This window comes from Jaculus jaculus, chromosome 8 (assembly GCF_020740685.1).
Source record: "Jaculus jaculus isolate mJacJac1 chromosome 8, mJacJac1.mat.Y.cur, whole genome shotgun sequence".
NCBI lineage: Eukaryota > Metazoa > Chordata > Mammalia > Rodentia > Dipodidae > Jaculus > Jaculus jaculus.
Window position 1 is genome coordinate 126,813,110 of NC_059109.1, and position 273,867 is coordinate 127,086,976.

The 273,867-nt window shown below is 49.3% G+C and overlaps 2 protein-coding genes and 1 non-coding gene across 20 annotated transcripts in view; 1 reads left to right on the forward strand and 2 right to left on the reverse strand.

The window, feature by feature from the left end:
• Positions 1-35,384: 35,384 nt before the first annotated feature.
• Positions 35,385-243,243, forward strand: Eya2 (EYA transcriptional coactivator and phosphatase 2). 2 transcript variants are annotated; one of them, XM_045157600.1, is made up of 16 exons: positions 35,385-35,438; positions 109,845-109,963; positions 123,662-123,707; positions 126,929-127,071; positions 132,142-132,258; positions 163,047-163,114; positions 165,033-165,210; positions 172,221-172,363; positions 180,188-180,271; positions 218,480-218,569; positions 230,536-230,594; positions 232,318-232,478; positions 236,398-236,512; positions 237,037-237,158; positions 239,837-239,937; positions 242,552-243,243. In XM_045157600.1, exons 2-16 carry the CDS (start codon positions 109,855-109,857, stop codon positions 242,630-242,632), a joined length of 1,617 nt encoding a protein of 538 aa, XP_045013535.1. In that variant the 5' UTR covers positions 35,385-35,438; positions 109,845-109,854; the 3' UTR covers positions 242,633-243,243. The 2 variants fall into 2 exon arrangements, with proteins under 2 accessions (XP_045013535.1, XP_045013534.1); XM_045157599.1 differs by lacking the exon at positions 35,385-35,438 and adding an exon at positions 36,822-36,889.
• Positions 105,730-105,791, reverse strand: LOC123463187. Its single transcript, XR_006638783.1, has one exon. It is a non-coding gene; the product is annotated as a U7 small nuclear RNA (small nuclear RNA).
• Positions 243,244-249,583: 6,340 nt separating the features above from the next.
• Zmynd8 (zinc finger MYND-type containing 8) overlaps positions 249,584-273,867 on the reverse strand; it is a 138,397-nt gene continuing 114,113 nt past the window's right edge. For 11 of the 17 annotated variants that reach the window (XM_045155865.1, XM_045155868.1, XM_045155873.1 and 8 more), the window contains 8 exons: positions 273,006-273,196; positions 265,771-265,851; positions 263,380-263,458; positions 261,212-261,451; positions 256,747-256,910; positions 255,132-255,198; positions 252,699-252,782; positions 249,584-251,095 (listed from right to left, as the gene is read on the reverse strand). In XM_045155865.1, coding sequence (XP_045011800.1) covers positions 250,956-251,095; positions 252,699-252,782; positions 255,132-255,198; positions 256,747-256,910; positions 261,212-261,451; positions 263,380-263,458; positions 265,771-265,851; positions 273,006-273,196 — 1,046 coding nt within the window. In that variant the 3' untranslated portion in view covers positions 249,584-250,955. The remainder of the gene's footprint in view (positions 251,096-252,698; positions 252,783-255,131; positions 255,199-256,746; positions 256,911-261,211; positions 261,452-263,379; positions 263,459-265,770; positions 265,852-273,005; positions 273,197-273,867) is intronic. The other 6 variants (XM_045155871.1, XM_045155870.1, XM_045155877.1 and 3 more) reach the window with 1 other exon arrangement.

Genomic DNA, 273,867 nt, shown 5'->3' on the forward strand with positions numbered 1-273,867 from the left:
GAGCTGCGGCCCCCAGAGGCCGGGAAGTGGGTGGGGAGCCAGAGGCCGGATGGGAGTTCAGAAGTTCACGTAGTTAAAAAGCATAGTTCTGGTGTTCTGAGCACAGTAGCCTGCGCTCAGAACCATCTCCTACACAGTTCACACTGGTTCCATGCACAAAGAAATGACCGGCGGTTGAGGTGGCGGAAGTGCCCGTTTCTTTGATCACTGCACGTTGTGTGTGTGCTGAAATCCCACGCTGAACCCCAAACACGACCGATGACTGGGCATGAGTGAAAATTTTAAAATTCAAGTCGAAGGCCTAAACACAAATGAAATGGCTTCTTTGAAGTCTTGAAAGGAAAACGAGAGGAAGAACCAAGTGAGGAACACGTGTGTGTGTGTGTGTGTGTGTGTGTGTGTGTGTGTGTGAGAGAGAGAGAGAGAGAGAGAGAGAGAGAGAGAGAGAGAGAGCGCCCTATAAAATTTCATATGCCCATTAGACATGCAATAGGAGATGTGGAGTGAACAGTGGGGGATCAAATCTAGAATGTAGGGCAAAGTTTGGGCTGAAGGCAGACGTCGAGAGCTGTCTCAAAAAAGAAAAGAAAATCATATCCAAAGCTCACACAGTGTTTGCTCAATGGCTAAAGAGTTCTGGGAAAGACCAGCGTTTTGCTGGAAAGGAAATAGAAGCTCAAAAGTTTTGAGTTTCTCAAGAAAGAAAAGAAGCGTTTCAGCCCCGGCAAAGAAGAAATAGAAATCCGGGGCTGTCATCCCACTGGATCCCGGCCTGAGAGGCCAAAGACGCTGCCAGGTGTGGTCACCACGTGACTCTGGACGTGGCTTCCAGCACAGCGACTGGACAAAGCCACGTCCGGTTCTTCAAGCACTTCCAGCTTGCCTCCTTCTGGCTTACATCTTTGCTGTCTTCTTTTGAGTGTGTGTGTGTATATGTGTGTGATGTATACCTGTGTGTGCATGTTCATATATGTGTGGACACGTGTGTGGGTGTGCGTGCATGTGTGGATGGAGGCCAGAGGTCAACACTGGGCATCCTTCTCCATCACTCGCCACCTTATTTTTCCAGAAAGGGACTCTCATTGGTCTAGAGCTCCCTGGCTTGGTCGGAGTAGCTATCCATCAAACTTGGGATCCTCCTCTGTCATTTCCCCCAGTGCTGGGATTATAGATGCACACCATCGCGCCCAGTTTTTAACACACATTTTGGGGATCCAAACTCAGGTTCTCACACTCGTGTGGCAAACACTTTATGACTGAGTCATCTCGCCAACCGTTTCTCCATCTTTATCATTTTCTTGATGGGGACCTAGGTCCACAGAGCTCAGGCTTTGCAGGTGGCTTCTTTGCCACCTCTCAGGGCCAGGAGCCAGCCACAAAGTCTGAGCACACTCAGGTGCTGAGCTTTCAGCACGCAATCTCCGCGTGTGTGCACGTGCACGCACACTCCTTCCAAGGGATGTAGTGAGAAGGAGGTGTGTCCCATTGGCCTTTGAAACTGCTTGGTTGCACCCCTCCTGCGGGCTACCCAGCTCTCGCATAGTACTTGGAGCCCAACTGCAAGGGAAAAACAGTGTCAGAATCTCCTTGTAGGCCAAGGGACTTAAAGCTGCTTCCCTCAGTCTACAATGATTTGCCTTAAGACACCCTGACTTCTGACCCATATCACTCATACCAAGTAGAGATATCCCAATGCTTGCTACAGTTTAGAAAAAAAAATACTCAACTAGCTTCTTTTTTTAAAAAGAAAGAAAGAAAGAAAGAAAGGTAAGTAGAAAGAAAGAAAGGTGCCATTCATTTTAAAAAGATTTTAATATAGGTAACATACTCACCATCCCCAGCACCCACATGAAAGCCGGGTACGGCAGTGTGTGCTGGAACCCCTGTAGTGGGGAGGTGAGTTCAGAAGAGAACACCTGGGGTTTTCCCACCTACTAGTCTCTCTGAATTGGTGAGCTCCAGGTTCAATGAGAGATCCTTCTCAAAAAAAATAAATAACTAAAATAAATAAAAAACAAGGTCTGGGCTGGAGGGATGGCTTAGCAGTTAAGACGATTGCCTACAAAGCCAAAGGACCCAGGTTCGATTTCCCAGGACCCACATTAGCCAGATGCACAAGGGGACGAAGGCATCTGGAGTTCGTTTGCAGTGGCTGGAGGCCCTGGCGTGCCCATTCTCTCTCTCTCCCTCTCTCTCTCTCTCCCTCTCCTTCTGTCTCTGTCAAATAGATAAATAAATAAAAATAAACAAGGTAGAGGGCTGGAGAAATGGCTTAGTGGTTAAGGCGTTTGCCTGTGAAGCCTAAGGACCCAGGTTCAATTCCCCAATACCCATGTAAGCCAGATGCACAAGGTGGCACACGTGTTTGGAGTTTGTTTCCAGTGGCTGGAGGCCCTGGTGTGCCCATTCTGTCTCTCTCTTTCTCAAGTTAATTAAATAATTAATTAACTAAAATTATAAACAAGGTGGAGAATGATTAAGAAGACACTTAACATTGACCTCTGACCTGCACATGCATGTATATACATGCACACATATGTGCACATGCACCCACACACATAAACAGGAATACACACAGGTACCCTACACACCAAAAAAAGAAACAGGTATATTTTGGTTTTGTTTTGTTTTTCGAGGTAGGGTCTCACTCTAGCCCTGGCTGACCTGGAATTCACTATATAGTCTATGGCTGCCCTCAAACTTACAGCCATCCTCCTACCTCTGCCTCCCGAGTGCTGGGATAAAAGGCGTGCGCCACCACGCCTGGCTAGAGTCAGTTTTATAAACACATGATGAGTTGATTCAACTGGCTTCCATTTAAGCTTTCATTTATTACTAAAATACTTCCTACCCAATAAATAAGCCATCTCCAATGTGTTTCTTAAACAGATGTGTTTCCTTCTGTCCTGTCTCGCTGACTCTCATCCATGCATCTCAAGTGGGGATGAAGCTTTGGGGCTTGTGGTTTTTCACATCAGTGACACGGTCTCTGTCTCTGTAAAGGGACCAAACAGGAGCAGTACCTCAGGTCTTTGCAGGCTATGGAGTCCTGTCACACTTCTGAGGGGGACCCTTGGACACAAAAGTTGCCAGAGACAGATGTGAATGAGTGGGTTGACTGTGTGCCATTGTACAAAAGCTGGTAGCCTTACAGGGATGACTTCTTCCATATATATACATATACATATACATATACATATACATATATATATATATATATATATATTTTTTTTTTTTTTTTTTTTTTTTTGAGGCAGAGTCTCGTGTAGCCCAGACTGGCCTGAATGATCTTAAACTCCTGATCCTCTTGCCTCCACCTCCCAAGTGCTGGGATCACAGGCATGGACCACTGCCACTGCACCTCGCTTCCCTTACTCTTTTAAGTGTGTGACGCAGCTATATGGTCAGGGGCCCTGGCTTCTGGGACTGGGAACCTGCATTTGAGTTCAGGCTGGTTCAGTACCTGTAGTAGACAGATCCACAGTGCTGGGATGATCATCCAACCAGACAGTGTTTATGGGAGGAAGGGATTTATCTCAAGCTTACAGCTCCAGGCGCAGTTCCATCAATGGTGGAAGAAGCTGGTTCCCTTTTATAAATCCAAGGAGAGAGAGAGAGAGACCCCCAGTAGCCAGCAAACACCAAAAAGCAGCAAGCAGGACCCTCCCCAGAGCTCAGTCTGCTCTCTTGCACCTTTGGGCTGAAATTCAAATCTGCCCCCAGTGACACCTTAGGGCTGGGATCCAGGATCCCCCCTCCCCCCCCCCCCCCCAGTGACACCTCCTTCAGCCAGGCGGCTGGAGATCCATGTTAACACCTGAGTCAATGGGGTGCATACAGCCAAACTACCCCAGTACCCACCCTGAGGTCTACATGCTACACCATCTCCCCCCACCCCCCCAGCTTCCAGAATGACGAGACGATGCTGCTGGGAGCAAGTGAGCCGGGTGCTGTGCACAGGGCCTCAGATTCCCCAGCTGCTGGCCTGCTTGCTGCCAAAAACAGCTTCTTGATCTCTGTGCTGATCCTCCGAGTAAACACCTTAATCGGCTTCCAGACTGTCCACTTTGCAAATCATTCAACAGCCTTGAAAAAAAACAGAGGATGAAGCCAGAGGTTGGCTTTTCATTTTTTGGACTGTGTGTCTGAGTTAGTGTGTGTTTGGGGACGGCTGTGTGTTTGAAGACGTAATCAACTGTGAAACATTTGCTCGGGAGGATGTCTTTCTTTTCTTTTTTCCCCCCTACTCTCTGCCAATCATGGAACCTTCTGGTGTCCAATGTGAGTGCATTGCACAATTATTTGGGCAGCTGGAACAGGGTGGGGCATGGGTGAAGGAAGTCCTACGTTGAAAGTAAAAGAAACTTAAATACAATGGTAAGGGCGGCTGGGCACGGAGTGTGAGCATGCCTGAGACCCTGGGTTCGATACCCAACAACATAAACAACTATGTCCCTCTGAATAAAGCTAAGGGTCTTTTGTGGATTCCAAACCCCCAAAGGGCAGCCAGATCCCAGCAAGTCCAGGACAATGAATGAAAAGTGATTGGAATCAGCAGGACAATGCCACCTGTCATTCCGGGTCGGCACAGCCTCCCCTCTCTTCAGATCACTGGGGAAATTGGTGTCTTTTTTATCATTATTTTTGCTTGCGTGTGCGTGTGGGGGGTGTTATATGCATGGGTATGGGGCCCTGTGGTTCCCCAGACACTTGCCTGCAGCAGGGGCCGCGTGCCGGTGGAGGCTGTGGAATATCAGGTGCCCCGCTCTATCTCTCTTCCACCTGGTCTTGTTTTGAGCCAGAGTCTCCTTTGACTAATTGCAGAGCTTGCGGGGCTCTTTAGGGCCTGTTCCACATGAAGCATCTTTCCTCAGCTTCAGGCCTTGAGCTTTTTTTATCACATACCTTAGCTAGTTCACTAGAAAGTGAAGAGAACTTGGGCTGGATCTGTAAAGTGCAGGGAGACCTGGGAGTTGGATCACCAGAACCCAAGTGAAAGCCATGTGAGAGGCTGGAAGATGGCTCAGCATTTAAGCGCACTTGCCACATGAGCATGGGGACTGGGGGGCTGTCTGGCCAGAGATGGCCAAGCTAGACTCCCCAGAACCCACATAGAAAAGCTGGACGTGGGCTGGAGAGGTGGCTTAGCGGTTAAGCACTTGCCTGTGAAGCCTAAGGACCCCGGTTCGAGGCTCGATTCCCCAGGACCCTCGTTAGCCAGATGCACAAGGGGGCGCACGCGTCTGGAGTTCGTTTGCAGTGGCTGGAGGCCCTGGCACGCCCATTCTCTCTTTCTGCCTCTTTCTTTCTCTATCTGTCACTTTCAAATTAAAAAAAAAAAAAAAAAGCTGGACATGGGTTGGAGAGGTGGCTTAGCATTTAAGGCACCTATCTGCAAAACCTAAGGACCCAGGTTCGATTTCCCAGTACTCACATAAACCACACGCACATGGTGGCACATGCTTCTAAAAGTTTGTTTGCAGTGGCTAGAGGCCTTGGCGTACCCATTCTCTATCTGCCTTTCTCCCTCTCAAATAAATAAATAAATACAGATAAAATAATAATAAAAAAACTGGACATGGCCACATGCATCTATAACCCCAGCCCACAATGGACAGAGCCTAGAAAATTATTAGGCTACCTATGGGTAGCAGCTCTGAGTTTAGGAAAAACCCCATCTCCAGGAAGAATGTGGACGAGTGATAAGGGAGCACTCTTGTGTATGGGGCGTGTGCACCTGCATTACACACTGTATCACACACACACACATGCTGGGTGTGATGATGAATGACTTTAATCACAGGGCTGGGGAAGCAAAGACAAAAGGACCCCTGGTGCTTGTTGGCCAGTCAACCCAGCCTACTCAGTGAACTCCCGGTCAATGAAAGACCCTGTTTCAAAAAGAGGTGAAAGGTAATTCTAACTCATAGCACCCAAGGTTGTCTGGAGCTACAGGCACACATGTGCACAAAAACATGCACACACACACACTTGCATGAACCTACACATGCACACACACACACACACACACACACACACACACACACACAGATATTTTTAAAAAAAGACAACTTCTGGGCTGGAGAGATGGCTTAGCGGTTAAGACACTTGCCTATGAAGCCTAAGGACACATGATTGACTCTCCAGGTTCCACATAAGCCAGATGCACAAGGTGATGCAAGTACTCAAGGTCACACACGCCCACAAGGTGGCGTCAGCATAGTCTAGAGTTCGATTTCAGTGGCTGAGGGCCCTGGTGTGCCAATTCTCTCTCTCTCTCATAAAAAATTACAATAAAATAAATAAATAAAAGGCAATTTCCTTTCTCTCACATTGATGATCACCACCCCCGGGTTTCTGATTTTAATGAACTTATTATTTATTTGATCAATAAAAATAAGTAATGGTTGACTATGTCCCTGGCCCAGAGCTGGGGACAACAGAGAACAGCGCAGGAAGATGCCTATGGCTCGGAGAGGAAGGGGGCCGTCAAAGACGCAAGTGGGAAATGACAGCGCTGGACCTCAGCGCTGCTAGGTGGAAAATCCAGGAACCAGTGGATGGGTGAGCAGACGAGAACTCAACCCAGAGTGAAGAATCTGGAGGCCTTCAAGCTGGTGTCTGAAGGATGGGCAGTAGTTAGCCATTAAAGTGAAGGCGTATCCTTCAAGGAATTTTTAGTTGGAATCGACAAGAACAAAGTTTCTTATGTGCACAGAGAAATAGGCAAGTTCGTGTAATGGAAACACTCAGCTTCATGTAGATGGAGAGTTCCCGAGTTGTGGGCTACAGACATAGCCGGACCTAGGTGCTCAGAGGATTTCATTAAGGACCTGTCTCTTCCTCTCGGATCTGGACAGCCTGTTGTGGTTCCATAGATGTCCCTGGGCAGCTTCCTGGCTGGCGATTCTGTCCACTCAAATCTCCAGTAGGAAGCTATTGGCCATGGGACCAGCACAAGTGCTGGGTGTGATCCTGTTCTATGACTCTGGTTGGGTCACACCCATCCACGCTGCATGGATGGAATAAACCCCTTTTGCCCTAGGAGAGGAGGCAGTCTATCTTGTGAGGAGGGGGTTACATTGCCAGCAAACACAAACAAACAAACAACATCTGACCTTTGCTTTGGAGAAGGAAGAAAAAAGGGGTCCTGGGCTAAGACCCCATAGGACCTTCCAGGGAAGCTCAGGGTGGGAAAGTTGCTTGGGAGACTAACAGAAGGCTGGTCTCCAGGCCCCTTTACCACCTCAGGGATTGCCTTTGTCCCCAGGGACCTGCCTTCACATAGGATGAGCTCATAGCTTGGTGAGGAGAGACAAAGGAAGTTCTGCCCTTCAAACTCATCTGTGTGTGTTTATGTGTTGACAGGGTCCCTGCAGGTAGCCAAGCCTGGTCTCGAACTCATGACCCTCTTGTCTGAGCCTCCTGAAAGCTGGGGTGGCAGGCACACGCCGCCGTGCCTGGCTTCAAGATCACATCTTGAAAGCATCCTTTACTGCAGCAAACTGCAGTCTTGTCACTGTGCTCCCTACTGACTCCCGTTCTCACAGCTGAAGGGACTGGGACTCTGCAGGTACAGTACAGTCCCGGGACAGCGTGCCCTCTGGGCCTCTCCTCCCTTGCTACAAATCACCCTAGGGTGCTGGTGGTTCCTTAGTGGGAAGAAGAGGTTGCCATGCCCAGGGCCCCCTACACAACACACTCTGCAATTATTTTACTTCTATTTATTAGAGGAAAGAGAGAGAGAGAGAGAATGGGCTCACAAGGGCCTCCTGATACTGCAAATAAACTCCAGACTCAATTTGCCACTTTGTGCATTTGGCTTTACGTGGATACTGGGGACTTAACCCAGACCACAGCTTTTACAAACTCTAACCTCCAAGCCATCTCTCCAGCCCCCCGAAATTTTAAAAACAGACTTCTCGCCAGTTTCAAGCTTGGTGCTCCTAGAAAAAGGAAAAGAAAAAAGAAAAAGATCACTGCCACAGCCTCTCTTCCGAGGGAGCGCTAACCAGTCCAGAGAGACCCAGAAGAGGCGCTCTGGGTTCTTTCCATAAATCAATGTTTGCGGGTCTGCTTTCTGTGTCTGGTTGAGTTACAGGGAAAGCACCAGTGGCCCGTCCTCAGCTTTGCCACTGGGGCACTATAAAGTGGAGGCAAAAGCTAATGGAGTTCACTGTGTCCAGTTGGGGACCTGGAGCTGTGGCAAGCAGATCACAGGCCCTGTGTTCTACGAGTGATGTTTGCATGAGCTCGCAGGGGGGGGGTGGCATGTGGGGGGGAGAGGAGGGGCGTTTCCTTTCGCCAGCAGCGCCACCATCACAAATGGGGCTTTGGGCTCCAGAAGGGCTCTCGCCCACATGACGGGACAAAGGCAGCAGCATTTGGCTTGAGGGGACTTCACGTCGCGGTGTATGCGGTGATGGGTAAGAAGAAAAGAATGACCCATGTCTTTCTGCAGCAATTGAGGCAAGAAGCCTGGCAGCAGAACGCCTACACAGTAAGGAGGTTGGAAAACAAGGCAAGGAGGAGCCTCAGCTCTCAGCCCTTGGTGTTGCTGTTGAGGTCCTAGACCAACCTGGAAGCCATGAACCTTCAGATACCTTGTCATTTTTCACATCTATACGGGCAGTTTGTGCATGAGCGTGGGTACGCGGATGCCACAACGGGCCTGTGGAAGGTCCCAGGACAAGTTCTGGGTGTCAGTCCTCACCTTCCACCTCGTTTGAGGCAGGGTCTGCCGTTGATCATCTCTGCTCAGCAGGCTAGCCCAGGCTAGCTGAGCCGCAAGCTTCTGAGAAAGTCTCCTACTCCACACAGGTGTGCTAGGACTACAGAAGCCCACCACAGCCCCAAGTTCCTACATGGGACCTGGGGATCCAAACGCAGGTCCTCAGAGGAGCTTGCATTGCAGACACTATCCACTGAACCACCATCTCAGCTCTCCCATTTCTTAAAAATAAGCAAAAAAAAAATAGGGCTGGAGTGATGGCTTTGCCATTAAAGTGCTTGCCTGTGAAGCCTAACAGCTCATGTTCAAATCTCCAGGTCCCATGCAGCCAGATGCACAATGATGCAAGCACACATGTGCGCAAGGAGGCGCATGCATCTGAAGTTCACTTGTAGCAGGCTGAATGTCCTGGTGTGCCCATTCTCTCTCTCTCTCTTTTTGCCTCTCTCTCTCTCAAAAAAAAAAAAAGAAAAGAAAAGAAAAACAAATAAACAAAATATGTCCTCATGGTTTAAAGCACCAGTGATCTTACTTTCCATTAGTTGCTGTCAAAAGCATTCCAAAAACCGGGCATGGTGGCGAACGCCTTTAATCCCAGCACTCAGGAGGCAGAGGTAGGAGGATCACCGTGAGTTCGAGGCCATCCTGAGACGACAGAGTGAATTCCAGGTCAGCCTGGGCCAGAGTGAGACCCTATTGTGAAAAACAAAAACCAAAAAAACCAAAAGCATTCCAAATCCAGGGTATGGTAGAGTTCTTGAACATTCCAGTGTGTCTTACAAAAAATGGACAAGACCCCCAAATTCTGCAACCTAGAGTTGATCACCATTAATATTTTGGTGCACTTCTTTCCAACCACAGAGAGAGATCTTCATCTCTAATTTACTGTCTTGCTTCTTGGCTTACCACTGAATGAAGAGCATTTTTCCATGTCGTTAAACAGCCCTTGAGAAGCTCACTCCTAAATCCATGGCTTGGATGGGTCGCCGTTCTGACGCATTTGGCTTGATTTCTATTGTGAAAAGAAAACCAAGGGCTTTAGCTTGAGTCTGCTTTTCCCTCTTTTTTTTTTTTTTCTACTTCCTCTATTTCCAGCTTTTGCTTATGCAGACTGTCTGTTATGCTTGAAAAGAAAGTCCTCTGCTCTGGTGTTGTGGAGGTGAGTTCCCTGTGCACAGGTCCCTGCGGTTGAGATCGATGGCTTGCTGTTTGCTCCTTGCCTCGGTCCTTTGGAGAATCTCACGTTGCAAGTCCTGAGGTTCCACCCTCACTGGCTTCCTCTAGCATCAGATGAGTGATGTGCACATGCTACTGGCTTTGGGGGACTCTCTGTGGAAGTTCTTCCTCCAAATTAGGTGTTTCCTAGGCCGTCTGCTGGGGGCCACATCTCGCTGCTTTGCAATCTCTGCTGGGGTGTAGAAAGGATGTAAGAAGCAAACCCCAAATCCTTCCAGGGAAGACCTTTCTCTCTCTTTCTCTCTTTGGCTTGTATATGTGTTCATGTGAATATGTTTGTATGGTGTGTGGGCATGTGTGTATGTGAGTGTATGCATGTGCCTGTGCATGAGTTTGCATATGGAGGCCAGAAGTCACCATGTGGGGTCCTCCTCACTTATTGTCCCCCTTATCTTTATAAGACACTGAACCCCAGAGCTCACCAAGACAGCTAGACTAGCTAGCCAGCAAGTGCCAGGGTATCATGCCTCTGCCTCCCCAGTGCTGGGAGGACAGGGGTGGAGCTGCCATGCCTGGCTTTTGCATGGCTGCTGGGCATCCAAGCCCGGGTCCACATTCTTGCACAGCAAAGACTTTACCCACTGAGCCATCTCCCCAGCACCACCACCCTCACAGGGTGATTTTCTTAGCAGCGCTTGAGGGAGGGAGGAAAGCTCATGTTCGAGTGCTGGGCTGAGGCGTCTGGAAGCAGATGTGTGTGAGGTTTTACTCGTTTATTTCTGGACAATTCTCCCCCCAGAAGCCCAGGAGTCAGATGCAAAAGGTGAAGATGCAGCAGATGGCAGGCAGTCTGCGGTCTCTGCTCAGGGGGTGTCTAGGTGCTCCTGGCTCGGATTGGGGACCAGCTGGTTTGAGACTTCACAGGTGTCAGTAGACTGCTAGAAAGTGTTTCTTTTCTCTGATTTCTTCTGCTGGTTAATGTGTTCTTTGCCCTTGTTACAAATAATTGAGATGAAGCTTGCTAGAGTAAAAGCCATCAAAATATAGAGTCTAGGGGCTAGAGAGATGGATTAGTAGTTAAGACACTTGCTTGTAAAGCCAAAGGACCCAGGTTCAATTCCCCAAGACCCACATAAGTCAGAAGCACAAGGTGGCACATGCATCTGGAGTTCGTTTGCAGTGGCTGGAGGCCCTGGTACACCTATTCTTTCTCTCTGTCTCCCTTGCTGTCTCTCAAATAATAAAATATAGTTTTTGAAATATAGAGTCTGGGGCTGGAGGGATGGCTTAGTGGTTAAGGCGTTTGCCTGCAAAGCCAAAGGACTCAGGTTTAATTCCCCAGGATCCATGTTAGCCAGATGCACAAGTGGGCATACACGTCTGGAGTTTGTTTGCAGTGGCTGGAGGCCCTGGCACACCCATTCTCTCCCTCTCTCTCTCTCTCTCTCTCTCTCTCTCTCTCTCTCTCTCTCCATATATATATGACTGGGCTAGAGTGAGATCTTACCTTGAAAAACAAAACAAAACCAAAAGATGTTCTTTCTGTCCATTGTACTGTCTTGGCGACTTGATCAGACATCAATTGACCATGAAAGTATGAATCTATTTCTGGGTTTTCTTTTGTGTCCCACTGAGAGATTTGACCATCTTCTGCCAACACTATATTGTCTTGATTTCTGTAGCTTCCTTTAGGAAGAATGTGGAAGTCTGTGTGTAGTCTTATTTATTTTTATTTTTATTTTTATTTATTATTTTTGGGGTTTTTTTGAGACAGGGTCTCACTCTAGCCCAAGCTGACCTGGAATTCACTCTGTAGTCTCAGGCTGGCCTCGAACTCACAGCAATCCTCCTACCTCTCCTCCCAAGTGCTGGGGTTAAAGGTGTGCACCGCCACACCTGGCTAATTTTTATATTTTACTTTAGAGAAAGGGTGAGAGAATTGGTGTGCCAGGGCCTCAGGCACTGTATTCAAACTCCAGATGCTTGCACCACCTAGTGGGCATGTGTGACCTTGCACTTACCTCACCTTTGTGCGTATGGCTTATGTGGGATCTGGAGAATTGAACATAGGTCCTTAGGCTTTGCAGGCAAGCTCTTTAACTGCTAAGCCATCTCTCCAGTCCCTGGGTGGTCCTGGCTGGTCTAGATCTTTGTGGCTTTCATGGTCTTGGCTCTGTTCAGCCTTCAGCTAAGCACAGCTGGTCAGACACTCCTTTGTGGTAATGGTGTATTTTGTTTATGCATTTGTGTGTGCAGTGTGCCCAGGTATATGTATATTTGTAATGTGTGTGAACACACAGTGTGTGTGGATGCTGAGATTACAGGTGTGCCCCACCATGCTTAGCATACAAAAGTACTTAAATTTTTTTTTTCATTTTTTGAGACAGAAAGAGGCAGATATATTTACTTATTTGAGAGAGAGAGAGAATGGGCTTGCCAAGGCCTCCAGGCACTGTAAACAAAGTGTGCCGCCTTATGCATCTGGCTAACGTGGATACTGGGGGATTGAACCTAGGTCCTCAGGCTTTGCCGGCAAGTGCCTTAACTGCTAAGCCATCTCTCCAGCCCTAAAAGGCACATTTAACCAGCCCTTACCTCATCAGTATTAAAGTTGTGGTGGTTGGCTTGGTTGTAGTTCAGTGCCAAATTCATTTCTGCTTACTTAAATACAACTGAATGGCTTAAACAAAGGATCCCCAAAACATGGAGGTTGTCAGTGGTGGTCCCAGCTGAGTCCCTTGGCTCTGACACATGAGTCCTTTCTCCCTCTAGCTTAGCTGCTTTCCTGTGGGTGGCCCGAGCTTCCCCTGCAGTCATCAGCTCTGAGCTGCCACAGTGCTCACTCTGTGTTCCCAAAGCCAACACAGCAACCTTTCCTGGCAGCTCCACTCACCGCCCCCGCCCCCCCCCCCCCAAAGGCTCATATTGGCTTGGATTTCGTCATACGTCTATTCTTGAATGCATCACAGTAGCCAGAGAGACGGTTTGTTCTGATCAACTCTCTGGAGTCACATGGTCAGGAGAAGCAGGACCGAGACATTGATACTGAGCGCTGCTGGAGCTGCCGTCACAGATTCTTACCACATCCCTTAGAGGGTTATGATGTCTGCTCACTGAGCTTTTCAACAGAGAAACTTTAGGTTTGCATTTGTGAAATGGGTGGCCACTTTCTTCAGAGACGTTGGAGCAAATTCCAAACAGAGCTGAAAATCAAAATCCTGGACCTAAAGAGGCGAGATTCTGGTGGGTGGGATTGGGGGGGGTCTGACAAGTCTAAGATGCACCCAGGCAACCTGTTTCCCCTTTCCTTGAGTCTCCTCCTAGTACTGAGAGTGAGTTGATAGCTCAGGCTTGGGAATGTGGTCCATCCCTCCGTCTACAATTGGTTCAGGACCACTGAGTCAGTGAGTCCTGGTCCCAGAATTCATGGGATATCATGGGAAAAGAAAGCTCTTTTTATTTTTAAATATTTTTATTATTTACTTATGATAGAGAGAGAGGGAGATAACAGACACCAGGGCCTCTAGCCACTGTCGAGGAACTTCAGACGCATGTACCACCATGTGCATATTGCTTACATGGGTTCTGGGGAATCAAACCTGGGTCCTTAGGCTTCACAGGCAAGTGCCTTAACCTAAGCAATCTCTCCAGCCCAAAAGAAGCTCTCTTAATGCAGGAAGCCTAGCTGGAGGGGTGATACCAGCCTGCAGGATTTGGGGCACCACAGAGGAAAGGCTTTAGCAGGTAAAGCAGGTCTCAAGAGGTTATTCTAGAGAGTCTCCAGGCAACAGCTCAAGGGTGATTCCACAAGCAGAAGATCCAGAGAGCCAAGAGGGCCACAGGGAAATGAGGGGCGCATTCTAAAAACACCCTCCTGGTGCCACCCCTAAGGCCTGCCCAACATCTGGACTTGCAATGAAGAGACCCTGACTCCTTGAGGGAGAAGTCAGCCAGAGTTGTGGCTTTTTGTTATTTCACACAAGGAGGAATCTTCCTGAGTCTTCCATTCATGCTCCAACGTTGATTCACTAACTGCTAAGTGGATTCCCGCTATGTGCACAGCCGTGTCACAGACCCCAGGGACAAGGAATTAGCAAGCCCACAGCCTCAGTGCTTCCGTGGAGACTGCAGCCAGGAGCGTTATGAACGGTGCTCTCAGCCGCTTCACCAGCAGACATCAGTGTGTTCAAGTAACAGGTCAGGTAGAACGAACCAGAAAGGAGGGGAGGCTGTGGATGATAAAAAATGACCAAAAGAAAACCTCATTGGTTTATGTGATAGTTTGATTCAAGTTTCTCCCATAAATTTAGGTAGTCTGAATGCTAGGTTCCCAGCTGATGGAGATCTGAGAATTAACACCTCCAGGAGGAAGTATATTGTTGGGAGTGGGCTTAGGGGTGTTATAGCCAGTTTCCCCTTGCCAGTGGTAGGCACACTCTCCTGTTGCTATTGCCACATGAGTTTCGATGAGAGATGACTGGAAAGGCTCAAGCGAGCCTTCTGCCCAAACAGATGCCAGGCCATCTAGACTTTTTCTTCAAGATGAGTGAAGTCCAGGCTTTGAGATGGCTTAGGTAGTAAAGTACTTGACACACAAATGAGAGGTCCTGAGTTTGGATCTCCAACATCTGTGTAAGAGACCGGTGCAGTGGCCCGAGCCCGCAGTCCAGCGTCAGGGAGGTGGAAACAGGAGGATTCCCGGAGCTCACTGGCCGGCTTGACTTGTTAAGTCCGTGAACCAGGCAGGTTCAGTGAGAGAGTCTGTTTTTAAAAAAATAACGGGAAGCATGATTGAAGGAGATACCTGGTGCAGACCTCTGGCCTCCACACCTGTGCACCTACTTGTGCATGCATGTACACACACACACACACACACACACACACACACACACAGCCCAAATAAAGGAAGAAGAAACCCAGTAGTACATCTTAGTCAGAGTTGGGAAGAAATGTAGATGCTCTCAGCTTCTAGTGATGGTGTGGAGAACTGAAGGCAGCTTCCCAGCAAAGAGTGACCTCATGGAAGTCAGGAGACTAAGATTTCACTTCACTACAGTCTCTGCGTGCCCCCCTCCCGCTGTGATTGCCTCGGTTTCTCCCTTTGTGAAATCAGGGAGTTTAGACTCAATGCTCTCCACATTTAAAAACTATGCATTGTAGCGGGCGTGGTGGCACATGCCTTTAATCCCAGCACTCAGGAGGCAGAGGTAGGAGGATCGCCATGAGTTCGAGGCCACCCTGAGACTCCATAGTGAATTCCAGGTCAGCCTGGACCATAGTGAAACCCTACCTCGAAAAAACCTAAAAAACAAAACAACAACAACAACAACAAAAAAAAAAAAACACAACTATGCATTGAACTGAAACGCCTGCAGAGGCCAGGGTGTGGAGGGGACCGATGAAGGCTCACGCGCCAGAGAGAGTTGCAGAGACTTGGGTGAACTGGAGATAAACCAGTTCAAGTCTGGCCAACAGGCGCCATTTCAACAAGAAGGGTAAGTGGGGCTGTGTTTGCTGAGAGGGCTGAGAATAGTCACATTTTCCCTCACAAACATTTCTTTGGGCCAGGCTATAGAAGCTTTGGCAAATTTATGGTTCTCTCTCTATTATTATATATTTTTTTTTATGTGATAGAGCGAGAGAGAAGGAAAAAGAGAGAGGGAATTGGCATGCCAGGGCTTCAGGCACTGAAATCGAGCTGTAGATGTGCACGCCACTTTGGGTGCATGCATCATGACCTTGCACTTGCATTGCCTTGGTGTGTGTGGAACCTGGAGAGTTGAACGTGGGTCCTTAGGCTTCACAGGCAAGTGCCTTAACCACTAAGCCATCTCTCCGGCGCTATGTTTCTCAGGGTAAGGGGGCCACTGCTGCCTTGGGACGGGATGATGCCCACCTGTGCTGATGGGAACTGCTGGGGGACCCCGATCGTGGCTCAGCCCAAGCGGCACTCACCAGCCATCGGCCATCACTGATCATCATGGTGCCTGCTCAGCTCCGTCCCAACCTGCAGCTTCAAGATCAATCTTTCCTTCTGCTCCTTGTTACCCGGCCTGCTTCTTACTTGATATCGACATATTTAGGAGAAAGTATCAGGTTAATTCCTATTCTCTTTGCTTTACTTGACTTCATGCAAATGATCACTGCCTAAATGTGCATTGCAAAGGGGACCTTTTTTTTTTTATCCTTAATTGGCTCCCTTCAATCTTTGCCCTCCAAGCACACCAGAGCCTCAATTTTTAATTTAATCTAATTGTACACAGATTATGGAGAAAATGGAATCTTAACAATGAACTTGATTTAAAAAAAAATAACCTGGTAGGAATTAATTTTTCAAAATAATTGTCTAGAGGTGACTCAGTTTCACACACTGTTTAAATATGTATTTTTCTGGTGCAGCGTGGCTTAAAGGGATGGTTTAAAATTAGTGTATGGAGTAGGCTCTGAATAAATCTGAAAATAAAATCTCTGGTTCATTGTTTGTTGTGTCTTTTCTGTGAAATACCGCTTGGAAAAGGAAATTCTAATGTATTAGGGTTTTTTTTTTAATTGCTGTGATGAAATACCTGACCAAAAGCAACTTATGGAAGAGTTTATTTTAAAAATTTTATTTATTTTTATGAGAGAAAAAAGATACAGAGAGAGAGAGAGAGAGAATAGACATGCCAAGGCCTCAGGCCATTGCAGATGAACTCCAGATGCAAATGCCATCATGTGCATCTGGCTTTATGTGGGTAGTAGGGAATTGAACCTGGGTCCTTGGGCTTTGCAGGCAAGATTTTTAAGTGCTGAGCCATCTCTCCTGCCCCGGAAGAGTTTCTTTTGACTCTGAGTTTGAGGACACAGTCCCTCAAGCAGGAGCAGGAGGCAGCTGGTCACACTATGTCCACAGTGATGCATGGGGATGACCTACTCACTTTCTCCCTTTGACCCAGTCTAGGATCCATGCCCACGTGATAATGATGCTATGTTCAGGTGGGGTCTTCCCATCTCAGCTAAAGCTTCTGGGGAAAAAAAAAAATCTTCAAAGATTTCACTCAGATGTGTGTTCCCATGGTGACTCTAAATACCATCAAATAAATAATCAAAGTTAAGGGGCTGGAGAGATGGCTTAGCAGTTAAAGTGTTTGCCTGCAAAGCCAAAGGATCCTGGTTCGATTCTTCAGGACCCATGAAAGCCAGATGCACCAGGAGGCACATGCCTCTGGAGTTCGTTTGCAGTGGCTGGAGGCCCTGGCGTGCCCATTCTCTCTCTCTCTCTATCTCTCTTTCTCTCTCTCTTTCTCTCTGCTTCTTTCTGTCTTTCAAATAAATAAATAAAAATTTAAAAAATAATCAAAGTTAACTATCACACCAACCTTCTTGGTTTTGTTGTTGCTGTTCTTGTTTTCTGAGGTAGGGTCTCGCTCTAGCCCAGGCTGACCTGAATTCACTATGGAGTCTCAGGGTGGCCTCGAACTCATGGCAATCCTCCTACCTCCAAGTACTGGGATTAAAGGCCTGAGCCACCACGCCCGGTTCCAATGCTGTGTTTTTAATTATTGCAATTGAGACATGTGGTAGCAGACAGAGTTTGAGGAGGTGCCCGTGATGCCCAGTGTTTGTACCAATGTTCTGGGTGGATCCTTCTCCTGGAGGAGGTGGCACTGGTGACTTGCATCTGGCAGTAGAGTTTGGCAATGACAACTGACTAGGCTACATTATGGCTCAGTGCCACTCACGTGACATACACAGAGTGAGTAACCCTGACTGAAATGCCTGGGACCAGACATGATTCCTCAGATCTCTGATTGTGGCGTGTTGGCACCTAGATGTGAGGTATCTTGGGGATGGGACCCAAGCTTAGATATGGAATTAGTATATATCCCATTTCCATCTTGTACATATGGGTTGAAGGTCATGGTGAACAATGCTTTAAATTAGTTCGTGTGAGAAATAAAGTTTCCTGGTGTAGAATTTTCCACTGTGCCATCGTGCTGGCTCAATCAGTATCACTTTGGATTTTCTGATTAAGGGTGCTCCACCTGTACTTTGACAAGGACCCTTCTATATGTTTCCATGTGTTTCTATGGGACTATGTTTCTTAATTAAGTAAATAAAAATTCAATATCTGGGCTGAAGGGTTTACACACTTCATATAGATACATACTTAAAACAGTAAACAATGCTAAAATTAAACATAATAAGGGAGATATGTTCATACCTTTCTGCTATTGAGCATTCTTCTAGAAAGGCAAACCAGCAGCCATCTTTCCCCACTACTTCATGAGCAGCTTCATGTCCTCACAGGTCAGATAAGCAGGTACCATGGTCATTAACGGCAGGTCCAGGGGAACACATTCGTGTTTTCTGGTGGCTGGTCCTGAATTTGGTAAGAAGGGACATCTTTGTATGCTGGTCATTTCTTTGTCATAGTTTATATTCTCTTTTCTTGCGTGTGTGTGTGTGTGTGTGTGTGTGTGTGTGTGTGTAGTGATAAGCCCACAGTGTCAGGAAAGAACAGGTATCCTGAGCCATGGAGTGGGGCCCTGGCCACCTCTGAGGCTCTGCACCACCCCATGAGTTTCCCCTGCATGACCTGAAATAGCAGGTGAGGAGCTCATGACAAGCGCTGGGGAGAGGCTCCGAGGCCGGGGAAGCATATGTTCCTTAGCTCCAGTGACACTCTCCACTCGGCCTTCGCCCCAGGAACACCACGCGTCCATCTCGCACTGACCCTTCAAACCATGCGGGCACCCCCGGAAGAGATGCATGGTTCTCAGTTGCAGGTAGACTGAGGGATGGATGGATTCATTGATGGGTGTATAAATATGATGGATAGGTCGACAGATGATGTTTGTGCCTGTGTGCACACATGTCTGTATGTCCATGCATACGTGGGTCTGTATGTCCATGCATACGTGGGTCTGTGTGTCCATGCATACGTGGGTCTGCCCACCCAGGGGGCTAGGCAGCAGTGACACCAGAGCAGTCAGCGACTCACTCAGCACCCAGATCTTGTCTTCTGAAGATTAGTTTCCACTCAAAGACCCGAGAATTTGGGAGGAATGTCTAATTCCAGGACCAGAGCAGGTAGATGAGGCAGAAAGTCTGGTTCGGTTAGAAGAGAAGTAAGTGCTAAGAGAATGGTGAGCCCATGTCAAGGGGACACAGAAGCCAGCAGAAAGAGGCTCACTGGCCACCTCTAGAACAACTTGGATATTAAAAATAAAGAAGTGAGAGATTATAACCACTGACTAAAAGTACCAATGAGGGGGCTAGAGAGATTGCTTAGTGGTTAGAGCATTTACCTGTGAAGTCTAGGGACCCAGGTTCAATTCTCCATTACCCACATAAGTCAAATGCATAACGTGGTACATGTATCTGGAGTTTGTTTGCAGTGGCTAGAGGCCCCAGTGCAACCATTCTCTCTCTCTCTCTCTCTAATAAATAAATAAATAAATAAATAAATAAATAAATTTTAAAATGTGCTAATGAAATCATTATTGGAGCCAGTTGGGAAGCAGGAGACCCAGCTAGTCTGAAAGCATCACCACAAAAGACTTATTAAGGGGCTGGAGAGATGGCTTAGCGGCTAAGGCCCTTGCCTGCAGAGACAGAGGATCTCGGTTCGATTCCCCAAGACCCACATAAGCCAGCTGCACAAGGTGGCACACGCATCTGGAGTTCATTTGCAGTGGCTGGAAGCCCTGGCATATCCATTCTCTCTCTCACTTTGCCTCTTTCCCTCTCTCAAATAAATAAATAAAAATAAAGATTTATTAACTACCAAGGAAAGATGTAACTCGGTCATAGAGAAGCCTGGCACGCATCACCGTCAGTAAGGATCAGAGTCAAGGCCACCATAAAAGAGACAAATGGAAAACATGTGCCAGGAAGGACACACCACCACCTCTATCAATTCTCACCAAAGACTTGGATCTATTCTATTCTTTTTTTAAGATATTTTATTTATTTACTTACTTATTTACTTATTTATAAGAGTGTGAGAGAGAAAGAAGCAGATATACAGAGAGAGGGAAAATGGGTGTACCAGGGCCTCCAGCCACTGCAAATGAACTTCAAATGCTTGTGCCACCTTGTGCATCTGGCTTTATGTGGGTCCTGGGGAATCAAACCCTGGTCCTTGGACTTTGCAGGCAAATGCCTTAACCACTGAGCAATCTCTCCAGACCTTGCATTTATTATTAAGAAAATCTAGCCAAGTGTGGTGGCACACGCCTTTAATCCCAGCACTTGGGAGGCAGAGGTAGGAGGATTGCCATGAGTTTGAGGCCACCCTGAGACTACATAGTTAATTCCAGGTCAGCCTGGGCCAGAGTGAGACCCTACTTTGAAACAAAAAGAAAGAAAGAAAGAAAATCTCAGGTGAGGCCTGGAGAGATGGCTCAACAGACAAAGCACTTGCCTCAGGACCTAAGTTTGATTCCCAGTACCCATATAAAGCCAGATGCACAAAGTGGCACATGCATCTGGAGTTTGTTTGCAGTGACTGGAGGACCTGGAGTGCCCATTCTCTCTTCTTTCTTTCTCTCTCTCTACCTCTTCCTCTCTCTCTCAAATTAATAAAACATTTAAATATTAAAAAAATAAAATGTCAGATGAATCTGACCTTTTGCCAGTTAAGGGTATTTCTACAGCAGAATATCAATGATAACACGTTGGACATTGTGGTATTATGTATTATACATACAGATAGCCTTTCATTTTGAAACACATATTTTATAAATATGTGGGTTTTGTTGTTTTTGTTTTTTTTTTTTGCCAGATGTGGTGGTGTTCTTCTGTAATCACAGCACTCTGGAAGCTGAGGCAGGGGAGTTGCCACAAGTTTGAGGCCATCCTGGGCTACAGAGTGAATTCCTGGCCAGAATGGGCGATAGAGTGAGACTTGGTCTCAGAAAACTACATTGACAATTATCTCTTATAAAATATAAGCCTGTTCAGAACTTTCAACATATAAATTCTTCCAGGCATTTTTCTGAATATTTACTCATTTGTGTATACACACATGCGCTTAAAATACCTAAAGGTGGGGCTGGAGAGATGGCTTAGCAGTTAAGCGCTTGCTTGTGAAGCCTAAGGACCCCAGTTCGAGGCTCAATTCCCCAGGTCCCACGTAAGCCAGATGTATAAGGGGGTGCACACATCTGGAGTTCATTTTTAGTGGCTGGAGCCCCTGGCACGCCCATTTTCTGTATATCTGCCTCTTTCTCTCTCTCTCTCTCTGTCACTCTCAAATAAATAAATAAAAATAAACAAAACAAATCCAAAAAGGTGTAGGATTATAGCTCAGTTGTAAAGGGCTTGTCTAACATTCAGTTCCCAGCACCACATAAGCTGGGCGTGGTGGCACACACAAGAAATCCCAGCACTCAGGAGTGGGTGTCTGTATCTCTATGTGCCTCTGTCTATGCATCCATGGGTCTGTGTTTCTGTGTGTACATGCATCTGTACGTCTATGCATAGATAAGGTTATGTGCACATGACTCTTGTATAAGTCAGGGTTCTCTAGAGAAAGAGAATCAATGTATTATAAAGGGGATTTACTAGATTCGTTTACGAGATACAAGCTGGGCAATCCAGCAATAGCTGTCTGCAGGCTGGAGAGGCTGAGGCTCTGGCCGCTGCTCAGCCCATGTGACTGGATACCTCAGCAGTCCCTATCCAGACTGAAGACCTGGAGGATCCCTGGAGGGCAGCTCACCCTCAGTCCACACTGCAGGCTGACGTAGCCGGGTTCCGATATCCACAGGGGACGGTAGCAACAGGTTAGATGCGCTACCAGCAAGTAGCAGGGGCTGCCGGCCCAAAGGCCCGTGTTCTCCTGGAGCGTTTTTATATATAGTCCACCATGGGAGGGTCATCTCCCCCCCCCCATCAGGCCTTCCGAGAAGGGCCCTCCCAGACATGCCCAAGGGAGGTGTCCCTCACTAGATTGCTGATCGATCTGATCAAACTGATGGTAGAACTGAACCATCACAGGTCTGTATGTCTGAGGAGGCAGGAAGATCATTCAGAAACCCAAGGTCATTCTTGGGTACATGGTGAGGTCAAGGCCAGCCTGGGCTAGAGATTCTGCCAATAAAAATAAAGCATAAACAAAATTTGCCATTCATGCTCTCTGCAGATTACACACCCAGTCCATGTAGGTTCTCCTTGAACATTTAAAACATAGACACAGCAGGTCATCAAGACACATCCCTGGATTGACACTGACTTTGCTTCTGCCGTTTTGTTATCATATTTATTTTATTTTATTAATAATACCATTTTATTTATGTATTTGAGAGAGCGGGAGAGAATGGGCACACCAAGGCCTCCAGCCACTGTCAACAAACTCCAGATGTGCATCTTGTGACTTATGTGGCACCTGGAGAATCAAACCTCGAGCCTTAGGCTTTGCAGACAAGCACCTTAACCCCTAAGCCATCTCTCCAGCCTATTATATTTATTACAACACTGCAATAGACAACTTCTTGCACATGCTTCCTGGAGAGCCTTGAGGAGACTCCCTGGAAACTGGAAAATAGAATCATTGGATTGCGCTTGACTTGTTTCGCTTTGTTTTGCTTGTGGTGCTGGGGATAGAACCCAGGACCTCGTGCTTACCGGGTAAGTGCTCTACCACTGAGCCACGGCTCCACCCGCACTTCACCTTTGCATAAGGCATTTTCAAATTCCTTTAAGTGACCACATCAAATTGGAACTTGCAAGGAAATATTCTGTGAGCAAATTCACAATGGACGCAAACTCTCACTACGCTGCTGAGCCCCGTCTCTGTTCTCCAGGTCCACCATAGTCAGAGGATGCTTAGCTTGATACTAAGTGCCTGGATAAAGTCAGCCTTTCCTGAAGTCACATGCAGCAAGGCATGGCCGGTTCGTTAAGTCCTGGTCCGTTGGATACGAATGGAAGTGATGAGCTCAACTTCACAGTTTCCTTAGAAACAAGGTGTGTCCACAGCTCCTGTCCTGTTTTCTTCCATCTCGAATGCAGGAGTTAAGGCAGCCATTTTTGGACTACAAAATAGAAACTCGTGTTGACAATGGCTGAGCTGCAAAACGGAAGGGCCCAATGACACAGAGGCCTGTGAGGCCACCACAGCAGCTATCAGCTGCCCATCCAGTCTCTTTCATGAAAAAAATAATCACAGGAAAGACACTCTTATTTATTTGAGAGAGAGTGGGAGACAGAGACAGAGAGAGAGAGAGAGAGGGAGAGAATGGGCACACCGGGCCTCCAGCCACTGCAAACAAACTCCAGATACATGCACTACTTTGTGCATCTGGCTTTATGTGGGTACTGGGGAATTAAACTCCAGCCTTTAAAAAAAAAAAAAACAAAACAGTATTTTTGGGCTGGACAGATTGCTTAGTGGTTAAGCACTTGCCTGTGAAGCCTAAGGACCCTGGTATGAGGCTCGATTCCCCAGGACCCACGTAAGCCAGATGCACAAGGGGACGCACACGTCTGGAGTTAGTTTCCAGTGGCTGGAGGCCCTGGTGCACCCATTTTCTCTCTCTCCCTCTCTCTCTGCGTCCTTCTCTCTCTCTCTCTCTCTCTGTCACTCTCAAATAAATAAATAAAAATAAACAAAAAAATTTTAAGTATTTTTAAGCTGGGGTTGGTGGCACATGCCTTTAATCCCAGCACTTGGGGGGAAGAGGTAGGAGGATCGCCATGAGTACGAGGCCACCCTGAGACTTCATAGTGAATTCCAGGTCAGCCTGGACTAGAGTGAGACCCTACCTCAAAAAACCAAAAATATATATATATATATATATTTTTTAAATGTATTTCTTTTTATGACAGAGAGATAGTGGGAGAAAGTGAGAGAGAGAGAGAGAATTGGCACACCAGGGCTTCAGTCACTATAATCAAACTTCATATGCATGCATCACCTTGTGTGCATGTGTGACCTTACATACTTGGGTCACTTTGTGTGCCTAGCTTACGTGGGACCTGGAGAGTAGAACATGGGTCCTTGGTCTTTGCAGGCAAGCACCTTAACTGCCGAGCCTTCTCTCCAGCCCAAAAGACACTGTCAGGCTGTCTTACTGTCTCAGCATCCAAGCTGATATCCTTTGTAATATGATCCCAGGGGCTGGGAAGGTAGCTGTGCTGGTGGAGTGCTTACCTAGCAAGTATAGCTCTGGGTTCGATCCCCAATGCTGCATAAATCAGACGTGGTGGAGCACACCTGTAATCCACCATTCAGAATCTGATCAGAAGTTTAAGGTCCCTCAGGACCACATAGTGAGTGCAAGGCCGGCCTAGGATATACGAGACCCTGTATCCCAAAATCCTTCTCTCCCTTCATTTCTCCCATCCTTCCATCACTGAACCCTGAGAGAGAATGCTAAGGGGAGGAAGCAGTTCTTCCCACTGGAAAGATGACCAACGGACCGTTCTTGCACTTTTGGGCATCCTATGAGGAGGAGTGCATGAATGTTGGAACTGAGCCGTGGCTCATCTCCCCATCTCGTCCATCTGTCCATCTCGTCCATCTGTCCACCTCGTCCAACTCCCATTGGGCCCTTTCTCCTCCTAGGGGTTTTCTCCACTGCTGAAGACAGAGCTGGGGATTCAGTCTTGCTGGAGGAGACAGGGAGAGAGTGCTTTCCAAACCAACTGGGGGCTTTGCCAAGCACTGCTCATTTCACTAGCTGAGCATTTGTTTAGATTTCTCTGTTTTGAAAAATTAAGTGGCTCAGTGTTCTAAATTTGTTCCTAAGCCCAGTGTTGTGAATGACCTTTTTCTTCCTTGGGTCATGAAAAGAATCTTCTTGTGTTTGTGGCTAATTCCTCTGTGGCAGAGGCCCGGCAGGGGCCAGAGGGATGGAGGCCCAGGCAGCTTAGGTCGAAAACAAACAGAGCAGAGCGGGTTCCTGGGTTTACCGTGGCTCCTTCCCATTTGGGCAGCCATGCTGTTCTTAGGTGAGTGGCACACGCATTCTAGGAAACACGTTTGAATTACCTAGGTTGCGCTTTACCAAACCTGGTTTTTCCATTCAGTTCTAAAGTTTCCTTTTGAAATCTGCCATTATATTTATAGGAATAGATAATAGATATCAGTCAATGCCTTTTTTAAAGTTTTGTTTTGAAGTGCCTGTATGGTGTGTGTGTGCTCACATGGGAAGGTCAGGGCAGAGGAGATACTTGGATGACCAGCATTGCCTTTCACTATTTTCTCCACTCTCCTCACAGGGCTAGCTGCCCCACATGCTTCTGGGAGATTCTCCTGTCTCCATTTCTCATCTCAATGTCAGAGTGCTGGGATTACAAAACACCCACTATGGGGTTCAGCTTGAAGATCCAAACTCGGGTACTCACTCTTACACATGGAGTGCTTTATCCAGTGAGCCATCTCCCCAGCCCTCAGCCAGTATCTTTGAGAAAAACATTGACTAATACCTGGTATAAAAGTCCCGGGTATAAAAGTAGTTTTCCAACCATTCACAATTAAATGCCCTTCAAACAAACATTGTTAATGCATTTCTGAGTTAAAGATTCTGGATGTTTCTTGCCAATTTCTTTAACTGCCTAACAGTTCCACTTAATTAAATACTTGTAAGTCTAACCATCACACTGGGTGACACATCTGAAATTCTCTTAAATGTTTCAGGAGTTACATATCAATTTAGTAAACCTTCTATTTAAAGTTAGGCATTTAGCCCAGGCCTGGTGATACAGGCCTGTAAGCCCCATTCCCTAGGATGCTGGGTCAGGAGAGTTGAAGGTTCAAGGTCAGCCTGGGCAATTTAGCAAGACCCTGTATCAAAATAAAAAGTAAAGAAAGGCTGGAAACGTGACTTAGTGACAGAGATCCTGCCTAACGTGTGAAGCCCTGGGTTCAATCTCCAGTGACAACAGCAAATCCTTCCTTCCATGCATACGTACACACTTGCGCGTGCGTGCACATGCACACGCACACACACCCATATCCAAACTGCATTTCCCACACGATGAACGATGCTCAAACCTTACTTCATGTGCCTTTTGTTCATTTGCGTATCTTTGTCTTTGAAGGATTGGTTTAAAGATTTTGCCATCTGTTCAACTGAGCATTGTCCTCTCTCTGTGAAGTCGGAAACAGTCCTTCATACATTTGTATATGGTCCTTGTGGCTTTTTAAAAATATTTTATTTTGGGGGTGGAGAAATGGCTTAGCAGTTAAGTGCTTGCCTATGAAGCCTAAGGACCCTGGTTTGAGGCTCGATTCCCCAGGACCCACATTAGCCAGATGCAAAAGGGGGCGCATGCATCTGGAGTTCGTTTGCAGTGGCTAGAGGCCATGGCGTGCCCATTCTTTCTCTCTATCTGCCTCTTTCTCTCTCTGCTTGTTGCTCTCAAAATAAATAAATAACAATAAATGAAAAAATTTTTTAAATATATTTTATTTTATTTATTTTTTGTTGTTTGTTTTTCGAGGTAGGGTTTCACTGTAGCTCAGGCTGACCTGGAAGTCACTATGTAGTCTCAGGGTGACCTCAAACTCATAGCGATCCTTCTACCTCTGCCTCCCAAGTGCTGGGGTTAAAGGCGTGTGCCACCATGCCCGGCCCCAAATATTTTATTTTTATTTACATATTTGAGTCAGAGAAAACAGTGGATAAGGAGAGAGAGAGTGGGGATACAGGGCCTCTAGCCACTGCAAGCACACTCCAGACATATGTGCCCCCTTGTGCAGCTGGCTTACATGGGTCCTGGGGGAATTGAACCTGGGTCCTTTGGCTTTGCAGGCAAGTACCTTGACTGCTTAGCCATCTCTCCAGCCCTGGTCCTTGTCTTTATACCTATCTGTTCTATGTAGCTTCCTACCTTTCTGGCCCTTGCCTTCTAAGAAACCTTCCTTTAGGCAAGGTGACCATCATTGTTTCCTGTCTTCTTCCAGGGGTTTTCTGACAGACGTGTACATCTGTTATCCATGGGGAGCTACTGTTCCTGCCTGGCATGAAGTAAGAGTGCATGTTTACTTCTCTCATCAGAGTCCAGTTTCCCTCACTGCACCTTTGTGGATTTAGACCCATCATTCTGTGGAGACATTTGCAGACATCAGTCTGCCACAGAGGCTAAAGACACCTCTCAGAGGTTCAAACATCAGGGACTGGGGACACCTGGATGCCTGGGGAGGTGTCCTCAGGAGCCACATAGGCATTCCTTCTATCATCTCACACAGTCCAGAGGCTCCTTTCTCAGTGGGATGGAGATTACGTCACAGCCAGAGGCCAGGGACAGAGCATGCTGGAGCCTGAGCATGAAGATGTGATAAACCGGATGTGCTGGGCCAAGAAGCAGTGTCTAACTCCAGGAGGGGTGATGCACAGCCTGGGGTGTGCTCACGGAGGTTACAACTATCTGGTTTGATACCTCACTAAACATCATGTGTGTGAGGCGCTGTGGACAGATCTAAATAGTCTGCTTAAGTGTGAAGGACACCTGTCACAGCTGGCTAGATATAGCCCTGCTTTATCTACCTTGTGCTTCTTTAAACTCAAACGAGCCTCATCTTCACCAGGTCTCTGGCTCTCTGACCTTGAGGGACTCCTGCAATCTCATCAGGTACCGGCAATGTCTCCAGAACCCCAGGGTCATTTAGCATGCAGGAAGACACAGGGTTGGATCCTGGGCAAGTCATTCCCCAGTCACATCCCATGGCTACCAGCAATGTGGATGATATAGGTAGCTAAAGACAAGGAGAAAAGACAAGTCAAATGATTAAGCCAGAAACCCTATCATTTTATTACCACTTTTGTCCAGTGGGGGCGGGTGGGGGGAGGAGAAGAAGTTAAGAAGTGACACATCTTTGAAGGAAGTGAAAAGAAGGAGGTGAGGAGTGGAAATTCTTGGAGGTTAATGTTAATGCTAGCAAGCCAGCCTCTCCCCAGCCAGGCAGAGAGTGGGCTGGAGAGCGTAGTGGTTAACTGGGCACTGGTATAACAAAATATCTACTGTTTTGATAGAAATTCTAAAGCAGGTTTTAGGGATACATGTATCAATTTTTATTTATAAATATTGATGAAATTATTTTAAGAAGCAGGCTATCTGTGAAATTTGGGTGTCAAAACCAAAATTCTTTTAAAATATTTTTATTTATTTATTTGAGCATGTGAGAGAGAGAGAGAGAGAGAGAGAGGGAGAGAATGGGTGCCCCATGGCCTCCAGCCACTGTAAACGAAGTCCAGACGCATGCACCTTTTGCATCTGGTTTACGTGGGTCCTGGGGAGTCGAACTTGGGTCCTTTGGCTTTAATGGCTAGGCAATATCTCTAGCCCAAAAGCAAAATTCTAATGGGAAATTATTTAGAGAGATGTTTGAAGTCTTCCTGTATTTGTCTTCTCAGGTAGGGAAGATGGGAGTCTACCTATCTATCTGCCTGTCTATCTCTTTCTCTGGAGTATTCTGGTATCTCAAATATTTATTAAGAGCCGGGTGTCATGGTGCACGCCTTTAATCCCAGCACTCAGGAGGCAGAGGTAGGAGGATTGCTGTGAGTTCGAGGCCACCCTGACAATACAGTGAATTCCAGGTCAGCCTGGGCTAGAGTGAGACCCTACCTCGAAAAACAAAACAAAACATTATAAAGAGGTTCTGTTCCCCTGCCACGTACCGTGCCACATGTTGCCACTTTTGAGAGGATCTGTAGGAAGTCATTTCCCCTCTATCAACACCAGCAAGGGTCTGTCTTGCCAAGCGTCTTGGTTTCTCTCTGTCTTCGAAGCATTGAGTCACAAACACTGTGAAGCTCTTTGAAACGCTTGGTTTTCAGTTTTGACTCTGCAGAGTTTGGGGGTGTCTTAATACCCTTTGCAAGTTCTCAAGAAGGAACGACGTGAAGCACGAGGCAGAGCAGAGATTCCACACCTCCACGTTTCCCTGCTAAGCTTTTATGGCACCTGCTATTGACAACCAGAAGCAGGAGGTGGGAGGAAAGGACTTATTTCTGCTTACAGTCTCGAGGGGGTTTCATCATGGAGGAGGAGGCAGGGAAGAGCAGAGGCTGGGCATCGCATCTTGCCAGAACAGCTGGGAAGTAGCAGCAAGAGGGGAGCTAGCCAACACTGGAAAATAACACCCCTCTGCCCACTTCCAGCAACACACCTCCTCCTGCAAGGCTTGACCTCCCAAACTGCCACCAGCTGGGAACCTAGTATTCAACAGACATGAGGCTATGAAGAACATCGCCTTCAAACCACCATACTCACCATCTCAATCTACCACTGACAAGAGTCCAAGGCCTCCTAGTCTGTATTTTGTGCACAAACCTCACCACTGACTTCTTTTCCCCTTCTCTTTCTGTCCCTGTCACCTTGTTCCCTTTGTTCTGATGTCATTATGTGTTTTGACGTGCTGCCTCAAATCTAGTTTGAAAAGAGCCATGGTTTATGACTACATTATTTATTTATTTATCTATTTATTAGTTTTTCGAGGTAGGGTCTTGCTGTAGCCCAGGCTGACCTGGAATTCACTCTGTAGTCTCAGGGTGGCCTTGAACTTACAGCGATCCTCCTACCTCTGCCTTCCAAATGCTGGAATTAAAGGCATGCACCACCATGCGTGATGACTGCATTAAAAAATGGAGGACGCTGGGCTAGGGAAATGTCTCAGTGGTTAAAAGTACTCTCTTGCAAAGCCTGCCAGCGGGGGTTCAATATTCCAGTATCCACATAAAGCCAGATGCACAAAGTGGTGCCTGTGTCTGGATTTTGTATGTGTGGCAGGAGGTCCTGGTGTACTCATTCACATTTCCTCTCTCTCTCTTTTATAATGGAGGGCTTTTTCTATAGAGGATATTTTTGCAGGTGGAAAGGAGTGCATATAGAAATAAGATACAAGTTTGCACGCAGAATACACATATGTGTTTGTAGGATATTATATATTTATGGTCTACAGTGTGAACTTCACAGTTTCAAGGACAATGTGAACTCTTGAGTCCATTCACTAGGAAGATCTGGGGACATGGGTTTGCTCCAGAATAGATGTGTCCATGGCTGACATCCTAAAGAACCTGGTTTGTGACTTAGGGCTTTCACGTTAGGTTTGGGACATTTTAGTATTCAGTAAGAAAAAGAAGAAGTATAAAAAAAAAAAAAAAAAAAAAAAAAAACAAGAATTTAACAAGGAGAAATTTAACCAGGAGCAGAAAGGGGGCATGCCTCAGGAGAATGCCAGCTGAATCTTCTGGGATCCCAAGTAAAAACCAAGCCTTTGCATCCTGCCTTAGCTTCCACTTGCCTGCTATGACTTCCTCCCCAAAGGTGGGCAACTCCCTCTCTGCTGATCACTGAAGTCCCCTGGGCGGAGAGGCCAGGCGGTGGGGGGTGGGGGGCACGGGTTGGAAAATGGTAATATACACTCCCACCCCAGAGAGCCCAGGTTAATTGGTGTGGGCTGGGATCTCAGCAGGGGGACTTTTAAGGGCTCCCCTGGAGATGCTAAGGGACAGCAGGGCTGAGAAGCGTGGCCCTGGGAGAAGGAGAAACACAATGACTAGGCCTCCGGCCTCCTGCTCATCTCTGGGGCATGGGGGAAGAGGGGGCGGTACTGAGGGGAACAGGCCAGATTGGGTGATGGAGGAGAAAGATCTGAAGGGAACACATTAACTGTTTCCATTCCATTGCTATTCAATGTTCCCCACATAACCCACAGGAAGAACCACATTTGATATCCTGGCCCACTATGTGTGCTCAGGCAGAAACCCACAGCACATGCAGCCCACTCGTCCCAGAACTCACAATGCTCAAGGCACACACTCAAAATGCCATGATATTCGCACATCCTCTCCTGTACATTAAGTCGTCTCTGGATTATTTATAGCATCCGATGCAATGTCAGTACCAAACACATAATTGTAATCTCATATTTCTTAGGGGATCATGGCAAGGAAAAAGTCTGTACACAAGGCCTGGGGATATAGCTCAGTGGTTGAACCCTTGCCTGTCCTGCGTGAGGCCCTGAGTTCAATCCCAAGTACCACAAAAAGAAAAGAAAAAACAAGAAATGTGTTTGCAGGGCTCACTGAGTAAACAGGCACACATCGCAAGCATGAGGGTGAGCGTTCAATTCTCAGTATGCATGTAAAATGCCTGGCATGGTAACCCCAGCTCTGATGGAGGGAGAGGGAGAGAGAGACAGGAGGATTCCTGGAACTTCCTGGCTGGCTAGTCTAGTCTAATCGGTGAGTTTACAGGCTAGAAGGACAGCTGTCTCAAAGGAGGTGGGTGGCATTGCTAAGGATGACCTAAAGCCACAGATGTGTGTGCACGTACACACACACACACACAACACACACAAAAAAAATAATAAATAATAATAAATTAAATCATTATTTTTTAAAAGTGTTCATGTTCAATACAGATATAATTCTTCTTTTTCTTCAAATATTTTCAGTCTGAGTTTGGTTGATTTTTCTGCACACAACAGAGCCAGCTCGCCTGGCCTTTCCTATTTGAGTTTATTCCCTGCTATTCCTTTGGAAACAAATAGTGAAGTTCAGGAGCCAAGACAGACCCTCAGAAGGACATCAAGACACCAAGTGAGAAGAGCCTGGCACTCTCTGAGCATCGCTGAGGAACGTGGGCGAGGCTTCTAGAAAGCAGTGCCACCATGCCCATGTCTCAAGCTGCTGGCCTGATCGATCCCTCCTTGCTGTGGGAGGGTGGCCATGTTCCCTGGGTGGATTTGCTCAGCTCTGAAGTGTGAGGAGTGAAAGGGAAGAAAACCAGCACTAGAAATGGATCCAGGAAGGCTGGGGTTGAGATAAGCACAATAAGAAGCCCCTACTTAGCGGGGCATGGTGGCGCATGCCTTTAGTCCCAGCACTCGGGAGGCAGAGGTAGGAGGATCGCCATGGGTTCAAGGCCACCCTGAGACTTGATAGTGAATTCCACAGTCTAGAGCATTCCCTACCTCGGAAATAAAAAAGCCCCTACTTAAGAAAAAAGACCCTCCAAGGCTAGGGAATATTGTGAAAGAAGTGGTGAAAAAAATATATAAGAATGAGAGATGGGAAGGAGTGCTTTGGAATACTCTTCTGGACACCAACTAGCCATAGCATCATCTGACCTCACAGAGGCTGTCTTACTCCACAAGACCTGCACAGTCCTGAGCATATCACATTTCCACATGAATGATGGAACTTGATGGTTCAAAAAATAAAGTCATCAAAATAGAAGAGGGTCGGGCAGGAGAGCCGGCTCAGTAGTTAAAAACTCTTAAATGGGCTGGAGAGATGGCTTAGCGGTTAAGCGCTTGCCTGTGAAGCCTAAGGACCCCGGTTCGAGGCTCGGTTCCCCAGGTCCCATGTTAGCCAGATGCACAAGGGGGCGCACGCGTCTGGAGTTCGTTTGCAGAGGCTGGAAGCCCTGGCACGCCCATTCTCTCTCTCTCCCTCTATCTGTCTTTCTCTCTGTGTCTGTCACTCTCAAATAAATAAATAAAATTTAAAAAAAACCTCTTAAATGCAAAGTCTGACAGCCTAGGTTCAATTCCCCGGTACCCACATAGAGCCAGCTGTACAAAGTGGCTCGAGCATCTGGAGTTCATTTGTGGTGGCAGGAGGCTCTGGCATGCCTCTCCCCTCTTCTCTGCTTGCAAATAAATAAATACATAAATACATAATTTAAAAACAGAAGAAGGTCAAGTTGTAAGGAAAAGTTCAGTGGGAGGGCGAGAGGAAGGAAGACAAAAGACAGTATTAGGGAGGGAATTGTGGTCAAATTCCATTATGTTCAAGTACGAAAACTGTCGCCTTTAATCCCAGCACTTGGGAGGCAGAGGTAGGAGGATCACCGTGAGTTCGAGGCCACCCTGAGGCTCCATAGTGAATTCCAGTTCAGCCTGGGCCAGAGTGAGACCCTACCTTGAAAAACCAAAAAAAAGAAGAAGAAGAAGAAGAGAAGAAGAAGAAAAAGAAAAGAGTACAAAATTACCACAAGTCCAATAGTAGGTGTAACAATGAATATTTTTCAATTTTTTAAGAGAGAACAAGTGTGAGAGAGAAAATGGATGTGTCAGGGCCTCAGCCACTGAAATCAAACTCCAGGCTACCTGTTGGGCATGTGCGACCTTGCACTTTCTGGCTCACCTGGGCTCTGGAGAGTCGAACATGGGTCCTTAGGCTTCACAGGGAAGCCCCTTAACCGCTAAGCCATCTCTCCAGCCCACAGTGAATATTTTTTTAATGATAAAAAGAATTCAAAACAAAATCAGATGTTTAAAAAACTGGAAACTTTCAACATCACGGAATCCCAAACTCAATTCTTCTTGGGTTGGAGTGTTAAAGTTCCAGGGGCCACCCCACACCACCCTTCTCTGGGGCAGGTGGAAGGCAAGCCACAAAGACTGAATGGTCTTCACTGATTGTAGCTAGATGTCAGCAGCCCTGATGTTTGGAAATTTATCATGGACAACTGACTCTTGACTACAAGAGCCTAGTTCCCCATCAAGGCCTTAGAAAGGTCCCAGGCCTGGTTTGGTGGCATTGTCTGCAGTTCTAGCTGTGGGTAGGCAGCAGCGAAAGGATGATGAGTCTGAGGCCAGCCCCAGTTCCATACAGACCTTGTCTCAAAAGACAAGGTGCTGTGGGCTGGAGAAACAGCTTAGTGGTTAAAGCGCTCGCCTATGAAGCCTAAGGACCTAGGTTTGATTCCCCAGTATCCACGTAAAGCCAGGTGCATAAGGTGGTGTATGCATCTGGAGTTTGTTTGTAGTGGCTAGAGGCCCTGGCATGCCCCATATTCATTCTCTCTCTGATAAATACATAAAATAAAATAAAATAAAAACAAGTTGCCGGGTAGCTTCAGGGGAGTGCTCTTGCATGTGTGAGGTCCTGAGTTCAAATCTCGGAACCACAGGGAGAGTGGCATGTGCCAGAGAAACCCATAAAGTTCTTTTGCATGAACATATGTGTTGTATGCACGTGTGTGTGTGTGGATCCAGGAGCCTCGTGTACGTGTGTAGAAGCTAAAAGAGAATGAGATCAGTGCTCTGTACATGCATCCGCATAGTTCCTTGAGACAGAGTCTTTCTGAACCGGACTTTGCAGGCCACTGGGGTCACTGGCGTGAGTGGCCATGCCAGCGGTTCACCTGGGTGCTGGGGGAACGAACTCAGGGTGAGCCAGGCCCTTTCCGGCCCTCATGCTTGAGAAGCGAGCACTCTCACCAGACGAGCCATCTCCCTGGCCCCCAAGATCAAGTACTTCGTGGTGGTCTTTCCAGGAACCTTGCAAGTGGCAATGGACCATCTCAAGGGCATGGGGTTTGCTGCCAGCCACCACTGAACTCACTGCTGGCACAGCCACTTCCTGCCTTCGCTGACCCTTGAACTTACTCTTCAGGTACAGTGGCTGCCTGTGAGGTGGCCAGTTTTTACAAATAAAAATGTTAAGACACCAGTTGTAAACTGGCATCTTAGCGGCACAGTGATAATTTTAAGCATATGCATATACAGCCGACTCCACGCTGCGATTTTCCCTGTCGCTCTAAAACTCAGGTTTGTGCCAGAGCTCGGCCGTCAGTGAGTTCAACAAAGACCAATGGTTGACGCTGTTTCTGGAGTGTCCGCAATGGAAGACACCAACACTGAAGCAAGGAGGGGACGGAAACCCCATGGTGACCCCATGCAGGACAGTGTATTATAGAGACTGAAGAATGCGGGCAAGGCAAGTGCGATGTCCTCATCTCGGTCTCTGCGTGGAGGGAGTTCTAGAACTTTCCCTAAGCCAAAGACACTCTGGGGCCTCAATTTTCTTATCTGTAAAATGGGTGACACCCCTGAGTCCTCCGCTAGATAGCCTTTACTCCAAGGGTAATTCAGGTGACACCTCCTCAGAGAGGGCTCCCTAACGGCACTGGTCCCCCAAGCCCCAGCAGCCCCTCACTTTTCTCCTTCCCTGGTCATTGCAAACTTTCTCTAAAGTCCTTTTCCCCTGGTTTGTTTGTTGATGGTCTGCCTCTGTCTCTCTCTCTCTCTTTCTCTGCGTGAACCGTAGTTCCGGGAGGGCAGAAAACTAGTCCGTCTTGTTCTGGCTGACCCTGGCAGGACACAGGCGGAGGGCTCGGCGGAATGAATGAATGAATGGGTGGGTGGGAGAATGAATGAATGAATGAATGAATGCGAGCTTCCTTCCAATCAGCCCTCGCCGTGTCCGGGCGGCGCCCCCCGCGGCCCGGAAGGCGTGCTAACCCGGGAGCCGGGAGGCGTGGGCGTCGCTGGGTGGGAACGAGGCCGGCCGTGCTGTCGCCTCCTCCCCGGGGGACCCGCGCGGCACGCAGCGCGCCCCGGAGAGCGGCGCGGCCACAGCGCAGGGCCCGGGAGTCCCGCGCTCCGCCTCGGCGGCCCCACGCGCCCGCCCACGCAGCGGCGCGGGCCCAGGCGGGGGCGCAGCAGGGCCCCGCGGCGAGCAGAGCCGCCGAGCCAGCCGAGGAGCCCGTCCTCCGACCCTCCACGCAGCCCGCCCGCCCCGGCTCGGGCGGAGGCAGCGCCGCGTCCGACCCGCGCCCCGCGGCCTCTCCACTGCGCGCGGTGAGTACCCCGGGTCCGCCGCCCGCGCGCCCCGCGCCCCCTTCCCCGACTGTCTCCGCGCCCCCTCCCCGGGCTGTCTCCGCGCCCCCTCTCCAGGCTGTACCCGCGCCCCCTCTCCAGGGTGTCCCCGCGCCCCCTCCCCGGCCTGTCCCTGCGCGCCCCCTCTCCAGTCTGCCCCTGCGCCCTCTCCCCAGGCTGTCCCTGCACCCCTTCCCCAGTTTGTCCTTGCGCTCAGGGGCGCGCAGGGGGTCAGAGCCAGGACTCCCCGGGGGACCCACAGAGCATCAGGTTCCCCCCCCTCGGAAAAGTCCCTCCTGGATTCCGGGCCTCAGTTTCCCCTGCGCGTTCGGAATGGTCTGGGGGGCGCGCAGCGACTCAGAAGTCCTCACTTCCGCGCGCGGGACAAGTGCAGGGCGCCGGGCCGTGGGGACGCGGCGGGTCCCCGGGCATCGGCTCCGTTCCGTCCCTGGCCTCCGAGCTTCTTGGTGAGCCTCACGCTCCTGCCGGGTATCCGAGAGGCGCAGGGGGACTAAGTCACGCCTCGGGGGTTCGAGGAGGATGGAGTGGCGGAGGACCGCAGTGGGGGCCCCGGGCGGCGACAGATCCTACTGGTCACAGTTCTTTAGGAAAGGATCCCCTCGTCTGTCCGGCTCAGGAGCTTGTGCGGCGGGGCCCACCGTCCTGGAGTCCCATGAAAGTTGGACTTGGAGCTTAGAAAACTTTCCGTGACCAGGACGCTTAGAGGGAAGCGAGAGCTTCGTTGGAAGGGGAGATTGCAGGGAGTGGGTTTTTTTTTTTTTTTTGGTTATTTTTTAAGCCATGCAAAATAGCTTATAAACTCAAGAAATAGTAGAGACATGTGACTGCAGGAAATATCTTTTCTCAAAACCTTGAAAGCGCTGTGCTCAACTTCTGAACTGCAAGCGCTTTTCTGCTTGCGAGGTTCCTGGTGCCCCGGAGCCAGGCTCGGACAGCGCGCGCCCTGCTGGGTCCAGAATTCTTTTTTTGTTGTTTTTGTTTTTGTTTTTTCAAGGTAGGGTCTCACTCTAGCTCAGGCTGACCTGGAACTCACTATGTAGTCTCAAGGTGGCCTCGAACTCATGGTGATCCTCCTACCTCTGCCTCCCGAGTGCTGGGATTAAAGGCGTGCGTCACCACGCCCCGGGTCTGTGTCCAGAATTCTTGATGGAAAGTGGGGCTTGATGCTTGGGGATACCATTATCCTGTGTCCCCTCTTTCCCCGAAATACTACGTAATCTTTAATGACTTTAAATATGTGTGTGTGTGTGTGTGTGTGTGTGTGTGTGTGTGTGTGTTTGTAGAACGTGAAGGTGTATAAATCATTCCTGGTGGAGGTGCTTTTTAATGACGAGGAGCAGGGACACGAGTGAACATCGGGTCCTGTTGGCAAGAGCAGGGAGTAGAGTGATTTACAAACATCGTGGAAGAATGTGAGTGCTGAATTATGTTTGAGTTAGGGAGTACCTTTCCCACAGGAAATTATAACCTGCGGACCATTGCTGTATTTCAAACTGATTCTATTAATTCTGTGAGCCCTTGCTTGTTTGGGTGAAATTTCTATTACCAGAGGATGGGTAGTAGAAATGGATGGGCGGTGAAACCATTTGTTAGCCCCCAACATACTCATATGTCTGTGGAAAAGGGGGCCCCCCCTTTCTGAGAGAATCTTTGGGGTGATTTTACTTCAGGATAGTGCCTTCTCTCTCCCCTTCCCCCCACTCATTTTAAGCCCCTCCACCCTAATCTGCCGCTGCACTTAGATATCCGCAGGCTGGAGGAAGTTAATGGGTTGTTCATATAACAAATGAAAGTGGTTGGAATCTTGGTTTTTACTGAGCTTAAAATTGTGTTCTTATTCAAACTCTCCTTGCCTTTGGACTGAATTCAATTTTGTAACTGTGTGTGTGGGGGGGGAGGCTGATGTGGCTAGATAAGAAAAAAAATCTGTTTTTTTTTAAAGCAGTTTGTCCTTTCTTGGTCTCTTTATGTTCACAATACTGTGATTTTATTTAAAATGTTACTTTATCTTAAAGAATTAGCTCTTTCTTCCTCTGTTTTACAACATTTGCCTAGTGTCGTGCCTGTGTGCATAAGAATATCCTATGAGCACATCATTACTTTCCTAGCATCGGATAACTGAAGGATGTGAAATAAAATGTAACGATGTGTGCCCTAATACTTTGAGATTTGAAAAAAAAAAAAGCAGCAGCTATTTTAATCACTTAAGTTCTAGAATCTTCTCTTAGGTCTTTTGTGTTGGGTTAAACACATCATAAAGAGATATGATTTGTTGACTCATTAGAGGATTACTGTTTGGAAAAACACCCAAGACACACTGGTTCGAAAGTGTCGGCAGTACTCCTGTTTCAAATTGCATGGGAGAGAGATTTCGACTCTTGTTCCAGACGGATAAATTGATAAAAATGCTGCTGTGGAGGGAACGGAAAAGCCCTGAGCAGATAGGCTGTGTGGTGTAACTGAAGACAGTCTGAATTCGCAAGCCATGGAGGCTCCAGCAGTTTGCAAAAAATGTATATAAAATCTAAGCACGTCCACTCCAAGACAGTTTTGGTTCCTCCATCATAAGATGACTCCCTTCCCCACAAAGAAGAAACTGTTTCCTTATTTTTTTCAGCTACTTTTTCAAAGATAACACGTGTGTGTCCAGGCGCAGGAGACCAGAGTTGAGCAGATAGCCAACCATCACCAGCTTCCTTCTTCCTCCCACCAGATGTGTTTGGGGTGTCCTCAGCTGTGAAGCCCAGTTTGAAACTCATTAGGCCAGCAGTAAACCCCTTATATAATAAAAGTCAGGCTGTCGTGCAGAGTAAGTGGGATTCTGAGCTATCGGCTCATACAGATGCCTTTCCGGGCTGAGAAAGTATGCAGGAGTTAGCGTCAGGATTTGAAAAGGGAAGGAAGGGAAGGGAGAGAGAGAGGTCTTGCTCAGACCCAGGCCAGCCACTGCGGACCCAGCACCATGCTGTTTCTGAGTAAATGCATTTGGGGCAGGGGCTGGTCTTTACTGGGCAGGCCGTGTCCACAGATTAGAGGTGTAAGTGGTGTCTATGTGCCAACGTGGGGAAGACGGCAAAGGAGAAACTGAAGGTTTCTCACCTGGGCATAAGATTCAAGGCATGGCTGTCTGGCCTGACATCAACTCCTTGGGGGCAAGGAGAACTCCCTCCCCAAAGACTTCTGATACAGGGAGAACTGCTTAGTTTTGTAGTCCTCTTGATTTTAGGGGGGGAGGTCGCTGAGCTTTCTGTCTGTGGTCAATACTGGCTTCTGTTGGGGAGTGGGAACTCTTTTCTAGCTAGTTGTTTGGTAAAAGGAGTTAAGGGAGCCTGCTCAGGAAGAATCTTTATGGAGACTTAACCCCAGAGTTTTGAGAAAAACGTAGTTTATTGACAGAAAACACACTCTCTCTCTTTCTTTCTCTCTCTCTCAGCATTCCTAGCTCACCCCTAGCCCTCTTCCTGATTTCTATCCTGCAGAATCCCAGCAACTTCCTGAATACTTCACTTTCCTCCCTCTCATCTGTGGCCATTCAAGTGGTCCCAAGCACACACACCAAACAAAAAGAGGCTTCTGGAAGGAAAACAATTAGCGGAGAAGTCTCTGGAGACAATTCTTCATTCTCGCTCTTTGAAGGTCTTAACTGGCCTAATGGTGTTTGACTATCACCTTTTTTTTTTTTTCTTTTCCTAATCCGGGGAGGATAAAGACCCTCCCTCAGATGGCAAATACTTAAAGTGACAATTGGTATTGGTGACTGAGGCCGCCACTGAGACCTGAGAGGGGCCCTGGGCTTCCAGGTAGGAAAGGACTGGCCAGGCATATGGAGGGGGAAGGGGGTGAAGGAAGCCACAGGCTGCTGCATGGACATTCACTGTCTCTGATTATTTTCATCATATGGAGTCGGTGCTATTTCTCTCACTTATAAAATTACCCCTTTTGTTGTTGTTTTAAACAATGGTGGAAATAGCTTCCATCCACAGAGGGCTTGAAGTCCGCTCATCTCCAGGATTCTTGGGATAGATTTTCTCCACGGGCCTATCATTTGTCATTATCATTGTTAAGAAGGAGTCCCAGGTCAAATGACTCATGCCGCCCGCAGATTGAATGCAGATAAAACCTTGGCTTCTTTTTGGGGGTGCCTCACCTTGCTAGCCCTTTCGGTCTTTTCTTCCCCTGGAAGGGGTTGCTGAATTTAGATAGTCTTAAAAATCATTATTTTCTGTTTGGTCTTTTTTTTTTTTTAATTTTTGCTGTTATCTTAAATGGAAGAGAAATCATATTGAGTATTTAGAAAACATGAAGAGGAGCCTTTGCAGGTCAAATAGAGCATTATGGGCATGAGTCTGCAAAGGAAAACATCTGTTTATTTATGGGGACTAATTTGATTTATTCGTTTTATACGAACATTGAGTGTTTCAGTTCCTAAAATGAGTCAATAAATTTACCAATAGTGGAAAAGCTCTAAAACCTTACGGCAGGCATAGCTGAACTCAGGTTTACCGGAAGGTGCTGCATTGTTACCCATAGGTGTTGATCTTGGGTTTGACTATCAACATTCAGAGAACAGAGAGTAATTGGAACAGGTTGTCCTAAGAGGTAGGTAATGGATACAAGCTGGTCTTTGCCACTTTGAACGTCCAGGGTGTCATTGGCGGTGTAAATGTGGCACAGGTGGACTTGGAGTCCATGGGGACCTGACAAGGGGCCTCTTTGGGAGGTGGAAAGAGGGTCTTGGGCATAGTCCCACCCCCACAGAAAGCAGGGCCGTGGCTTCTGCTATATCATCGCCTTTTCACAACAGCAGTTCAGGCCCAGATGTGTCAGCTCGTGGTGTTTTGAAAAGTCTGCCCCTGCTTTCAGATCTACGCAGAAATTTAAAACAGGAACTCAGATGTGAGATATGCCAGTTTCAGCCTCGCTTAAAGCGCGCAGCATTGCACGGAGCTTGGAGACGGTTTCATCACGTCCCGTCCGCGGTGTCGTGTCCGTGATATGAAATGTGTGCCGTGTCACCGGCTTTGACTGACCTTCTGTGAAAGTTACATTTTTAAAGTCTGTGTATTCTCAGATGTAACCCATGTGACCATATCTGCTTACATTCATCCAGAGGAGACTTATCAGCTCTCTAGAAATGTAACTGAAGGGGACAAATGAAAAGACACACTTTCTCCAAAAAACACTGAGCGATGGGAAGACCCAATGGCTATAGGAACGCAGTGGCTTCCTTCGCCTCTCGCCTCCTCCTCCTGCTCTATTCATCTCCTAAGAACCGTCTTTCGGGTCTAAAACACACCGTGTATTGGCCAAAAGACATTTTAATTTTGTAAAGAAAAAAAAAAAAGTCATGCCAAAGACAGCGGGTCTGTTTCTGCCATTATTATTGCTGCAGCGTGCATACTTTGGGTTTCATGGTAAGATGTGGGTTTGCCAAGAAAGAAAATTACAGCAAGAAACTATGCAAAAACATATACACTTCTGTTTAAGAAATGAGAAAAACACGGAGACATTCTTCATGGTGATTGCCTTAACGTGGTTTTAAATGTCATTGTTTGACTTATGTCAAAAAGTCCCTCTTAGCTAATTCTCACACAGGCTGTGACTAAATCTCACACCTTAAAAGTGGCCAAGTTGGGGCTTAACTCTGATCATCTTTGAGGCTTTAAGAGATAGCCTTCACCTTGGTGGAAACACTCTACTGTTTTAGGTTGTACAGGCCTTTTTTTTAAAAAAAAAAAGAAAGAAAGAAAATAAGGGTTACTTAAATATCGATTTTATTTTCTTGACCCAAAATGAGAAAACACAGGGAATTCTCAATAGCTTTTTACAGGCTGCTATTATGAGGAGAGAAGCCAGACCGAAATGTATTAGGTCATAAGCTTGAAGTGCATAAATAAACCCTATGAAGGTCACCAAAACAGGCCGAAACCACTCGCACTTGCTACACTGGCCAAGTCCAAATTCCTGCCTGTTAGATGTGTTTGGTTGAAATGGATGCAGAGGTGGGAGGGGGTGGGTTCTGGTCTCAGCTTGATTTCGGTTCTAGCAGAGACATCTCATGGAAAAGGGAGATGGGGCGGGGAGCTGGCATGGCAGGTGTCCTCCGGACCTTCCCCTTTTGTGGTTCTGAGGCCATCTGCCACCCCAGAGCTCCCCTCTTGAGGTTTGGATCTGTGGAAGCCTGAGGTCAAAATGTCCTGCGGTCCACTGGTCTGTCTTTTCCCGTTCCTTTCTTCCTTATAGTCACTTTGTGGTTAAGATATTCATAGTTTTCAAGTCATCCTTTTTTTGTTGTTTTTTTTTGTTGTTGTTGTTCTTTCTGTGATTTTTAAAATGTGGGTGCATGGTATAAGGACAAGGCCTTAGCTCATCCGTGATTGTCAACTCCCCATAACAGACACAGATAATGGTGTCTGTGAGTTTGGTACCAACCCAGGCTCTGGTGGGAATTCCACACAGGGATTAAATCTCTTCTGAGAGACAGAAAAGGTGTCTGGGCAAACAGGTTGTTTTCTTTTATGGGTGTGTTTTATTTGCGTGCACCAAGACTTTTGTTTCAGAATGTTCTAGAACCACTCAGTCCTCCAGCAAAGTGCAGAGCGCCCTGCTCGGTTGGAAAGGGGCGTGGCTGGGAGGCTTGAATGCTTCTGGCCTTTTGCACCACTGGTACAGAGGGAAGTGCGGGATCGCTCAGTGCTCTGCTGGGATGGACGGTGTCGTGTGGCATCACAAGCTGTGACTTGTGCCCGTGTTGTCAACGGAGTTTGGCCCCATCCAGCCGTGACAAAGATTGGAGCCTAGGAGATTACTCACCTCCGGTCTGGAGGAGTCTGAGCTCCTCGGTGCTAAACAGACCGCAGTCCCTGGAGAAGCTAGTGGCTAGGGCGTGGAGGGGAGGGGAGGAGGGGCAGGAATGTCTTAATCTCAGCAAATGTCTGCTACGCTCGGAATGTCTCCGTGTTGCTCAGACACCCACAAGAAAGACAAAGGGATACAAGGATGTGGGTGCAGACTTTGTGGGGTGGGGGTGAGGAACACAGAGAGAGATGGTGGAACCACCCGTGGTTTGCTCCAGAGTGGGAGAGTTTTCTGACCCCTGGGGAGTCCAAGAGTAAGTCCCAGAATTTGATTTTGGGAATTTTGTCTTTTTTTTAAATGCTTATTTTCAATGAATTAACTCAAGGTTTTTTTGTTTGTTTGTTTTGCTTAAAAAAAAAAAAACAGTATTAAGACAGACAAGTTGTCCTCTTTGTTGAATAGTACCTAAGCTGGAGAGATTGCTCAGTGGTTAAGGCACTTGCCTGCAAAGCCTAACAACCAGAGTTTGTTTCCCAATACCCACGTGAAGTCAGATACACAAAGTGGCACATGCATCTGAAGTTCGTTTGCAGTGGCTAGAGGCCCTGGCATGCCCATTCTCTTTCTGTGTCTGCCTCTCTGTCCTCTCTGCTTGCAAAATAAATAATTGCTTTTTTATGAGAGAGAGAAGCAGAATGGGCATGTCAGGGCCTCCATCCACTGCAATCAAACTGCAGACACGTGTGCCACCTTGTGCGCATGTGTGACATTGTGCATCTGGCTTAAGTGGCACCTGGAGAATTGAGCATGTGTCCTGTGGCTTCGCAGGCAAGTGCCGTAACCAGTAAACCATCTCTCCAGGCCAATTTTATTTTTCCAATTTTTTTTTTTAAAGGCACTTGTCTGAACAGTATCTGTGGGCCAGGCACTGTGCTAAACAAATACTTGATGTGCTTTTGTCTATGAATATCCCTGGATGGAATGCACTACTGTCTTCATTCCCACATTACAGATGTGAATGCTGAGTCTCAGAAATGTAAGGTAACATTGTCAAGGTCACATGATCTGTGCCAGAGCCAGGAATTAGGTCCAAGTCTGATCTCTAGCGCTACGACAGCCAGCCTGGCCCCTGGCACATGAAGAAGTTGGCTCAGGAGAGCTCAACTTTAAAGTCAGTGCCCACTCATGTTGCCTTGGATATTCATGGGTAGTGAGGACAAAAGTCTGACTCTGAAGCAAGAGGCAAGGGATGATTCTCAAAGAATCCTGAACTTGCCTTTGTGGAAACTAGGAACATTGGAAACTAGAGGCTGTTGTAAGGGTGCCTGCACCCCCAAAGCCAGCTCAAAGTGGAGGGTAGTTACTACAGGAGTCCCGTGGCCCCTTTACAAAAAGATTTAAAAAAAAGTGTTGACCCCAGAGCTACTGCAATATGACCAATAAACACTGGCAACCGGAAGGAGCATGTGCAAAGGACATTTTGTGATGTATCAAGGGCCTCCAAGATGCTTTCATGCTCATCCCTTTCCTCAGACCGTTGCTTCCTTATCTGTGCCCGGGGCCTCCTAGAGCCCATCCTGTGGAGCCTTTGTTCCTGTGACCCCAGAGGAGACTGAGGGTGGTGATGCCCACACTTCTCTCCCACCCCCCCACACCAGCAGGGTGGCGGGGGGGAGGTGGAGCAACCCCAGCTCTGTGGACACTCACTCATCCAGAGCTGCCCCGTTCAGCAAGTGCAGTGATCTGCCTTCTGTGGCCCCAACCGCACTGGGCATTAGGGGCCATGCTGGTATCCCAGATATCCTGCCAGCTGACTCTGCTTTCCCACGGGATGGTGAGGAGTGGGCGGAATTAGCTCTCCCTGAATGGGAGCCTCACCCAGCCTCCCAGCGTGAGACGTAAGAGCAGGGCTCAGGCTGTCAGGATTGAAGTCCTGGCACAGGGTTCACCAGCCATCTAATTGTGGAATTTTGGACCCACATTTGTGTCTCGGTTATACCATCTGCACTATCGGGTAGATGATAATGCATCTTTCTGAGAGATTTATTGTGGAGATTGAGTTATTAGGATGAAGCATTTGTGAGGGAGAGAATGGCTCTGTAGGCAAAGTGCTTCATGCCCAAGCATGAAAACCTGAGCTCGGATCCCCAGCACCCTCATAAAAGCTTGGCATGGAGTCATCTGGTGTAGGCGAGGCACAGACAGACAGGGGAATCCCTGGGTTCACTGGCTGGCTTAGTCTAGCCTAATTGCTGTGTTCCATAGTCAGTGTGAGCACCTGTCTCCAAAGGATTACGTGGAACATGACTGAGAAAGACACCTGACATTGACCTTGGGCCTTTGCACACACATGCATTTATGTAGGCTCACACACACATGTGCATACATACATACATGCACTCCACGTACATAGACACAGACAGAGAAAGAGGGAGAAGAGAGAACATGGAGATGATAATGGTGATTGTTTCCTGGGCCACTTTAAGAAGATAAAGCAGGGCTGGAGAGATTGCTTAGTGGTTAAGGCACTTGCCTGCAAAGCCAGAGGACCCAGGTTTGATTCCCCAGACCCCATGCAAGCTAGGTGCACAAGATGTATCTGGAGGCTTCTATCTTCCTCTTCCCCTCTCTTTCTCTCACAAATAAATAAAAATTACAAAACAACAAACATATCTTTTAAAAATTTTTATTTATTTATTTAAGAGTGCCAGACAGAGAGCAAGAGGGAAGAAGGGAGGGAGGGAGGTAGAGAGAGAGAGGGAGAGGGAGGGAGGGAAGGGGTGTACCAGGGCCTCCAGCCACTGCAAACAAACTCCAGTTGCATGCGCCACCTTGTGCATCTGGCTTATGTGGGTCCTGGGGAATTGAGCCTTGAACTGGGGCCCTTAGGCTTCATAGGCAAGCGCTTAACCACTAAGCCATCTCTCCAGCCCCCCAAAATATTTTTTTTTAATGTAAAGTGGATGTTACCTGTAAGAATTTTAGTTTTGCTATCTGGCTGGTCTGCATGGGATACGTTGGCCATGGGGATGGTAGAGAATTCCAGGGGGCGGTGAGGTTCCCAGACAGCATTGGCCCATATAGACTGTAGGGCCGTGATTGAAAGCACAGGCCTTCAACCTGGACCAGACAGAGCTGGTCTGACCCTTGTTCACTCGTTTCTGTCCAGCTCTGCCACCTTGAGTGTGACCTGCTCAGTTTTCCAGACAGCAGCTCAGTACGTGCTGCCCCTGGGAAGGCTGTGCCGGTTAAACGAGGTGGCACACATAAAACAGGGTGTTCGGCACATAGTAAGCACTCAATAAATGGTAGCTTGTATTATTATCACCCCCATTCCATGCTGCCCCCCCCCCTCGCACTGCCAAGAAATCACTGAGCGGGAGGAAAGCTAAATTTGAAAATAAAAGAACACATTTTAAAATTGCCAAATAGATTTAAAATAATATTCATTAAACAAAATTAAAATATTCTATTAAAGCCAGACTTTGGGCTCAGACCAGATTTTTATAACCCATGCTTAAAGGCCAGGGAGTCCCCAGCCACAATGGGGACACTGTGATTGAACTTGAGACTTCAATGCTGCTATTGAGCCGTCTTTGAAATGCATGTTTCCCTGTTAAAATGAAAGGGAAGTCACAGGAAGAAAAAAAAAAAAAAGAGGTTCTTGCTCCCCTCAACAAACTTTAGTAAGTTGAAAAAGAAAAACAAAAGATTTCTCCTTTTTTTTTTCCTTTTTCTCTTACTGCCAAACATTCACGGTCACCTCCTAACCTCAGCACACAACGCTGTACAAGCCAGTTCTGATGGCCTGTCAGAGTTAACCTAATCCAAAACTGATCCCAACCACATTTTACAGTTGGTGGAGTGCGTCGCTGAGAGCTCTGCTTCCTGGCTTCAAAGCCTAGCTCTGCCTCAGTTTCCCCATTCACAAGACCAGGAGAATCTGCCTGTTCAGGGTGGGGGCGGGTTGTGGAGGGAGTATGTCCGAGTTAGCTGTCACTGTGAAGGATGTGATTTGTTTGCTTTTACCTAGCAAATGAAATGTCCCCAGCCTTTGAGATATTAGAAACTACGTGGGTATGTACGCCTGTGAGCGTTAGAAATCAAGCTACCTCAGTATTCAGGAAGGGAAACTGAGGAAGGAAGAAACACGTTTGAAATTCTTACGAGCGGTTTATATGAGCTACACACATTCACAAGGGACAGTCAGTCTTCTCAACAACAAAAGTTTTGTTTTTGTTTTTTTTTTAAATTTTTTCGAGGTAGGGTTTCACTCTAGCTCAGGCTGACCTGGGATTCACTATGTAGTCTCAGGGTGGCCTCGAACTCACGGCGATCCTCCTACCTCTGCCTCCTGAGTGCTGGGAAACGTCTTTTTTTAAAGAAACAAACAAACAAAAAAAGATAGAAAAGAAAAGAGAAAGTAGCCATGTTACATAGGTGCGTCTGTTCAACAAACGGGGAAACTGAAACTTGCACAGGTCACATCATTTACCAATGACATTCCATCCCAGGTCGGTCTGACCAGCCAGCTACTCATGATTGTAGCAATAAGCCTGGTACCAGTGCACATGCCTAGCATGCACGGGCCCTGCATTCCACACCCAGTGTGCGTGCGTGCGCGCGCACACACACATATACGAAGAAAAAAAGCATCCTTTCTCCTCAGTGAGCCAGAGTTTCGGTGATTTTAACTCTTCTTTCACTGAGAACAAGTACATTTTCTTTCCTGACTTAAATAGTTTTTTTTTTTTTAATATTTTTTGTTCATTTTTTACTTATTTATTTGAGAGCGACAGACACAGAGAGAAAGACAGATAGAGGGAGAGAGAGAGAATGGGCGCGCCAGGGCTTCCAGCCTCTGCAAACGAACTCCAGACACGTGCGCCCCCTTGTGCATCTGGCTAACGTGGGACCTGGGGAACCGAGCCTCGAACCGGGGTCCTTAGGCTTCACAGGCAAGCGCTTAACCGCTAAGCCATCTCTCCAGCCCTTAAATAGTTTTTTTATTTACCTATTTATTTATTTGAGAGAGAGAGAGAGAGAAAGATGCAGAGAGAGAGAGAGAGAGAGAGAGAGAGAGAGAGAGCGGGTGCACCAGGACCTCTAGCCACTGCAAACGTACTTGAGATGCGTGCATCACCATGTGCTTCTGGCTTACGTGGGTCCTGGGGAGTCAAACCTGGGTCCTTCATCTTTGCAGGCAAGTGCCTTACCTGCTAAGCCATCTCTCCAGCCCTCTTTCTGACTTCTAAACTGTGGCTTGAAGTGTTTATCCTTGCCCAAGTACACAATAAAGACATTAACTCTCAAGAAGGAAAGATGCCCATTCATGTTTGAAGCAAATGTGGGGTGAGCAGAACCAGTGCGAAGAGAACCCAAAGTGGGCTGTGAGGGCTCCAGGCTGGACCCTGAGAACCTCTACTCTCTCGGAGGCACTTACTTCCTGCTCTAGTACAGGCAGAGCAGGCACTCTGGCTGTGACATGGGGTTACCAGGCAGACTGTGAGAGGTGGGACCCCATCGACCACTGTGACTTTGGGCAGCTCCTGGAGTCCTCTGAACCTGACTGCTTCGTGGGACAAACGACTTCTTTATCAGAATTGTTATAAAACTTGATCGAAATCGTGGCTCGCAACTTAAAGTTAGGTAATAGAACTGGACATGCTCCCAGAAAGACTCAGAAAAGGGTGAAAGTGAAAGTGACTTGCTATGGGCATATTATAGCCGTTCTTCAGGTGGCTACAGTCCATAGCTTGCAGACATTCTGGAAGAATCTATCAGCCCCCTTCTTAATGTGGTGTGTACTCTTCCCATAATAGCTCCAAAGATATCTGAACGTGGTTTTTTATTTTTCCTCTACGGAGTCACCTTTTTATTATGTGTTTGAGAAAGATAAAACAAACACTTCAAACAAATGGCTTTGTATGTTTTTACTGCTTATAACAAAAATAGTTTAAAAGTCAAGTCTATGAAGTAATTAATAGCAAAAACTGGTGTGCATATATGGCTGGAGTCAGGAGTAAAGTTTGAGGAACCTGAATTAGATGGTGTCAAGTTTCCCCCACGATCTATTTATTTAAAAAGAAATATTTTAACCTGGGTGTGTTGGCTCATGCCTATAACCCTAGCACTTGGGTGGCTGAGGCAGGAGGATTGTAATGAGTTTGACGCCAGCCTGGGCTAAAACAAAAATCAAAAATAAATAACAAAAAACAAACAAATAACAAGAAGAAGAGAAAGAAAGGAAGGAAGGAAGGAAAGAAATGCTTTAAGCTGGGCTTGATAGAGCAGGTTTGGAATCCTAGAACTTGGGAAGCAAAGGCAGGATGCAGCGGGGCTGTCCATCTTTTCAACGCTGCAACGTGACATTATCATTTACATATATGTTGAGCTGTATGTTCATAGCTATCCTGGGACACATGCAACTAACATGTTGGACATGTCTGACAGTTTGAGGCCAGCCTGGGCTATGTAATAAGACCCTGTCTCAAAAACCCAAAATAAACCAACCCTTGAGAAGCTGAGGTAGGAGAATTGTCTGAGTTTGAGAATTCAAGACCAACCTGGAGCTACAGAGTGAGTTCCAGGTTAGCCTGTGCTAGAGTGAGACCCTACCTCGGGAAATAAAAAAAAAAAAAAAGAAAAGAAATAATTTCACTCCTAAAACCCATCCCTGTGAACTACTTATAGAAGGTCTCCCCAGACAGCCAGGCTGGGGCAGTAATGGGAGGTGCGGTTCTGCACTGGGTTTTCAGGGGGGTGCCGTGGAAAGCAAAACAAAGGGGGTGTCTCGGGCGTCTGGGTGTATGCTCGCATCTGGGCTCCTGCAACCCCCGTCTGGTGTTTGAACAAGTAGCCAGGCTCTGGGGGAGGGAATACAGAGCGGATGATGATATAGCTGGAGCACTGCCTCCATGCGGGATCTGCCGGGAAAAGTGTGCACAGGGACTCAGCTGTTCCGTAGCCCGTAGCCCAGCAAGGTGAGGGACCGTCGCTGTGTGCACGCGGTCCATCTCGCACACAAGCGTCCTTGCACGGTGTGTGACCCACTGACTTTCTCCCAGCTTCAGGTTCCTCCTTTATAAAGCAGTGAGGACCGAGTCTGCTTGTGGGACTTGACAGATGTGACCTGTGTCATGGGTCACCTAACCCCTCCATGGGGCACCTGATCCCCCCCCACACACACAGTGGTTGTTAAAAGCTATTTATTACCTGCTGAGGAAAAACAAATCAGCCATTGGAGTCTTATGCTCTTGGGGACAGCTTTTGGTGGCAGAGAAGAGAAAGGGCCCCGGACACGTGGTGGGAGCTGAGAAAGAGTCAGGTTTTTTGTTTTTTTTTTTTTTTATATTAGAGAGAGAAAGAGAGAGGGAATGGATGCACCAGGGCCTCCAGCCACTGCCAGCGAATGAACTCCAGACGCATGTGCCACCATGTGCATCTGGCTTACGTGGGAACTGGAGAATCGAACCGAGGTCCTCAGGCTTTGCAGGCATGTGCCTTAACCGCTCAGCCATCTCTCCAGCCCCAAGAGTCAGGTTTTTTTTGAACAGGCTGAAAACTGAACCAAGGACCCAGGCTTCCAGCTTTCCTCTGCTCCACCTGAGAAGTGACCAGGGGTCCTTGGGAAGCCTAGAACGCAGCGCCACCGTGGGTCTGAATCTGAAGGACACAGAAACTGAGGCCTGAGAGGGCCTCAGTGTTTTTGGCCCTTGGTCATGCAGACAGCTGGGGGTGGGAACTCAGTCCTGTCTCTAGGGACCCACCCTGAGCTCAGAACTGCAGGGGACACGTGAAGAGAAGAGAGATGAGGACTGGGGATAAGGTCAATGCCCAAGGGCCTTGCTCACAAGCCACCTACCTGCCCACTTAGCCGCTGGTGCTTATTTTTGGATTTTCATTTTATTTCTTGCTCTTACTTCTGTGACAGAAAACATGTTTTTCTCCAGAAGTGTCTTCATTGTTTGCAGTGAGCTTTTGCCTTCCTTACCTTCCTCCCTTATCCACCCCCCGCCCTCCACACCTAGCCTACTTCCCCTTGACTATGGAAATGTTACTCACTCAGGCATTCAAAAACAAAACATGCAAGGAGCCGGGCATGGTGGCGCACGCCTTTAATCCCAACACTTGGGAGGCAGAGGTAAGAGGATCACCTTCAGAAGGAAGCCACCCTGAGACTACATAATGAATTTCAGGTCAGCCTGCGCTAGAGTGAGACCCTACCTCGAAAAATAAAAGCAAAAAAAAAAACAAAAAACAAAACAAAACAAAAAAATGCATGGAGCATCTGCCGTGTGCCAGGCCTGCTCCTTAGGAGAATAAAGTCAAGAGCGGGACCTGAATCAACTCTCATGGAATTATAATCAAATGAGAGAAAGTACACCAGATGTCACCTGATGACAAGTCTGTGGGGTGGTTACAGAGCGCTTAGCAGAGGGATAACTTGTGAGCATGGTGCTGAATGAGAGAGAACATTCTGGAGAGAAGAGGCAAGTGGCAAGTCCCAGAGGCCAGCGATGGAAGAGGACTGGGGGGAAGGGGAATGAATGAGGTCATGGCAGAGGGGTCTTATTCTGAATCCAGCCACATGGGTCTGTCTCACCTAACCATGTCTGAAATCTAAATTACTATATCTGAAAATGATTTTTAAAAGTACACATAGTCTCACTCTGACACCAGCTACCCAGAGCAGCCAGACAGGGAATGGTTAGTGAAGTGGGTATGGGAATTAACCCAGCGGATCTGTTCCATGCTGCCAGGTGTTTTGGTTTCCCAAAAAAGACATCTCAACCTGTTTTTATTATTATTATTATTATTTATTTATGAGAAAGGTCCTGATTTTTCAGTGACCATGAGGAACCCCTGTCGGCTCAGTCTGGAACCCCCTTGCAAACCCTGGACATCTGATTTCAGTGGGCAGGCCCAAAACCTCCCTTTCCTCACTTGCTTTCTCCCTCTCTCTCTCTCTCTCTCTTTTTTTTTTTTTACTAATTCCCGACCAGAAGGGATGCCAAGAGATGCTAAAAATCGTTTCCAGGAAAAAGTAGGACTTGAGTCTCTCGGGGGGCCGGGCTGAGACGTCTTCCAAGGAGCAATCAGCTCGCCCCACTTTATGTCTTTCTCAGGACTTTTCCTGATCATCGCTCATCACGGGGAACGGCAGGATGGTCCAAGTCTGTTCTCCTCTGGGTTTTCATTAGATCCGAGATGATGATGATGATGTCGTCTGGGGCTGATTTAAGAGTGGTGAAATGTTTGCAGCTTTCCTAACTGGTTGTCAGCCACTGTGTAGGATGCAAGAACTTCTCGTGTTGTTCCTATCGCGGGGACATAGATTACAACAGCTACAGGAAAAGGAGAAGGGGCCCCCGGGGGAACTTCACACGCGGAAATAGGCAAGCTGAGTTAGGTAGGGTTGGGATGTCTTTAGAAGCATGGAATGCCCGGGCTGAAAATACTGAAGCCATTATCTGTCTTGAAGATAGCATTTAGCAAAAAGCCCAGCCAAGAGGATGTCACAATCCCACAGATGTTGGGATTGTTCTGGACATAAATGACAGCCGGATTTCTGGATTGGTCCAAGAGAAAAGGAAATTTATTGACCCGGAAAATGAAAATTTCTCGGGAATCAGGTTTTATGCTGGTTCGAGAGCTCTGCTGTCGGCCCATCTCAGTTCACCCGGCAGGATTCTGCGTGGCGCCACCTCTGGAGCTAGGGGTGGAGTGGAAGAAGGATGTAGTCCCAAACTGAGACCAGAAGCATTCACTAGAAAAAGGGGAGGACACTGGATCCTCTCTGCCCCCCCCCCAAAAAACACCGATTCATGAGGTACTTGCAGACATGCCTCCTCCCCCCTTCTCCTGACAGTCATACTGCTCATGAAACGCTGGCTGCGTCTGCGCAGCGTGTGAGAGCCTCCGTGTTTCCTCCTCCACTCTTCACGTGCTCCGTTATATGGATCATCCTAAGACATGCTGTGTCCTTTTCACCTAGGCCTGAAGGAGTATCTTTCCTTCTAAGGAAGGATATTCAGGGCTGAGGTAGTTTTCATGGTGTCTTGTATACATTTGGGCCTCAGTGGGGCTGAGGAAATAGTTGAGTGCGGAAAGTGCTTGCCACAGAAGCCTGGAGAACTTCGTTCAGATCCTCGGCGCCCACTTAAAAGGCCAGGCATGATGGTGCCTGTCTGTAATCTCAGCACTGGTGAGGAAGAGACAGGAGATCCCTGGGGCTTGCCTGTTAACCTGTCCAGCCAAATCAGTGAGGTCTAGTTTCAGTGAGAGAACCTCCCCCCCCACACACACACAAAACCACTGGATAGGGCTGGAGAGATGGCTTAGCGGTTAAGGGGCTTGCCTGCAAAGCCTAAGGTCCCATGTTCAATTCCCGAGCTCCCACTTAAGCCAGGCACACAAAGGCGAGGCAGGCACAAGGTCACACATGCCCACTAGGTGGTACAAGTGTCTGCAGTTCGATATCAGTGGCTGAGGCCCTGGCACGTCAATTCTCTCTCTACTCTTGCTGTCTCTCTCTAAAATAAAAAATAAAATAAATCACTGGATAGCAATCGAGGTTGACCTCTGGTCTGTACACACTCACACTCCAGAAATGTGCATGTACTCATGCAGAAAATTTGGACTCACTCTTTAGGACATTCTCGGAAGTGTGGGGGATACGCTGGTGTTCCGAAGGAAAGCGGGAAGTGACTCAGTATACCAGAAGTAGATGGGGACCTTGGCTTGCCTTTCATTCCCTGGGCTGTGGTGTTCAGCCTTCCTTCCCACTTTGCTCATGCCCCCCCCACACACACACACAAGCTGGAATTTTCCAGGGTCTATCTAGGTGTATTGCAGTACTATCTGATGCAGCATTGTTTGCAGAAAGGCAGCCAGCATGTGTTTTGTTTGGTCTGCAGAGCATTCAAAAAGGAAGATAGATGAAACCAACATTGGAAAAATCTGGGTATTTCACACAAAACTGCAGATTTCTGGCTTCAATTAAAAATGATCACAAGTTCTGTCAACGCTGAGTCCACATTTCCATATGACTGAGGCTGGAAAATGGCTGTCTCTTTTAAGTGGCTGTATCAGCTTGCCAGTCCCCACCATTCCCTGTTGTCTCCCCAGTGCTGAAGCTCAGATGGCCATGCACCCTTGGGATATGGTAGTGGCTCATCCATGATAGGTTCAAGAGAGGAAGAGGGTCTATATCCTATATCTAAGTCTCCATCCAAAACCTGAGTGGAAACCAAGTTGCTCATTAGTATTAAAAAAAAATGAGAGAAAGGGGCATGGAGAGATGGCTTAGCGGTTAAGGCGCTTGCCTGTGAAGCCTAAGGACCCAGTTTGATTCCTCAGTACCACACAAGCCAGGAGCACATGGTGGCACATGCATATGGAGTTTGTTCGCAGTGGCTAGAGGCCCTGGCATGCCCATTTTCTCTCTCTCTCCTTCCCTCCCTTCCTCCCTCCCTCCCTCCCTCTATCTCTCTCCCTCTCTCTCTCACTCAAATAAATAAATAAATATTTAAAAAATGAGAGAAAGGGACTGTAAAGATGGCTTAGCAGTTAAGGTGCTTGCCAGCAAAGCCAAAGGACCCAGGTTCAATTCCTCAGTTCCTGCATAAAGCTAGATGCACAGTGTGGGTGTGGCAGGAGACCCTGGCATGCCCATTCTCTCTATCTCTGCCTCTTTCTGTCTCAAATAAATAAATACAGTAAAAAAAAAAAAAAAAAAAAAAAACGAGAGAGAAGCTGGGCATGGTGGCACACGCCTTTAATCCCAGCACTCAAGAGGCAGAGGTAGGAGGATTGCCATGAATTCGAGGCCACCCTGAGACTCCATAGAGAATTTCAGGTCATCTTGGGCTAGAGTGAGACCTACAGAGAGAGAGAGAGAAGAAGGAGAAGGGGGTGAGGAAGGGGGAAGGGAGGGAAAGTAAGTGTGTTGGGGTGAGCCAAGGTCACTCAGCGTTATCCCTGCTGACGCTTGAGGTTGGGAAAGTCTTTGCCATAGAGTCTGGCCCGTGTGTTATAAGATGGTCCTTCACATATCCTCACAGGGACCCTCACGCTTCCAGAAGCATGGTCCTCTGTCGCTGGTGCCCACTGCAGGTTGGTACTGACTCAGCTCCTGCTCAGCATGGCTCCCGGTGGTCTTGGTGTTGGCAGTGGAGGTTGCGAGTTGGCTGAGTGATTTAATCACAGGTGTAGTTGCCAGCCATTGAGGCTCTTTATGACTGCCCGCCTGGGATGTGGTAGAAGGAATTGGGCATGGAGGAGAGAGGTTTGACCTTTTTAAAGAATCCTTGGAGAATTTCTGAACGTCCAGCTCCGAGATGCCATGGCGGGTGCCCCTTTTAGAATTGACGCCACACTACCAGGCTCTAAGGTAGATAGATCCCTGGCAGTGATGGGGGCTTGGTGGAGAGTGAAGGGACCCCCATGACCTCTGATTGTCTCTGGACATCTCAGACTCTGCCTTTGACAGCAGCAGCTCAGAGTGAGTGTCCCCCAAAGACTGGTTCAAAGTACTGCCTCCCCAACTTGGAACCAGGTCCACTATGGAAGTTCAGTGGCTGCTAACTGTCAGAAGAGAGCTTTCTAAATGTCAACTATTTTAAGACAGGGCGGCCATCGCCTGGCGTGCTGGGAAATCTGCTGTCTAGAAATAAATGACATTGGTGGTCTAGAGCCTTGGCTGCTGACCCTGGTGTGAGTCTTCCTACCCTGACCAATGTGGAGCTGCTGAGTTATAGGTACCAGACACTCACAGAACCTACTCCACTAATACAGCTTGCTTTGTGGGCAAGCCAGGCCATCTCCAGGTCAGCACTGGCATGGAATGTCTCCCCTGGGTGCTCTGACGGAGGACACACGGGAGGTCAGGGTGGTGTGTGCTCTAAAACAGCTGGGAGCTCATTATAGCTAGAGCTACGGGAGTGGGGGAAGCAGCAGATGTCCGAGAAGCAGCCAGAGACATTGAAGGTCCTGTCTGGTTCCTGGCTTGTGCTCTGAGCAAGGTGGGCGTCACCACAGGGCCCTGAGCAGAGCGGGGGGTGGAGCAGACCACTGTGGCTGCCCTGAGAACAGAGTGCCAAGGGCGGGGCTGGGTACCCGCTGGGGGCTGGGCAGAGAAGGACCCAGCAGAGGGAGGAGCAGTGAGACTGGAAGGTAAGGATTCCGCCCTGAGCTGGCTGTTGGGATGCACAGCCTTCTCCCCTCTATCATCGTAGGCATTTCAGAGAGGGTGTGACAGAAATCCAAGAGGTTCAATAGCTTGGCCAAGATGGTCCCGTGACACTTACCTGGATGGTACCGTGACTGCGTTGCCACTTCATCATACTGTGTATTGTCCTGGGCTCTCCCAGGCCCATTCCTTCTCTGTAGTTTTTTTTAAATTCATTTTTACTGATTTATTTGAGAGCGACAGATAGAGAGAAGGAGGCAGAGAGAGAGAGAGAGAATGGGCACACCAGGGCCTCCAGCCACTGCAAACGAACTCCAGATGCATGCGCCACCTTGTGCATCTGGCTAACGTGGGTCCTGGGGAATCGAGCTTCGAACCGGGGTCCTTAGGCTTCACAGGCAAGCGCTTCACCACTAAGCCATCTCTCCAGCCCCCTCCTCTGTTCTGAGGAGATGAAAACAGACTCTACAAAGGACCCTGCTTTGTCCCCAAGGTCCCCCCCTTCATTGTCATAGAGACCTGCTCAGACACATGCTGATGCTGTTGGACAGGCCATCACTGGCCTCACTCCACGTCGAAGGTGCTGCGTGAGTCTTGTGGAGATCGTATATGCTGCAGGAGAACTCGCACGGTGACAGGTTGAGCAAGGGGATCATGTGGGAGGCTTCGGTTTTCCTCAAGCGGCAGTGGGAATTGAGATGTCACCACTGAATAGTCCGAGCCTCGATTTTCCCATCTGTGCAGTGTGTGTGTGGGGGGGGTTGGGGACAGGAGATCCTCAGTCTAAACGCAGTCACAAACCCTCAGGACTTAGCACTGTGCTAGACACATCACCCACACTGTGCCCTTGGAGGCTGGCGTGAGCCCTGTGCTCCAGGGTATGAGGCTGGAGTTGTAGCCAAAGGCTGACTGACCTTCATAGAAAGGGCGGGGACAGGAGCATGGGGCATCTCATGCCTGAGAGTTGGACCTGGACTTTCTAGTTCTCTTTGGCTTCTGCTGGAAGTGAGGGGCCTTCTCTGGGTGTGGGACACTCCCCAAGGGGCCTACCTGGACCCATTTTGCACCCCAGGTCCCAGAAGAGCCGGCAGCAGCCTGGCCGTGGCTCCTGCCTCCCACCATCCTTTGGGGAAAGTAGAACGGCATGTACTCAACAGCAAGCAGATCCCCAGATGTGGCCCGTTCCGGCTGCCACGTTTTTCCTGATGAAATTCCTGACTTGGTGTGTTGTGTTTTTCTAAAAAACACACCCACTGCCTCCAAAAAACCTCAGCCGGGGAAGAGAAACATTTCTGGTTGAATTACCGGTTTTTTGAAACGGTGTCAAATTCTACCCCCCTTTTGTGGCCTGGATACACCATTCTTCCCACTAACTGCCTTTCCGAGGGGCCAGGATGGTAGAGCATGCTTATTGTCTAGGCCAGCGCTTGTAAAATACAGATCTGGAAACTGAGGATCGGAAAGACCAAGGAGTCACCCTTGCCTGGTCAGGTGCCTCGGAGCCTCCACCACAGCCAGCTCGCTGGGTTCCAGGCCTGTCTTCCTCCTGCTTCATCCCGGGTCACACATGGGCAGGCTGTGGCCACCTCTGCCCCTGCAGATGTACTTTCTTTGGCCCGAGGGTGTTGTGATTTGAGGAGGTTGCCAGCAATTCAAAATCAAGAGATTCCATATAAAAACCCCAGTTTCTGGCTTCTCCTGGACCCTTGGGAGATCTGCCAAATGAAGCCTGCATTCCTACGTGGTGACAACGGAGGGGGGGGACCTCAAACACTACCAGAGTGTGTCCGCTTCATCTAGCCACAGTCGCCGTCCACCCGTGTGGACATCCCCAGACCTGGGGTTCCAGGTTGGTTGCCATCCCAGAATGTCCCCTCCTGGCTCTCTCAGGCTCAGTGAAGAGAGAGCCAGATTTTTTTTTCCCTATACTGGGGATTGAACCCAGGACCTCACACATGCTGGGCAAGTCCCCTACCACTGAGCTATGATGACCCTAGTCTTTTTTTGCTTGTTTGTTTGCATGTTTATGTGTAGGACTTGTTCACGTGCTTTGGCATATGTGTGCACAGGCGGGTGGGGGCCTGAGGTTGATGTCAGGAATCTTCCTTGATCACTGTTCCCCTTATTTCCTGAGGTGGAGTCTGTCACTTGAACCCAGAGCTCCTTAATTCAGTGAGTCTCACTAGCCAACTTGCCCAAGGGGTTCCTTGTCTCTGCCGCCTGAGTGGAGTTTACAGGTGGGGTGCCATGTTAACCTGGAATTTTACATGGGTGCCAGAGATCTGAATGCCAGTCCTTATACTTGCGTGGCAAGCTCTTTATCCACTGAGCCATCTTCCCATCAAACCCCTCCAGCGTGGTTTTTTTTTCAGTTTTTATTTTATTTTATTTTATTTTTTTTTTTGAGATTGGAATTTTGGTATGTCATCTCATGCTGGCCTTGAATTCACAGCAATCCTCCTACCTATGCCTCCCAAGTGCTGGGATTAAAGGAATGTACCACTACACCTACTTTTTTTTGTAGTTTTTGTTTTGAACACAGTCTCACTGAGTTGCCCAGGCTGGCCGTGAACTCCCTCCATTTCTTGACCGGCCTCCAATTTAGCATCCTCCTGCTTCAGTCCCCCGCATGGCTGAGATGAGAGACCTGTACCATCAGGCCTGGCTCAGGTAGTTCTTGAAATTATGTGTCTATAAAACTGAAGGAATAGGGGCTGGAGAGATGGCTCAGCACTTAAGATGCGTGCCGAAGGTTCGATTCCCCAGGACCCACACAAAACCAGAATCACAAGGTGGCACATGTGTCTGGAGTTCATTTGCAGTGGTAGAAGGAGTTCCTTTCTCTCTGGATGCCTCTTTTTCTCAAATAAATAATTAATAAATTAATTAAAATCTTTTTAAATGAAGGAACAGCAGACCAACTGAAATGACCGCTTGCCTTGAGAACATACGTTCTTCGTGGCGGGTCAGATCCCACGTAATCGATGAATTTAAGTCCACAAGCAGAATGTGCCATTGTGGGAGCAGCTGCCCCTGGCTCTCTGAGCTGCTGTCCCTTCTGAGCCAGCAGGATGGCATGGTGCTTGCCAGTATGCACGCCAGGGCTGCAGTTCCCACTTATTTTTTTAAGGCAGAATTAAACTTATTTGACCTAAATCTGCCCCGCTTCTCTGAAATTTGAAATGCTATTAAACCAAATTAAGAAACCTGAAAAAAGTTCAAATAATCTTTGATTGCTCAGAAAAGAACATGTGTGATTGATGGGGGGGGGGGAGTGGTGCTTAAGTGTGTGTGAGCGTGAAGGAGAATGTCGTCCGGCATGTGTGAGTGAGAGAGTGTGTGGGTATGTATGAGCAAGTGTGCTGCAAGTGAGTGGACAGATAAGGAGATCGTGTGTGCGTGTGTGTGTGTGTGTGTGTGTTTAATGCAGTTATTTTTATGGTACTGGGATGGAACTTAGGGCCTTATACATGCTAGACAAGTGTTCTATAGCTAAGCCATACTTCCAGCTCTCTTTTTACGTTTTATTTTTAAAAATATTTTATTTGTATTTATTTGTTTATGTGTGTGTGTGAGAGAGAGAGAGGGGGAGAGGGAGAGAAGAGAGGGGGGGAATGGGGGTGCCAGGGCCTCCAGCCACTGCAAACACACTCCTGACGCATGTGCCACTTTGTGCATCTGGCTTATGTGGGTTCTGGGGAATTGAACCTGGGTCCTTAGGCATCACAGGCAGGCTCCTTAACTGCTAAGCCAGCGCTCCAGCCCTCCTTTTTATTTATGTATTTATTTATTTGTTTTTCTTATTATTTTTTGTTACCTGGTGGGCACGTACGACCTTGCACTTGCCTCACCTTTGTGTGTTTGGCTTACGTGGGATCTGGAGAGTCAAACATGGGTCCTTAGGCATTGCAGGCAAGCGCCTTAACCATTGAGCTAGCCCTCCCTACTTTTTATTTTGAGACAAGGTCTCATTAAGTAGCCCAGGCTGGTTTTGAATTCACTCTGTGGCCTGGGCTAACCTTGAACTCAAGATCCTCCTGCCTCAGCCTCCCGAGTAGCTAAGATGACAGGCCTGAGTCACCAGTGTAGAACAGAGCTATGCGATGTGTTTTTGGCTCTGAGATGGGTACTGCTGAGTTTTGAGGGCAGAGCCGAGGGCAGAGCCAACCACTGGGCTGGAGAAGACCGGCTTTGCTTCCCCTGGGCATGGCAGAGGGCTTGGGGGAGAAGAGGTGAGGAGACCATGGCTTAGCCCCGAGATTCCCTGTCTTCTCAGCAGAGTGGAGCTGAGCCAAGTGGAGCCTGGCTGGTGGTAGGGGAGACCGACACAGATCTCAGAGGCTGGTTCAGCGAGAATCCTCGGGGCTTCTTAAATCTAGGGTGGAAGATGCTGACTGCCTAGGAGTACGATTTTCCTTTTCAGGAAAGAAATACTAGCCATGGGGCTGAGGAGATGGCTCAGAGGGGAAGTGTACTTGCATAGGCAAGAGGGCCAGAGGCCTCACTCCCCAGCAAAGCAAGCGCGGCCTCGCATCGCTGTAACTCCGGTCTTGAGGGGGCAGGGACAGGAGAATCACGGGGCTCACTGGTCAGCCGGCGTGACCAAATAAGATGGCAGCTCTGGGTTCAGAGAGAGAGACTTTATCTCAAGGAAACACCATGGGAAAACCTGTAAGAGAACAGTTGATGTTCTCCCCTGACCTCTGCATGTGTGAGCAATGCACATCTGCATGCACACGTATACAGGCTTTACATGCACATACCTCACACAAACCACGCACATACCCACATGCATGCACACGCGTGTGCACGCACACACACAAGATAACAATTGTGCAGTACAGAAGTTGGACAATCTGGTACCTGTGTGATCTGCAACAACCTCTTCAGTGAGGGTGGTAGATAGGTTTTCCCGAGGAGGATGTCATTGCCTGAGAGGTGTTCTGGGGAAAGGCATAGTCCAGATCTAACCATGAGAGAAGAGGGGACATAGTGGAATGAGGATCTTGTTCCTTGATACAAGCTCTAGGGCTAATCCCCAGCAAGAAAAAGAGGGAGCGCTAAAAATGCATGTGATGAGCCTGGAGAGATAGCTCAGTGGTTGAAGGTGTTTGCTTATAAAGCCTGCCAGCCCAGGTGCAATTCCCCATTACCCATGTAAAGCCAGAGCCCCCAAGTGACATATGCTATGTCTGGACACTGTCCCAGGCTGTCCACTCATCCACTCTCCCCTTACAGGGGACATAACACTCATAGGCAGTTTTGCCAATGTTGAGGTGTTCGCTCATGAAGCCTGTCCCCCAAGCCTCTATCCCCTTCTTCATCTGCGGGTCACCAATACTGGCAGCTTCCAGGGGCTGATCTGTGGAGAGTTCTAGAAGGTTGTGTGTCCCGAAAGCAGTGCATGCTGATGTCCACACTGCTTGCTACCCCTGAATGACACACCAGTTCTCCCCTTCCCCCAGAGCACATTGTGTCCCAGTGTGTCTGCTCTCCTGCCCAGGCCACTTATTTTAGCCAAGAGCATCTTTAAGCAGGCACAGACTAGCAAGGGGAAAGAAACTTGTGAGAAAATAGCAAAATGGAGGTATTGTTCCCAAGGACTTGGAACAAGCCCCCAGCTGCGGGGTGAAGCCTGGAGCAATGCTTCGCCACCACAAATAAGCGGTGTGAAAACAAAGTCACTGCAGGCTTTGCCTCAGTGCTTAGCAGAGGAGAGGGCGGAACAAACTCTGAGCCCCATGGGAACCCCTTGGAAGGAGCTGGGAATGCTTCGAGAGGGACAGTCGCATCTCAGAACTGGAAGGAGCTCAGTGAAGCTGGATGGATGATCTTTTATGCCCTTGAAGGAGATGGGTGGGAGCAGAAGCCAGAAAAAATGGCTCTTGGTGAAAAAAGCCCAGAGATGGGAGTGGAGAGGTGACTTAGAAGTTAATGTATTTGCCAGCAAGGCCAAAGGACCCAGGTTCGATTCCCCAGTTCTCATGTAAAGCCAGATGCACATGGGGGCTCAAGTGTCTGGAGTTTTGTTTGCAGGGGCCAAAGGCTTCCTCGCGGAGCCAGCTGGGAAGCCACAGGGCTTTCTCCAGCTGCCCAGTGTACCTGGCTAGAATTTCAGGGGTGCAGGGTGAGTGTGTGAGAAATTAGGCAGTGGTGTGGTGCGGTGGCTTAATGTAAATGTAATAGCCTGAGGTTTTTTTTTTTTTTAATTAAGATTAAGCTTCGGGGAGTGGTGGTGGTGGCATATGACTTTGATCCTAGAACTTGAGAGGCAGAGGTAGGAGGTTCACCATGAGTTCGAGGCCACCCTGAGACTACCAACGAATTCAAGGTCAGCCTGGGCTAGAGTAAGACCCTACCTCAGAAACCAAAATTAAAAATTAAGAAATAGATTAAGTTTCCTACTTAAGTCTCTGGAAGGCAGAGCCCTGCTGGAAGAGGTGTGCCACTGGGGGGCGAATCTTAAATCCAGCCCTGCTAAGTGTGTTGAGAGTTAGCTTGAGCTCTGGCTGCTCACGCTTGTTGGTGCTGGCTGCTGTCTCTCTGCTGTGGATATGGGATGAAGCAAGCCAGCCTCTTCTGCGACCATGAAGCTTCCCCTGGATTCTGTAAGCCTGAAATAAACCCCTTCCTCCCATAAGCAGCTTCTGACTGGATGTTTGTCCTGGCAACAGAAAGGTAACTAACTGTAACAGGTGGGGATTTTCTTTGTTTATTTGAAGCAGGGTCTCTCACTCTTGCTCATGCTGACTCAGAACTCACTCTATAGGCCAGGCTGGCTTCTAACTCACAGGAAACCTCCTGCCTCAGCCTTTCCAGTGTTGGCATTAAAGGTGTACACCACTGTGCCCATCTTAAGTGGAGTTTTTTTTTTAAATCCCACACCCCACTTCCAGCCTCTCCCCCTCCATGAACCTCCTTTTCAGCTTCCCAAACCACTGCAAATAGAATGGCTCTCCAGTGCCCATGTGTCCACCTTAAACCAAGATCCCACTATTTACTCCTCCTGGCGGATCCCCATTATGTCCCCACAGTCACCTTCCAGTGTCCAGAGGACCACCACCATTCTTCAAGCCTGATGCCACCCCTCCACAGCCCTTCGCGGGGAGTCAGTACTATCTGTATGAATGACAGCATGTTTGTGGCCATTAACAGAAATCTCAAAGTAGCTGGAACCAAAAAATAAGGATTCAGTTAACTCAGAACAGAATGGGTCTGCCTTTCAGGTACCCCGAAGTGTCCAAATGGCCTCTCTCCCACCTTGTCCCCAGCCTCCCCCCAGCCCTTGGTTCTGTTTCCCTGGGAGATAGGCTTTCTCTTTTAGCTCATGGTGGTCCCACTGCCATAGGAGTCCACCAGCGGGAGGGAGGCAAGCCTCCTTAGCAGAAAGGGGGGGTCTCTTCACCCTGACAGCATTTGCAGAAGTCACAGGATGTGCTCAGACTAGCCTCAACCAGCCACAATGACCAGAGACTTCAGAACAAGTGCTGTGGATGCCTGACCCGACCTCCACAAGACCATCATAATCGGAGGAAAAGATGACGGCATCAAAATAAAAGAGATTGAGAGGGGGAGGGGATATGATGGAGAATGGAGTTTCAAAGGGGAAAGTGGGGGGATGGAGGGAACTACCATGGGTTATTGTCTACAATTATGCAAGTTGTCAATAAAAAAAAAAAAATTAAAGTAAAAAAAAAAAGCAACTTAAAAAACGAGAGAGCACTGTGGACGCAGGCGGTCATCTCTACTTGGAGAGTGGAGCAAGAGTGTCCTCCAAGGGACAGTGGAGACAGGATGTCCACTATGCATAGACCCACGAAGAAGGCAGCTGACTCACGGAACCTTGGGGGAACCGGAGGAGCTCACGCAGGGGCCCAGAGGCAGAAGATAAGCTGAAGGGGGCGGAGCACAGGGTGCGAGAGGGAACACGGGCAGGCGGGTAAGGCTGGAGACCTGGGCAGAGGCCGGGTGCCCACAGTCCTGGAAGACACGTGGTTCACAAGAGAGAGGGATTCAGTGAAACGCGCCATGGATGAGCACACAGTGCTGTCACGGGGACAAGAGAGGTGCCGCGGAGTGACGCGATGTCGCCGGGTTCTTGGCAGTCAGGGAGGCCTGGGAGGTCTGGGATCCTGTGCAGGCAGCAGAGGACCGGTCTTAGCTGGAGTGGGAGCAAGTGCCCCTCACTTGGATCTACTCAGAGGATCTACTCAAAGACATTCCTTCCTGGGGCACTCCTCAGACAGTCTTTGGCAAAAGTTTTGTCCCTGTTTCTTACAGAGACCCACAGACTAGCTCAGCCTCAATTTGAATTTTTGCTGCCCCACCAGCCAGCTGTGTGACCTGCTGCACTCCAGGGCCCCAGTGTCCCCTGTTAAATAGTGGTGTGGGAGCACCTGTGGGGTGTCATGAGGATCAAGGGACAGTGCTTGAGAAGCGGCCGGCATCTAAAAAGTGCTCCAGCAATGGCAGTGTGAGCGACTGCATTAATACTGTCCTGATGACGACCACCTTTGAGGTGTCTCGCCTCTCTTGGGAACTGGAACCACCACGCCACAAGCTCCATGGGAGCCTTGGGGTGGTTTTGGGGCCTTGGAAAAATGGCCTCACCCGTCAGCACCTGTGATTCCTTGTCAGCAACAGCTTCCAGTACCGCCGTGGGGACGAGCAGCTCCTCTCAAGCGCTTGGAAGAGCTTCAGGCACTCAGAGCTCTTAGATTGTCAGTTCTCACGTCGTGTCAGATAAGTCGCGATCATCTGTCGCAGTGTGGTCTGACGTGTGGTTATATTACTTAACATGATGTGACATAATGATGTAGCTTGCTTTGTGAATAGTTCTTAGACGAGACATGACTGGTGAGTGGGAGAGAGAGAGAGAGTGATCAATGATCAATGAGTCATACATAGGGCTTGGCGACGGTGGCTGTTGTCACTACCACAAGCGTTATTATCGCATTAGATGCTTTGAAGGAGACATGATGGCACTTGGGACAAAAAGAGACACTGTTTCCTGCCATAAAAGAGGGTGCCTTTCTGCGGGGAGGTGTGGGTGTTGCATGCTGCCTAGTGAGTGCGCAGTTGACCCCAGTTCCACACAGGGCGGGAGACAGGGGCTGTGGTCTTCCACCCCACTACCCCCCGACAGCTCTGAGGTCCCCAGAATGTGGATTCCAGCCTGCGGTTCAGCTTTGTGCTGACATGTGTAGCTCTGCTTGACGAGCAAAGCTCTTAGGTAGACCCGTGCTCGGGGCCTGGTCCAGAAGCCGGGGTGCCTGGAGAGAGGTTGGACAGTTGAGGGCAAAGTGCTCTCTGGGGGTTTTAAGTGGCTCCACTAGAATGGAATCCCTTTCAGTTTATCTCAGTTCTGCCTGTGAAGAAAGGAGAACAGAGCTCAGGAGCAGTGTGATGGCCACGTGGACGATCTTTTGTGTGCTTGTAAAAAGCAAGGTGGATCTAACTCATGTGTCAAAGGTCGAAAATGTCTGCTGGGGGGGGACACTGGTGTGGGACTCATGTTCCTGCCTCTAGGAGAGAGACTTCAAGGAGAATAAGAATTCAGACCCATCATAACCATTTCTTTCCTTTCTTCCTCCCTCCCTCCCTTCCTTTTTAGCCCAGGTTTGCCTCTGACTTACTGCATCCCTCCAACCTCAGCCTGTCCATCGCTGAGATTAAACATGCCCTTTACACATGCGCTCATGTGTGTGTGTGTGTGTGTGTGTGTGTGTGTGTGTGTAGGTGTTCATGTGTGCCCGTGTATGTGGAAGCCAGAGGACAACCTTGTGTGCCATCCTCAGAAACACTACCTACCTCTTTGGAGACAGGGTCTCAGTGGCGCAGAGCTCACCAATTAGGTTAGACTGGGTGTCCAGTGAGTCCCGGGACCCTCCTGTCTCCATCTCCCTGGGGTTGAGGTTACAGGCATATGCCGCTATTCCAGGCATCTGCGGACACAGGGGTTGAACTCAGGTCCTCGTGCTTGCGAGGCAAGCATTTTACTGACAGAGCTATATTTCCTCAGTCTCTTTTTGTTTTTTGAAGCAAGGTTTTCCTAGATAGCTCAATCTGGACTCGGATTGGTGATCCTCATGCCTCGGCCTTCTGATTGCTGGAATTACCGATGCTTTGCCCTGCCCAAATTCATGTTTTTTTTTTTCAAGGGTTTGATAAAAAAAATCCCAGGCGGGCTGGAGAGATGGCTTAGCCTTTAAGCACTTGCCTGAGAAGCCTAAGGACCCCGGTTCGAGGCTTGAGTCCCCAGGACCCACGTTAGCCAGATGCACAAGGGTTCGCACGTGTCTGGAGTTCGTTAGCAGTGGCTGGAGGCCCCGGCGCGCCCATTCTCTCTCTCTCTCTCTATCTTCCTCTTTCTCTCTGTGTCTGTTGCTCTCAAATAAACAAAAATAAATTAAAAAAAAAAAGAGATCCTAGGGCTGGAGAGATGGCTTAGGGGTTAAGGCACTTGCCTGCAAAGCGTTAAGAACCCAGGTTCAATTCCCCAGTACTCACATAAGTCAGATGCACAAGGTGGCACATGCATCTGGAGTTCTTTTGCAGTAGCTGGAAGCCCTGGCATGCCATTCTCTGTCTCTTATCTGCCTCTCTCCCTCTCTCTCTCATAAATAATTTTTTTTTTTTTTTAATTTGGAGCGAAAATAAAACCTGCCTCAGTCACCGCTTCCTAAGCTGTGTGATCTTGTTCGGTCACTTCCCTTCTCTGCACTCTCTGTACTAACACATGCAGGTGGCATTACTCAATGCAGGACAGCATGCCTAGGTCCTGGGAAGTGCCTCGCTGGGACTCTGGCTGTGCAAGGGCCTGGGGCTGAATGTGCCTGAGGGTCTTGCTACACTACCTCACATGCCAGAAGGCAGGCTAGAGAGGCTGTTCACAGCTACACCTTCTCTAGGTTTTCTGGCCCAAGAGGCCAAGTCCAATGCATCATGCCTTGATTTTCAAGTTTTCATTTTTTTATATTCTAATCCATAAACATGCTTCCATAGAGGCAACTTGGAATTTTGGAATGAGAGATTTTTCTGGCCATATGTACTATCAAGGGAGCCTCTGAAAACTGGCCCATCCATCCATCCATCCATCCATCCATGCATGCAGCAAACATTTCATATGGCTATCTGCTGGGTCTTTGTGGCAGGTTACTGGACTGAGTGGCCAGTGCAGATCCATCCACTCTATTAAATAAAAGCCCCTTGACTGACCTTTAGGGTGCATTTGGATCCCATTCTCCACCCCCTACCACCACTTAGGATCATATGACTCAGATTAAGCTAATAAACACATAGCATCTCCCTGATGATGGTGATTGGTTCAGGGTTGGGCACATGACTCAAGCCCAGCCAATCAGAAGAGTTTCTAGATTTTAGCTGGTTTGTGAAAGAAAAGCCTGTGCCTTCCCACTGGAGGAAGGAGGTGAGGTTGAAGGCTCTAGGAGACATGTTTGCCAATACCTTGTGGAAGAGACAGTCAGGTAAATCCAGTCAGGCATGATGGCACACACCTTTAATTCTAGCACTTGGGAGGCAGTAGGAGGAGGATTGTTGTGAGTTCAAGGCCAGCTTGAGACCACATAGTGAATGGTAGGTCAGCCTGGCTGAGAGTGAGACTCTACCTTGAAAAAAGAGAAAAGAAAAAGAAATAATTTCAGAGTGGAGGAAATCAGAAGGGGTAGCAGACAAGAGAGAGGGAAATAGTATGAGTTTATTGTTTTAAAAAAAACCCTTGAAGCCCGGCATGGTGGTGCACACCTTTAATCCCAGCACTCAGGAGGCAGAGGTAGGAGGATCGCTGTGAGTTCGAGGCCACCCTGAGACTACATAGTGAATTCCAGGTCAGCCTGGACTATAATGAAACCCTACCTCAAACCATCCCACCCCCGGCAAAAAAAAAAATAAAAAAAAAAATGCGCCCCTTTGCCATGCTGTGTCTGAAGCCAACTTTCTCAGACTTTCAGCTCCGTGAGTCAGTCAGTCCCCCTTTTAATTTGATCCAGTTCAGCTCCCCGTCCTGTCATTTGCATGGCAAAGGCTCCTGACTCATCTGTGCATCTTCCAGGCGGGGAGGAAGCTTTACTGGAACCCTTACCACAGACATGAGTTTGTTTGCTGCAGCAGCGTGCTATGAGAAGCCAGAGTCATATTCTTAGACATGACAGTCGTTTTCTGGTCTCCCTGAGAATCTCAGGATGGTGCCGGAAAAGCTCCAGCCCTCTTCCCTTCCTGCGCGTTCGCTCCTGCCCAGGACCATCTCCTAGGTGTTCCACTCATGGCTGCTGTGACCTTGGATAAGTCACAGGACCTCTCCAAGCCTCAGTTCCCTCATTAAGGATGGGTCTATTATTAGGGCGTAAAGTTCAGGGGAGAGTTTGTAAGATAGTGTGTGTTAAGCAAAGGGAAAACGCAAGGAAGGCAGAGAGAATTCATTAAAACAGCTATTCATTGCTATTATTGGACAAAGGACCTACTGTGTGTCCAATATTGTGTAAGGATCTTTTAGAGGCATACAGGAAGTCAGCCTGTTGTGCCAAGACCCCTGACCAGGAGCCAAGTCCCCCGGTCACCCAGAAGTCACTCAGAGAACCGCCACAGAAGCCAAGACACTCGAATGTAAAAGCAACAGGTTTCTTTATTGCAAGCCTAGGCCTGGGCTCTGTCCCCACAGTCCGGCACAGCGGCAGTGAGGGAGACGGCCCCTTTCTTTTGGGGGAAGGGGTTCATATAGGAATTTGAACAAAGAAGCAGAGGATAGATACATGACTGGTTGATTTAAACAGTTCTGATTGGCTTGGGGTTTCAGCGGGCGAAGTTGGGGGCAGGAGCTAGGGGCACTCCAGGCAGATGAAGTCATCTCCATTGTCCTTGAAGCGGAGAGTCCTCAGTTTCTTATCTAAGCAGGTGGTTGGAGGCCGGAGGCCCCCCCCCCCACAGTGGCGTGTTTCTGCAATGTCCTTGAAGTGGAGATTCCTCAGAAACTTTAGGGGGAAAGGCAGCAATTAAGCAAGCAAAGTTTACAGAAGCAAAAGGTCAGCACATTGGCCAGCTAGTTCTCTATCTAAGTCAGACCTGGGTCTTTTTAAAAAAATGGTTATATTTGGTCTCTCAAGCTAGCCCCCGCCTCTACCCCAGGCTACATTAAGATTTTTTTTTTTTTTTGGTGGTTGTTGTTTTGAGGCAGTGTAGCCTGGAATTCACTTGGTAATCTCAGGGTGGCCTTGAACTCACGGCTCCACTCAGGAACCTTGGTGTGGGAGGAAGGACTCAATCTAGCCTTTCACGCATCCAAAGTTAAAGCCATAAGTAAACAAGCAGAGGAGACGTTCCCACACAGAGCGGACGGGCACAGTGCGCCCCGGCAGGTGTTCCGCGCTCACTGCGCTCTGGGCTGGGCCGTGTCGCTTCACACATGTCAGCTTGACGAGAACCCAGAGAGACTAAGTCATTTGTCCAAGCGGGGAACCCTGTGGCAGACTTTAGGCACCTGGACCTCAAACCCACATTGCTAAGACCTCTGCTGCTGCTAAAAATCAGCCGATCAATCAATCAATGCCGGTCACAATAGCAGCCGTCACTAAAGCCTCACGGTCGGTCGTGGGCACAAATTAAAACTCTTAACAGTGACAAGAAAGACAAGCTGGTATCGTGGTACTTGCCGGTTATTCTAGCACTCTGGGGGCTGAGGCAGGAAGATTTTGAGTTTGAGGCCAGCCTGAGTTACACAGTAACATGCTATCTCAAGAAAAAAAAATAAAAGAAAGAAAGAAAGAGAGGAAAAGAAAAAGAAAGGAAAGAAGGAAGGAAGAGAGAAAGAAAGAGCCAGGCGTGGTGACGCGCACCTTTAATCCCAGCACTCGGGAGGGAGAGAGGAAGGGAAGGGGAGGAAAGGGAAGGGAAGGGAAGGGAAGGGAAGGGAAGGGAAGGGAAGGGAAGGGAAGGGAAGGGAAGGGAAGGGAAGGGAAGGGAAGGGAAGGGAAGGGAAGGGAAGGGAGGGTGCTGGTGGGTTAGATAGATGGATGGAGAAAGGAGAGAAGAAAGAAAGGGAAGGGGAGAGGAGGGACGGGAAAGGAGGCTGGCTGGTTAGATGTATGAAGGAGAGAAGGAGGGAAGGGGGGGGCTGGGGAGGTGACTCTGGTTAAGAGTGCTTGCCACTTAAGCATGAAGGCCTTTCTTGTAGGGAGAAGGAAGGAAGGGGAGAGGGAGGGAGGGAAGGAAGGAGAGAGAAGGAAGGAAGAGAGGGAGGGAGGGAAGCAAGGGGAGAGGGAGGGAAGGGAGGAAGGACAGAAGGAAGGAGAGGGAGGGAAGGAAAGAGAGAGGGAGGGAAGGAAGGAAGGAGAGGGAGGGAAGGAAGGAGAGAGGGAGGGAGGGAAGCAAGGGGAGAGGGAGGGAAGGAAGGAAGGAAGGAAGGAAGGAAGGAAGGAAGGAAGGAAGGAAGGAAGGAAGGAAGAAGAGGAAGGGAAGAAAGAGGGAGGGAAGGAAGGAAGGAGAGGGAGGGAGGGAAGGAAGGGAAAAGGGAGGGAAGGAAGGGAAAAGGGAGGGAAGGAAGGGAAAAGGGAGGGAAGGAAGGAAGGAAGGGGAAAGGGAGGGAAGGAAAGAGAGAGGGAGGGAAGGAAAGGGAGAGGGAGGGAAGGAAGGAAGAAAAGGAGGTGAGGAAGGAAGAAAGCAAGGGGAAAGGGAGGGAAGGAAAGAGAGAGGGAGGGGGAAGGAAGGAGAGAGGGAGGGAGGGAAGGAAGAAAAGGAGGTGAGGAAGGAAGGAAGCAAGGGGATTGGGAGGGAAGGACCATGTAGCCAGCATCACGCCTAGGTCTGCTGATGTCTTGCCCCAGGGATTAGATGCTCATTTCTTGAGGGTGGCCAGGACCCAGCAAAGGGCTCTGGAAAGGGAGGCAGCGGCTGCTGAGGGTCAGAGTGGGGTGAGCTCCAGGCAGCTGGTGGCATCAGAGACTGCTGCCACCTGTCTCCCGCTGACCAGGCCTGAGCTCCTCAAACCTCTCCCAGGCGAGACCCCAACAGCTGCCTCCGTAGAATGCTGCCTGCCGGCCACAGGCGACCTGCGGAGCAGGCCCGTGACCCCAGGGTGAAAGGTTCGTCTGCGGCCCTCGGCCTCCGCCTCACCATCTGTCTCACCACCTGGAACCGCCACTCTGGCTTCTCCCCTTGGGCACAGACAGGAGCAGCCACAGAATAAACAGCGGGGCACAAGAAGGGTGTCTGTCCCCTCTTGCAAAGGCCTCAACAGGCTGGCTGCCTGGCTGTTCAGAGAAAGCTACAGTTCCCAGCATGCTGGGTGGGCAGTGGGGTCCCAGGGACCCCAGACTCAAATCCTGACTTTGCTACAGGCACATCCCTCCTCAGGGAGTTGTTACCCGGTCATGCACACTTGTGTAAAGTGGACACCTGCCCCACAGACAAGCCGGAAGGACTCGGGGTGGCGCCGTGACCCCGTGGTCTCTCCGGGTAACACCTGCCTATGGCTCAGCCTTCTGAGAGCCATTGCTCACAACAGCTTCCTTAGACTTCTGGGGGCTTAGTTTCTAAATCTGTAAGATAGGGGTGACGACATCTCCCCAGACAGGGTCACTGTGAGGAGTTACACGCACCCCTGTGTGTGAAGTGCGTAGACTTCCATACCCCCCCCCCCAGCGAGGTAGGTTAGCAAATAAAGAATACAGGCTATGCTGGGCGTGGTGGCGCATGCCTTTAATCCCAGCCCTCGGGAGACAGAGAGAGGAGGATCACCATGAGTTCGAGGCCACCCTGAGATTACATAGTGAATCCAGGTCAGCCTGGGCTACAGTGAGACCCTACCTTGAAAAGCCACAAATAAATAAATAAAAGAGGGCTTCTATCTCAGTACTCTGATGCAAAGGTCCTGTATGTTACGAGAACATTTGCTCTAGCCCTGAGCACAAGAGCTAAGGGTGGGGACAAGGTGTCAGAGGAGTGGCCGTCTCTGACACTGTGGCCTTTAGTGAGGGCTGCCCTGGCGTCAAGACAGCCTGGCCTCGACCTTCTGCAGGGCCGTGGGAAGAGGAGGGGTCTGTGCACAGGTCAGGCGCCCACCCCTGTGCGGTCCTGGTGCTGCACCCCAGGGCACCAGATGACCCTGGCCTCCTCATCTCTGAGCTGGGAGGAAGGACAGCACAGTCTCCCTCCCGTGCTGCAACATCTGCCCCTCCCGGTGGGACCTGGCACACGTTGAACATTCCAGAGCTGCCTGCTGGGCCATCTCAGTGTTGCCCCTGCCAGGCCCTCCAGACTGCTGAGAAGAAGGCCGTTCTGGAAGGGATGAATGTCAAGGCGAGACTGCTCCAACACCAAGTCAACACAGCCGGTCCTTTAGAAAGAGCGTGGCCCCGCAGATAGCAGTCCCCTGTCCCTGGCCCTTGGAGCTTCACGTTCTCATCTGTGTAATGGGATCATTACTGCGCCTGGGAGAGTCGTGTGTGCGACCCCTGAGAGCTTGTTAGGACTTAGTCCCAGGGCCAGAGAGAGAGCTCAGTGGTTAGGCACTTGCCTGTGAAGCCTAACGACCCCAGTTCGAGGCTCGACTCCCCAGGACCCACGTTAGCCAGATGCACAAGGGGGTGTATGCACCTGGAGTTCATTCGTAGTGGCTGGAAGCCCTGGTGCGCCCATTGTCTCTCTCTCTCTCTCTCCTTTCTTTGCCTGTCTGTCACTCTCAAATAAATAAAAAAATAAACAAAGAAAATATATATTTAGGATTTAGTCCCATGGATCCAGGGTGGCTGGGTACTGGGGACAAGTGAACTCAAGTTCCCTGTTTTGTTTATTTGCTTATGTGCATGTGTGTGTGCATGTGTGTGCGTGTGTGTGTTGGTTTCTTGTCGTTGCAAATGGATGCCAGTCTAGCTTTACACGGGTGGCTTAGGTCATGGCATCCTACCTGGGCCACCAGGCTCTGCAAGCAAGTGCCTTTAACCACTGAGTCACCTCCCCAGCCCCGGGCTCCTTGTTTTAAACCAACACTGAGCTGCCTAGGGAAGTAGAACAGCCTCCGAGTCCCGGTCCTGAAGCGGACCTATTTTTTTCTACATGCCTTGGGAGCGCTGGCGCTGTCTGCCAAGGCCCAGGCCCTGCAGAGCGCAGGCCTGCCGAGGGCCAACGACTGTCCTGCATGGGCTGGGTGCTCTGCACAGACTCGGGAAGCTCACATCGTGTAGAACTTTCTGTGACTCCCTCTGACTGGGCATCAAGTGGGCGAGTTGATGAATTTAGAAAGGATCTGGCCCTCGCCTCGACAGCCTATAGCAAGGGGTTTTGTCACCGGCCCATGTGCCTTGTCAGCGTGTATAGCAGTCCCTAACACACAGGGCTGGGCTCTGATAGCCTTGCAGACTCTCCTGAGCCAATCTTTGCTGCGTTGGAGGAGGTACTGGGACAATCTAGGGGAGCAGCAGCTGTTCACTATGCTGACCTGGCGAGGTCTCACAATGCAGGAGACCCTGAGATACAGGTGTCTAGGGTTAGGCCACCCTGACTACTATGCAGGCTAAGCACCCTTGGAGGACCTCACAACCTAGGTCCTTGTGCCCCGTGAGTGGCATCATCTCATGCCAACCCAAGCTCTCCTCCCCCAGTACCTGCCTGTCCTTGAACTTCCTCTTCATCTGGCCCCACTGGGCCCCTGCGGGCGGTGGGGTGGCGGGGGGCGGGGGGGAGCCCACAGAACCGCTGCCAAGCCCGACCTTTCAGTTCTGAAGCTCAGAACCGTGGGCGGTCCCGCCCGTGGAGATGGCGTGTGGCGTTTTGTGTTTTACTACTATTTACTCTTCTTGTTCTTTTAACATTTATGGGGTGCGTCTTAGCTGTGAACTCATTTCTTCAGCGTCACTGTGGTCAGCTTCTCTCCAGGGAGCAGGGCCAAGGGTTGCTTTGATACTTTTTTTTGGCATTTGCCCTATTTACGTTCTTTTAAAAATATTCTGCTCTGGGCTCCCTTTGTTCCCAAGGCTTTTGTGAATGTGGCCCGGGGCCCACCCCCAAGCTCCGAAGCACCGGGTCTTTGAACTTGAGCCCGAGTGTGAGGAAGAATGTGGAGGCCAGGGGCCAGGAAACGTGCTCTGTAAAGGGGCAGAAAGCAGAGTGGCTGTGCTCCCAGAGCCAGAGGGACCCCGTGGCAGCTTCTTAACTCCTGTCATTGCATGTCGGTGTCCAAGCGGCCACGGACAATACAGAAACAAAACTTTATGTATGAAGACAGCAGCCAGTACTGAGCCCAGGGATCATGGCGTACAAGCTCCAGGGTAGATAAATGGTGATCGTTGTTCCAATAAGAATGCATGCATGGTGTGTGTGTGTGTACACACGCGCGCGGAGGCCAGAGAGTGACTTCAAGCATCTCTTCTTTTAATTTCTTTTTTGAGAGAGAGAGGCAGAGAGAGCACGCATAAAAGAATGGGTGTGCCAGGGCCTCAACCGCTGTGAATGAACTTGAGACACGTGCGCCCCCTTGTGCAGATGTGTGACATTGCATGCTTATGTCACCGTGCATCTGGCTACGTGGGACCTGGAGAGTCGAACATGAGCTCTCCTCAGCGCCTTAACCACTAAGCCATCTCTGTAGACCTCAAGGTCTTCCTTGATCCTGCCTCTTACTTGAGCCCAGAGTTCCCTGATTGAGCTAGCTTAGCAAGTGCTGTGCTGACTGAGCCACCTCCCCAGCCCCTGGAATGCCTCTCAAATCCTTCCCTACGTAGATCTTAACTCTAAACCCTTCTCACAGTTGCCTACTTCTTTGACTCCCTAGAGGGAGATTTGGCAAACTGAACCCCACAAGTCATTGCTGACCACTGGTCTATTGTGTCAGTAAAGTTTTATTGGCACACCTCTATGCACACTGTCTTCTGGATTGTGTCTGCTTTCCATCTACAGTGAAAATACTAAAAAAAATACTAAATTTAAATTTAATTTAAAAAATACTAAAAGCCTAAATTATTTACCTTTGAGCCTTCACAGAACATGTCTTCTGTGACCCATGTCCCAGAGGTTGGGAGAGTGGCCTACTTACGAATTACTCCGAACATCTTACAACTTCCCTCCCAACTCTGATCTAGCCTTTTGGATACTTTTTGACATTATCTAAGTTTTCCCCAAGGTACTGGAATAGTGTTTTGAATTTTTGGTCATAATCCTCAGTGAGAAAATTATGTAATATCATTCCCCTGTAACCACATAGGAAAAACTCTCATACACAGAAATGTCTGCCACCCCAACGTGTAGAAAACTAAAAGTCTCAATAAACAATATTGAAGATTGGGGAGGTGGCTCAGGGGTTAAAGCTGTTTGCTTGCAAAACCTGCTGGCCTAGGTTCAATCCCCTAGGACCTATGTAAAGCCAGATGCACAAAGTAGTGCATGTGTCTGGAGTTTATTTGTACTGGCAAGAGACCCTGGCATACCTATACTTTCTCTCTCTGTCTCTCACACAGATACACACACACACACACACACACACACACACACACACAAATAAGTAAATAAAAATAGGTGATGCAGCAAGGGTTCCCACTACTTTCTGACTGTTGACTTCTTCCTGGTGTCACTGTTTGGATGTGACCCTTGGCTTGCACATGGAGCTTGGAGGTGGGGTAGCATCAGCCACACATGCTATCTGCATACAGCAGGTGCTCATGGCATGAACAGACTGTGCAAGCTTGGCTTAAAAGCATGATGCTTTTGTACTCAGGGCTCTGGTGCGTTTGTGTGTGCATGGCATAGAGGGTGAGGGAAGGCGAATTGCTGTGGTGACATTCCCCAAAGGTGCCACTGGCTCGCTGAAGGGCTGGGGCAAGGGTCTCACCCTCTCTCTATGTGCCTGGACTCCACTTTTGTAGCTGTCTCATGATAGGGTCACTGTCAGGATTTGCACATGACATACAAGGACGTTGCAGGAGGCTGAGCATCTGGGTGAGGTTAAGTAGCGGGACTGGGTGTTGCCAGGCAACTGGCTCTAGGCCTGCACTTCCTCTACCCCCATTACATGGGCAAAGTGCTTAACAAGGTGCCTGGCACAGAGTAGAGTAGGCACCTGATGCTCGAAAGGGACATCTCTGTTTGAAGGGGGTACTAGGTGAAGAGGCCACACCAGACATCGTAAGACATGCAAGTGTGATGTAAAAATGCATCACTTCCCCAAAACTGGTGGAAAATACTCTTGCTTCCCATGTGCCCCTCATCTGCTGTGGGGTCCTCCAACACAGTGACCCTTCGTGTAGACTCGGTCTTCACCATGAAAGAATGTCCAGGAACCCCTGCCCACCCCTGATACTCTAAGATTCTGAGCCTGTCTGGAGATCTCAGGGCTGGACTCTGAGTTTTCAAAACTGCAGACTGGCTGGGGCGCTGGACTATCTGAAGGCCCTTCTGCAGCACATCCTCAGCTTGGTCTCGGGGCCTTCCCTGGCCGAGAAGCTGGGAGGCTGACAGCAGTGTTTCCAGACTCCCTTGCAGCTAGGTTTCTTAAAGCCGGTGGGATCAGAAAGAAAGAAGTCGTGCTTCACCTGCCTCCTGTGATCTCCCTCTGATGTTCTGGTGGGTTCTGCCTCTGAGCAAGATCTAGAGGAGTTTGCTTTGCCGCGCAGAAGCTAGCCACCATCTTCGTGGGGGAAGGGGAAGAGCCATGGCATCTCAGTGTGGCTTGTTTGGGATCTGACCCCAAAATAAGGATTCGAATGCAAGTATCCCACTTAAGAAGTGACTCTTGGCCTAAAGAAATGGCTAAAGAAAATGGAGAGATGGCTTAGTGGTTAAGCGCTTGCCTGTGCAGCCTAAGGACCCCAGTGTGAGGTTTGATTCCCCAAGACCCATGTTAGCCAGATGCACAAGGGGGCACACACGTCTGGAGTTCGTTTGCAGTGGCTGGAGGCCCTGGCACGCCCATTCTCTCTCTCCATCTGCCTCTCTCTCTCTCTGTCTGTCTCTCTGAAATAAATAAATAAATAAATAAATAAGAAAAAGAAATGGCTTAGTGATTAAGGCATTTGCCTGTGGAGCCCAAGGACCCAGAGTTGATTCCTCACGTAAGCCAGATGCACAAGGTAGTGCATGTGTCTGGAGTTTATTTGCAGTTGATAAAGGCCCTGGCATGCCCATATTTTCTCTCCCTTTATCTCTATCACAAATAAGTAAATAAAATATTTTTTTAAAAAAGAGGTGACTCTTGAGGATAAGGAAGCAAGAAGGGAAAGGAAGAGAAGTCAGTCATAAAGACTGTATAATCAAGGAGATAGCCCTTGGGGCATTCTAGGCTTACCCCTGTTGGCAGCCCTCTATCCATAGTACATGCTCTGGAATTTTCCATCCCCAGAAGTGAGGGAGCCTGTGTACACGGGGAGAGCCGTTAAGCAAAGAATTGCACCTGCTGGTGTTTCTAACTGGGACTGACTGGTTTGCATGGAAGTGGTACTTGTCTAAGGGATGTGCTGGGCTGCCACAGCACCTGCTGATGGGGCACAGGGCATCCTTCCTGCTAAGAAGATTCTGACAAGTGCAGTAAGGTGGCTACACTGGCCACCAGTGGTCTCCCAGTGGGTCCGTCATGGGGCCATGGCCCCTTAGCCAGCCAGCAGCTTCCTGTTCATACAGCATGTGTCTTCTTGCTTTCCACCGATATGTAGCTCTGACAGTCCCCAAGTTGGCCCTGGTGTTCATGTCTTCAGTGTCCTCTGTAGCTCCCCAAGATATTGCTTTGCTTCCCTAGTCCTTACCTGTGCATGGTAGCTATGGAAGGTCTTGCTCTCTGCAGCTGAAGTCAGGGCTGCCATCAGTTCGAATCTGCATCCAGGTCTGTTGGACCATATGAAGCATCCTGGTGCCTGGGGATTAGAGAAGCATCCTCCCCGGAGGGCCAACAGGCTAGGCATGTCTGCATTAGCCATCACAGAGGAGCCTGTTGTCTCAGGGATTGGGGGCTCCCCTTCTTGTCTCAGCTCGTCTACTAAGGAACTGTGGGATCTTGGGCAGGTAATGGCCCCTCTCTGGACTCGAGGTTAGTGCTCTGTGGTTCAGGAGAGTTCGAGGGCAAGAGAGTGGGCTTCAGGAGGAATGAATGGGGCCTGGCTCAGCCTCCCAGAGCCCCTGCCTCTGTATCTGGGAGACAGAGAGGGCAGAAGTGTCCAGTGAGAGGTCTTCAAACCTTAGTCTGAAAAGTCCCCATTCTGCCATCTTCTGGTGTTGTGATTTTCATTTCTTCTCTCCCCACTCCCTTTCTCTTGGATGGTTATCGAGCATCTACTGTGTGCCAGACATTACTGTTGGCACTAAAACCCAACAAGCCTTGGTCTCTGCGGATCTTACCTTCTAGACAGGAAGGATGGGGAGTAAGCCCGTTAGCCGTGGCTTGTGTAATGGGTCGGAGCGTGGGAAAGACCACAGAGGCTAAGGCAGGCCGAGGCTTGAGGTCGTAGGTGATGTTTTCAGATGGGACGGCCAACGTGCTCTCCCAGACGCAGACTAGGGAGGGCACAGGTGCAGCCCATGATGCCCTCTCTCGTCCTTCGGTCTGCTGCTGGGGGGTGGGGGTGGGAGGGGTGCCAGTGATCTTGGATTGCCACAGACTCCACAACTGGGAACCGGGACACCGTGTCTTCTCAAGTTCCGCGGGCATGTGTGCCCTGTCACAGCCTTATGAAATAGACAAGCCTCATCTCATCGCACCCTCCCCCCCACCCCAAGTTCTGACAACTAGAAATGGCTCTCGATACCGCTAAGCGTTCCCTGAATGGTGGGATCCCCCCCCCCCCCCGTTGAACCACTGCTGTCCGCGCTGAGGTGTGGGGGACGTCCTTGTCCTTTCCTCACCGGCTGCTCCCATGCTTGCCTTAGGAGTGTGGGAATTAACTGGAGCGGAGACTCTTTGTGAGGAATGCGTGCGATTCCCCCGTCGAGAACCTTCCAGAGAACTCCCGTACTCTCAGGCTCACCCAAGCCTCCCAGATGCTGAGTGCTCTGGTCCCAGTCTTCTTTTCTAGATCTGTCCTAGACCTCCTATCTTCCTGTACCACATACCACTCTTTCTGTTCCTCAGACACGCCAGCCCATTTCCACCACAGGGCCTTGGCATGTGCTTTTCTGCCCACTTCCTGTTTTCTATTCCTTTTCCTATCCCTAGCTCATTCCTTTCGAGTGTCTGTTCAGATATTGCCTCCTCCAGCAGGCCTCCCTGGTCATGGTCGGTGTCCCCTGCTGGAATGTCAAGCCGAGAGGGCTGAGACTGTTTCCTAACTCATCCCTCAATCCAGAAAAGTGCTTGGCACATGGTATGAGTAAAGAACGCCTTTGTGAGGCATCATGTGACAGGAGTGCTCAGCATTGCATATCTCTATCGCACCTTTCAAAGCTCAGGGTCCATTGCGGAAGAGGTGGCGGAAGGAATATAAGAGCCAAAGGAAGGGAAAGACTCCTTACAGCGTGCTCCCCCCAGACACAAAATGGCCTGGATACCTATGACCTCACAGTGCCTGACACTACCCTACACAAGACCATCATCATAGGAGGAAAGATCATAACATCAAAATAAAAGAGAGACCGATTGAGAGGGAATGGGGATATGACGGACAATGGAGTTTCAACGGGGAAAGTAGGAGGAGGGAGGGCATTACCGTGGGATATTGTTTACAGTGATAGAAGTTGTTATTTAAAAAAGAAAGAAGAAGAAGAATACCTTCGTGGATGAAGGCAGCAGAGGGGGAAGAAGGAAGGTCTGCCCCGGAGAAGAATAAAACACGTGAACTCAGGCAGTGAGGGGGGACTTTGCCATCTCCCCACACAGCTGTGTTTCTGTCTAAATCCCAGTTCATTTTGATTGGTGGTTTATGGACAGAAGATTTGCAGAGCAAACAGGCTGCTGGTCGCTAGCTGCCCTTCCTTTGCTGCATCTCTCCAGCAGTGCCATGGTGCGGTGACCCACGCTAACCCTGCATCCCCTGCACCTCCAACCACTGAACAATCGAGAATTTTAAAAAAAAGTGGGGGGTGGATGGAGAGATGGTTTAGCAGTTAAGGTGGTTACCTGTAAAGCCAAAGAACCCAGGTTCAATTCCCCAGGTCCCATGTAAGCCATGTGCACAAGGTGGCTCATGCATCTAGAGTTTGTTTGCAGTGGCTGGAGACCCTGGTGTGCCCATTCTCTTTCTCTCGCTCTCATGCCTTCTCTTTCAAATGAATAAATAGATAAATATAAGAATTTTGACAAAAAGAATTAGACAGTGACACCAGCAGATTTTCTTTTCTCTAAGTTCAGAACAACAGGAGAAGCGCTATGTGTTCCCCAAACAGCAGGGAGCGCCTGGCCACCTCCCTTCACGGCCTATCCTCAGTCTTGCCCAGAGCTGGGGGTCATCATGACCTTGAACCAGAGCTGAGAAAACGACTCAACACTGTGACATGCTTACCAGGAGACATACGAGGGCCAAGGGCAGTCTGGGCTGCCAGTAGGGCACAGGCTGTAGAGCTGTGGGCAAGGACATGCCCAGCTCTGCCTTCTTTGTGGGAGGAGAGCAACCCTGGCAGGATATCCGGCCAGCATGGAACCCAAGTACATACCCCCTCAGACTGGGCTCCCGTGCTGGTGCTCGCCGGGCAAGCAGGGCAGGTGGTCTTTCCCTGGTCTTTTCTTTGTTTCTCATTCTGTTCTGAACTACCCATTGTCTTAAAGACTTGTTTATGCTGTCATCATTTCAAGAGTACCTGCTGCATGCCAGCCTGGCCTCATGCCTGGCACCAGGACAGTGTGGAGACACAGAAGACATGCTTGTGATAAGCTTTACCTCGTCAGCCCCCTTTGCACTCTTGGGTTTGGATTTCTTTTTAAATATATATATTTTTTTATTTATGTACAAGCGTGGGGGGGGGAGGGATGGGCATGCCAGGGCCTCTAGCCACTGCAAACAAACTCCAGATACATACACCACTTTGTGTATCTGGCTTTCATGAGTACTGGGGAATTAACTGGTTCGTTAGGCTTTGCAGGCAAGTACCTTAACCACTGAGCCATCTCTCCAGCCCTTGGGTTTCTTGTGACTTTTTCCCTTTCCTTTTATTTTATTGTACTGTTGGGGACCTAGCCCAGGACCTTGATTAGGCTAGGCAAGCACACTGACCCTCCGACCAGCCACTTACTTTATTTTTAATTAAAAGGCACCACCAGTCTCTACCTCTGCTAATTGTCAGGGTGTGCATTTTTTTAAATTATTTATTTATTTATTTGAGAGCGACAGACACAGAGAGAAAGACAGATAGAGGGAGAGAGAGAGAATAGGCGCGCCAGGGCTTCCAGCCTCTCCAAACGAACTCCAGACGCATGCGCCCCCTTGTGCATCTGGCTAACGTGGGACCTGGGGAACCGAGCCTCGAACCGGGGTCCTTAGGCTTCACAGGCGAGCGCTTAACCGCTAAGCCATCTCTCCAGCCCAGGGTGTGCATTTTTGTCCCGTCTGCCATGTTGTCGTGAGCTTAGCACCTGTGGACCTTTTTGTCCCTGCAGGTAGCTTAATTTTCACTGCCAAGTTCCCTCAGTCTGCTGATTGTCTAAAGTGATTAGAATTCCATATAGAAATTGGCCCAACATGAACCGTGTTCTCATTACTGAATACTGTTAGCTGGATGTGGTGGTGCGCTTCCGCGATCTCAGTACTTAGGGGTACAGAGATGGGAGGGTTATGAGTCCAAGGTCAGTTTGGGCTACAAAATTAAACCGTAAATAAATAAATAAATTCATCCATTCATTTCAAATAGAGGCTGGGGAGATAGCCCAGTCAGTGAATGCCTGCCATGTAAACACAAGATCCTGACCAGGTCCCCCAGTACCTGCGTACAATTCGGGGTGTGGAGGCGCATGCTTGTCACCTCAGCTCTGGGGACGCAGAGACAGGCAGATCCCTGGGGCTTTCCGTCTGGCCAGCCTTGCCAAATTGCTGAGCTCGAGGTTTAGCGAGAGACCCTGGCTCAAAGGAGGTGGGCACTGTTTCTGAGGATGGCACCTGAGGTTCTCCTTTGGGGTGAGTCTGAACCCATGATTCTGAGAAAGTAAGGTACAGTGTGGTATAGCTCTCCACTCTTTGCTGCTATGAATTACTTCATATTGAACAAATAAGAGACTTCCCCAGAGGGACTCTGATTAATTCCTCACCACCCAGCAGGGTGCAGGTGCGCAGGGAACAGGAACGGCATGTGTGCAAAGTGGAGCTGCTGTGTCTCAAGGACCTTTCTCATGGCACGCACCTCTGTCACTGTGCGCGGCCGAATGCCTCCTTTTTAGCTCAGCGTCTGTCATCCGCGTCGTTATAGAGGTTTGGGGCTGGCTCATCCTTTGCTGGGAGGGTGTACAATGTAGGATTTACTATAGCAATAGTCCCAGCCTCTCTCCACCTTCTGGAATCATGATGACCAAAACCATTCTCATGGTGGCACACATGTAATCCCAGCACTCAGCACTCAAGAGGCAGAGACAGGATTGCAGCCAACTGCATAGCGAAACCTTGTCTTTAAAAAAAAAAAAAAAAAAAAAAAAGCTGGGCCTGGTGGCGCACACGCCTTTAATCCCAGCACTCGGGAGGCAGAGGTAGGAGGATTGCCGTGAGTTCGAGGCCACCCTGAGACTCCATTGTAAGTTCCAGGTCATCATGGGCTAGAGTGAGACCCTACCTCGAAAACCTCGAAAAAAAAAAAAAAAAAAAAAGAAAGAAAGAAAAGAAAAGGCTGGTTTTCAAATAATACTAAATGTCCTGTATACCCGTCACCACCTTAAAGGGTAGTAAATCGGGTTTCCCCTCATCCCTGCCTCGCACAGCTTCCTCTCTTTCCTTGTGCTTTTCTTTGCTGCTTGCACCTTGCACACACGTACACATGCATGCACACCCACCTCTCCTTCCACCTGTTCCCATTCTGGTGTGTGAATTTGGTAGTAAAGGATCTTTCTCCCTGTGTCTGTCTGTCTGTCTGTCTCTGTCTCTGCTCCTCTCTACCTCTAGCTGGGTATCATTTTTTAATGATTCATTTATTTATTATCTAAAAAGAGAGAGAGGCAGATAGAGAGAACCAGTGATGCCAGGACCCCCAGCCACTGCAAATGAACTCCAGGCACATGTGCCACCTTGCGCATCTGGCTTTGCACAGGTCCTGGGGAATCGAACCTGGGTTCTTGGGATTTGCAGGCAAGAGCCTTAAGTGCTAAACCATCTCTCCAGCCCTAGCCGGAAGCACTGTGGACAGAGTAGAGGTGAGAAATCCCTGGGTAGGGTTTCCATTGTCATCTGAAATCCTCAAGAAAGGCATGCATGGAAAAGGCTAAAATAAAATGCTTCTTATTTGTTTATTTTGTTCTTTGTGGGGAGGGCTACTGGAAATAAAACACAGGTACATGCTAGGCAAGCTTTTGCCACTGAGCTATAGAACCCTCGCCAAGAAAAAGGACCCCTCCGCTGTGCAGAGCTGAGTAGGCTTGCGGGCCGTGATGTGTCCAGGTTTGGAGCCAAGGGACACTCTCGGGAAGACGATCTCCGTGCTCACATGCGAAATTGTAGGAGCAGCAGCAGCTGGCATTTGCCGCTGTGTTCCCTGAGCACCAGGTGCTATCAGAGTATGTCACAGGTGGACAGACTGACCCTCCCCGTCCACACCTAAGGTAATCTCCCAGGCGGACTCCATGCCTTGTCCCCATGCCTGCTTCCAGGGCAGCCAACGCCGCATCTCCTCTCCTTGCTGTTTCTGTGTCCTCTGGGCCAAGCCGCCTGTGCAGAGCAGGTGTCACGGTCGCAGTAAGGAAGGTTCTACAGCCGGCGCTCCCCTCTCCAACCCCCCCCCAAGAGAAGACTTTGCCCCTGAACTCAGAAGCTGAGACTGGCCAGAAGAACCAGGTAGATTTTTGCTTTATTTCACTTATTTATTTTTGCTTTTTTTTCCCCAAGAGTAAGTCCCAAGGTGGATGGAATATTCAGAGAGAACCTGAGTGGGGCGCCGGCTGGTATGAGGTGGCATTCAGTGGAGAGACAGGTGGTCACCCCCCCCCCGGGGGGGAGGGGTCAGTCTTTGGATAAGCCAGATGGACAAAAGGGAGCAGTGCTGTGGGCAGAAGTCACTCGACGTTGAGTGCACATGGGACCAGGGCTGCTGCACGTGCAGGACGTGGCTGCAAGATGAGGTTGAGAAGCTGACCATCTTGGGCCTCAGAGTTCTTCAAGCCAGCCAGGTTCAGTGGGCCACGGAGTCCACTTGATGGCCACAGTCATCAGCATGGGGGGAGAGGGGAGTGGTAGGAGAGCAAACGCCAGCATGTGTGTCGCCCATGAGGTCAGCGTGGGTTTATGATGAAGAGGTACACTGTGCTGCATTGTAAAATGGGTTTCTTACTGCGAGTCTGGAAGAGGGGGGAGGGCTTGGTTCCTGTGAAGTTTGGAATTTGGCCCAAGGGCACTGGAGCCATTAAAGAGGTTTTAGTGGGGGCATGGCAAGGTCAGACTGATGTTGAAAACCCCCCTCCAAGAGTTTGCAGAGCCGATCTGGAGGGGGCGGCAGGCTGGACCCCCTCTCCTCTGAGGTACCAGAGCCCCCCCCCCTGCGTGGCGGCTGCCTGGTGGAGGACGCAGGAAACCGTGGAAGAGCTACAAGTCCTACAAGGGGCAAGGAGCCCCAGTAGTGAAAACCTTCCTTGCCAGTTTTGCCTCCCATGTCTCCCTGGGGAGCCCCCGACCCTTGACTTGCCCCCTTTGGGGGGGCACAGCCATCACACGCGTGGTGGACAAAGGGCTCTTATGCGAACTCTTCCCCTTGACAGACAGCCCACATTCTAGTGTTCACTCATTGACCATTCACAGAAGCCCGCTGGGAGGTGTCACCATGGTTCCCAGCCTCATCGATGAGCAAACTGAGCTGTAAGAAATGAGGAGAGTCTTGCTCCAAGTCACAGCAGCCATCAAATTCTGTAGTGACTGACACTTGTAATTCCAGCACTCAGGAGGCCGAGGCAGAGGACTTGCTGTGAGCGCCAGGCTAGCCTGGGCAGTGGAATAAGGCTGTGTGTGTGTGTGTGTGTGTGTGTGTGTGTGTGTGTGTGTGTGTGTGTGTGTGTAGGTGATAGATAAAGAATAAGGCTGTGTCTGTAAGTGTGTGTGTGCGTGTGTGTGTGTGTGTGTGTGTAGGTGATAGATAAATAAATAGCTGGATAAAGCGATGCCTCAGTGGTTAAAAGTGCTTGCTTGCAAATCCTGACAGCCCAGGTTCGATTCCCCAGCACCCATGTAAAGCCAGAGACACAAAATGGTGGGTCCATCCATCTGGAGTTTGTTTGCAGCCATAGGAGGCTCTGGTGCGCTCATGTACGTTCTCTTTCTCTCTCTCTCTCTCTCTCCTTGCAAATAAATAATCAATTAAAAATTAAACATTAATTTAAAAACAAGGAAATGTCTTATAGCTGGCCTTCTCACCTGGCAGTGTGGCTGCAAATCTGAGTCTTACATCATCTGTGATGGTCACACGGGTGACAGTCACTGGAGTCAAGCCCCCCACCCCCAGCTATGCAGGCGAGAAGTGACAGTCATTGTGGGCTGCAGTTCCCCAGCTCGCTAAGGCAAGTGAGCAGAGGGTTCAGATCCTCCCACCAGTGAGCAGCCTGCAGAGCATGCAGTGTTTGAACCCACCTCCACCCCGCTCCCTGAGGGCTAGAAGGTGGCATCCGTGCTAACTGCGGTTTCGGGACACAGCCCCTTGCCACGTGTGAGCTGTTGGCCTCACTGTGTGAGGTCAGACAGGAAGATACACACGTGCCACCCAAGGCTGGGGGGTTTGAATGCGCAGCCCATCCCCCTCTGAGCGACTCGGGCCAACTTCAAAGAAACCCAGGCACAAAGTTGAGTTTCGCCATGGTATCTCGGGGCCCAAACCGATGTCCAGCCCTGGAGGCCCCTCAAAGTCATGTTTCTGTGCAGCACAGTTCACCCTCAGTCTCTGAGAATGCCAAGAAGTCCCAGCCCTCAGGTACCCCTCCAGCGCCCGGGCCTCGTGCCTCCTTGCTCCCGAGTCTGACCCAACGTGCCCTCTTCCCATTGTGGGAAGCTGTTTTCCTTGGCTCCGGGTGGAGACATGTGACCCCCCCCACCTGGTTGTTTCGGGCCCAGACCTGTTCAGCCTCCCAGACACTCTGAGGCTTGGCCTCCGGACTGCCCCAGGCTTGGCACAGCTGGGCCTGCCTTGGCTCCCATCTGTCACGCTGGGCCCTGCAAGGCCGAGTGGCCCATTTTAGAATGTTTGTCCAGTCAAGGTTGACAAACTTCCCAAGCCACCATCTGTTGACTTTTGCGGGAAGTCTTGGCTCCGTGGGCTCTGCAGATATTCCCTTGCGGCTCTGTCCTCTCTTCGGGGCGTGGAGGAGGCAGCAGAGAGGGCAGGGGAGCCGCCGTGTTCGCAGAACCCGGGATCTGAAAGCTGGCAGACATGTGGGATGGAGCAAGTGGGAGCGTGGTGGTTTCGTGATGCTGTCCTTCGGAGAGCTTTAAAACGCAGAATGTGAAAGGCATGGCCTTGACAGTGAGGGCAAGTTTGTCTGCCTGTTTTTACAGAGTGTGTGTCAGGGGCAGGGGAATGGAACCCAGGGCCTCCTGTGCAGCAAGCAAAAGGTCTAGCCCTGACAGGAGGAGGATCACTGTGGGTTCGAGGCCAGCCTAGACCTCTCTGAAAAGAGGTCTACCTCGAGCCGGACCTCCCATCCAACAACCAAGAGATGAACAAGGCAAACTTAAAGTTTTGTTCACTTCATTCATTCATTCATTCATCAGCAAGTGTTTAGTCAGTGCATACTTGGCAGCCTTCTAAGCCCTGAAGATATTGGAGGGACCATCTGGTTTTGACCTCTACCCTCACAGAGACTATGAGGGTCTCAAACAGATCAGCCCAAAGAGAACGGTAACTCACGTTCCACGTGCAAGCCACACACGCCATCTTGAACATTCCAGTAGGCACATTCACAAACACGAAAAGAGACATTTCATTTAACACAATGGATCAAAAATATTATCAACTCAGGGATGACTAGAGAGATGGCTTGGTGGTTAAGGCACTAGCCTGTGAAGCCTAAGGACCCAGATTCAATTCCCCAGGACCCACGTAAGCCAGATGAACAAGGTGGCACATGTGTCTGGAGTTCATTTGCGGTGGCTGGAGGCCCTCTCTCTCTCATAAAAAAAAATATATAAATAAATAAAAAGTATCATCAGTTGGGATCTAACCAATGCTCATAAGGTTACCGGTGCACTGTGATATGATATCTGAGGGAGCTGGTGTGTCTGGACACATGCCAGTCTAGGTGAGCGACACCCAAGCCCAGTGTGGTGCATGGTGACCACACAGGGTCTGAAGGGAGAAGCGAGCTGTGCACAGGGAATGCCCAGCTTTGGACGACGGTGATAACAGGGTCATGAAGGGTAAGGTGAGGGCACCCTGGAAACCACCCCGGAGGGTGGGGTTGATGATAGCAGTGGAAATATCATGGGAGGCTTCCTAGAAGCAGTGGCATTACGACATTTATGCAAAAGCCTCAATGTGGGGAGAGGTGTGTTGCAGTCAGGTTCACGTTGCTGGTAGAAATCCCCCAACCAAGAGCAGCTTGTGGGGGAAGAAAAGAAGTTTATTTTGGCTTATAAGCTCGAGGGGGAAGCTCCATGATGGTAGGGAAAACGATGGCATGAGCAGAGGGTGGACATCACCCCCTGGCCAACATAAGGTGGACCATAGCTACAGGCGAGTGTGCCAAGCACTGGCAAGGGAAAACTGGCTATAACACCCATAAGTTTGCTCCCAGGAGTCGTTAATTCACAAATCTCCATCAGCTGGGAACCTAGCATTGCGAACACCTAAGTTTATGGGGGGGACAGCTGAATCACACCGCCACAGGATATAAACTTCAAGGACAGAAGTTATCCATAGTTACCGTATAACAACGGTCGTTTATAGACACCCCCAGGTTGTACTTAAAGAGCAGGCTTGCTGCTTTTGAAGGACAGTCAATAGAATACTTTTGGCACCAGAGGGTGGAGTTGTGGGGCGTGGGGTGGTACCCGTTCTTAGTGGCTGTGGTCACTCCGCCTGGCTAGCCTTGTCACACTGTGCCACTTCTGGTTTTCAGCATGGTAGTTTGAGAAGTTTGTCCCCTCCAAAAGAAACCAGTGACCTGGAACTCACTATGTAGTCTCTGGATGACCTCTAACTCACAGAAATTCTCCTATCTCTGCCTCCTGAGTGCTGGTATTAAAAGCATGTACCACCACACTTGGCGGCAGCTTCTTTTTTTTTTTTTTTTTTAATTTATCATTTATATATGTGAGAGAAAGAGAAAGGGGCAGACAGAGAAAACTAGGCATCCCAGGGTCTCTAGCCACTGCAAATGAACTCCGGACACACGTGCCACCTTGCACATGTGGCATTACGTGGATACTGAGGAATCAAACCTGGGTCCTTAGGCTTTGCAGGCAAGTGCCTAAACTGCTGAGCCATCTTTTCAGCCCAAACAGAGCTTCTTGACTGTGGTCCTTTGTCATTCTGGGCTGGTGACTGTGCCATAGGGTCACATGTCCTGTGGAAGGTCTGCCTCCCCCCCAAATGTAGAACTGAAGATATCTCAGACATTACCTGGTAGCCCCGAAGGATGAATTGCCCCCTCTACCCCCACTAAGGATCAGCTGTAAAAGATAGTCTTATCACCACCTGGATGTTCTGTCTTACACAGGTGTTTAACCAGTGGCTCTCTCGTCCCCTTGGCTAAAATGGGGACAATGTTACTTACCCTACTGGACAGGGCCTTATGAGCTCTGTCTTCACATGAGGAGCTGGCTCTTATGGCCTCTCCTCTGTCTTGTCTATCCTCAGCCAGTAGGAACTACCAGACTGAGCACAGTGAGCTCAGTACCCAGGAAACTGAGACTGGAGGATCACAAGTTCAAGGCCAACCTAGGCTTCATGGAGAAAGAAAACAAGAATGGCCACACTGTCCTGAACACACCTGATCTCATCAGAGAAAGAAAGAAACAAAGGGAGGGAGGGAGGAAGAAAGGAAGGAAGAGAAAGGAAGGTAAGAAAGAAAGAAAAACTACCAGAGCTAGGTCTCACTGGCCATTAAGAATTTCATGGTCAGCGGGCATGGTGGCATACACCTTTAATCCCAGCACTCGGGAGGCAGAGGTAGGAGGATCGCCATGAGTTCGAGGCCACCCTGAGACTTTATAGTGAATTCCAGGATAGCCTGGGCTAGAGTGAGACCCTATCTAGAAAAACCTCAAACCTCCCCCCCCAAAAAAAATTTTTTTAAAAAGAATTTCATGGTCGGGGCTGGAGAGATGGCTTAGTGCTCTTCTGTGAAGCCTAAGGACCTTGGTTCTAAGCTCGATTTCCCAGGACCCACATAAGCCAGATGTACAAGGTGGCACATACATCTAGAGTTTGTTTGCAGTGGCTAGAGGCCCTGGCTTGCCCATTCTCTATCTCTCTACCTGCCTCTTTCTCTCTCTGTCTGTCTGTTGCTCTCAAATACATAAAAATAAACAAAAAAATTAACAAAAAAGAAGAATTTCACAGTCCTGGTTTGTAGAGACGTTTTAGCAGTGAAGGTGCTTCCCTGCAAAGCCAAAGGACCGAGGTTTAATTTTCCAGGACCTATGTAAGCCAAATGCACACAACTGTAGTTTATGTAGTTTATTTGTAGTGGCTAGAGGCCCTGGGTCACCCATTCTCTCTCTCAAATAATACATTTTAAAAATTTTTTAAAAAGGGGGGGATGGAGGGATAGCTTAGTGGTTACGGCATTTGCCTGCAAAGCCAAAGGACCTTGGTTTGATTCCCCAGGACCCATGTAAGCCAGATGCACAAGGTGGTTCATGTGTCTGGAGTTTGTTTGCAGTGACTGGAGGCCCTGGCACGCCCATCCTCCTTTTCTATCTGCCTCTTTCTCTATCAAATAAAAATTTTAAAAAATTTTAATTTTTAAAAAAGGCTGGAGAGGTGGCTTAGTGGGTAAGCACTTTCTGTGAAGCCTAAGGACCCCGGTTCGAGGCTCGATTCCCTAGGACCCATGTTAGCCAGATGCACAAGGGGGCGCACGCGTCTGAAGTTCATTTGCAGTGGCTGGAGGCTCTGGTGCGCCCATTCTCCCCCTGTCTCTCTATCTGCCTCTTTCTCTCTCTGTCTGTTGCTCTCAAATAAATAAATAAAAATAAAAAAATTTAAAAAATAGAATTTCATGGTCCATAGCAAAACCTGTAGGAACATTAGCTTTGGGAATGGCATCCATCTGTCTCCTCTCCCCACTGCTCCAGGACTTACATCAGTGTGCATGTAGAGGTGTCTGCGGTACTTATTGAGGGAACACGTAACGTTCTCGTGATCTATCAACGTCTTTCTTGATTTCTTGTTCCTCCCGTTCTGCTGTGTTTTTCTCTGTTTTCGGTTTTCTTTTGCTTCTTTTTCACTTGTGGTTTCTTTTGGGGGGTATGTGTGCATGTGCTGTATGCATGTGTGTGGGTGCATGCGTGTGCCCCATGTGCACCCACGCAGAGGTCAGGAGAGAACACTGCGTGTCCTCTACTGTTGTGCAGCCTTATGTCCCTGAATAAGGAAGCGCTGGACAGCACTGGAGAATATGGTCAGCCACCCACTGTCCATCGCAGTGGCTGCATTCTGAACTTGGAGCTCTCCGGTTTTTGTTTTTGTTTTTGTTTTTGTTTTTTTGGCTGACCAGAAGCCCCAGTGACCCTCCTTCCTCTTCCCCTGTCCGTGCTATGGTTACAGGTGGGTGCAGCCATGCCTAGGTTTTTATGTGGGTGTGTGCTGGGGATCGAACACAGGTCCTTCTGCTTAACCGAGCCGTCTCCCTAACCTTGTGTGTGCGCGTGTGCATGTGTGCGTGCGTGCGTGCTTTTGTGCTTTAACCTTGATTTTATTTATTTATTTGAGAGACAGAGGCAGAGAGAGAGAGAGAAAGAGAATAGGCACGTCAGGGCCTCTATCCACTGCAAATGAACTCCAAACGCGTGCACCACCATGTACGTGGCTACAGGGGAATCAGACCTAGGTCCTTAGGTTTAGCAGGCATGCGCCTTAACCGCTAAGCCATCCCTCCTACCCTTTAACCTTGATTTTACTGTGGTTGTTTTCACCACCCGAGAAATCACCAGACCCTGGAACTCTTTTGCATTTGACTCTACCACGGATAAGGGAACATGGAAGACCAGATCTATTTGCATATTCCCTTGGCCGGTTTCAGCTCTGCAGTGCACTCTGGAGCTTTCCTTTTTCCCCTTAAGGCTAACCTCAGCTTCCTTTGGACCCAGCAAGCGTTGTCCCACTCCACGAGGTTACATCATTACAGTACTGTGCGCCGTGAAGTGTGGGGTGGGCCAGGCTGAGGCCATGCACCACTCCACGCTTGCATGCCACCCGTCAGAGTGGCCGTGCAGTCCTGTGTCTGAGGCCACTTGGACGGACCGCGCCTCCCATTCTTCCCCGGGCTCTTATCCGAGGCATGGTGCTGAAAGGAATGCCAGCTCGGGGGCTCTGGTGGACGTGCTATAAGCTTGTAGGGAGCAAACTGCAGCTCTTTGTGAAGGCCGGCTTCTTGGGAGATTTTCATGGTCAAGTGAGCGAAGTGGTCACAGCAGCCATGAGCACACTTAATTCTCAAGTGGCTGCCATCGTGAAAGCCCTGTTTCCACAGCTCCCTGGCCCCTGCAGTGAGAGTCAGAGTTCTGTACTTGGGTTAAGTGCGCAACTAGAAGGGGAAGCGGGGGCCTCCACCAGTGTTGGTGGGGTGTTCAGCAACATCTGGATGGAGTTTTGGTTGTTGCAACTAGGCAGAGGAGGGCCATCGGCACACAGAGAGGAGAAGAGGGGGAGGGGCTGTTGCCGCCTGTGATTGGCAGGCTGGTCCTGCCCAGCTGCTCACACCTCGGCAGGGCAAAGGCTGAGAGCTACTGAGATAGGAAAATGTGCACTGTCGGGCTGGAGAGATGGCTTAGCGGTTAAGCTGTGAAGCCTAAGGACCCCGGTTCAAGGCTCGATTCCCCAGGACCCACATTAGCCAGATGCACAAGGGGGCGCACGCGTCTGGAGTTCATATGCAGTGGCTGGAGGCCCTGGTGAGCCCGTTCTCTCTCTCTCTCTGCCTCTTTCTTTCTCTGTCACTTTCAAATCAATAAATAAAAATAAGCCAAAAAACATTTTTAAAACGTTCACTGCCTCATTGATGCATGATTTAAATGCCAAATCTATGTATGTCTACTATATATTCATAAACATAGCATAACCTGAGTGTCGTGTGCAAAGCAGTGTACACCTTGTGTGGACCACACATCTCATAAACCAGCCCTGAAGGGTGTGTTTAGATGCTTGGGGAGAAGGAATATGTGTCGTGTTCCCAATGGTACAAGAAACAATTAGGAATTTTTGTTTGGTGTGATAATAAAAAGAGCTCCTAGTTGTATTGACAGATAGTGGAGACAAGAGGCTTCAAGTTTGAACTGTATTAAACTCTGTAGCAAAGAGGGAAATCAACCAGAAAGGTTACAAGAGACGTGTGTACTATAAAATGTCGTAATGTGTTGAACCTGAGTGACAGGCACTTGGCATTCCTGTCACTACTCCTTCTGTTTCTGCTTCTGTGTGCACGTGCGTGTGTGTTTGTAACGTGTGGTGGTATGACACGTGCTTGCTGTATGCACGTGTGCGCACAGATGCACGCCCCCTCCCCATGCACACCTGCAGAAACCTTGGATGTCTTCCTCTGTGTCTTTCTGAACCTGGAGCCTCTGTCTTTTGGTCAGGCTGGCTGACCAGCTAGCTCTCTGTTTCCCCCAGGATTGGAGTTATAGGTGGGTGCCGAGGCTGGAGCTCAGGTCTCAGTTACCTGCTGAGCCATGTCCCCAGGGTCCTCTGTGTATATGGGAGGTGAGTTCGGGAACACATCTAGCCCTTACCATGAAACCAGCTTCCCAAAAGAGGAAGGAAAGGAAGGGAGGGAGGGAGGGAAGGAAGGAGGGAGGGAGGGAGGGAGGGAGGGAGGGAGGGAGGGAGGGAGGGAGGGAGGGAGGAAGGAAGGAAGGAAGAAAGGAAGGAAGGAAGAGACCTCACTGTGTAAAATTGATCTGGTCTCAAAACAAAGATAAAAATAGTGGCGCACGCCTTTAATCCCAGCATTCAGAATGCAGAGGAAGGAGGATCACCATGAGTTCGAGGCCACCCTGGGACTATATAGTAAATTCCAGGTCAGTCTGAACTAGAGTGAAACCCTACCTCGAAAAACCAAAAGAATAAAAATAAATAAAATAAAACTAAAAAATTTTAAAAGAAACAACATGAATGATTGCACGGTCCATTCAGTTTTAGGCTAAAGATGTGAGGAGAGGAGGTCAGTCATGGAAAAGATGAGTCTGGAGACAGCTGCAGCTGTCAGTGGCAGATGACATTCGAGGAACTCCCTCAGATTCCGTCTCTGCTCACGGAAGTCTAAGGCAAGCATCTTGAACTCCCCATCCCATTTTATGATCTAGTCAGGGACGGGAATTCTGCTGGTCTCAGAGAGGCTGTCAGATAGATGAGGGGCTCAGCGACCCCACACACACACCACAGCCATGTCTTCTCACAAACAGGGCTGAGTCTCAGTGAGCTTCAACCGGTGTCACTTTTGTGGGGACCAGGGTGCCATAGGGCACAAATAAGGGACTAAGGCCGAAAGAAGTCATTCTTGCCTATGGCCATAACCACCCTGAATGCACTCTATTTTGTCTAATCTCCGAAGCTAAGCAGGGTCGGAGCCTAGTTAGCACTTGATGGGAGAAGAAGAATTGGAATCTCCATTTCTAATACTCAGACTCTGCAGTAGTTCCCTGTCACCCAACCCCCTACCCCCAGTCACCCTGGTCTTGCTTTATATGTTGTCGCAGAACAGGTTCACCATGGGTCACGTGGCTCCTAATAGGTCCAGGTCATGGTGGTGGGCCATGTCTGGAATAAACAGGAAGGAGAGGGAGAGTGGAGCTAAGGATGCTGGGTGCAGAGGCTCCTGAGAGTAAGGTTGCGTATGAGCTGAAGGTAAATGCTTTTCCCGTCCAAGAGATGCTGTCTCACCAGCCTCTCACTGGGTAGCCCAGGGCACCTCTTACCCCTCTGGGCCCTCATAGTCCCCAGGTGTCCTTGGCCTGATAGCCATCCTTCAGTCTGTCCTGAAACTGAAGAGGTGGCTCAGGAGGTAAAGAATTTGCCACTTGAGCGCAAAGGCCTCAGTTCAGAACCCCAGCACCCACGTCAGTGGTAGGTGTGGTGGTACATGCTTGTCATCCCGGCCCTGGGGAGGTGGAGACAGTGAGAGACCCCGTCTCAAAAAGTAAGGTGGCTGGAGGGATGGCTTAGCGGCTAAGGAGCTTGCCTACAACGCCAAAGGACCCATGTTCAATTCCCCAGGACCCAAGTTAGCCAGATGCACAGAGGGGTGCACGCATCTGGAGTTCGTTTGCAGTCCCTGGAGGCCCTGGTGAACCCATTCTGTCTCTCCCCTTCTTTCTCTGTCAAATAAATAAATGAATTTAATTAAATATTAAAAAAAAGTAAGGTGGGCAGTCACTAAAGAATATACCCGATGTCAACCTTTGGCCTCTGCACCCACATGTACAAGCAGCACAAGCGGGCATGCACGCACGCCCACACGCACACCCATACACATGCTCATGAAAAAAAAAAAAAAAAAAAAAAGGCTGCCCTTGGCCAGGGAGCTGCCTGTCACAGTAAAAGTCCTTGGTATGGTATCTGGCTCACGGCCTTGTTTTGTTGGTTGGGGTGTGGGTCTGCTTGTTGGCTTTTTTTTTTTTTCTTTTAATGGCCATGCATGAGAAATATTCTATAAAGCTCTACATTTTGCTCTAGGGCCCTCCTGAACCTTCTCAGACATCAAGAGGACATGGGTGGTCCTGTCTGCCTGTCTTTGCACACTGGCGCTTTCTTGAAAGTTGCCTCATCTGGGCCCAGAAAATACTAGAATCCACATTATAAAATGAGGCCTCTCTGAACTTTTTTTTTTAAAGACAATCATAACATTGCATACTGTGTAATCCTTTTTAGTGTCATTATTTTAAAAATATTTTGTGATAGAGAGAGAGAGAAGTAGAGAAAGAAAGAAACTGAGCACATCAGGACCTCCTGCCACCGCAGAAGAATTCCAGATGTGTGCCCCACTTTGTGCATCTGGTTTTATGCGGGTACTGGGGGAATCAAACCCCAGCTGTCAGACTTTGTAAGCAAGTGCCTTTAAGAACCACTGAGCCATCTCTTTAGCCCCCTATTTTTTTTTTTTATTTTAGCTATGTTCTCATTACGTAGCCAGTTGGCCTGGAACTGTTGATCCACCTGCCTCAGCCTCCTGAGTGCTGGAGTGACGGGCATACACTCCCACACTCTGCCTGTGTGAGCCGTTTATATGACATTGTCAAAATGATCTTTTAGAGAGAGAGAACGGGTTAGTGGTCAGTACAGGTGAGGGGTGTTGATGAGGACCACAGGGCTGTCACAGACGGCACCCAGGATCCCTGTCTATAGTCACTGTGTGATTCATTAAAATAATACTGCTGGAAAACCTGACAACGGGTCCCACAAGCTGTGGAAAGATGAACCTGGACTACTATACAACAGGGCAAAGAACCAGCCAGTGTTTGTGACATGGTCCGGGATGAACATCGAGGTAGTTCTTTTTTAAAAAAAATTATTTATTTATTTATTTATTTGAGAGCGGCAGAGAGAGAGAGAAAGAGGCAGATAGATAGAGAGAATGGGTGCGCCAGGGCCTTCAGCCACTGCAAAAGAATTCCAGACACTTGCGCCCCCTTCTGCATCTGGCTAACATGGGTCCTGGGGAATTGAGCCTTGAACCAGTGTCCTTAGGCTTCACAGGCAAGCGCTTAACAGCTAGGCCATCTGTCCAGCCCCCGAGATAGTTCTTATCAGAGTGCAGTAACAGTTTCTAGATCAGCAACATGGATAAAAACAGTCACAGCAAGGGTGGTGGTGTACTCCTATAAGGAGAAGGTTGAGCCAGGAGGATCAAGAGTTTAAGGCCAGCCTGGGTTACCTAGAGAGATCCTGTCTCCAAAAACCAAAATATGGGCTGGAGAGATGGCTTAGCACTTGCCTGCAAAGCCTAAGGACCCAGGTTAAATTCTCCAGGACCAACATAAAGCCAGATGCACAAGGCGGCGCATGTGTCTGGGGTTCATTTGCAGCAGCTAAAGACCCTGGTGTGCCCATTCTCTTTCTCTCTTTGCCTTTGCTCTCTCAAATAAATAAATAAACTTAAAAAAAAAAAAAAACAGGGCTGGAGAGATGGCTTAGCGGTTAAGCGCTTGCCTGTGAAGCCTAAGGACTCCGGTTCGAGGCTCGGTTCCCCAGGTCCCACGTTAGCCAGATGCACAAGGGGGCGCACGCGTCTGGAGTTCGTTTGCAGAGGCTGGAAGCCCTGGTGCGCCCATTCTCTCTCTCTCCCTCTATCTGTCTTTCTCCCTGTGTCTATCGCTCTCAAATAAATAAATAAAATATGAACAAAAAATATTTTTAAAAAAAAACAAAATAACTAAGTAAAATTCCTAAAACATGTATACTTTTATGAATTTTGCTGGCGATTGTACGCATGTATGGAAGGAAAAATTTTTCAGAGCTATTTATAACATTAATTGTGGGTGCATCTAAGAGGGAGGCCAGTGGGGATTTTAATGTTATCTGAATATGTTTTGAGATACTATTGAAGTGATCAACATTTTATCACAAGATGGGCTACGGCAGCTCCAGTTCGAGGAGGGCAAGGGTTAGATACATCTGCTGCCTGTACCCTTGTCTGTCTAGTGTCTCCCACTGCAGAGTTCCTGCCAAGCCAGGACAGCAGATCGTGCCAGGGGTTGTCAGTATCGTGAGAGCAGGGACCTGTGGGTGTGGCCTGTTGCATTAGCCCTGTGTCCGGAGTGTTCCTGGCTCTCTCCCTGTCCTGGCTGTGGACGTGCCTGCTCTCTCCTCCTGCTCCCCTCAGGTCCTTTGGATCATTTCTTCCTCAGCAGTCTCAAACGTGATGTGCAGAGGGGCCAGGCAGGTGATGGATGGTAACCGGGGCAGCGTGTGGGGAGGTGACGAAGGCGGTAACCGACACAGTTTGGCACACTCAACGAGAATGTAATAATGGACTGGAGAGATAGCTCAGTGGTTAAGGCGCTTGCCTGCAAAGCCAAAGGACCCAGGTTCAATTCCCCAGGACCCATGTAAGCCAGATGCACAAGGGGGCGCATGCATCTGGAGTTCATTGGCAGCAGCTGGAGACCCTGGAGTGCCCATTCTCTCTCCCTCTCTCTCCCTCTCTCTCTCCCCCCTCCCCCTCTCTCAAATAAATAAATAAATAAAATTAAAAAGAATGAAAAAATAAGCCAGGCATGGTGGTGCACACCTTTAATCCCAGCATTTGGGAGGCAGAGGTAGGAGGATCACCATGAGTTCGAGGCCACCCTGAGGGTACATAGTGAATTCCAGGTCAGCCTGGGCTAGAGTGAAACCCTGCCTCGAAAAACAAACAAACAACAAAAAGAAAGCAATAATACTTGTTGATGAACACCTTAATTCACGTATCCCTACAGGAAATCTGGGGCGTATAACAGAGGACTTTTATTTGTGTGTGTACGATATATGAGGTGTGCGTATGTGGGCACAGTGTACAGAAGTCAACCTCGGGGTGTCCGTCATGGCTGTCCGTCTGCCTTGTTCAGGAAGGGGGTCTGTCTCTTTGTATGCCATTGCAAGCATCGGACTAACTGGCCTGCAAGCTTCAGGATTATCTTGACTCCACGTCCCATGGTCATAAGTGCCTTGGGGTTTCAGAATCACTGTTCTGATGGATTCTGGAGATCCAAACTATGGGCGTCAGGCTTGCACAGCAAGCAAGCACTTTTAACTGCTGAGCCATCTCTCCAACCCAAAACTTATAATTTTGTTTATTTTTATTTATTTATTTATTTGAGAGCAACAGATAGAGGGAGAAAGAGGCAGAGAGAGAGAGAGAGAGAGAATGGGCACGCCAGGGCTTCCAGCCACTGCAAACGAACTCCAGACGCATGCGCCCACTTGTGCATCTGGCTAATGTGGGTTCTGGGGATTCGAGCCTTGAACCGGGGTCCTTAGGCTTCACAGGCAAGCGCTTAACCACTAAGCCATCTCTCCAGCCCCCAACACTTTTTTTTTTCCTTTCTGAGGTGGGGTCTCACTGTAGCCCAGGCTGACATAGAACTCATTCTGTAGCCATAGGCAGGCCTTGAACTCACAGCGATCCTCCTACCTCTGCCTCTTGAGTGCTGGGATTAAAGGTGTTCACTACCGCACCAGGCTTAAGGCTTAAAAAAAAAGTTTTTATTTATTTATTTGAGAAATAAAAAGGTGGGGGGATGGTGGTGGAGAGAGAGAGTGAGCAGGGCAGGGTCTCTAGCCACTGCAAACAAAGTCCAGAGGCATCCATCACCTTATGCATCTGGCTTATGTGGGTACTGGGGAATTGAACCTGGGTCCTTAGGCTTTATAGGCAAGCACCTTAACTGCTAAGCCATCTCTCCAGCCCAGGCTTGAGGCTTTTTAAGCAGGCAGAGCCTCTGCTGTTGGGGAACTTAAAATGTGGTGGGGGAGTCAAGTGGAAATCACGTATTCTCACCTACATAAATTGCAGTGATTGATGTATACAAAACGGGGGGGGGGGAGGGGCGCGTGAAAAGCAAAGGCTGCAAGTGTGAGCTGTGGGCAGGGGGCACCTAGTGGGCAGAGGCCCCACGACCAGGGGAAGCATGCGGCGAGAAGGCACGATCAAGGTTAGTTCCCAGGTGTCCACTCCAACCTAAGAACATCGGGAAGCCATAAGAGGTCAGGCAAGAGGAGGTGAGGGGGGATGGGCAGCTGGCCCAGATCTGAGCTGTCCGCTGCTGGTCAAAAGAACCAGCTGGAAAGAGGCTGCAGTGTCTCCTGCCTCGCTCTGGGAGATGGGTGTGGAGGCTTGGAAGACATTCTAGGCCAAAGAGGGTGGTGGCTTGGACCTGAGAGATGGCCGTGGAGGTGAACTTGACAAGTCTGGAAGCAGGCCAGATGTTAAAGAGTCTAAAGGAGTGGGGCGGGCCACGCTGTCGGTGTGAGCACCCGCCCCCCTGCCATGGGGGACGTGGAGCCCGAACAGGAGTATTTTGAATCGCCATCAAGTGCTTGGGGAGGCGACCAGCGAAGGCCAGTTTCATCCAGGTTGGGGCCACCCTGCTGTCCTCCTCAGAGGCCAGCGACTGCTGTCAGCCTGCTTGGGTTTCAAGCATTCTGCGGATGTGGAGCCTCGGTCCCCACCCAAGGCCGCCTCCTGGCCCATCTGTCCCTTCCATGTCACAGGCAGGCCCCTTGTGCTCAGCCAAGGTGTGCTGGGGGTGTGGGGGGGAGGTGCCAGGAAGGTGAGTGTGGGCCTGCCGCCTGGAACCTTCCATCTGCTTCTGACCCTTCCCCTGCCTTTGAAGCTGCCTCACCCCCCTCCACTCGCCCTCTCTGACTGTCAGCTCTGTCTCTTGGGACCAGGGTGGTGACAACAGTGACGAATGGTGTGAGACAGCCAGCCACAAGCCCAGAAGGTCAGTGCGCTGGGTCTAAAACCTCTTTCCTTCTGCTCCTGGGGTCTGTGCTAAAGTGACTGAGGTAGTCGGGGATTCTCAACCCTGCAAGACAGATATAAGGTATTTCATTTTTTTTTTTTATGTTTAAGTTTTAGTAGGCTGGGCAAATGCATTCCATGTGTGTGCACCTCCCTTCCTGCCCACCCTGGGGAAAAGGCAGCTCCAGGCTTCTCCCCAGCCTGGGAAGGCCCTGTGACCCTCCAACCCCCTGCAGAGAAAAAAGCTGCCTCCCCTGCTACCAGGAGGATGGGAGGGAAGGCTTCTCCCACAGAGGCAGGGCTCAGCTGTGTATCTTAAGCTGTCGCAGAAATCAGCAGTTTCCTAGGCTGCTGTGACAGGTCCCAGCATCCATCCACAGTGACCCTGATGGCGTTTTTCAAGGCCTTGGTCCTGTGTGCGTACAGGCCACGTCTGGAGTTCTCCCTGGGGGTGGCTTGTGCACACATCTTCCTTCTCAAACCCAATCTGTAAGATAACCTGCCCATAGGGAAGGTTTTATTCTTTTCTCCGTTCATATAGTAAGGCTCAGAGGGGTGCAATTACTTGCCCAAGGTCACACAACTGATAAGAGATAGTAACAGGAGGTTCTGGAGAGATGGCTTAGTGACTAAGGTGCATGCCTGTGATGCCTAAGTACCCAGGTTTGATTCTCCAGGTCCCACATAAGCCAGATGCACATGGTGGCACATGCATGCATTTGGAGTTTGTTTGCAGTGCCTGGAGGCCCTGGTGCGCCCATTCTCTTTTTCTCTCTCTTCTGCTCTCTGTCTCAAATAGATAAATAAAATGGACAAATAAAATGTTTAAAAACAGAGAGATAGTAGCTGGGGCTTCAGCCCCTGTAAGCAAATAACAGGATAACATGCCCAGAGCACTAGAAGTTGTGAAGACTTTATTGCAGAATGGGTCCTGGGTTCAGAGTTTGACACACTGTAACTTGCAAACTGTAGTTCAGAGCACAGGCCCTGGAGCCAGACCACCGACAGTGAATCCTGATTCAGCAGTCAGTATCCAGGCCACCCTGGACCCATCTCCTCATCTCTGTCTGCCTTGTAGTGGAAATGAGACAATGTGAGTGGGAGCTATTTGTAATTTCTGTTGTGTACAAAAATGAACATGTAGGGCTGGAGAGATGGCTTGGCAGTTAAGGCGTCTGCCTGCAAAGCCAAAGGATCCCGGTTCGACTCTCCAGGACCCACATAAGCCAGATGCACAAGGGGGTGCATGCACCTGGAGTTCATTTGCAGTGGCTAGATGCCCTGGCACACTCATTCTCTATCTCTCTCTCTCTCTCAAATAAATAAATAAATAAATATTTTTTTTTAAAAAAATGAACATGTACTCAGGGCCAGGTTATTATGCCTTTGACAGCCTCTGGATACAGAGAGATCAGCCCCTTCCCTCCCCCACTGCCCCAGTCCTCCAGTAATTAAACAGTACTGCTCACGAAACAAAACTCATTGTGCTGGATCCCAAATACTTCTTTCTGAGTCCTCATGGCAGAACGGGGTGCTCTCACTACGCAGGATGACTTAGAACCCCGGGCTGAGCTTAGCGGGATTATGGGGAATTTCAGGGCAGGCGCTGACATCTCCCAGGGAGGGGGGAAGCTGAAGGTGGGTAAGGAAATCAATGAGGCAGTTGCCTGGTGTATAATGCGTACTTGGAAAATAAGGCCCGTGACTAGAATTTTAGGAGGGGCTTTCTCACTTTGCGCTCATTTGCCCGAGCTGTCCAGAGCACCCCATACCTCATGAATAAGATTATTCGTTGGTGTCCACATCAGAGGTGTGCCTGTAGCTGGAGTGAGCAGGAAAGACCAGTTGTCAAGTTCTAGAACCCGGGTCTTGTGGACTGTGAAGACTAACATTTCTTTTTAAAAAAAAAAAAAGAGGGGGGGGCTGGAGAGATGGCTCAATAGTTCGAGGCTCAACTCCCCAGGACCCACGTTAGCCAGATGCACAAGGGGGCGCACGCGTCTGGAGTTCGTTTGCAGTGGTTGGAGGCCCTGGCGTGTCCATTCTCTCTCTGCCTCTTTCTCTCTCTGTTGCTCTCAAATAAATTTAAAAAATGAACAAAATAAATTTAAAAAAGAAAGAAAGAAGGAAACAGAGAGAAACCCTAAGTACGCCTTTTAAGATATTCTATTTTTATTTATTCATTTGAGATAGAGAATGGGCACACCAGGGCCTCCAGCTTATGCAAACGAACTCCAGGTGCCTGTACTACCTTGTGTGGTTACATGGGTCCTGGGCAATCGAACCTGGGTCCTTTGGCTGTGCAGGCAAGCGCCTTAACCGCTAAGCTGCCCCTCCAGCCCAAGACTGACATTTCCTCTGCCACGGCTTTGGTAGGGTTGTCTGTTGATTCCCAAAGAGTGACGTGGTTAAATGGCGACAGGTGTGTCAAAGTGTTGCGCTGCCTACAATGAGAGATGGATAGATTCCTTTAAGAGTATTACATATCCCCTAACGCTCTAACGATGGCTTCATCTTTTTTTTTTAATTTTTATTTATTTATTTATTTATTTGAGAGCGACAGACACAGAGAGAAAGACAGTTAGAGGGAAAGAGAGAGAATGGGCGCGCCAGGGCTTCCAGCCTCTGCAAACGAACTCCAGACGCGTGCGCCCCCTTGTGCATCTGGCTAACGTGGGACCTGGGGAACCGAGCCTCGAACCGGGGTCCTTAGGCTTCACAGGCAAGCGCTTAACCGCTAAGCCATCTCTCCAGCCCCGATGGCTTCATCTTAATGTGTATCTGGAGTTATGCCAGCTTTCTTCTTCTCAGTGTTGGTGTCATGTAGATTTTCCCTATTACTTTTTCTTTGCGTGCGCTGTATATGTCAGGGGTGTCCCTTGTGATATTCCCAACCATGTTGCCTTCTATTTCAGTGGTTATTTCACTTTGTTTATTTTTATTTTATTTCATTTGGTTTTTTAATTATTTATTTGAAAGTGACACAGATAGAGAGAGAGAATGGGCGTGCCAGGGCTCCAGCCACTGCAAAGGAACTCCAGATGTATGCGCCCCTTTGTGCATCTGGCTAACGTGGGTCCTGGGGAACCAAGCCTCGAACCAGGGTCCTTAGGCTTCACAGGCAAGTGCTTAACTGCTAAGCCATCTCTCCAGCCCTTATTTTGTTTTTTGAGGTACGGTCTCACTCTAGCTCAGGCTGACCTGGAATTCACTGTATCATCTCAGGCTGGCCCCAAACTCTCTGCGATCCTCCTGCCTCTGCCTCTGAGTGCTGGGATTAAAGGCGTGCCTCAACATGCACAGCATTTATTTCACTTTATATTTAAAAGGGATCTTATAATAAGCAGGCAATTCTTAGTCTACTTTATCTATTAACTGGAGTGTGTTTACAGTATGTTAATGTCACGAAAGAGACCACAAACATTTATATTCATTTTATGCAGCCTTAATTTTCCGAAAGCTCATGCATTAGCACCTAGGCTATTTCTAGCAAAATGCAAGGTCCTTACTTAACGCAGATTAACTGAATTGATCCTCTAGGCACCTATGCGTTTATCCTTTGATATTGTTCTGCATTCTTGATGTCTCTCCATGCTTCTAGAATGTTCTTTTGCACTGTGGTCTATTGGTGGCAAATAAACTCTATGTTTATTTCTTTAATTTTTGCTTTGTGCTTATGTTTTTAAAGATCTTTTTTTTTTTTTTTGTACATTGAGACTCAGTCTCAGCAACTCATCTTTACTCTTTTTTTTTTTTTTGACTGTTTTGAGATGATCTTTTTAATTCTTTCTTTAAAGATACTGTGTCTTTTGTTCATCCTGCTCTTGCGGAACAGACCTTGTGTATGTGCGATTTGACTGTGATGTGCTCCACTAGGTTTATCCTGCTTCGTTTCCACAGGATTTCTTGCCTTGATGACTTGGTACCTTTCATTCACATTCGACAGCCTTCTGCCGGCTTCTGTTAAATGCTGGCTTACTTTTTCTTCTGTGGCCCTTGTTATACATATGTTAGATCCTTCGCCATGATTCATATCTCTTTTGTGTCTTTTAAAACTTGTAATCAAAGCCTGATGTGGCGGCACTCACCTTTCATCCCAGCTGAGGTAGGAGGGTCAGTAAGAGTTCAAGACCAGCCTAGGGTTACAGGGTAAGTTCCAGGTCAACCTGGGGCTAGGAAGCATCCCTGTCTAAAAATAAATAAATAAATAAATAAAAATAAAAAAAGCAAAAACAAATACCCAACAGCCTATGACCACAACCTTTCCCGAGACTTCTCTGCTGTCTGTCTGTTTTTCCGGCTGCTGATCCTGTCTTTTGCCCTGCCTGCCCTGCGGTTCCACTGATCTACTTGGTTCTGGATTTGGATTACGTTATTTTTCAGTCCTGTTGTTTCTGTTTGATTTGAAAACAAAAATGGCATCCTTATCCTCTGATGGCATTTTCAATCTTCAATCTACCTTATTCTCTCTCTCTCTCTCTCTCTTTTTAATCTTACATACACCGTTACTGTGGCATCATGTTTGGCAACTCCAGTGTCTGAACAGTACATGGGTTTGCTCGGTTTTTCTGTCTTGGTTTTGAATACTTGAGTCTTACATATTTGAGTGCTTGGTAATTTTTTTTTTAATTTTGCATGGAAAACTATGGAGGTGCTGAACTACATTAGAAAAGAGAGAAATTCATAGCATCTAAATCCAACAATGAACAAATACAAAGGCCACCAACAAATTGGCAACAACAAGGTCTCAGCAGTGAGGATGGGCACAGATACAGACCTCAGAGGCCCATATGGCCACAGTGATGCAAAAATTAGCTTTATTTTCTTTTTTATTATTTATTTATTTATTTGCAAGGAGAGAGACATAGAGAGAAGAGATGCAGACAGAGAGAATGGGCATGCCAGGGCCTCTAGCCACTGCAGACGAACTCTAGATGCATGTGCCCCTTGTGCATCTATCTGGCTTATGTGGATCCTAGAGAATCAAACCTGGGTCCTTTGGCTTCGCAGGCAAATGCTTTAGTCACTGAACCATCTCTACAGCCCAGTTTTATTTTCTTTTAACTGGTTCTTTATTATTATTATTATTATTTCTTTATTTGCAAACAGAGAGCCAGAGAGAATGGGTGCACCAGGGCCTCCAGCAGATGCAAACAAACTCCAGGTGCCTGCGCCACTTTGTGCATTTGGCTTTGTGTGGGTACTGGAGAGTCAAACCCAGGTCATTAGGCTTTGTGGGCAAGCGCCTTAAGTGCTGGGCCATCTCGCCAGCCCTTAGAAATGCAAATTAGAACAACTATGAGATATTACTTTATTATTTTCCATTTATCAGTTTGCCAAAAATGAGCTGAATAGTGCCCAGCGTGTTAGTCAGACTTTCCATTGCTGGATTCAAAGGAGGGAAAATTTAGCTTGGCCCGTGGCTTCAGAGGTCCCAGACACCACCCCCACCCCCGTCTCTGTGAGCCTCGCGTGGGCTGAACATCATGGGGAGGAACCTGTGGTTGAACAGAGCAGTTCACTTCACGGCGGACAGAAGTAGAGGAATGCAGGAAGGGGTTCAAGACAAGACCCATCTTTTCAGGACACACCCCAGGGACCTACCCGGCATCTACTTTCTTCCACCTCCTAATAATGCCGCCATGCTATGAATCCACCAAGGGACACGCCACAGCTTTCAGAATCCATCCACCTCTCAACAACTGGATCTCTCATATGGGGACCAAATCTGTGCCTTTCAGGGGTCACCTTATGTCCAAACCACAAGCGGTGAACAGAAAGCCATGAGACTGGGACCTTGTGCTTGTCTGGTTGGAATCTTGACTAGCACAGACGTTATGGAGAGTGATCTGCTAGTATTGGATTAAATCCTCCTTGAATATATGCACACATCCATTTCAAGAATATATGGATAGAAATAGAAGAAAGGTGATAGACATAAGGCGTATTGTGTTGTCTCTGCATGCGTGTGTGTATGTGTGTGTGAGAGAGAGATGTATGCTTGATTGTATGTGTGTCCGAGCACCCATGTGTGTGCTTGTGTGGAAGCCAACGTGGGGTGTCTATCACTCTTCAGCTTATTTATTGAGATGCTAAACCCAGAGCTCCCCAGTCCCTCTAGTCTAGCTAGCCAGCCGTCACTGGGGAAGCCACCTTTCTCCACCCCCTGAGTGCTGGGATGACAAGTATGAGCCACCACACCAGGCACGTACACAGGGGCAGGACCTGAACTCAGCTCCTCACACTTGCATGGCAAACGTTTTTCCAACTGAGTCATATCTCCAGCCCAAGACGTATTTTGTTTATTTTTATTTATTTATTTAATAGCAACAGACAGAGAAAGGCAGAGAGAGAGAGAGAGAATGGGTGCACCAGGGCCTCTAGCTATTGCAAACGAACTCCAGACACGTGCGCCCCCTTGTGCATGTAGCAAACGTGGGTCCTGGGGAATGGAGCCTTGAACCGAGGTCCTTAGGCTTCACAGGCAAGCACTTAACTGCTAAGCCATCCATCCAGCCCTTTAATTAAAAACTTTTGTTTATTTTTATTTATTTTCAAGACGTATTTTTATTTAGGGTTTTCCAACTGAAGTCGGAAAACCCGCTAGACAAACTCTAAAAGAGCTGTAACACTCCCAAGACATGGTTTTGAGTGAAGCTGTCGATTGCAGCATTGTTTCAAGGTAGGGGAAGGATGAAGGCTACCTGGAGGCCTCATCAGAGTGACTCATGAATCCCTCACAGTAAGTACATGGTATGGAATTACAGCTACAGCCTAGGCATCCATCCAGCAATATATGCATTTTAGGATCGCAGTGCAGGTTGAAGGCAAACATCCTAATAAGTATGTAAATTAAGTCAGATGCCACACACAAATCAACACGGTATCATTTATAAGGAGACGTATTTGCATATTTAATGCATTAGGCATTGCCTAGGAAATGAAGGTAAAGGGAGACTTGAAAAGCCCCTTGGAAGAAGAGGTCCTTTCTTTTTCCCCTCTTCCTTTCTCTCCTCCCGCCTCTGTCCTTCAGTGAGTGAGGGTTGGAAGATGGGGATGGGCTAGCATTCTGTCAGGTGCTTTGTGGGAAACACAGGTGATTTCCAAGTTGGCTTGACCTCCAAGCGCTCAGGCATGAGACCAGAGTGCATCCGCCCAAAGCTTTAGTGGCTTAAGTCCAGGATGGAGACTTGGGACAGTTCCACTGGCAGAAAAAAAAAATCAGCGAATGCTGCTTACATGCGCGTAGGGATGGTGGCCACACCTAGGAACGCAGGGGGTCTGCCCCCCAAACACCACTGGAGACCAGGAGGAAGTGGGAGCAGAACAACAGGGTCAAGTGTAAGAGTCAGTCAGCCGTGACGGAGCCTGTGGCGCCAGCAGCCCAGTGCCCGGCCCAGCCATGTTTGCTGTGCAAAATGGTGGCAGCGTTCCTTCACTTCCAAGCCAAGCTGAAAATTGGGAATTTTTTTTTTTTTTTTTTGCATGTATACATGTGTAGTGTGTGTCTGGTGTATGCATGTGTGTGCAGATAGATCCATGTGTCCTGGACATGTATACAGGGGCCAGAGGAGAGCATTGGGTACTCAACCTGCTGTGTCGCTTATCTGTGTATTTCCTTGAGACAGAGTGTCTCATTACTCGCAGAGCTTGTCATTTTCCTGAGTCTGGAATGTTCTCTGGCTTTTGCCACAGGCCTGGGGTCTAACTGTATGTGGTTGTTTATCTGGGAGCCAGACAGTTATTATTTCAGGCCTCCTCAAGCCCTGATGCTTCCATCCATTGAACCATCTCTCCAGTCCCCCCAAACTAGAATTGTATGTTAAATTCCCTTGGTTAAGATTTTTACAACTAGGTCTAATATTTGTTAATATACATATTTTTGCTTATTTTTATTTATTGATTTGAGAGCGACAGACATAAAAAGCAGATAAGAGAGAGAGAGAATGAGCACTCCAGGGCCTCCAGCCACTGCAAACGAACTCCAGACACATGCGCTCCCTTGCACATCTGGCTAACGTGGGTCCTGGGGAATTGAGCCTCACACTGGTATCCTTAGGCTTCACAGGCAAGCGCTTAACCGCTAAGCCATCTCTCCAGCCCATGTCTAATATTTTTAAGCTCCAGGGAGGGAACAAAACAATTCATGATTTTTAATGCTTTATTTATTTAATTATGATAGAGAGAGAAAGAGATTGGGCATACCATGGCCTCCAGCCACTGCAAACGAACTCCAGGCACATACACTACTTTGTGCATCTGGCTCACATAGGTATTGGGGTACCATACCAGGGACCTTAGGTGTTGCAGGCCTTAACCACTAAGCCATCTTTCGGGCCCCTCATTGTTGTTTTTAAACTAGATTTGGTCATTTTTTTTTTTCCACAAAGCCTCCTACCTGGGGCAGCCCCACTCAGTGTTGGGGTTGTTTGGAGGCCAGAACTGTCTCTGACCGTTCATCTTTCAAAACTGCATCGTTCATGCTGGGGAGATGGGCTAGTGCTTACAAACTCTTGCCTCACAGGCCTGACTACTGGAGTTTGGATCCCCAGAACTCGAGTAAAGCCAGACACAGGTAGACACACGTATGTCATCCCTGTGCGCCTAGTGACAATGAGAGATGGAGCCAGAAACCGGAAACTTGCAGGTCAGCGAGCCTCCTGTGCACAGTGGTAAACAAGAGACACAAAAGAGAAGGAAGGTGAAGACTGACACCCCAACATTGTCCTCTGATCTCCCCAAGTATGCTGGGGCACATGTGTGAGCACGTAAACACACACACAAGTACTTTTTGAATTAAATTGTCCTCACACATCCTAAAGAATGGATGCTAGATAAAAATGCAACTATGTGGCCGGGCGTGGTGGCGCATGCCTTTAATCCCAGCACTCGGGAGGCAGAGGTAGGAGGATCGCCGTGAGTTCGAGGCCACCCTGAGACTCCATAGTGAATTCCAGGTCATCCTGGGCTAGAGCGAGACCCTACCTTGAAAAAAACAAAACAAAACAAAAAAGCAAATTTGTGACACCCACAATCAGACAGGATTCAAAGTCTGCTGTTGGCAAAGCACCACTGGCTTAAAGGAAAGAGATATCCAGGCCTATCTTGGGGTGCCTCATGGCATTTGGGGAACAAGGAAACAGGCTAAGACGCTCTGGTACCCAGGAGGATTGAGACTGATATTTATGGGCTAATGTGAAGCCATAGGCACTAGCGGCTGGCTTGTGCAGGATTCTCTCATTTGACTAGAAACTTTACACAAAACACTTCTATGCGGTTTGATTTCTTTCAGAAACAAAAAATGTCTCGGGCATACAAGATGCATAGTAAATGATGTAGCAGTGATGTGCCCGGCACCCTGCTTGCCGAGCAAACCACGGGCTGGCAAACTTTGCTATACCAGATATTAAATATCTCCAGCTCTGGAAGCCACATATGGTCTTTATCAACTGTACTTGCACTCAGAAGTTGCAATGTGGAAGTAGCTACGGGCAGGACTGCAGGATGTATTTTGATAAAAAAAAAATAATAATTTACCTATAGACATGAAAATTTCAATTTCATATATGTTTACATGTCATGAAATGGTTTGCTTCTATGCATGTTTTTCCAACCATTTAAACATGTGAAAGCTATAGCTGGGGCTGGAGGTTAGGTTACCTAACATGCATGACGCTCTGAGTTCAGGTTTAGCCTTAGCACCATAACGAAATAAAAATTAAAACTGTGTGAGCTGGGCTGAGGAGATGGCTCCGTCGGTAAAGTGCTTGCTCCACAAACAAGAGGACCAGAGTTCAGACCCCAGCAAAGGCCAAACACAGTGGCATGCCTGTAATGTTAGTGCCGGGGTAGGGGAGGAGAGACAGGTGGACCCCTTGGGCAAGCTGAATCAGTGAGCTCTAGGCTGGCTTTGAACTCACTCTGTAGCCCAGGCTGCCCTTGAACTTGTGATCCTTCTGACTCAGTCTCCCAAGTAGCTCGGGTCACAGGTCCAGCCAGCCACCAGGTCTGGCCCTAGAGGCACTTGCTCAGCATCACTGATGTGTTCTGTGTGTGCTTTCCCCCACCTATGCAAAGACCCTGGGGTCCACTGTTCTGCCTCAACCACAGCCAATTCCAAGTCTTCCCCACCCTAGCCTCTGTCTCAGGAAGTCCAAATTCCTCCGCCTGCCTCCCTTCCCTCCACCTGGAAGTCCTCCTGGTCCAAGCTAGTTTATTCTGATAACATGTTACGGAAAGCAAACTGATTTCTCTAGTGGCAAAATAGAAGTGACATGGGAGGTTGTTGCAATGCAGTGGGTGTACTCTGGGCCAGTGTTGGGTGGGGGAGCTGGCAGTGGGTGTACCCTGGGCTGGTGTTGGGTGGGGGAGCTGAAAGTGGGTGTACCCTGGGCTGGTGTTGTGGGGGAGCTGGCAGTGGGTGTACCCTGGACTGGCGTTGGGTGGGGGAGCTGGCAGTGGGTGTACTCTGGGCTGGCGTTGGGGACGGGGCGAGCTGGCAAGGATTTTGTTTAGAGTCTCATTTCCCTTTGCCAAAAAGTTGGTGAATTTGTGTTAGTCAGATGTCCAAGAAAGTGGGAGTAGGGTGATCCTCTTTAATATTTGCACTCTTAGGCAGAGCAACAGAAGTCAGTAGTAAGCGTGCCTAATTGATGAATAAATCATATTTCTCTTTGTCTCCGCTCAGGTACGAGGAAATGATAGAACTGGTGATCTCAGCCAGCCTCACAGCCAGCAGTGACCGCCGGGAAACCCTGACGCGGAGCAGCCACAGCGCCGAGGAGGGGGCGCTCAGTGACACAGAAGGTAGGCCTCGGCGACCCGCGACCTGCCCGAGGACCCCGAACAGCACCCCCACACAGCGCTTCTGACCCCCCACACTCATGGCTGTAGCCCAGGACTTCAGCGCGCTCGGTTCCGCAGGTCGAGGGCCAAGCGTGCACGTTCGCGCTCCGAGCTGCGCTTCTGGCCTCCCTCTCCCAGGACATGCTGACTTTGCCACACAGCACAGGGTGGCTTTGGGGCGCATTGCTGCCTGGACCCCTGAGTATGTCCCACACTGCCCCTCGGCTCTGTCTGGCCATGGCCACCTCCCCGTGGGTGTCTTATTGACGAGGCTCTGTGTCTGCAGGACAAGAGCATGTCTGCCTTTTGCTTTCAGGTTGGGTTGAAGTCAAGAAAGCACGAGAAAATTAAAGCTGCTTCGAGAATTATTGGCAAGTGATGCAGCCAGACTAGTTTTCTCTAGAACAATCCCAGCTATTGTTTGCCTGGCTGGGATCTGTCAAGCCTTCCTGGTAGAGCTAGGGTGAACAGAAGGCATTAAGCTATTATGTGGAAGATTTAGGCTTAACCCTTTCCTTGGACGCCTGGGGACTGGCAGCCGCCGCTGGTGGCAGCGGCGGTGGTATTCTGTGGCCCTCACCCGGTTCTCTCTCAGTGTGATGTCGATGCCAGCTGCTGGGATACAAATGCTTTGGGAGCCGTCATGGCTAACCAAAGGGTCATGTGTCTAATGCCATGTGGTGTCAGAAAGAATTTGCTTTCGAGCACATGTGGGCTTCCATGAGTAAGATGATTCTGTCACCAAGACAATGACATTTCTCTTGCCTACTGGTTGTGAAGCTGAACAGCCCGGCTCAAAGTCTGGGTTCCTGAGCCAAAGCTAAATAGCAGAGGGCACCCCTCAGAACTCCTGGCACTTGGAGCAACTGTGAAAATTGCCCTGGGCTCTTTGAGACTTTAAAAAGAACTGCTGAGCCCTGTTCAAAGGCGGCTCTCCTTCTCTTCCTGGGTTGAGGCCCCAGTCCATTGCTGACTGTGTTTTGGAACTGGCGGAGACAGGGAAGGCTTGGAGCTGCAGGGTGGAAGACCCAGCACTGACTTGCAGCTCTGCCACCCAGCCCGGGCATCCCGGGCACAGTGTTTGAACTTTCTAAGCCTCCATTTCCTCCCCTGTCAAATGGGCCATAATAATGACCCACTTTACAGAATGCTAGTACAAGGATTAAATGAGGTAATGGTATGTGACATGGCCCACGCTGGAGGGGGGGGGGCATGATAGATGATTAAACATGATCCGTTGTCGTTCTGCTCTGAGTCAAATAACCACAGAGCGTTCACAGCCTGGGTTGGAGTCTGACCTTAGGTCATGCCTTTGTTTCGTTTCCAGGGTGTTTTAAGTACAAATTGGGAGAGATTGAGCTGGGGAGATGGCTCAGAAGTGAAAGGCACTTGCTTGCAAAGCCTGCCAGGCCCAGGTTTGAGTCCCTAGTACCCAGGTGCACAAAGTATCTGGGATTCATGTGCAGCGACAAGAGGCCCTGGTTTTTGCTTTCATGTTTCTCTCTCTCTCACTCACTCACTCTCTGACTCTCATAAGTAAGAGTATTTTTTAAAACTGGAAGAGTTCACATAAAAATCCCTTTTCTAAGTAGAGAAATGTGTGTGGGAATTGAACTCCAGCATACTTGTATTTAAACTTCAACCTGCCGTATCTGAGTGGTGTGACTTGAAGCTAATTGCTTGCCCCCTCTAAGTCTTAGATTTAACAAATGAAAGTTAGGGCTGGGGAGATGGCTCAGCTGTTAAAAGCACTTGTTTGCAAAGCCTGCCAGCCTGAGTTCAATTCCCCTAGTGCCCACGTAAAGCCAGATGCACAAAGTGACCCATGCATCTGGAGTTTGTTTGCAGTGGCAAGAAGCCCTGGCATATACATTCCCATTCCTATTCTCTCTCTCTCTCTCCCTCCCACTTTCTTTCTCAAATAATAATGCAATAAATAAAAATAATCCAAATAAGTAAAAAAGATATTTTTTAAAAATAAAAAAATAAATAACAATCCATTTTCTCTTGAAATGCTAAACCCTTCAGCTATGCATGGTGCATTTCCCACCTGGTGGCCACCCATGGGAGCTGAGGAGCAGCTCATCCTCAGAGGAGTCCCAGCTGCTCCCTTTCATCCTTGGCATTCCTGAGACTGCCTGGTGCCAGGAACCAATCCAAGCAAGTGAATCTGGCCCCTCCTCCTTTCCTGCCCCATCACCACTACAGAAAACACTGGACGCTTACTCTGAATAATGGGGGGAGTCAGGGGGATTTAGTAGAGGCTGGAGGCATAGCTCAGTGGCAGAGCAGCAGTCTAGAACCAGTGAAGGCTGGAGCCATGGCTCAAAGGTAAAGCACTTGCCTGGTATCCACCAATGAGAAGCTGGGGGCGTGGCTTTACAGTCTATTAAAAACTTTAAAAATTAGTTCAAATGCTCTTTTATCCCGTGCTCCCAATCTTCGTCATCTCACCTGTCCCTCAGAAATAGCCACGGTTACCATGTTCTGTGGGTGTGCTGTTTTAAGGCTCTTATTTATGCAGTTACACACCTGTATGTATGTAATATATGGATGTACATTTATGGGTATATGTTTGGGATTGCTGGAAAAAAATGAAACAGTCTGTTAATTTTTTTTAAAGTATTTTTTTTTTACTATTTTTTTTTTTTAAAGGAGAAATGTTTTATTTATTTATTTATTTGAGAGCGACAGACACAGAGAGAAAGACAGATAGAGGGGAAGAGAGAAAATGGGCGCGCCAGGGCTTCCAGCCTCTGCAAATGAACTCCAGACGCGTGCGCCCCCTTGTGCATCTGGCTAACGTGGGACCTGGGGAACCGAGCCTCGAACCGGGGTCCTTAGGCTTCACAGGCAAGCGCTTAACCGCTAAGCCATCTCTCCAGCCCTTAACGTATTTTTATTTATTTGCAAGCAGGCAGAGAGGGGGTATGGGTGCGCCAGGGCCTCTAGCCACTGCAAATGAAGTCCAGATTCATGTACCACTGGCTTTACATGGGTACTAGGGAACAGAACAACCCTGCAAGCAAGTGTCTTAACCACCAAGCCATCTCTCCAGCCCTCTTACTAATTTCTGGGTGGGTGTTATTTGCTCTATTCATTCAACATCGATGTCTAATATATATATATTTATTATTATTATTATTATTATTAAAATATATATATATTTTAGCTGCACCATGAACTCTTAGGTTACCTTCTATACTTCTTAACTCTTGTTCTTACAAGCAATACTGCCAAGAGCGTGGCCAGGCAAGCTGTCTCTGAACTGGGGCGCTGTTTCTCTAGGGGAGGTGCTAAGAGATAAGAAATGCAGCACCATTGGGTGTTGTGGACGTTTAGATGCGGAATGTCCCCCATGAACTTCTGTGATTGGATGCTTGCCCCCCCCCACACACACACACAGTTGGTGGTGATGTTTGGAAAGTTTGTGGACCCTTTAAGAGGTAGAACCTTTCTGGAGGAAGCTATGTCACTGGGGCTCAGCCTTGAGGAGTGTTAGCGTCCAGCCCTGCTTGGTGCTGTGGAGTGTTCAGACTCCTCCTCCTTCAGTTCACTTCTGTGAACCTCCTGGCGTTCCCTTCTTTCCTCCATCCAGCCCCGCTTGTATGTAACACATTGTTTGAGCACCTCCAGGACTTGTCTCCCACCGCCCCCCCCCAACCCTCCAACCCCCATTGGGAGTCACTCATGCAATCCCAGCCGCGGCTTGCTTTCTGTGGGAACCTGGGCTGGCGCCTGCCCCCTCCCACCTTTTCCTCTTCTAAGCGAGGCCGACGCTGCTTGCTACATACTTTATTTGGTAGATGGTTCTCAAATGTCTGCCGTGATGTGTGTCAACCCCCGTGACACAGGGGTGGAGAGGAGACAAGTTCTGTGCCTGGAGCATATGTTCTGTGTAAGAGGTGGGGACTGGATCTTTAAACAAACAGGGAACTCTAGCAAGGGGGAATTTCTTTAAAAAATTCTATCTATCTATCTATCTATCTATCTATCTATCTATCTATCTATCTATCTATGGGGATAGAGAGACAGCTAAGTGGTTAAGGGACTTGCCTGCAAAGCCTAACTACCCGGTTCAGTTCCCCAGTATCCACGTAAAGCCACATGCACAGACTGGCGCATGCATCTGGAGTTTGTTTGCAGTGGCTAGAGGTCCTGGAGTGCCCATTCTCTCTCTATCTGTGTGTGTGTGTGTGTGTGTGTATCTCTCTTTGCTTGCAAATAAATAAATAAAATATTTAAAAAATACATGTTTTATTTATTTATTTGTTTGCAAGCGGGGGAAGCAGAGAGAAAATGGGCACACCAGGGCCTCTGGTTACTGCATCCGAACCCCAGATGCATGAACTCAGGCTGTCAGGCTTTGCAAGCAAGTGCCTTTAACTGCTGAGCCATCTCTGCAGCCCTGGAGGGGGAACTTCTGTGAAGACAGAGGACCGTGGTCAGCATGGCCAAAAGCTGGCCAAGGCTCCCCAAGGTGCTCGGCACTCAGAGACTCTTGGAGAGGTCAGGGCCTGACCCCATCTCTTTACTGTGCATGGGTACCCTGAGCAATTGCAGATTCTAATCTAGCCTGAGACTCCCAGTGACCTTATGGTGCTGGTCTGCCAGCTGGCCCTGAGGAACAAGAAGCTAGCTTGGTGTCCTCAGGCTCTGGAGCACAGGAGTCACCAGGAGGGGTGGCTAGCAGAGGCAGCTGGGCCCACCCTGCATTTTCAACCCTGCAGAGATTTGTGCTAGGCCCCAGGGATGTATGCTTCCGCCAGGCACCACACTTGGAGAACCAGGTTCCAACCCTGACTTTCAAAACTTGGCTAATGTATTGGGGTAGCGTAAGGAGTGATTTGTTTCTTTGCTTTTTTAAAAAATTTTTATTTATTTATTTGAAAGCTAAAAGAGACAGACAAAGAAAAGAAGGAAGGAAGGAAGGCCTTTAATCCCAGCACTCAGGAGGCAGAGGTAGGAGGATCAGCTGTGAGTTCGAGGCCACCCTGAGACTACATAGTGAATTCCAGGTCAGCCTGGGCTAGAGTGAGACGCTACTTCAAAAACAAAAAAAAAAAGAAAAGAAAAGAAAAGAAAGGGAGGAAGACAATGGGCATGCCAGGGCCTCTAGCCACTGCAAACAAACTCCAGGTGTATGCACCACTTTGTTAATCTGGCTTTACGTGAGTGCTGGGGAATCAAGCCCAGGTTGTTGGACTTTTCAGGCAATTGCCTTAACCTCTAAGCCATCTCGCCTGCCCTGGCCCTTTTCTTTTAATGGTAAAACCTTGGAGCCCACCCACAGAGAATCTGACTTAATTGGTCATAGTGGGATGGAGGCACCTCCATCTTTAAAAAAAATTTTTTTTGTTTATTTTATTTATTTGAGAGTGACAGACAGAGAGAGAAAGAGGCAGATAGAGAGAAAGAGAGAGAGAATAGGTGCACCAGGGCCTCCAGCCACTGCAAACGAACTCCAGACATGTGCGCCCCCTTGTGCATCTGGCTAATGTGGATCCTGGGGAATCGAGCCTCGAACTGGGGTCCTTAGGCTTCACAGGCAAGCGCTTAACCACTAAGCCATCTCTCTAGCACGGCACCTCCATCTTTTAAAAGGATTTCACTGGAGTCTGTTATAAACCAGGGTTGAGACCTTTGTTCTATAGGCCAAGTTCTCCAGGGCAAAAGGATGTGTGTTTATATGTCATTTCCTTTTTTTTTTTTTTTTTTTTTTAGCATACAGCTCTATGCCTGGCTTACAGGGGAGCCTCTAAAATGATAGGAGGAATGGAAGAATGATGGGGTGGGGTGGGGTGGGGTGGGGGATAGGTGGATAGATGGATGGATGCAAACCGTAGTTTTTAGGGATAAGCTAACTCCAGGTCAATATTGGCTCTGAACTCTTAGTTTCATTAAGTACCTCCTGCCTGGTTAGTCGCCTCCCTAAATTACAAGCCGTAGTAAAGTCCTTGTTGGGTCCTTACAGAGATATTACTTAGGCTGTCATGGAGCCTGGTTTCCAGGAATCTATGAGCTGTGTTTCCTTCATTCCTATTCAAGAGATAATTGGTTCTGAACTGTATCCTGTCTTCTGGAAGGAGAGGGCCAAGTTCTGGATACTAAGGAGCCAAGCTGAGTGGAAGATTGCTTTCAAAACGCAGGTGCCTTTCTGAAAAGCTGCAGCCATAATCTCATTAAGGGAGGTGAAACCGCTGCAGGGAGCCGGCAGGTGGACTGCCTCTGCCCCTGCCCCCCAGCCCCCCTTTCCTCCCCCCCTCCGGGCACAGTTTCAGTCTCTCTGATTCCAGCCCTAGGCTGGCAGGCTCCAGGCAGTTCCCGCCGGTTGGGTGGAGCTGGCCAGAGCTCTGCCCCATCCTGGTCCAGTCTTGTTTTCTGGCCCTTCTCTGAGCCCCACCTCAGCTCCCCAGGGACCCTCACACCCAGAGCGACCTGCACCCTGCCTGGGTGTTGCTGCAGTGCCGAGACCCTGGGTATAGGGACAAAGACACTGACTGCCATGAATGCCACCGTGCCTGCACCAAAAAGCATCTGCCTAGGCAGTGCCTCCTGTCACATATTAATTTCCAGGACCCTTCTGGAACGGGGCGCTAGAGGTTCAGGGAAGTCCTTGAACCCCAAACCCGAAGTTCGTGATTTTTAACCAAAGAATTTGAATACGACTGAGGATAACTATTAAATTATTACATTTCTTTAGGGAAGTAGAGAACCTAGGAAAAGGCACCGACATGACTTGAGAGCCCATGCAGAGGGCCTGGGAAAAGCGAAAGGACAGAAGAGAAAGCGCAGAGAACGCCTGCCGTGCTGAGAACAGGAGGGGTAAAGAGCCCACGTGGAAAGTCAGGGCTGGGGAACTCTCCAGAAACTCACCAGAAGCTGGAGGTTAAAGAGAGGTCAGTCAGCCCAGAGACCTTGCCCTCCGCCTGCAAACGTATTTATAACCTTACGGTAGTGGGCCCTGTCCTCCAGCTCAGGCGAGCCAGGCTGGTTGGTTAGGGCTAGGGGCTGTCTCAGGAGGAGGCCAGCCATGATGCCAAGTTCTGGGGTCTAAGCCTGACCAACCGCCATGTCAGAATTAGATTTAAATCCTAGGAGGAACCTCCCTCCCAGGAGGGGCCCAGGTTTTGTGTGGAAAAACAGATCTAAGGACCAGAAAAGAAGTCAGATCATGCTTTGATCTCTAGCAAAGTGGAGAACTTGCTGCCTTTTTATTTTCAGGGGCCCAGTCACCCAAACTGCCTACTCCCTCTCCCTTCCCTGCTGTGTTCTGACTAGCCACGGCTACTAATTTTCTTTACGTATATTAAGTGTGTCTGTCGGGGGGGGAGGTGCATGTGTGTATTCATGTATGTGGAGGCTAAAGGACGGCCTGGGGTGGTGTTCCTCTGTAACATCGTCCACTTTTTAAAATTTTTTTTTAATTTTTATTTATTTATTTATTTGAAAGTGACAGAGAAAGAGGTAGATATATAGAGAGAATGGGTGCGCCAGGGCCTCTAGCCCCTGCAAACAAACTCCAGACGCATGCGCCCCCTTGTGCATCTGGCTAACGTGGGTCCTGGGGACTCAAACCTGGATCCTTAGGCTTTGCAATCAAATACCTTAACCACTAAGCCAACTCTCCAGTCCAAAATGATCTTTCATGTAAGTGCCTGTGCAGGCATGCATGTATGTGTGGGTACTTGTTGGTTTATGTAGGTGTACATGCACATGTGTGTAAGAGAGAGAGAGCGAGCGAGAGAGAACTTGTCTTGGGTGTCATCATCAGGAGCGCCATCCACCTAGGTTTTGAGACAGCATCTCTCACTGGCCTAGAACTCACCACAGGCTAGACTGGCAGGTCAGGAAACCCAGGGACCTTTCTTTCCCCTCCTTTCCCAGCCCTGGTATTACAGACACATGCCACCATGTGCAGTATATATGTGTTTTCTGGGGAATCAAACTCAGGTCCTCATGTGAACAAGGCAGACACTTAACTCATCTCCCCAGTACTCCCAAACTCATCTCCTCAGTCCCCCCAAACTGGATTTCATGCTTTGTTTATACAGGCGGAGCATCCCTGCCCTGAAATTCCAAGTTTTGAAACTTTAGGCACGCTAACACAAGGTCGTCAAGTGAGGTCACGTTGTGAAACTAGGGGCCCAAGGCTATGTGTTTTCCCTCTGCACCCGCGGTAACTGCACTTAGGTACTCCGATCTCCTCCAGTAGACACGAGGTCCTTCGAGGAAGGAACACCAGATGCCTTTGCTCACATGTGATTCAGTACCAACACACGGTGGGCCGTGAATGAATGAGCTGAATGGTCACAGATGTTCTGCCATCTGCTTGGCTGACCCTCCTCCTCTCATCCCTAGGAAGCGGGGTGGAAGAAGGGGAGGAGGAGGCACAGGCGAGTCCAACCTGAAACCCCATGGGCTTCGTGCGGCTGAGGACAGCTGTGAATGTGACCCAACACAAAATCATAAACTCACTTAAAATATGATGAGTTTTTTAAAAAATATTTTAATTTATTTATTTGCAAGGAAGGAGAGAGAGAGAGAGAGAGAGAGAGAGAGAGAGAGAGAGAGAGAGAGAATGACACACGAGGGCCTCCAGCCACTGCAAACAAATTCCAGACACATATGCCACCTTGTGCATCTTGCTTGTGTGGGTCCTAGGGACTGGAACCTGGGTCCTTTGGCTTTGCTGGCAAACGCCTTAATAGCTAAAGCCGTATCTCCAGACCGAGTTTTTTTGTTTGTTTTGTTTTGTAAGTCATTTATGCAGTTCTCAAGCATGTAGTCTGCAGTTACGACGTCATGTAGATCATATTCTGTGTTTTATTTTTTGCATGTGTATGTGTGTGGTATGCATGTGTGTCTGTGTGTCTGTATACATGTGGTGCATGGGTGTGTCCAGACCCAGAGGTCAATGTCAGGGCCCTTCCTCAGTTGCTTTCCACCTTATTCTTTGAGACAGATCCTCACTGGACCTGGAGCTCACTGGTTCTGCTAGACTAGCTAACCAGTGAGCCTCAGAGGTCCTCCTGTCTCTGCCTCCCCTGCACTGGGATTACAGGTGGACATCACCATTCCCCACATTCTACACAGGTGCCAGGGATTCGAACTCAGATCCTCATGCTCGGGGGGTAAGCACTTTATCCACTGAGCCATCTCCCCAGCCCCTTCATGTTGCATTTTAGAAGGTTGGACATTCCTGGTAGAGTTTTCCATTAAAGAGAAGCGGAGAAAGCTCTGTGTCCTCCCTACCTGTCCATTCCATGTCCTGGTCACATCCTCAAGACGTGCCGGTGATGCTTGAAGCCAACAGAACTGGCTATGCCTGATGCCACTGACCATAGTGGCTGTGTGCTTGGGAATCTCCTGAGAGTGACTTCAAAGCATATCTGTCCCTTGTGCCGACCGTCATTGTTCAAGTGGAGCGACTCGGGAGTTAGACAGCCGTTCTTGCTCGTCCCCTTCCTCTAGGCGGGGTGCCATGGAGGTCTTAGTGACTGACGGATGGCTATGGTGTCATCCAGAGGAGGCACTGTCACTGTGCAGAGTTGCTGCCAAAGCCACGCACGGCCATGTTTGAATGAGAGGCGCAGCATGGCCACCTGATCTGCCACCTGGAGGAAGCTACAGTGGTATTAAGAAAGTGGTGACGCACCTTCCAAGGCTCAGGGTCCAATGCAGAAGAGGCGGCGGAAAGAATGTAAGAGCCAAAGGAAGGGTAGGACTCCTTACAACGTGCTTCCTCCAGACACAAAATGGCCTGGATATCCATGACCTCACAGTGCCTGACACTACCTACACAAGACCCTCATAAGAGGAGGGAAAGATCATGACATCAAAATGAAAGAGAGACTGATTGAGATGGGGAGGGGGTATGATGGAAAATGGAGCTTCGAAGGGGAAAGTGGGGGGAGGGAGGGTATTACCATGGGATATTTTTTATAATCATGGAAGTTGTTAATAAGAATTTGAAATAAACAAAAAAAAAAAGAAAGTGGTTGCGCAGACACCTACAGGTCTATTCAAGGCACTCGGGTTTCACTGAGGACCACACTGTCCCCTACCATCTTAACAGTGACACCCTCTTCTCGCCTCCCTGGGGCTCGCCTTGCCCACATCTGTCAAGCCCGTGTCCTCATCCAGTCACGTCATTGGGCTGTGACAGATAGGGAGTGGACCACTGGCTCCAAGGTCCCCAAGGACTAGTGGGCACGGAGCAGCAGCCTGCTGGCCTCCCAGCACAGAGAGCCTCATGCCAGCCCCGCTCACGCCCCCGCCCCCGCTCCACACGCAGCCCGACTGTCCATCACGTCCCAGCCAAGAGGAAGAGGAGGAAGACAGGAGAGGAGGAACAGAAGGAGAGAGGAAGGCAAGGGCTACGGAGATGATGCACTTGAGCCGCCGTGTGTCAATGAGGAGGTTAATGTGATGCAGGAGAAAACAGGTTGAAAGCTGGTTTTCAAACATCACAGAGTAGGGGCTGGAGAGATGGCTTAGCGGTTAAGCGCTTGCCTGTGAAGCCTAAGGACCCTGGTTCGAGGCTCGACTCCCCCAGACACACGTTAACCAGATGCACAAGGGGGCGCACGCATCTGGAGTTCGTTTGCAGAGGCTGGAGGCCCTGGCATGCCCATTTTCTCTCTCTCTCTCTCTCTGCTCTTTTATCCCTCTGTCTGTTGCTTGCAAATAAATAAATAAATTAAAAAAAAAATCGCAGTCTAGGGCTGAAGAAATGGCTTAGCAGTTAAGGTGCTTGCCTATGAAGGCTAAGTAAGCACCCATGTTTGATTCCCCAGATCCTATGTAAGCGCAAGTTGGCGTATGCATCTGGAGTTCAATTGCAGTGGCTGGAGGCCCTGGAAGGCAATATATTCTTTCTCTCTATCTCTCTCTCTCTCATAAAAATAAATAAATTTCAAAAAGAAATCGGTCTGTACTCCTGAGTGACTGTTTTTCCTGCTGTCTTCCTGGTGGCCTGGTGAGGAGGGCAACAAGTGGCGATGCACAGAGCAGGGGAGGCCTGGCCTTGCGGGGAAGGAGCGAATGGCTTGGGGCTCAGAGGAGCGAGGGTGGAGGCGAGAGAAGGAAGCCGCCAGTCAAGCCAGATCAGCCCGTGGAGGCTGGAAGGGAAGATGCTCGCTTCTGGACTACACAGCAAGTTAACCCGAGCCCGCAGGAGCATTGCTTCCGTAGGTGTCTGTTTTCATGAACATTTGCACATTTATTAATGAAAATGTTTAATTCAGTGACTTGTGGCTTGCTCAATACACTCGAGTCCTGAGCTTTCACCAATGATGAGGCAGCTTTGGATGGAGACAGTTGCTTCTTGGTCCTGGGAGAGAAGGAGGAAGAGGCGGGGGGAGGGGGGAGTCCCTCCCAAGGAAGGAGAGAAGTGGCAAGGGGTACCTGCTGGGTGCCAGCGCTCTCTGTGACATCGAACACTGCTGGTCTAACAGTTTGGGGTTTTTTAAGTGTGATATATAAGGAATACACACACACACACACACACGCATCCTGTGTGCTCACCTCACCTGCAGTGACCATAAGGGAATATGAAGTGTCCTCCCTGTCCTCCTTCTACCTGTTGGAGTTGGAGTCTCTGACTGCTTCCAGAGCTTGTGGTTGTGTGTGTGGTTGTGTATGTGCGTGTGTGTGTGTTCCAGTGATTCTCTGGTCTGTGCTCCCCCAAAGGACTGGGGTTGCAGACACATGTGGCCAGGCCCAGCTTTCTATATGAGCCCTGGGAATAGATCCGGAGCTGTCTCTCAGTCCTCCTCAGGTCCTCATTCTTCAACAGAAAGTGCTGTTAACCACTGCGCCATTCCCCTAGCCCCAGGAGAGGAATGTGTTTTTACATCATCACTCAACACCCAAAACACATGCAGAAGCCAAACGCAGTCCCTTCTTACTGTGGGCAGTGCCTGTCGGTATTTTATGTAACCAAATAGACGCTTCTCCGTATTTAAGCCCAGCTCTCTCTCAGACCCTCATTCTGGCAAGGCAAATACTCTCACCCCCTGATCCCACAGCTGGGACTCTCTTAAGTGACGACAAGACCATCCCACCGCCACCCCCCCCAGTGGTTTGGGGATGCCACAGAATGGGACTGGGGGAGATGCTCACTGGTGTGGAGTTCAGGTTCACGTCGCCCTTGGTTTCAAGTCAAGAGACACTCAGACCTAAGAGCTTCTTTGTGTAGGGGGTGCGGAGGGCGATGAGAGCCTTGCCCACCCCAAGGCCCTGCAGTGAGAACCTGGTGAGAGCCAATGTCTGAGCCTCGTACATGAGCCGGGCTCGCAGTAAGCTCCCGAGGGAACGTTTGCTGTGGTTACATCGGTGACTGTCGCGGCTTGTAGTGATGTGGTTGAGGCAGGCAGCGGGTCTAGACCACCCCTGACTGCCTGTGAGTTATTCAACCTTTATTAGGCCTCCAGCTCTTCACCAGGGGATTAAAAGAATTAATTCCTATAAAGAACTTAGAGGGGAGATGGCATGAAACTTGCCCCAGGTAAATGAAGAGGATCGCCCTCATATCATTTAATCCTCGGGTTCTCACCCACCATACGGGGTGACTCCCAAGGCCTGCCAAGTCTCCGAGTGAGGCGGGGAGTGGAAGAGCGACTGGTCCGCGGAGTCTCAGCACAGGGGCCAGAGGCTCAGAGCTCCACAGCCTTGGAGCAGAGACATGCAGCCACTTCCCTGCACGTCAGAGCGAACTGACAAGCAGGTGCACGTGGCCCTACCTAGAACTTAACCCACGCTGCGCTGTGGGGACATTGAGTGGTGGAGTTTAAGATGATACAGTACAAAAGAGCTCCGCATACCGTGTGTCCAGAGGTGGGGAGTGAGACACTCACATCAGGAGCTCGGTTGCTGATCTAGAAGGTGCCTTCATTGGCAGTGGCCGAGCCAGCTTCACCTGACCTCTACTGATTCAGCATGGGGCGGGAGGATCAGCAAAGGTGCTGCCCTTGGAGGATGATGTCATGTGGACAGAGCCACCCAGTGTTTGCATTCCCAGTGTGCTTTGAGGCAGGGATAGAGGTGGTACTCTTCAAGAATGTAAACGGGGGCTGGAGAGATGGCTTAGCGGTTAAGGCACATGCTTGTGAAGCCTGACGACTCAGGTTTGATTCCCCAGGACCCATGTAAGCCAGATGTGCCTAGTGGCACATGCGTCTGGAGTTTGTTTGCAGTGGCTAGAAGCCCTGGCACGCCCATTCTCTCTCCCTTCCTCTCTCTCTGACTGTAATAAATAAATAACAATAAAACCCTTTTTTTTAAAAAAAAAAAAGAATGTAAATGGCATGAACCTGGGTCAGGCCTCAGGTGTGTGGTTGTGTGGTCATGTGACTTGATCATGTGACTTGACTCAAGCATGTTCTTCCTCTTTGGCCTCAGTTTCCCCATCTGTACAATGTGTGAGGAATGAGTTCTACCCTTATGTCTCCAGATGTCATCCACTCTTTTTATGCCTGCCCTCCTGAAGTACCCAGACAGGAAGGCATTCTGAAGGGACTGCGAACCCTCTAAGGAGGAGGGTGCTACAATACCACACCTCTGTCGGGTCCTCCCAGTAAGTCGCTGTCTGAAGTCACGACTTTGCGGGAACATCACCGCAGTGCCTAAAACCTTCCATGTTTCTTTCTCCTCCAGGCATCACCAGATCAGCCCCTCCGAGTGTGTCCCAGCTCTTTGCAAGGTGAGTGTACTGGCCTTGACGCACTTTCTTCCTCAGAAGTTAGAGGCTGAGAGAGAGACGGGGGCGGCAGGGCAGGGGGGCTCTGGAAATGACTCCCTGGTAAGATCCCAGCGTGGTCCCAGAGCTGAGAGGCTCTAAGCAGGGGGTCCACCTGCGTGGTCCTCGGTCTCCCTATCTGGGAACAGGAAGTGTCGACGGTCTCTGGACATGAAACGATCACAAATGGGCAAACCACTGAGAACGGCCTGGAACACTGCTCCAGGAGCGCTGTCTGCTCTTTCCTTCTTCTGTTTGTTTTCTTTGTCATCCCTCCTTCCCTTGTCATGCAGAGACTTTCCTCTGCCACTTCTTCCTCTCCCCCTTTCCTGCCCCTTCCCTCGCTGTTTCTCTTCGTTGTTTTCTTCCCGCTCTGTCTCCCTCTCCTTTCACATCTCTGCCTACCATTTTATTCCTTTTGCCCTTCATCCTTTCTCCCCCCTCTGATACTCCGCACTCCCAAGGCCAGTAATGAGCCCTGGGCCTGAGAGAGGAGGGGACACAGTCCTGTCCCCAGGGGGCTTCTAGTCCAGTGAGGAAACTGATGGAATAAGCTCCTCATTGGTGGCATAGTTGCCCCTTCCCAGGGCCACCCAGGCAGCAGAAAATAGTGATGGTCAGGGCACCAGGGCCTTCTGGTGGGAGCTGTCCATGCCAGCCCAAGCTAGATTGGACCTCAGGCCAGATGGTACCTTCCTGAGCTTCCAGAAATCTCTCTTCCATGAGGAGCCACTGGTAAAGACGACACTTCTTCGCTTGCCTCTCCCTCTGGAAGAGGCTCAGGGCGTGGAGGGTCAGCTGAAGACTGCGCAGTCTCCCTGGCTGCTCCCGGAGCCCCGGGTTGGGGAATGCTGCCTCCGGTTCTCTAGGTTTTAACTTGTTCCCAGTTGCTTCACTGTGCTTTGATGGGAAGCAGGAGTTGACCGTCTCAGATTTCCACTTCCTGCCTCTCCCCTATGGAAGAGCAGGGTGCGACCTAAGGACATTTTCAAGTAAGGGTCTCCGCTCAGCAGGAAGTCCCGCCCCACCCACCCACCAACCCATCAACCCACCTCACCACCAGGAGCACCACCCAGGCACCTGCTGAGCCAGGATATTGGCTGATGTAATGTCTTCCAGAAGTGGGTCTGGCATCTCCAGCCCAGAATGATTTTCTCATGCTTCTTGGTGCACGTTCCCCCAAGGAATCCTTTACGACTGCAGTAGAGCCCTTTGGAAAAGCAGAGTTGAAGCACATCTGGATAGGTCCCATGCGATTTGAGTTCACCATACACCTGCAGTGAGTCTGTGGATGCAGGGGCCACCAAACAGGTCTTATATCTAGATAAAAAAAAAAAAAAAAAAAAAAAGGTGTATCTGGAAATGACCGGGTTTTAGGTAAAGTGATGTAATGGAGCCAGACACGGCTTCAGACTTCCGTCGTGCCTGTGGCGCACGGGGTTATGTCCAGCAAGGGCTGCGGAACGGAAGGCTCGCCGGTGTGGCCTCGGAAGCCACAGCTCAGGCTGCAAGCGTCTGTCTGTTCATTCAGCCTGTTTCGTTATCTGTAAAATGAGGATTAGAGCCAGGTGTGGCGGCACTCGGGAGGCAGACGTAAGAGGGACGCTGTGAGTTCAAGGCCACCGGGAGACTGCATAGTAAATTCCGGGTCAGCCTGGACTAGAGCAAAACTCTACCTCAAACCCACTCACCCTCCCCACCCCCCAACACACAAAAAAAGAGAGTAAGAGAGTTAGGTGTGGTGGGTTAGGTCTGCAAGCCCAGCACTCAGGGAGGCTGAAGCAGGAGGATTACTGTGAGTTGGAGACCAGCCTGGGCTGTTACAGAGTGAGGCTCAGCCTCAAGAAAAATGGGGGTGAAAATAGTTAAGTGCCAACACTGTTGTCGGAGCTGGGGTGTTCGCTGAAGAAGAGTGGCACAGTGAGAGTTAGATTCAGGAGTGACCAAGACCACAGAGGCCACTCTGAGGTAAAGATGGAAGCTTTTATTTGGGGGAGGGAGGGACGCGAGCTGCCAGGATTGACTCTCGAGAGCGGAGCAGTCGACTTTGAGGTCACAGATAGTGCGCTACATAGAGCTCTTCAGCTGGGGGAAGGTGAGGAAGGGAAAAGAACTCCTTTGTTCTTTACATTAGCCATAGGGTGTGAGACCAGAGGTGACCAGGTGGGAGATAAGGGGGGGCAGGAAACCTAGACCTGGGGCATTGTTAGGCAAGGAAGGGATGATGGCTGGGTGGTTCCTTGAGGAATGTGGATGACCCACTTCCTTGTGTCTCTGTTGCCCTCCTGCTGCCCTCAGTGACTCCATTTTGTCCTGACCTAACAGTGGGGACATTGCAGACAGAGGGTGACAATCTAGAGGTGGTCAAATCAAATCCAGCTGTAGCACCCAGACCCTGGCTGACATTTGCATTCCACAAAAAGAGGGGAAATTGTGTGTGTGTGTGTGTGTGTGTGTATGTGTGTGTGTGTGTGTCCTCTGCACGTTTAAAAATATTGTCAATGAATTCAAATTCAAGGAAAAATAAATGGCACTGAGCACAGATAGCCTATCCAGGGACCCATAAACTGAATGGCCCTCCAGACATCATGGTTCCCCTCTGCGTCGGAACTCACCGTGACTGTACCCTTTCACTTTCTCATCGCTGTGAACAAATATCTGACCAGAAGCAACTTAAGGAAGGAAAGGGTTTCACTGGACTTACGGTTATGAAGGGAGGCTTGACGGTGGCAGGAACAGGAAGCAGGTTCATCACATTGTAGTCAGAAAGCAGAAGAGGAAGTGGGGTGGCCTATAAAACCTCACAGCCAGGCTCCGCCTCCTAAAGGTTCCACAAGTTCCCAAGCAGCGCCACCAACTGGAGACCAAGTGTGCAAACACATGAGCCTATGGGTGGGTGGGTAGGGAGGGATTTTAAGTTCAAAGCTCAACTGATTGTGACCTCCAGGGCTGAGTAAGTCAAGGTCCTGGAGAAGCAGAATTGACTCGTGGTGGCAAGAGCAGACGTGGTAGACGCACCCGCCTTTCTTCACTTGGGGTCTTTGAGCCTTTGTTCTTCGTCTCTAAAGTAGGAGATCAGAAGCTCTGCTCGGAACACTGGTCAGCCCTAGTTCACACTCTAGACCAAGAGCCGGGGAAGGGATGTTGGGCCGGGAGACTTAACCTTCTCTCCTTCTTCCTGCCAGGCCTCTCCCGTGTGTCCCCCCCAGCCAGCCTTCCGCAACCATGGCAGCCTACGGCCAGACGCAGTACAGCGCGGGCATTCAGCAGGCGCCACCCTACACAGCTTACCCACCTCCAGCACAAGCCTACGGGATCCCTTCTTACAGTGAGTACCAGGCAAGCCCTCCATTCCCCCGGGCTCTCCGGCACCCATTGCGGTCTTCCTCTCTTTCTTTCTTTAATGTTTAAAAAAGATTTTATTTTTATTTATTTGAGAAGAGAGAGTGAGAATGGATGCACCAGAGCCTCTAGCCACTGCACACGGACTCCGGTCGCATGCGCCATCATGTGCATCTGGCGTACGTGGGACCTAGAGAATCGAACCAGGGTCCTGAGTCTTTGTAGGCATGTGCTGCCTTAACCACTAAGCCATCTCTCCAGCCCCATCGTGGTCTTTCTTCTTGCCTCAATACAGAATGGTCAGTGCAGCCACATTGGTTTTAGTGTTGAGGTCTAAAAGAAGAGACTCAGTAATATGGTTCAGAAACTAAAGACCATGTCACAAGGCCTCTTTGTTTTATGTATATTATTGGGCTGGAGAGATGGACCAGCAGTTAAAGACACTTGCTTGCAAAGCCTGAAGATCCAAATTTGATTCCCCAGTACACATGTAAAACCCAACGCACAAGGTGGTACATGCATCTGGAATTCATTTGTGAGGGCTAGAGGCCCTGGTGCACCCATTCTCTCTCTCTCTCACACACACACGCAAACACTTTCTCTTTCTCTCTCCTTGCAAATAAATATTTGCATGGAGAGAGATAGAGAAAGAAAATCAGAACCACTTTGTGCATCTGGCTCTATATGAGTCCTGGGGATTTGAACCCAGGTCAGACTTGGGCCAGCAAGCTTTTGCAAGCAAATACCCCAGACCCCACAGGGCCTCTTTTAATTGTAAGAGTCATAAACCTGGCCCAAGCTGGTCTAGAGAAGGCTTTAATGATTTAATGGGGATTTAATGATTAACTAACATACTGACAGGTCTTGGGATATGGCTGACTTCAGGTCTGGCTGGATCCAGGAGCTCCAGTGACATGGGTAATGTGTATCACTCCACCTTCAGATGCTCTCCTTTGAACTGGCTTTTCTCTCATGGAAGTTGTCCCTGCATAGCAACAGAGATGGTGGCCATAAACTTTGCTCCTTGAAGATCATCATTTCTAGTGGAAAGCGAGTCCATCTTTCCAGCAAGATCCCATATTGGCTCTCACTGGCCCAAACTGTGCCATGTCACATTCAGAGCAAGGCAAAGAGATGAGGTGAAGGCCCAGGGAGTCTGACACCCACGGGTTGTGTCCTTGGGAGGGATGACTCTCTCTCAAGCACAGAGTACCTGAAGGAAGCTGGGTGCTGTGGAGGCAGAAATAGACTCCTTGACCTTGACTTTTTTTTTTTCTTTTGCTGGCTTGATGAGGTAGGGTCTCACTGTAGCCCAGGCTGACCTGGAATTTACTCAGTAGTGTCAGGGTGGCCTCAAACTCACAGCGATCCTCCTTCTTCTGCCTCCCAAGTGCTGGGATGAAAGGCATACACCACCACACCTGGCAGACCTGGACTCTAAGCACCTTAGTGCTGACAGCTGAAGACTGTGGGACATGGGCAAACTCCCTGGTCGTCCCCTTCTCTCTGATGGCTGTGTCAGCCATGCTCCTTGGTAGTTAGGGGCAAAGACTGACCTGCATCAGCTTGAGGAACAAGGGGGGGGGGTAGCCTCTATAGCTGGAAAGTCTCATGGCTCTGGCTGCAGGCAGGGTTTGATCCAGGTGCTCAGATTCCATCCCTCAGGACCCACGTAAGCCAAGTACACAAGGTGGCACATGCATCTGAAGTTAGTTTGCAGTAGCTACAGGCCCTGACACACCCTTTCTCTCTCTCTCCCACCTCCTCTCTCTCTTTCTCTTTCAAATAAATAAGTAATTCAAAACTTCAATCCAGGTATGGTGGCTCACACCTATAATTCTGGCACTCAGGGGGATGAGGGAAGAGAATCATAGTGAGTTCGAGGCCAGTGTGGGCTACAGAGCAAGTTCCAGGTCAGCTTGGGGCTAGAGTGACACCCTGTCTAAAACACTTCATAACTCCAGTGTCGTGAAACACATGGTCAGGAGTCCTGCACGCACATTTTGAGGAGTGGGAAGTGTGTGGCTGTAAGGTTTTTTCTTAGTAGCCACACTTTGCCATAGTCCCTACCCAGCCCATGATGGTCTTCAGTGATTTGCCTATCCCAGGAAGACATTTGAATGCTTCAACCCTGCCCAAAAGAAAGAGAAAAAAAAAAATACTGAACAAACTCCAGAAGCATGTGCCACTTTGGGCATCTAGCTCTACGTGGGTACTGGGGAATTGAACCCAACCCAGTGCATTTAACCGCTGAGCCATCTCCCCAGCCTGCGAACGTTTCAAGTTCCCCATGTTGTGAGCTACAGGCAAGGCTCAAGGGAAGCCAAGAAGCTCTAAGGATGGAGACAAACAAGGAAGGTTCCCAGGCCCGTGAAGAAGGCCTTGGAAATGAGCTGCCACGGCCTGTGGATGTGGCTCAGTGGGTGACATCCAGAGTGGTTCTCTGCCCTCCACACACACATGCCGCAGCCCATGGGCACCCACCCTCACACCCATGACCATACACACATCATAAATACATAAGTAAAGAGAGCCGGGCTGGAGAGATGGCTTAGCGGTTAAGCGCTTGCCTATGAAGCCTAAGGACCCCGGTTCGAGGCTCGATTCCTCAGGACCCATGTTAGCCAGATGCACAAGGGAGCACACGCGTATGGAGTTTGTTTGCAGTGGCTGGGGGCCCTGGCGCACCCATTCTCTCTCTCTCTCAAATAAATAAAAATAAACAAAAGATATTTTTTTTAAAAAAAAGAGCATGCACATGCGCAAAACCCGAGGTCCCATCACCAGTGCAGGAGGCAGAGAGAGACGGAGGGGGGATGTGGACGTTGTGGGAAGGGCATGTCGGAGGGAGGCAGGAGGGCTTGGTGGAGGCTAGTGGAGGGTGGTGGGTGAAGCATGGAGCAAAAACTTTGTCAAGCAGATGTCGGGGCGTGGAGGTTGGCACACACGTGCTGGAGTGAGGTTGCTGGAGGCCAGGGCCAGGCTGTGGCGGTGAGCAGACAGCCACAGAAGATGCCAGGAGCCATTCCAGAGGGGCAAGTGGCAGGTCCTGCCGGCGCTTCAATACCGGGCATTAATACCAGCCACCATGGATGACTTCTCAACACTGGTCTTGCTTTGTGTCCGTTAATTCCTCTAATCCCTGCCTCAACCCTACAAGGGGTGGTGGCAGCGTTATCCTCCCTTGAGGCTCAGAGGGAGCAAGTATCTAGCCCAAGGTCACCCAGCTGCTGGGTGGCAGAGGTGAATTGAGCCCCCCGCTGGCTGAGCTTGGCTGGGTGGATGAGGGATCTGTAAATCCCAGGGGATTAGCTCTGACAGCCTCAGGCCAGCAGGTGTGGATGTTCTGTCAAAGTGTCTTTCCCTCCAGTGCCAGAAGCCTGAGACAGTCACACACAGGTGACCCTGCCTGGCTGACAGCCAGGAACACTGTAGCCATATTATTTTTCACATAAAAACGAAAAACAGCCCCGTTCCCAGACACAACATGGCATCAGATGGGAATTAATTTGGTGCAACGTTATTTGACTGTCTCAGAACTTTTGTCTCCACACGACGTGGGGTGGGTGGTTAGAGCTATGGCCTTGGAGTTCCTCTGCCTCACTCCATGCCCCACCCCTGCCTGAGACTGATCCAGAAACCCTGGGAGAGTCACCTCGCCTCCCAGAACTGCAGTTTCCTCTCACACAACAGAAGAAACACTAACTCTTCCTTATCCAGGTGCTTGGGAGGGTTAAAGGAAATTGATATTGGAGATTGTCTAACTGTAAGTGGCCAAATGATAGTTTTCCATTTTGTGGGTCCTATGATCTCCATGGTAACTTTTCTATTCTGCCATGGTAGCGTGAAAGCAGCCAGACCGTGTGTATGCTGATGGGTGTGTCTGTGTTCTGATAAAACTTTATTGACACAAACAAACAGGGAACCAGCTTTGGCCCATGGAGCTGAGCTGTATAAAGAGTGGAGCTGCTGGGTGTGGTGGTGCACGCCTTTGATCCCAGCACTTAGGAGGCAGAGGTAGGAGGATCACTATGGGTTCAAGGCCACTCTGAGACTACATAGTGAATTCCAGGTCAGCCTGGGCTACAGTGAGACCCTACCTTGAAAACCAAAAAATAAAGCGAAGCTGTTGGGCACCCAGAGACCAGGAAAGTCCATACTCTATGCATATGCAGGCTTTCCCCACTGTCCTTAGATTCCTCTGGCACCTGCCTGTGCTGCTCAAGACAGAAAGGTGATAGCAGGGCATTCTTCCAGACAGTTCTAGAGGGTAGGAGCAGGGGCCCTATTCCTTTTTGTTGTTGTTGTTGCTTCCCAGTGGCTGGATTGTGTAAGTCAACCTGAAACTGAAGAGTGAGGTTGCCTGAAACAAAGAGGGTCTGGGACTGGGACTGGGACCGTTGGGGGGAGGGAGATCTGGGCAGGGCCGCAAGGTCACCTGCAGTCACTCCCTGCGCGTCTGTCTACATTGCTGAGGCCCAGCGCCACATACGGGCCGTGAGCAAGCCAGCCCCCGGGGGCTATAGAACAATGTTGTCGCGTGGGCCATCCTGATGTCAAGTCCACGGTGGCGAAAACTTGTGATTTTTTTCAAACCAAAGCAACTCATTTGGATTCCCTTAAAAATACACAAGCCAGGGCTGGAGAGATAGCTTAGTGGTTAAGGCACTTGCCTGCAAAGCCCAAGAACCTAATGTCCTTCGACACCCTGGATCTCACGTATCCCGGACACACAACATGGCACGTGTAAGGTCACACACATGAATGCACAAAAGGTGTCTGGAGTTCAATTACAGTGGCTGGAGGCCCTGGCCCACCAATTCTCTCTCTCTCACTGTTTCTCGCTCTCGCACTGTATTGCTACAAAAGCCAATCTGTTGGATTTGCCTCAAGGAAAAAAAAAAAAAACATACACAGGCTGACTTCAAGTGCTTGAGCCAGTCCAGGCAAGGAAGCTGGTAAGAGTATGCACTGTCTTGACTCAGTAGCTCCTTTATGGTGACAAGGGAGTGTCCTAATTGTGTGTCCTTGGTTTTTCTGCCCCCTCCGTCCCAAGGCATCAAGACAGAAGACAGTTTGAACCACTCTCCGAGCCAGGGTGGGTTCCTGAGCTATGGGTCAAGCTTCAGCACCACGCCCGCTGGACAGAGCCCTTACGCCTACCAGATGCACAGTAAGTAGAGCCACACCAGCCTCCTCCCTCGGGCACCCAAGGGTGGGTGTCCCTCCATTCATGGGCTCATTTGTGCACCCGCTCAGCAGATTTCCAGAGCATCTACTGGGTGTCAGGCTCCATCACAAGCCGGACAAAATAGGAGTTGTGTCCTGGTGGCATTCCTCCGCGGGAGAGGCAGAGACTGGTAATAGATACAGAAGTCGTAACGAGGAAGCTGACGTTGGCGGGGGCTGGGCGTGACACAGGGTCTTCATAGAGTGGCAGGCAGCTAAGAGTCAGGAGAGAAGGACTATATGACTTAGTCACCAGAGAGAAAGAGAGTTCTTCGAAGAGGGGGCATTGGACAGAGTCCCAACAGTGAGGCAGAGCTACCCAGCTGTAAACCTTGGAGAGAGCATTACAGACAAAGGGAATGAATGGGTAATATAGGAGCTGTCTGGCAGGAAACGTGTCAGTGTACTTGAGACACAGAACGGAGAGGTGGCTCTGGGACAGTGTGAGAGGTCACACGGAAGGGAGAAGCTGGGAGGAGAGGCAGGACCTGGGCAAGGGCTGTAGGACAGCATTGACTTGCATTCAGAATGGTGGGACAAGCCAGCTCATCATAGAGACGTGGAGAAATGCTGTCTGAGGTACAGTGGGCAAGCAGGAAGATGGGTACCCCAAAAGAGGCCCCCTTATGTCTGCAGTGAAGCAGGTCGGCTGAGCTGTGTCGTCACTCAGACCCTCCCAGAGTCCCTTCTCTACTGTGAAACCTTTCAGAGCATCTAGGGGTGGTGTATGGACAAGGGTCCAGTGGCAGTAACTTTGGGACCTCAATCCTGATATTTTTCCCCTCCAAACCATGTTTCTAAAAGTGACCATCAAGGGTCTGAAAACTGACATGAAAAAGACAGTGTCTTGACAAGAGAGGCTGGTGGTTGAGAATTTAAAGGGGAAAAAAAAACAGCTATTGGGAAATATCGTCATCTTATCTGTGGATTTTGACTGTTTTATTAAGCACATCAAACCATCTTTGGGGTGCATGTGGAAAAAGAGGTGGTGAACATGCATGCCGAGCCCCCTGACACAATCAGCAAACCTTGTCCCTGGTGCAAGGTGGGGATTGTCTCACACAGCCTTCGTGACACTCTCAAGTGTCAGAACTGATCTTGTTGCCACCTTACGGAACAGAAAACTGAGGGACAGGGTGGTGTGTTTGCCCGATGTCCAGAGACGTTTAGATTTCCCCACAAATATAGTGGGAAGGAGATGGTGTGGCAATTATCTTCTCATTGCTAGGGCAGAACATCCAACCAGAAGCAGCTAATGGGAGGAGAGGGTTTATTTCAGCTTATAGCTTGAAGGGAAGTTTCATCGTGATGGGGGGGTGGAGGAGGAAACAAGGCAGAGCAGGTGGCTGGGGCAAAGGAAGCTGTTTCAGTGAGTCGCCAGCTGCCAAGGCGCTGCAGGCTAGACTAACAGGCCTTAAGCTCCGCCCCCAGCGACACACCTCCCCCTGCAAGGCTCAACCTCCCAAAGGCTCCACCAGCTGGGGTCTAAGTAGGAGGCTTAATCAATCATTTGAGGCTATGGGGGATAATTTACCATCAAACCCCTACAGATGGCATCCTATCTTGGGGATGAAGTGAACTTCCATCCCCCAGCCTCATCCTAGAGATGCTCTTGACCATGATGTCTTCTACTTCCTCCCCTGCTGTCACTCCTGCCTCCTGCCAGTGGCCTTCCCGAGTGTCCCTGGAGGGTCCCAGTGTCTGGAGCCATCTCTAAGTGGTGGGGAGTAAAGCCAGTGTCAGTTGTAAAGACTTAAGGAGCCGGGCGTGGTGCACACCTTTGATCCCAGCACTCAGGAGGCAGAGGAAGGAGGATTACCATGAGTTCTAGATCACCCTGAGACTACATAGCGAATTCCAGGTCAGCCTGGGCTAGAGTAAAATCCTACCTCAAAAAAAAAAAAAAAAAAAGAGTTATAGAGGCCGGACGCTGAAGGGTTTCACTGCCTCTGTTGGAGGGGCTTAGTTCTGAGGAAGAAGAAGGGAGTGAAAGATTGAGGTGGTTGAGGAAGGCCTGAGGATTCCACTGAGTGTAACTTCCTGGCCTTGCTCCATGAGAATCTGGGATTCCCTCTAAAGAGTTAAAGTTGTAATTTCATAGATACAAAAAGAACAGAAGTTGACCCATGCCCACCACGTTACAGATCGGTAAATTCAGGCCTACAACAGGGAACGGGCATCAGATAAACTGATGCCTCCTCTTCATCTCCCGGATAGGTCCCCACTAACTTCCAGAAGCTTCTGTTGAGCCAGGGGCTTCAAGAGGCCCCGGCTTGAGTAACTCTGTGACCCTGCCATCCACCTAATATCTAACGACCCGAGAGAAATGTCACAGCGCTCACCACATCTTTGCATGGTTGCTTCTTTTCTTTGCTTAAGTTCACCCCAGTTTTTTCTTTAGTAGCTGAAATAGATTTCTTATTGGCTTGATTTCATTTCTACTTGGCTTTTCCTGTAAAACAGTGAATTTTCCAGAAATGACCACAAAGGTTAGAAATGAGAAAGAGCCGCTGGCAAGTGTGTGGCCAGAAGCCGCTGGTGTCATGGGGACCAAGAGCCCTGGAGCTGGGCCACGTCTCCTACCTGTGACAGTGGGATCATATCAAAAGCAGTGACCACTGGAGGCAGGGTTGTCAGTCACAGGCGCATCCAGTGAGGTCCCCAGAACCACCTCTTCTCACTGTTCCCACTGTTCTTTTGGTGCAGTGGCTGTTTCTACCATCAGATGCAGGAAGGCCGAGTCAGGTTAAGTTAACATTCCAATGCTGTGATCCTGGCATGTGCCCTGGGCCAGGTTACATCTAGGTGCCTGCAAATGGGGAGGTGCTTGGATGATCAGATGTGCTGGTGGGTGGGACATGTGTTTATAATCACCCTTCTCCTAATTCCGGGTTTGTTGGTCCCGGGTCTTCCCAAGTTTACATCTGTCCCCTTAGCCTTGGTCGCAGGAAATGGCTGAGAAATAGCAAGGAGGGATGCTAGTTTGAAGGAGATGGGGCATTTTAGGCGACAGGGAGGGTTCTCCAGTGGAGAACGCCACAGGCTTGCTGCTGGCCAGGTGCAAAAGCTCAGACCCCCTCCCCGCCAGCCATCAGCCACAACAGCAAGGTAATATGGGACTCAGGTGTGCCAGAAAAATCAGAATTCAGTGGGAGAGTTGTAATCAGGACCTCCATCTAAGGCCACCCAGGCCAGTTTGTTATAGATTCATGAAATCTGCCTATCAGTTTAGTGAAATCTACCCTTCTTGTGGCTCAAGAAGCTATGTGACTCTGGGCAAGTTTCTCAACTCTGCTGATCTCTATTCATAGCTCTGGTGCTAACAGATGGTTGTGAGGGTGAGAAAGAGCTTTGCCTGGACTGGGCTATAAGCAGTTTGTGTGAGAGGCTTGCTGCTATGCCCTTTGCCTGAGAATTTGCACAGGGTTGCTTTGCGTGGAAATGGACTGATGTTAGTAGAGGGATGTGACACAGAAATGAAATCTTTAGACTGAAACTTCTGTCTGTTCAGCTTTAATTACATGAGAGATTACAACCTTTGAGATTGGGCCAGCTGACCCGCACTGGGGCAACAGGAAGAATTTGGACTCTTTAGAAGAGGCCTGAGTGCTCAAGGAGTGTCCTGTTCTTCAAAGTCTGCTTTATTCACCCCTGGATTAACAAATTGGCACCCTACCTGATATTGTGGAGTATAAGAAATGTAGGAAAGAGAGAGTCATTGAATTTGCAACTTGGTCTTGTGTTTTGGAAATGGCCATGGGCAGTGTGAAGCAGGTTTGTTGGATGCCTGCATAGAGACCCAATGGAACCGTGACAATGAATCGTGGGTTGCAGTGGGGACCCGGTAGAGATACCAGGACCACGAGATGACTGCTAAGGAAAACTGCCAGCCCCGGATGAAGTTTTCCAGGGCTGTGAGTAGCCTAGCTGGAGGGACGAAATTGGAACTCCAAAGACTTGTTGCTGGTTAGAATTACCGGACTAGGAAACGTGTCACTGGCTAGAGTTGGTGGACTTGGAGCTACAGAGTTTGGTGCTTTCCCTGGTCGTTTTAAATCTTGTATTAAAGCCGGGCGTAGTGGTGCACACCTTTAATCCCAGTACTGGGGAGGCAGAGGTAGGAGGATCGCCCTGAGTTCAAGGCTACTCTGAGACTACAGAGTGAATTCCAGGTCACTGAATCTATTATTAGTTGAATATTTCTTTGCTATGCCCAATGCCATCTTTTGCAGTGTTAATGCTTATTCTGTGCCATTATGGGTTTGGGGGGATGTTTGTGGTATTATGGCTCAGTTAAAAGACCTTGGACTATGGGAATGATGGAACATCATTAGGATCAATAAAAACTATGAGGACTTTTAAGGTTGGACTGGACTGAATGCATTGTACTTTATACCATGGATGGTTATCAGTTTATGGGGGCCAGGGGTAAAATGTGGTGGTTTGATCCAGGTGTCCCCCATAAACTTAGGTGTTCTGAATGCTAGGTTCCCAGCTGATGGAGATTTGGGAATCAACGCCTCCTGAAGGCAGTGTATTGTTGGGGGCGGGCTTCTGGGTGTTACAGCCAGTTTCCCCATGCCTGTGTTTGCACACTCTCCTGTGGCTATTGTCCTTCTTATGTTGGCCAGGGGGTGATGTCCACTCCTTTACTCATGCCATCATTTCCCCCTGCCATCATGGAGCTTCCTCTCGAATCTATAAGCCAAAGTAAACCCTTTTTTCCCAAAAGCTGCTCTTGGTTGGGTGATTTCTGCCAGCAATGTGAACCTGACCACACAGCACCTGATCCAAAGCAGCTGATGGTAGGAAAGTTATTTATTTTGGCTTACAGTCTCTAGGGAAGCTTCGTGACAGCAGAGACAGCATGGCATGAGCAGAGGCTGGACGTCACCTCTGCCGTAGCACATGGAAAACAGCAGCAGGACAGTGAGCCGAGCTCAGGCAAGGCGGGGTGGGCAATATCCCCCACCAGCCAGGTCCCCAGCCACACACCTCCTCCAGCAAGGCTCCACCTCCCAAATTGCCACCAGCTGAGGATCAAGCATTCGGAACACATGAGTCGATGGGGACATCTGCTCCAAAGCACCACAGTGATGCTCTTCAGTTCCATCCATCTTCTGTGAGAGACATAATTCCATTCCTTTCTACCACTAAATAGGCCTCCTATTGTGTATATGTGCTGATTTTCTCTAGGTTGGTTCCATTTCTTAGCGTGATGAACAGCGCAGCAGTAAATACAGATGAGGAAGCATCTCTGTGGTGTGCTGATTTAGTCCTTTGGGTACGTGCCCAGGATCCAAGAAGCAGAGAGCCATGGGTGAATGCACGTGCTCACCTCGGTTTCCTCCACTTAGTCCAGTCTGAGGCCTTGGACCATGGGATGATGCTATCCACAGTCAAGGAGGCCCACCTTAACTTCAGGGAACCTAATCTAGACAGTCCCTCATAGGCATGTCTAGAGGTTCATTTTCTAGGTGATTCTAGATCCTGTCAAGTTGGCAATCACATTAACCATGTACCAGTCATTCCCCAACACTCTCATCGTCCCTTAGAGTCCCCCTGCATTGGCCATTCCTCCCCATCTCCCCTTCCTCTCATGTACCCTTTTGTTAATAAGAGAAAATACTCTGTGTATGTGTCAAATAAATAAAAATAATTTTATTTCTTATTGACAACTTCCATGATTGTAAACAATATCCCATGGTAATTCCCTCCCTCCCCCCACTTTCCCCTTTGAAACTCCACTCTCCATCATATCCCCTCCCCTGCTCAGTCTCTCTTTTATTTTCACGTCATGATCTTTCCCTCCTATTATGATGGTCTTGTTTAGGTAGTGTCAGGCACTGTGAGGTCATGGATATCCAGGCCATTTTGTGTCTAGGGGAAGCATGTTATAAGGAGTCCGACCTATCCTTTGGCTCTTACATTCTTTCCACCACCTCTCTATCTCACCTTCCAAAGCTCAGCGTCCATTGTCAAAGGGGTGGCGAAAAAAAATATTTTTTTAAAGCTGGGTATGGGGCTGGAGAAATGGCTCAGTTAAGGTCCTTGCCCCAATAACCTGAGTTCAATTCCCCAGTGCCCATGTAAAGCCAGATGTACAAAGTGGCACATGTGTCTGAAATTCATTTGTAGCTCCTAGAGGTCCTGGTGTATTCTCTCTCTCCTGCTCCCCCCCCCCACCCCCAGGCATGGTGATGGCATACCTTTAATCTCTATACTCAAAAGGCTGAGGTAGAAGGATCACTTTTGAGTGCGAGGCCATCCTGAGACCTGAGACGACACAGTGAATTCCAGGTCAGCCTGGGCTAGAGCAAGATCCTATCTTGAAACAAACAAAGAAACAAAGCTGGGTATGGCCACACACATCTATAACCCATCCCAGTCTGTAGGGGATGGAGACCAGGGAATTGCTAAGGATCTCCAAAGGACAGCAGTTCTGGGTTGAGGGAGAGACCCCGCCCCCACCTCCAGGAAACATGCAGACATGTGATCAGAGAAGATCACCGCCCCATATTCTCCTCGGTGCTCTGCACATGTATTTGCACATGGAGCACATCCATCTGCACATACCCATGTAATGCATCACACACACACACACACCACACCACACCACACTACACAGTGCAGACACCAACCCACAAAAAGTTAAGTTAGTCCTACGCACCATTCATTTTGGCGTGGCTTAAACGCTGAGTCATCTTTGCAACTGTTTCTCCCACCCTGGCTCTACGTCCACCCAACCTCAAACCACTCGTAAAGCTTCGGTGAACCCATGTACAGCTTCCTACAAACACAAGCGGAATAACATGCCTGCTACATCACCTGTTGCCATGACAATGGCGAGCTCACATATGATTCATAAGTAAGGAAGTGGCACTAGAAAGATCTGGAGTGGCACAGGCTCTCTGCCCCGAGGTTTCTCTCCAGCTCAGGCACTTAATCCGATGGTGGCCCCCACGAAGCTTTCCTCCCTCGTGTGATGGGTGTGCTTGGAATTCACTTGGGCTTCCCAGGTCTGTGGGTTTGGAGATCTCATCAGATGTGGAAATGGTTTGGCCAAGACTCTGTGTATGGCTGTCCCCGGCCCCCATTTGACACTGACTTTGTCTTTTTGCTTTTGGTTACACTCAGGGCAGTTTTCATCACAGACATAGTTTTCTTTCCCAAGAGTTTGATGAGGTATTCTCCTGTATCTGCCCTGTCCCTCCTCACCGCATCATCTGACCTATGACCTCTGTGGCACACAGGATGCAGGTGTAAGCGCACACCCTCAGGTCCCTGCTTGCTATCCCAGGGTTAGGTCCCTTTGCTCTTCCTCCTTCCTCTAGGACACCCTGTCTTGCTTCTCCACATGGCTGGTAAACTTGGACAATGTTAGACATAACCTTGACCTTGTGAAGAGATGTGACCTTTGTGACTTTCTACATGTCCTCTGGAGGTTTGTTTCGAGGCGCAGCTGGGGTGGTAAAGCCATGTGTTTCTGTGCCCGCCCCACTGTAAGCTCTGCCGCGTTGGGAATGGGGCTCACTTGGTAGAGTGCTTGCCCAGCACCACATAAACCAAGTGCGGTGGCACATGCTCGTCATCCCAGCACTTGGGAGGTGGAGACGAGAGGATCAGAAGATCAAGGTCATCCTGAGCTACATAGGAAGTTCAAGGCTAACCCAGGCTACAAGACACTCTGTCTCAAAAAAAAAAAAAAAAAGCACTTTTGTCACTGAGGATCAGAAATCAGAGCAGAGATACCCCTAGAACTCGCTTTTCTCCCACAGAGGTCCCCCACCCTTCCACTCAGAGGCCCCGGCAGGGATTCTTCCTGACCGCGGCTCGGGCTGAGCACTGCGCCTGTCTTCAGCGGGTCCCTCCGCTCGCAGTGGCCACTGGCGAGGACCTGGCCTCGGGTTATCTTGGTCCTTTCTTTCCCTCTGGCCCTCAGCTCCGTGAGCCCCAGCTCTGGTGCCGTGGCAGGCCCCAACCCTGCAGACACTCACCGAGACCGCACTAACTTGCCATTTTTCTATGACCTGCCAAGAAACCCTTACACTTCAAACTCAAAAAAAACCTGGCCACCTTTGTTTAAATGGCCCACATAGGGCAGGAAGGAGCCCTGCCAGTGAGGGATGGGCTAGGTGTGGCAGGATGGAGGATGTGGCTGTGGCCAAGTGGGAGCCACCCTCTACCACAGCCGGGCCACGGTGGTCACGCTAGAGTCTCAGGTGGTCCAGACCTTGACATCTGTCAGGATAAGGCCAGAACCTACATTTTACTGGGAAGCAGCCTTCTTTCCTAGTATTGGTAACAGGTTTCGGCACTGTCCTGATAGCCCTTGGGAAGCAGATAAGTGTGTACCCGGCTGGTCTTCCAGCCTCCACCCTGTGCCCTGGCCATGTTTCTATCTTTTCTTAAGACCCGCAGTTTGAGCTGGGCACAGTGGCACACGCCTTTAATTCCAGCGCTTGGGAGGCAGAGGTAGGAGGATCACCATGAGTTTGAGGCCAGCCTGAGACTACATAGTGAATTCCAGGCCAGCCTGAACTAGAGTAAAACCATACCTTGACCAAAAAAACAAAACAAAAGAGACACAGAGAGAGATCCACAGTAGTTAGTGTAAGCAGACAAACTCCACAATGGAAGAAGTGAATTCCAAACCAAGTAGTAACTGGGGAGCCAGGCAGATGGGGAGGCATGTCCTGGCAAACCTGAGGTGAGGTGATCATAGCTGAGGGCCCCATGGGCTTCCTCCAGTCCTGAAGTGGACACTTTTTCCAGCTTCGCCTTGACAGCCCCAGCATCAGGCCACCTCTGCCCAGCCAGTCTGAGCAGGTGAGGTTGGCCTGATCATCCTGCATTCGGCAGGCCAGGAGCCAGGCTTGGCATCAGAGGACAGCCCTGCACAGGAGAGGGTGGGTGAGGCTCCAGCACCTCACTCCGGCTGGTACCCCAACTGCCCCTGGCAGATACTTTCCCTGGTTTGCAGGCTTGACACCCTATGATTGGTCTAAGTTGCTAAAGCAACTGGAAATGACAGGTGACAAGAGAGGAGTCATAGACAGTCTGCCTGAGGGACAGGAGGCCGCCCTGACTCAGCAGTGGCCACAAGCCACGGAACCCTCAGGCCCTTGAAATGTGGTCAGAGTCATGGGAGATTTTTCACTCTTGTTTAAGTTGAATTCCGTATGATGTCAATGCGGTCGCTGGAGTGGGCAGGCCAACTCTAAGGGAGTGTCGGAGGTGGTAGTACTGGGAATGAAACCTAAGGCCTCACGCATAACAGACAGACACTGTAACAGTGAGCTATATCCCCAGCCCTTTTGTAAATATTTTATTTATTTGACAGAGAGAGAAAGAATGGGCACACCGGGGCCTCTAGCCTCTGCAGACAAACTCCACATGCATGCACCACTTTGTGCAGCTGGCTTTGTAAGGGTACTGGGGACTTGAACCCAGGTGGTTAGCCCTTGCATTGCAGGCAAGCGCCTTAATCGCTGAGCCATCTCTCCAGTCCCATCCCAGCCCCCCTTTTTTAAAAAGGTTTTAGTTGGACAGTCTCACTCTGCAGCTCAGGCAAGCCTTGAATTTGTGATTCTCCTGACTCATCCTCCCAAGTAGCTGGGATGATTGGCCTGTCCCACCAGCCTTAGCTTCTAGGAGAGATTTAAAAAGTCAGCTCTTAATGTGGTTAATGCTGGAGAAGGTGGACAGGTCATTGGTGTTGTGAATAGAATTATGTCCCCCAAACGTGTGAGGCTGTCACCCCAAGGGATGGTATTTGGAGATGGGCCTTTGGGAGACACTCCGGGTTGGATGAAGTCATGAGGTTGGGGCCTTAGGATGGGACTGGTGCCATTATGTGGAGAGAGTGCTTGCGTTCTCCCTCACGCCCGCGTGGAGAAGCCACATAAGGATGTCTTGTGATGCTGACCCTCGCCAGCGAGCATTGTGCAAATGATGATGGTGACATCACACGTGTAAAGGTACACCTGTAAAGCCGGGCGTGGTGATGCATGCCTTTAATCCCAGCACTTGGGAGGCAGAGGTAGGAGGATCGCCATGAGTTCGAGGCCACCCTGAGACTACATAGTGAATTCCAAGTCAGCCTAGACCAGAGTGAGACCCTAACTCAAAAAAAAAGTGCACCTGCAAAGTGCTCAGGAGAGAGGCCAACATGGACCCCAGGTCTGTCCTCTTCAATCGGCCACCAGCCACAGACCAACGTCCTGCAGGAGTGCAGGCCACAAGGTCAAGGGTGGAGCTCCCTGGGCAGGGCCTGGGTTTGGGCTTGGGCACCTAGCCCTAGGAGGAGGTGGAGTCGAGGTCCTCCTCGGTTAAAGCGAGTGTCACTGTGCAGTGTGGTCAGTCCCGCATTTTCAGACAGAACAAATGGAGCACCAAGAAACTTCTCTAAGGAATTCCCCCAACTAAGAAAACAAATTAAGCTGGGGTTGTGGCTCAGCTGGTAGAGTACCTCTCTAGCATGCTCAGAGCCCTGGGTCTGATCCCCAGTACTGCATAAACTGAGCCTGGTGGCAAATGACTGTTACCCCAGTCCTCAAAACAACAGATAATAAGTAAATAAAAGGGCTGGAGAGATGGCTTAGCGGTTAAGCACTTGCCTGTGAAGCCTAAGGACCCCGGTTCGAGGCTCGGTTCCCCAGGTCCCACGTTAGCCAGATGCACAAGGGGGCGCACGCGTCTGGAGTTCGTTTGCAGAGGCTGGAAGCCCTGGCGCGCCCATTCTCTCTCTCTCCCTCTATCTGCCTTTCTCTCTGTGTCTGTCGCTCTCAAAAAAAAAAAAATTAAATTTAGTAAAAAAAAAAAAAAAATAAGTAAATAAAAGTCCTTTGTGTTTATGTGTAAAATGGACAGGTATCCTAGGGTGGCGGCGACAGATGTTTTCTGTAAAGGAGACAGCCAGGAAATGTTCATATTTTGAGGGCAATAGGTCTCTGTCCCAACTCGTGACTGTCCTTGTGGCTTCAGGACTGAGCAGCTGTGTTGAACGTATAAATGAACAAGACAGGGCTGGAGAGATGGCTTAGCGTTTTAGCGCTTGCCTGTGAAGCCTAAGGACCCCGGTTCGAGGCTCGGTTCCCCAGGTCCCACGTTAGCCAGATGCACAAGGGGGCGCACGCGTCTGGAGTTCGTTTGCAGAGGCTGGAAGCCCTGGCGCGCCCATTCTCTGTCTCTCTCTCTCTCTCTCTCTCTCTCTCTCTCTCTCTCTCTCTCTCTGCCTCTTTCTCTGTCGCTCTCAAATACATAAAAATAAATAGCGCACTGTCATCCCACAAGGGAATGGTGGCCTGGCCTTGGCTGGTCCCATGTGCTAAGTCCATGACTTCACCTTGCTTGGGACGTCCGACAGCTAGGCAGCACTTAGGAACGTTCCATACCTTGCTGGGCTAGCACATCTATGGCAGAGTGCCAGCACCCTATACCCTGCCCCTCAAATGCCATTGGTGCCCCCAATAAAAGTGTCTCCACGTACTTACACAAAGACTATACCCCCCTATTACTGGTTTCCACAGTGACAGCCATTGGCATAAGGAGAAATGGCATAGTGCCCAAAAGATCATCCACCGCTAACTTAGCAAATGTCTCAGCTCTGTTCTAGATGGCAGGCAAGGCACAGTAGAGTCTGACCTGTGTGGAACTCATGTCCCGGCGAGGGACGCAGGAAGCTTATTCACCTGCTTGTCCTCTGTCACTCAGTACCACAGACTGGATGGTTTAAAGAACAGAACCTTACTGGCTCACGGCAGGGAGACCTGGAGTCTCAGATGGCGGTGCCGCACGCTCATGGCTGCTGAGGGCTTTTCTGGGCTTGGGGACAGCCTCCTCCTTGCTCGTTGGTGTTTATAAGAGAAACATCTCCTTCCTTTTGTTAAAATGACCTTTGAGAGCTCAGTTCCCTCCCTACAGACCTTCTCTCCAAATGTAGTCGCTCTAGGAGTCTCGACATTCGAAGGTGGCCGGGGCTGACTCAGAACACAGCACAGCAGTGAGTGAGGAGGTGTGACCGGTGCCCTCTAGCAGGGGGCAGAGGACTGGGAAGGACACCAAGGTCTGTCAGAGTTGACGGAGGCCCTGGGTGCAGCAAATCACAGAGCCAGCCAGGGGCCAGGAGTGCTGCCAGTCGAGGAGGCTGGTGGCCGGGACACTGGGGGACAGGAGCCAAGGAGGGAGGCAGAGGGTGGGTGAAGAAAGGCCTGCCAGAGCCTGTTGGGCCCACGGAAGCTTTGACTTGGCTCCAGAAGTTCCAGAAATCACTGAGTTGTGAGACAGGGAAAGTAATATGGTCTGCAGCTCAGTGAGGCCGGGTGATTGCTGTGGGGTGACATTTAGGGTTGGACAGAACTTGGGAAGAGGCAGAAACAAGCTCTTGCCTATCCTGACCTTCCCTCTCACACATTGCCCCCCATTTATTGAGGCCCTGTGGAGCCCATATTCTCAGATACGTTTGTGTCAATAACCCTCCAGGGAGCCCATTCAAAAAATTCTAGAATTGGGGCTGGAGAGATGGCTTAGCGGTTAAGCGCTCGCCTGTGAAGCCTAAGGACCCCGGTTCGAGGCTCGGTTCCCCAGGTCCCACGTTAGCCAGATGCACAAGGGGGCGCACGCGTCTGGAGTTCGTTTGCAGAGGCTGGAAGCCCTGGCGCGCCCATTCTCTCTCTCTCCCTCTATCTGTCTTTCTCTCTGTGTCTGTCGCTCTCAAATAAATAAATAAATAAAATTTAAAAAAAAATTCTAGAATTGGGCTAGAAAGATTGTTCGGTGACTAAGGTGCTTGACTGCAAAGCCTAAAGACCCGAGTTCAATTCCCCAATACCCACATAAAGCTAGATGCACAGGGTAGTGTATGCCTCTAGAGTTTGTTTGAGTGGCTAGAGGCCTGTTGTACCCCCCCCTCCCTCTCAAATAAAAGGAATGAAAACGTTCTAGAATTATCCAGTTCATCCAAAGCCCCATGTGCCATTTATTGTCATTTTTCATTCTTGATGTTTACAAAAAACAGGTGACCCTTCATGTTGGGACGTAGCAGGGAACCCCGGCTCCTGCCCATAATTCCAGCAATTCTAGGGAGCAGAATAGAGCAAACTCTGAGCTTCAGGCATGAGCAAGAGGGGCTTCTGGAAGGGGCAGGTCTCACCCTTGCAGACAAATGAGGGAGCTACACTCAGGCCATCTGCCCAGGGATCAGCTGAAGGGATCATGAGTGGACGCAGGATGGGGACAGGGACGCAGCCTCAGGCAGCCTCTGGAGCAGTTGTTGAGACAAACTGCAACTCCGCCTTCCCTCAGAGAGACGCTGCAGTCAGGACTGAAGCTAGGCCGAGCCGTGCGCAAGGGGAAGTCTTGGAGAACAGCAGTTGTCTGTTGCTGAGAGCGCAGGTCCTAAAGGGAGGACCAGTGCCCCACCGAATTGGGAACCCCAGGGGGTTCCTGACTCTCAAGGCACTATTTCTGTGTGATAGCTTCCACATCACCATGCGCCCAGCCTGGTTCTGGCCCAATCCACCTGCCTTCCATACCGCTTGGCATGACTCAGCTTTTTTTTTTAAATCGCCAAAGTGTTAATCAGTGTATATCTTTCCAGTAATTTCTCTATTCATTTACTTGTGTGGTGTGTGCGCACACACACGTGTATGTGTGTGTGTGTGTGTGTGTATTTTCTCTCCCACCACTGGAAAATTCCAGGCTGTTTCTTAAACACGGTATCTTGTTTATGCATCTTGCAAACTGGCTTTTTTCTATTTCCCACTAAGAGGCCTGACTTGGAGGTCTGCCTGGGTCTGTTCCCATGCACCATCTCCGGCTCCTGTGTGGCTTCCTAGCACTGAGCCACCCAGAGAACGCCAGGCCCGGGATGGAGTCCCAGCACCACAACTTGCTGGCCGACGTCAGGCAGACCCTGCCCTTCTGTGACTGCGTGGTCTCTGCCACAGAGCGAGCCGGGGCTGCCGTGGGCTGGGGGCAGGCGGTGTGGCCTGGGGCTGGGGACGGGCCTGGGCTGAAGTCACAGTGCTTCGTCAGCAGTGGCTGCTGTGGTCACTGCTCAGGCTGTACATACGCAGTACTTACCTGTCCCCAGCACTGTCTCCACCACATCCCTGGTTTTGCTTGATCTGAAACCCACAGTCTCTGCTTTTCTGCTCTAGAATCTTCTACTCTGTTAGGATTTGGGTTGGTGGGCTAGGGAGGTGGCTCGGCGGTTAAGGCGTTTGCCTGCAAAGCCAAAGGACCCCCAGGTCTGATGCCCCAGGTCCCATGTAAGCCAGATGCACAAGGGGGCACATGCATCTGGAGTTTGTTTGCAGTGTGGCTGCAGGCTGGGGCATGCCCATTCTTTCTCTCAAGTGAAAAATAAAATAAGGGGCCTGGAGAAATGGCTTAGTGGTTAAGGTGCTTGCCTACAAAGCCAGAGGACCTTGGTTCGATTCCCCAGGACCCACATAAGCCAGATGTACAAGGTGGCGCATGTGTCTGAAGTTTGTTTGCAGTAGCTACAGACTCTGGCATGCCCATTCTTTCTCTCTCTCTTCCTCTGCCTTGCTCTCTCTCAAATTAAAAATAAAATTAAAAAAAAAAAAACAAAAATAAAATAAAATATTCGAAGAAGGGGAAAAAAAAATTGGGTTGGTGCAGTCATCTGTTGTTCCAGCTGCTTGGTATTGGAGTGTGTGTGTGTGTGTGTGTGTGTGTGTGTGTGTGTGTGTGTGTGTACACCTTTGGGCTTTTGCAGTGGGTCTTCCCAACTCTGTACCACTGCTGCTCAGCATTAAATTGGGAACTGGCTGTTCAAAAAGGGAGCAAAAGGCTGGAGAGATGGCGTAGCAGTTAAGGTATTTGCCTGCAAAGTCAGAGGATCCCAGTTCAACTTTCCAGGGCCCACATAAGGCAGATGCACAAGGGTGCGCACGCGTCTGGAGTTCGTTTGCAGTGGCTGGAGGCCCTGATGCGACCATTCTGTCTCTCCCACCCCCCGCATCTTTCTCCCTCTCAAATAAATAAAATAAGTAAAAATATATATTTATTTTTAAGAAAAGGGAGCAAAGCCCTAAAATCTGCATCCAAGGCCACCCCAGCTGTCCTTGAACTTTTCCAAGTTCCTCTCACTGGTAATGACATACCTTCGGGACCATACAGGGATATGGGTGAAAAGACCCCAAGGGGATCCACCTTGGAGTCAGAGGAAGGGAAAAGTCCCCTGAGGCCAGATCCCCTGGGATTTGCTGACACCAAGGTTTCTGCTCCCTGGGTGCAGGGTGGCTGCGGGGTCACTGAGCCCATGGGGACAACAAGGCAGAGCCGAGCCTGGGAGGTTGAGGCGGGTTGTGGAAGAAGCATGACGAGAGACCCAGCTTCTGGAATCTTCCCAGTGTGGGACACATCATGAGAACGCACCTTCCCCTGAGGGACTTGGGTCCCTGTGCAAATGACAGCGCTGAGCTGAAAAGCAGTGACTTTTAACCTTGAAGTCACAGTCTCCACGCCAAGAACGAAGTACCTCCCACATGACAACCGGGGACACACCTCCCGTGTGTGTGTGTGTGTGTGTGTGTGTGTGTGTGTGTGTGTGTGTGTGTTCACTTTGTAACTTCCTCATGCCTCTACTTCCTTGGCTCCCTTGTTGGACTGCCTTAAACAGGACAGAAGTTTGCGTCTATGAAAAGTCTGCAGCAGCGTCAGGCACTAAGTGGTTGATGCCCACCGACCAACTACCTGAGGAACTCAGTGCTTATTATTATTATTTTTTTCCTCAAGAGTTCTCCATGATGATAGCTGAGGACTCAGGTCCAGGGTATAGTCCTGATCCCCAGGAACAAGGGATGAGGGGGCCACAAGACACGTGTACCTGGAGGAAACGCAGGACCCCAGGATTGCACTCGTGGAAGGACTAATGAAGTCTTTCGGATCTGGGTTCGGCAGACGCTTTTCCATAAAAGTCGAGAAAAGAAGCACTGTAGACTCTGTGAGGTTTAGAGTCCCTGCCGTGTCTGCTAGCTCTGTCTTAGACCACATGTAAACAAACAGCCTGGCTGCGCCCCAGTGAAACTATTTACAGAAGCAGGTGCCAGGCCGGAGTTGGCCAGCTCTTCATACCAGCTTCCTTAGGTCAGCCAGGACTGGTGAGTGGCTGTGGCTACCATGGATGCCACTCCCAACAGAGTCACATCAGGTGACCCAGAGGCAGGATGGTGAGGAGACGTAGCAGACGAATACTGGCCACTGAATTGCGGGTGTTGGCGAGGGATTCAGGGGCGAGTCTCTCCACGAGCCATGTTTCCCTCCGACGGTGCTCAAATTGAGGGGACGCCCCTCTAACTGGCGTCCATAGTGACCTCAGGAAGTGTCGCTGGGCGCTGTATCTGGCCACTGAAATGCCAGGAGTGTTTATGACCACAGCACACCATCACCTGTCCTGACTAGATTGCCTCCTGGAGAAGGTTACAGTGTGAACTAGAAACCATCCTTCGCACGGGAGAAAGCCAGTCCTCTTTCCCCTCTCTTCAGGTCCCTCCGAGTCAGCCACACAGTGAGACAGGAAGTCTCCGTTGGAAACGAGTATGCCCTCAACACTTCTTGAATCCATGCAAATATTGCTTTTCACAACATGTGGGCACAGACCTATATTTTAGGGTGTCCGCTAAACAAACAGTCCTTCTCTGAGACTAAAAGCATTAGCTTTCTTTTTTTAATTTTTTTGTTCACTTTTATTTTATTTATTTATTTGAGAGAGAGAAAGAGGCACAGAGACAGAGAGAGAATGGGCACGCCAGGGCTTCCAGCCACTGCAAACAAACTCCAGATGCGTGCGCCCCCTTATGCATCTGGCTAATGTGGTTCCTGAGGAATCGAACCTCGAACTGGGGTCCTTCGGCTTCACAGGCAAACGCTTAACTGCTAAGCCATTTCTCCAGCCCCGCATTAGCTTTCTACGTGTTTCTTATTCTTCTCTGTTTATTACTGATAGCACTGCTTCTCTTTGCAACAGGGAAACTAAGTCCTCTTCTCAAAGTTAGTTAAGCACAGGCCATGAATGATCTTGGCAGATGCCATGGCACACAGCAAGGCTAACCTGCACAGGAGTGTGACTCCATTTAAAATTGACATGCAGAGCTGGGCGTGGTGGCGCACACCTTTAATCCCAGCACTCAGGGAAGGAGGTAGCAGGATCACTGTGAGTTTGAGGCGACCCTGAGACTACATAGTGAATTCCTGGTCAGCCCGGACTATAGCAAGACTCTACCTTGGAAACCCCCCCCCAAAAAATAAATTGATGTACAGAGATATTAAGTAAAGCAACAATGGTGTGGGTTGAGAATATGGTAAGGCAGTAGGGCATGGGGCGGGGAGGGGGTTTGAAGTCTGGACCCCACCATCTGGTTCAGTGTCTTCCCTTTACAGACATCGAGGTGGGGGGCTGGGAGCAGACCCTGCCCTGTGCCCCAGATCTCCAGGAATAAGCTTCTGTAAGTCAGAACCGGGGTCATCCTTGTACCCACGATCCTGTCCCCAGCAGACCTGGAAGGACGATTAAAACGTGCCAGCCAGCCAGTGACCACTTTGCTTCCTTGGGTTGCCATGGGGATAAACCACATTTTGGAGACTGAAAAGAATGTGAGTTCACGGGCTGGGGAGATGTCTCTGCAGGTAAAATGCTTGCAACGCAAACGTGAGTACCTGAGCTTGGTTCCGCCGTGCCCGCCTAAAGCGCCAGCACCCGTGACCCCAGCGCACCAGGGTGGAAAGGGAGGTGGGCATGCCGGCCAGCCCGGAATGCCCCCGTGAGCAGCGAGAGTCCTTGACTCAAACCAAGGTGGAAAGCAAGGACCAACACCTGAAGTTGTCCCCTGACCTCTGCCCAGGCGCCAGGGCACCCTCACGCTTAGCCATGTGAACACAGATATGCACACACAGCGATGAGTGCACTGCCTCGGTCATGGAGGCCAGATGTCTGAAAGGAAGCGTCTTGAAAACTTGATACCTTCTGTGACTCCAAGGGAAGGCCTGCCCCTGCCCCTCCCCGGGTTTCTGGTGGCTCCAGCAACCCCTGGGCCTGCAGATGCCTCATTGTCACTTCTCTGCCCCCCCATCTCACCCCCCTTGGCTCCTTTCTGTATGCATCTGAGGTTCTCTCTTCCTACGGGGACATCCTAATCCCGCGTGACCTCATTTAACTTCATGCCATCTACAAAAGCCCTGTTTCTAAACAAGGTCACATTCCCGGGTGCTGGGGTTAGGGCGTGAACCTATCTTCTCCGGGGACACAAGTCAACCCCAAACATCACCCACCGGGGTCCCCCACCGAGCAGCCAGAGGCTACGAGCTGAGAGCTGTGCCTGGCCTTAGCAGGAATGGAAAGGGCCCAGGCGCGAGGGGATACGGAGGCCGGGTGCACAGCTGGCTTGCATTAGTCTCAGTCCGGACCCAGCAAGTTCAGCGGCAGCGAGAGGCCACCGCCGCCAGCGAAGGTCAGAGTGCCCTCCTTATAGGATAAATAGACCCGGGCCCGATCTACCCCCCCCCATCCCAAAGCCGCACAGTATCTCTTTCAAAGACCTCAAAACACTGAAGCAGACCGTAGCAAATTGACTTTATTGTTTTAAAACCCCTTCTGTCTGCCACCTCCACCACCCCTCCCCCGGGGGAAGCGTGGATAACGAATGTCCCCTGCAGTTTGTGGCCCCTGGTCCCGGCCCTCTCATGTCAGCCCAGAGGCTGGGGATGGTTTGTAGCGTGGCCTGACGTTCAGCATTTGTTCCTCAAACATTTAGCCATCACCGCCCCCACCCCCCCCACCATAGTCAATGGCCGGTTTCATGGCAGGTGCCAAGTGATCATAAAGATAGCAACACTGACAGGGAACTTCCTGGGGACCAGGGACGATGTTGTCCCCATTCGGTGCTGAGGTAAGTTGCTGCCATTGGACAAATGAGCACACTGAGGCGCCAATGGAAAAGATTATGAAGCTGGGATGACCTGGCCTATGGTAAGGCCAGCAAGCAGTGCATTGGCCAGGAGCAAGACCAGTGCCAGTCACCTCACTGACTGGGACAAATTTGGGAAGCACTGTTTATTTAAAGTAGTCAGCATTGGGCTGGAGAGATGGCTTAGCAATTAAAGCACTTGGCCTGCAAAGCCAAAGGACCCAGGTTTGATTCCCCAGGACCCACGTAAAGCCAGATACACGAGGTGATGCAGGCATCTGGAGCTTGTTTGCAGTGTCTGGAGGTCCTGGAGCACCTATTCTCTCTATATGCCTCTCTCTCTCGAATAAATAAATTTTTAAAAAAATTTAGGTCTGGAGAGATGGCTTAGTGGTTAAGTGCTTGCCTGTGAAGCCTAAGGACCCCAGTTCGAGGCTCGATTCCCCAGGACCCATGTTAGCCAGATGCACAAGGGGGGCGCATGCGTCTGGAGTTCGTTTGCAGCAGCTGGAGGCCCTGGCGCTCTCTCTCTCTCTCTCTCTCTCTCTCTCTCTTTCAAATAAATAAATAATAAAAATAAATATTTTTAAAAAGTTAAAGTAGAATAGCCAGCATCCACGTGAAAGCTCTCCAGAGCAAGTTAGAACCCATTTAAGTGAAGATGGAGGCTGGTCTTGGTTATGCAACCCTGTATGAGGAGGGACAGTCGCTTCCAGTCATCCACTAGGTTCAGGGCACATGGCCACTGTGGTTCAGAAGCATCCAGAAGGCTGCACAGACAGACTTGACAAGTGTTCGGCTTTACATGGTAAGAGTCCTGCTTCGTGTGAGTATGCACGTGTGTATTGTGTCTCCACCTTCCTAGGGCTGGATTACCTGCACTGCGCCAGCACACCCAGCTGCTTCTTTGGTTCTTTGAGGGAGGGTCTCACTTTGGTCCAGGCTGACCTGGGATTAACTATGAGTCTCAGGGTGGCCTTGAACTCACGGTGATCCTTCTACTTCTGCCTCCCTGCGTGCTGGGATTAAAGGTGTGCACCACCACGCCCAGCTTCTTTTCTTTTTTAAAAAAATATTTTTATTTATCTGTTTGGGGCGGGGGGAGGAAGAGGCAGAAAGACAGAATGGATGCACCAGGACTTTCAGCCACTGCAAATGAACTCCAGATGCATGCGCCCCCCTTGTGCATCTGGTCTATTGGATCCTGGGGAATCAAACAGAGGTCCTTAGGCTTCGCAGGCAAACACAGGCAAACGCCTTAACCACTAAGCCATTTTCTGAGCCCCCTTTTTAAAAATATTTTTATTTATTTATTTGAGAGCGACAGACAGAGAATGGGCGCATCAGGGCTCACACCATGGGAGGGTGTTTTGGTTCATGCAGACATGTGCATAGTTTAATGTTTTACCTTAGAAGCAGTTCAGCTGGACTTGGCCCTGATGAGGGTTTTCTGGGCACCTGAGTCATGAGTTCTTTTCTTTAAAAAAAATTTATTTTATTTATTTATTTGAGAAGGGAGGAAAGAGGGAGAGAGAAAGAATGGGTGCTCCATAGCCTCTAGTCACTGCAAAGGAACTCTGAACGCATGTGCCACCCTGTGCATCTGGCTTTATGTGGGTACTGGGGAATCAAACCTGGGTCCTTTGGCTTTGCTAGCAAGTGCCTTAACCACTAAGCCATGTCTTTAGCCCAGAAGTTCTTTTCTTAGTAATTCTTCTCTGACACTTCTAGGTTTGAACTCAGGAGCTTATGCAAGTTTGAGGGGTCAGGACAGGGCCTCTGAACCCACACCACCTCGGTCCTAGCCCAGTTCTGCCCCTGGTCAGCCAAGTAACTGGCAGCTTCTTAGGTTTCCACCTTGGTGAGATGTAGGTGACAGGTACTCCCAACTCCCTGGGGTTATGGCAACAATGAAAAGAGTCAATATGGAGCCGAGTGCAGCGGCACACGCCTTTAATCCCAGCACTCGGGAGGCAGAGGCAGGAGGATCACTGTGAGTTCGAGGCCACCCAGAGACTACATAGTGAATTCCAGGTCAGCCTGGGCTAGAGTGAGACCCTACCTCGAAAAAACAAAACAAACAAACAAAAAAAGAGTTGATATGGATCTAGTGCAGAGACCGAGGCTGAGCTAGCAGCAACACCCAGGCCCTTGAGTACTGTGGCTCAGGTACGTTTCCTATGGTGGCCGTCACATATGGCCCCAGGCTCGGCATCTGTGGCAACACACAGTTGCCACCTTCCAGTTCAGCGTGACAGAAGAGAGACCCGGGTCTCCCAGGGCCAAAATCTAGGGGGTGGGGGGGGTGCCACAGAAGACATCACTAATAGATTCCCAGGGGCCTTCCCAGGAGTCCAAGGAGGCCTCAGAGGTTCCATGAGTGAAACTCACCAGGCCCGTCATGGATTGGTCTAATTCGTTCCGGCAGAAGCCAGACCTCCCAGCGCAGGCTACGCAGGGGCGGGGTGGGCAGAGACGGGCGCCCTGGGGTTGCCGAGGGGCTCCGAGCGGCCTCCACCCCTGGGCCTGGGGCCCCGCCCTCCCGCAGAGAAGACGCTGTGACACTGCTCGCGTTCCCACGTGGGGTCCCTCGGGTCTCCTGTCAGCCCTGTCTCTCCTGCCATCCACGCCCCAACTCTTCAGGCCCTACCTGGAGCCCCGTGGGAGCTGTGTAGTTGAGCTTCAGCTAAGGACAACTGTTGTGCCCTGGGCAACCTGGGCTCTGGCAGGGCGGTGGGGCGCTCTGCCCCCCACACTTGTCACCAGCTACGGTCCGTAGCAGCACTCACGTTCTAACAAGCAGAAGTTGTTGATAATCTCTTTTCATCTTTGAGTAAGATCCCTCATGTTTCAGACAGTAATGGTATAGAAAAACTAGAGTGTGGGGGGCGGGGGTTCTGGCGGTAGCGGGGTGTAGGGTGGGATCCGGGAAGGCCTGGCGTGGGAGGTGACTTGAAACTGTGCATGTGGCGAGTCCTCTGGGGAGACAGGACTGGACGTGAGTGAGCAGAGAGCGAGCACTTGGGACAGCCCAGGCGCAAGGGGTTCCCCTGGCCCTAGAGAATGGGGGGGTAACGTCCAGGAAGCAACCCAGCCCTGACCCAGGCTGGGGAGGGGTTCCCCATGGTTCCTGTGGCCCAGGGCAGGAAGGTCAGGAGGTCAAGATGTAAAAAAGGCTTCCTCTGTCCTCCGCTACTGCTTTTCTATCGTAGAGACACTCCTGGGACAGAGTCACAGAGAACAGAGGAACACGTGTGTGTGTGTGTGTGTGTGTGTGTGTGTGTGTGTGTGTGTGTGTGTGTGTTCACGTGCGCTCTCAGTATAACAGAAGCATAACAGAGTTGTTCAACAGCGTGAACCACGTGTGCAATCTTCTGTCCTGGACCCCAGGATCCTACAGTTTCATCAGAGCCAGAACTTTCCACTGAACAGCTCCCATGCCCCACACCCCTCCAAGCCCCACGGCTTCCCCGATGCCGCCAAGTTTGCCTCCTTTCCAACCCTGCAGAAGTGAACCAGGCAGTACTGACATCCACCAGGCATTTACAAAAGAGAACGGGGAGCCGGGCATGGTAGCGTACGCCTTTAATTCCAGCACTCAGGAGGCAGAGGTAGGATCGCCATGAGTTCGAGGCCACCCTGAGACTACATAGTGAATTCCAGGTCAGCCGTGGTTTGAGTAAGACCCTACCTTGAAAAACAAATAAAAACAAAACAAAAAACAACAACAACAAAAGAGAATGGGGCTGGAGAGATGGCTTGGCAGTTAAGGTGCTTGCCTGCAAAGCCAAAGGACTCAGGTTTGACTCCCGTAGAACCCACGTAAGCCAGATGCACAAGGTGGGACATACATCTAGAGTTCATTTGCAGTGGCTAGAGGCCCTGGTGTGCCCATTCTCTCTTCTCTCTATCTCTCTCTGCTTGCAAAGAAACAAATAATAAATAAATAAATAAATAAATGTTTAAAAAATGAGGGGAAAAAAAGCCAGCCAGTCACACTTAGCTATAAGCCCAGTGCTGAGTGAGATGAGAGATGAGGATGACTGGGCTTCATTGCTCAGCCAGTCTGACCGGAAACTGGCACAAGCTGCAGATTCAGTGAGAGATCCTGCCTCAAGGAAATAAGATGGCCTGTTCTCCTCTGCCTTCACATGTGTGTGCACATGACATACATCACATGCGCGCGTGCGCGCGCGCGCACACACACACACACACATGCTATATGCACAAAGACCAAAATTTAAAAAAAAACAATCCCAGGCTGGAGAGATGGCTTAGCGGTTAAGCGCTTGCCTGTGAAGCCTAAGGACCCCAGTTCAAGGTTCGTTTCCCCAGGACCCACGTTAGCCAGATGCACAAGGGGGCGCACGCGTCTGGAGTTCATTTGCAGTGGCTGGAGGCCCTTGCGCGCTCATTCTCTCTCTATCTGCCTCTTTCTCTCTCTCTCTGTCGCTCTCAAATAAATAAATAAAAATAAACAAATAAAGAAAACAATCCCGGGCTGGAGAGATGGCTTAGCGGTTAAGCGCTTGCCTGTGAAGCCTAAGGACCCCGGTTCGAGGCTCGGTTCCCCAGGTCCCACGTTAGCCAGATGCACAAGGGGGCGCGCGCGTCTGGAGTTCGTTTGCAGAGGCTGGAAGCCCTGGCGCGCCCATTCTCTCTCTCTCCCTCTATCTGTCTCTCTGTGTCTGTCGCTCTCAAATAAATAAATAAATAAATAATGAACAAAAAATAAAAAAGAAAACAATCCCATCCCCATGGTAGCAGTTAGGGGAGCAACACCCCCCACCCTCCATGGGACTTTGAAAATCAGTTAGCCTATGAGGATTGGTGAGATGAGAGAAGGGGAAATAAATCCAGCGTGGAAGGGAGCTGAGGTCCGTCTGCAGCTGCTTGAACCATCATCCCTCTGAAAGAAATGACATTTCAGGGCGAGGAGTGAATTATGGCTGCCAGGACCCCAGGTCTGAGCTTTGATCTGACTCTTGCATTGATAATCTCCACTCCCTCCTGGGATCACGGGAGGGACCTCCTACAAGTGTGCGGGTCTGTGGAAGGACTTGGTTTGTGCTGGTGAACTCTAGAGCGAGTGACTTGTGCACACTGAGCTTCTGCAGGAGACCCGAGCCTTGTGGCATTTTATGAGCCTCCCCCCTCCCCCCGCCTGACAGCACACAGGTGTGGCATGTGTGATCTTACATGGCCACCGTCACCCGTGAGGCCATTCTACTGACCATATGTGACCTCACTTTTTAAATTTGTTTTTATTTCTTTTTTTTTTTTCTAGTTTTTTTTTTTGAGGTAGGGTTTCACTCTGGTCCAGGCTGACCTGGAATTCACTATGTAGTTTCAGGGTGGCCTTGAACTCATGGTGATCCTCCTACCTCTGCCTCCCGAGTGCTGGGATTAAAGACGTGCGCCACCACACCTGGCTTGTTTTTATTTCTTATTGGCAGTTTCCATACTTACAAACAATAAGCCATGATAATTCCCTCCCTTCCTCCACTTTCTCCGTCACAAATCCATACTACATCATATCCCCTCCCCCTCTCCATTAGTCTCTCTTATTTTGATGTCATCCTCTTTTCCTCCTATTCTGAGGGTCTTGTGAAGGTAGTGTTAGGCACTGCGAGGTCGAGGGTATCGAGGCCAATTTCTGTCTGAAAGAGTGCATTGTAAAGGGTCCTGCCATTCCTTTGGCTCTTACATTCTTTCCACCACCTCTTCCACAATGGACCCTGAACCTTGGAGAGTGTGATAGAGATGTTTCAGTGCTGGACACTCCTCTGTTACTTCTCAGCACTGTGGTGCCTTTTGGGTCATCCCAGTGATCTCTGCCATCTGAAAAGAGAAGCTTCTCCAACCAAAAGTGAGAGAAGCATTAATATATGGCTATGAACATTAAGTAAAGTGCTTACAGGGCAGTTTGATGAGAGTAATATATGTATTTAGCCAAGCGTTACACTCCTAAGGCTCATGACCTCCCCCACCATAGGCTTTGGTTAGGTTTTCAGTACCAAGCATGTATTCCCTCCCATGGAGCTATTCCTCAGTCCAGTTAGAGAGCAGTTGATTTCCCCCATAACAGGCATGCCACCATTGCACCTGTTGGCTCATTTAGCCTGGCTGGCCAAACTTGAGGCTTTCAGCATCCACTGTTTTCACCACTGACGGTTTCTGTCTCCCATAGGGTGCATGCAATGCAGCTTTTTTTTTTTTTTTCCAGCTTTCTGTCAGCTGTCTGTCACCTCCCTTTTTAAAAAAGTATCATTTGGAGAAGGTTCTACTCACTGCCTGGACACTTTAGACCAGAGAGTAGAACGTGGCTTTGTGGATGGACACTGTGATGGTTTGATTTGGGAATCCCCCAGAAACTTAACGTGTTCTGAGTGCTTGATCCCCAGATGAACTGAAACCTTGTTGGAGGTGTGCTGTTAGGGGCGGGCTTGCAGATGTTATAGCCAGCTTCTCCTTGCCAATGTTACACTCTCATGCTGCCATTGTCCACCTGATGCTGGTCCAGGACCATCTCTGGAGTCCACTGTACAGGCAGGAGTTAGAATCACCATGGGAATAAATCTCTCAGCAACTATATTGGGGATTTTCTAGACTATACTAGTTGGGGTGGGAAGACCCTCGCTAACTGTGGACAGTGCCTCTCCATGGGCTGAGGTTCTGGACTGCATAAAAAGGAGACAGCCAGCTGAACACCTGTGTTCATCTCTATCTACTTCCTCCCCTCTGGCTTCCTGCTTCTGCACCCCCCTCCCCACCACCAGATGGGTTCCACCCTCTAGAACTCTCCTTCCCTAAGCTGCTTCTTGACCTGGTATTGTTCACAGCAGCGAGGAAGAAACTGATACAGTATGTGACTCTCCCGTCTTTTTTTTTTAGTTTTTCAAGGTAGTGTCTCACTCTAGCCCAGGCTGATCTAGAATTCACTATGTAGTCTCAGGGTGGCCTCGAACTCATGGAGATCCTCCTACCTCTGCCTCCTGAGTGCTGGGATTAAAGACGTGCGCCACCACGCCCAGCCCTCCTTTCATTTTTAATGCATGGTAAAATATGTCCACATAAGACAAAGAATTTCTTAATATTTTATTTATTTATTTGCAAGCAAAGAGAGAGAGAATGGGTGTGCCAGGGCCTCTTGCCACTGCAAATGGACTCCAGATGCATGCACTACTTTGTATATCTGGATTTACTTGGTTACTAGGGAATTGAACCCATGTCGTTAGGCTGTGCAGCTAAACGCCTTAACCACTAAGCCATCTCTCCAGCCCCAAAGAATTATTTTTAAATGAACTTCTTTATAATTTAGTCTCAGCAAATGTTTGTAGACTTATATACCTATAAACCTAGGATCACGCAAAAAAAATTTTCAGGTAAGAAGGGGTCTCAAGTGGAAAAAGTTAAAGACACCCTGCTCCAAGAGACTTCCATATCCCCTGCAAACCCCAAATCCAGGCTTCATCCCCGGTTTGCAGAAGCATCCTGGCCACTCTGCCACATTCCGGTATGTCTCCTGGCACTGCCTCAGGGCAGATCTGACCTGGGCTGGTTTTCTGCTCTGCAGCCCCTCTCACTCCGAGCCCACATTATGCCCAGACTCCTGCTACAGAGATGCTGGGTGGCAGAAAGTGCTGCTTGGGAATGTGGATTATTTTACAACCCCTTAAACAGGCTTTCTGCTACCTGTGAATGAGGCCATTGTGACATTTAGTGAAGGGCTGATTGAACCCAGATGGGGGCTGGGGGCAGCACAAGCGAGGAGGCCGCAGGTCTGGGGCGAGGAAGGACCACAGTGCGGGCAGGGCTGCTCAGCTCATCCGCACCCTGTTGGTCTCTAAGCTAGAAGGCAGTCTGAGTGGTCACACAGCCTTGTATTCGCCTGGGCACCGCTCAAGTTGGTTTCACTGTGTGGCTCAGGCTGACCTTGAACTTGTATTGAGCCTCCTGCTTCAGCCTCCCAAGGGCTGAAATCACTGGTATGCTGCACCATGCCTGGCTCCAATGTGGTATTTTAAAAATACTTGGTTTATTTATTTGAGAGAGAGAGAGAAAGAGGCAGATAGAGACAGAAAGAAAGGGCACGCCAGGGCCTCCACTGCAAATGAACTCCAGACACATGCACCACCTAGTGTATCTGTCTTCACCTAGGTACCGGGGAATCAAACCTGGGTCCTTAGTCTTTGTAGGCAAGTGCCTTAACCACTGAGCCATCTTTCCAACCCTCCAAAGTTTTTTTTTTTAATATTTTATTTATTTATTTATTTTATTTATTTGATAGAGAAAAACAGGTAGAGAGTAAGAGAGAGAGAGAGAATGGGCATGCTAGGGCCTCCAGCCACTACAAACGAACTCCAAATGCACGTGCCTCCTTGTGCATCTGACTTATGTGGGTCCTGGGGAATTGAACCTGGGTCTTTTGGATTTGCAGGCAAATGCCTTAACCGCTAAGCCATCTTCTCCAGTCCCAATGTGGTTTTCAATGCATAAAAAATAAAACACTGGGGGCTAGGGAGACATTACAGTTGGTAAAATGCTTGCTGTATAAGCATGAGGACCTGAGTTTGATCCTCAGAACCCAGGTTTTAAACAAAAACGGCCAGACACTGGGCTGGGAGGTGGTTCAGTGGCTGAAGTGTTTGTAGCGCAAGCATGATGCCCTGAGTTTGAGTCCCCAGGACCTACTTGAACCCAGTCACAGTGTCTATAACCCCAGCATGCCTATGAGACAGGAGACAAGAGACTCCCAGAAGCTCACAGTTCCGTTAGCTGTACCATGTGCTGATCACACACTCCAGAGAGGGCTGTGCTCTTTCAGGTCTTCGTCTCATAGAGTGCTTGGCAGGAGCCTAAGAAACCACCTTAGCTCTGTTTTACAGATGGGACAACTGACGTTTAGAAAGGTTGGAAGGTTGTCCACAGTCTTGAGGGCCAAACCATCCATTACACATGAGCTCTGTTGACTTCCGTCCCCTTCCAAGCACCAAGATCCAGAAGACAGCAGCCAGCTCTTTTTTCTTTCTTAATCATGTGCTTGTGTGTTGGGTTTGGGTGAGCGCACGCGTGGCGGTCAGAGCACCTCCTTGGGTGTAGATTCTGGCCGTCCGTCCACCTTGTTTGAAGCTGGGTATCTTGGTCATTATCCCTGCACGCTCCAGGCTAGCTGGCACGTGACTTCTGGATCTTCCTTCCTCCGTCTCCCAGTGAACTGTGCCGCCGCGTGCAGGCTGGGGTGAAGGACGTGGGCACCATGCCCTGGCTGGACAGCCGCTCCAAGCTCTCACCCAGCTGCAGGGAAATTAGGCCTAACCACCTCGGGGCCCAGCAGCCCCACTCCCGGGGCTGTATCTTGGGAAACAGGCATCCAGGCCCACAGGAACAGGTGCTCACAACCCCAGGGGCCCCAGGGTTGTAACTGACAGGCACCTGACGGGGTTGTGGTGAGGGGGGCTCCCATTTGATAACTGTGTAAAACCCTGGGAAATCTTGGAGCTTACAGAAACCAATGCGACCTCTGTCAGGCTAGTATGGGTCTGCTGCGGTTGCATGTTGTATAAGGGCTTGTATGTTGAACACTTGGTCCCCACGGTGGTGAATTTTAGAGGGGTGAGGGGCCTGGCAGGAGGCGGTCATGGGTACTCCGCTCTCAAAAAAGGTATTGAGGTCATTCTTGTGGGGACTCATGTAGTTCCCCTGAGAGGTTTATAAAAGATCATAGCCACCCCCTGCCCATCCTCTGGCTTCTTGTCTGGCAATATAATCTCTCACTCCTGGATGGGCTCCTGCCATGACGCCCCAGGCTGATCATGGCCTTGCAAAATGATGAGCTCAACAAACCTCTTTTACTTATAATGTTAACCTGCCTCTGGTGCTTTGCCATAGAAATTTAAAAAGAAAAAAATCAGGGCCGGCGAGATGGCTTAGCCATTAAGGCACTTGCCTGCAAAGCCAAAGGACCCAGGTTCAATTCCCCAGAACCCATGTAAGCTGCATACACAAGGTGGCACATGCATCTGGAGTTCGTTTGCAGTGGCTGGAGGCCCTGGAGCACCAATTTTCTCTGTAGATCTGCCCCCCCCCTCTCTCTCTCTAATAAGTAGAATTTTTTAATTTAAAAGGGGGCTGGAGAGATGGCTTAGTGGTTAAGCACTTGCCTGTGAAGCCTAAGGATCCCAATTTGAGTCTCAATTCCCCAGGACCCTCGTTAGCCAGATGCACAAGCTGGTGCATGCATCTGGAGTTCGTTTGCAGTGGCTAGAGGCCCTGGTGTACTCATTCTCTCACTCTCTCTCTCTCCCTCTCTCCCTCCCTCTTTATCTCTCTCAAATAAATAAATAATATATATTTTTTTTTTAAAAAAAAAAAGGACTGAGGCCTTTTGGTCCGGGGGCCCATCCTCTTGCCTGTGGTTCCTTTACTGACCTCTTCCATTGGAGGCCACTGGGCCCATTCCAGCCCTACATGAAAAGCAGCCCTAGACCCTAGAAACTTCTTGTTTGCATGGGTCTTGGTTGATCTGAGTTGCCATCCGTGACCACTCAGCAGTATGTGTGTGTGCACGTGGGCGTGCACGCATGTTTGCTTATGTGTTTGTGCATATGTGTGCCCATGCGTGAGTTTAGAAACTGGCATCCCCATTATGGCCATCAGTAAAAACTGTCACTTCATTCATGTTTGTTTTTTTCAAGGCAAGGTCCCATTCTGGAACTCACCCAGTAGTCCCAAGACTGGCCTTAAACTCACAGCGATCCTCCTACCTCAGTCTCCCAAGTGCAGGGACTAAGGGCACGGCCCTGTGTCATTTTCTTACCTGCCCTCCTTTTACAAAAGAGGTGTATGGATCCAGCTTAGTCTCCCCCACCCCTCCACCAAGGCTGACCCACTTACTCCCCCACTGCTGGAGAAACGCGAGGCAGCCTGACACCGAAACGATCCTAAGAACAGAGCGGGAGAACTTGTCCCACCTGCTTCCAAAATCTGACATAAGCTCCCAGAGTGGAGACAGGGTGGAATTGGTGTGACACCGATTAATCAGTGGAACAGAATAGAGAGTCCAGAAATAAGCCCCGACACTCACGGCCCATTAGCTTTTGGCAAAGATCCCAAGTGATTCAATGAGGAAAGAACTGGCTTTTTAGACTGTAGCTGGAACAGTGATGTGCACACTCCGAGGACTCGGGCCCTGCAGGAAGATGAACAAATTGGTTCGTTCACCTAAGGGGGAAAGCTCATGCTATAGAGAGATCCACGATGGAAAACAGTGAAACATTACAACTGCTGCTTTTCAAGGCACCATTAAGAAACTGAAAAGACAAGCTGTAGATGAGGAGGTAATTTACAAACGACAAATCTACTCTGGGACTCATATCTGGAATATATAAAGAGCTTTTACAACCCAATAACAAGAGGACAGATTTAACTTGGAAAAAAAAAAACTTATCACCAGCACTTGGGAGGGAGAGGTGGGAGGATCGCCGTGAGTTCGAGGCCACCCTGAGACTCCAGTGAATCCCTGGTCAGCCTGGGCTAGAGTGAGTCCCTACCTCGATGCCCCCCCCCCAAAAAAAAACAAAACTGATCAAAGGATTTTTTTTTTAGATGGAGCATAGAGAAGGGGGCTGGTCTGGAACGTGTGGGCTCAAGTGGTCCTCCCATGTTATCTTCCTCACTTATTAAGAGAGATTTGGCCTCACCCCTCAGAACTCGGCAACCACACCTGCCTGCTGCTTCTCCTCATTGCCCCATTCTGACTTGTGGGAAGCCTAACCTGTCCCTCTGCCCTCTGCAGGTGCAGCTGGGCTCTATCAAGGTGCAAACGGATTGAGCAACGCCGCTGGATTCGGAAGTGTGCACCAGGTACCCGTGGTTCCCCGCCAGTCCTCTTCTGAATCCTTTTTCTAAATGTTTCCTTTAACTCAGGACATGCAGGGAACACCCCCCCACACACACACACACACACACAGCACCCATCAGAAACCTGGCTTCTTTGTGCCTGGGTTTGGACCCTCCAAGGGCCTGGTCATGGAGAAGTTTCAAGATGTCATATCCGATATTGACCTGACCCCAGGGCTGTTGAATGTGGACTGTGTGAGGTCAGTGTTGCATACTTTCACAAGACCACAGGCCTCTCCACATGTCCTGCACCTCCTGCAGCCCAGGGCCCCTGGACAGGTGAATCTTGCCTACTGTAGGGGGGGTCTCTTGATTTCCCTTAGAGTCAAAAATTAAAGCCCTGTGTGGTGGTACCTGCCCTTAATCCCAGACTTAGGAGGCAGAGGTAGGAGGATTGCCGTGAGTTCGAGGCCACCCTGAGACTCCATAGTGAATTCTAGGTCAGCCTGAGCTAGAGTGAGACCCTACCTCAAAAAAAAAAAAAAAATTAACCTGCTATGGTCTACAAAAATTAAATTGAGAGCCAGGCGTGGTGGCCCACACCTTTAATCCCAGCACTCGGGAGGCAGAGGTAGGAGAATTGCCATGAGTTCAAGGCCACCCTGAGACTCCATAGTGAATTTCAGATCAGCCTGGGCTAAAGTGAGACCCTACGTCGAAAAACCAAAAAAAAAAAAAAAAAAAAAAAAATTAAATCAACCTGTCAAAAAATATAGAGGAACTCTGAGCTCTAACTTACACATCTTTCCTTCCTGTGAATGTGGAACCGCTTCAAAAGAGAAGGTTAGGGTGTTTGTAACTTATTTACTTACAAGGGATGCTCCATTTCTTCTTTAGCAAGCCCAGATTTGAAAAATCCCCCCCAAAAAAAAATTTTAAGTGTTTTTGTATATTTCCAATGAACTATATCCATGGACACACACTTGTATTTGAAATGGAGTTTTTTAGGTGCGATCTGTAAGTCCACGCATCTGTCCATTTCCCCATAAGAACTCATCAGAAACGCAAGCTTGACTCCCCAGAAATTCTGACTCTGTAGAAACAAGCCGGGCAGAACCTTCCTTGGGTTCCTTGTGGGACGAAGCTCAGGCTGCTGATGGGGGAGGGGGCTGGATGTTGGAGATGGTGATGGCTCTTGGGGAGAGGCAGCTGGCCTCTTGAAATAATGCCTGATCAGAGCTGATTGACATCTGCTAACTTGAGGTCCATAACTTCCCATGGAATGTTCCAGACCCTTCATATTTTCAAGAGCTGCTATGTTTTTAACTTCTTCCCTAGACTGTTCCCTGCCCTCCTAGATATGTGTCTTTTCCGTGTTCACGCAATATTTGTTGAGTGACTGTGTACCAGCTCTGGGGATACCACTGTGACCAAGAGAGATTGTTAAGGCCGCAGCCCTGTCCTTCAGGGTCACCCCCTGGCTGACCTCCAGCTGCCAGTATGGCATCCCTGAAAGAAAAATCTTAATATGCTAAAGGCGCATGGGCCTGGGTCTTTGTGGGTTTTTTTTTTTTTTTTCCTTCTAGAAGTGCCAGGGAGTTCTGCACCCTGGAAGCTGCTCGTTGATCATGATAGAGGCAAGCCTGGCATGGGATCTCACAACTCAGCCCTACCCAGAGCAGTTCATTTCCTATGACAGCCAACACAGGGCTGCTACATGCCCACCTTGCCCTCTCACCTTCAATGTCTCCCTCCCCTTCTCTCCTCCTGTCTCCTCTGCCTTCCACACATCCCTCTGGCCCTTCTAACAAAACCCAAATGGTGACAGGCCTGGCCATGGGGGACTGCTAATTCTAATGAGAGATAGACAGACCCGGAGACTGGGTGGCCTGAACCCAGCCCCGCTGCGCCTCCTTGCTCATGTCTGCGGTTTTCTCCACAGGATTATCCCTCCTACCCCGGCTTCCCTCAGAGCCAGTTCCCTCAGTATTACAGCTCATCCTACAGCCCTCCCTACGTCCCAGCCGGAAGCATCTGCCCTTCACCCCTCTCCACGTCCACCTACGTCCTGCAAGAGGCCTCGCACAGTGTCCCCAACCAGAGCTCAGAGTCCCTAGCCGGTACGTACTGTCGCGTAGTCGCCCTGGTGATCCTGCGCAGCTGCGGTCTGAGCGCCCCTAGAAAGAGGGGGTGTGAACACAGGTTCTCACGAGATGGTTTGCCCAAGGTTAACACAGGTTATCACTCAAGTGGGTTCGCCCCCTGCTTTCTTCTCTCTCTCACTGTAATTGCATCCATGTTTTAAAATAGAAAACTTTAAGGCTGGAAAGATTGCTTAATGGTTAAGGCACTTGCTTGCAAACCTGATGGTCCAAGTTTGAAACCCAATACTCACTTAAAGCCAGATGCACAAAGTGATGCATGAATCTGGAGTTTGTTTGCAGTGCCAAAAGGCCCTCATGTGCCTATTCTCTCTTTTTCTCTCTCTCTTTCCCCCCTCCACCCTAATTGAAAATATATGTATATTTGTGTGTATGTTTTTTTGAGGTAGGGTCTCACTCTAACCCAGGCTGACCTAGGTTCACTAGGTAGTCTCAGGGTAGCCTTGAACTCATGGCGATCTACCTGCCTCTGCCTCCCAAGTGCTGGGATTAAAGGCATGCACTATCATGCCTGGCAATAAATATATTTTTTAAAAAATAAAAATACGCCGGGCGTTGTGGCGCATGCCTTTAATCCCAGCACTCGGGAGGCAGAGGTAGGAGGATCTCTGAGAGTTCGAGGCCACCCTGAGACTACATAGTGAATTCCAGGTCAGCCTGAGCCAGAGTGAGACCCTACCTCGAAAAACCAAAAAATAAATAAATAAATAAGTAAATAAATAAAAATAGGACTGGAGAGATGGGTTAGCGGTTAAGGCATTTGCCTGAAAAACCAAAGAATTCCAGTTCGATTCTCCAGGACCCATGTAAGCCAAATGCACAAGGGGGCTCATGCGTCTGGAGTTCATTTGCAGTGGCTGGAGGCCCTGGTGTGCCCATTCTCTCCTCTCTCCCTCTCTCTCTCTCTCTCTCTCAAATAAATAAATAAAAATAGGAAACTTTACCCAAAATCCTCATTTGTAGCTTTACATTTTTTTTAAGATTTATTTTTATTTATTTGTTTATTAGAGAATCGAAGCTGGGTCCTTAGACTTTACAGACATGCACCTTAACTGCTAGGCCATCTTTCCAGCCCCATTTCTAGTTTTTCCAAAAGAAAAAAAAAAAAAAAACTTTCCATCTGGCTACCTTCTCAAAATCAATGTTTGGTCAAAAGTAAGTATGGGGGATGGAGAGGTGGCTCAGCAGTTAAAGGTACTTGTTTTCAAAGCCTGTCAGCCAGAGTTCAGTTCCCTAGCATCCATGTAAAGCCAAATGCAAATGACCCATGCAACTGTGGTCTCAATAAGCCTAGGACACTGGGAGGTGGAGCCAGGAGAATCTCATCTAGTTTAATGCTTTGTGCCTTCTGGCGGTTTGTCTACAGTGGCAGGAGACCCTGTCTCAAAAGCGGTGAAGCAGGGGCTGGAGAGATGGCTCAATGGTTAAAGGCACTTACTGCAAATCCTGACAGCCTGAGTTCAACTCCCCAGTACCCACATAAATCCAGATGCACAAAGTGGTTCATTGCATTTGGAATTCATGTGCAGTGGCAAGTGGCCCAGGCACACCCATCTATTCTCTCTCTCTCTCTCTTTCTCTCTCCAAATAAATAAGATTTTTTTAACTTCACTTTTATTTATTTATTTATTTGTTTGAGAGAGAGAAAGAGGCAGAGAGAGGGAGAGAGAGGATGGGTGCGCCAGGGCCTCTAGCCACTGCAAACGAACTCCAGACACGTGTGCCCCCTTGTGCATCTGGCTTACATGGGTCATGGGGAATCAAACCAAGGTCCTTTGGTTTTGCAGGCAAATGCCTTAAACTGCTAAGCCATTTCTCCAGCCCAAGTAATTTTTTGTTTGTTTGTTTGTTTGTTTTTGTTTTTCGAGGTAGGGTCTCACTGTGGCCCAGGCTGACCTGGAATTCACTATGTTGTCTCAGGGTGGCCTCAAACTCACAGTGATCCTCCTACCTCTGCCTCCCGAGTGCTGGGATTAAAGGCATGCGCCACCACGTCTGACCAAATAAAATACTTTCAAACAGCTGAATCACAGAAATCTCGACGTTGTCCTCTGACCTCCACACCTGTGCCGTAGCTCGTATGCCGTACAATACACACCACACACACATAATAAACGAATAAATAGAAATTTAGAACTTTGTCTGCCCTATTTCAAAATGACATCCAGCATTCTACATCTAACCAACTGACCTCAAATTCGTTTCCTGCTTGACCCATGTGGACTGTGGAGGTGGTGAACCGTGGTTCAAAAGGAAGGGAAACGGTCCCACCCACCCATCCACTGTGTGCCCAGCGCACACCTCTTACCGTGTCTTTCTGCCCTGGTGTGCCCATTCTCACTCTTCTCTCTCCCTTTTTCTGTCTCTGATAAATAAATAAATCTTTGACAAAAAAAAAAAAAAAAAAAGCCGGGCATGGTGGCGGAAACCTTTAATCCCAGCACTCGGGAGGCAGAGGTATGAGGATTGCCATGAGTTTGAGGCCACCCTGAGACTACAAAGTGAATTCCAGGTCAGCCTGGACTAGAGTGAAACCCTACCTTGGAAAAAAAAAAAACAACAAAAAACAGAATGTGGCCATAATAAAGCAGTGTCCAAGTCCAGGTAGAGATCATTGAGCTTTGGTGTTCGGGTTTTTTTGTTGTTGTTGTTTGTTTGTTTTCTTTATTTGAAACAACATAGGCTGGTCTGATCTCAAACTTGCAATCCTCCTGCCTCAGTGTCCTAAGTTTTGGAATTATAGGTTTACCCACCATTGAGTTTTGTTGTTTTTGGTTTTGTGTTATTGTTTTGTTTGGATGTTTGTAGACAGGGACTCATGTAGCCCAAGCTGGCCGCGAACTCCTAATCTTTATGCCTCCACCTTCCAAGTGCTGGGATTACAGATGTGAGCCACCATGCCCAGCTGCCCTTTGGTCCTCTTTTTCTAAGACCTTTTAATGTTTTCAGGTTCTCATGAATGCCAAGCCAGCCTGATAATGACTGGCCATTCACTAACAAGTATCCTTGGTTAGTGATTAGCAAAGCAGCAATAGGGACACACACACACTTTTGCTCCTGAGGCACTGGGTCTGGCTACTGATCCAGACACGTATGCCATCGCTTCTTGCCTTTTTGGCTAAGATAAGTGCAGACCTATATGACGCCTCCATGGGACAGCTCCCCATCCTTGGTTTGCAGATACATGTTGACAACCTGGTCAAACATTTTTATTTATTTATTTTCAAACACAGAGAGAAAGTGAAAGAGAAACAGAGAGAGAGAATGGGCACACCAGGGCTTCTTGTGGCTGCAAATGAACTCCAGATGATGGCCACTTTGTGCATCTGGCTTTATGTGGATACTGAGGAATCAAACCCAGACCATCAGGCATTGCAAGCAAGCACCTTAACCACTGAGCCATCTCTCCAGCCCCCAGGCATTTTCAAGTTAACTTTTAAGACATGTCAAGAGTGACTGATTTGGTCTTTGTGGTCTCCCTCCAGGGTACCTAGGAATGCCTAGTTCTTGTCTTACAGCCTCTGGAACTGTGAGAAATAAACTTGCATTGTTTAAACCACCCAATTCATGGTATTTTTATTATAGCAACCCAAACTCAGACTGCATGGTTACAAAACAACTTGCAGCTTCTCCCAAGATTCAAACTAAGACTTTTTTTTTTTTTAATTATTTATTTGAGAGCGACAGACACAGAGAGAAAGACAGATAAGGGAGAGAGAGAGAATGGGCGCGCCAGGGCTTCCAGCCTCTGCAAACGAACTCCAGACGCGTGCGCCCCCTTGTGCATCTGGCTAACGTGGGACCTGGGGAACCGAGCCTCGAACCGGGGTCCTTAGGCTTCACAGGCAAGCGCTTAACCGCTAAGCCATCTCTCCAGCCCCTAAGACTTTTTTTTAAGTAGTAGAGATTGAACCCAGGACCTTGGTCATGCTAGACAAGCACTCTACCCCTGAGCCACACCCCCAGCCCTCTTTGCATTATTGTCAGATAGATTCTCGCTGAGTTATCCACACTAGCCTTGACAACTCCTGCCGCAGCTTTCGGAGCTGCTGTAATGACAGCCTTCCGCCACCAGGCCCAGCTAAAATATTTGCTCTAAACACTTCTATTAAGCATCGGAGTTTAGAAGAAATTCTCCCTTGTTTTTCAAAAAATATTTTATTTATTCATTTGAGAGAGAGAGAAAAGGAGTGCACCAGGGCCTCCAGCCACTGCAAACAAACTAGACGCATGTGCCACCTTGTGCAGCTGGCCTACATGGGTACTGGGGAATTGAACCTGGATCCTTAGGTTTCACAGGCAAGCACCGTAACCACTAAGCCATCTCTCCGGCCCCTGTTTTAAAAATATTTTAAATATGTATTTATTCAAGAGAAAGAAAAAGAGGCTGAGAGAGAGAGAGAGAGAGAGCATATCTCTTCTGAAGAAAGTCTCTGGTAGCTCGGTGTAGGGAGTCTTTGGAGTACATCCTGAAAATGCTGGTGAGCTGGAGACTGCCGGGCCATCTGGACAACTCTGAACCCCTCTTTTCTTATGGTGTCCTCAGTCTGCTAAGGAGCTTTAGAAATACTAAACAAAGTTGCCTCCCTTGGGTTTTGGAGGGAAATAGTTCTTCCAGGGTAGGAAAAAGAAATCAGTCCACTGCCAAGTACTTGCAGACAATGTCTGCCCACCTCCATCTCCGTGGCCCCAGAAACAGAGGGGCCAGGGGGGCTGCCAGACACATTCAGGAGCTAAAACAAGCAATTGCGAAGCGAGAAAATTGGGTGGGATGTTTGTCAGAGGTTCCACGCTGGTTCACAGGTCTGTCACTCTAATGACAAGAACAGGCCCAAATCTATGCATGTCCGTGGGCTGGTGTGAGGACGTGTGTGTGTGTGTGTGTGTGTGTGTGTGTGTGTGTGTGCAAGTAGATGCCAGAAGCTGGCTTTGGATGTCTTCCTAAGTCGCTCTGCACATCATTATTACTATTATTATTTTTCAAGGTTGGGTCTCGCTCTAGCTCAGGCTGACCTGGAACTCGATCTGTAGTCCCAGGGTGGCCTTGAACTCACAGCATTCCCCCTGCCTCTGCTTCCTGAGTGGTGGGATTAAAGTCATGCACCAAAATACCTCACATTATTTTTTAAGGGAGGGTGACAGGGTCAAATTTTGTCACAAATTTGTAATGTAGCAGGAGAGTTTAGATACCTCAGTAGCCACATATACTTATGTCCCTCTGGAGCGATTCACTTAGAACTATGTGTATTTTCTGTTACTATGATGCAATCCCCAAGTTTCAGCCAAGGAAAGGGGAATCTTATCTATTGAGAAGCAGTGATAAGAAATTACACTTCTCAAGTCAGGCGTGGTGGCACACGCCTTTAATCTGAGCCCTGTGAGTTCAAGGCCAGCCCAAGACTACATAGTAAATTCCAGATCAGCCTGGGCTAGAGGGAGACCCTAGCTTGAAAAAAAAACACACACAAAAAAAAAAAAAGAAAGAAATTAGACTTCTCCTCTGAAGCTGTTCAAAGAAGAACATGGAGACATGTTTTTAAAAGCAAAATGGTTTAAAAAAAAAAAAAAGAAAGAAAAGGAAGAGGAGGAGGAGGAAAGGAAGAGAAGGAAGAGGGAGGAGAAAGAAAAGGAGGAAGAAAGAAAGAATAACAAGAAAGAGGTTGACCTGGCTCTTGGTCCTGGAGGCCCGGGGGCATCAGCTCAGCTCTAGTGAGGGTCACATGACCAACACAGAAGTGTGACAGAAGTAACATCCCCTGACCCGACAGGAAGCCTGAGGTTGGAGTCCCAGTCTTTTCCAGACCATGCCCCCAATGGATCTAAGGACTTCTCACTAGGCCTCACCTTGCCAACATCCCCGCCACCATGAGCCATATCCAACCTGAGCAGCAGGTTGCTCGGCTCTGCGTGAGCACAGTGTTCTGGTCCTTCTGTTCTGGTGCTTCTCCGCTTCCAGGTATGCAGACCCGTCAACCCAGCGCTGCTCCTGGAGTTAGAGCTACACTCCTCCTCCCACCTCCCCAGATCTCTGCATAGATGTCCCCTTGCTCAGGAGGCCTTCCCTGACTGCCCCTTCCCCCATGGAACACACATTCCCATCTGACTGACACACTGCATATGGACTTTGCTATTTGCCTATCACCCCTCCCTTCCCACTAGAATTTTTTGTATTTTTGAGCGAGAGAAAGAAGCAGAGAGAGAGCATGGGTGAACCAGGATCTTCAGCCTGCTGTGAATGAACTCCAGACGTGTGCGCCCCCTTGTGGTGCATCGTGACATTGCGCACTTGCATCACTGCGTCTGGCTAGGTGGGACCTGGAGATTTGAACATGAGTTCTTAGGCTTCCCAGGCAAACACAGCAGACACTAACCAATCTCTCCAATCTCCACTCGAAACTTTTTTTGCGTGTATGTGTGTGCATGTTCACATGTCTGTGGGTACCTGTGTATTTGGAGGCCAGAGGTCTATGTTGGGTGTTTTCCTCAATTACTCTCCACCTTACTCTTTGAGACAAGGTCTCTCACTGAAGCCAGTGCTCACTGATTTGGCTAGACTAGCTGCCAGCAAGTCCCGGGGATCCCCTTATCTCCACCTCACCAATGCTGAGAAGTCAGGCACCTGTTGCCATGCTTAGCATTTTACATGGGTGTGGGGATCTGAACTAGGGTCCTTAGGCTTCAGCAACAAGTGCCTTAACCCACTGAGCCATCACCTACTAGGATCTTTAGTCCCATGCACACCAGGTCCCCCAGAGACTGCACAGAGCTCGCTTAGCAGACACTTGTTGGCTGGGTGCGGGGCTGTGAAGGTTAGGGATGGCAGCTGCGTGGCCATGTCTCTTCCTTGATGTTTTCCACCCAGCGCTGTCTTTTGGGGCCTCCCTCTTCAGAGGTGCAGGAGGCTGGTGTGATATGTCCTGGGAGGGGAAAAGCTCCTGACTTGTCCACCGTCCCCTTTCCCTTCCCAGGTGAGTACAGCACACACAACGGACCCTCCACACCGGCCAAAGAGGGAGACACAGAGCGGCCGCATCGCGCCTCCGACGGGAAGCTCCGGGGACGATCAAAGAGGGGCAGTGACTCCTCCCCAGCAGGGGACAATGAGATCGAGGTAACCAAAGGGCCTGTGTCTGATTGGTGTCTGTGAGCACTGCCTGAACCGTGGGTGGGGACAGAGTCTGTCCAAACACTCGGTCAGTTATGCTTTCTAAGGACTTGGAGCATCCTGACTCAAGGGGAAAGTATAAAGAGCCTTGGTGAGGAAGGACCGGCTGGGGAAGGAGGGCCATACAGTCAGTGTGGACTGTGTATCACATCTCAGGGGCATCAGAGTTGCCCACGGGACTGCCAGCCCCTCTCAGTGGTTTCGATTCAGTAGGTCCTATCCAGGCCAGAGAGAGCCAGGTGACAAGTCCCCATGGACTGCTGGCATTCCGGGTTGGAGCAATACCCTGACAGTCCCTGGTAAGGAAGACAATGGGAAGGCTTTGGGCGGGAGCACGGTTGTCAGGATACTGTGTAAAGCACAGGTACCCAGCTCTGTCCCAGACCAAGTGACAGTGGGTTGGGGTTAGCTTTCAAAGTCCTCTTTGTCTTCCTGAAGGTAGGCTCAAGTTGCCTCGCCTCTGTTCTGTGCTTCTGACATCTCTGTGGGAGGAAGAGGGTTCGAGCCCTGGGTGTAGGTCGGAATTACAAGCTGGGGGAACCATCATGCCCAAGCTGTACCCCAGAGCCACTCAGACTCCCTGGGCAGCAGCAACTCAGGCGTCTACCTTGTAAAGCACCTTCAACAGTTCCGAGCGGGCAGCCCTGCCGAGAAGCGCTGGTCAAAGGGATGGCTCGACGTTTGTCAGACGTGCAGATCTCTCCGCTAAACTGGCCTGTGGGGGATACACGGGCTTCACGAATGTCCAAGAGACCAGTGTCTACCCAGAGAGGAAAATGAGCAAATTCGAGGGCCACAGATACCCTCGCCGAGCTTGAGGATCTTGTACCAATCTTTGGTGGAAAAAAAAAAAAACATAAATCAGGGAACCTGCTGGAAGGGAAGAATGGGAAGAGGCTGAGGTGCCGAGCAGACCTACGGAACACAGAGAGCTATCGACATGTCCATCCTGCTGAAAAGCAGACTGGTTTATATCCAGACCCAAGGGATAGCATCCAGTAGGCATGGTGTACATTTGCCCCTTGATTGATGGCTCCTGGGGACGGAGGGCAGGGCAGACATGGACGCTCTTCTCAGAAGACTTGGGGGTACAAGATGGGGACCCGGGGCAGGAGTACCCACTACTAAACGCTTGGGACCCCACCTGCCTTAGAACACAGCTGCAGAGGTTTTTATATGACCATGACAGTGATCATGAAAGCTATTCCCCACACTCATGCCAGCTACCACCCACCTCCTTACCTACCCTAGAGCTCTGCCATGGAGCAGGCGTTCCCACTGCGCCCAAAGGACTGTCTTAGTCCAGGGCATTCTGTCTTTGCCTCCCTCAATCCCTACTTTTTTTCTTCGCAGAGGCCAGGGGTGTCCACTCTAGCCCAGGCAGACCTGGATCTCACTATGCAGTTTCAGAGTGGCCTCGAACTCACAGTAATCCTCCTGCATCCTCCTCGCAAGTGCTGGGTTAAAGGCATCTCTTACTCCTCTTTTTATAAGATGGGGAGTCTCACTATGTTGCCAAACTTCCGAGCTCAAGTGATCCTCCCACCTCGAACCACCCCCCCCCCGTAACAGGGACATTTGTGTCTGACTACATGCCCAGCCTGACCTGTGATCCTCCTGCCTCAGCCTCCCTAATGCTGGGGTACAGGTGAACACCACCTTGCCCAAGGTTTTCCTCAGTCTCAGAGCCAGCCCTCCTCCTTAAGCCAGGCGACACTCGCATTCGCTTCAACAGGTTGAGGCCTTTGCAGAAGATTTCTGTTGACTTTGCCGCCCACATTCCTGCGGTTTCCACGGCCTGAAGCTGCAGAGCTGCGCAAAACACAGAGAGCAACACGTCTGTGAATATTTCCTCCCGGAGACCACCTCAGTCACCTGCTGTGGCTTCTTCTGGGTGGGGACAGTGGGTGTGGATAGACTCTTTCAAGCGTCACTCAGGAGGGGGACCTGAGGGTCGAAGGTCAAAGGGTGATAATATTCTGGAAACATCTGCCTCTCAGCCCCAAAGTACCACTGGGTGAGAACAGCCCCAGAGGTGTGAGCCCCGCTCCGCTTCTGGGCTTAATGTCAGCAGAGCAGGCTAGCCGGGTCACACCTCTTAAGTCTTTGGCAGTTTTGTTAATGACGGAAGCCCAGGAGAGAGACCGTATGTGGAAGTGGAAAGGAGGGGTTTCTGAGCACGTACTTGTTAAGATCTTGGACTGCAGGTGCCAGAAACCGGCTTAAGTGAAAGAGCAGAATTTATTTTAGGGTTACAGAGACTCTCTTAGAGCTTAGGGCTGGCGGGGGAGAGGGGGCGCGCAGCAGATTATTAGCGAGATGATGGAACCTGCCAGGGGGTCCGGGACAAGTAAACACATTTGAGTCTCCCCTCCTGCATGCCACAAGGGAGCTGTAACTCCCAAAAGGGTGAGGCCTTTGCGACCCTCCTGCCCAGCACAGCTGTTCTGAGACCAACTAGCCATGCCCTGCTCTGGCCGGAGCCAGGTCCCCAGGGCAGCATCGGGTTCCCGTCCCTCTTCCTCTCAGGTCACATGGACTCCACATTTTAAATCCTTCCTGAAAAACAGCTCAGATGCATCTGTGTTAAACAGGAACCCACTCCAGCCCAAGTTTTGCCTGAGAATAGAGTCACCTGCACAATGTCGCCGGGAATCTAGGAATCTAGGCTGGGGGACAAAAGGCGAGAGGTCAGAGGGGATACAGTGGATAAATTAGTGGAGCCTTACAGGAAATTAGAAAATACTCACTGATTGTTTTAATTCTGTAATTAAAACTTCTTCAGTTGGATCCATCCTAAGTTTAGTTCAGATGAATAGAGATTTGACATATTTAAAACTCAGTAGACTAGGGCTGGAGAGATGACTTAGTGGTTAAGAACTTGCCTGTGAAGCCTAAGGACCCTGGTTCAAGGCTCGATTCCCCAGGACCCACGTTAGCCAGATTCACAAGGGGGCACACGCGTCTGGAGTTCGTCTGCAGTGGCTGGAGACCCTGGTGCGCCCATTCTCTCTCTGTCTCTCTCTCTCTCTGCCTCTTTCTCTCTGTGTCTGTCACTCTCAAATAAATAAATAAAAATGTTTAAATATTTTTAAAAAACTCATTAGACCTCCTCAAAAGCAATGGTTTTCAAACATTTTTTGACCATGACATGATAAGCATTTAATGTTTGAACCCAGCACATGAATACAATTGTGAACTCCGCTGAGCAAATACATTACACAGAGCAAAGCTTAGCTCTGTTAATTGTTCCAAAACCTCGACACTTGAGAACCTTTTTCATTCGAGATACTTCTCTTTGCTTAAAAGCATAGCAGATGCCACTGTGTCGATGTAGCTGTGGGTCCCCAAGGAGCTTTAAAAGGTGACTGGTTGCATAGGTGCTCAGGCTGCTCCTTCTTGGTAATGCCAAGGAAACAAAAATAGGAACAGGGCTGGAGAGATGGCTTAGCGGTTAAGCGCTCGCCTGTGAAGCCTAAGGATCCCGGTTCGAGGCTCGGTTCCCCAGGTCCCACGTTAGCCAGATGCACAAGGGGGCGCACGCGTCTGGAGTTCGTTTGCAGAGGCTGGAAGCCCTGGCACGCCCATTCTCTCTCTCTCTCCCTCTATCTGTCTTTCTCTCTGTGTCTCTCGCTCTAAAATAAAAACAAATAAAAAAATTAAACAAAAATAGGAACAATATGCTCCTCTGTTATTAAAAATAACTGTCACCAGAGAAGTGAGCAAAGTGAACATTATGAAAAATAAGGGCCAAAATAAATAAATGACATAAATGAGAAACAATTAAGGGGGAAAAAAAAACACAGAAAAGAACTTGGAAGAATTCTAATGAAAATTTATCCACAAAATAAGAAGTGGAAGCTATTTGGAAATAAATATTCAAAAGGAAAATAATAGCCATTAGAATCGTTTTTAAAAATTTATTTTAAAAATATTCTATTTACTTATTTAAGAGACCGACAGACAGATAAGCACTCAGTATAGGAGCACCAGGGCCTCTCGCCCCCACTGCAAATGAACTCTAGACACACGTGCCACTTTGTGCATCTGCCTTTATGTGGGTACTAGGGAAGTGAACACAAGCAGACAGGCTTTGCAAGCAAGTACTCTTAACCACTGAGTCAAGTCTCCTGCCCTGGAATCTTAAAATGACTACAAGAATAAAAAGTTTAGTAGATGGGTTGGAAGACAAAGTTTAAGAAATTTCTCAGGGGCTAGAGAGAAGGTTCAATGACTAAAGGTGCTTGCTTGCAAAGCCTAATAGCTCAGGTTCAGTTCCCGAGTACCCACGTAAAGCCAGATGCACAAAATAGCACTGGCATCTGGAGATTGTTTGCAGTGGTAGAAAGCCATGATGCACCCATTTTCTCCCTCCCTCTCATAAACAAATACATAAAATAGGGTTTAAAAAAGAAAACTTTCAGGGCTGGTGAATTGGCTTAGCGGTTAAGGTGTTTGCCTGTGAAGCCTAAGGACTCTGGTTCGATTCCCCAGGACCCACGTAAGCCACATGCACAAGGAGGTGCATGCATTTCGCATTCTTTTGCAGTGGCTGAAGGACCTGGCACACCATTCTTTCTCTCTCTCTCTCTCTCTCTCTCAAATAAATAAATTAAATTAATATTTTTTAAAAAAAAGAAAACTTTCAGAGCATATGTGAGAAACTGTATTTCATATAGAAAACATTTAAAATGACAAGTAATGTCAATCCAAAAGGCTTAATTTAACTATTGCAAATTTCAGAAAGACACAGTTACGAGAAAGGGGAGGGGAAGGAAGAGGAACTTGTTGAACCTGGACTCTAGAAAGTAATGGAGAGTTCTTTCAGAAATCCAGAGAACATTGTCCTGAAATTAGAACTCTGGACCCAGAAAAACCATGGAGAAAAATCTTCAATAGTCAATATGCAAGAATTCAGGAATTTCTCTCTATGCATCCATTCAGACAAAACAACTTAAGGATGTATTCAAGTAAAACAAGTCAGGGTCTGGGCATGGTGGCTCACACCTTTAATCCCAGCTCTCAGGAACCAGAAGTAGGAGGATTGCCATGGGTTCGAGGCCACCCTGAGACTACATAGTGAATTCCAGGCCATCTTGGGCTAGAGCAAGACCCTACCTCAAACAAAACAAAAACAAAAAAAAAGGTCAGAAAATCAAGAGAGACTTGGAATCCAGATCACAGGGATCCAACCCAGAGAGGCATGGGAGGGAAGTCTCGGCGGGGGGGCAGTTCAGTGGAGTGCCAGGGGCGAGGCTCACTGCAGCACTCTGTCCTGAAGATGCTGGTCTCTGATTCAGATGGTGTGGATAAATCTGAGATATTAATGAAGGCACAACACAGTAAACCAGAGAAAATCAAATCGATGAATACATTCCAACAGAATCAAAAGTCGTACCAAACAGCCAGGCGTGGTGGCACACTCCCTTAATCCCAGCACTCGGGAGGCAGTGGTAGAAGGATCACTGTGAGTTTGAGGCCAGCCTGAGAACACAGAGTGAGTTCCAGGTCAGCCTGGGCTAGAGCAAGAGAAAAAAAGGAAAAAGGGGGGAAAAAAAAAGTTATACCTACCAGTTATAATTCACATGTGAATACACTGAAATACAGCATTATTTAACTCAGAATGGGCATAAGGAGCGCTTATGACCTTGATGGTGGGTGCATTCTCCTTAAAGTGGATCGGGAACTGTCAGATCAGACGCATCCGTTACTTGGCTCCGTAGTGAATGAGGGTCACAAGATAATAGGGTCTTTATAGCTACCGGCATCGAAAATCAACACATCGACCAGGTGCAGAAGGCACTTATAGTGGTGAAACCAAACATGCAAACCAGTTAGCCCCCACTGACAAGGCAGAAGTTAAAGGTGGAGCTGGGCTGGGGAGATGGCTAAGTGGATAAAACCCTTGCCACTCAAGCCTCAGTAAACAAGTTCAATCCCAGTGCCCACACAAAACCTAGAAGCAGCGGTGTGCTCCTGTAATCCCGGAACGCTGATGGCAAGATGGGAGATGAAGACAAGAGAACTTCCTGGAAGCAAGAACCAACACCTGAAAGTTATCCTCTGACCTCCAACACATACGCCGTGGCACGTATGCATCCGCACTCATACACATCAGGGACACACCAAAACTAAATGGTTTTTTTTTTTTTTTTTTTTTTTTTTAAGTAAATGCTAGTAATTGTCAAGAGAGAAGACAGGGACAAGCTAGAGACACAGTCTCCCAACTCTTCCATATTTAGTTCACTCTCCAGGGTGAAACTGGAAACAAGGGTTCACATACATTAAAAGAAAGATTTGAGCTGGAGAGATGGCTTAGCGGTTAAGCACTTGCCTGTGAAGCCTAAGGACCCCGGTTTGAGGCTCGATTCCCCAGGACCCACATTAGCCACATGCACAAGGGGGCGCACGCGTCTGGAGTTCGTTTGCAGTGGCTGGAGGCCCTGGCGCGCCCATTCTCAATCTCTCTCTCTCTCTCTCCCTCTCTCTCTCTGTCTCTTTCTATGTCTCTCTGGTACTCTCAAAGAAAGAAAGAAAGAAAGAGAGAGAGAGAGAAAGATTTGGTGCTGGAGAGATGGCTTAGCGGTTAAGGTGTTTGCCTGAAAAGCCACAGAATCCCAGTTCAGCTCTCCAGGACCCACATAAGCCAGATGCACAAGGGGGCACATGTATCTGGAGTTCATGTGCAGTGGCTGGAGGCCCTGGTGTGCCCATTCTCTCCCTCCCTTTCTCTCTCTCAAATAAATAAATTATATTTTTTAAAAAAGGAAGATTTGAGCTGGAGAGATGGCTCAGTGCTTAAAGGTAATTGCTTGAAAAGCTTGACAGCCAGGGCTCAATTCCCTGGTACCCGTGTAAAGCCAGATGAGCAAAGTGACACGTGTCAAATTCGTTTGCAGTAGAACTAGGCTCTGGCACACCCATGCTCATTCTCTCTCTCTCTTTCTCTCCCCCCCTTGCAAATAAAGTAGTTCTTTTTTTCTTCAAATGGAAGATACGAACTAGAGAGATGGCTTAGCAGGTAAGGTGCTTGCCTGCAAAGCCTAAGGACCCAGGTTCGACTCCCCAGAACCCAGTTAAGCCAGATGCACAAGGTGGCACATGTGTCTGGAGTTAGTTTGTAATGGCTAGAAGCCCGGGCACACGCATTCTATCTCTCTATCTACCTGACTTTCTCTCTTTCTCTCTCTCGTAAAAAATAAACTCTAAATGGAAGATTCTAGAGAACTGTAGATCACCACAGCTACAGCCTCATCTTTTGGCCCAGTCAAAAGAAATTGTGGAGTTGTTGGCAAGCCCGTGAAGAAAGGTATTCATTCCTGTGTTACTTCGAATTGCAGAGGCAAACACCAGACTTGCTAAGTACAGAAATGGTTAGAAATGGTTGGGCTTCTGGTGAATTAAAATGGTAGTATTTAACATGGTCAAATGAGCTCTGTGGTTTTAATTGTTGTTTTTGGCTGGAATGCCTCCTTTTTTTTTTTTTTTTTTTTTTTTTTTTTTTTTTCCTTAGGTCTTTCTGTGTGGGCAAGAACTGACTCTGGGCTCTGGCATCTGTTGGGCTGGTCGGAGCCCAGACACTGACCACCACAGTGCTCACGGCACAGATGGGGTTGAGTGGAGATCCAGGACACAGCAGCGGGTCACCTGCTTTATAAGTTAAAGGCAATGTTTTTCATGACTTCTCCTCCTCCGAGGGGATCGATTTTTGCAGACGAAGTCAAATGTAAAGCAACCCCATTTCCCTTTCTCTTCCTCTCTCCATCACAGCGCGTGTTCGTGTGGGACTTGGATGAGACCATAATTATTTTTCACTCCTTGCTCACGGGGACTTTTGCATCCAGATATGGAAAGGTAAGACTGTATTTTGTCTTTCTCTTTTATTAGTATTTTATTTATTCAAGGTGACTTTTTGTCAGCTTGCATGCCCTGGGAATTGGGGGGGTGGTTTAAGAGGCAACGTGTCCAGCTGAAACCGCTCCTTTGGGTCAGCCTGGGGGCAAAAACACTTCCCTGTGGTGTGTGAAAATGTCATCAGTCTCCTGTCCGTTGTTGCCCATGTCTTTTTTTTTCCCCTCCCTAACATGTAACGCACTGGGCGTCTGTTTGGTAGGGTAAGACGCCTGTGGCCTTTCGCTGTCTCTTCTCTGGCAGGCTGGAGTAGGCTGAAGAGATGCCCACAGGGTAAATCACTTGTTGCACAAGCAACAGCACCTGTATTCGATCCCTAGGCCCAGAGTAAAGCACCCCAGCCACGGCAGTCCAGGCCTAGATCTCAGTGCTGGGGACAGAAGGCTCCTGGGGTCTTGCTGACTAGCTAGTCTAGCCAAATCAGTGAAAGACCCCATCTCAAAAGAAAAAAAATATGGAGAGATGGCTTAGCGGTTAAGGTACTTGCCTGCAAAGCCAAAGGACCCAGGTTCAATCCCCCAGGACCCATGTGAACCAGATGCACAAGGTGGCGCATGTGTCCGGAGTTCATTTGTAGTGACTAGAGGCCCTGGTGTGCTCTCTTTCTCTCAAATAAATAAAATATTTTTTATTTTATTTTATTTTTTATTTTTTTATGATTAACAACTTCCATGATTGTAAAGAATATCCCATGGTAATTCCCTCCCCCTCCCACTTTCCCCTTTGAAACTCCATTCTCCATCCTATCTCCTCCCCCTCTCAATCAGTCTGTCTTTTATTTTGATGTCATCATCTTTTCCTCCTTTTATGATGGTCTTGTGTAGGTAGTGTCAGGCACAGTGAGGTCATGGATATCCAGGCCATTTTGTGTCTGGAGGAGCATGTTATAAGGAGTCATACCCTTCCTTTGGCCTTATATTCTTTCTGCCACCTCTTCTGCAATGCACTCTGAGCCTGGGAAGGTGTGATAGAGATACTGCAGTGCTGAGCACTCCTCTGTCACTTCGTCTCAGCACCATGATGCCTTCTGAGTCATCCCAAGGTCACTGCCATCTGAAGAGAAAGTTCTCTAACAAAAAAAGGGAGAGTAGAATTAATATATGGGTATGAACCTGAAGAGAAGTGCTTACTGGGCAATTTGATGACCATAGTATATACTTTTAGCCAGACAGCAGCAGACGTTACACTGCTACAGCTCATGACTTACCCCTGTCTTAGGTTTTCAGTATCAGGGATGTATTCCCTCTCATGGAGCGGGCCTACAGTCCAATTAAGAGGGCAGTTGGTTTCCACCATGACAGACGTGCCACTATCGAACCCATTGGCTCATTTGTCCTGGCTGGCCAAATACCAGGCTTGCAGTGTCCACTGTTGGGTGTCTTCACTAGTGATTTCTCTCTCCCATTGAACTGCATGCAGCATGGTTTCTTCCAGCTTTCTGTCAGCTGGTCTACATGGAGGAGGTTATCAGCTCAGCTCCAACAGGATTTCTCAGTGACCTTGCAGCCCAAGTATATGGAGTCTTCAGCAATAGGGTCTTACCATCTATTTCTGGTGGGAAACCAAGGGCCTTGGCAATGGTCTGTAATGTTTTGGGGGCATCAGGGACCTCCCTGGCCAACAACTCACTGGAAGGTATCCCACCCCAGCACTGAAAATTTTCTAGCATCGGTCTACAGCTCCTGGGTGTTCCATTGTCCAAAAAAGCAGGTTTCCATATGATTTATTTATAGCCTCTTAGGTTTTTTTTTTTTGAAAGCTCATCCTTTTTTTTAAAAAAAAAATTTATTTTTGTTCATTATTTATTTATTTATTTGAGAGTGATAGAGAGAGAAAGAGGCAGATAGAGTTAGAGAGAGAGAGAATGGGCGTGCCAGGGCCGCCAGCCACTGCAAATGAAATCCAGACGCATGCGCCCCTTGTGCATCTGGCTAACGTGGGACCTGGAGAATCAAGCCTCGAACTGGGGTCCTTAGGCTTCACAGGCAAGAGCTTAACCACTAAGCCACCTCTCCAGCCCTATATCCTCTTAGATTTTGATTAGCCCTCCCTCCACCTTTACTCAATCTCTTCTCCTGACCTCACTTAGGCCTTTTCACCCCCATTAATCCGTTCTTCTTCTTACATATATACAATATCATCCTATTAAGTAACCCCCTCCCTTCCTTTCTCTTCCCTTTATATGTCCTTTCTAGCTTACTGGCCTTTGCTACTGAGTTTTCTTCCTATTCACACAGAAGTCCAGTCATTTGTAGCTAGGATCCACATATGAGAGAGAACATGTGATGCTTGGCTTTCTGGGCCTGGGTTACCTCACTTAGTATAATCCTTTCCAGATCCATCCATTTTCCTGCAAATTTCATAACTTCATTTTTCTTTGCCACTGAATAGAACTCCACTGTGTAAATGTGCCATAACTTCATTATCCACTCATCAGTTGAGGGACATCTAGGTTGGTTCCATTTCCTAGCTATTGTGAATAGAGAGGCAATAAACATGATTGAGCAAGTATCTCTAAGGTAGTGAGAAGAGTCCTTAGGATATATGCCCCAGGGGTGATATAGCTGGATCATATGGTAGATCCATTTTTAGCCGTCTCAGGAACCTCCACACTGATTTCCACAATGGCTGGACCAGATTGCATTCCCATCAACAGTGTAGAAGGGTTATAAATAAAATATTTTTTTTAAAGAATAGTATTTTAAAAATAAATAAATAAGGCTGTAGAGATGGCTTAGTGGTTTAGGCGCTTGCCTACGAAGCCTAAGGACCCATGTTGGGCTCTCCAGATCCCATGTAAGCCAGACACACAAGGTGATGCAAGCACGCAAGGCCGCGCATGAGCAGCAGATGGAGAGCCCATCTGGAGTTCGAGTATAATGGCTGGAGGCCCTGGCATACCAATTCCCTCTCTCCTCTCTCTCTCTCATAAAAATAAATAAGGTAGCTGGGCGTGGTGGTGCACGCCTTTAATCCCAGCAGTGGGGAGGCAGAGGTAGGTAGGAAAATTGCCATGAATTTGAGGCCATCCTGAGACTAGATAGTGAATTCCAGGTCAGCCTGGGCTAGAGTGAGACCCTACCTACAAAAACCAAAAATAAATAAATTAAGTAAGGTGGAAAGCAACTGAGAAAGCCATGCCCCATGTCAACCTCTGGGCTCCCCGTGAACACACTTGGAAACATGCATGCACGTCACACACATGCACCAAAAAAAAAAAAAAAAAAAAAAGACAGAATGGAAAAGGGCTGGGGCACACTGCTACTAAAAAATTAGGTCAAAGATGGGCTGAAGAGATGGCTCAGAGGTTAAGCGCTTGCCTGTGAAGCCTAAGGACCCCAGTTCGAGGCTCAATTTCCCAGGACCCACGTTAACCAGATGCACAGGGGGCGCACGCGTCTGGAGTTCATTTGCAGTGGCTGGAGGCCCTGGCGCGCCCATTCTCTCTCTTTCTCTTTCTCTCTCTATCTCCCTCTTTGTCACTCTCAAATAAATAAATAATACAAAAATTTTTTTTTAAATTATAGGTCAAGGGATGGAGAGATGGCTCCAGTGGTTAAGGGCACTTGCTTACAAACACCTGATGAGCTGGTGGTTCGTGCATCTGGAGTTTGGGTGCAGTGGAGGGAGGCCTCAGTGTGCGCATTTCTCCCTATCTGTCTCCCTTCCTCTATCTGTCCATCATCCATCCATCCATCCATCCATCTATTTATCATTTGTCTATCTCTGCCTCACTCTGTGCTCACAAATAAGAAATAAGTGAAAATGTTTTTTAATTAGGTCAGGGAGTCTGGGGAGGTGGCTCAGCCGGTAAGTGTGCTTGTCACACGAGCCCCACTCATGTAGACAGCTGGGCGTGGCCATGATGCTCGTCACCCCAGCCCTGTGGGGAGCAGAGACTGGAGAATCGCCGGGGCTAGTGAAAGCAGCAGCCCCCCATTCAGAGAGGAGACTCTGGCTCAAGGAAATACGCAGATGAGCAATAGAAAGGGACACCCAGCCCACTCCTTGAGTCCCCTCACGTGTGTACCTGCACACACATGTGCACACACGCATGCATACACCATACACACATAGCACATATACCACACATATGACACACATGTTCCCCCCCCAAAAAATAATAGATGGGGTCAAGTGTTCTCCGGCTCCCCTGTTGTTACCTCAGTGTAACAGTCCGCAAATGCATTAAATGTTCCTTCTGGTTTTGTGACGCAAGGGAGGCCCGGCCAGCCGGTCAGCACCACATCGATCTTAGCAGCAGCCCTGCAGGCTTATCAAAGACGGATCACGTCGGGGAACCTCCAGTCAGTATCCTGAGCAAAGGCTGATAGGTGGTAAGGAGAAAGCACCAGCTTAGGAACGCAACTGCTCAGCCCCCCATCTCCCCCCGTCTTGACATTCACCCCCATGGGCTTCTTAGCAGACCGCAAGGGACAGCCCGGACTAATAGGGGCAGAGGATGGTGTTGTAAGAGGACAGTCTAGTGCCCACCTGCCCAGAGGTGAGTGCCCCGTGGGCAGTGGTTTCCACGGGTGGGTGGGAATCTTGGGCCTCGCCAGCGCCTGGAAAACCTTTCTGTTTCTGTTTAGGGAGCGGGAATGAGATCTGACATCACTCATGGCTTTTCCAGCTGCTCGCCGCTTTTATGGGGTTTCTAATGAGCCGCGTGTGTAATTAGCGGGGTAGATTTATTATCTGCCGTGACGCCGTGGAGGATATAAAAATGGTGTTGGGGGCGCAGAAATCTCTCGCCACGTAGGAATGCCGTTAATATGTCTAGTAGGGAGCCCCAGTGTGTGCTCTCGGGGCCCCGCCAGGCTTAGATAAAGGTGACACGGGCTAGAGAGGCAGCCAGCGTGGGGACACTCGGCTGAGCTGGTGAGCAGGTGCTCTGCCCCCAAGAGACTGCTGCCATTTGTCAATGTCAGCCACCAAGTCAGGCCGTTGCACGGTGGCCCGTCCGCCCAGTACAGTCACCTCCAAGCCCTCATTGTGTCCTCAGATGTGGCCACTATGAAGTGCTCTGGCTTTGGGCCACACTCCTTCCTTTCTCTTTTGTGTGGTGTGTGTGGTGTGTGCGCATGTGTGTAGACACGTTCGTGTGTGTGTGTGTGTGTGTGTGTGTGTGTGTGTGTGTGTGTGGAGAGGCCGGACGTCAACATTCAATGTCTTCCTCAATTGCTCTCCACCTTAGCTTGTTTTTGTTGTTTGTTTTGGGGTTTTTTTGTGTTTTTTTTTTTTGAGACAGGGTCGCACTATAGACCAGGCTGACCTGGAACTCACTCTATAGCTCCAGGCTGGCCTTGAACTTGTAGCAATCCTCCTTCCTTAGCTTCCCAAGTGCTGGGATTATAGGAATGAGCTGCCATACTCAGCTCATCTTATTTTTATTTCATTTTATGTGTTTTTCAAGGTAGGGTCTCACTCTAACCCAGGCTGACCTGGAATTCGTTATGTAGTCTCAGAGTGGCCTCGAACTCATGGCGATCCTCCTACATCTGCCTCCCGACTGCTGGGATTAAAGGCGTGCGCCACCTCACACAGCTTGGGAGGTGATCTCAGGAAGTTCTCCATGAGAAATGGTGTGCTGAGACAAGAAGGGAGGGGAACGTGGGGACAACTGGGGCGCAGTCTCACCAGAGACTTCAGGCAGATACAAAAGACACCTCACAGCTGACCCACACAGGAGTAAGAGGGCTGGGATGCTTTACTGCCATTGTGGACTAGAGACATCTGGGTTCCTGTACCTGCAGCCTGTCCCCAAGAAGTCCCCAAGGTGGGAAGTCACGGGCATGAATTATAGACAGAGTGCATGGATAGAAATGGTCATAGTTGAGAAGCTATGGGAGCCATAATCCACAATGTTCTAGAATGTCCGTCCTTCTGTGAGGAGAAATCCTGCTTATCTTTTTGTTGTTGTTGTTCATGTTGTTGTTGGTTGGTTGGTGGCAGGTTCTGTTAACTCAGGCTGGCTTCAGATTTGTCAGTTCAATCGACCCATCTACCTGCCTCCATCCCCCAAGAAGCTGGGACAACAGCTGTGTGCCACCATGCCCAGCTTCAGTTCTCATTGTCACTAGAAAGGCCACTTCTTTCCATCTCAATTGTATCTTTCCCTATAAACATATTCTTCATGTCTACCATAATTAGGCACCCAGTGTACGCCTCCTTCATACACTGAGGACAGGGGACGTGAATACTTGTCATCCTTCCCAAGCAGGTACAACGCAGGGGACAGAACTACTTCCCGCAGAGCTGGAGAGATGGCTCAGTGGTTAAAGGTGCTTGCTTACAACACCTGCTGGTCCGGGTTCAGTTCCCCCAGCACCCACATAAAGCCAGACACAAAGGGGCACACACATCTGTGATCCTAGCATGCCCGTGCCAGTGGGAGGCAGAGTGCGTGAATGGGGAGGCATTGCCAGAGGGACCCAAAGCCACCTCGTGTGACATTGGCTGTAGTCTGCCAGCTCATTCGTATCAGAAAGACACTCTGTCTCAAAAAAAATATGTGGAGCACAGACCATCCAAGTAATCTTCTGACTTTCACAAGCACAGCATGGCTCACATGCCCACACCCACACACAAATTAACTAATTAATCAATTAATGAATCAACAATCTCCTACAATATCAAGCTGCTCTGGGCCTGAAACTTTAAAGTTTCTGTCTTACACAGCATAGAGACCACTGCCTCTCATCTGGTAGGTGTTAAATAAAAAACTTGTTAAATAAAGAGAGACAGAGGGAGGGAGGGAGAGATGAATGAGAAGAAAGGAAGGAAAGGAAGAAGAAAATGAAGGAAGGAAGGGAAAGAAGGGAAGGAGAGAGGATCAAAACAGATTATTTCTAATTGGTGGCCACCAGCCAAATTCAGCCTGCAGACATTTTTGTTCGACACCCCCCAGCATTTTTGAAAAATGAGAATTTGTCACCAACATCTAAGAATCAGGAGGCTGCACAGACCAGAACAATCTGGATTTCCAGGTCTTTCACAGTGAAGACGTTGGCAGCCAGTGCTCCCCTGAAGCAGCAATCAGTAGTGAGCAGTGGCTGCCCTTGAGGGGCGCACTCTCTAGTCCCCGCGGCCCCCATTTAACCTGTCTGTAGAGTTCTGTGGTCCATAAGTATCTGAGGTTCAACATCCTAGAACTGCCAGGCCCAGAGGAGCTCAGAGCTGCAAAGACCCTACTCTCACCCAATCAGCTTCCATTATCCAGAGGAGAAACTGAGGCACAGGGGGAGTAAGAGCATCCAAGAGACAATGAGTCAGAGCCAGGCTCATCTGCCTTGTTGTCTGATCTCTAGACATCTGCGTTACTCTTCTAGAATTTTCCATCCCCTCCCCCAGCTCTCTCTGAGGAGAAAATGAGTATTTTTATTTGTTAACTCCAGTAGCCCTAAATTTAAGAGCCCCCAAATAACAAGATTGGAGCTGATTTCATATACATATATACCCCTCACAGTCCAGCTATAAGCAGCTCAGGCCAGTAGGTCTGCTGACCAGCCCAGGGACCATAAGCTCCTCCCACTTTGCTCTCTGCCATCCCTGAAGCATTGCCCTGGTTGGCAAGGTAAATCATTGCCCACCTTGCATCTGTATTCCCACCAGGAAGAAGGGAACATGAAAGGGAGGAATACCTCTCTTCTTCGATTTATTTTATTTTTTGTCCTCTCTTTTAAGGGCCAGGCCTAGAAGTTATACATCATCACTTCTGTTCACATCCCATTGCCTGGAACTTGGTCACATGGCCACATGTAGCTGCAAGGGAGTCTGCGAAAGATCGTCATCATTTAAAGCAATCATGTGGCCAGTTAAGATGCAAGGATCCTGCCAAGCATGGTGGCTCACGCCTTTAATCCCAGCACTAGGGAAGCAGAGGTAGGAGGAGCACTGTGAGTTCAAGGCCAGTCTGGGACTACATAGTGAATTCCAAGTCACCCTGGGCTAGAGTGAGACTCTACCTCGACAAAACAAAAACCAACCCAAAACAACAATGAAAAAGAAGCAGGAATCCTGTGACTCTGAGGAGAAAGCAAGTGGACTAGTATGTCTACAATCTAGTAGATGACTAGCAATTTCTAGCCCAAAGTCCCACAGTGTGAAAGGAAAGAAAAAAAAGTGTGTGCTGTCCACGAGGCCTAGGAGATGCTGTACTTGTGGGTCTGAGCTCTGGAGAGAACTACGGCCTTAAAGCACAAAGTCAGAGAAATGAGAAGAGTTAATAGCAGCAGGGCTTGTGAACCCATTTTGCAGACAGGATAACTGAGAGACCAGAGCTTAGGCATTTGGAATATTCATGACCAACAAGAGCCCATGGCCTCCACTTCTGACCCACTGTTTTTTTCCTCAGTTCTTCCCTAGCAGTTGGATCCCATCCCTAACATCAAGTAACAAGCAGGGCTCTGGGTCTGAAGCACAGAGCACTTGGGCTGCGCAGGGAAGTGACCAGATCACGGGACCTGAACAACTCAGAGGTGTCTGAGGTTCCGGTCTAGCTGGATCCAGGCGCCCACTGGGCAGTGTTTTCAGGTGACCCCTCAGTCTTTCGTCCACACAGCAATTCCCTCTCCACAGTCCCGAGAAGGGGGACTTCTGCTTCCCACACCGCAGCGAGCGCAGCCCCTGTGCCTGGGTCTTATTGTCCCACACCGGGTCCCATGCCTGTCCTTAGACTTTGCAGGCAAGCGCCTTACCTCTGAGCCATCTCTGCAGCCCCCAGCCCCCTGATACTGTTTTCAATAACCTCTTTTTTGGTTTTTCGAGATAGGGTCTCACTCTAGCCCAGGCTGACCTGGAATTCACTATGGAGTCTCAGGCTGGCCTCGAACTCAAGGCAATCCTCCTACCTCTGCCTCCCGAGTGCTGGGATTAAAGGTGTGCGCCACCACGCAAGGCTGACAATAACCTCTTTTCTTGAGATGAGATCCTGTTCTCACAAATTGACCCTTTCGGTGTACACAGCTTGGTGGCTTCAGTGCATCCCAGACTCGCAATCACACCACCGTCTCCTTTTAGAGCGCCTGCCCCACACCTGGTGGTAAATACCTCCCAGTTCCTCCCCTCTCTGCACTCTGAACACTGGGAAAGCCACTCTCTGTCCCTGTGAATCTGCCTCCTCTGTGTGTCACGTCAAGGGACACAACACACGACGTGTTTTTCACTCATGCTGGAGCATGTGCCAGTGGCTGTTCCCTTCCACGGCCGAGTGACTTTCCAGTGTGTGGGTAGAGAATACTGCTGTCTACGCAGATCCTAGCTCCTGGAGAGGTGGGGGCTGGCTGGTATGAAAAACGTCCACACACAGGCTTTTGTGTGGACCTATGTTTTCAGCTCTCGTGGGTGTAGACCTGAATGGAACTCACCCCCAGGTCATGTTTGTTTTTTGGGGGGTAGGGTTCAAAGTAGGATCTCACTCTAGCTCAGGCTGACCTAGAATTCACTATGTAGTCTCAGGCTGGACTTGAACTCATGGCAATACTCCTGCCTGTGCCTCCCGAGTGCTGGGATTAAAGGCGTGCGACACCCAGTTGTGGCCCAAGGTCACAAATTTTTTTCTTGCATGCATGAAGTATGTGTGTGTATGTATGTTGTGGTGGTTTGATTCAGGTGTCCCCCATAAACTTAGGTGTTCTGAATGCTAGCTCCCCAGCTGATGGATATTTGGGAATTAACGCCTCCTGGAGGGAGTGTATTGTTGGGGGCGGGCTTATGGGCTTTATAGCCAGTTTCCCCATGCCAGTGTTTGGCACACCCTCCTGTTGCTGTAGTCCACCTTATGTTGGCCAGGGGGTGATGTCCACCCTCTGCTCATGCCATCATTTTTCCCTGCCATCGTGGAGCTTCCCCTCGAGCCTGTAAGCCAAAATAAATCTCTTTTTCCCAGAAGCAGCTCTTGGTTGGGTGATTTCTACCAGCACTGCGAACCGGACTGCGACATATGTGTTATGTATGTAGGTGTCATCCATTAGGGCAACTACACATGTGCCAGCAGGTACATGTGGAGGCTAGAGCTGTATATGTCACGTATCTGCCTTTGTCACAATCCATTTTATTCTTTTTTTTTAAATATATTCATTTAAAGCCGGGCATGGTGGTGCACGCCTTTAATCCCAGCACTCGGGAGGCAGAGATAGGAGGATCGCCGTGAGTTCGAGGCCAGCCTGAGACTACATGGTGAATTCCAGGTCAGCCTGAGCTAGAGTGAGACCCTACCTCAGAAAACCAATACGTACATATACAGATACATATATATATATAGATAGATAGATAGATAGATAGATAGATAGATAGATAGATAGACATATAGATATAGATATATAGATATATATACACACCACACACACACACACACACACACACACATTCATTTATTTATTTTCAAGAAAACAGAATTAATGAGCACCCCAGGGTCTATTGCTGCTGCAAACAAACCCCAGTGCATGCGTGACTTTGGGCACCTGGCTTTACTTGGGCACTGGGGAACTGAACCCTGACCGACAAAGCCTTTAACCACTGAGCCATCTCCTCAGCCCTCTACCTTATTTTTTGAAACAGGCTCTCTCACTGAACTGGAGGCTCACTAGTTCAGGTAGACTAGCCAGCCAGCAAGCTGTAGAGATTCACTGCCTTTTCCGCCTCTGCCCTGGGATGAGGTGTGTATTACTACACCCAGTTTTTACATGGATTCTGGGGGTCCTAGCTCAGGTCTTCGTACTTACATGGCAAGCCCTTTCCCCACAGTGTAAAACGTTTCCAACTTCACATCCTCACCTCGAATGACTATTGTCTATCTTTCTGACACTATTTTTTTCTTTCTAATATTTTATTTATTTATTTATTTTCGAGGTAGGGTCTCACTGTAGCTCAGGCTGACCTGGAAATCACTCTGTAGTCTCAGGGTGGTCTCAAACTCACGGCAATCCCCCTACCTCTGCCTCCCGAGTGCTGGGATTAAAGGCGTGCACCACCACGCCTGGCTGTTATTTGATTTTTATTTACTTATTTCAGTGAGAGAGAGAAGCAGAGAGAGAGAGAATGGGTGCACCAGGGCCTCCACCCACTGCAAATGAACCCCACCTGTCCATCTGGCTTATGTGGGTCTACCTCCCCTTCCCAACAGGCGTGACGTGGCATCTCATCACCAGTGGGTAGGTTGGTTATGGTTGACTGGTTGGTTTTTTTTCTGAGACAGAGGCTTGCTTATGCAGACCAGATTGGCCTCGAACTCATGATTCTCCTGCCTCAGCCTCCCAGGCACACCACAGCTCCTAGCTCTTCATTGTGGCTATTTGTGTGTTTGTGTTGTGATTTTCGTGGTCATTTCCCTGCGCCATCTGCGCAGGCTGCCCGTCGACCCTCAGAGAATCATCCACTCCAGTCCTTTGCCCACATAGGCCCAGGGGACTGGCCCTTGTATTATTAAGTTGGCGGCCGTCTTGCGTAGCTGGAGCCCAGGCTGTCATCAGATGCGTGATGTGTAAATCGTTCTCCCATGCTGTGAGTTTTTTTCCACTTGCTTGCTGACAGCCCACAAAGTGTCAGGGTTTTCATTTCCAAGTCCAACATGTCTCTCTCGTTTCCTTTGTTGCTCGTGCTTTTGTGATCGTATCTGAGAAGCCATTGTCCAACCCAGACCACAAAGATCTCCTGCCGTGTTTTTCTTCCAGGAATGACGTCACACGTGCAAACACACACACACATGCACGCACGCATACATGCGCACACGCCAAAAATAAAAAGGGGTAAAAAACAATCCACACTTAACTAAAGATAAGCTCTTTTTTGTTGTTATTTGTCTAAAGATAAGTTCTTTCTTTTTTTTTTAAAATTTTTATTTATGTATTTGAGAGAGACAGACACAGAGAGAAAGACAGATAGAGGGAGAGAGAATGGGCGCGCCAGGGCTTCCAGCCTCTGCAAACGAACTCCAGACGCGTGCGCCCCCTTGTGCATCTGGCTAACGTGGGACCTGGGGAACCGAGCCTCGAACCGGGGTCCTTAGGCTTCACAGGCAAGCGCTTAACTGCTAAGCCATCTCTCCAGCCCATAAAGATAAGTTCTTTCTTATGTCACAGCCCTGCGTCATTTTTACAGAGCAACCTTCCTTCCGACCGGTCAGTCCCCAGTTCCCTGGAGAGTAGCTGGTTGTGTCTTCAAACGTGACAGCGTTGGGGCCATGTTAGTCATACGGTGCTTCGTGTGGTCACATTTCCACTGTGGAGCTTTTATTAACTTTTTCCACTTGGTTCAAAACGCTGAAAAATGTTTTGATAAGTGCGTGTGGGGTCAGATTCCTGCTTCTCTGGGCCTCGTAGCTAGCCGGGCACTGGCAGACCCCAGAGAGGCCCTGGTCAGCTACAGCCCGGCCTAGAGTAGGGCCAGGCTTGCAGGGGAAGATCTGTTGGGTCCCTCGGTATGGGCAGAAGAACATGTTAAGTCTCTGCAGGCAAGAGAGCTTTCAACCTTCACCAGGGGCGGGGAATGGTGTTTTCTTTTTCTGTGAAGTAATTCAATATCTAGGCCAAGCCTGTGAGCTGTTGGCCTGCCTTCCCATCCTCCTTCCCCCTGATGGGTCAGACCTTGTGCTTGTAATATATTTATTTATTTAAGAGAAAGTGAGAGAAAGAGAGAAAGAGGCAGATAGAGAGGGAAGGAGAGAATAGGCATGCCAGGGCCTCTAGCCACTGCAGACGAACTCCAGACACATGCGCCACCTGTGCATCAGGCTCACATGGGTCCTGGGGACTTGAACATGGGTCCTTAGGCTTTGCGGGCAATGCCTTAACTGCTAAGCCACCTCTCCAGCAGCGCCCCCTTGTGCTTTGAACACATTGCTGGATGTACCCACAAGGAACACAAGTTGTTGCAAGCAGAAAGGAGTGTGGACAGGTTGTATGGCCAGGGGCTGAGCCAGCCTCTGAACTCACGCTGGGTGCCCTGGCTGAGCACCAGGTGCAGGCAGCCCTGAACCCATGACTTGGGAGAGCAGCCCAGATCCCCCAGTCTGGATTCTTCAACTCCAAAGGCAGCTGTAGGCCGAGGTCCCTCCCCCCAGAGGGATGGCAGCACACACAGCTCCCGGACAGACCGCCATGGAGAGAACTTCACACTGTCTGTCGGAGCCAATTCTGCTCTGAAGTGGTTCCGGATGTGACCCTGTCATCGCGTCCTTCCCGCGACCACGCTGTGGCTTCCAGGGGACACAGTTGCCCTGGGAGCTGCAGGTTCTTGTTCTGATGCAGCTGCGCGGTGTTAGGTCGGGACAGAATGGAGTCACCGAGGACAGCAGGACAGAGACATGAGGAAGTGGGTCATCCACATTCCTCAAGGAACCGCGCAGCCATCATCCCTTCCTTGCCTAACAGTGCCCCAGGTCTAGGTTTCCTGCCCACCCCCTTATCTCCCACCTGGTCACTTCCTGTCTCACACCCTATGGCTAATGTAAAGAACAAAGGAGTTCCTTCTCTTCCTCACGTTCCTCCAGCTGAAGAGCTCTATAAAGTCCACTGTCTTGTAATCTCAAAGTTCACTGTGCTCCACTCTTGAGAGTCAGCTTTTCCCGAATAAAAGCTCCCATCTTTGCCTCAGGTTGGTCTCCTTGGTCCTGGTCACCCCCGAACCTTACACACAGGGTCCGAAGTGGCAGGAACTGGGATGCCAGCAATGTTCCCTGGCTTTTTTTTTTTTTTTTTTTGCTTTTTTTTTTTTTTTTTTCGTTTTTCGAGGTAGGGTCTCACTCTGGCCCAGACTGACCTGGAATTCACTATGGAGTCTCAGGGTGGCCTTGAACTCATGGCGATCCTCCTACCTCTGCCTCCCGAGTGCTGGAATTAAAGGCGTGCGCCACCACGCCCGGCTGTTCCCTGGCTTTTACCTTCAGAGACTGGCCACTAAGTTGCCACACAGCCACTGGCTTTGGGTGCACGAGTCAGCTCTTCTGAGGACCTGCAGAGGCCACACAGGCTCCTGGGAAGAGCTGAGACGATGTGACAACAGTGATAGAGGTGACAGATCTTCTCCTCTACAGATGCAGGGTTAGGGGAATGATGGGAGCTCAGAGACCCACCACACCTGGAACCAGATGCCTCTGGAACCCACCCGTGGCCAAAGTTCCTGTCCCTCTTAGCCTTACTCCTTGTTTAAAAAGTATTTTTTTTCAAATTTTATTAACAACTTATAAAAAATATCCCATGGTCATACCCTCCCTCCCCCCCCCCCCACTTTCCCCTTTGAAACTCCATTCTCCATCATATCCCCTCCCCATGCCAACCAGTCTGTCTTTTATTTTGATGTCATGGTCTTTTCCTCCTCTTATGATGGTCCTGTGTAGGTAGTGAAAAGGTATTTTATTTATTAGAGAGATAATAGGTGTGCTGGGACCTCTTGCCCCTGCAAGCGAACTCCAGATATATGTGCCACCTTGTGCACCTGGATTTACCTGGGTATTGGGGAATCGAACCTGAGCTGTCCAGATTTGCAAACGAGTGCGTTTACCAACTGAGCCATCTCCGCAGCCCAGCCGCCTGCCTGCCACCTCTGGGGTCAGAAGCTGGGCAGACAGGGCTTGCTCGGCATGTGGCCTCTGTGCCCCCCACCCCCGCCAAGTCTTCCTCAGTCCCAGCCTTCCCGCTGGCTGTCATCACACAATTCCAGCTCGCATTCTGGAATCGGGACTCCATCCCCAGTGTAAAGCTATCAGGATTCAATCAGATTCAGTGCCCAGCCTGGCCCGTCCCTTTCTGCTTTACAAATTAAGAAGGCATTTTTCAAAACTCCGGTTTTATGACCCAGCAGTTTAAAACTATTTGTGGAAGTCGCTAGGGTTCAACTCAGAAGGGCCCTCCCTGGAGGACTGTTAGTCAATTCCGAAGCCCTCCAATTCTTTCCTTTTCTTCTTTCTCTTCCTCCCACCCTGAGACGTGGCTCACATCTTGCCTCTCAGACATCTAGAGCTTTCCATCCTTTGACAAAACACTAGCCAGAGTGCTTAAGGACATCTGTTTATTTGATTTCTTTAATGAGAAAACCTTCCTATTCCTTCTGAGCTCAGCTGTGTTTATTTAGGCTGCGTAGGGCGGGGTCTGGAGGGGGTGAGGCTGTGGGAGCCAGCAGAGCCTGCGGCAGCCCGAGGTCTGCAAGGCTAAGGAACCCTGAGCCAACAAAACACAGTCCTCGGAACTCTATAAAGTCGCCTCTCAAAATAAATACTGCCTAATTCACCCGGCAGAGGTGGATTAAGCCAAGATGAATACAATTTGGAAAGGATTTTCTGAGGAACTAGGAGATTGCTTTTCCCCACTGGGGGTTAAACCTTGTATTGAAGTCTTTTCCCCACCTGCAGTTTGCAGAAGTTACATGGAAGGTATTTGGTCCTTGTGACGGATAAAGAAATGGCTTAGATGGAGGCTTCCAACACATACATGGATGGGCCTTTCCTTTTGCAGGAGGAGGGTGGGGTGGCTTCCCTGGTCACTGCGCCCATTCTGTAAGGAGTCGGCAAGACTTGGACGTCTGTAGTTGTCATTTTGCTCAGAAGTTCAAGGTGTTTTTTAAAGCGATCGTGTTGTGCAGGTGGAACACCGTCTTAGGGGCGTCAGGCAGGGGGAGGTGGCATTTTGTCACCTTAATCCCTTATAACAGTGAAACCCCCAAGCCAGGGGCCTAAATGCCAACGACCTCTGGTTATGTATTTTATAGCATTAAAGGATTATTTCCGACAGAAAATATATTTTAGTGATGGCTTGGGTTGTCTGGAAAGTGCTCATTACAGACTCTCTTTGAAGCCACAGCTTGCTGCCACTTGGAGAATTCATACCCACCCCCAACACACAGGCACACACTTGGACTGGGGGGGGGGCGGGTTATGAATACTTAAGACTCCCAAGTCTGGCTAAGTTTCCACCACAAATTTAGCAGGTGCCCCCTGCTTCCTTTGGAGGCTCCGTCCTCTCCCCCCGCCCACTCTTTGGTGCCTGCTAAAGGGGATTGTGACGGGAGAAGGGGGGATTTCATTCTTTTGTGAACAACCCGAGACCAATTGTGGCTTGGGTTGGAGTGAGAAGCTCTTTTGTCCTCTATAAATATAGGGGTTGCGCTCACAGTGACCCCATGTGCCCTGGAAACCGGAATCCTGAGAAGGATTTTCCTCTTCCTTAACTGGCAGGTTGGGAGGCTCCCCCCCCACACACACACACCCATACCCCAGTGCCCACCTGTGTTTGTAACGCCATTCATTCCCCAACAATAGGGTTTTGAGCAAGGTTGCCAAGCTCCCAGGAGCCCCTGGTGATGAAATGTCACCAGGTGAATGGCAAGCAGGTGTCAAAGCTGTCCTAGTTGGGGTTGACTTTGGCATGGCAACGGCAATTGTCCCCTCCCGCGTGCCTGCCTCCCCCACTCACACACAGGCGCATGCTGAGCTCGTGAGCTTCTGGGGGCAGGGGACAGGGTCTGGTGTGTAACTTAAGGATGCCTTTTCAGACAACTCATCAGGTCCCCTACGGGGACAGCCACTTGGTGGAATATTAATCAGCTATGAAAAAGAATGTAGCATGGAGCCTGGCGTGGTGGCGCACGCCTTTAATCCCAGCACTCGGGAGGCAGAGGTAGGTGGATCACCACGAGTTCGAGGCCACTCTGAGACTACATAGTGAATTCCGGGTCAGCTTGGGCTAGAGGGAGACCCCACCTCGAAAAACCAAGAAAGAAAAGAAAAAGAATGTAGCATGGATACAGGTGGCAACATGAATGAGACTTGAAAATGTAAAAGAATCAGACACAGGAGGTCATATATTATAAGACTCTGGAATGTCCAGGACGGGGCAAAATCCACAGACCTAAGATGCAGATCAGCAGTTAGCCAGGGTTAAGGGTTGTGGAGAACTAGAGCTTCACAGAGTTGGAGCTTTTTTGTTTTGTTTTCTTTTCTTTTCTTTAGCCCAGGCTGACCTGGAATTCACTATGTAGTCTCAGGTGGCCTCGAACTCACTGCGATCCTCCTACCTCTGCCTCCTGAGTGCTGGGATTAAAGACGTGTTCCATCATGGCTGGTGAGATGGGGCTTTTCGGGGGTGATGAAAATGTTTGGGTGCGCTAGCTGCATTCTATTTCTGTCCATTGTGTACGGGAAGCACAGTGGGACACACCTGTTACCCCAGCACTTGGGAGGTGGAGACAGGAGGATCAGGAGTTCAAAACCAGCCTCTGCTACACAATACTGTGTCTCAAAAAAAGAAAAAAAAAAAAGCTGGGCTTGGTGGTGCAGTCCTTTAATCCCAGCACTCGGGAGGCAGAGGTAGGAGGATCGCTGTGAGTTTGACACTCTGAAACTACATGGTGAATTCTAGGTCAGCCTGAGCTAGAGTGAGACCCTACCTCAAAACCCAGGGCCTTGTGTGTGCTCAGCAAGGGCTCTACCACCGTGCCACATCCCAGCCGCTGAATTGGATGCTTAAAATGGTTTGTTTGGAGAGGGAGGAAAGGGAAAGAGGAGAGACAGAGAGAGCAGATTATGTGGTGATACACCCTCGATCTGCCCTACCAGGGATAGGAGTTCAAGGTCATCCTCAGCTACATAGTGAATTTGAGGCCAGCCTGGGCTGCATGAGACTCTGTCTCAAACCAAAGGAAAGGAAGGGAAAGGGGGAATGGGAGAAGGAAAGAAATCTACCTGTCTTTGGTTCCTCTGTGCTAAGATTACAGGTGAAGGTCATCACCCTAGGTATTGCCATGGGTGCTAAGGATCCGAACTCAAGCATGAGGAGGCTTGCGTGGCAAGCACTTTACCAACTGAGTCATCTTTCCAGGCCTCCATTTCTTTAATTTAGCGATCCCACCTTGCGTGGGTCTTGGCAGCCTGTGGAATGTGAGGAGTTGGTCTATATCGTTCATCATCAACTTTATGTGTCTAGAATATTAAAACACGGACTGGAGAGATGGCTTAGCAGTTAAGGCACTTGCCTACAAAGCCAAAGGGACCTCAGTTCAATTCTCCAGGACCCACGTAAACCAGATGTACAACATGGTGCTTGCATCTGGAGTTCGTTTGCAGTAGCTGGAAGCCCTGGTGTGCCCATTCTCTCTCTTTCTCTTTCTCTCTTTTTCTCTCTCTCTCATAAATAAATAAAAATAAAATATTTTTTTAAGTCAAAAAAACCCACAAAACTATGTTACACTGACTTTCCATTTGCAGCATAAGCCCACCCTCCAGTGCTTTCAGCTAGAGGACTAGAAAGTGTCAGTCTCCTTTCCTGGGTCACCGCTTTGGTCCCCCAGACAAGCCAGCACAGTATATACTGTAGTCAATCCCCGTCTACCAAGAAGCACACTGAGGCCCTATCCAAGATTTCCAAACTTCCGAGTATCATGAGGGGACCAGGCACAGCCCCTGAGATCCTCCCAAGTGCCCTGGCCACCCACACCAAGTCCACCTATGCACACGGCCCCACATTTCATGGCCAGCCTTAAACCATCAGTCCAAGCCATATACTTTTTAAACAATTTTCAAAATTTATTTTTACTTGAGACAGAGACAGGGAAAAAGAGAAGTAGGCATGCCAGGGCCTCCAGCCACTGCAGATGAACTCCAGACACATGTACCACCTTTTGCATCTGGCTTACGAGGGACCTGGAGAATCACGCCTGGGTCCTTAGGCTTCACAGGCAAGTGCCTTAACCACTCAGCCATCTCTCCAGGCCCAAAACCATATAATTTTCAATCTTGTTTGTGAAACATAGTCTCCTGTAGCCCAGGCTGGCCTCAAGCTCTTCATGTAGCCAAGGGTGGCTTTGAACTTCTAATCTACCTGCCTCCACCTCCTGAGTGCTGGCTGCAGGTGTACACTACCACGTTGGTCAGTGTGGTGCTGGAGACCACCCCAGGGCTTCACGCATACTAGACAAACTCTCTGTCCACTGAGCTATGTGTCTGTCCTTTTGTTAAATAAAAATTAATTAATTGGGCTGGAGAGATGGCTTAGCGGTTAAGCGCTTGCCTGTGAAGCCTAAGGACCCCGGTTCCAGGCTCGGTTCCCCAGGTCCCACGTTAGCCAGATGCACAAGGGGGCGCACGCGTCTGGAGTTCGTTTGCAGAGGCTGGAAGCCCTGGCGCGCCCATTCTCTCTCTCTCCTTCTATCTGTCTTTCTATCTGTGTCTGTCGCTCTCAAATAAATAAATAAAAGAAAAAAATTAATTAATTACCAGCACTTAAAACTAGGAGATTCAACATAAAAAAAAAATTCAGATTCCAGGGGCTGGAAAGATAGTTGAGTGGTTAAAGATGCTTGCTTGCAAAGCCTGCCCGCCCGCCCAGGTTTCATCCTCAGCCACCCACGTAAAGGTGGATGCCCAGTGGCATTGATTTGCAGTGGCAAGAAGCCCTGGCATGGTCCTTACCATCACCACCCCCCACACACACAAAAAAATAAATGATAAATAATTTTTAAATTCAGATTTCTATCCTGCAGTTTGCAGCAGCAACATGTGTGGAACTGGAGGACATTGTATGAAGGGAAATAAAACGAGGCCCAGACAGACTAGGAGAGCCTAAGCTCAGTTGCACGGAATCTGCTGCTGCCGTTCTCCCAGGAATGGAGAACCGAATGGTGGTTAGCCAAGGCCAAGGCCAGCAGGGAATGAGAGAGAGGAGTCGATGGATGCGGAGCTACCGTGGGCAGAACCATTCCTGGTAGTCTGTCACGGAGTAGGGCAACCACGGTCTCCAGTAATGTCGTGCATATTTCAGAATAGCTCCAAAAGGGATTCTGAGGGCTGGGGAGACAGCTCAGTGGATGAAGGGCTTGCTGTGCAAGTGTGGGGACCAGAGTTCAGAGCCCCAGCACCCACATCAATACTGCGCAGGTGTGGCAGCCCATCTGTAAACCCCGAGTTCAGGAGGCAGAGACAGGGGGTCCCTGAGGCAAGGAGGCTGGCTAGACAAGCTGAGTCCGGGTCTAGTGAGAGACCCTATCTGGAGAAATAGGCTTCTCAGCTTGCTCAGCCCCTGCCCCAGGACCTTGAGCCTGGCGGCTGATCCTCCTTCATCCCGCTGCAGACTCAGGTCTTCACCTGCAGAGGGCGGCCCTGAGCACCCTCATTAACAGCCCTCCCCAAAACACACAGACACACACACACACACACACACACACACACACACACACACACACAGTTACACTCAACCCTGTCACTTTCCCTCCCCCGTGTCCATCTTGATATGTTCTGTTCTGCAGAATATTTGGCACTTTCTAAAGAGAATGTTTCTTAGTATTTCATAGCCCTCACCCTCCACAGGATGCAAGCTCTGTGTGAGAACATGTATGTGGGAGTGAGGAGACGGTATAGAGTAGTGGTCCAGAGCAGCTGTCAGCAAACTATACCCATCCTATGGGCCAAAGCTGGCTTACTGCCCATCGTTATAAATAAAGTTTTATTGACACATAGCCACACCAATTCTTTTACATGTTGTCCATGGCCACTTCCACACCAGGCCAGGAGCATTGAGTAGTGGCAGTGGAAAACATACAGAACGTAGAGCCTAACATATCTACTCTGTAGCCCTTTGTAGAAAAAGCCTATCTTCCCCAGGTCTAAATGAGGGCGCTGGAGTCAGATGGTTGAAGTTCAAAGCCAGCTCCACTCTCTAGTTACCTGTAGCCAAGTTCCTTGTACCTCAGTTTCCATCTAGGGAGTATAAGCATGACAACAATAATACTTGCCTTCCAGGGTCACAATCTGGGGGGATTGTACAAGTTAAAACACGACAGATTCTTAGAAGCGGGCCTCCTACATGGAGGTATTGTAAAAAAAACAAATGCATGTTTTTCTTAATAGAATTGAATTCTTTTATTTATTTATTTAAGAGAGAGAGAAAGTACAAGAGTATGGACACAGCAGGGCCTCTTGCCACTACAAATGGACTCCAGACACATGTGTCTCTTTGTGCATCTGGCTTTATGTGGGTACTGGGAAATCAGACCAGGCCAGCAGGCTTTGTAAGTAAGTACCTTTAACTGCTGAGCCATCTCCCAGCCCTAGAATCGAGTCCCAAACTGGGTGTGGTGGAGCACACCTGTAATCCAGCACTCGGAGGTTGAGGCAGGAGTGTGGGAGTTCAAGGCCAGTGGGAGGGACTCTGTATCACGGCAATGACTGCAACTTTAGAGGCAAATTGCTGGAGCCAGGTGTGGTGACACCTGCCTGCAGACCTGTCACTAGGGAGACTGAGGCAGGAGCATGGTCCTCAGTTCCAAGTCAGCTTGAGCTGTACTATGAGATCCTATCTCAAAATAAAAAGAAAGAAAGGAAGGAAGGAAGGAAGGAAGGAAGGAAGGAAGGAAGGAAGGAAGGAAGGAAGGAAGGAAGGAAGAAAAGGGCTAGTAAGATGGTTAAGGCGCTTTGATTCCCTAGTACCCATGATAAGCCAGATGCACAAAGTAATGCATGCAGTGACGGTCCTGGTCCATCCATTCATTCTTTCTCTCTCTCTCTCATTGCAAGTAAATAAATATTTTTTAAAGTATTTATTTATTTATTTGACAAAGAGGGAGGGGGAGAAAGAGAGAGAAAGTAAGAATGGGTGCGCCAGGACCTCCAGCCACTGCAAACGAACTCCAGATGCATGTGCCCCCTTGAATTCTGGCTAATGTGGGTCCTGGGGAATCGAACCTGGGTCCTTTGGCTTTGCAGGCAAATGCCTTAACCACTAAGCCATCCATCCAGCCCAATATTTTAAAAAAGAAAGGGCTGGGGATGTAGTTCAGTTGGTGGAGTGCTTGCCTAGCATGCATGAGGCCCTGGGTTCAGTCGCCCGCACTGCATGAACTGGGTGCGGTAATGTGTGCCTGCAATCCTGGCATTCAGCAGGTGGGGCTAAGGGGATCGAGAAGTTCAAAGTCATCCTTAGCTACAAAGCAAATCGGAGGCCAGCCTGAGCTACATGAGACCCTATCTCAAAAAAAAAAAGAAAAAAAGAAAAAACAGATTGTTGGGCTGTGCCCAGTCTCCTGGATGCTGAGATGTGACTTCTACTGATACTCTTAACAAGCAGAAAGAGAAGCCGCCCGGGCCGCTGGGGATGTGGTAACTGCTTGCTGGCGCAGTGGGGACCCGCCCACAAGTTCAAGTTCAGAGCACTTCTGCAGGCACACTGTCTCGCATGCCAGCCATGCCCCTTGGTCTGACACAAGGAACTCATGCGAAGGGTGATCATCTTAGTGTCTAGGCTTTCTAGACCTTCCCCATTTTTGGCACTGGAAGCTCTCCAGCTAGGAAGCCTTTCAGTCTTGGACACACCAAGATGGCAGGCCACTGCCTCTCCATGTTTATAGCTTACTTTTAACCTCGATTTTTTTGTTTGGTTTGGTTTTAGCCTTTAAACTTATATCCCAGGACTGGAGGGATGGCTTAGCGGCTAAAGCGTTTGCCTACAAAACCAAAGGACCCAGGTTCGATTCCCCAGGACCCAAATTAGCCAGATGCACAAGGGGGCGCATGCGTCTGGAGTTCATTTGCAGTGGCGCACCCATTCTCTCCCTCTCTCTCTCTCTCTCTCTCTCTCTCTCCCCCTCTTCCTTTGTCAAATAAATAAATAATAAAATGTTTTAAATTAATATCCTAGCTACAGCTCTGCTGGTACAGTGCTTGCCTACCATGCACGAAGCTCTAGGTTCAATCCCTAGTGTGTCATCAACCAGACATGGTGGCCCATGCCTGTAAGGCCAACACTCTAGCGGTAGAACCGAGAGGTTCAGAAGTTCAGGGTTATAGTCAACTGTATAGTAACTTCAAAGCCAGCCTGGAATACTAGACATCTTGCCACAAACAACAACAACAACAACAATAATAATAAATTTATGTCCTAGTATAAATACTTTAAAAGCCCCTAGACGTTTCCAGCTGGACAAACATTGTTTAAGAGGAGAAAAGTGGGGTGCTGAGTAGTTTCACAAACCCCCAAAGCGGTACTAGTTATCTCTGCAAGTAAATGTCTTTAGCCTCTGAGCCCACTCTCCAGCCCCGACTGAGACATTTTCTCGTTTGTTCTCTTGCCCCCATGGCATCATGCAAGCTCAGTTTGGCTCTTGTCACCCAGCGGTGACGGGATTTATCCCGCGGTCTCTGGTGAGTTCATGTCAGTACAAATAGAGCCATTTGCTGAGCTCAGAAAATCTTCCTCTTCTCTCAAACTGCCAAAGAAGCAAGTTTGTTTTTCTTCTTCTTTTACTTACTTGACTGTTCAGACATGTGAATCAACCTATTTTTTTCCTTATGACCGTCATTTTCTTGTCTTCCTCTAAAAAAAAAAAAAAGATTGTTCCCCTCCCCCTCCCCTAACAAGCTGATCGTTTTCCAGGAGTTTCCAAGTAATTAAACCCAATTAAAACCATTAAATTCTTTCTTCTAATGACAACTTTATTATTAAAAACTAACCGCAAGGAGGAGTTTTAACTGGCAAAGCCTTGGGTTGTGTGTTAATCCGCCCGTAACCTCTGGCTGACACTCGGAGAGATAAGCCCCCAGAACAGGCAGGCTGCTTTAATGAATAGCTTTAATTAATACTTTTCTTCCTTGTGGCAGAGTAATTATTTGTTCAGCTTATAAACAGCTACTTGGCGAGGATTTTTAAAGGCTCAGTTGGCTTGCATGGCTTTAGTTGATTTTGTGTATTTATGTGGGTTTTTTTTTCTTTAAAGGGGCAGGGGTCCCACATGTCAGAATAGGTGCAGGAGTTCATTGTCCTGGAGTTGGGGACATCAAGGTGATTGACACAGAAAGGAAAGTGAGGTGACCACAGGCTGCAGGTTGTAAGCTGGCTCTAGTGTGGGCGCATCACCCACCCTGAACAGGGAACATGGGCAGGCCCGGGCAGAGCCTGGCAGAGGCACAAGCCTGGCTCCAGGGTAGTCTGGGAGCTGACAGGAGGTGCCTGAGATCACACAGCGCCAATTCAGCACCCCTCAGCCTTCTGCGGGTGGCACCTAAAGAGGGAATGAATGGCCAAGTTCAAATGAGAGATGTGGCCAGAGAGGCCCCAGAGAAGCGAGCTGGGAATAAGAATGTCAGGCAAGGGGGCTGGAGAGATGGCTCAGCAATTAAGGCGCTTGCCTGCAAAGCCTCATGACCCGAGTTCAATTCCCCAGTACCCATGTGGAGCCCGATGCCCAAAGTGAAGCTCGTATCTGGAGTTTGATTGCAGTGGCTGAAGGCCCTGGTGTGTCTATTCTCTCTCGCTCGCTCTCTCTCTCATCTCTTTCTGCTTGAAAATGAATAATTTTTTAGTCATGCTAGTCCTTAGCTTTTGCTGGGAGCCAGGCCTCCTGCGAAGGTGCTTTCCTTTGAGCAGCCTGTCGCTCCTGTGACCTAACTCCAAGAGGAGCATGCTATGATATCAAGTCAGGCTGAGGGACTGACGTGGAAGCAGGTGCCAGGACGTGAAGTGACCTGCCCCAAGTTACCTCCTAGTGACAAGGGGCAGAGGCCCAGTGTGCCCCCTCCAGGTGCCTGGAGATGGGGGTGGTACTTAACTGGTGAGACCGACTGTGCCTTGAGATGGGGCAGAGTAACCTCCTGCTGGGCCGCTTGGGAGGCTTCAGTTTGGGTTTTGTTTTCTTGAGACGGGACTTCCCATAGCCCAGGCTAGCCTGGAACTCAGTATGTAGCTGAGGGTGGCCGTGAACTTCTCATCCTCCTGCTTCCACCAAGTGCACGGGAATGCACCACCATGCCCAGCTTAGAGATGCAGGGCGGGCTCTCTACCGACAGAACGACACCCTTGAGTGCTCAGGAGCGGTGTGTGCGTGCATGTGTCTGTGTGCGTGTGTGTCTTTGCATGTGTGTGTTTAGGCACGTGTGGAGGTCAGAAGACAACAGAACATGCCACTGGATTCCCCCAACAGCAGTGAGCGCTTACAACAGAAAGCTAGAAAACCTAGCAAAGGAGATTGCGTTTTTTTTTTTTTTTTAGGCTGACTCTGCAGCTCCTCCTGCCTCTTTCTCCCCAAGTGCTGGGATTCCAGGCATGTGCCATCCCCACCCCGGTTTACTCAGAGCTAGGGGTTAAGCCCAGGGTCTTGTGCGTGCTCAGCAAGCACGCTAGCCGCTGAGCCACATCCCCAGACAGGACTAGTGAAAACATAGAGCTTTGATATCTTAAAACCGCTTTCTGGTCAGAACATGGGCTCCTCCTTTCAAAATGAAAACTACGGGCTGGAGAGATGGCTTAGCGGTTAAGGCATTTGCCTGCAAAGCCAAAGGATCTGGGTTCGACTCTCCAGTACCCATGTAAGCCAGATGCACAAAGGGTGCATGCATGCATCTGGAGTTTGTTTGCAGTGGCTGAAGGCCCTGGTGTGCCCTTTTTTTTTTCTCTCTCTCTCTCTTGCTCACTCGCTCGCTCTTTCTCTCTCTCAGATAAATAAGTAAATAAAATATATTTTTTAAAAAAAATGAAAACCCCACCCACATGGACTGGGAGGAAGCCTCCACTTTACGCATATGGCTTATGTAGGTGCTAGAGAATCGAACTTGGTCCTACAAGCTCTGCAAGCAAATGCCTTTAACTACAAAGCCATCTCTCTAGCCCCAGGTGCAGCCTCCAGTGTGACTTAAATCGGTGCAGGGGACATTTGAGAGAGGTAGGTCGCTTAATAGGAAACAACTGTGGTGGTGTCTTCATGCATCCTGAAAGTTGAGTTGGGCCAGTCAATTTCAAAGCTGTTCAGACCCATGAGCCACCTTCTTCCTTTATGCACATTTTGTATTGATTGATTTTGTTTTAAGAGAGGTCTTTTAAAAAAAAAATTTAAGGTAGGGTCTCACAGTAGCACAGGCTGACCTGGAACTCACTTTGTAGACCTAGGCTGGTTTGGAACGCACAGCAATCCTCCTACTTCTGCCTCCTGAGTTCTAGGATTAAAGGCGTGTGCCACCTCACCTGGCAAGAAAGATCTTTTTTATGACAGGTCTTACCCTCTTCCCTCTATGCAAGAAATATAACCACGTAGTGTAGTGAGCAGCCCATGGAATGAAAGACCCAGCACCCTCCATAAACTAAAGAATATAATCAAGAGTACATCACAGGGCTGGAGAGATGGCTTAGCAGTTAAGGCATTTGCCTATGAAGACTGAGGACCCATGTTCAACTCTCCAGATCCTACATAAGCCAGATGCACAAAAGTGAGGCAACCGCAAGGTCACATATGCCCACTAGGTGGCACAGGCACCTAGAGTTCAATTGCAGTGCAGTGGCTGAGGCCTTGGAATGCCAATTCTCTGCCTGTCCTCTCTTGCGCGCACACAAACACGTGCGCACTTTCTCTAAAACAAAACAAAACAAAAAAGCATACATCACAGAGCTGGGAAAATGGCTCAGTCAGTAAAGTGCTTCCCTTGTAAGCATGAGGACCTGAACTCAATCCCCAGAGCCCATGTAAAAAAAAAAGAAAGGAAGGAGAGAGGGAGGGAAGGAGGAAAGGAAGGAAGGAAGGAAGAAAGGAAAGAAGAAAGGTGAGGCTAGCTGTGATGGCACACATCTTCAGTTTCAGCACTTGAGAGGCTTAGATAGGAGGACCACTGTGAGTTCAAGGCCAGCCTGGAGCTACAGATTAAGTTCTAGGTCAGCCTGGCCTAAAGCATGGACCCTGCCTCGATAGATCAAATCAAAAACAAAACCAAGGGCCAGAGAGATGGCTTACTGGTTAAGGCACTTGCCTGTGAAGCCCAAGGACCCAGAACCCAAGTAATCTAGATGCACATGGTGGCGCATGTGTCTGGAGTTTGTTTGCAGTGAGTGGCTGGAGGCCCTGGCCCACCCATTCTCAATCTCTCTCTCTCTCTCTCTCTCTCTCTCTCTCTCTCTGATAAATAAATTTAATTAAATAAACCAAAGCAAAAACAAAAATAGCACAGTGGCATGCGCCTGCAAATCCCCACACTGGGAAGATCCTTGGGGCTTGGTGGCCACCCGTTTTAGCCCAGTCCAGCACGTTCCAAGCCAGTGAAAGACCCTGTCTCAGAAAAGGTGGACAGCTTCGGAGAAGTGACACCCCAGCTTGTCCTTTGCACACATGCATGTATGTGCACACACACACTCAACACACATGCATGTGTACCCACGCACACATGCAAAAAAAAAAAGAAGGCATATTAACTGGGTTACCCTTTTGTGCCCTGCCATGCCCCTTTCCATCCCCGTAGCCCAGCCATGCACAGCTCACCACCCTCAACACCAAGCCCTGAGGAACCTGCAGAACATTAGGGCTTGCAGGAAAAATGCGCAGGGCCTCCCCCTGCCTTGTTCCATCGCTGAGAGACAACCAACTCCCGAGGCCAACAAAGATGGCATTCCATCCTGCCCAGCCCTGCAGGGCCCCGAGCACAGGCCTTCCAAGGACGCGTTCCATAGTGAAGCCTGTTTTGGAAAATCTCCCCATTCTCAATTCTCCACTCTGGTTCAAAGTGATCTTTGTTTGTTTCAGCAATCCATGTAAGCTGTTGCTTGTTTAGGAAATTAACCACTGGTTTAGTTTTCTTTTTTTTTTTTTTCATCCAGAGTATGTAGCAATTAAGAAAACAGCTTTCATGTGCTTGGCATCCCAGGCTTCTGTGCTGCTCCTGCTGGGCTGACAGAAAGAGATTCTGGGGGTTCAACTCCCCAGGCCCCACATAAGCCAGATGTACAAGTTAGTACATGCATCTGGAGTTTATTTCAGTGGCTTGAGGCCCTGGTGTACCCATTCTCTCACTCTCTCTCTCTCTAATAAATAAAAATAAAATATTTTTTATAAAGAGGTTCTGGGGCTGGAGAAATGACTCGGTGGTTAAGATCACTACCTGTGCAAGTATGAGGTGCTGAGTAGGCCAGAGATGACCCGAGTTTGATTCCCGGCACCTACGTAAACAACTGGGTGTAGCCACGTGTGTCTGTAACCCTCAACTTGTAGGGAGCAGAGAGAAGAGCATCACTGGGGCTCCCACAAAAGGCAATCTATCTCAAGGAGAAGTCCACCTGAGGGCTGGAAAGATGGCTTGGCTGTTAAGGCACTTGCCTGTGAAGCCTAAGGACCCAGGTTCGATCTCCCAGTACCCACATAAGCCAGATGCACATGGTAGTGCGTGTGTCTAGAGTTCTTTGCAAAAGTTGGAAGCCCTGACAAGCCCATTCTGTCTCTCTCTCTCTCTCTCTCTTTGAAATAAATAAAAAAAAAAAATAACAGATGAGTGATGGAGAAGGGAACCCCAATGTTCTCTGTTCTCCCACACAGAAGGCACATGCATCTGCACACACACGTGCATACACACACACACACACAAATTGGCTCATTGCTCACGAGTGTGAGGAAGTGGACAACGGGTTATGGATGTGTGCTGCTCGCCAGGCACTGGGAAAGTGTTTACACACGCGCTGTCTTACTCATCCTTATGAACCATCAGGTGGAGAGGGGACAGGGAGGATTTGAGGGGCTCAGTGGCCTCGGCTGTCATAGTTAGGCTTTCTTTCACTGGGTCACACCAAGGCTGTCCCCCCATGTTGCTTGGGTGACAGAAGTCAGCTGACCAGGCCGTTGTGTTTATGGAGTATGCTTAGATATCTCCAGCAAGCAGCCGAGATGGAACGGAAGAAAGATGGATTTCCTATCAGTTAACACCGAGTCGCCACCAATCCCAGTTTTCTTGCAGTTTCTTGATTTGTGCATCCCCAGCAAAGCATTTTCTACCAGCTGAAGTGGCCCAGTCAGTCCAGGGAAACACGTTACATGAGTCGGCCAGTGACTGTGTTTCCTGGGGCAAGACCAGGCATCATCCACCCCCTTGCAACTACTTTTTGCTAAGTTCTGTGAAAATGGAGGCCCTAGCGCGCCCATTCTCTATCTGCCTCTTTCTGTCACTCTCAAATAAATAAATAAAAATAAAAATTTTAATTTATTTATTTAAGTGAGAAGGGAGGGAGCAAATGGGTGCACCAGGGCCTCTAGCCACTGCAAAAAAAAAAAAAACAAAACTCCAGACACATGCACCACTATATACTTCTGGTTTATGTGGGTTCTGGGGAAGCGAACCTGGGTCCTCAGGCTTTGCAGGCAAGTGCCTTAATGACTAAGCCATCTCTCCAGCCCATTTTTAAACTTTTTTTTTTTGCACAAATGTATTTCAATCTCTTCTTTAAAATATCTGGAATATTCTGGGTCAATCCAAAGTTTACTTTTGGGGAAGAAGGAGGAAGGGGAGAGGCTTAATCAAAACTATTTGTATGGGCTGCCGGGTGTGGTGTCGCACACCTTTAATCCCAATGCTTGGGAGGGAGAGGTAGGAGGATGAGGATCTCTGAGAGTTCGAGGCCACCCTGAGACTACATAGTGAATTCCAGGACAGCTTGAGCTAAAGTGAACCCCTACCTCAAAAACAAAAAGAAGGGAAAAAAATAACTGTGTGTATGGGCTGAAGAGATGACTCAGCGGTTAAGACGCTTGCCTGCAAAGCTAATGATCTGAGTTCAATTCCCTAGTATTATGTAAAGCCAGGTGCACAAAGTGGTGCATGCATCTGGAGTTCATTTGCAGCGGCTTGAGGCCCTGACATGCCCATTTTCTCTCTCTCTCTCTCTCTGCCAGGCATGGTGGCACATGCCTTTAATCTCAGCACTAGGGAGGCAGAAGTAGGAGGATCGCTGTGAGTTTGAGGCCAGCCTGAGACTCCATAATGAATTCCAAGTCAGCCTGGGCTAGAATGAGACCCTACCTCAAAAAACAACCAACCTCCCTGCCACAAAAAGTTATGTGTGGGGATAAATTAATAAAAGCATCCATTCATTCATTAAAGCCTTCACTTGTAAACCCCTCCGCTCCTCTCTGCCTTCCACAAGCAACTACTGTTCTAACACTAATAAATGCCTAATGCACCATGGACAGCACACAACAGCATGTTGTGTTACGAACACTTGATAATAAATGTAATATATAATCGATTTGTTCACTCAGCTAAATATTTTTATGTGTTTGTGTGAGCTCACGGGGTTATGACTGACTTAGCTCGGTTGAAATTTGAGTTTCCGTCTTATGAATAGACTTGGTTCTACTTGTCTAGTCTCCTGACTGGACAGTTCGAGTCATTCTGATCTTACAATTCACTAAACTTCTTTATGGAGCTGGGAGTGGTGGTGCATGCCTTTCATCCCAGCCCTCGGGAGCCTGAGGTAGGAGAGTCGCTGTGAACTCAAAGCCAGCCTCAGACTACACATAGTGAATTCCAGGCCAGCCTGGGCTAGATTGAGATCCTACCTCAAAAATTTAAAACTAGGGCTGGAGAGATGGTTTAGCAGTTAAAGCCCTTGCCTGCAAAACCTAATGACCATAGTTTACCTCCTCAGTACCCATGTAAAGCCAGATGTACAAAGTGGCACATGCATCTGGATTCCATTTGCATTGGCTGGAGGCCCTGGTGTGCCCATTCTCTCTGTCTCTCTTCTGTATGTGTCTACTTGCGTGTGTGTGTGTGATATTTTTTTTTAAAGGGACTGGAGAGATGGCTTAGCGGTTAAGGTGCTTGCCTGCAAAGCCTAACAACCCAGGTTCAATTCCTTAATTCCCACGTAAAAGCCATATGCACAAAGTGGCGTATACATTTGGAGTTCATTTGCAGTGGCTAGAGGCCCTGCCATGCCCATTATCTAGCTATCTCCTTGCAAATAAATAAATAAAATACTTCTTAAAAATAAAGTAAATACTGTAAGGAACGTCTCTTGGTATGTCCCTTTGTTCGTGATGAGTACGCTAATTACTTTTCCCGGTGCTTTGAAAAAAATAGCGGTCAAGAACTTAAGGGAGGAAGAGTGTATGTTGGCTTCCAGTTCAAGAGGACACAGCCGGGCTGGAGAGATGGCTTAGTGGTTAAGCGCTTGCCTGTGAAGCCTAAGGACCCCGGTTCGAGGCTCAGTTCCCCAGGTCCCACGTTAGCCAGATGCACAAGGGGGCGCTCGCGTCTGGAGTTCGTTTGCAGAGGCTGGAAGCCCTGGCGCGCCCATTCTCTCTCTCTCCCTCTATCTTTCTTTCTCTCTGTGTCTGTTGCTCTCAAATAAATAAATAAAAAATTAAAAAAAAAAAAAAGAGGACACAGCCCATCACAGTGGGGAAGGCATGATCCCAGGAGAGGGGCCAGCTGGTCACATTGCACATTTCAGAAAGCTGAAAGCCAACAGGAAGTGGGGCCCAGCTACAAAACCTCAAGGTGGGTCCACAGTGACCCACTTCCTGCTCCAAGGCTCCATCTTCTAAAGGTTCCGCAGCCTTCCCAAATAGTGCCACCACCTGTAGACCAGAACACACAAACACACAAGCCAACAAGAGTCATTTCACATTTAAACCATAACAAGTATGAGTTTTTCTGTAAGATAAGTAAGTAGAAATACTGAATATGCTGGCAGTTATTCTTAACTGCTTTAACCCAAGAAGTGTCTGCATATAGTTTTAAATTCATGTAATTCTACAAAGGGATGGCCACATGAGAAACAGCAGTCCCCCCTGGCCACCACCTTTGCTTTCTGCCCAGGGCAGTGACTCAATTTGTGCTGAATTTCCTTGGCACTTGCTTCCAAGTTCCTAAATGACACGTTTATATTGCTGCTTCTTGGTGTTTTTTGTTTTGTTTTGTTGTTTCTGTTTCAGACATGATCACTGGGCTGGTGAAATGCAAAATAGGATTTATTTTTATGTATTTAGATGAGATAGGGTGAATGAATGGACACCCCAGGGCCTTCTGCCGCTGCAAATGAGCCCCGACACATGCACCACTTTGTGCATCTGGCTTCGCCTGGGTACTGGGGAATTGAACCCAGGGCTGTCAGGCTTTGCAGGCAGCTGCGTTTAAAGACCAAGTTCTCTCTCTAGCATGCAAGAACTTAGTTGTCTGTATTGGGGTGTAGCCCAGTGGTGGAGTGCTTGCATAGTTGCATAATGTGAGCAAAGGGTCTGGGAGCCTGTAGTAACACACACACATTATATCTGTATGACTGGAATAAGCATAGGGGCATGTGCCTGTAATCCCAGCGCTTGGAAAGTAGAGGCAAGAGGCAGGTCAGGAGTTCAAGGCCAGCCTCAATTATATAGTGAATTTGAGACCAGCTAGGTTACATGAGACCCTGCCTCAAAAAAAAAAAATCACATAAATAAGAAGTTCTGGGGCTGGAGAGAGGGCTTAGTGGTTAAGCACCTGCCTGTGAAGCCTAAGGACCCCAGTTTGAAGCTCGATTCCCCAGGACCCACATTAGCCAGATGAATAAGGAGGCACACGCGTCTGGAGTTTGTTTGCAGTGGCTGGAGGCCCTGGCGCGCCCATTCTCTCTCTGTGTGTCCTCCTTTCTGTCTGTCACTCTCAAATAAATAAATAAAAATTAAAAACAAATGAGAAGTTCTGGAGCTGGAGAGATGGCTTAGCAGTTAAGGCACTTGCCTGAAAAGCCTAAAGACCCAGGTTTGATTCTCCAGTACCCATATAAGCCAGATGTACAAGATGGGACATGCATCTGGAGTTCATTTGCAGTGGCTAGAAGCCCTGACACATCCATTCTCACTCTCTCTGCCTCTCTCTCATTCTCTCTCTCAAATAAATGTAACATTTTAAAAAAAGAATTAAGTTCTCCTCTCTCACCTTCACTCTCATCACACACATGCAAGCGTTCTCCTCACATCCTCCCACTATCAAGAAATCACAGTCAAGCCGGGCATGGTGGCGCACGCCTTTAATCCCAGCACTGGGAGGCAGAGGTAGGAGGATCGCTGTTGAGCTTGAGGCCATCCTGAGACTACATAGTGAATTCCAGGTCAGCCTGAGCTAGAGTGAAACCCTACCTCAAAAAAACAAAAAAGAAAGAAATCACAGTCTCAACTTAATTCATGAATGGGATTTGCCTTCTTGTAGCTGTTCAAACACCTTGCCCAGAGATGTGGTTTTATTGTATACGCAAAAAATTATTTTTCCTTCTGCTGTGCCAGTCCTTGAGATGGGGTCTCTCTGGGTAAGTCCTGTGGGTGGCAGACTCGGATGGTATCTCCTTGCTCCTTGTCCAGTGCGGGAGAGCTGGACCTCACAGCCTCGTGACAGGAAGAGACGTACAGCAATGCAGAGGGCTTAGTGGTTTGTATAGTATATGGAAACATCCCAGAACCTTCTCTGGGTCACTCAGCTCCCTCCAGGCTCTGAAAGATTTGTTCTCTTCGTCTGTACTTAGTTCCTGTCTACCATCACCTGACCAGGACCCTGGCAGTGTACATGTGGTAGTAATTCACCAAATGGCTGTTCCTGGCCTGGTTCTGTGTGTGTGTGTGTGTGTGTGTGTGTGTGAAGCTGGCATCTGTAGCTGCTTTTCTTCTTTCTTTCAGAAGGGTCAAAAAGGACTGTGTTGTGAGACGTTTTGGCATGTGTATATGTGCAGGTGCAGGTGTGTGTGCGTGCGTGCATGCGTGTGTGTGTGTGCAGGCCAGAGATGAACATCAGGTGTCTTATTCAGTTGTCCTCCGCTTTATGCTTTGAGACAGGGTCTCACTGAACCTGGAACTCACTAATTCCACTAAACAAGCTAGCCAGCAAGCCCCAGGGATCCCCATTTCCCCAGCACTGGGGTTACAGGCACGTGCCACCACTCCCAGCTTTTACGTGGGTTCTGAGGACCCAAACTTGAGTCCTCATAAGCGGTGAGTGCTTTACCTACTGCTGAGCTCTTTCCCCAGCACCTACAATGTGAATTTCTTACTTTTATCATACAAGCCATGCAGCTTCCCAGTGTGTTGTGGTTTAATGTGAAACGTCCCACATCCGCTCATGTGTGGAAATACTTGGTCCCCATCTAGCGATGAGGCTTGCGGCAGGGGCCACTGGAGGAAGTGGGTCACTTTCACTTGTCCTTGAGGTTTCTTAGCACAGCCCTGCTTTTCCTGTCCTCTCTCTCTTCGCTCCCTGATTGGGGACACCACGTGACCAGCTGCCTCACACTTCTTGCTCACGCCTTCTCCATCATGATGGACTGTATCACCTCCAACTGTGAGCCAAGATAAGCCCCTCCGCCTTTAGGTTGTTTAAGAAGAGCTGTACACGGTGAGAAGTCTAAACAGGAGCTGGAGAGATAGGACCTAAGGGGTCCTGAGACCACCTGAGTTCGAATCTCCAGCACCCACAAATGCAGCTGGGAGTGGCTACCTGCCTCTGTGATGCTGGTCCTGGAGGGGAAAAGAGACCCAGGAATTACCAGAACTCATGAAAAAGTGACAAGTTCTGGGGTCAGTAAGAGACATCGGCTCAAATAAGAACGGGTAGGAGAGCAGTGGGCCACTGGGCCACTGCAGCAGGCACACCTCACCACAGGCTGGCACATGGGGTGCCACGAGGGCACACACATATGCATACACCATATACACACACACACACTCAGGGCTAGAGAGATGGCTTAGCAGTTAAGGCGCTTGCCTGCGAAGCCTAAGGATCCATGTTCTACTCCCCAGATCCCACGCAAGCGCAATGTTGCACATGACCGCTAGGTGGCGCAAGCACCTGGCGTTTGATTGCAGTGGCTGAGGCTATGGTACGCCAGTTCTCTCTCTCTCTGCTCTAAAACTTTAAAAAGGGGGCTGGAGAGATGGCTTAGCAGTCAAGGTGTTTGCCTGCAAAGCCAAAGGACCCAGGTTCAGCTCCCCAGGACCCATGTGAGCCAGAATCACAAGGGGGTGCATGCACCTGGAGTTCATGTGCAGTGGCTAGAGGCCCTGGTATGCCCATTTTCTATCTTGTCTCTTTCTCTCTCCTTCTCTGTCTTCTCTCTCTCTCAAATAAATAAATGAAAAAATTAAAAATAATATAAAATTTAAAAAAAGATTAAACAGGAAGATCAGTGGACGGACTGAGGGTACACGACCTCCTCTGTCACCCAGCCCAGCCGCTTCAGCCTGCTCAGAGGCAGAACTTTTGCTAGCTTCCATGGCCTTGACCAAACTGCCTGATCTTAGCATGGGCCTCTGTTTTCTCAGCTATGAAAATGGGAAAATAACCGTGCTCACCTCACAGACCTTGGGGGGGTTAAACCTGCTGTACTTGTAAAGCAGAGCAGAGGAAGCACATGGCTGCTGTTGGGTTAACATCTGTGTTATGTGACCAGCAGTGTGTTCTACAGCTGTCACAGCAGCAGGTCTTACCCTCGGCAGGACAGTGAGATCAACCTGGGGGATCTTAAACTTTTTAAAATAAGTTGCTTATTTATTTGTGAGAGAAAGAGAGGCAGATAGAGAGAGGGAATGGGCACGCAGGGCCTCCAGCCCCACTCCAAACAAACTCCAGGTGTATATATACCAGCCTGTGCATCTATCTGGCTTATGTGGGAACTGGGGAATCGAACCTGGGTCCTTAGGCTTTACAGGCAGTGCCTAGCACTACCTTCCCAAGACCCTCATAAACAGGAGGAAAAGATGATGGCATCAAAATAAAGAGAGCCGGGCATGGTGGCGCACGCCTTTAATCTCAGCACTAGGGAGGCAGAGGTGGGAGGATCACTGTGAGTTCGAGGCCACCCTGAGACTACATAGTGAATTCCAGGTCAGCCTGAGCCAGCATGAGACCCTACCTCGAAAACCAAAATAAATAAACAAAAATAAAAGAGAGCTGGGCGTGGTGGCGCACGCCTTTAATCCCAGCCCTCGGGAGGCAGAGGTAGGAGGATCGCCGTGAGTTCGAGGCCACCCTGAGACTCCATAGTGAATTCCAGGTCAGCCTGGGCCAGAGTGAGACCCTACCTTGAAAAACCAAATAAAATAAACAAAAATAAAAATAAGAGAGAGGGAAGATGATATCATAGAGTGTGAACTTGTGTAGGGGAAGTGGGGGAGGGGAGGGAATTATCATGGTTTATTTAAGTATGGAAGCTGTTAATAAAAAATAAAATCAAGCTGGGCGTGGTGGTGCACACCTTTAATCCCAGTACTCGGGAGGCAGAGGTAGGCGGATTGCTGTGAGTTCAAGACCGCCCTGAGACTACATAGTGAATTTCAGGTCAGCCTGGGCTAGAGCAAGACCCTATCTTGAAAAAAAAAGACGAAAAACCGTAGAGAACGTGAACCAGACAAAAACAGACCTCTTGGTCAGGTTTGGCTGGGGGACTGAAGTATACTGTCCTCTGGGATGTGTCGTCCCCAGGGGAAAAGCCTTGAAACTCACTATGTAGTCTCAGGATGGCCTCGAACTCATGACAATCCTCCTACCTATGCCTCCCAAGCCCCCCTCCAAAGTTTCATGGAAAGACTACTCCAGACATAGGTGGACAGTAATGCAGCTGGATTAGTTAATTTTCTCATCGCTGTGGTGAAATTCCCGACAAAAGCGACTGAAGGAAGGCAGGTCGGTCGTGACTCGTGGTTTGAAAGTACAGACCATCGCAGCCGCAGAAGGGTGAGGCCAATGGTCACATGGTGTCCGCAGTCAGGAAGCAGAGAGGTGAATGCCGGTGCTCAGCCCACTTCTTCCTTTTTATTCAGTCCAGGACCCAAGGGTGGGTCTTCCATAAGAACCTTCTGAAATCATCCTCACAGACGAGCCCAAAGATGAGTCTCCCAGGAACTCCTAAATTCAGTCAAGTTGACCATGGAGATGGACGGTTTACATATGAGGGAGCAAACTCGGTCATGGCACAATTTGGATCCACACTTTACACTGGCATGCAGTCCCTGAGCACTGTTTCTTCTTTTTTTTTTTTTTTCGAGATAGGGTCTCACTCTAGCCCAGGCTGACCTGGAATTCACTATGGAGTCTCAGGGTGGCCTCGAGCTCACGGCGATCCTCCTACCTCTGCCTCCCGAGTGCTGGGATTAAAGGCGTGCGCCACCACACCCGGCCTGTTTCTTCTTTTTAAAAACCCCCACACATACTAAATGTCGCCACCACAGCTAGTCAAACAAGGGGCCCGTGAGAGTGGAAGACAGCAGTCATCTTTGCTCACTGAGGTTAAAGTTCCAGTACTTCCCCTAACCTGATATTAACATGTGACCGTGTGGACACCTCACCTCTGTGCCTTGGAGACTGCTTGTAGCTGTCGCTCTTGAGTGATGACATTTCATAATGGCTGTCTAGCTCCCCTGGCGTGAACACACAGCAGTGGGATTGTGTTTGTGAATTGGTTGTTTAGCTAAATGATATTTTATTTATTTATTTATTTTTATTGGAGAGAGAGGGAGGGAGGGAGGAGGGATACCCCAGGGCCTCTTGCCACTGCAGATGAACTCCAGACACATGTGCCACTTTGCGCATCTGTCTTCGTGTGGGGACTGGGGAATAGAACTGAGGCCACCAGGCTTTACAAGTTAAGTGCCTTTAACCGCTGTTTCATCTCTCCAGCCCTGATATTTTTAAACACCAGTAAAAGTAAGGCAACATCCACAGAGATAAGTGGAATGAGGTCCATGTCTGGTCACTCGCTGTGGTCCATGAGTAATCTCGGCTACTTTCCTTACAGTCTGCAGATCTCCCTCAAAGCCATGTGCTAGAGGGCACTCCTAAGCACCCACACTCCGATGCAGCTGTGTCCATAAGAAGTGTCTTTGAAAATAAAATAAGTGTCTTTGCACATCTGGAGTGTTTGAGGCGAGACTTAAACATGAAGAAAGCACACACAATCTGGGTGCTGTGGCACACACCTTTAATCCCAGCACTTGGGAGACAGAGGTAGGAGGATTGCCATGAGTCCAAGGCCACCCTGAGATTACATAATGAGTTTCAAATCAACCTGGGATAGAGCAAGAGCCTACCTCAAAAAACCAAAACCAAGCCAGGCGTGGTAGCACACGCCTTTAATCCCAGCACTCAGGAGGCAGAGATAGGAGGGTAGCTATGAGTTCAAGACCACCCTGAGACTACAGAATGAATTCCAGGTCAGCCTGAGCTAGAGTGAGACCCTACCTCCAAAAAAAAAGAAAAAAAAGGAAAGAAAGCAGACACAGTGGGTGACCAGCCAAAGCAAGCTCAGAGGCTGGGCACCACTCTCACCCTGGTGGCACACAGGTTCTGAGCCACGCAAGAGCCTTGTGGAGGAGGACGGGCCAAGCCGCTTCCAGAGCAGGGAGAGGAGAGAGAGGCCAGGATCCAAAGGCCACACTTGCATAGGACTGTCCCTTCTCTTTCCACAGGACACCACGACCTCAGTGCGCATCGGCCTGATGATGGAGGAGATGATCTTCAACCTCGCGGACACGCACCTGTTCTTCAACGACCTGGAGGTTTGCTGGGCTCAGTTAACCCTTGATGTGTCTGTCGGTCACCTGCGTGTAATGGGGAGGTGAACAGTATGGTGTCTGCTGTCTCCTCCCTCCAGCTTCTTTAAAAAATTACTTTTTCCCTTTTTTTTCGAAGTTTTTATTTATTTATTTAAGAGTGACAGACAGAGAGAGAAAGAGGTAGAGAGAGAGAGAGAGAGTGAGTGTGCCAGGGCCTCCAGCCACTGCATACAAATTCCAGACGCATGCGCCCCTTGTGGATCTTGCTAACGTGGGTCCTGGGGAATCGAGCGTCGAACCGGGGTCCTTAGGCTTCACAGGCAAGCACTTAATGGCTAAGCCATCCCTCCAGCCCAAATTCTTTTTCTTTTAAAGACTTCAAAGGTTTGTTGGCAAGACCTAGGTAGGTACACAGCGTAGTCAGCGGAGGTGACTGGGGTGTGGGCTCATCTTACTGGCTTTTCCGTGTCCTTTCTAGGCTCCAGTCCCCTCCACAGGCAGTTCCATTAATCCAATGGAGACTGTGCTGTTCTTTCTCTTGGAAGTTGCTGTTTGATAAGCTTATTAAAGCAAATTAGTGCGAATCCTCCGGGGTCAGTAATGATTAGCAATAGGATCAGGGCAGAAACTCTTAAAAACAGCTTCTGTTCCTCTAAAATCATATTAGAGAGAGAGAAGGAATATGCTTATTATAGTGTATCCTGAACCCCTAAGCAAGATGCAAGGGGAGATAGGGAAAAAGAGGGAGGACAGCTTCAGAAACAAATTTAATTCATGTGACAAAGCCTATGTCAAAAAATGAGAATTATAAATGAAAAAATATTTTTGAATATGTATTTAATTTAGTGAAAGAGAAAGAGGCAGAAAGAGAGAGAGAATGGGCGCACCAGGGCCTTCAGCCACTGCAAACGAACTCCAGATTCATGTGCCACCTTGTGCATCTGGCTTACGTGGGAACTAGGGAATCAAACCTGGGTCCTTTGGCTTTACCAGCAAATGCCTTACCCACTAAGCCATCTCCCCAGCCCCCAAAATATTTATTAAATAGAACTACTAAAGCAAAAGCAAGCCAGGCATGGTGGCGCACACCTTTAATCCCAGCCACTTAGGAGGCAGAGGTAGGAGGATCACCATGAGTTCAAGGCCACCCTGAGACTACATAGTGAATTCCAGGTCATCCTGAGCTAGAGTGAAACCCTACCTCGAATATATATTTTAAAAGTATGTATAGTTTATTTTTTAAAGTGTTTTAAGAAAAAAAAAAAAAAGATAATTGGTTATTGGTCCTTTTCAGTGAATGTCCCGGAGTAGATTCTGTTCTTGCCTGTCTCTCCCATAGGACGTCAGTTTAATGAAAGCAGGGACACTCTGTGTGACTCTCCTTAAGTCCCTGAGAAACACCTAGCCAAATCCATAAATTCGCTGTTTATGACAGTGACGAGGGATGGTCAGTTTTAGAGCCAGTGGCGGGCAGGATGGCAGCAAGGGGTGGGGAAGGGTGGTCCAAGGAACCTTTTATTATTTATTTATTTATTTATTTATTTATTTATTTATTTATTTATTTTGGCTTTTCAAGACAGGGTTTCACTCTAGTCCAGGCTGACCTGGAATTCACTATGTAGTCTCAGGGTGGCCTCGAACTCACAGCAATCCTCCTACCTCTGCCTCCCGAGTGCTGGTATTAAAGGCGTGCTCCAACATGCCCGGTCCCAAGGAACCTTTTAAGGAATGAAGTGAAAAGGGGGCCAAGGAGATCAGGGGAGGTGGGCAGCAAACGCCAAGGTCCTGGGGTGAAGAGTGAGAAGTAATCAAGCGAGAGGAAAGGCCGTCGCGGCTACGTGCCTGAGCGGGGCCTGCAGGAGAGTCATCTTGGAGACCAGAGTCCACTCTAAGGGCTGCACTCGGCATAGGACGAGGGGACAGTGGGCAGGAAGAGGCCCTCCTCTGTGGTTTGTGTGTTAAAGAGACGGACCACTCTGGCTGCTGGATGGAAAGTGGGCAATGGGAAGCAAAGCCTGCCGCAAGTGCACAGGGAAAGGAAGATGGGTTCGGAGCCAGGCAGAGAGATGTGGCCCCCGATGGGGCGAGACCAATGGAGGGTGCGGGGTGACAGAGGCAGCCACCCTGAGGAGCGTGGGCCCTGTACTGACGCAAGAAAGGCAGGAGGCTATGCAGCTGCACGGAGGGCCTCCTTCTGTCTGGGGCACACATACTTGGGGACATCAAGAACCCCAGTGAAAAGCCGGGCGTGGTGGCACACGCCTTTGATCCCAGCACTCGGGAAGCAGAGGTAGGAGGATCGCCGTGAGTTCGAGGCCACCCTGAGACTACATAGTGAATTCCAGGTCAGCCTGAGCCAGAGTGAGACCCTACCTCAAAAAAAAAAGAACCCCAGTAAAGACAACGGTGGGCAGATGTCAGAGCGTACGTAATGGAAAGTTCAAGGGAGACAGATAGGCTCTGTCCGTCTTGGCGGCACCAGGGACTCAGAGCCAGGCACCCTGCAGGATTCGCTGTGGGCTTTGGATGAATCTTCAGAGTCCCCATCCTGTATCACAGTCACATCTCACGGCGGGGGTCGGGGGGAATCTCACATGCCAGCTGGAGCTGCTCAGGGAAGGCAGTTTGTTTTTCATTCCCTGACATTTGCTCCAGAAAAACGCCCCCCCTGTGCCAGGTACCCCAGGGCATCTGGACAGAATTGGAACCATGTCACTGAGGGAGTGGGTAAAGCTGGCACCAGTGAAAACAAACACACCGCTAGCTGGGCAGGGACGGGTCACCAGGACAGCCTGCACTGGGACCTGGAGGGCAGCGGGCTGGCTGCCCTCAGCTGCAGACAGAGACTCGGTCCTGCAGAGCTGATCCCTGGCCAAGCCCGCCTCAGGGTTGTAGGTCCAGCAACTCAGAGAAGAAGGCAGTGCCCTCCAGAAAGTGGCCTTCAACAGTGGCACATGTCACACCGTCCCAGAAGGAGGGCTTTGGAAATACCAGTAGGGTAGGGAGAGGAGGTTGTCCCAAGGCCTCTGGCTTCACTTGTTTGCAGCAAGGGTCCTTCTTGCCTGGTTGGCAACTGCTCTTCAATGGTGGTATCTGGATAGCCATGGCTCAGCCCAGGCTTTCATGTTGTCCCCTGTTCTGTGCAGCCTCGGTCAGTGAAGTAACTGTCAGTGGCTTGAGAGGAGAACACCCAGGGAGAGGGACTGTGGGCTCACAGAGGCGAAGAGCCCAGGGAGAGCTGGAGGAGCAGGCTGGAGGCTCTAGGAGGATGGTGAGGTTTGATAGCCAGGAGAGCTGTCCCAACCAGCAGCTGCGGATGAGACTGAAGCCCTCTCAGAATTCACACAACATCTCAGTATTGTGTACGTGAAACAAGATGGCCAGGAATCAGACATCATCACGCCCTCTTGCCCCATGAGGGAATGAACCACTGAACCACACACAAGGGATCTGGATACGTTTGTAGAAAGAAGGACAAGGGTGATGATGTGGGTGGACCAAGGGCAGACACAGAGAGGAAGAATATACCTTCATACCTCTGGTAGGCACCGTGAGCTTCCTGTGTGCCATCCCTGCATTGAAGAATTCACCCATACTCCTTCATATAACCCTACATCAGGCACAGAAGGCAGGCACTATTGGGTGTCCCCATTGTAGAGATGTGCAAACTGAGGCACCAAAAGAGTCACTTGTTCCTCAGCAGCCCACCCTGCAAAGGAGATGAATTTTTAAAAATATTTTATTTACTTATTGGGGGGCAGGTAGGGAGAGAGAAGGGGCACTCCAGGGCCTCTAGCAACTGCAAACAAACTCCAGACACATGCGCCACCTTGTGCATCTGGCTTTTACGTGTGTATTGAGAAATTGAACCTGGGTCCTTTGGCTGTGCAGGCAAGTGCCCTAACCACTAAACCATTTCTCCAGCCTGAGATGGATTTCATTCATACACACACACACACACACACACACGCATTTATTTATTTGCATTTATGTGTGTGTGCACACACACACTCATGTGTAAGTATAGGCACTCCAGGACCTCTTGCCACTTAAATGAATGCCAGATGCTAATGCCATTTCTTTTATTTATTTATTCATTTATTTTGGTTTTTGATGTAGTCTCAGGGTGGCCTCGAACTCACGGTAATCCTCCTACCTCTGCCTCCCGAGTGCTGGGATTAAAGGTGTGTACCACCACGCCCAGCTGGCCACTTTATTTTTCTTTTTTTTTTTTAAAGACAGAGAAAGGGAGGGAGGGAGGAAGAGAGAGAGAGAGAGAGAGAGAGAGAATGGACACGTCAGGGCCTATAGCCACTGCAAACGAACTCCAGATGCATGCGCCCCCTTGTGCATCTGGCTAACATGGGACCTGGAGAAACAAACCTGGGTCCTAAGGCTTTGCAGGCATGCACTTTAGCCGCTATGCCATCTCTCCAGCCCCTAATGCCACTTTTTGCATCTGGCTTTACTCAGGTGCTGGGGCTTTGAACTTAGGCTGCGGGCTTTGTGAGCATATGCCTTTAACCACTGAGCCATCTCCCCGGTCCCAGAAGATGGTTTTCTAATCTCCATTTTGCAAATGAAGAAGCGGAGGCCCAGGGAGGCCCCTTCCTCAGGGTCTCACAGCGGGTAGACGGAGGGGAGCCGTGCGCTCAGCGCTGCTTCTGAGCGAGGTCGTTTATGGGGTGAAGCGGGAAGGGAGAAGGAATACCGATGGGCAGAGATGGTGAACATGACACTCAGAAGCAAGACGAAGCTAAGACTTTAAAAAAAAAATTTTTAGGGCTGGAGAGATGGCTTAGCGGTTAAGTGCTTGCCTGTGAAGCCTAAGGATCCCGGTTCGAGGCTCGGTTCCCCAGGTCCCACGTTAGCCAGATGCACAAGAGGGCGCACGCGTCTGGAGTTCATCTGCAGAGGCTGGAAGCCCTGGCGCGCCCATTCTCTCTCTCTCCCTCTACCTGTCTTTCTCTCTGTGTCTGTCGCTCTCAAATAAATAAATAAAATTTAAAAAAAAAAATTTTTAGGGCTGGAGAGATGGCTTAGCAGTTAAGCGCTTGCCTGTGAAGCCTAAGGACCCCGGTTCGAGGCTCGGTTCCCCAGGTCCCACGTTAGCCAGATGCACAAGGGGGCGCACGTGTCTGGAGTTCGTTTGCAGAGGCTGGAAGCCCTGGCGCGCCCATTCTCTCTCTCTCCCTCTATCTGTCTTTCTCCCTGTGTCTGTCACTCTCAAAAATAAATAAATAAATGAACAAAAAGTTTAAAAAAAATTTTTTTTAATTTTTATTTGTTTTATTTGAGAGTGAAAGGGGGGGGAGAGAGAGAATGGGTGTACCAGGGCTTCCAGCCACTGCAAACGAACTGCAGACACATGCATCATCTTGTGCATCTGGCTTATGTGGGTACTGGGGAATCGAACCTGGGTCCTTTGGCTTTGAAGGCAAGCGCCTTAACTGCTAAGCCATCTCTCTAGCCCAAAGCTAAGATTTTGACAAGTGTCCCTGCAGGGATTCAGGAGTGGCCAGTCTGGCGGGCCAAGAGGGGCCAGGCATGCCTTTCCAGATGCCCCCAGAGTTTTGGAGGGAGCATGCCATGCCAAAGGGTGTCAGTGTTGCAGGAATGAGACAGGTCAAGTCCAGCCTGCTGCCCACCCCTCGCCCTCACCTGCACCCACACCCACAACTGCCTGATTGTTGTGGAGTTACAGCTGTGCAGGAGTATGGGAGCGGGAATATTACACGGCTAGGCCTTCAATCTCCAAGGCGTCCTGCCCAGTGGGCCATTAATACAATGAGGGCCCCAGCCTCTTTGTTGCTCTTGAGATAAGTCAGACGTTAAAACAGTACAAGATCGATGGCCAGGTCCCCTCCCAGAGTGCAGACTGCTCTCTGGCTAGCCTGGAAGCAGCTTTAAGCGCTCTGCCTCCAACCATGTACCTGCCTCAAAAGAGCGGGACTGGCCTGGAAGCCCACGCAGCTGACCAGAGCCATTTTTCCAGCAGTTTTCTTTCTGCATTCGTGTCTCCAGAAGCCAAGAACAAATACACTAAGCCGCAACTGTCGCCGGCTAATCAGGACAGACCGTGATGAGTAGGCGTCGCTGAGCTGACTGCCGGGCCCAAGCCAGGACAAGGGCACTGAAGCTGGGGCCTGTGGGACACAGGGGAAAGGTGACCCAGGTGGACATTTAAAGCTTTAAACGACATTTAGTGTAAAAACAGGAAAACAAATAACTACTCCTCATTGAAAAGACCACTGAAGTAACATGCAACAATCAAGGGGGAAAGAGAAATAAGCAACTGGATCCCACAGTAAAAGCGGACGTTGCTTCTGAGCCAAGGAAGGCTGTTGAATGATGAAGATACCATGTACACTTTTTAAATTTTTCATTTATTTATTTATTTGAGAGAGAGAGAGGCAGATAGAGAGGGAATGGGCATGCCAGGGCCTCTAGCCACTGCAAACAAACTCCAGACACATGTGCCACTTTGTGCATCTGGCCTACATGGGTCCTGGGAAGTGGAACCTGGGTCCTTTGGTTTTGCAGGCCAGCTCCTTAAGTGCTAAGCCATCTCTCTCTAGTCCCCACATACAGTATTGACAAGGAATTTGAAAGCCTATGTGAAATTGACACTTTCTGGTACACTATAGACTACTAAAATTAGCCCACAGGGAAATAGAAATAAATAAAGGAGAGAGTGTTAAATTGTTAAAGATGTATTCTCTCAAAAAGGCACCAGGCCCCACTGGTTTTAAAGGAGAGTCCCAATAAGGCTTCCAGGGGAGGATTCACCCCATCGGACCCAGGATACAGAGAAAGGAAAAGATGGTGTGTTTTCCTGCACGTGCTGTGAGCCTGATGTCACCCTGAAACTAAAACAGAACTTAGAACATGTGACATGGTTGTCACCCCAGAAGATTCCTTCATCTACCCTGTGGTCCTTCACAGAAGTTCCCTGCAAATCCCATCTGAGTTTCCATTTCCACACTGGTGGGAAGGGCCGTCTGAGCTGTAGTCGCTACCATTAACTGAGCACCTGCCCCTTGCTTTGTAGCGTGTCTACAAGTAGATATGTTCATGAGTCATGTCTCATAATTTAAAAAGTAAAACCAACAAGACCCAGGAACAATGGCATCCCAGTAGCATGTGCCCAACCAGCACCCAGTTCTTTTTTTACATGTTTTTTTTTATTTCACTTATTTATTTATTTATTTGTTTGTTTATTTGAGAGAGAGAAAGAAAAAGAGGCAGATCAAGAGAGAGAAAGAGGGCTGGAGAAATGACTTAGTGGTTAAGTGCTTGCCTATGAAGCCTAAGCACCCCGGTTCAAGGCTCAATTCCCCAGGACCCACGTTAGTCAGATGCACAAGCGGGCGCATGCGTCTGGAGTTCGTTTGCAGTGAGTGGCTGGAGGCCCTGGCGCGCCCATTCTCTCTCTCTTTCTCTGTCTGTCGCTCTCAAATACATAAATAAAAATGAACAAAAATAATTTTTTTTAAAAGAGAGAATGGGTGTGCCAGAGCCTCTAGCCACTGACAAACACATTCCAGATACATGTGCCCCCTTGTGCATCTGGCTTGCATGGGTCCTGGGAAATCAAATCTAGGTTCTTAGGCTTCATAGGCAAGTGCTTTAACCTCTGAGCCATCTTTTCTAGCCCTGTAGTTCCATTTTTATACCATCTCTCCAGCCTTCAGCACCCAAATTCTTTTGGTTTCCCACCCCATTCTCCAATACAAGAACCTGGGTCTGTGGAGAAATGGCCATTTCTGGGGCTGAGCAGAGAATAGACAGGATCTGCCAGGAGTACCTTGAAGCATCAGGAAGTAAGAGCCTGGCATGGTGGTGTGTGCCTGTACTTCCAGCATTTCTGAGGTGGAGACAGGAGTTCAAGGCATTCTCGGCTACATAACAGCTTTGAGGCCAGCCTGGACTACATGAAACCCTATCTCATTTAAAAGAAGAGGAAGGGCTAGAGAAATTGCCCAGTTGTTAAGGCTGTTGCCACATAAAGCCAGATGTACAAAGTGGCAAATGTGTCTGGAGTTCGTTAGTAGTGGCTAGAGGCCCTAGTGTACCCATTCTCTCCCTCTCTCTCTCCCTCTCTCTCTCTCTCTCTCTCTCTCTCTCTCTTTCTCTCTCTCTCTCTCATGGTGGTGCAGGCCTTTAATCCTAGCACTTGCGAGGCAGAGGTAGGAGGATTGCTGTGAGCTCAAAGCCAGCCTGAGACTACATAGTGAATTCCAGGTCAGTCTTGGCTAAAGCAAGACCCTGCCTCAAAAAACAAAAATAAGATAAATAAATAAATGGCTGGAGAGATGACTCAGCACTTAAGGCACTTTCCTGCAATGCTGCAATGCCTAATGACCCTGGTTCAATTCCCCCAGTACCTATATAAAGCCAGATGCACATGGTGGTGCATGCATCTGGAGTTTGTTTGCAGTGGCTAGAGGCCCTGGTGCTCCTGTTCATTCCCCCCCCCCCATCTCTCTCTGCTTGCAAATAAATAAATAAAATATTTTAAAAATGAAATATATTTAAAAGAAGAGGAGGAGGAGGAAATGGCCACAGGCATGCTTACAAGTGAAAAATCTATCCTGTCTCAATTCTGAAGACCAAAAGTCCAAGGTCAAGGGTGGCTGTAAGGGGGCCTTGTTCTCAGCTCCTGGTGGTCCTGGGTGTGCCCCATCTTCCCCCCATCGTCCCTTCACATTCTTCCTCTGTGCATGGCAAAGGCTGGGTGCGAATCTCCCCTGCTATTACGGCTCAGTTGTCCTGGACATGGTGCAGCCTGACAAACGCACCGTGCCACAGTCATTGCCAAGGACCCTGTTTCCCAGGAAGGTCCCATTCACAAGTGTGAAGGATTAGAACCTGAACAGCTTTGGGTGGGGAGACACAGTTCATTCCATAAGAGAGAGCTCCCTAAGTCTCTCTGCATCATTTTCCTTAAGATGGGCTGACAAGTTTCCCTCTTATTATATGCAAAGGGCTGGGCACGGCCCCAGCACATTGGAAGTGCATAATACATGTCACCTCTAGTCAGCTTTAGAGCTCGTCTCCTCCCTGGGAAGATATTACAAATTACTTCTTCAAAAGCAATGCACAGGGGCTAGAGTGATGGCATAGCAGTTAAGGCACTTGCCTGCGAAGCCTAAGGACCCAGGTTCGATTCCCCAGGATCCACGTAAGCCTGATGCACATGGTGGTGCATGCATCTGGAGTTTGATTGCAGTGGCCAGAGGCCCTGGTGCACCCATCCCCCCTATCTGCCTCTCTCTTTCAAATAAATAAATAGGATATTTTTTTAAAAAAGCAATGCACAAACTTATTATCCTTATATAGCAAGGAGAGGCATATAGTATCTATACATATATGACACAGATATGTATATATCAGTATTGAAGATTGGACCCAGAGCTTCATGCATGCTAGGCAAGCGCTGTACCCTTGAGCCCTAGCTCTGGTAATGGTGATACTGCTGCTGCTACTGGGAACCAAACCCAGAACCTTGTGCATGCTAGACAAGTGCTGGACTCCTGAGCTACATCCCCAGCTCCCCTCCCATTTTTTTTGTCAAGGTACGGTCTCTCCTCTCTAGCTCAGGTTGACCTGGAATTCACTATGTAGTCTCAGGCTGGCCTTGAACTCAAAGCAACCCTTCTACCTCTGCCTCCTGAAGGTTAGGATTAAAGGAGTGTGCCATCACACTGCTACAAATAACCTCCAGGTGCGTGCACCACCTTGTGCTTACGTGGGTCCTACGGAATTGAACCTGGGTCCTTTGGCCTTGCAGACAGGAGCTTTAACCACTAAGCCATCCCTCCAGCCCTTCCCTCCTTTTCTTAAATGAGAACATTTCCATAAGCCTAAACCCTCCTCTGCCCACCAAGCCAACCCCAGAACCTTCCCTATTGAGCTGCTGCTTAATGCCCAATGTATAAATTTCTAGATCTTTTTTTTTCTCACTTATGTATTCTATACATCTATCTCATATATGTGTGTGTGTGTGTATGTGTATCTTTTTTAAAAAAAATATATATTATTTATTTATTTGAGAGAGGCAGATAGAGAGAATAGGCACACCAGGGCCTCCAGCCACTGCAAATGAACTCCAGATGCATGCACTCCCTTGTGCATCTAGCTTATGTGGGTCCTGGGGAATTGAACCGAGGTTCTTAGGCTTTGTAGGTAAGCACCTTAACCTCGAAGCTATTTCACCAGCCTGTGATATGTATGTATGTATGTGTGTGTGTGTGTGTGTGTGTGTGTATATATATATATACATATGTATATATATATACACACACACACACATATATACACACACACACACACACACACACATATATATCTTAATAGGTTGATGTCACACATACACAATGTCCTAGGGAATATCTCTTGACACAGTCTGCTTTTCCACACTGTAGAGGTCATTGTTCAGCGCTCCCTGACAGATACGCCAGTTTCTTCTGCTCTGTTCCAATCTAGGGACTGGACCGAGAGGGTCCTTCCTATTTTACACTGCGCCAGTGGACACCCTTGCACAAGCTTTGTGCCACTGTGTGTCTGGGTCAGAAAGTGGAAGGTGCACTGGACGGTCCTTAGCCCACTGACCCTCACCTGTGTCAAAGTCATGGGAAGGGACCCTTCACCTGTTTTTGTCAGCTGACGCCGTTCATTCCCTCTCTGACCTGGAACAGACCAGAGTTATCCTGGAGTCCATGGAGGTGGGTCTTCCCTCTAGCTTAGAAGCGTGGCCTACATTGGGCTGAAACACAACCATTAGGAACACTGCTCCTCCTCCCCAGAAACCCAGCCGGACCCCGTTCTCTGCACTGTCCAGCCCCACTGGTTGCTGGCTCAGCGGGTAACTTGATCTGGGTCAGCTGGTGGAGGGTGAGGTAGCGTCTAGCAGAACGTCATGGTACTTTATGAAGTCCGAAATGTGATCGCTACTGTTGTCACACTTTAGCACCCCAGCGGTCTCCTCACAAATGAGAAAAGCAGAGCTTCCTCACATGCCATTCCCCTGACATCAAGAAAAGCGCCACCACCACCACCCCCTCCCACAACCTGCCCAGAGGCCCCAGACCTGCCTGACCTCTGTGGGGCTTTCAAGTCTGGGGGCAGGACTCTGGTTGAGGAGGCGTTTTGTGTACATGGGGGATCCCACCATTCATTTTGCCTTCTCTCTGCCTGGGTCTGTAAAGCCAGCCTTGGCTCTTAAAGACATTCATTAGCATATTGGGATGGCTGCTCCGGGGTCCCTTCAGTTGATATAAAGGGGCCCCATCTAATGAGAGAGACAGAGAAAGATAGAGATAGAGATAGGGAGGGAGAGAGAGAGAGAGATTCCCTGGCTTGCATATTGGCCATTGTTTCAAAGCACACTTTGCTATCCGGGGTGGGCTAAGTTGCTGGTCTGCAGCCCGTTCGCAGGCTCAGCCCCGAGTGGACCCACCGACACGTTCAGGCGCCGACACGTTCCTTAATCTGCCTGCAGCGGCGCCATCCACGAAACCGAGATGGTGGAGGCCTGTGTGGTGTCCAGCGCGCTGCTCCCGGGTCTGTGTGGCTGTAGAGCAATTGGAATGGGTCTAAGGGGAAAACAAGGTTGGAGGCTGGCACAGCGGAGAAGGGTCTCACCACTCGTGGGTGAGCTGTGCTGTGTGGTGAAGGCCAAAGAACGTCTTCCAGATAGCCAGGGCAGCTCTTTTCCAGGGGAGCTGAGGAGGGTACCCCTGCCACCATGCCACGTTTGGTAGCAGCTCCTTTCATTTACCAAACTCACTCCCGCGGCAGGATCCCTTATGTAGTGACTTCTCAGAGCGTCCTGTTCATTTATACGGAAACCAAAGAGAAAGAAGACACGAGGCCTAAACTAAGGACCCAACTTTCAGTGCCAAAACCCAATACTGCTTCAGAGTAACCTGCGTGTCTTTCCTCTCTCCTCATCACATTTTCCACAGGACTGTGACCAGATCCACGTGGATGACGTCTCATCAGATGACAATGGCCAAGATTTAAGGTAATAATTAGGAGAATCAAAGCTGCTAAGAAGATTCACTGAGTTTGCATAAAACCCCAAGGGCTGGGGAAATGGCTCAGTGTTTAAAGGCAGTTATTTACAAAGCCTAACATCCCAGGTTCAACTCCCCAGTGCCCGTGTAAAGCCAGATACACAAACTGGTACATGAATATGAAGTTCATTTGCAGTGTCTGGAGACCCTAGTGCACCCATTCTCTCTCTCTCTCTCTTTCTCTCTCTGTGCAAATAACTAAATAAACCAAGCCCAGGGAAAAAAAATTTTTTTCTTCAGTGAGCAAAGGGTACTTGGGAAAACACCCCTAAGACATGATTTGTGAAAATCAGGCAACCACCCATCTTATACAAGGACACTTTTAGAGAAAAGTGGCTGGAATATTCCTAGGCTGGCCCTGGGAAATGGCATAAAAATAGAAGTACAAGGCTGGAAGAGAGCTCAGCAGTTAAGGCGCTTGCCTGCAAAGCCTAAGGACCCAGGTTCGATTCCCCAGTACCCACTTGAAGCAAGATGCATAAGGTGGCACATGCATCTGGGGTTTGTTTGCAGTGGCTAGAGGCCCTGGTGCTCCTATTCTTTTTTTCTCTCCTCTCTCTTCCTCCCCTTCTCTCTCACACACAAATAAATAAACAAGTAAAATATGTTTAATGGAATTACAGGAGACCCTAACTTAGCCCCAAATCATTACTATTCGCTGTGTCTAGGCTTATAATCATTACTAAACCAGCTGGGCATGGTGGTGCACAACTTCAATCCCAGCACTCAGGAAGCAGAGGAAGAAGGATTGCCATGAGTTTGAGGCCAGCCTGAGACTACATAGTGAATTCCAGGCCAGCCTGGGCTAGAGTAAGACCTTACCTCACCTCAAAAAAAAAAAAAAAAAATGTTGGGGCTGGAGAGATGGCTTAATGGTTAAGACACTTGCCTGTGAAGCTTAAGGACTCATGATCGACTCTCCAGGTCCCACGTAAGCCAGGCACACAGTGATGCAAGGGTGCAAGATCTCACATGGGCACAAGGGGGTGCATACATCCGGATTTATTGAACTGTGCAGTGGCTGTAGGCCCTGGCATGCCAGTTCTTTCTCTCTTTCACTCTCACTTTCTTGCATTAAAAAAAAGAGGCAGTCCCTTGGGCTTACCTCAGAATAAATAAATGTATGTTACTAAACCATACAGTGCTTTAGTTTGGAAGCCTGTCATTGTGACTCACTTGATGCTTGTTTCCAAGGTGTGTGTCTTCCAACTTGCTTAAAACTAGAAATCCCAGCACTCGGAAGGGAGAGGTAGGAGGATCGCCATGAGTTCAAGGCCAGCCTGAGACTACATAGTGAATTCCAGGTCAGCCTGGACTAGAGTGAGACCCTACCTCAGAAAACAAAACAAACAAACAAAAAATGTGGAAGGCTGGAGAGGTGGCTTAGCAGTTAAGGCACTTGCTCGTGAAGCCTAAGGACCCACGTTCAACTCTCCAGATCCCACGGAAGCCAGACGCACATGGTGACGCAAGCACACAAGGCTGCCCATGCACACAAGGTGGCGCACACATCTGGAGTTTGATTTGGGGCTCTGATGAAAGCTGCGGTCCTATTCTTTCCCAGTCAACACCCTGGGCACGTCCAGGGACTCACGAACACCCCAAGGTCCACCATGGTTCCCAAGGGCCTGTGTCAGTCCACCCTAATGCCACCTTCCCCCATCTCCCCAGCACATACAACTTCTCTACTGACGGCTTCCACAGCGCAGCGCCGGGAGCCAGCCTGTGCCTGGGCACGGGGGTGCACGGTGGCGTGGACTGGATGAGGAAGCTGGCCTTCCGCTACCGGCGGGTGAAGGAGATGTACAACACTTACCGCAACAACGTGGGTGGTGAGTGGCCGGGGAGGGGCAGGGTGGCAGGGAGGACTGGGATGACAAGGCCCTGGGTTGCCCCCACCCTGGGTTTGAGAATCAGCTGGCTTTCTGGTTTGGTGGAGTTGGGTATTTTGGTTTTGGTGGGGATTTGTTTTGTTTTGTTTTGTTTTGTTTTAGTTTTTCAAGGTAGAGTCTCGCTCTAGCCCAGGCTGACCTGGAATTCCCTAGGTAGTCTCCGGGTGGCCTTGAACTCACGGAGATCCTCCTTAAAAGCGTGGACCACCATGCCTGGCTTGTTTTTTGTTTAATGGGTGTGTATACGTGTATGTGTGGCTGTGTGGGTGTTGAGGGGTCTATGTTATGGGGGTGTGTATGGGGGTGTATGTTTAGTGTATAGAAGTGTGTATGTGGTGGGTGTATGGGTGTGTTTATGGGTATGTGTTAGGGGGGTGTGTGTATGAGGGAGTGTGTATGGGCGTGTGTGCCGCAGTAAACATGTGAAGGTCACAGGACAACCTCAGGGTGTCGTTCTGCTCCTTTGCCCCGCATTTGAGGCCGGGCCTCCCTTCTGACTCGGGCTTCCCTGCACGTAGGAGCTGAGGAGCACAGTCCGTTTTCTCTGTTGTCGTCATTGTCGTTTTTTATTTATTTACTTGCAATAAAGAGAGAGAAGGAGCCACCACTCCTCTCGGCTGCTGTATCTGGCTTTACGTGACTCCCGGGGAATCAAACCCAGACCAGGAGCCTTTGTAGAAAAGCACCTTGAACTGCTAAGCCATTTCCTCAGCCTCAGAAGGCTTTCTTCAACCTGGGATCCAGGGATCTAAGTCCCAGTTGTCCGGCCTGTGTGTGCCTTCGTGACACAGTCTCCCTTGCGGCCGAAGCCGGCCTTGAACTTACAGCAGTAACCCTGCCTCGGGTGGCATCTACCACTGCTCTCAGCTGGCCCAACTCAGCGTCACTTGTGGATGCCTCGTGTCTCAGAGTGCTGGGTGCATTCTTGGAACTGAACTCTGTACATACACCACCAGAGGCTCTCTAGGGCAGGTATTCACTTCCAAAGCTAGGAGAATGCAAATCCCCATCCCCTCCCTCACCAATCAAGGCTGATGCTCAAGGTGAGCTCAGGGCCCTCCAGGTTAGGCCCCTTGAGCAACCACCAGGAGCTGGTTAGAAATGCATAACCTGGGCTGGAGAGATGGCTTAGTGGTTAAGGCGCTTGTCTGAAAAGCCTAAGGACCCAGGTTCAATTCCCTAGAACCCACATAAGCCAGATGAACATGGTGGTACATGCATCTGGAGTTTGTTTGCAGTGGCTAGAGGCCCTGGTGCACCCATATTCTCCCTCTCTCTCTCTCTCTCTCTCTCTGTCTCTCTCTCTCTCTCTCTCTCTCTCTCTCTCTCTCTCTCTCTTACAAATAAAAAGTAGGGCTGGAGACATGGCTTAGTGGTTAAGGTGCTTGCTTACAAAGCCAAAGGACCCAGGTTCAATTCCCCAGGACCCACTTAAGACCAGATGCACAAGATGGCACATGGGTCTGGAGTTTGCAGCAGATGAAGGCCCACGTGCACATGCATGCTCTCTCAAATAAATAGATAAATAAAATTAAATAAAGGTTTGTTTTAAAAAGAAAAGAAAAGAAGGCCGGGTATGGTGGCACACATCTTTAATACCAGCACTTGGGAGGCAGAGGTAGGAGGATTGCCAAGAGTTTGAGGCCACCCTGAGAATACAGAGTGAATTCCAGGTCAGCCAGAACTACAGTGAGACCCTACCTCTAAAAACCAAAAGGAGAGAGAGAGAGAGAAAGGAAGGAAGGGAGGGAGGGAGAGAGGGAGGGAGGGAGGAATAACCTCAGCAAGGTTTGGTGGTGCTGGCCTATAATCTCAACACTGAGGAGACTGAGGCAGGGGTATCACAAGTTCAAGGCCAACCAGGGCTACATGAAACCTTGTCTCAAAAAAGAGAGAAAGAGAGAGAGGGCTGGGAAGATGAACAGCAGTTAAAGACACTTGCTTATGGGTTAGAGAGATGGCTTCACGGTTAAGGCACTTGCCTGCGAAGCCTCAGGACCTATGTTCAACTCTCCAGATCCCATATAAGCCACACGCACAAAGGTAAGGCAAGGGCAAGGTTGCACATGCCTACTAGGTGATGCCAGTGTCTGGAGTTTGAGTGCAGTGGCTGAGGCCCTGGTGTGCCAATTCTCTCTCTGTCTCTTTAAAATTAAAAAAAAAAAATTGAGCTGGAGATATGGCTTAGCAGTTAAGTGCTTGCCTATGAAGCCTAAGGACCCCAGTTCAAGGCTTGATTCCCCAGGACCCACGTAAGCCAGATGCACATGGGGGGCATATGCATCTGGAGTTCATTTGCAGTGGCTGGAGGCCCTGGTGCGCCCATTCTCTCTCTCTCTCTCTCTCTCTCTCAATCTCTCTCTCTACCTGCCTCTTTCTCTGTCTGTCGCTCTCAAATTAATAAAAATAAACAAAATTTTAAATATATATATACATATATACATAAATGTATGTGCATATATGTGTGTGTATATATAAAGAATATATAGAGACACTTGCTTACAAGCCTGCTGGCCTGAATTCAACTCCCCAGTAACCATGTAAAGCCAGCCACAACACAGCACATGCAGCTGTCATCCCAACGTGCCTCCTGGCTATGGGAGCCAGGACATTACTAAAGCTTGTGGGCCAGCTAGAATGGTGCACACAAAGCAAAGCAGCAAAAAAAACAAAGTAACAGCCAGGTGGGCATGGTGGCGCACAACTTTAATCCCAGCACTCGGGAGGCAGAGGTAGGTGGATCATCATGAGTTCGAGGCCAGTCAAGACTACATAGTGAATTCCAGGTCAGCCTGGGCTAGAGTGAGACACTACCTCGAAAAACCAACAAAAATAAAATAAAGACAAGAAGGGAGGCCCTGAATAAACACCCCAGAGTTGTCCTCAGACCTCTACATGTGTGCATGGTATGCACACACCCATGTACACACACATGTGCATAATAAAAACAGTTTAGATTCTCTGTACATTCAGTGCCTATTATAACACCAAATACATAGAAGATGTTTTTAACATCTGGATGGATGGATGGGTGGATGGATGGATAAATGGATGTGTGGGTGGGTGGATGGATGGATGGATGGATGAATAAATGGGTGGGTGGGTGGATGGATGGATGGATGGATGAATAAATGGATGGGTGGGTGGGTGGGTGGGTGGATGGATGGATGGATGGATGGATGGATGGATGAATAAATGGGTGGGTCGGTGGGTGGGTGGGTGGATGGATGGATGGATGAATAAATGGATGGGTGGATGGATGGATGGATGGATGAATAAATGGGTGGGTGGGTGGGTGGGTGGGTGGATGGATGGATGGATGGATTGTACATGGGTGGGTGGATGAGAGCTTGGGTGAGTAGGTGGTTGGGTAGATAGATAAACGAATTGGTGGGTGGGTGGGAGGATGGATGGATGGATGGATGGATGGACAGGTGAGAAGATGGGAAAATGGGTGGGTGGATTTATGAATGGGTTGATTGATGGGAGGATAGATGGACTGATAAATAAATAGATGGATGGTTGGATGAATGGGCGGATCAGAGGATGAGTGGGTAGGTGGATGGGCAGGTGGGCGATGGATGCATGGGTGGGTGGGTGGGTGAATGCATGGATGTGTGCGTGGGTGGGTGGGGGATGGGTAGGTAGGAAGGAGAGTAGGCTTATGGGTAAGCAGGTAGGTAAGCGGGTGGGAAAGCCAGTGGATGGCTAAATCAACTGTCATTTTGTCTGATATGCTGAAGAGGGAGACGGGATTGGAGTTGGCCTTGGGTGTCCTCTGATCCGTACTTCCTTCCCTTAAGTATGTCCCCTGGACCTTTTCAGTGTGACAATTTCCTCTTCATTCCCTTTGCCACAGGCTTAATCGGTGCTCCCAAAAGAGAGGCGTGGCTACAGCTGCGTGCTGAGCTGGAAGCCCTGACAGACCTCTGGCTCACGCACTCCCTAAAGGCACTTAACCTCATCAACTCACGGCAAGTGGCCCAGCTGCCGTGCGTCCTGAGCTTCCTCCCCGGTGCCCGGGGATGGCGCCCCTGTGCCCACGCCATGGTTCCCCAAATTCTCACTAGCACACTCGCAGCACAGCCGAGCCAGTGGAGCCGAGACCTCTTGGCCCAGCAGGCTTCCAGGTTCTGGAGGCTTCAAAGATCAGAATGGGCCTGTGCTCGCCTGTAGACACCAGTTCCCACCCATCCCCAGCGTCCCCAGTCACTGGCTCACACGACCTGGAGCCCTGCCACTAATGAAGCACGTGACTCTTGCGATGAACAGGAGTGTCTAAATAAGGAAAGGGGCACGCCCACTGCCTGGCAAGTGGCCTGGCAGCTGCTGGCTGACCGCACAGCAAGAGCAACCAGGGTCCTTGGCCACCACCCCACGTGAAGGCGGCCTGGCCAGTGCCCCCACATTCTGCCCTGATTTACCCATGCATGATGCCAGGCCGGGCCGGACCTGGGTGGCCTCTTTGGGTCTGACGCATGGTCTTCTTTGTCCTCAGGCCCAACTGTGTCAACGTGCTGGTCACCACCACACAACTGATCCCCGCGCTGGCCAAGGTCCTGCTGTATGGTCTGGGCTCCGTGTTCCCCATTGAGAACATCTACAGCGCCACCAAGACAGGTGCGGGGGGCCGGGCCCGGAGGGGGATGAGGCCATGTGAGACAAGGCCACCTGTAAGTGAGCGTGACTCGGATCCCAAACAGACTCCGCAGCCCTTCGTGAGGGACGTAACTGGGACTGAAGAAGTCACGGGGCAGATCTGACCTAAGTATCCAAGTAACTGGAGCTAACAGGCGGCTGCTTGCTTCCCGTCACAAAGCACAGTGCCCTACTTTTCCTCATGGGTGGGTGCTAATCTTTTATTCTTAGAACCTTAAAGTTCGGAAATAGAAAAGGAGGGCTGGAGCTTAGCGGTTAAGGTGCTTGCCTGCAAAGCCAGAGGATCCCAGTTCAACTCTCCAGGACCTACGTAAGCCAGATGCACAAGGGTGCGCATGCATCTGGAGTTGGTTTACAGTTGTTAGAGGCCCTGGCGTGCCCATTCTCTCTCTCTTTCTCTCTCTCTCTCTCCTTCTTTCTCCCTCTCAAATAAATAAATATTTAAAAATTTAAGTAATCTAGTTAACATGTTCTTTTTTTTTTTTTTTGGTTTTTCGCTGTAGTTCAGGCTGACCTGGAATTCACTATGGAGTCTCAGGACGGCCTTCAACTCATGGTGATTCTCCTACCTCTGCTTCCCAAGTGCTGGGATTAAAGGCGTGCGCCACCATGCCCAGCTAAGATATTCTTAATTAGAAATGTAGGGGCTAGGGTGATGGCTCAGTGAGTAAGGTACTTGCCACACAAACATGAGGACCTAAGTTTGGATCTCCAGAACCCATGTAAAAAGACATGACAGAGTGCACCCAGAATCCCAGCACTGGGGAGGCAGAGACAGGAGGATCCCTGGGGCTCACTGAGTAATTAGTCTAGCCAAATTGGCAGTGGGGAACCTTGTCTCAAAGAATACAATGGAGCTGGTCATGGTGGCACACACTTTTATTACCCCAGCACTGGAGGCAGGGGTAGGTGGATCACCATGAGTTCAAGGCCAGCCTGAGACGACAGAGTGAATTCCAGATCAGCCTAGGATACAGCAAGACCCTACCTCAAATAATAATAATAATAATAATAATAATAATAATAATAATAATAATACAATAGAGAGAAAATGAGGAAGATGGCCCCTGGCCTACACACACACCATGTACACATATAGACATGCACAAAAATAGAAGTTTGCCTTTGGGGTTGGTTGGTTTGTTTTCCTGAAGAAGAAAAAAAAACAAAAACATTTAGTCAATTTCTAGTACTTGGAAAGTTTAGAGAAGTTTTTGCTAGGACCAAAGTCTCAGGAGTCCTACTTCTGAACTGCAATAAAAGGCCAAGGGCTAGGCTGGGCGTGGTGGCGCACTCGGGAGGCAGAGGTAGGAGGATCGCCATGAGTTCGAGGCCACCCTGAGACTCCATAGTGAATTCCAGGTCAGCCTGAGCCAGAGTGAGACCCTACCTTGGAAAACCAAAATAAATAAATAAATAAATAAATAAATAAAGTCCAAGGGCTGAAAAGTGTTATAAATTGGAAACTAGGCCCCGTTCAGCCCTCTTCCACTGAGCTACATCCTCGGCCTTTTTTTTTTTCAATTTTTTTTTTCTGAGGCAAGCCCAACAGACTAGCCTATTTTATGAGAGAGACTGAGAGAGAAAGAGAAAAAAAGAATGGGTGCCCCAGGACCTCCAGCCACTGTAATCAAACTCCAGATGCGTGTGCCACCTTGTGCGCATGTGCAGCCTTGCACATGCGTCATTTTATGCATCTGGCTTACGTGGGATCTGTGGAGTTGAGCATGGGTCCTTAGCCGTCACAGGCAAGCACTTTAATCGCTAAGCCATCTCTCCAGTCCTTACTTTCTATTTTGACACAGGGTCTCACTCACTTACCCAGGCTGGCCTTGAACTTGGGTTTCTTCTGCCTTAGCTTCCTGAGGAACTGGGTGAAGGGGCCTGGGCCACCATACCTAGCTACAGTTAAAAACTAAAAATTAGAGCCGGGCGTGGTGGCGCATGCCTTTAATCCCAACACTTGGGAGGCAGAGGTAGGAGGATTGCCGTGAGTTCGAGGCCACCCTGAGACTCCAGGTCAGCCTGGGCTGGAGTAAGACCCTACCTCGAAAAACCAAAAAAGAAAATAATAATAATAAATAAAAACTAGTCTGGAGAGATGGGTTAGCGGTTAAAGCATTTGCCTGCAAAAGCCAAAGGACCCAGGTTCGATTCCCCAGGACCCACATAAGCCAGATGCACAAGGAGCATATGTGTCTGGAGTTCGTTTGCAGTGCTACAGGCCCTGGCGTGTCCGTTCTGTCTCTCTCTGTCTGTTTCTCTTCCCTGTCTCTCCTCTCTCTCTCTCTCTCTGCTTGCAAATGAATAAGTAAAAATAAACTAACATTGCACATCTTTGGTTTGGGTTCTTCGGTCAGCTTGCAGCGCTGGGATCGACCCACGACTCTTTTTTTCCACGCGCGCCATGCTGTTCTGAGTCCGTTCCTACCTGGGGCAGCAGTAGCATTGGCCTGGGCCTACCCTGCTCAGCCAACTCCGGCTGGGTCGCCTGGGTCAGCTGGTCAGCCCCCGCCAAGTCCCCCATTATCGGTGCTGGGCATGTCAGGGGCTGAAAGGGCGGTGGGAGCTGTCACTTGTGCAAGTCCCCCTTCGGGAGCACTCACAGCTCTGCGCCTCCCCGCCCCTCCCCCTTGCAGGCAAGGAGAGCTGCTTTGAAAGAATCATGCAGAGGTTCGGCCGCAAAGCCGTCTACATCGTGATCGGCGATGGAGTGGAAGAGGAGCAAGGAGCCAAGAAGGTACCTCCACGGGGCGGGCGGGGCGCCCCGCCCCCCTCTCTCCCCGCCTCCGCTCAGCTCTCTGCAGATCTGCAGAGAGCATCCTGAGTAATTTCCTCCTGCAAATCCCCCTCGAAGCCCTGGCCGCCACCCCTGGCAACTTGGCGAGGGCTCCAGGCTGCTGGGACGCTGCGGGCTGGCACACGCGCTGGTGTTTGGTTTCGGGCTCAGGGCTCTTGGGCTCCAGACGTGCTTGCAGCTCATAAAGGCAGCATTAGGTCAATGAAAAAGAAAAGTCAGCCGCTAGGGGCAGGCAAGGGGGTTCTGGGGGGGGGGGAATGCAGCTCTGTTTGTAGAAAAGAAACAACAGCTGCTTGGGCCCCCTGGATCTGGCCCTGTCAACGACACCCCAGAGGCTGCTGTGGCTCCCACCATGAGATTAAGTCAGAGTCCTGGTTCCCCACCCCCCCCCCTGCTCCCTGTTAACAGATCGCTAGGAAATGCAAACACATTAAAGGCTCAAGGGAGGAAGCCCAGGAGATCAGGCAGGGTCCCCAGGGACCCTGAAGGCTGAGAGGTGGACGAGGAGGCTTGGCAGGGCCTGTCCCTTCCACCTCCATCCTCACGACCCAGCCCTTCGTCGTCGTCCCCCCCCACTGCAGCTAGTTCCCGGGCCGGTGGCCCCTGGCCCCCACCTGCCCATATTCCTTATCCACATGAGCCAGGGAGTGGCCTGGAGCTAGGAAGAACCTTGGCTTTTGCTCTTTTCCAGTGTAACTTTTTGGTTTAATATTTTTTTTTATTTATCATATTTTTATTTGTTAATAAACAAAAAGAAATGAGAAAGAGGATGGGCACACTAGGGCCTCTTGCAGCTGCAAACAAACTCCAGATATATGCATCACTTTGTGCATCTGGCTTTACATGGCTACTGGGGAATTGAATCCCGGGCCAAGAGGCTTTGTAAGCAAATGCCTTTAACCATTGAACCATCAGCCCTACTTCTATAATTGTAAAAATAATTGATATAGAGCTGGGCATGGTGGCCCATACCTTTAATCCTGGCACTCAGGAGGTAGAGGTAGGAGGATCGCCATGAGTTCGAGGCCACCCTGAGACTACGTAGTGAATTCCAGGTCAGCCTGGGCTAGAGAGATACCCTACCTTGCAAAACCAAAACATAAAAATAAAATAATAATAATAACTGACTTAGGACCAAGGATGTGTCTCAGTGACAGAGTATTCATCCAGCATGCATGAAGCCCTGATATAAACCAGGTGTGGTGACACGCACCTGTAATCCCAGCACTGAGAAGGTGGAGACAAAGGTCAGGTGTTCAAGGTCATCCTTGACTGCATGTGAGTTCGAGGCCAGGCTGGTCAACATGAGACCCTGTCAACGGGTCACGTGAATTTTTACCTGGATGCTCTGTGTTCTAGAAACACCAGGCCAGATTCAGAGCTCAGTCTATGCTTAGAGTCTGTGGCCTGGAGTGGAGCAGCCTTAGGAACCCCCATCCTCTCCCAGGCTCAGACCAGACAGTGTTCCCCTAAGCTATGACAGGATTCAGATCAAGTGTGGCTTTGATTTAAGTCAGCTTGGACCTGGGGCTCTGGCTGTGTCCAGCCTGGTTCTTGCTAAACAGGGATAGTTAGATGGGTGATGGTGGCATGGCCACATGTGGGCTTCTCACCAGTCCAAGAGGTGGGCAGGCAGTGTGTCAGAGTGTCCACAGTAACATAACAAACATAATATCATGACATCATTAACATAACGTCATAACATCACATCATATCACAACATAATATCATAATATACCATTAACAATGTAACAATAGGCCAGAAAACCCATGGATGTCCACGTTCAGCCAGGGAGATATAAAAGGGTCTCATTTACATCCAAGGAGCAAGGCTCTTAGACGGTCAGGTCAGGGTCCAGGTAGGGGACATGCCACAGCAGATGGAGGCCACAGTATCTGGTCCAGCTGGTCTCTCCAAACTGATGAGCGACTCCTGGTAAGAATCCCTGAGACTCTGAACCACCGGCTGCTGTTGGGACTGTGCTGTGGCCCAAGGCTGGGGCACCATCTGGCGTATGCATAGCCCAGGTCCCCTTGTCCCCGCTGTGACATCAACAAAATGCAAAACTCCGTAGACACTCTGCTCTCCTGGATGAAGTGCAGAGTGGAGTTGAGGCCTAGCCCCGAGAACTAAGAACCCATCTGCCCGCCCGGTGCCCAGCATGATAGCCGCTTCCTGTAGGCGGACGATGGGTGGGGAGCGGGGAGCCCCAGACCTTGCCACAGGGTGGTATTCCAGCCCTTTTTTTTTTTCACCCTTTGCATCTTCTGCTGGCCCTGCCTGGGTCAGCCTTTCTATCACCATCTGCCGACCACGATGCCCTGCACCCAGTGTCCACACAACCCTCCTTGGCCTCCTGTTGTTGGCCCCACAGCAAACTTACTAATCTCCCCGACCAGTTACTTGCTGTCCTGTCCCCAGAGCAGAGCGGGCCCTGTGGCAACAGAGGTACCAGGCACCGTGGGGCCTGCGGACAAGATTCTGGGCTTGAGACCCTCCATGCCGGCTGGCGACGCGCCTGGCCAGCGTGACGGACGGCTCTCTGTCTTACAGCACAACATGCCTTTTTGGCGGATCTCCTGCCACGCCGACCTGGAGGCCCTGCGACACGCCCTGGAGCTGGAGTATTTATAGCAGCGTTGCCCCGCCGCCTGCTGGTCACCATTTCCATAAAAGCCCGTCACCCAGATGCCGGACCCCCACCTCCCCACCCCCCGGGAAGCAAGGGCACTGCATCCAAGGGATTCATCCCACGGCCATCGGAGAAGTGTCCTGCGTCCCAGAGGAGAGTCCTCTTTCCCTGGGGAAGGAGTCTAGGCTCTCTCATGAGACTCTAGAGCCCAAGAGAGGAAGAGCGGGCTGGGGAGGGCCGGGGGAGCGGTGTGCCCTGGTCGCTTTTTAATTTATGGACTGATCTCATTGCTGGCGTTTGCTCTGGGCCCCGTGCGGCCCAGTGACCCGGCTCGGTCTGGTTTGGGGTTTTGCACTGGCTGTGGGGTGGTACACAGTTGTCACTGAAGCTTGTGCTGTGGGGACAACCGTTCTCCGGGCGTCTGTAAGGGAGGCCAGGTGGGGCTGTGGGAACTGTCACTGACACTCGCTTTCCAAGCCCCTCCCCGAGGTCCCGTGGACACGGGGTGCCTTAGGCCGCCCCGTCTGTTTTGTAGGAAGAGGGGGACACTGGGAAGAAAGCGGTACTTTGGGATGGATAAAGGCATTAAATAAAACCACGTTTACATTTTGAAGTGAGGAGATTGCACTGGCCTTATATTCCACTCTTCAGGCTTCCTTCCAAATGCCTTGACACTTTGACAGTTGAAACTAATACAATTCAACTTGAAAAGCCGGGGGCGGGGGGGGGGGGGGCGTGGTGGGCTCACGCCTTTCATCCCAGCACTCCGGAGGCAGAGGTAGGAGGATCGTCGCTGTCAGTTCGAGGCCACCCTGAGACTACAGAGTGAACTCCAGGTCAGCCTGGGTTAGAGTGAGACCCTACCTCAAAAAACCAAAAATAAATTAATAAATGAAAATTCAACTTGAACTGGAAGAGAAGGCGGGGGTGGGGGGGAGGAGGGAGCTAGCTCCCAGAACTATAGGTGATGTCTGTCTGAGGAATGAAGACGCTGTGGACTGGCTGGTCACCACCAAGGAGGTAACATGCAAGTGCAGACAGAATGACAAGAATGGCCAGGCAAGCTTTCCAGGGAGGAGGTGGCAGAAAGGTTTCCAGAATGGCCAAGGTCAAGGTCGGAAGGGATGTGATGGGACCCAAAGCCAAGGGCCTGGCCAATCTAGTTGGACCTGTTGGTCTTGGGTTTTGGACTTTATTCTAAATCCAGTGAAAAGACCCAGGAGGACGCGGGCAGGTCAGTGTGTGGTCTGACTTGTGCTTTCCATGCAACTGACTTGAAGGGGACCTTGGTGGCCAGGGCCCCGTTACAGGATAGCTTCATGGATTTGAAGTTTTGTTTGTTAGGTTTGTATTTTATGATCGACATAAACTTTACTGCACACTCTTTAAGTCTCAAGAACACAAGTGATGTATTTCTACACATAATTCCACTGAGGTAATTGCATTGCCAGGTCAAGACAGAAAACACAGGCTCCAGAAGCCCGCTCACTCCTGCTCCTTCCCTGTCTACACCCACGGCCCTTGCCCGCACTGGTTTCTGTCATGGGGCCGGGTCCAGAACCATGGGCTCACACAGAACGTGCCCCTTGGCACCCAGATTTCTTCACGGGGGTAACTGTGGTGGTTAAGCTTGGACTCCCCAGTGGCTCTGAGTAAGGGGGGGGATTTGAGTTAAAAGATCATAATATCTTTATTGGGACCAGTTGGGACCTGGGTATGTAAGTTTCAGCAGCCAGATTCGCTTTAGGAATCCTCTTCCTTTCTCCCCATGTCGACGCCCTGGGCCTGACATCTCAACTGGACCTGATTGCAGCGGGAGTGAGTTAGTACTGCTCTCACTTTCTTTTTATTCTTTTTAATTTTTAAAAGATTTATTTTTATTTATTTGAGAGAAAGAGAATGGGCTTGCCAGGAGAATCAAACCTGAGTCCTTAGACTTCACAGGCATGCATCTTAACCGCTAAGCCATCTCTCCAGCCTCACATCTTTTCTTCTATTTTCTTTTCTTTTTTCTTTCTGTTTCTTTTTCTTTTTTTTTTTAAGTTGGGTCTCCCTCTAGCTCAGGCTAACCTGGAACTCACTATGTCTCCTCAGGGTGTCCTCAAACTCATGGCAATTCTACCTCTGCCTCCCAAGTGCTGGGATTAAAGGTGTGCACCACCACCATGCCCGGCCCCCACATCTTTTTTTTTTTTAATATGTAATAGTTGTAAGTACAGGCAGAACATGTCAAGTAAGACAGCATAAAGTCTTGGCATTTGTATTTGGTAACATCTTTGATTAGATACATGTGTGGGTCCCAATGACCCCACGAACTGGAAGCAGAACAGCAGTGTGTTTAAGATCATTTTTCTAGAGCAGGGAGCATGTCTTAAGTATCAATATATCTATAATTGATGAACTTAAAATACAAGAAATGAGACAATTACTTCAGTAAAACCTTGACTGAGACTGAGTATACATGGCTTAAGAATCAAGCCAAACCTGGTCACTGTTGACTGCTCCACTTTCCATCAGAGAAACTTCTTACGGTACTGGGGCTGTCTCAAGACTCATCAGAGTGCTAAGAAGTGGCATCTACTAAAACACGCCAGTCACATCCACTCCTGCTCAGGGAACACTGTGGAAGAGGTGGCAAATAAATACCAGAGGATGGGGAGGAGTGCTTTGGAACACTGTCTTCTGTTCACACAGTGGCTGTCATTCATTACCTGACAATATGGGATCCATCAGCATGTTGTCATGGATGATGGAGGACCAAGAACTAGAGAGATGGCTTAGCTATTAGAGCAGCTGCCTACAAAGCCAAAGGACCCAGGTTCGATTCCCCAGGACCCACATAAGCCAGATACACAAGATGGCACATGTGTCTGGAGTTCGTTTGCAGTGGCTGGAGGCCCTGGCATGCCCATTCTCTCTGCTCCTCTCTCTCTCTCCCTCTCTCTCTCAAATAAATAAATAAATAATAATAATAAACCCGAAAAGCCAGATGCAAAAAGTGGGGCATACACCTGGAGTTTGTTTGCAGTGGCTAGGAGATCCTGGCACGCCCATTCTCTCTCTCTCTTAAATAAATATTTTCTAAAATTGGAAGAACACCGGCCATAATGGCACACACCAGAGGTAGGAGGATCGCTGTGAGTTCAAGACCAACTGAGACTACAGAGTGAATTGTGAATTCCAGCTAGCCTGGATTAGAGCAAGACCCTACCTCAAAAAAACCAAACACCAGAATAACAAAACAAAAAAAGAAGAAAAAGAAGGAGGAGGAGGAGAGCAACTAGTTGGAAAGACATAGGAATTATGTGGAAGGAGTATGGGAAGGACAGACAAAAGACAATAGGAGCCTCTAATCCCCTCTTCCTTCTCAGGGGCAGGAGCTCTCTGCACTTACTTTCTCCTCTTAATCTAATAAAGTCTCTCTAAGCCTTAAAGAGAAAGCAAGAAATGGCTTAGCAGTTAAGGCGTTTCCCTACAAAGCCAAAGGACTCAGGTTCAACTCCTCAGGACCCACATAAGCCATATGCACAAGGTGGCACATATGTCTGGAGTTTGTTTGCAGTGGCTGGATGGAGACCCTGATGCGCCCATTCTCTCTCTCTCTCTGCTTCTTTGTTTTTTCTCTCCCTCCGTCTCTTTCTCAAATAAATAAAAATAAAATAGAAAAAAGAGAAAAGAATAGGGCGGGATTATAACCAAAATACGTTATGTACTTGTTGAAAACTGTCAATAAAAGTTCTCTTAAATTAACTGAACAAAGCACTGGACCATTCCACAAGAGCATCCATGCAAATACAACCAGGTGGCACTGTGCTCACCAGTGACCACCAGAGGGCAGTGTGACCCCAGACTGACCAAGCTTGAGACCCAGAGAACAGGACAAAGCCAGGCTCTCATGAGAGATTACTATAAACATCACCACCAAAGAAGCCTTCAGGCCCAGGAGTTAACAGCAAGACCACCTTCCTTGTGACCCACTCAAGACAGACATGGTGTCTATGAGAGAGCAAAGCTCCCCAGCTGAGGATGCACCAGACCAAACCCAAGGTCACATCCAGCCTTCCTCCAGGTTCGAATGTAGGTGTGTGACCTAGGCACAATCAAACATACCCAGATAGAAGCCAGGCGTGGTGACACACGTCTTTAATCCCAGCACTCAGGAGGCAGAGGTAGGAGGATCAATGAGTTCGAGGCCACCCTGAGACTGCATAGTGAATTCCAAGTCAGCCTGAGCTAGAGCAAGACCCTACCTCGAGGAAAACAAAAGCAAAAACAAAAACAGGGCTCAGCAGGATGTGGTGGTACACCCCTGTAATACCAACACTTGGGAGTTGTAAAATTAGGAGTTCAAGGCCATCCTCAAGTACATAGTGAGTTTAAGGCTCCTGCAGGTTCAGCATGTCCTGCTGGGTCCCTTCTCCCTTCTCACACATTCAGAGATGGGCATCTGAAATGTAACCCCAAGGTTGTGGGCATGACTCTCTTGTAGAGTTTATGCTTAACAAGTTAGCCCTGAGTTCAATCCCCAGCACTGTAAGAAGAAAAAGAGTAAGGAGAGGAAAAGAAAAAAAAAAAAAAAAGCTTCCAACCTTCTCCAATGTCAGCAAAAAGCCTGCTGTGTCGGGAAGAACCATGACCCCCTCTCCCCGCCACACGCTGACCCTCTGGCACAGCTGTGTTCAGCATGACGCCCAAAGCACCCCGCTGAAAGAAGTGTGCACAGCAGTGCACGCCCACCATCCGGGGACCTGCCACATGCTAAGGGAAGCAAAGATGCGTGTGGACTATCCTTGACTTGAAGTGAAAGCACTGCCTGCCACACCTGGGGTTAGAAAGGGCGGAACAGATGGCTCAGCAGTTAAGGTGCTTGCCTGTGAAGCCTAAGGACCCAGGCTTGGTTCCCCAGTTCCCATGTAAGCCTGATGCACAAGGTGACACATACGTCTGGAGTTCATTTGCAGTGGCTAATTTCCTGGTGCACCCGTTCTGTTTCTTTCTCTCTCTCTCAAACTAAAAAAAAAAAAAAAAAAAAAAAACAACTTCTTTTAAATAAAGAGAAAAGCATGCTGGATGTGGTGGCACATGCCTTTAATCCCAGCACTCGGTGGCAGAGGTAGGAGGATCGCTGTGAGTTCGAGGCCACCCTGAGTGAATTCCAGGTCAGCCTGGGCTAAAATGAGACCCTAACTTGAAAAAAAAAAAACAAAACAAAAGCAAGCAAACAAACAAACCAAAAAAAGATATCTGTGTGTGTGCAAATGCCAAGACTTAGGGACTGGGAGGGACCTCACCCCATGGACCCTTCTGAATCTTCAAATTGGAGTCGTGTGATGGCATCACCTACTAAAATAAATAGTAAAACTAAATTACATGTTTTTTTTTAAGGCCACCATTTTTCTACCTATCAGTAGACAAGTCACTTCTTCCTGTCTTTTCCCCCTTAGAAGGCAAAAGGGCAGGATGGCGGGTCCCAAGGAAACAAGGGAGGGAGGCCAAGAGTCTGCCCTCTCATTGTGACCCTCAACCACCCTTCCAACCCCTGGGGACACAGTCCCTCCCTTCATGTGGCTCACAGCCAGTTGGGACACACACATGTACACACATGCACATAGGCACACGTAGACATGCATACATGTGCAAAAACATACACACATACATGTACACATGTGTGCATAGCCACACATGTATACACATGACCTATGCACCACACAAAGCCTTAGCTCAGGGATGTGCACAAAACTCCAAAGAGAAAGAGCCAGAGACTGAGGAGTGGGCACATGGCTACTCTGGGTGACATACGAATGACAATATAAAGAATGTGTCCAGCTGGGCATGGTGACACATCTTTAATTCCAGCACTCGTGGGGGGGGGGGGGAAGGGGGGCAGAGGAAGGAGGATCACTGTGAGTTCGAGGCCAGCCTGAGACTACAGAGTGAGTTCCAGGTTAGCCTGGACTAGACAGAGACCCTACCTCGAAAACAAAAAAGAATAAGGTGGGCTGGAGAGATGGCTTTGTAGTTTAGGCACTTGCCTGCTAAGCCTAAGGACTCATGTTCAATTCGCCAGGTCCCATGCAAGCCAGACACACAAGGAGACACAAGAAAGAGCACAAAGTCGCACGTGTCCACTAGGTGGCGCACGCATATGGAGTTCGATATCAGTGGTTGAAGCCCTGGCGCTCCAGTTCTCTCTCTCAAAAAAAAGAAGACACAACTCTTGATGTCACCACAGCACCCCAGTGCTTGGTGGGTAGTGGGCACCAAGATCACTTGCTGGGCATGCTAGTTACCTGATTCTAACTTCCCTGTGGGGTACATGGAACCTTGGTCTTTAGCAGGAAGGGGTCAGGGTGCCTCTGATAGGGTTAACAGCTGCCCATAAATTTAAAAAAAAAAAAAAATCCAAGATGGCTGGGCATGGTGGCGCATGCCTTTAATCCCAGCACTCGGGAGGCAGAGGTAGGAGGATCACCGTGAGTTCGTGACCACCCTGAGAATACGGAGTGAATTCCAGGACAGCCTGAGCCAGAGTGAGACCCTACCTCGGAAAAAAGAAAAACCACAGATGGCCCATCCTGTCAGCCCTACAGCCACACACTGGATGCGCCCAGGGCTTCTTGGGTGGTGTCCACAAAACTGCTGACCCACACGTGGCCTGGCAGTTTTAGATTCCTCCTCGGTCTCATATCCACGGCTAGTGAGAAAGGGGCCGCTGTGCCCATGATGCCACCCCTGTGGGACACACTGGGGAAGGGGACTTCCCCCTGCGTTTGGCCACGCTAACCCATGGGAAACTGTAGACTCGAGGACGACCAAGCCATGTTGCCAAAACAGTTTAATGTTTTAAAAAAGGTGAAGAGTGTGAAAAAATTGGGACTTTTTAAGAGGAGAAAACCCAAAAAAAAGACCATATCGTGTGAATCCATTGGTTCAGTCACAAAGAAACACCAGCATCAAAAAAGATATTTAAGTTTAATACAAATTTTATACAAAGAAAATGTGAAAAAATACTTCCATATGCTAAAAGCAGTTACGCTTCACAGGTAAGGCCAGCTAGGCTATTTTTTTTTTTTTTTTTGACAACTGCAATTCACAAATGTTCTTTCCCTCCAGTTTTCTTCTAGTCATTTCCTCTTATTTCTTCTCTAATATGGGGTAATTAAGCTGGGAACTGTACAGTTCGCATCCTCTTATCAACAATGAAGAGAAAGTAAACGAGACTAAAAATGTGCAACGAAATGTACTGGAATGATATCGTACAATTAATCTTCTCATATACATACATCATCTTTTGCCTCAATCGACGCTTTTGTTTTACATGACGTACAAAGTGATACCAGAGCAACACGTAGTGTAACAGACAGCACAGCCGGTCTGGATTTCTCTCATACTGCCTTGGACTCATGCTTCTCCCGTAAAAACACAGACCTCCGTCGTATAAATAAGACATGCATGCCGCGCCGCATCCCGCCCGTGAGTCCCCTGCCTCCCAGCAGCAGCACGGCGTCTCTCCGCAGGCGCGTGCTTAAAGAAAGCGCAGGGCCAAGACGGAGTCCTCTTGGCCGCGCGGTCCGCGACACACGAGCGCTGCTCCCCACGGAGCCAAGCACGGCTTGATTCTGGTTTGCTGTGTGTTCTGTTTTCGGTTTTTCTGTAAACAAGAAGGCTGCTCTTCCCTGGTAGGAGCCATCAGTGACTCACACAGAACAAACACACTTCTCTACGTGTCCTTCCGGTCCAGAGAGCTTGTGTTTCGTAACATAATAACGTAGTATTCGCAAGGGGCCGATGGCTTGGGGTTGGGGTGAGGGGGGTGATGAGCCCACAGCAACACAGCCTGGGCCCCAAATCCATGATCACAATGTGCTGTGAAGAGACACAGCACCCCTTCCCTGGGTCCAGGGATGAAGACCTGCGTGAGATGATGCCTGGGCCCAGCCCTGACATCACTGTGAGACCAGAGGGCTACAGACATGGCTACCCTCTGACATCCAAACATTCTTTTTGTTGCAGTTTTTTTTTTTCCTTGTTTTTCTTTTCTTTTTTTTTCTTTTTTTTATAAGTTAAAGTCGATGCAGATATGAAAAGGGAAGGTGGGCTACATCCGTGACACCCACAAAGGATACGTTATTTAGACCTAAAAGAAACTGGGCTCCCGGGGTGGCGCAGTCCCAGCCAAGGCTAACGCTGGGCATCCTGTCACATGGCTGCCGCAGGGCCAGGTGCACGGGCCAAGCCTGAGTGTTTGGAAAGTCTGCGTTTGTGTTTCCTGGTGTCCGAGTTCTTTCCCACCGCGGGAAGGGTGACCTGGTTCACAACATGCCCCTAGTCCCAAAAGGTGTCCAGCCGTGACTCTTTGGGCAGAAGGGTCTTTGTGCTGGTTCCCGCGCTGTGCTCGGAGCGGGCCGACCCCCGCTTCTCCTCGCTGCTGCTCCAGGAACTGGACTTGCTGCTCCGGGAATGGTCTGTGGAGGAAAAGAGCCAGCCCGGTCAACTCGCCCGCCTGTGCCCACCCAGACAGACCATTTCCCAGCCAGAGCCGCCTGCCCTTCACCCACTCCATACGACCACGGTGGCTCAGTTACGGCCCCATCCAGGTCCTGTTGGGTCTACAGAGCACAAAGGTAGGATGGCATTTTTATTTATTTTTTTATTTTGAGAATTTAGCAGCTAGCTAAGTAGGGCGTCATGCTCACAGAGAAAACAAGGTTAGTGAAGGAGAGGTGCCCATGGCCAGGGAAAGCCTTCCTAAACCCTTTCTGGAACGTGGCCCTGATCACATGGTTGGGTGGCACCACCCAGCCCAGACACTTCTGTCTCCACCTCCGCCTCTGGAGGAAGGCACCCAAGTCTGGCATGGAATTACAGCAACAAGGTTCCTCTTCATGGACTTTTAAGACTCATGACCCAAGCGAAGATCATAAAAGAGAAGGAAACAGATGGCTAGGTCGAGCCGGACACACAGACCCCATGAACTCTCAGTAAGAACACACATGTGGGGTGGGTCAGTGACGGACCCAGAGTATCACCTCAGATGGCTCTGAGGACACAAGGACACCAAACTAGGCAGAGGCTAAGGAAGAAAAGAGGAGCTAAGGGAAGAGCCAGCAGGTAGTCCCAGAAGAGGAAGTCAGCCACCCGACAGCAAGGGTCTGCGGGCTCCACAGCCAGCCTCAGCTGAGGCCATCTGTGGAGTCCACAGACCTGGAAGTCTCTGGCACTGGGACAGTAACATTGGGGTCAAAGAGGACGTGTCTAGCTTAGAGAGAGAGAGAAAAAAAAACTGGGGGGGGGGGGGGGGGATGAGGAGGTCTCCTGAGAGGGTGGTACTGCTTGCTCACTGCGTGGTACAGAGCATGCACTGGCCAAGTCCGAAGCTCTGCTCCCCAGAGACGAGGAACACGGGATGACGGAAGACTCCAGAGTCCAGCGTGCGCCACAGCAAGAACCCGACGGTCACTTACATCAGTGGCCAAAAGGGGTCAGAGTTAGGACAGGCACGGCAAGAGGAGCCCCGGCTGAGCCTCGAGCCCCAGCCCATCTGTTTGGTGCTCTCCTGCTCCTGACACCCACATTCTTAAGTCTTTAAGTCTGGAAGACCTCGGGGAGGGGCGGGGCGGGGCGGGGCTGACGTGGCTGGTCTCACTTGACCCAATGGAGCAGTCAAGCCGTACGGAGTCCTTCCAGCTCTAAGGAAAGCTGAGACCAGCAAGGCATGAAAGAAGGAGAAGCTGGGGGGTTGGGGTGGAGAGAGCTCTCAGTATAGGGTCCTTGGATGGGTGGGCCTGAGTGCCAGGAGACACGGCCAATGGAGCCAGAGGAGAAGCGTTGTCAAGTTGGCACAGTGTAAGAAAGAAAAGAACAAGGCTGAGCCCCAAGAAGCCAGAAGCACCCTCATCCTAAGGAGCTTGCAGTGGGTATAAGAGACATAAGCAGGGCAGAACAAGACCTGTCCGTCAGAAGAACAGGACACGCCCACAAAGACAGACAGACAGACACACACACACAGGGCTTCTGCACTCCAGGAATGCTTCCCGGGCAGCTTCTGTGAGACAGGGTCATACTTACACTTCTGGGCGGGGTAGTTGGGGTGCGGCTGGTGGTCTGTGGTGGTTGGGGCGTAGGCGGGTTGCTTGTCACACCTTTTGCTAACTGAAGAGAGGACAGGTAGCCTCAGAGTCGATCAGCGCTCAAATTCCACACAACCCCAGGGGCTGCCGCCCGTGTGCACCAATGGTCTCCTGTCACCACGCTCCTTCATGTCTAACCACGTGCTCCAATTTGACGTACTTATGGGGGACATGTGTAAACCACAAACAGGTAGGAGGTTTGGTGTACAATGACCTAAGAGCAGGTTGGCATGCGGCAAGTTCTCAGGATTTTTAAAGCAAACACTTAAGCTGGGCCGACTGCCTGATTCAACCACGGAAACTAAGGCAGGACTGAGCCACTCTAGGGTAGCAGGCAAGACCCAGTCACACAGAGACTAGAGGCCAGCAGTCAATCATCTATGGCTGTGGTGATAGAGAAATGGGGGGGGAGGGGCAGGAGGTGGCCCTACACTGAGGAGGGGAGCAGGGAGCTGGCTAAACCTTCAACTCCAATGGCAGGACACCCACAAGCTGTAACTAAAATGAGAAATCCGAGAGCTGATGAGACCAGCGTGTCATGGTAGGACACACCTGTAAATCTCAGCTCCTGGGAGACTGAGGCAGGAGCATCGTAAATTGGAGGCCAGTCTGGGCTACACAGCAAACGTGAACCGAAAGAAGTGTCTATACAATAATCACCTTCATGGCAGAGAGTTTTGGAGGGGGGAAAGTGAAAATAAAGACAGTACAAAGGAAGAAACAGGATGAGCAAAAACGCAACCGCCACCGCAGTGGGCCATGGGATGGCAAATGAGTGGCAGTGATGTCATGCTCAGAGAGGAGAGAAGACTTAAGAAGAGATTACAGAAGGCGCACACTCCCAGCCTGGACAGCGGCAGGTCCTGGTGGGGAGAAGCACACGGTGACAGGGGAGCAGAGGGAGGAGGAGGCGGGTTGCCAAGAGGAGCAGCTGGTCTCCTGACAGATCAGAAGGTGGAGAGGGACTCTTGTCATGCGGGGTACCCCAGAGTGCATAAAAGAGGAGTTAGGGAACAAAAGGAAGCAATGCGAAGCTAAAATCTAAAGCCAGGCGAGGAAAGACAGGCTGAGCAGAGTCCGCTGCCACAGCTCCCGTGCAAGGACCGGACGGAGTGGAGAGAAGACGGGCTGAGGGAGCCCAGCTGCCCTGTGCTGGCCTAGTCGCTGCCTGTACGCACGACTGGACTCAGTTAAAACCTTCAGAAGACGGGCTGGAGAGACACGGCTTAGCGGTTAAGCGCCTGCCTGTGAAGCCTAAGGACCCCGGTTCGAGGGTCGATTCCCCAGGACCCATGTTAGCCAGATGCACAAGGAGGTGTGCACGTCTGGAGTCCCTTTGCAAGGGCTGGAGGCCCCGGGGCACCTCTCCCTGCTGCCAAAGGCAGGCAACTCTTTGAATGAATGAACACAGTGTAGCGTTATATCCCTGGGGGTGTGGGAGGGTTACGGCACTAGAAACTAAAGTTCATTCTATCTTTGTCAAGAAAAAGCTCAGCAGGGCACGGTGGCCCAGCCTGGAATCCCAGCACCCAAGAATGAAATGATCCGAGGGGCAAAACTTCGTCTTAGCAACACACAATGTCTGTGCTCGGAACACCTCTGAGGACTGAGGGAGAGACTTGGGAAGGGGGCTGCTATTTAAATCTGTGGTTCAATTATATTCAATGCCAAGTTCTCATCCCTCCCCCCATGTGCAGTGTGTCAGGCTCCTAGCATGCCCTCTGGTCACCAACCAGGGCAACCTTCCCCGGCCAGCCTAACAGCAGACACGCTTCCTCCTCTACGCCCACAGCCCGGGTGCCGAAGTGAGTGTCAAATGCTGGTTTCGAGCTGAAGAGAACCATTGATGACAGGTGAGCAACCACCGTCCCTGACAAAGAGTATGCTAACTCTCTGGAAACAAGTTGAGAAGGACGGCGGAAAAAGACGAGGACCGCTGAAGGAGGCGGCGGAGCTCCGCAATTAGAAGTCGCAGAAACCCAAACAGCCTGCGACGGGGTCCCGCGGAGGAAAGGCCTGTGGTCAAGGATCTGCCTCAACCCCAGAGGCTTCAAGCGTCCTTGCGCATCAGTGTGGGATCGGGACCCTCTGGGGACAGAGCTCGCTCTACATGGCTTTGCTTACACTGGTCACTGCCTGAGGTGGCATCCTGTGTCCAAGGCAAGACTGATACGGGTCCCTGATAAACAGGTGACGAGTGGGGCTAAAAGTCTGAATATTGCCTTTCTTGGCTCTACCCTAGCCGGCTCCTGGTCCACCCAAGGCACAACACCCCCTCCACCCCTGCTGCAAAGAACCGGAAAATCTCCCTGACAAACGATTTGTCAGGGCCCTAGAAATAACACCATCCACCCACTAGGGGGCGACATACCAGAGCCCTGGTTGGAACCTAAGAGAATGGAAGACGGTGTCTCTCTGGAGCCAGAAAGGTCAAGCGTCTAGAAACAAATAAATAGAAATAAATTAATTTAAAAAAGAAAAAAGATGGGCTGGAGAGATGGCTTAGCAGTTAAGTGCTTGCCTGTGAAGCCTAAGGACCCCTGTTTGTGGCTCGAAGCCCCAGGACCCACGTTAGCCAGATGCACAAGGGGGCGCACATGTCTGGAGTTGGTTTGCAGTGGCTGGAGGTCCTGGCGCACCCATTCTCTCTCTCTCCCTCTCCCCCCCCTCCCCTCTCCCTCCCTCTTTCTCTGTCACTTTCAAATAAATAAGTAAATAATTTAAAAAAGAAAAAGAAAAAGAAAAAGAAAAAAGAAAAAGAAGCTGGGCATAGTGGTGCACATTTTTAATCTTAGAACTTGGGAGGCAGAGGTAGGAGGATCAGGCCATCCTAGGACTCCAGAGCGAGTTCCAGAAAGGAACTAGAAAGTAACTTTGTGCAAGAGAGATGGCTCAGTGGTTAAGGCATTTGCTTGCAAAACATAAAGACCTGGGTTCAACTTTCCAGTACCCAGATACCCACATAAAGCTGGATGCACAAAGTGGCACATGCATCTGGAATGCACCTGTGGTGGCTAGAGGCCCTGGTGTATTCATTCACATTCTCCCCCCCTCCTTGAAAATAAATACATAAAAGTCTTAAAAAATTTTCAAGTAACTGGGGCCATGGAACCCCAGGGCATCATGGGAGGGATCACCACTCCCTACTCCCTTACCAAAGCACCTCAGTGGCCTCTACCTGGTAGCTGGGCAAGAACCTGGGCAGGTGGATAACCACATGCATTGTGTGCTCTGACCGCTACATTCAAAAGGCCAGAGCAGAGCACACAAGTGGCCTTTTACTCAACCCTAGGCTTGGTTTCTAGAACATTCGCTGCTTCCTAAACTTCACTCACAGACTGATCTATAACCATTCTCTTCATCAAGCAACGTTTAATGTTTAAAAAGTTTATCCTTCCCCTTTTTCTTTTATGTTGGCCTCTTCCAGGAAATACCATCCACAAGACCAATGGGTTTTTTACTGTCTTGACAATTTAGGGTTTTCTTCAAACACACAATGTGATAATCAACATTACCCCGCAAATAGCCTGAGCACACAGGTATATCAGAAACTCACCTGCCAGGAAATGAGCAGGTGTGACCTTTGTGGCAGCAACAGCCACATGTAGCCACTTAAATCTCAATTAACTAAAAAGATGTCTTTAACAGCCTTGTTTACATTCACCAGAGTGCCAGTCCTCATTGGTGGCATGTGGCTAGCGGCTGTGAATGCCAGGCAGAATAGATGGCACTTCCACTACTTCCAGAAGTTTTCCTGGACACACCCCTGTGAACTTTGTGGGGCTCCACAGAGCACCTGCATATCCCATACCCAACCAGCGGGGGGGACTCTTTGATCTTCTTTATCACTGGACTCTAGGGCACACTGGCCAGGAAGACTCCTCCACCCCCCCCCCAAACAACATGGGACATTTGAGTGGAGGATAATGGGGAGGGGGCGGAGGAGCCTGAACGTCACCAGCAGAAGTGCACAGGGGGATTCTCACCGAGCCACTGTCCTTGCTTTTCTCGGCTGGCGTCTTCTCCTCCTTGGAGGTGCTGGCTGCTTCCGAAGGAGCTGACTGTGCGCTGGAGGAGCTGCCCTGTGATGCCGACTTACTCCCCGCTTCCGCGTTCGCCTCGGCGTCCGTTTCCTGCTGCGGGGCGGTAGCTGGGGACCAAGGGGAGAAAGAGAAGTCATGTGGAAGCCAAGCTGGGTGGTAATAGTTTCATGTCCTGTGTGAGTTCCTCGCCTCCCCAGCCCAAAGCCTAACACACTAAGTCTAGCCCTCCCCAGGAAAGCTGGCTGGAGACTGGAGGTGGCCTTCTGAACTTGAGTCCGTCATACTCCACTCCTGACGTTTTGCCACATCCCACCCTGTGCCATTTCATTCTTTAGACGGAATCTTAAAAAATGAGATTGTGGCCGGGCGTGGTGGCGCACGCCGTTACTCCCAGCACTCGGGAGGCAGAGGTAGGACGATCGCTGTGAGTTCGAGGCCACTCTGAGACTACAGAGTGATTTCCAGGTCAGCCTGGGCCAGAGTGAGACTCTACCTCAAAATAACAAAACAAACAAACAAAAAAAAGGATTGTTTATTTTTGTGGTGCTGTAGATCCAATCCAAGGACTCACACGTGTGAGGCAAACACTCTACCGCCGAGCCCATCCCTAATCCTCTTTTTTTTGCATGTAGTATGTGGTATACGTGTGTGTGTGTGCATATGCATATGTTGGTAAATGCGTGAGTGCACGCACGCACGTGTGCGCACATGTGTGTGCACATGCAATATGGAGTCCAGAAGTCAATGGTGGGTGTCTGCCTTGGTCTCTCCACCTTATTTTTTTTTTAATAAATTAGGTTTCTGTGGTTGTTTTATTTTTTTCTTTCTTTCTATTTATTTATTTATTTATTTATTTTGAGGTAGGGTTTTGCTTTAGCTACTAGCCCAGGCTGACCTGGAATTCACTATGTAGTCTCAGCCTGGCCTCAAACTCACAGCAATCCTACCTCTGCCTCCCGAGTGCTAGGATCAAAAGTGTGCCCACCATGTCTGGCTTCTACCTTATTTTCAAAACACTCTCTCAGTAAACCTGTATCTTACTGATTCAGACAGACTACCAAGCCAGCAGGCCTCAAGATTCTCCCATCCCTAGAACTGAGACGTCAGGCATATGCCACCACACCGGGCATCTCAAGTTCTCACTGGCCGTTTTTAGAGGTATTGGGGACCCACCCTCATGTCCTGACACTTGCATGGCAAGAACTGTACTGATCTAGCCATTTCCCCAGTGCCTCTTTTTTTGCTTTTTAAGATACAGCCTCACTCTAGCCCAGGTAAGCTTTAAGCTCGCAATCCCCCTGGCCCCACCCTCCTAAGCAGCTGTGATCACAAGCCTGGACCAACAGGTGCAGAACCAGCCCATGCTCTTGAATTCTAACCACATAAAGAAAAAAAATAATAAAGAAAGAAAGAAAAAGGTCTCTAAAAAGTTCCAACCGGGCATGGTGGCACACGCCTTTAATCCCAGCTCTTGGGAGGCAGAGGGAGGAGGATCATCGTGAGTTTGAGGTCACCCTACCTCGGAAAAAAAAAAAAAAGAAAAAAAGGCTCTATCTAATCACATAAAGCTACTATCATTCCCCACAAACCCTAATTGTAAAAAGTATCACTGGGCTGGAAAGAAGGCTTAGCAGTTAAGGTGCTTGTCTATAAAGCCTAAGAACCCAGGTTCTACTTCCCAGTACCCACATAAACCAGGTGCTCAAGATGGCACATGTGTCTGGAATTCAACTACAGTGGTTAGAGGCCCTGGAGTGCCCTTTCTCTCTCCTTCATCTGTCTCTGCCCCTCTCTCTCTCAAATAAATAAAATATATATTTTAAGGTATCACTGAGGAGCTGGAGAGATGTCTTAGCAGTTAAGGGCTTGCCTGTGAAGCCTTAGGACCCCGGTTTGAGGCTAGATTCCCCAGGACCCACATAAGCCACATGCACAAGGTGACGCATGCATTTGGAGTTCATTTGCAGTGGCTGGAGGGCCTGGCACACCCACCCACCCCCATCTCTCTCTCTCTCTAAAATAAAAAAAAGAAAATTTAAAAGTATTGCCGAGGGCTGGAGAGATGGCTCAATGGTTAAGGCACTTGCCTGTGCAGTCTAAGGACCCAGGTTTGATTCTCTAGTACCCTTGTAAGATAAGATTCACAAGGTAGTGTATGCATGTGGAGTTTGATTGCAGTGGCCAGAGGCCCTGGAATGACTATTCTGCCTCTCTTTCTCTCTCTTCTTTGTATTTATTTATCACTACCTCTCAAATAAAAGCATAGATATACATAGATATACCACCCTAAGGCTACATAGTGAATTCCAGGAGAGCCTGAACTAGAGTGAAACCCTACCTCAAGAAACCAAAAATAAATAAATAAACAAATAAAACATATATATGGTGCTGAAAGAAGCGAGGGAGGGGGCAGTTCAATACTGGTGTCACCAGGCCTACCCCTACATCCTCTGTGCTAGAGAGACTATAAAAACGGCAGTCTCAAGTTCCCATACAACACTTTGTTCTCAACCCAAGAATATGGAATACATATTATTTGAAGACACGGAGGGATGGCTCAGCAGTTAAAGGCACTTGCTTGCAAAGCGTGGTGATCTAGGTTCAAACCCCCAGTATAAAGCCAGATGCACAAAGTGACGTACTACATACGGAATTTGTTTGCAGCAGCAAGGGGCCCTGGCTCACCAATATTCACACACATACTCTCCCTCATATAAATAAAAAAACACTTTTCTTATTTCAAAAAAAGACACGGATAAGGTACTGCCCAAAGAGCAGAAGTTCAAAATAACACTGACACGTGGGGGCAGGCCACCCCTTTTCAGGGCTCCACTAGGGGCATCTGTGGTCTAAGGAGTGTTCAAAAGTTGGTTGTAGCTGGGTATGGTGGTGCACACCTTTAATCCCAGCACTTGGGAGACAGAGGTAGGAGGATCACTGTAAATTTGAGGCCAGTCTGAGACTACATAGGTCAGCCTGGGCTAGGGTGAGACTCTACCTCAAAAAACCAAGTCATACCCATATATTAATGCTACTCTCACTTTTGATTAGAGAAGCTTCTCAAATGACAAGTGACCACTGGGAAGACTCAAAAGGTACTGGGAAGAAGTGACCGTGACATCTCTATAACACCTTCAAAGTCTCAGGGTCCGTTGCAGAAGACGTGGCGGAAAGAATGTTAAGAGCCAAGGCTACAGCCACACCACCGTGAGTGCGCCCGTTCTCGTCTGGTTTTAGAAGCTAAGCAGGGTCGGGTCTGGTTAGTACTTGGATGGGAGAATGTTAAGAGCCAAAAGAGTAGGACTGCTCACAATGTGCTCTTCCAGACACAAAATGGCCTGATATCCATGACCTCAGTGCCTGGCACTACCTACACAAGACCCTTATAATAGGAGGAAAAGATGATATCAAAATTAAAGAGACACTGCCAGGTGTGGTGGTGCACACTTTTAATCCCAGCACTCGGGCGGCAGAGGCAGGAGGATCACTCACTATGTGTTCAAGGCCACCCTGAGATTACCTAGTGAATTCCAGGTCAGCCTGGGCCAGAGTGAGACCCTACCTTGAAAAACCAAAATAAAATTTAAAAAAAAAAAGAGAGAGACAAATTTAGAGGGGGGCGGGAGATGATGGAGGGTGGATTTGTGAGGAGGAGAGTGGGAGAAGGCACAGAACTATAATTGCCTATACTTATGAAAGCTGTCAATAAAAAAGTTTTTAGAAAGCCAGGCATGGCGGCCCATGCCTTTAATCCCAGCACTCAGGAGACAGAGGTAGGAGGATCACCATGAGTCCGGTGCCACCCTGAGACTACATAGTGAATTCCAGGTCAGCCTGAGCTAGAGTGGGACCTTACCTCAAAAAAAAAAAAAAAAAAAAGTTAAAGTTGGTTGTCAGAGGTGGAAGCACTGTACCCTGATTTTTAGCTATAAGTCCATGTCTCTTGAACATAGGAGGTCAGAAATTGTTAGCAAAATGAGTGACAAAGAAAGACCAGGACAACAGCCGGCGTGGGTGACGCACGCCTTTGATCCCAGCACTCGGGAGGCAGAGGTAGGGAGGATCGCCGTGAGTTCGAGGCCACCCTGAGAATGCACAGTGAATTCCAGGTCAGCCTGAGCTAGAGTGAAACCATTAAAAAAAAAAATAAATAAAGACAGAGAAGGAAGGGAAGGGAAGGGAGAGGGGAGGGGAGGGGAGGGAGAGGGGAGGGGAGGGAGAGGGAGGGGAGGGGAGGGAGAGGAGAGGGAGAGGAGAGGGAGAGGAGAGGGAGAGGAGAGGAGAGGAGAGGGAAGGAAAGGAAAGGAAGGAAAGGCAAACAGACCAGGACAAGCCTCTCTCAGCACACCACCCTGAGGCCTGACTGCTCCGCGGGGTCCCAGTGGCCCCCCCCCCCCTCCGCAGCTACCTGACTGCGTGCAGGACTTCATGTGCTCAGGCCAGTGCGCCTGCTGGCAGGGGTAGTCGCAGTAGCTGGTGTTCCAGCAGCAGTAGAAGATGGCCTCCTTCTTGCAGTTGGCACACCACTGCTTCTTCTTGGTCTCGTCCACCGCCTGCTGCTTCTCCAGCTCCAGCTGCTTCTTCACCTCGGCGATGAGCCGGTCCCGCTCCTGCTCCAGGCTCTGCCGCATCTCCGCCATGGTCAGCTCTGGAGGTGCAAGATGAGACGCCCGGCTGTCCCCCTCATGCGGGGCCACGAGACCCCCGAGTCTGACAGACACGGCGCAGCCCTGACCCAGAAACGGCCCTCATCTGCTGGTGACCCTGGGCCAGTAGTATCGATGGGACGCTCGTCGTTCGGATCTGACGGACCTGCCCATGACGGCGGCACCAGAGGCCAATGTGGGCACACCAGAAGCCCAAAAGGATCACAAGCCCTGCTACAGGACTTTCTCGAACAACTGCCACCGAAATTCACTCTCAACTCTTACCATCAATTCAGATTTTCTATTCTGTCAATCAAATACCTGCTTGACACCTGCTTTAATGCTTCACACAAAAGTCGCCACACACCGTCCTACTCATTTCATACACAAAGACACTGAGGCAACCAAATAGTAAGGGCAGCGGTGGACCTAGGACTCAGACAGGCTTCCTCACAGGCCTGTCTGATGGCACTGGACCAAGCCTATCCCAGGGGACATGATGCTAACAGGACAACTGTCAAGCCACTCAGTGTTACGGAGTTCCTTTAATTTTACTCCAGACACTAAGTCCATTTGCAAAGTATTAACTGCACTCTAGAATAAAAATAGCTCTTCCTTAATTCCTCCCCTTTTTTTTGAAATGTAAAAAGCACCGTTACTGGAGAGATGGCTCAGCAGTTAAGCTGCCTGCCTGCAAAGCCTAATGACCTAGGCTCAGTTCCCCAGGACCCTCATATAGTCAGATTCACAAAGTGGCACGTGCATCTGCAGTTTGATTACAGCAGCTGGAAGCCCTGGTGCACCCATTCTCTCTGTCTTTTCTCTAACTCTCTCTGCTTATAAATAAATAAATCTTTTTTTTAAGGCCCAATACAGAAACTAATCCTTCTCAAAGACACAACACACCTAGACCAGCCAGAAGCTTCCGCGATCATTCCAGCTGGAATCCACGGCTGCTCCGGGCCAGCTGGTCCCTTTTCATACATTCAGCCTAGGCTTAAACATGGGCAGATCCAGTCTCCAAAGAAAGCCTCAATAGGAAGAAACAGGGTCTCTTCCAGGGGTGGGCTCCCCGGGATCTGCATTTGCAAGACATAGCCATCGCACAGACCAAAGGCGGGCCATGGTGGCTACATCCAGATATCTCTCAAGGCAGAGGGCTCGGCTGGCTCCAGGCAGCCAGCCGCACTCTCTGTACACGCTGAAATAACTGCTTCCACTCCCAGGGGAAAGCCTGCCCACTTCTCCACACCAAGGGCCTGCCAGACCACCAGTGATCCAACCCAGGGTCCTACAGAGCAGCTTTCTCCCAGGGGACCCAGGAGGCATCCAAATGTTTGTTCAAATGCCAACACTGGGCTGGAGGGATGACGTAGCGGTTAAGCCTGCAAATCCAAAGGACCCAGGTTCAATTCCCCAGGACCCACGTAAGCCAGAGGCACAAGGGGGCACATGCGTCTGGAGTTCATCTGCAGTGGCTGGAGGCCCTGGAATGCCCAGTCAATCTCTCTCAGGTAAATAAATAAAATATATTTAAAAAATAAAATAAAACGTCAACACAGGGAAAGTCAGATGGGAATGATGGCTGTGAGACTCGGACTCTCGTCCGAGACGGGCCTGTGCCTCAGTGTGTTCGCTTGAAGGGCAGTGGGAGGAGCAGGAGCACCCTTTGCCAAGAGCTTCTGTGAGAAAGACATCAGCAGACTCACGGGTCAGTACTTCCAAAGTTCAAGCCCAGTAAGCAAGAGCGGCTATTACTAACTCTATCCCTGTCATTATGTTGATGCCACAGCATGCTTCTTGCACCTGACTCCACCACCTGGCCCCTCCAGGGTCCACCGCTCTCCCTGAGTCCAGGGTAAAGCCCACCAGCCTGAGCGGCGCGGGAGGCTCGCGGCCCTGCTCGGGCAGCGCTGGCGCTGGGCCTCACCCAGGTTGTGCTTCATCTCCGAGAGCTCCTGCTGATGCAGCCACTGCAGCTTCTCGATCTCAATCCGCAGCCGGCGAATCTGCAATATGAGGGCAGCGGTTGGAACGTCGCCTCGGGCTGTCCCCCCACCCCCGACAGGCCCCGGAGCTCGACCTTTCCCTGGCTGGCATCCTGTGGCTAGCCAAGCACATTGACAGCCTGGCTCTGAGCTGGCCTTGCCACAGCTCAGGTTTAGGGGTGACATTAGCAAGAACAACCCAAACCCACGAGACTGATTCAGAAAGCCAGTAGGAGCCAGCCAGCCTTTCCAAGAAAGTCAGCGCTGAGAACCGACACATTGAAGTCATAATGTCAAAACCTCGATGAGCATTTTCATTCTTTAAAGTCACTAAGCTTTCTCTATCTGCTTCTTTCTCTCTCTCAAATAAACATTTAAAAAGAAAAAGGGGGGGGGGGATGCGGAGAGTTGGCTCAGCAGTTAAGATGCCGGCCTGCAAAGCCTAACAACTCGAGTTTGATTCCCCAGTACCCAAGTAAAGCCAGATGCACAAAGTAGTGTGTGCGTCTGGAGTTTGTTTACAATGGCTAGAGGTCCTGGAGGGCCCATTCTCTGTCTATCTGCCCCCCCTCTCATAAATAAATAAATAATTTAGAAAAAAAAATCACTGGAGCCAGGTGTGGTGGGGCACGCCTTTAATCTCAGCACTGGGGAGGTAGGGGTAAGAGGATCACTGTGAGTTCAAGGCCACCCTGGGACTAGATTGAGTTCTGGGTCAGCCTGGGCTAGAATGAGACCCTACCTCAAAAACACACCCCCTTGTACCTAAAAGATGACTAAGCCATCTACAGGTAGCCAGAGCCTCTTACCTCATAGCACCTAGAAGCCTAAGTCCAAATCCAGTACCTCTAAAACCAAAAGGAATATGGAACAGGGATAAAACTGGGGCCGAATTCATCTGGAGGAGGGTCCAGTAGACCCAAGTGCAGCTGCTGAAGCCCCTCCCGGTTTAACTACCACACTGGGCCATGAGTCTGCCACAACACTGACAATGCTTTGAGTCATTTACAGTTGCCACAGTCATAGGAGGTGACTGTCACGCATCAGGTAGAGCCCAGAGGCACTGCTCGGCACACTCCAAGGTATGGGATAACCCAGAGCATTAGAAACGCTAAGGTGAGGAGCTCTGAGGACGGGCATGCCCGACAGATTCCATATAGGATGAACAGTTCGTGTCACTGTGGGAGGCGTGTGGCTACTTATGAGGGGTTACACAGCACCACAAGAACCCTGTCCCACGCTGGATCCAAGGTCTTGGGTGAGATGCTAGGGACCTATGCTTTTCAACCACATGCCAATTATTATTATTATTTTTAAAGGAGAGGGTATGTATGTATGGTGTGTACACGCTTGCATATGCAGGTGGAAGTCAGAGGAACCTTAGTATTTTTAGGAGTAGTATGTACCACTTTTTGAGACAGAGTTTCTGACTGGCCTGGAGCTAGCCAGTTGGGCTACACTGGCTAGCCTAGCCAGTGAGCTCTAGGGATCCTCCTGTCTCTGCCTCTCCTGCTCTGGGATTACAGACACGCACCAGCAGAACCAGCTTTGATGCGGTTTCTGAGTTATCAAACTCAGGACCTCGTGCTTGCATGGCAAATTCTTTATACAAAACCATTTTAATTTATTGATTTTTAGATTTTAGAGGTAGGGTCTCACTCTAGCCCAGGCTGACCTGGAATTCACTATGGCCTCAAATTCACAGCGATCCTCCTACCTCTGCCTCCCCAGTACTGGGATTAAAGGCACGCGCTACCACACCCAGCCACAATTTGGGGTTTTTTTGAGGCACGGTCTCACTCTAGTCTAGGTTGAGCTGGCAATCTGTAGATTCAGGTTGGCCTCAAACTCATGGCGATTCTCCTTAGTTGGGACTAAAAGGTGTGTGCCATCGTGCCTGGCTCCCACTGAGTTTAATTCGAGTGCTTTGCATGAACATGGTTTGGGGTGGGGCTATGGTGCTTTTTTTTTTTTTTTTTTTTTTAAATAAAAGGTCACTCCCATACTTACTTTCTTTTCTCAAGCAATTGTGGAGACCCTGGTGCATATTCTTACATAGGGACCTAATCTACCAAAAAGTGCCCATTTTACATAAACCAAAAGAACTGGTTTCCAGTCTCGCTGTGGGACTCTAGCTACGGGTGTTTGATTATTAGTGAATTGATGCGCATGTCCCCAGCCATATATATAGTGAATGACAAAGTGTCCAGTATGCGCCCACAGCCAACAGAGCATGCGGGGAGGTGGGGGTGCCCGGAGCCAGGGTAACACAGCCTCCCCACCGCACTGCCCGCAAACACCCAGAGCCCACAGGGGCCAGGGCCAGCGCTGACCTCGGCTATCGTGCTTCCCGTCGTGTTTTTAGAAAGGTCGTTATAGATCTCCGTCATCGTGCCTTTTATCGCGTCCATCATCTGAAAGAAAAAGCAGAAAGCGATCAGGTGACTGCGCGGGAGCTTTCCCAGGTGACCGGTGACAGAGGCCAGGGAGGAATGCACCTGCCATCCAGGGAATGGAGGCCAAAGGAGGCTGTTCAACATTCTACAAGGCAAAAATGACCAAATGGCCACCAGTGCTGAGGGTGGAGAAACCCTGGTAGAAAACAATATTAGAACCACCCACCAATTCTTCTGCATTGGGAATGTAGCTCACAGTCAAGTGGTGGAGAGGATGAAACTGGCCCTAAGAGATGTCTGGGTTAGCCAGCACAGTGAGTGGTTTCTACTCAGTATTTTCCTCTTTAAAATACACACTACTTAAGGGCTGGAGAGATGGCTTAGCGGTTAAGCGCTTGCCTGTGAAGCCTAACGACCCCGGTTCAAGGCTCGGTTCCCCAGGTCCCACATTAGCCAGATGCACAAGGGGGCGCACGCGTCTGGAGTTCGTTTGCAGAGGCTGGAAGCCCTGGCGCACCCATTCTCTCTCTCCCTCTATCTGTCTTTCTCTCTGTGTCTGTCGCTCTCAAATAAATAAATTTAAAAAAAAAATACACACTTAAGAGCTGGAGGGATGGCTCAGCAGTTAAGGGAGCTTGCTTGCAAGGCCTGAGGGGGCTTGAGTTTGATTTCCCAAGTGCCCACACAAAGCCAGATGCATGGAGTAGAGCATACATCTGGAGTTAGGGTGCAGTGGCAGGAGGCCCTGGTGTGCCCATTTCTCTCTCTTTCTCTACTTGCAAGTAAAAAGTCATACTTTAAATACACACTTTAGGCTGGAGAGATGGCTTTGCAGCTAAGGTGTTTGGTTGCAAAGCCAAAGGACTCGGGTTCAAGCCAGATGCACAAGGTGGCGCATGTATCTGGAGTTCGTGTGCAGCAGCTGGAGGCCCTGGTGTGCACATTCTCTCTCTGTATCTCCCTGTCTCTCTCAAATAAATAAATAAAAAAGAAAAACACACACTTTCATACACATAGTTTATCCATCATACAATGCACCCTTCAGAATGGAGAGTGGGGTGCCTGGTTATGCCCCTCACGGCAGAGCGCACACTGGACCACACACACACACCCAGAGTTGTACATACAACAAACAGCACAGGCAGCTCTAGACTATTTTATGACCCCCATAAGAACACCTTGCCCCTGCCTTAGTTTTCACTCCCAACATTGCCATTTCCCCCACCTCACCCTGGTCAACAAGCGTCATTAACTTGCTTTCCATTTCTATGGGTTTGTGAGGTCATCTCATAGGAATGGCAGTCACACAGGGGGCGAAAGACAAGAGAAAGAAGTAGGAGGGCAATACTACCAAATTGTAATACGTTAATACATTAAAATCCTTAGTTAAATGGGCAGCTCTGTTTCGTGTGAGTCTTGTGGACCTGAGTTAAGGCTCAGCCCAATCTCTGCGGCATGGACCAGGACCACTTGCCTTTTCCTAGTCATCAGGTGGTGTGGGCCCCTGAGGGCATCTGTGACTTTGTGAAACTGGCCAAGAGCTTTGTGTATGGCAGCTGCTCAGAGGGGCGCTCATCACTGCATGTGGGGGGACAAATGTCTCTTCTGTCTCTCACCCACCCTGGCTGGCCCCACCCCAGCCATAGGAACAAGAAGGGAAAGGAGGGCGGGCTAGGAAGGCCTTGGTTATGGGGTCTCTTCAGCGCTTTCCAGGAGATCCTGTGCAGAGGGAAGACAGGAGCTGGATGGAAGCACGTTCATATCCCGCGCCTCTATTCTCAACATGACCTGTGGACACCCCCCCCCCAATACTCTGAGGCTAGAGATAGCCACTGTGGCCCACGTCTATAGTCTCAGCACTTGGGAGGATCACAGTGAATTTGAGGCCAGCCTGGCCTCCAGTGAGACTCTGCCACAAAACAAAACAACAGCACTTGGGAGGCAGAGGTAGGAGGATTGTTAAGATTTTGAGGCCACCTTGAGAATACAGAGTGTGAATTCCAGGTCAGCCTGAGCTGGAGGGAGACCCTACCTCGAAAAACCATAAACAAAACAAAAACACTGCCCCCTTGTGGAGAGTTGTGAAATGTTAGGTGTTTGATTTTTTTTGTTTGCTTGGATTTTTTTGTTTGTTTTGTTTTTGTTTTTCGAGGTAGGGTCTCACTCTCTACTCCAGGCTGACCTGAAATTCACTATGTAGTCTCAGGATGGTCTCAAACTCAATGCAATCCTTCTACTTTGGCATCTAGACTGCTTGGATTAAAGGAGTGTACCACCATGTCTGGCTGGTGTATTTTTTGATAACTTTTCATTTATTTATTTGCAAGCAGAGAGACAGAAAAGGCCAGGGCCTCCTGCCACTGCAAATGAACTCCAGATGCATGTGCCACTCTGTGCATCATGGACACTGTGTAATCAAACATAGACTTTATAAAAAGGGGAGGGATGTTGCAAGCAAGGCCCTTAACTACTGAACCATCTCCCCAGACCAGTCAGTTGTATTTTTACAGAAAAATACACTCATGAGCATGCCATCACATAAATGCTGTGAAGACCCGAAAGAGCAACCTCACATTCACCCTCAAATCAAGTCAAATAAAATCTGCTGAGAGTTGAGATCTGCTCCCCACCCGCTGCAGGACCCAGAACAAACACTGGGCACTCTGTCGGGCTAAATGGGCACACACAGGTCCCTGCTCCTCCAAATGCACAGATCGATTCACTACAAAATAAAAAAAAAGGGGGGGGGGAACTTCCATGAGACCACTTTACAAGAAAGTCATAGAAAGTGGGTGAAATCCAATACATCACTAACACGATGCTTGCATTCCATTTTAAAGATATCATGGGTGTGTGTACTTACACTTCCAAATATAGCAAAAAGCTAACTATTAAAAAAGGGTGCCCCTCTGCCAAAACACACAAAACTGGGCCTCCAACATCAGGTCACCTCAATGACAGACTGGTTTATCAGCTCCCCCCCAAAATGTTACCATGTTCATTTTTTAAAATTTTTTATTTTTGTTCATTCTTATTTATTGATTTGAGAGTGACAGAGGGGGAGAGAAAGAGGCAGAGAGAGAGAAAGAGAGAAAATGGGTGTGCCAGGGCTTCCACCCACTGCAAACGAAGTCCAGATGCCTGTGGCCCCTTATGTATCTGGCTAACGTGGGTCCTGGGGAACCAACCCTCGAACCAGGGTCCTTAGGCTTCATAGGCAAGTGCTTAACCACTAAGCCATCTCTCCAACCCACCATGTTCATTTTAAGGGCAAAGAAGACATCTTTCCAAATAGGCCATTCTTCACTTTTACCACAACAGGAAAGAGGACTGCAGAAGGTGGTAAGGTCTAATGGGTTTGAGAAGCTAAGAAAACAGGTTAACCTCAGGCCAGATTCACACCACAAACCTGTTTACCCATTTGTAATAAACAGCCTGGAACCAGTCAATGGAGGGATGGAGGGGGATGTCAGAAAAATGGCAAATGATTGAGTGTGTAGGTAACAGAAGACACCTCCTTATGCCAGTTAGGGAAATGCCACCACTTTCATTTCTCCCACAGTTCTACAGACCATTCTAAAGAGGAAACCCTGGGCTAGAGAGATGGCATAGTGGTTAAGGCACTTGCCTGGAAAGCCTAATGACACAGATTCAATTCCCCAGTACCCACATAAGCCAGATACACAAGGTGGTGCATGCCTCTGGAGTTTGTTTACAGTAAGTAGCTAGAGGCCCTGGCATGCCCATTCTCTCTCTCTTCCCCTCTCCCTCTTTATACCACAAAATAATTAATTAATTTTAAAACATTCTATAAAGAGGAAACACATCTAGATACTTCTAAAAACCTTCCCCTTCCTTTTTTTTTTGAGGTAGAGTCTTACTCTACCATAGGCTGACCTGGAACTCACTCTGAAGTCCTAGAACTGACCTCAAACTCACAGTGATCCTCCTGTATTGGGATTAAAATGTGTCCTACACCACGCCCAGCCAAACCTCCCTTTTTAACAAGAGGTATCTTCAAGCTTCCATACGGAATAGGATCTGGAAAGGTTAAACTTCACTGTAAGCTTCTAAGCTAAGTTGAATTAAATAAGAAAATTCTAAGAGTACACATTCTGCAATGGACTGGGGACAAGGCTTCCATGGGTAGAACACCAAAGGAGGTGGAGACGGGCATCACTGGGGCTCCATGGTCAGCTGATCTAACTGAAAAAATGGAGAGTCCCAGTTTCCATGGGAGACTATGTCTAAGGGAAATAAGCCAGAAAAGCATAAAGAACACCCTACGTCTTCCTATGTCGCGTGCACGTGCGTGTGCACACACACACTCCTCATGTCTATAAATCCTAGTTCAGATGTAGAAACAAACAGGTAAGGGAATGATGAGGGGACAACAGATGACGTACACTTGATTGCTCCTATTTCAAACCTCAGCGATTCTAGAGCAACTCAAGCACTTTCATCAAACGACGCTAAACAAGACACTGTAATACCCAAGGCGCAGGTTCATCAGACCTCACAGGTCCTGCTACATCACAAGTGTGGTTGCTTCCAAATGCCATGAGGCCGGGCTGGAGAGAAGGCTTAGCGGTTAAGCACTTGCCTGTGAAGCCTAAGGAGCCCGGTTTGAGGCTCTATTCTCCAGGACCCACGTTAGCCAGATGCGCAAGGGAGCGCACGCGTCTGGAGTTCGTTTGCAGTGGCTGGAGGCCTTGATGTGCCTACTCTCTCTCTGCCTCTTTCTCTCTCTGTCACTCTCAAATAAATAAATATAAATAAACAAAAAAAGTTAAAAATTTTAAAAAAGCCATGAAGCAAAGTTGGGGGAGAGAGAACACCTGTGGTAAGCAGGAGGCGTGTCCCGACTCATACGTTGGGTCAGAGCCAAGTGACTGGGCCAAGTGACTGGCAAGAGCCCGACTGCCTTGGCTCAAACTCCCAGCTGGGTGAGCCTGAGCGGTTGCAAAACCTCACTGGGCTTCAGTCTCTCATCAGCAAGACTGAAAAGGTCAGCAGCTCTTTGACTGAGGGGGAATGCCATGGAGGCAAAAACTCTATCTTCCCTGCAGCAAAGTCTAGGGAGGCTCCTGGAGACCTCCCCCTTCTGTGAAAGGTGTTCCTGTGAATCCCCTTCCTGTGAGAGTCAGCTAGCCTAGATTGTAGCCAATGAAATGCAGCAAAGATAATGGTGATTTCCAATGTGGTATTAGGGTGACATGGGCTTTGACAAAGCAAGCCACCGTGCTGGGAGAGGAGCTAGCTCATAGTCCCCAGAGGAAGCAAGTCCCAGCCACAGCCACCCAAGACCCAAGGGGGCATCTTTCCCAGGGGAAGCTTCCGATAAGCCCTCAGCCCTCAAACACATCAAGCCTGGACTGCAAGGGTCCCTGGACACTCAGACCCCTGGAGCTCAGCCCTGATGCCCAGCCTACAGAGACTGTAGAACCACATATGATGCATGAGCGTGTATTCTTTGAACTGGCTAGGTTTTGTATGCAACAGATATCAGTGACATCTGGAATGAGAAACACAGACACTCAAAAAAAAAAAAAAAAGAGGGGAACTGAGAGATGGCTCAGCAGTTATAGGCACTTGTCTTAAAAACCTGGGGCTGGGCTGGAGAAATGGCTTAGTGGTTAAGGCATTTGCCTGCAAAGCCACAGGACACAGGTTCGATTCCCCAGGACCCACATAAGCCAGCACAAGGGGAACATGCATCTGGAGTTTGTCTGCAGTGGCTAGAGGCCCTGGCACACCCATTCTCTCTCTCCCTCTGTCTCTCTTCTATCTCTCTGTCTCTAATTGCAAATAAATAAATAAAAATTTAAAACAAAAACCTGGGGCTGGAAACACAGCTTAGTGGTTAAGGTGTCTGCCTGCAAAGCCAAAGGACCCAGGTTTGAGGTCCCCAGGACCACATAAGCCAGATACACAAGGTGGCGTATGCATCTGGGGTTCATTTGCAGCAGATGGAGAGATGGTTCAGCAGTGAAGGCGCTTGCCTGCAAAGCCTAAGAAGCCATGTTTGATCCTCCAGGACCCACGTAAGCCAGATGCACAAGGTGGCACATGCGCCTGCAATTCCTTTGCAGTGGCTAGAGGCCCTGGTGCACTCATTCTCTCTGTGTATCTACCTACCTTCCTTCCTTCCTTCCTTCCTTCCTTCCTTCCTTCCTTCCTTCCTTCCTTCCTTCCTTCCTTTCTCTCTCTCTCTCTCTCTCTCCCTCCCTCAAGTAACTAAATAAAATAAAATAATTAGACACTTGTTCTCTTTCCCCAGGAAAAGCCATGTCACAGCATTCAATATTTCTCTATCAGAACCAGAGGGGCTAGAGAGATGGCTCAGCTGTTAAGATGCTTGCTGGCAAAGTCAGCTGACCTGGGTTCAATTCTCCAGCTATCCACGTAAGGCAGATACATTATAAAGTAGTGCAAGTACCTGGTATTAGTTTGCAGCAGTTAGTGATATAGCATCCTGCCCCCTTCCCCACAAATATATAAAAGCAAATGAGGCTGGTCAGGATGGCACATGGTTAGAATCCCAGCTGCTCAGGAGACAGAGGCAGAAAGATGACAATTTCAAGGCTAGCCTAGACTATAGAGAAAGACTATCTCCAAAGGAAAAATAAATAAGTAAAATAGGGCTGAGAGATAGTTTTGTGGTTATGATTGCTTGTTGGGGGCTGGAGAGATGGCTCAGCAGTTTAAGGCAAAGCCTGGTGGCCCAGATTCAATTCCCCAGTACCCTTGTTAAGCCAGATGTCAAAAAGTAGCATATGCATAAAGTTCATTAACAGTGGCAGAAGACCCTGGCGTGCCCACTCTCATAAAAAGCCGTGTGCATGTTCGTAAACCTGGTGGCAATGGTGGGGAGGCGGGATGCAGAGACTCACTGGGACATGCTGACAGACAGCGGCTCCAAGCAGAGGGGGAGAACCTACGTCAAGCAAACACACAAATAAGTGCTAAGAGGAGGATTAACGGACACACGAGGTTCTCCTCTGACTCTGCATTCAGACACATGGGGCACGCACATACGCATACACCGCCATCACAAGCACACTGCACACCATACCACGTGTGTGTGTGTGTGTGTGCGTGCGCGCACGCACGTGTAGATAGAAAAGGTGTGGCCTGATGGTCCCCTCAGCCCCAAGGCACTGCCCACTCACTTTGCTTGTGTATTTGGCGATGTCTGCGGCCACATCGGCGGAGGCTGTGGCAATGGGCAGGTCAGCGGTGATGGCAGATGCCAGGGTGCTTGCGGAGCCTGAGTTGCTGACCAGGGACGCCGGCTGTGTGCTGGTCACCAGGGTGATGGTGGAGGTGGACGGGCTCTGTGTGACTTCCTTCTGTTGCACAGCTAAGAACACAAAGGACCCAGTCAACCCAGCCACGTAGGAAGGGCACGTCCCAGCTCACGGCTGGGTGAGGAAGGGACCCCTCACACTGGCCCAAACAACCTTGATATGAGACAGAGTGGCCTCCTGGCCAAGCTCGAGCCAGGCTCCACTGAGCTCTCTTCTACAATAGGCTAGGCTCCATCTTCTGAACTGTAAAGATTTAACCATCTCTGAGAGTTCAAGGTCATGTGACAAGGTGTTATTAGCCACCCTTAAAGTGCTAACCAAAGAAAACTTTAGACTACCAAAGGAAGTTAAGACTTGGACTCAAGGGACACGCGAAGGTGGGGCTGCGGTCACCCTGTGTCTGGGACAGGGCAGGAGCTTGACCACCCAGTGCCCATCAGCAAAGCCGATGGTTTCACATACACCAAACCCTTTCTGCTTCCTGTCAGGAGTCTCCTGAGCCCCCCGTCCCTTCATTGTCCCTTTAAAAGGCCATCCGCTCCTTTACAAATCAGAGTTGGGTTTTGTTCACAATGGACACTTTTTCCTAACACAACAGTACATTACTGATTATTTTATATTACTTTATAGTAGTACATAATAGGTTAAAAGCCAGTGCTTGGGACTGGAGAGATGGCTTAGCAATTAAGACGCTTGCCTGCAAAGCCTAAGGATCCAGGTTCGA

Coding starts and splice junctions, on each gene's coding strand:
- Eya2 (XM_045157599.1), top strand. Junction 163,115..165,032: donor GATTCGGAAGTGTGCACCAG/GTACCCGTGGTT, acceptor TTTTCTCCACAG/GATTATCCCTCCTACCCCGG. Junction 237,159..239,836: donor CTACAGCGCCACCAAGACAG/GTGCGGGGGGCC, acceptor TCCCCCTTGCAG/GCAAGGAGAGCTGCTTTGAA.